General features: G+C 37.9%; 3 protein-coding genes and 2 long non-coding RNA genes across 6 annotated transcripts; 1 reads left to right on the top strand and 4 right to left on the bottom strand.

Moving 5' to 3' along the window:
• Window positions 1-15450: 15450 nt before the first annotated feature.
• On the bottom strand, window positions 15451-16646 carry LOC136267062 (uncharacterized). 2 transcript variants are annotated; one of them, XR_010706478.1, is made up of 4 exons: window positions 16372-16646; window positions 16189-16281; window positions 15704-15768; window positions 15451-15644 (listed from the first exon to the last, which is right to left on the bottom strand). It is a non-coding gene; the product is annotated as an uncharacterized lncRNA (long non-coding RNA). The 2 variants fall into 2 exon arrangements; XR_010706477.1 differs by having other exon boundaries at window positions 16189-16321; window positions 16372-16412.
• A 4546-nt stretch (window positions 16647-21192) lies between these two features.
• Window positions 21193-33113, bottom strand: LOC136267036 (cell adhesion molecule DSCAM-like). Its single transcript, XM_066062097.1, has 9 exons — window positions 32869-33113; window positions 32521-32811; window positions 29685-29960; window positions 29096-29389; window positions 28740-29042; window positions 26687-26977; window positions 24237-24554; window positions 22973-23239; window positions 21193-21578 (listed from the first exon to the last, which is right to left on the bottom strand). Exons 1-9 carry the CDS (start codon window positions 33095-33097, stop codon window positions 21403-21405), a joined length of 2445 nt encoding a protein of 814 aa, XP_065918169.1. The 5' UTR covers window positions 33098-33113; the 3' UTR covers window positions 21193-21402.
• Window positions 33114-39113: 6000 nt separating this feature from the next.
• Window positions 39114-177954, bottom strand: LOC136267014 (receptor-type tyrosine-protein phosphatase S-like). The gene is made up of 36 exons (XM_066062064.1): window positions 177723-177954; window positions 177413-177673; window positions 167915-168184; window positions 167600-167866; window positions 167287-167550; window positions 166964-167233; window positions 116850-117119; window positions 116532-116801; window positions 116217-116483; window positions 115903-116157; window positions 67953-68234; window positions 64497-64772; window positions 64197-64448; window positions 63850-64146; window positions 63677-63786; window positions 63408-63603; window positions 63219-63345; window positions 62860-63169; window positions 62774-62810; window positions 42441-42564; window positions 42218-42387; window positions 41894-42160; window positions 41652-41837; window positions 41523-41599; window positions 41331-41465; window positions 41153-41272; window positions 40905-41068; window positions 40714-40849; window positions 40502-40657; window positions 40357-40456; window positions 40227-40297; window positions 40038-40172; window positions 39846-39980; window positions 39643-39791; window positions 39461-39596; window positions 39114-39411 (listed from the first exon to the last, which is right to left on the bottom strand). The coding sequence occupies exons 1-36, from the start codon at window positions 177937-177939 to the stop codon at window positions 39322-39324; spliced, it is 6849 nt and encodes a 2282-aa protein (XP_065918136.1). The 5' UTR covers window positions 177940-177954; the 3' UTR covers window positions 39114-39321.
• LOC136267068 (uncharacterized) lies at window positions 131682-134326 on the top strand. The gene is made up of 3 exons (XR_010706491.1): window positions 131682-132148; window positions 133420-133491; window positions 134010-134326. It is a non-coding gene; the product is annotated as an uncharacterized lncRNA (long non-coding RNA).
• A 60-nt stretch (window positions 177955-178014) lies between the features above and the next one.
• Window positions 178015-213903, bottom strand: LOC136267667 (roundabout homolog 3-like). Its single transcript, XM_066062815.1, has 5 exons — window positions 213783-213903; window positions 187790-188137; window positions 182906-183172; window positions 182585-182860; window positions 178015-178325 (listed from the first exon to the last, which is right to left on the bottom strand). The coding sequence occupies exons 1-5, from the start codon at window positions 213820-213822 to the stop codon at window positions 178015-178017; spliced, it is 1242 nt and encodes a 413-aa protein (XP_065918887.1). The 5' UTR covers window positions 213823-213903.
• Window positions 213904-218160: the final 4257 nt, after the last annotated feature.

Below are 218160 nucleotides of genomic sequence, written 5' to 3'. Positions count from 1 at the left end.
CAAAATCGAGTTATCAAGATTGAGATATCCTAATAGAGCAGTTACCTCTAATACAACACTTGAATTGAATAAAAATTGTGATGAACCCCATGCTGAAATCACTCTCAAATTCCATCTCAGATAATCTAATTTTCAACAATTACCTGAAGGGGGGGAGGGGGAATGCTTCAAGACCCCCCAGGTTGGCATGCTTCACATGATAGTGTGTGCTTAGCACAGTAAGGTGTGCCTTCCCTGTAGTGTCATTTTATTTTGACCCCCCTTTCCAAAAATCTGGATCCACCCTGCCCCTAATACAGCAGGAACAACACTAGAGATTTAAACAGTTGAAAAACTTCATATTATAATTTATTGACTAGTTTGTAATCACCCTTAGGCTATCTATTATGCAATCCTGTGTCTTATACTCCCTGGTAGAGCATCTGCACAATACCCATGCATGTAGAATGGTGTATTATCAAGTAATGAGCAACTTGCACAAGGTGTTGTGGATTGTGACATATGTGAAACCATATAAAAGCAGAATAGTTAGAGCTGTGCCACATATGTGACACTCAGGACAGTCATATTTGTGAATGGCCTAACAAGAAATGCCTATGCAATTATTGATACCAATAAAAGCATGATTATAGTTTAATGGGAGCTCAATTGCTAGCAACATTGTTAAGGGTGCTGCAATTGATATTATGGTCAGACAAATGGGCTTCTTTGTGGGCTAATTAGCCTTACCTATATAGCAACCACCAGAATCAGGTTTTATTGTGATTTTAGTTTTTAGTACATAGGAAGTTTATTGCAGGACATTGTCAACCGTAATGACATTCAATGCATGTGCCCTGACATAAAGACAGACCCTGAAACAAGCTGGATCGTAATGTCTTATAGACGGGTTGCCTTTTTAGGGTGCGTCCCCCGTGTAATGTGAGCTTCCATTTTATGTACCGTATATTTGTGGTCAAAACATCAACGAAAATTTAACCATCTTTATAAACGATATGAACTACTCTACAGTACGTAACACTTAAAAAGCATTTAATCCATCATTCTAAGTGGTAGTGTGAAGTCTTGCAGAGTACTTTTTTCAGCTAGTTTTGCTGCCTCCTAAAATTCATGATTCGTGACTTTGTAGGGTAGGAATCATCTCCTCGCCTTACAAGACAGATATGTTATAGCTCAAACCTTACACTGTAACATACTTGCCTACTAAGAACTGAGGAGCTCTAGCATGCTGAAACTAACCGAAGTGTTTGTCACTGCCATTAGCTGGAATACATTTCTTGACCTACAAAACTCGAAGCGTAGAATACATTTCTTGACCTACAAAATTCAAAGCATGTCACGGAAATGTTACAGTTAAAAACGACCACGCCTTAAAAAGCAAGCCGTTTATACACTACAAGGGGGTGACACACAGGCACTCACTGTAGGTAGATCTGTGACCGCGGTCAAAGTCTAAGTCAAAGGTCAAGGCCACCAAATTCGTGCCAAATCAACGGTCAAGGGTAAAAATTTCAGACCGACAATTGAATAGTACTGAAATATCATAGCTAGGTCACTGGTCAAAGATAGAAAAAGGCTCTTGGTCACAGGTCAAAGCAAAATTTCCGCTGGTCAAGACTTTGACCGCGGTTGCAGATCTCCCTACAGCACGTATCTACATGACATCCCTTTGCATTTAATAGGAGTGGCATAAAAGGAAGGCTGTGCCTAGAGTCACAGCAATCACATGAATAAAAAAAAAATTAGACAAAATACTTTAGAAAACAAAAAAAAATTTGGCTGAAGTGAAGGATCGAACCCAGGAGATCCCATACTCTAGCCCAGCGCTCTACTGCTGTATCACTGTGGTGCCAGCTAACCCTACTCCCTTAGTTTGTAGGTCATTCCCTATATAAGTAAAGAAGAAACTAAACCTGAACCCTTACACTAACCCTGAACCCTTACACTAACCTAACTCTAAAGTACAAGACGCATCCCCTAAAGTCGAATGCTTGGGGCATAGCTACTACTAGGTGCGTCCCCTAAAGTTGAATGCTCGGGGAATACCAGGCGCGTACCCTAAAGTCGAATGCTCGGGGAATACCAGGCGCGTGCCCTAAAGTCGAATGCTCGGGAATACTAGTCTCGTGCCAACCCTAGCTCGCCTCAAACTCAACAAAAACTTACTTTCACTCAACTAGTGTGTGAATTCTGGGTGACTGCGCCGTGATTTTAGCAGCAAAATGTCCAGTCACGGTCGTGACTCTAGGCACAGCGTAAAACGAATGTTGGATATATACAAATGTTTTTCTTTTCATATACAATATTATGTGGGGTGAGAGTGCTACTGAGGTCGATTAACTGTCAAGGATAAGCCCATATCATGGCAGCAGCTATTTTGCTGTTGTAATCTTGAAGCGAAAACTCGTCATAATGCTGATAACACACCACACGATATAATACGTCACTTACCATGTACTACCAAGGATACAAACATCCCTAAGGAGTAACTCCTTGATGTGGCACCTCTCACGCACCAGCCAAATATTACCATCGATAAGGCCAATACAAATAAATTTTCGGTTTCCCGTCCACTGTCCGCATCTGATTACTGTCAGCTCTAAAATTCATTATTCCGTATTCTTCCATTATTTTCCGGTTATTCTGATAAATAGTATAATAATAATGACATAATGACACAGCAAGTGGTTCAGTGGAGATAGCAAAATGCTCTGATGGCTGCAACTTTCCGGTTATTCTTGCATATTGGCAGGTTTCAGGGGCGGATCTATAGGATTTATAAAAGGGAGGGGCTAATTCAAGGTACTAATCGGGTAGAGGTGTGCGAAGCATGCTGGAACTAGGGGGGTCTGGGGCATGCCCCCCAGGAAATTTTTGAAAATGGATGCTAAAATACTGCAATTTGGAGACATTTCCACGTAAAATTCATATTTTCTGACTGTAGATATTTTATATACTGCCTTTAGATTATAGGTATGGCTCTCTGAAGCATTTTGTTAATGGAAACGTTTGGGTAGGTACAGACAACCAAGTACATGATGCACCCCTCTCACAATTGCACAACACTGAATAGGTGCATGTTAGAATAAAGTTGAAAGTGGAAAATTTTGAAATTTGAACAATACAAGATTGAATCTGAGAGCCTTTTCAATGGAAATTGTATGCCTGAATCAAGTATTGCCATACATATTTATTAACTATAAATGTAGATGAATGAAGCACTTTAAACAGACCAATGACGGCAATGTACTTCATTGTTAGTCTCGCGTGGCCAGACCGCTTTTTCTTCGTCACGGCGCTTATCGATTAGAGATTATAAGCGCCTACCACTTTTTCTTCGTCACGGCGCTTATCGATTAGAGATTATAAGCGCCTACCACTTTTTCTTCGTCACGGCGCTTATCGATCAGAGATTATAAGCGCCTACCCCTTTTTCGAAGTAGGCGCTTATAATCTCTAATCGATAAGCCCCGTGACGAAGAAAAAGCGGTCTGGCCACGCGAGACTATGCAATTTTGTGTGAGTGTGAGTGTGTGCGTGTTTGAATAATTAAAAAATTATTAATAAAAAAAAATTTAAAATATAAAAATAAAAAAGACTACTTCATTGTATGTATAGGTGCAGGCATATTTGGAAAAATTCCATAACAGAACCAACTATATGCTTCCAGTGAATGTTTTATTAGAGTAGTTAGGTGACTGCTCTATTAGAGTATTTCGATCTTGTACACCTCCAATGCTGATCCGGGTCCTTGTTTCATAAACTTTAGCATAAATCCACTGATAATACCTTGGAAAGATGTTTATAAGGTGGTTTTATGAGTATTTGTATTACTAGTGATCATATAATTATGCTAATACAAAATTTCATTATAATACTCAGCATATTGACCAAGTAAAGCCTAAAAGTGAAGGGGGGGCTTCAGCCCACAAAGCCAAAGCCCCCCCCCCCCTAGATCCGCCCCTGGGTTTAGTAAAAACAGTGTCAGCTTACGTGTCAGCAGTGCTATCAAGTCGGCACAAACTTCACGTTTGTGTTAATTTTGCAACTTGAAAAGGAAGGAACATGCTTTTGTGCAGCTTTTTATAGCTGTGCCAGGAAAATAATGGCTTGAAAGCTGGCAGTCTCATAATGAAATAGCTATATGAGGTCAGGACGGGAAACAGGAAATTTATTTGGAGTGGCCTAAAGGCTCACGTGTACCTCAGATGGTGTACCCGTTTAGGTCATTTTGAACATAGTAATGAGATGGCTTAGCAAATAGTAAGGATTTTAACAGCTTTGTTGAAACTTTTTGATTAATTTCATAAGTGGCGCCACGCCCCGATTGTATAATGATTGTTTGTAATAAAAGTCAAAATACTCTAATAGAGCAGTCAACTACCAACAACATAATAATAATAAAGCTACAGTTTAAGTTAATTATGCATTGTACGTAACTGCATACTTGTGACCACCTGGGTCCCCTATCAGCCTAGCTGTCTTGACCCACTACTGACTGAGTGATTGATTGACTGATTGATTGATTGATTGATTGATTGATTTATTAATTGATTGATTTATTGACTGACTGACTGACTGATTGATTGACTGATTGACTGACTGATTGATTGATTGATTGATTATTTAAAATCACAGTACTCGGCAAAGCCGTTTTTCCATACTGAAGTAAAGACACAACAATCAATTGTAATCATAATCATAAGGGGGGGTTGTCCTAAGTCTAAGGGGACATGTCATTATAGTTAATCAGTCTACATCAAGAATAGTATATAATATCTGAATTTTGAAATTGTCCACAGAGTTTCATATCACTATAATTATTATTGTTATTTCCAAGGAATGATTGTTCTTATTGAAAATAAATTACTATTTTACGTGTGTAGCTTTACGCTGTGTTCTCTTATAACACTTGAAAATTGTTGGTAAAAAGATTCAGTTGACCAACATGCTTGTGTTGCTGTTGTAGCTAAATCAAATACTTTGGTAGCACGCAGCAGCTTAAAACGTCAAAAAAATTAACTAAAAACCAATAACTAATAATTATGAAATTCATCACATGCTCTGTCTGATGAGAAAGTCATTGCTTTTGATTGTCTATTTGCTACTGGGCACAAATTATATAACCCAAGGAACTAGATATCAGTTGTCCCATGTAAAAAAAAAATTAGCATTCTGAGAAATTAGCTAAGTATATAGGTGCTGAATAATTAAAATATTATCCACTTGATTCTAGACTTAATATTATGTGATTATAATCCTTTGCAAATGTCTACAGCCTCTGGGATTGCAACCCTGGTCACTAGCTACTGTTTTTTTTGTTTTTTTTTAGTTTCCTCATTGCCGGTATGTTCAGTCCTCAGTTCAACCACTGATATTTACAGCCAACAAGCAGAAAAAGAGCTTATGCCAGTTAATAATATTTGAGTGACATAATCAGATGCAGGTATTCGTTAACTGAGCACGCACATATGCATGTACACACACACACACACACACACACACACACACACACACACACACACACACACACACACACACACACACACACACACACACACCTTGGACCTTGGGAGAGAGCCATCCTGTGGATGATGCTCTGGTTAAAAGATAAAAGAATCCACATTAAATCAGTGGCAACTATGTCAAGGACGAGCAGTTACACATTTGTGTCGAGCTATATCCTGGCTTCTTCTAAAAGATCTTTGGCAGGTCTGACAGTGAAAAGAGTTTGGCTCAGAAGCTAACACTCCTCCATTAATTAATTGCTTCCATAAATCCCTATTTTGAGCTTTCCGGTACCATAAACAGTCATTGTTTGAAAAGTTCTTTAAGTCCTGAATTTTTCTTGCCACCGTAGCTTCACACCATACCCTTGGGGGCCATCTAAACAGAATCGAATCCTCTTTGGTATGTGATCATCAGGCATGCGCGCCACATGTCCCAACCATCTAAGTCTACTCAAACTTAAAAGAATACTAATTGACTCTCACATACCAAAACTTTCAGCCAATTGAACAGTGTTGATATGCTCTGCCCACTATACAGCATGTCCAATACCCATAATGCATATAATACAGCAACAATGAAAAAATCTCTAGCTTCTTCACAAGTACCTCAGTGGGAGCCCAGATCTCTGTACTGTACAAAAGGGTACCAAGCACTACAGATTGATAGACATGTCTTTTAGTTTCAATACTAAGATCATGAGCCTTAAACACAGAATTACAAAGCTCTCCAAAAATTTTTGAAGCCTGTGCAATTCGATGATTAACTTCCCCTGTCATTCTATTATGTGCCTCTACAAGTGACCCCAAATACTTAAATTTCTTCACTACCTCTACACTACCACCAATGAAGCTAAATCCTCACACACACACACACACACACACACACACACACACACACACACACACACACACACACACACACATACACACACACACACATACACACACACACACACACACATACACACACACACACACATACGCACACACACACACATACACACGCATACACACACACACACACACACACACACACACACACACACACACACACACACATACACGCACACGTAAGCACATGCACACACTACACACACACACACAAAAGCAATGCCTACAGCAGCTGTGCAAGGCACCGCTATTACTGCCCAGTGAACCAGCACTGGGATTACTGCGCACCACTCAGACGCTTGAGCCTTGTGCAGGCATATCCTCCTGTAGCAGGGCTAGTATCCCACAGGAAGACTGTCCAGGTCTCACAGAGAGAGGTCGCGGAACCTGACAATGACCCCAACACTGCTAAACAAGACAAGGACAGCTGGGCATTTACTTCCCCAGTAAACACCAGGTAGCCATTGATGTTACAGCTGGGTGGGCTGCTTCCCCAGATGACACCAGGCCACCAGGTCTCCAGCTGGGTAGACTGCAATGTGAGTAAAATTTCTTGCTCAAGGAAACAACAACACCAAATTGGCATAAATGAGTACTGAACCTGGAACCTCTCGATTACCAGGCCGATGCTCTAGCCACTTGGCTATGCTACACACACACACACACACACACACACACACACACACACACACACACACACACACACACACACACACACACACACACACACACACACACACACACACACACACACATTGTATCATCAAAGGCAGCAGTCTATAATTTGCTTAATTAATTGTTTCGTGTACTTTATCACTGGTTGTTAAGTGTGATGTACTTTGCTTCTTGTATATAGTTGTGAATCTATGCTAGGAAGCTCCCAAACCCCGCTATAATGGTACCACAGGGGTGTACCAGTGGGGGATCTAGGATTTTTAAACGGAGGTTTCTGAAAGTTGCAATTGGTATAGCTGAATAAGGCATGTGGTGACATTTCTCTGGAAAATTTTTAGATTTTAGAATCTCTGAGATCGGATCTTAGGCTACTTTTAGTTAGCAATTACAATGAATCCAATGCAGCTAACTATAGGGCAAATATGGTGACTACAAGCTGTAGCTTTGATAGCTCTATTAGAGTAGTTACATGACTCCTCTATTAGAGTATCTTGATCGTTTTTAATGCAGTGGGAGATAAAAATTGAAGTGTTGCTGAGGGTTTAATAGCTATAAATGGTGTTAGTTAAGTGCAACTGCATGCACGCTACTGAAATACAGTGGTATATTGTTGTTTGAACAATATTTATGTATCTAGACTGCCACTGAGCTAAATTTAAAAGGGGGTTTCAGTCGAAACCCCAGAAACCAATCTGGATCTGCCACTGTGTACCAAGGGATTTCCAGGGGGTTCAGTAAGCCCCTTTGGATTTCACACAGTACTTGGAACATTAAGAAATTTAAAACTTCAGGTTGCAGGAATCTATTATGGGACAGGACACGTTTTAAACTTTTATCTTAGTTAAATAATAGTTTCTCACATGATAGCAATACTTGTAGCATTGCTCTGATTTATGATTTTGGTGACTCGAGATACTCCAGTCAGGCAATATAAACTACTCTAATATAACTTTCATTCAGCTGTACCCTTTTCAAAACTCCTGTGTACACTGTATACTAAGAAGTCTGCATGGTAACCTTGTGCCCTACCAGACTAGGCCGGTACACCACTGTATGTGAATATAGATTAAAGAATAGGAAGCTATGCATATTATTATTATTATGAATCATTATAATAATATTATATTAGTGCAAGACATAGCCAATGTAAACAAACTAGTACAGTAGCTGTTTGCTAGATGGGTGGATAACTAACAAGCAGAACTGTGACATAGACAGATTGCATTTCAACTGTCAAAGTCGTTTACAGGATAGTATGTGTCCTAGGAGTTTTGTTATAAATGGCAAGTCATTTGAGCAGTTTGAGGCTACGTTAAAATCATGTAAGTTGATTTTCATGTAACTGGGTGATATTGATAAGCTATAAAATAAGCAGGGTCACCCAGAGAAATTAAGGAGCCCAGGGCAAAGAGTTAAAGTGGGGCCCCAGGGGCAAGGAGGGTTCCACTCTGAATGCACAGCACAACTTCAGCCTAGCTGTAAGATTATTTATAAGCTTGTTACACTGCTCTTCTGAAGAATACTGTGACTGCTCTTGACTCTATTAGAGATATCCTCCCCTTTCGGGCTGGAGCCTGGGGCAAAATGCCCCAGTACCCCCTCCCATCCCCTGTGGGCAGCCCTGAAAATAAGCGTGAAGAACACTGCACAAATTTTGGGATTAACATCAAAATTCTTTCTTTTGAGATTTGAATTTGAATGCACCTTCAATTTAGTTAGTTCTAGCAAGCTATTCAAAGCAGATTTGGTATTGGTACTGTGTTTTGGGATTCCCCTACAGCTAGCAGCCATGCAAAATCATGTTTAAACAACATAGTTAGTTTGTGCCATATAAGGTAACAGCCATATACAATTCCAATTAAGGTGTGGTGGTACTGGTGACACCGTGTCTCCAGTGTAATAACTGATGAATTGCGTTAGCTAGATCAAAGGCACTGGTACGGCTGCATCAGTCCTGGGCTGCATTGCCACCAAAGTTCTTACTACCGTGGCTAAAACCATACATCGTATATTCTTCGTACCAGAACATACGATCCTCCAGGATTTAATTAATTTTGAGTGTAATGCTCACGTGCAAAATAGCTGCTGACATCTTTTCCATCGTGCAAAGTAAATACAAAGCTAAAGACTTCTTGTGTCAGTGTATTTCCATCAGTAGCTTGTGTCAATGTAGAATGTCTTGTTAGTTGCAGTGATAGATAGTTGTTGCTCTTAGTCTAGCAGCTTACCCGGACTGCAAGTTAGCGCGCAATGTGGAGGAATTGAGCTCAGGGGCGTAGGGAGGGGGGGGGGGGGGGTTCCGGGGGGTTCCGGGGGGTTCCGGGGGGTTCAGGAACACCCCCCTCCCCTGTAAAATTTAGACTTCTACAAGCAGGATCCTAACAAACCATTTAGTGTGGCAGGACAAAATGAGTGAGCAATATAGTGTAATGGCACAGCACAACAATCGATAAAACTACCTTCATCTCTCAGGGAAGAGGTAAAATGGGCCCTCTTCAAAGCTTGTTAAAAAGATCGATATACTCTAATAGAGCAGTCAGGTATGTACTCTAATAGAGCAGTCAAGTATACTCTAATAGAACATGTATATAAATATCCATGTCCACATGAAGTTTTTCAGACATACCAACATTAAATGCAAAACTTAGCATGACCTTATACTGCTATAGCTTTGGTGTGCAGTATTTAAAGATATAGAGCTCCAGTAATTTATCACTTGTGTTATACAAAATGAATTCATGCTATGCATATTTGTATAGTTATATTGTTTTGATTGTCATTTGTATCAGTGGATTCATGGCTCCTATACCACAGTGAGATATAACCATTACAGATTACTATATGTGTCTCTATGTGTTATGCTGTTTGTTTCCACAGGTGACTTTATCTAGTACTACCTTCATCCCAGGGGCACTTAATGCATCATAATTAATGTACTTTTTGCATAAAATATAGTAATTTGCTGAGTTTTGATTTATTAAAATATTGAAAGTCTCTCTGCAGCTGGGGGCTGCGCCCCCAGACCCCTGCTTCTAGTAACTCAATGCTGGTGCTGGGACCCCCCTTCAAAAAATCCTGGCTACGCCCCTGGAGCTGCTCTCGGATGATCTGTCACTACTACTGCATTGTATATACCACTTGGAAGTAGTGGCTCCTTCGTGATCTGTAGATATGCTAGCAGTGGTGCTCCAACATGGACCTACTCCAATGGATCAATAATACCATCATGTACTAGCCTGTACACTGCAGTGTGTAGTGATGGGTTAGGATATCAGAATCTCACATTCGCTCAGTTAGTAGTTGGTCGTTATGACTGCATTGGAGGTGGTTACACTGCAACTATTACTATATTTGGTGAGTTATCCTATACTATGTATTTCTCCATAGTCACTTTCCCTTTAATACACCTATCAATATCAAGCACCCCTGGGGATCCCAATACACCTACTGGGGATTTGACATCTACCTTGCCCCACTCTGGGGCTTTTGACAGTGGCAGTCTGCTGAACCAAAAATTATTTTAATGGATAAATCAAATTTCCTACCGGAAATCCCTCTTTGAGGTGGGGACATAGTGGGATTTTGACAAACTTCTTAGTCCCAGTACTGGGGAATTTGACACTAGACTTTGTCAAATCCCCTGTATTTCCTCACCCTACCAGGGGGTGGGGCATGACAATGATAGGTGCATAAGTCTTGTGAAAGGCTATTGTAGTATTGTTGAAGTGTTATTATTACTTTTCCATAAAATTTACTCAGACGTAGCACCATATCTCAAATGATTTAGTATACTTCCACAGAAAATTTGGTGCTTTTATCACAAAGTGAACAATTTCATCAAAGTGTGTTGCTTAGCCACTCTACTATATCATGATGATGCTACCACTAAATATCACAGTTGCTATTGGAATAACATGATTTGCTGTAAATGGATTGAATCTCAAGTAGAGAAAGGTGTTTGGACAGTACTGATGTTGGATAATAATACAGGTCTCACCTCAAAATTGCATCAATCATATGTACACCTGCCAATTTCACGTATATTTCTCATGCTCTAAAAAATTGAAAAGGATGGGTGTGCCAGTCTATGTTGTGGTGATGTTCTAAGCCATGTTCTTGTGTTGTAGAGGCAGTGTCTGCCAGGTAGTGTCTAATCACTGGACTGAAATACTGGAATGGACTACTGGACTGGCATTTTTTTGTTTACACATTTTTAAGGGTGGGGTTACTGTACATTTGGGTGACTTGTGACAACATTTCAGCATTGAGTGGTGAATATGATACTTTAATCCTAAAAAGTTACTGTGATAAGCCAAATGGATTCAATTAAATGCATTTAGTTCGCTGCTACCGTACTGTATAGCAGATACTCACATGTGTGTACCCAACAATGTTTCTCTCATTGTTAGGCACACAAGATTATTGTGTTCTATAACATATATGGTGAATTGGTGACTAGTCACTGGAGTCCATGATATGTACGTAACAGTCTGTAATGCATATGGGGACTGTTGCACATTACTTTTTAAACTTGTTTGTACTGTATGCTGTTGTCCTATGACCATGCAATTTTCTACTACTATTAACTAAGTGGCATTGTAGTACAATTTACAGAATGTAGACATTTCATTCCGGCAATAACCAGTTATGCAATGGGATCTAGTATGTGTGTTTACACACACCTCACGCACACACGCCATATATGTTGTATCACAATAATCATGTGTGCCTAACAGTGAGAGAAACATTTTGGGTATACATATCTACATGCCATACAGTAGAGTAACAGTGAATAGAAATGTATTTAATTGGCTATCACAGCTACTTTTTAGGATTAAAGTATCATATTCACCACTCAATGCTGAAATGTTGTCACAAGTCACCCAAATGTACAGTAACCCCACCCTTAAAAAAGTGTAAAACCAAAAACATGTCAGTCCAGTAGTCCATTCCAGTATTCCAGTCCAGTAGTCCAGTCCAGTGATTAGACACTACCGTGTCTGCCAACCAATTCCATTTGTTCTTAATATACCATTTGCCATGCTGTTGCTGGAACTCAAGACAATCAAGGAACCTACTGAAGCTATGGCTTTGGTTAAATAATTTGATTAGTTACAGTTTGAAATTTCAATAATTACTGTTCAAATCATTGAATTACATTTTAAAATCTTATTATCTGAATCCCCAAGAGTGCACAATCTCATACTGAAGTTGTGGACCCCTTGACTATACTTGCATAATGTAAATCCGGAAATGTCTGTGTTAACAACTTTTTTCAAATTGTGTGATGTTAGCCTTTTCTTGGTTACCCAATTTTAATAAACACTTTTGCAATTAATTTTTTTTGTCCAACTCATAAAAATTGTAAACTGGTGCACAACACAATTGTCAAAAAACAGATATAGGGGTAGATCCAGGGGAGGGTCGTCAAGTTCAACCTTAAACAGTAAAACTAAAAATATAACAACTATAACGTGAAAGATCACTATACTGTAATAGAGCAATCACTAAACTATTCTAATAAAGCAGTAATTATAGAATGATAGCACATGTGATATGGAGTATTGAAACTTTAGAAAATGGCAGAAGACACACGTTTACTGTGAGTGGAAGAGCTGGCAACTGCTAGGAAGCAATAATATTTATAGTCACTGACATATAGTGAATTGTTGCATATTTACATCTGATTTGTATAGTTTTAAAGCAATGTTTTACTGCCAGTAGTATTCATTTGTGTTCTTACATCTGACCCCATCCTAAATTTGGTCTGTATGATATTATGTGATATCACTCAGCTGTTCTTGATACCTCACCCAGAAGACAGAACTCAGTATATGAAATATGGGAATTACTTCAGTAGTTCTTCAACTCAGCCAGTAAGAAGTGTGATAAACAAGAGCTCCACTATTTATCATAAGAATTTGTGTATGTAGTAGGCTAAATTTTACAATAGCATAGCAGTAGGCTGTACAAACAGCACTGTAGGGTTTCCAGCTAGTACACATCCTGCTTAAAGTTGCCTAAGGGCGCATTTTACGTATGTGAATGCTAAAGGATGTGCTGAGTCACTTATGTGAACTTTAGGGGTTATCCTTTACCCATATCAGAGATCCCCTCTTGAAAATTTTGGGATCTGCCCCTGAGCTAATGCATAAGATGTACACAATAGTAGTAATAATAATTATTATATATGGTTCATAAGTTGTGCATTTTGCAAAATTTCTGTTTATCATTGTTGCTGCATTTAAGAAACTTTCTGTTGGATAAGTATTCATATGAGGTATGTAACCGATTTGGTCAACCACATTATCTTATTCAGTGTACTGGTATTCCTAAAGTGTTTACATAGGCAATTGCAAGCTACTTTGATTTTTCAGGAAATGATCCAAGATGGGGGTAGCTTTTACCAACTGCACCTGTACTTGTTGTCATTAAGATAACTAGCAGTTCCTGAGGGACAAAGAAAGATACATTTTTATGTTCCATCAAAGGATGGATGATACTAAATACAATCCCCTAGTATTTCTTAGGTCACTCCTATTCCTTTTTAAAGCTTTGAGTCAATTATGGTTTAAAAATAGCCTATTATACTTTTAAGCAGTACTCATAAAACCAAGCTGATTGTTATGCTTTCAAAATCAATATTGCGCTTGAGAGCTATCTGGAGTATATCATGCGTCTTAGTATAAAATTACCATTCTATTAGAAAATTCAATCTTGTCTAGCTTGAAGTTTTTAAAAAAGGGAAGTATGTATTAGTAGAATTTTTCACTTTCTCGCCTAAAAATGTCACCCAAAATCCATTCTCACTATTCCTTCATAACAGCTTGGTGATGTTGGTTAGGCATAACCAAGCCCAAAAATGCCTTCAGAATGACCCCAAACTCTTCAAACATATTTATATTGAATTTTCCTATTTAGCTGAATTTTTTACTAACTAACTTACTGGGTAATTGATGCCTTAGCCAATCATAACTCAACTATGGTTAATATTATGGGCTTGATTTCTTCACTGTTCAACATCACTTAAGTGTGAGATGTGCCTTTTCTCTAACTGCAGCAACTTTGATGCATCCATGGGCTTATCTTTGTGTCCTAGTTCTTTCCCCACCTCAACACATACAGAGCCATTCTTTCCTGATACGGTATACCATGCAATTACAAAAAGTTAACAAAAAAGTTAGAATTTATGTATTTGAAAGGGGATCATAAATAAAAATTATATCATCTGCACCTGTAGACACACTATACTACTGATGTAGTTCAGTTTTCATTTGTATGGCTGCAGGTGTAGATGATCTCCCTTGTTTCTTTGTCAATGATCCCTATATATACTCAGATATAAATTTTCCTTACACTTGTACATCATATACCACTGTATATACCACTTTTATACTTAATCAATTGGTTTATAGTACTGAGAGTAAACTTCTCTTTTAGCGCTACAGTTGACTGATGACAGTAATACCTTGTATTTTATTTCACACATGAGGTATTGGGGATTATATCAAGACTCACGGTAGTGAGTCGCGCAGCCAAGAAACTACAAAGTACACGCCCAATTAAAAGACGCGCGGCCACTACTGTGGGTTATTTAAGTGTAGGACCGGTTTCGCAATATTAGTCCTAGATTATGCAACATCTCTCAATAGATTTGTATTGCGTTATGTGATAAAAAGATCTTTAGGAGTCGTCATCATAGTTTTCTTGCGACCTCGCTAAAATAAAAAAAAGTAACCATCGCAAAATAAAAAATAGGCATATTTCACTTTATTTCTCTACCTTATGTTACAACTACTGTCACGTTATACCAGTCAACATAGCCGTGTTTGTATAGTCCATCTAGCACTGACATTATCCAATCCTGGTTTGCCTATATGCGTATTTTCTTCAATCAAACCTCTAATCCCTACAATAACTTTTAAAGACACGACGTGGACACAAACTATAATGCCTGATGAACAAGTTGTGACAGCGTGCTGAACTGTAAGTTCCCTAGGGATGGCGTTTTAAGCAGAAATCTTTTAAATTCCATTTAGTGCCACACCCCATGCGCGCGTTTATAAATCGCCAGTTGTCTTATTGTGTGAAGAACAAAATCACTAGCGAAGGTGCTTTAAGCATACTCTTCAATTCTCTATTTACAAGTAATTTTTAATAGACTAACTACAAAGGCCGGTAAGGTGAATACAAAAGGTAACAAGCCTTTAGGGGTTACCACCTCTATGTAGTGTGTACCATGTAGCTTGTGTTGTGGCTTTCATTAAGTATTATGCACACACAAATGGTGCAACAAAATTTTGTAATGGATTGCTCAAAAGTAGTTGGTGGTGTTGTGGCTCGAATGTGGTTCGTGGTTTGCCAGTGACCATGTATGAGTTGTGGTTGTTCCACACAACTTACACAATATTCAAATTTCATGATGGCCATGAAAATTTCTTGCCATATGGTAAACATACAACAATGTGTAACAACGTTAATCAACATCACATCAAGATCTAGACTTGACTAAAAATAGTTCCAACAATTGTGATGATTTCTTGTATGTCAGCATGACGATACTGAGACCTGTAAAAGAATAAGCAGGCACTGAAGTTAACCTTAAATTAAGCACTCATGCAACTGACCTGGAACATCAGTCGCAACACCAAAAACACTTGTTTCGATATCTGATGACACAATCCAGCAGGCACTGAATTAAAAGAGAATGTACAAAAAATCAATATGCCGGGCTGTATCAATAATAGCATGGATAATCAAAATGAACAAAAATTATATCCCAGGCTAAGTGAATGAATAACATAACTGTTGGGTAAGCATGTCAAACCTGAACATTAGGACATTAGTCAAACAAAAGTACACTATTACAACTTGATCATAATACAATGTTTGTACCATTGGACTTCACACTGGTTGCCCAAAAATTGTGCCATTCCGGGACAACAGCATAATTATGAAAAAAATAGTTACTACAACACCGAAGGCTTACTGCTGCACTGTCTACACTGATATACCATAATTTAGAAACATAACAGGTGGGCATTAAATACAATACACTTAACATCTGGGTACCAGAAAAAAAAATCACTAACATCACAACATGTAAACTGACCTGGAAATTAACACCCTTGATGCCACTACAGTCTACACTGGATATTTGTTTGAACCCATCAACACTATGCCCGATACATCTGAGTAGACGGACCTGCAAATTCACATCACTAGTATACAGTGATAATTGATAACTACAAAAACAACAATTGCAATAATACAATTCTTCTATACGTCAACTGACCTGAAATTCATGACACTCGATACCGAGACCTGTAAAAGAATAAGCAGGCACTGAAGTCAACCTTAAATTAAACACACATGCAAACTGCACTGCTTGAAGTATCTTAGTTTACTACAGTGGTATATCCCTAGTATATGGAACAGTTAATTGTTTGTTATTTTAGTAGTTTTTCAGTAAACCCGCATTCACTGATGTTTTACTGAGAGTTTAAAACTTAGTAAAATAATTATGTTCCATATACTTAAGTTTACTGACACTTTACTATCAGTATAACTACAGTAAGGCATCTTAACAAATTAGTAAACTAAGAGCCTTCAAGCAGTGCTGGAACATTGGTCGCAACACCAAAGACACCTGTTTCGATATCTGACGAAACAATCCAGCAGGCACTGAATTAAAAAGAGAAAGTGCAAAAAATCAATATGCCAGGCTGTACCAATAAAGGATGGATAATCAAAATGAACTAAAAATATATATCCCATATGCAGGTTAAGTGAGTAACATAACTGTTGGGTAAGCATGTAAACCAGAACATTAGGTCATTAGTCAAACAAAAGTACGCTATCACAAACTGGTCACTGATAATTGAAAACTACGAAAAGAACAATTGCAATAATACAATTCCTCTGAACGTTAACTGACCTGAAATTCATGACACCTGTATCTTTGTTCTTGCATGGTCTCAACTTACATATGTACCATGATCACATTCAACTGCTAGTGGATAAACCAGTATGACCAGATGGCCTGCAAAAACCAACAAGCAGGTGTTAAATACAATACACCTAAAGCCTGGAATATGAAAAATATTATATAAGCATTATTCCACACTGATATAATAATAGATTATAGGATGTTGTGGAACTTGCCTAAACGTGTAAACTTGACATGAGGACAACTGCATAATCTGGACACTTGGAATTGTCCAATACCAGATGAACAAGTTGGTACTAATGACATTCACTTCAACATTCTATCCCAGCTGGTTGAATCTCTTGTAACTGAGTAAAAAGGTGTTTATTTTCCACCTGCAACCAAAGTTCTACATTTCTGTGGTTGAGTGTACATAAACTGACCTGGAAAATCAGTATGCCATAGGGGTATGGAAATGGTTCCTTTCCTTCTGTTGTGACATTACTTACAGCTGACTGGTAAATGATCATAGATGTCCCCGTGGACCCCGGTAAGGGAGCCTGGGACTCTGGGGGCATGCTCCCTCAGGAAAGTATAAGTACTACAACTTTTTTGTTTTAATTGCTTCATCAAGTATAAAAATTTCAGTCAAAAGGTGATGATCGAGGCTCTGGTCTTATGCACTGGTTGGAGTGGTTGTATTGATACTGCACTGTGACATCCTTGAGGGGTTAGTGCTGGCATTGTCCATGGGAATACTATTCCATCTCCCCGAGTCTTGATGATTGAGTCCTCCATTCCTTTCTCTGCTGCTCCAATCCTGAAGTTGTGACCACAGTCAAAAGATGTTTAGCAAATGTTGTAAACAGTCTGCATAAGATGCAGCTGCTTTAATTTATAATATACTTGTAAAATCACTGAATTGAACTTTTCTGTAAACCCTTAGGACTTTCCCGTTCATATTAACAAACGTAGTCCCAACGTTAGTTGCTGCTGACCCATAATCAATTGCAAGTTGGTCTATATAATACATTTAGCAGTTGGTCTTGTATTGATTGGCTTGAGTGATTAAGTACCTGTGAGCCATTAGCCTACAGTTGGCATGGTACATATCATTTGTCCTCATACTGTAATTTGCTTTTTTTGTTGTAAAATAATTTTCAATGCAAATTTCTTGCACGAAAACTATTTTACAAGATCAAACTACTCTAATAGAGCAGTAATTCACGTAAATCATACGAAAAAGTTTGCATAAAATAAAGCAAATTACAGTAATTTGTATAGGTAATCACACACATTTGAGTGCAATTAGGGAATAATTGTACGAGTAACAGTCAAAATTGCACGAGGCGAAGCCGAGTGCAATTTTGGCTGTTACGAGTACAATTATTCCATAATTGCACGGAAATGCGTGTGATTGCCTACTAATCACATAGTGACCACCCTTCGTGGTTTGTAGTACACACCTATCCAGTTCTATGTGGCCATTCACTTCTACCAGGTGATTGCATCATCCTTCTTTGTATTACATCATTTGTTGTTGCACTTAAAAGGCTTCACGTGTCAGCAATTCTGATTGGCTATTCAAAATGTCTACATATGTTGCACTTAAAAGGCTTCTATTGTCAGCTTATTTGATTGGCTATTCATTATATCACTTTCTTGTTGCACTTAAAAGGCTTCTGTTATTCTGCTATTTTATTGGCTACTTTACAGTGCAATTACAGAAACAAGGCCGTGCGATTTGGGATTAATTGCACTCCTACTATTGGGACTAATGTATGGCAAATTAAACCACTATGTGATTAGTCTGAAAAGTATACACCCAATACCTCAGGCCTGCATGCATAATCAGACAAATCATTCAGGCCTGTAATACAACTACTATACATGGAGTTGATTTTGCTGTTTGCGCTGATTACTGCTCTTCTAAGCATAGCTACACCTATGTCATAACCACGTGTGTGTGAGACAAATGAAGTTATATGAAGGGAAACAAGTATTTTAGCCCTTAATTTTCCAAGTACTAGTATTGCACAACTGTTTTACACTACTCTGTATAATTATTGCTTTACATCTTCTACAGTACATGCATTAAGCAATCATAAATTCATGATGAAATTTCCAGGACTAGTTCTCTACTATCCAGTGACCAATTGAGAACATTGGTGTGATTATAGAATAACCCAATTAGGATTGTGACAGGATTTAGTTGTAAAACATATTTTCAATAATTTTTTTTACTAAATGTATGGTACATTTATTGGCAATCTTTAGTATTTCATTGGATAGCTACAATATTCAGCTTCAAGCAGAAGAAAAAAAATTGGAGCAGACAAGGATATTAATGATTTTATGACAGAAATAACATTATTTATTAATTTTCACATGAAAGAATAGGAATATAAATGGAAATGTATTGTCATCTTGCATAAACAAGATCCTTATATGGAATTTACTGAAACAATAAAAATGGGTGGTTTAGACAAAGCACTTTCCATCCAGCTACAAAATTAAAAGTGTTTCAGTCAGATGCAAAAAAATGTATGGGAAAATAGAGAATAACCAGACTCAGGATTAAGGTGAACATCTCCCCTGGTAAAACATAGTCATTTTTGTGAATTTCATAGATTTGAAATACAATGTAGTCTATATGGTTTACAATTTTCTTTAAGAAGGACAGGCCAGACTAAAATCAATAGAGGACAATTTGCAAATCCTTTATTTGTGCTTAACATTATGTAGGCTTGTTATCAATCAAATGAGTCTTCTTGAGTCTCAATATTGGCCTTAGGCAGCATATAATAGTCCAGAATCCCCACTGCTAAAATTTAAACTAATGAACACATCAATTTCTAAATAGATGTTTAGTTATTATGGATACTTTGCATTGGACAGACTGAGAGTATGCAGGTCAGTGCATCTAAGGCATATTTTGGGAAGTGTCCTGATTATGGAAGTACATATACCCTCATTATCAAGAGACCTGCACTTATGAGCAGTTAAAATTACCAGACTGTTTTATTAGAATATCTCGAACTGTTTCGTTAATGATCATTATCGGACTCTGATCTTAGATAACAAACTCATTTGTATTACCATAATTTTATTGTTACAATTATTGCAAAATTCCTTTGTTACAACAACTAAAATTAACAGCTAAGCTGGAAGCAAGGAAAGATAGAAACTAGAAATCTATAAATAACATTGCTTATAAACTGCAAAAGGCATAATTTTCAGCTCATCCTTTCATGCATGTTTTCATGTACTGTACAACCAGGAATGTCACTATCTTTCTGTACCATGCACTGACCATGATGATTTATGAGCCTATTTAAAAGTATCAAGAAATGCCAGTTTTAAGTATACCATTTCAGATAGTTTTTAAATCAAAGTTGGCTGTATCAGGCGAGCTCCAAAAGCGGGAGGGAGGCCGGAGCCCAGAAGGAGGGCAAGAGGCTGTTTTAAAAATTGAAAAGGAAGGCATAGGGATGAACTAGGCTAAGTTATGGGCCATTCAGGTCTCAAAGCTGGCTCAATGAAAGGAAATTCACAGCACAGGTGTTTATTCAACAACACAAGTGTTTATTCAACAACACAAGTGTTTATTCAACAGCACAGAGCTGTACAGCCACATACAGCCACATACAGCCATCCTCAGGCTGACCAGAGTTCCATTAAGGCCCCATACCGCACGTACAGATCACCACTGGGCTTGGGAAAAGCAGCCAGCAAAAGCAAGTCTAGCTGACTTTAATTGCAAAATTATTCATGTAGCTGTGTGTTCTTGGTGAAAAATCGGATCTGCTGACATGGCAATAAGACCTATTTTCCTAGATCCAGTCACATTTACTGCTTTTATGTTACTTAAACTTGTTAAGTTTGTAGTGTTGTAGGATTGACATTATGTTGAATCTGGGGTTGACTTTATATTTATAGTTTCCTATTAAACTTTTAGAAGTGCTATCAATTGCAAATGACAAAATGTTCCCAAAAGATGCTAGCTGGTGGAGTAAAGGTGAAGTGATTTTAAAAATAGTGACCAAAAAAGTAGCTAGTATTTACAGATGCTATGTGGTTTCATCTCAGCCACATTTCACTGATTTATTAAAGAATACTACTGCTGTATCAGCAGCTTGAAAGTGAAGATGCTATAAGCTCTTCTGAATTCAATTATATTTAACTCTCTTCTGATATGTCTGTACATAAACAAATAACAATACATGTGAAGGGAAGCACATTAAGAAACAAAACAAACAAACAGAATTTGTAATTATATGAAAATGCAAAACCACACATTTTATGTGGCCAACTACCTACACATATTACCAGTTAGGGAAACATATCTAAAAGCATACAGTACAATAAAATTACTGTCTATTTCCAATCTGTAAAAGATTAAGCCAGAACACACTTTGGCTCTTGTGGCATCCATTTTCCATCAATGCAGGTAATACGAAATGGCCCAACAATGGTGTACCCAGGATTGCAAATAACAACAAAAGTCTTTCCATCATTCAGTAAGAATGCTTGCCCATTTGCTGGCTGTGGACACACTTTTGGTATCTCTTTTTCTAAAACAGACAACATTACTTGTAGATGTTGCTACATTACTATTGTATGCTCCCCATTATTGTTTTATTTACATACCATAAATGCAGTATAAAGAATTTTAAGCTCGATTAGAGGTCACAGAAAAAAGTAGAGAAGCAAAGGAGGTTGTCTATATCTGTAGGACAATTAAGTCTATACCCGGACTGAATTAGGGATTAAATATCCACTCATATATTGCTGGTGTAGGTGACTCCCTTGTTTCTCTGCTTAGTTTTTCTGTGACCCCTAATCAAACAAACTTAAACTTCTTAATTTTCCTTATATTTGTTTGTTTACTTTTTGTAACATTACTATGAATGGTCAAGCCATGCATACTGTATCATAAGAAAGAATGGTACCAGAAATAATGTTTTCAATTGAATGCGTACCCCAACTATCAATTACTGACTCAAACGTGTAGTGGCCATTACGCTTCACTTTCAGCTATTTTCAGTCCTTACAAACGAAGAACAGTAGGAGAAGTGTCTCTGCAATCAATCCAGTCACCACAAAAATATGGATAATACCCATTGGGGAGTTATCAACTAAATGCATGCCCCAACTATCAATTACTGACTTGAAAGTGAATGGCCATTACGCTTCGCTGTCAGCCATGTTCAGTACATTTCACAGCATTACAAATAAAGAACAGTAGGAGAAGCTTCTCCAGTCACCATGGAAAATACAGACAAATCTCCTTTACAAACAAGGAAAACCATCGAGCTACTGTGAATTGACACCTTAGCTTGTCAGCAAAAAGAAATGGGACACAAATGAGGAAAAAGGTAAATCCATGATGCTTGCATTGTACTTACTGCAGTATGCCAAAAGGTACCCGTCGGCCTGAAGCAAAATCAAGCAGTAAAAAAGTCATGTCCATAGCTTAGCCATTATTATGTTACACTTATCTGAAGGCAGGCAACAGCAGGCAGGCAGGCAGTAGAAAATTCCATTGAATAATACTTTTAAAAACTGTAGCGATTCTATTAGGGTCGTACTGAAGGCACTTTTGAGCTGGGTTATACCTAAATGATATACCAAGTAACCAGGATGGTCTTGTGAAGCTGGTTTTTGGGTGATAGTTTTGGACAGAAAAGCTCAAACTTCCATGGTCCCTAATACGTGGTACTACCATACTGTATGATGTACAGAGGCATGCAAGATTAGTATTGCTGAAAATTGTTGAGTGCTGCATCACTGCAAGCAATTAACTAACCAATGAACTCTTATACAACAACAGTCATCTATGTAAAAGGAATTTTCAAAAGAAAGCACAGTTACACACTTTAGTGGATTGGTCAATTATTGATCTAAACATGTACATAAAATTGTGAAAGAAAATCATTAGAGCTGCCATTATGCATAAATACTGTACCTTTAACTGTCACAATGATACTGACACTTGTTTGACGTCTGTTCCCTCCAGCATTGTTTGTTGCCACACAAGTATAGTTGGTGGTGTGTGGAGATTTGGTAGGAACCAGAAAGGAATGTGGTAATGGCTGATTGATAGGAGTGTTGCCTTCATACCACAGTATTTTAGGAACAGGTAGACCTTTAGCTGTGCAAAACAATCTCAGATTGTCATTAACACACTTGATGAGTGGTGACAGTGCAGGATAAATGGTCACTATTGGAGCAACTGCACACATACAAGAAAAAAATTTTAGTAATGGTACCATGATTATTTGCATATTGACAGCTATAGAGTGATGATAAATTGGTTATTGTAGATTTACCACAGTATGAAAAGCTGTTTTGAAAAAGTGTGTCTGCAACTGTGTAAATTATTAAGTCATTTTAAAAGGAGTACAAAACAACTCTTACATACCTGTATGGAAAAAGTTGGTAAAGTGGGAAACAAGTGTCAAAATGAGAAGTGACTGGTTTGATATATACCCACCATTAACTACTGGATTGCTTTATTAGTGTATTTGAATAGATTCAATAAAAAATGACACACATCAGGATGGAAGATACTACAGAACTGTATGTATTGAATCTAGTCTGTTCGCTTTCACCCGAGCCCATTAATACCTCTTGTTACATGGGCCAGCTGCCCAAACATTTAGTAGCAATGTGAAGCCCTTTAAACACCAGAACTAATAGCCAAAAAAGTGCTCTGATATGGGCAAGAACAAGTGAGTTATGAGGCTTTAAAATATCCTAATATAGACAATTCAGGCGCACAAAAATGTTTAAAACATTAACCCATGCTTGTTCCAGTACAAAACCATTGGGAGTGAACACATGTTCACCTCTTTGATTTTGGGATGTAGTTGCTCAGGTGAACGCGTACTGATTATAGTATACACATGTATGCTAACCTCATAAAAAAGTTTAGTGCTTTTATCAAAAAGTGAATGGTTTCATGGCTAGGTGCTAGACTACAATCAACGGATGAGTCATATTGGATAGAAATGTATGTACAAAGAATAGAAATTATTGCATGTACTAACTTCACAGTATATTTTAATGTAGTGATTGTCATCAACCACTTGTGAATTTACAGTGGGACCATCAATATTAACCTGTTTAGATAGGATGTTTACTACTCTTTTTTAGACTAAGTGTTAGCAACATTTCAAGCAAATAGAAATATAGTTTATAGTGGATGATATAGCTAGTGTTTTCCTTACATTCAACAGTCACATTAGTCTTTGACTCATTGTAGGATTGAGGATGATTAAATGCTCTACAGGTGTACTCTCCATCATCATTGTGACTTATGGAATTAAATGATATTGTTGATTGTAGTTCAGTTGTCAAGTTAGAAATTTTACTCTTCTCTACCTCATCTTGCTGTCCTGTTATTGTGACATTATCCTTAGTTTTGTACCAGAGTATTTGTAAAGAATCTACAGCATTTTCATCATTAGTAGCATTACATGTTAGACTTGTCTTGTTTCCCTCAACTGTTAGTTGAGGATTACTAATAAAGTTGATGGTAGGAGGTCCTGTAAATAAATGTTCCACAGTACCAGTTTCTTAAGTAAAAATAAATTCAATAACAGTTTACTGCATAGAAATCACAAAGGAAGAGGGGGGGGCAGAGGAGGCTACTGCACCTCCATTTTAAGCAGCGCCCCCTCACTTCCGCATGTTCAGAAGCTAAAGTACATGACTGTTGCAATTCTATTTTACTCATTACTTTGCCTTGATATAGCAGGATTTGTCCTACAAGTTATGAAATACTAGTGTTGGGTTCTAAGTAGTCAGCTGACTACCTTAATAAAACGTTCAGTGCATGGAATTTATGAAAACTAAAGTTGGTTCTGCTATGCACTTTATCCACATTTTAAAACACACCTCTATAATTATATGTAATCAAGTGCACAGATCTATTTCAAAGACCTTTCTTTTACTAATGTTAACTACAATAGTCTTTGCCATATTAAAGCAGACTTACCTATTCAAGTACAAATGCACCACTGAATATGCACTCAAATTTCTATGGGGGCATGAGAATCCCTTAATATTAGCATGCTTGCACACTGTGGTACAATTAGGTACTTCCTAAATAACAACAACTCAGTTTGGAATATTGTTCTCCATCCCTAGAAGGCTTACTGCTATGTATGCTCAAAATCATGTTTTCAGATTATACTCAAAAGCTGGCTGAGCGTTATTAGTATTTCCTGACGGTTGTATGCGTAAGTGACTGCAGCACTATAGTATTTTGTATGTAGTATTTTGTCAACTATGGTATGTATATTCTTCAACCGAGACATCATGTTACACTATCCATACATTTTTAGTTCATCTCAGAAACAAGAATGGCACACAGGATCTTCTCCTCTGAGTGATGACACAGAGGATCAATATTATAACAACATATCTTGTTTGTGACTTTTACACTTTGTATATAGGCGACACTACATTTGTGTACATCTACATAATATATATATATATGAATGCAACTGGAACATCACATGATATAATGACATGGATACTTTATCAACTAATCAGACTTTTGAACTAAGCCCATTAATCAGCACCAAAGTAATGCATAATAATAATAATAAGCTAAATCAATGCTATCCATTGCAGGATGATGCACAGAAGAACAATGTCTCCTCAAATATACAATGGCTGACCTTATAAAAGAGAAGTACATCCTTCATCTCAACCAAAACAGACAGCAATTATAATTCACATCCCATTTGTCAGCCAACATGGAAGCCAGCTTCTTGTTCATTGTGGTAGCAGATGTCCCGATGCCACCACAAGCAGAGGAGAGAAACATGCTTTCTCAACCTCCTTCACTCACTCATCATAAGAAGGCCTCTTCTTTTTCATTAGTTACATGGCACTGGGACAAAGGAGAATACGAATAGGAGCTTACAAATGGGTTGAACTAATATCACAAAATGCATGCTGCCTATTCGGATCCCAAAAGTCCCAGGCTACCAGATCAAGTCATGCACCATCCTCCTGATTAGCAGTGATAAACTGAAGAGGCTCACTATCTAGGGCTGGAGAACAGGCTCAATGCCAACATCAGCACATCTCACTAACAAGTTCAACTATTAGATTGCATAGTTTATTGTAGTGATCAGTGAAAAACCACTACAAGGACAGCTTAATATATGAGCTGTCTGTCTTATGTTTATACACATTTGTATTTTTTAGTATACAAAATTGTGTACATGCTAAGTGTGTGCAAGAGGATTTTCATTAAACGTTTAAGGATTTAAGTCATGCTATAGGCTAATAGGGTATCTAATCCCCATAAAAAGCAGAGACATTATTTACAGTACAGGCCTTTTGCCAATTGATATTATTAGAGTTGTCCAAGCACATTCAATTGTCTCCATGTTGGAGAAAACACCAGCACAGCTTCAGACTGTTTGTATAGTTTATCACATCCTGTAAAAGTAGCTGATTTTAATACATGATCAACACTGACAGTGAAATTTTAAAACTTATTTGTGTGCCTGTGGTGAAATTTCCTGTCATACTGGTAACTCCAGAACAGGTCACATGTTCATGTGTCATACATAGAATGTAGTAAACACAGTACCAAATATGGCCACAATAACGAGGACTAAAGCAGCAAGTAACATTTAATAACAATTTGCACACTCACCATACACAGTAATAGTAGCATTACCAGACACTACACTTCCATCATCATTGGTAACAACACAATGATAGATACCTTCATCCTCTTCCATGATCACAGTAAATATCAGTTTAGTTGATGTGATATTAACAGCTCTATCTGAAGGTCTTATCCAGCTATCATTGGATGGTTGGTACTTCTCCCACTTGTAAGAAATAGGACCTATTCCTTCAGCCTCACACTTTAATGCACTCAATTTCTCCTCCATTGCTCTGTATGTACTGGATGATGGATGACAAGTAATGTTTGCAGTAGCTATAAAAATGACTGCAGTAGTGTCAGTTTAGTTATACACTTATAATATGACACCGTATATAAGCATGTATAACATCATAACAGCAAATGACATACATACCTTCAGTGGCAGATCTAGAAATTTTCAGAGGGGGTTTCATGTTCAGTAACTGTTATCCCAGACTGAAAAGTGTATATAGTCCAGCTGGGACTGTTAGGCTGAATTACCATTGCAGGCCTTTGCGGAACATTATAAAGCAAAATAGCACTTGTAGTCATTAATAACAATAATTAGGCACTTAACACACTTAGATGCCATAAAGCCTTTTTCAGTGATTTCAAAGGCAAATGTATGAAGTTTTGGCCAGTAGAAAATCCCAACATAATACATTCAGTACAACTATTGGTGATTTTATTACCCACCTTAATCACATAGTGATTTAGTTTGCCATACATTAGTCCCAACAGTAAGAGTGCAATTAATCCCAAATCACATGGCCTTGTTTCTGTAATTGTACTGTAAAGTATCCAATAAAATAGCAGAATAACAGAAGCCTTTTAATTACAACAAGAAAGCAATATAATGAATAGCCAATCAAATATGCTGACAATAGAAGCCTTTTAAGTGCAACATATGTAGACATTTTGAGTAGCCTATCAGAATTACTGACATGCAGAGTTGGGGTAGTTACTTCAGAAATGTAACTAATTACTAGTTACGCATTACTTTTATCCCATGTAACTTAGTTATAGTTACAGTTACCTTTTGAAAGGTAACTAAGTACTCTAGTTACTAGTTACTTTCGTAGTATAAATTATGACTTGTTTTTAGCTTTTGTAACATCATTTTTGCTCAAATATGCATCATTAAGGGATGCAATACATGTGCACTTAAAATAATAATTCTGTGGCTCAGTTTTAATTATTGCTACGTCTGTTATTCAAGCTGAATCATAGAGAACAGTACACAGCATCTGTCTACTTAATGTGGCTGTAACATTTATGGCACAAAAATTGAAGTGCTCTTGCTTTTAAAACATAATTAGTTATAGTTACAATGTAACTATTGTAATTAGTTACAATTGTAACTTAGTTACTTTTCAGACAATTACTCCTAGTTACAAGTTACTAGTTACAAAGCAAGTAACTAGTTATATTACTAGTTACTTTAAAAGTAATCAGTTATGTAACTTAGTTACAAAATTAACTAGTTACCCCCAACTCTGCTGACATGTGAAGCCTTTTAAGTGCAACAACAAATGATGTGATACAAAGAAGGATGATGCAATCACCTGGTAAAAGTTAATGGCCACATAGAACTGGATAGATGTGTACTGCAAACCACGAAGGGTGGTCACTATGTGATTAATAGGCAATCACACACATTTTCGTGCAATTATGAAATAATTGTACTCGTAACAGCCAAAATTGCACTCGGTGTCGCTTTTGACTGTTACTTATACAATTATTCCCTAATTGCACTCAAATGTGTGTGATTACCTATACAAATCATAAAGTTAGGGTGCATGCATTAATTTAGAGGGGGTTTCAGCTGAAACCACTGCAACCCCCCTGTATCCGCCACTGACTTTAGTCAATTTACTTTGGTCAATCCATGTGTTTTGTAGCTATATAGCCCAGTTCAAAAGTCACTCAGCCTAGGAGTACATATGTGACCAGATCTATGAAAAGGGATCTTACAGCCTTCTAATAGAATGTACTTGGCAATCCATAACTACAGTGCTAAATCTTATTGCTGTACAACATGCTATCATTAACTCACTATTTACTTCTAGCCAGGCACACTCCTCCACGCTCCCATAATCATTGGTGGCCACGCAACAGTACAAACCCTCATCTGATAGTTGTACATTAGAAATGCTTAGTGCGTAAATAGTACTAATACAACTACCATTCTCTGACCATCTATTGTATGAGATAACTGAATTGGTGGAAATATTATTGGTTCTCTTGTACCAGTCATAGACTAGTCCACTGTAGCTCCATGCTAAACATTCAAAGAATGCTGATTTACCAGGTCGCAAACTGACTGAGTGTGGGGGCCTCACAATTTCAGGATGAGGCACTAAAAATTGAAATAAAATTTGTAATAAAATGTTTAACACTAAGAAATCATACCAGTTATGTTTAAGTATGCACGCATGGAATTTACTCTTCCAGCAGTATTGCTGATGCTACAATAATAATATCCTTTGTAGTGTCCAATGACTCCATAAACCTTTAGGGTGCCATTAATGTCATTTGATGACTCAGATACAGTTGCTACAGCACTAGTTGGTAATCTTAATAAGCCATCTTTATGCCATGTCACTTTTTTCCGTCCATATCCCTTGCCACTGCACTTGAATATAATCATGGATGAGAAGTTAGCAACTACAGAAAAAGGCTGCCGCACAACTTTAGGTGGAATTACTAAAGAATAAAGTAGACACAAAATTCATTTCTTGGTAATATTAAAGCAAACACAATCAGTCATAATGCACTACACATCTCAAAAATTTCTTCAAGTACAGAACATTTCTGATAATTGTATAACTTGATCACATTGAAGCAAAATGTCACATATGCGCACATGTATGTATCTATGTGTACATATGTACATAACGTTCGTTACAAAAGGATTGGAAAATCTATTTTTTGTAATAGCACAGCAGGGTTTAAGATTACTAACAAGACAACATTTATACATATACTTTAAAATCTTTACCTTTCACAGTAACTGATTCATATTTAGAAAATATTCTCCCAGTATAGTTGCTTATTATACATCGATACTCCCCAGAGTCTTCTGGTTTAATGTTAACAATGATCATATTAGATGTGTTAACTCCTTGTGCTCTTGAAGGAAGAGTACTGTATCTCTTCTCCCAAGTGTAATTAACACCTTTAGTATCTGGGACACATTTCATGGATGACGTTTGATTGCTTGTTTGAAGGTGTATTAAAGGATTAGAAATCATTACAATTGGTGGAGGAGGTGAACCTGTAGTAACATGTAGGAGTGTATTATGCACTAGAGGTAGATCAGGACTCATATACATGTTGGTAAACAATTCATGTTTAAATCATTTCTGATTCATCCACATGACTCTTATTCAACTAATAGGAAAAATCATTATGTGATTTGCTTTTTTCGTTGTAAAATAATTTTTGTATGCAAAACCAGTGCAAAAATGTTTATCACAAAAGTTTTTTGTACAAAAATAAAGCAAATTATCATAAATCATAATCACTGTACTTACACAACTATTTGCTTAAACACACTTCATAAACTGAATCACATCAAATTCAGGCACCACATCTTTATAACATACAAATTAAATTATAACAGCTACACTGTGGTTTTATCTGTATCTCCAGATGTACTTGGTCAATTTAATTCACACAAAACTTCATCTTCAGAAGTTACCTTGTAGAGAGTTCAGCTACAAAGAAACCATTCTGTAAAGAGCTCAGCTGCAAACAAATCACCTGTACAGAATTCAGCTACAAACAAATCACTCTGTAGAAAGATCAGCTAGAGCTGGTGCTTTGAAGCATTGCAGTATTAAACCATCAAAATACTCCTTGTCTATTTTCACAAATATTGAAAGCGTCCAAGGAATTTTACTAATTATAATGTGCTGGCAGGTATACGAAAAACCAAGTTTAGAACATTAGATTAAAAAATAATCAGTGGTAAAAGAATCAGGTGGAATAATAGGATGATCTTCCAGAATAATTAAGTATAATTCACATATTTATCATGTAGTACCGCAGAAAAAATCATAAAGGAACATACACAATTATTGCTAGCACAATATCGGGAAAAAAGATCGAGATACTCTAATAGAGCAGTCACTTACCCTAATAAAAACATTCGGACAAATTAGTTGTGACTGCTCTATTAGAGTATATTGATCCTTGGATACAATTTTAAGCTTGCAAGTGGTTATATAATATTTTACCTGCAGAAGAATATCCATTAGACTTTTACAATTCCAGAAAGTGCTCCAAGAAATATTTGGGAATAATTTGGGGAATAATAGGTGAATAAAAAAGAATTGCCTGGAAGAATAATAGGTAGTTTTAAAAGTATTATGTACTCAAGCCTACACCTAAGAGTATATAAGACACTGCACATGGTCATCCCAAGAAGCTGGAACACCACACCAGTGTGTATAATATGAAGAACAACAATGTGATTTTCATGCATACTTAGCTCCATGCTACCTTTACAAAGTGAAACAGTTTTTGCAATGAAAATTCCCTCCATGCTATTTCAGTAGTCTACATACCAAATTTGAGCATAACCACTCCAGACATTCCACAGATATGAGCTTCCAAAAATTGTTCTTAATTGTTTCTTTGCTTTTTCCTCTCCCTCTTCTTTCAATAATCTTTCAAAAGCTAACATAAAACATATATTATGCATTATCACATTGTCTTGAAATTTGGCACACAAAAGCTAATCTTAGTGCCATGTGTTAATTTGTAAACAGTTATGAAGTTATCCATGCAAAATAATACCATGTGTAAAGTCCCAAAATAGAAAGCCTGCAGCTGGCTTTGAGGCTTATTTATACCTGTCTTGCTTTCTATTCTATAGAGTGGCCACAGAGTTGGGGTAGTTACTTCAGAAAAGTAATTAATTACATTTATCCCATGTAACTTAGTTACAGTTATAGTTACTTTTTAAAAGGTAGCTAAGTATCTAGTTACTATTTACTTTCACAAATAAGTTATGCTTGAGAATGTTTGTTAACTTTTATAACATGATTATTTTGCCCAGAGAAAGCTGGAGAAGAAGAGAACTATATATAATAATTATATGCACACTTTCTGAAAATAATGATTCTGTACCCATTTCAGCTCAGTTTCAACTGTTACATCTTCTACTCTAGCTGAATCATGAAGAACAGTGCACAGAAAGTGTCTACTTAATGTGACTGTAGCACAAAAATTGAAGTGCTCTTGCTTTTAAAGCATAATTAGCTATAGCTACAACAATGTAACTATTGCAACTAGTTACTATTGTACCTTATTTACTTTTCAGGCAGTTGTAACTAGTTACAAAGCAAGTAACTGTATATTACCAGTTACTTTTTATAAAGTAACTAGTTACGTAACTTAGTTACAAAGTAACTAGTTACCCCCAACTCTGAGAGTGGGATAGAAGAAAAACAGTTTGTTGTTTTATAACATTTGTATTTAATTTATTGCTGGACAAACATTCTATTAGTATGACTGCTCTATTAGTGATGATTCTATTTAAGTACTCAATTGCACATTATTATACACACATTTAGCTACTCCTTTATAACTCTGTAGCTGCTATCCCATTAATTTGCCACCACAAATGACTGAAGTTATGATGGATAGACTATCCACACAAGTTTCAATTGTTATAATGATCAGTCATTTTTACCACGTGAAGCTACACATGCTTTGCTCACATAACCGTTACTTCGATTTCTACAAAAGGCCTGAGATTTGATGGTTAACCGATCCACATACCAATGTACTTTACTGTACCATGTGGGAGAATATATAATGAAATGTACCTGAGAAATAAAGCATGGCTTCATATGACTGTGTTCCCCTTCTATTAGCCCATACCAGGCAATAATATCTACCAACATCATCACTGGTCACATTAGGAATGAAAAGTGTACTAGTTGTGACTGTTGGGGAGGATACTTCAGTAGATTCTGACTTGGTAGGTAGTGAACCTCCTCTTCTGTACCAGGTGATGTTGAGGTGACCAGATCCAGTAACAGAACATGTGAACACACCACTGAATGGAGCAGCAGCACTTGTATCATTAGGATGAGTAGTGATACAAGGAAATAGACCTGAATGTGAATTTAGGTTGATTACCATTTTACTAAGACTGTGATTTTAGTACTTACCACTACACACAGTGACAGTAGCATTATTTGATGCAACTGATGCAGCACCATTGCTTACTCTACACCTGTACATGTACTCTCCAATAGTCAGTGTTGTATCAGTAGTGTATGATGTTGTGTTATCATTACTAACAGTAGTCCAACTACTACCAGAACTTCTTCTCTCCCAGGAATATACTAGTGTTCCTAGACCACTAGCTCTACACATGAGAGTGATGCTTCTTCCCATTGGTACATCACCACCTGTTGGGTGATCTGTGATCTTGGGAAGAGCTGTAAAACATGTTAAATGGCAAATTAGTCACTAACTAGTTACAATAATGTTTACCAATAGCATAATAATGAAAAAAATCAACCATTGCCACTAACAACCTAAATTTTACATTAGTTTGTAGGTGTCAATGTCTTAAGTCACCTCTCCAAGTTTAAAAGGATAGCATATATAAGTCATGAGATATGACATTTTGAAGTTGCAATTTTCCCAACATTGACAGGGGCATACAACAGTTGCCCCTTCTCGGTAATCACACAAATCATGGGATTCAAAGAATGTCATATCTTATGACCTATATACACTATCCATTTAAAACTTGGAGAGATTATTTTTGACATTCGCACCTACAAATTATGTAAAATTGAGATATATGTACTTTTGAATTTTTGGTTTTTGCATATGTTGAAATACCTCATTTGTGATTGCCCAGAAGGCCCTCTCATATAGAAATATATGGGAAAACCACAAATTTCAAAATGTCATATCTTATGACATATATATGCTATCCTTTCAAAATTTGGAAAAGTTACTTTAGAAATTATCACCTAAAAATATGGGAAATTCAGGATGCTAGGGGCAACAGTAATTATTATACACTATAAAACCTTATTATGGAATTTGTCCATTATCATAGCACTTTATATAATTACAGCAGGTTTCATACAGGTTTGCACTTTCCCACAAAAAAATCAACCAGAAACTAGCCTCGCTATATATGGTGTCTACAAAACAAGTGTAACAAAAATTTAGTAATTGATTAAGTCGACCAAGTCATCATGAAGGTATTGTTAGATACTATAGAATCACGTAATATGTATATAGAAGAATTTGTCACAAAGTTTTGTGAAGATGTGGTATGGTCTGTGTCAAATATGCCAGCGTAATAAAACATAATAGGTTAGAGTGCTGGTGCCAGCATAATGCTAGCATATTAGGTGGATATTTCAAACTATGGAGCTTAATTCCATGAAATAGATTGATATTTCCTAATAGAGCAGTCAGTAAAAACTGACTCAAATGCATGTTACTTAGCTCCTTAGTGAAATACTCCAATAGAGAGCATTCACAGATTAAAATGTTCCAAAGAAATGATGTTAACCTAGGAGCATAATCAGGCAAAATGGGAACACTGAAGAGGACAATAGGTGAAAATCTTGGAAATTTCTGAAAGTATTTTGGGCAAAAGTTTGAGCATATTTGACTCAGGCCTAGCAACATGATTAGAGTTGCTTGTAGTCACCAATGAGGTGTTCTTTAAAGAACAAAAGATGGATCCAGAAGTAGCTAGTCAATTAAAGGGCCTTGCTACCTAATCAACGTGGAAAGAATCTTTGGTTGCATTTGCAGCCGTTTGTTAACCTATTTCTACACAATCACCTTTTATGGTTGTTAAACACTAGGTTAAACATGCTATTTTTGCTGCCATTATTGTTATTTTACATTCCATAGTTACAAATTTGTAATGCTAGAGTGACCATGAAGACCCTTCCTCTTTTTGTGAAGGGGTGGGCGCCACCAGACTAGGAGAACGTACACCTATAAACTCCATCATTCCAGACTCCACAGTATACATTCATAGGAGGAAATCAGGAGTTTGAAAGAATGCATGACATCATACTACTATATACTACTACTACTACTGTACATTAATTTTATGTTGTGCAACATGCATTGCATGTTATGCAGATTCATTCATATTGGTACTCCAGAGACTGGCCATGGATTTATAATGAATAATTAGCTTCCTTTCATGATCAACACTTACAATGTATTCAACACAAAATTGTTCCCAAATAAGGCTAAAATGTCAAAATTTCCTGTGGGACACGTTCAGATGGTTTGCTTTGCCCTCTATATCAGGTTTTAGAATTGCTACTACTAGAGATCTCTTTTACCATGCAGCACGTAATTCGTATACTTATAGTATTTCATAAAAGTGCTGCCAAATTCAACCTCAGAAGGATAATTTTTCAAAATTTCCTGGAATCAGCTGAAGGTTGAGTAGTGCCAACATTGTGTTGAGGTGACTGATAACAATCACATGCCTATTTTGTACATGCATACATCCTAACCACAGCTGTTATTGTTTACCATCGTTACCTCATCCATTTCATATATTAAATTGGTTTAAATTGTACCAATGTAAACCTCATTTATTGCTTCCATGTGCTTTCTTTTGTCTGCTATATACAACACATTGAAAGCCATCATGTAGAGAAAACTAATCACATAACAGTGGAGGATTTAGCATTTTTCAGAGGGGAGTTTAGTTTAGGCAACTAGCTTATAGGATATTGTTATGCGGGAATTATAGTGGAAGTCACTCAACATCTTCCAACTACTAGATCTTTGTATGTCAATATAAGCATTTATTGTCTGACAACACTAAGTGTCAGTATGATACCATTTGCAGACACTTTCAGTACAATATACGTTTAAAGACTCTGTTAACTATACAAGACATGGAACTGGATGATGTCCAGTTTTCACCCTGCAGTTTTTGTTTCTTCTGTGACTATTTCAGACACGTTACAGTTAACTTAAGGTGATGGTGTGCTCAATCTGATGTAAAGTGTACTTTGTGTAACTTAATTACTGCTGCTCACATCCAGGTGGCTGTCCTGCTGCTCAGAGATATGCACACCGTCAAGCTTCATTTATTGGTCTCCAAACTTAAAGAAATACTTTTTTAGTAACTATCCATCTATCCAGACCTTCAGGGTTTGCGAGCTAGTGAAGCACCTCAAGCCACTATTCTATCAGTAGGGACCAGTCTATTTTGCTTTTTTTTCTACCTATTTTTCTTTTCAGCAATTCTTTTATTTTTCACCTATTATGCTCCATATTTTGCTCAAGAATTATAAATTTTGCTCAGCATTGATCTTTGTTAATTGAATATTTCCAAGTGCAAAGCTACAGTTTCGCCTTAAAGTGACTGCTCTATTAGAGTATCTTGATCAGAAATTACTTCTAACATGTAAAACAAGAAGCCAGCTAATATTGCTTAACATGTGTGACTGTTTTATTAGGGTACCTCGATTGTCACTTGTTGTTTTTGTAACAATTAGCTATGCATTGTCGATATTTCAGCGTGTCTGACTGTTCTATTAGAGTATCTCGATCTTTTGTGCAATTTTTATGTCCACTTCACAAAAATCGCACCTATTATGCCAGCATTTTGCTCATTGCTTTTACCCAACCATTATGCCAAAAATTTTGCTGGCGAAATCGACAGGTCCCTATCAATCAGCCCACCTTACAAGCCAGATATTGTTTTATATAGCCCAAACATTATTCTCTTTACATGAACTAGCTGCCCCACAGACTCAGAAAACAACTAATCTGCTAGATATTAGGGATGCCATGACATAGAAATTTTTATGTCACATGTCATAGAGGTTTATGTCACGACGTCATATGTCACGACATAAGCAAATCTTAAAGTTTCACAACTGAAGCTATTACTTATGAAACCGCACAGCTATTTTGATTCAAACATGCAAAAATATCAACTTAAACATCAGCAATATTAATTATGACATCAACAACCAACATTGCTTATACTTATTTGTACATTTTTCTCATATTTATTGCATCAAAATTAATCAAAATGAATGGAAACGTGTGCATTATTAGGAGATATTTATGTCAAGACATAAAGTAGCCTATGTCATATCATATCATGGAACTTTATGTCACGACATGTCATATGTCACGACTATCGTGGCATCCCTACTAGGTTTACGTGTAGGAAACAAAACAAGGCTGAATTTTGTCAACTGCTTGCAAAATGTGATCACTTACAGGTCTTCAATTATTAAGAAATGATTATTGAAATTAGTGTTCCTACTATACCTCTATTCACAACATCAAGAGCTTCATTGATTTTGTACAAACTTTAATTTTGTAAGCACTAAATCTCTTCCATCCAACAGATCCTCGACAGCACAGCTCGACATTGTATGACATATTCACAAAAACTTCATAATAGACAAACAGCTTGCACATACATTGATAAGTAATTTATCCTGCAAGCATACATCTTTTTTATGTGAAAAATTTCCCATAACTCTGTGAATGTGTGCTTTATCACCAAAAAGTGAAAAAGAAATTAAATCTGTAATTTACCACCAGTTGACATGAGGCATATTGATTGCAGACTATTTTCTCTGCAAGCAAAGTTATGTATCATAATAGGCAGCAAATATCTAATATTGAGGCAAAATTAATGGCAAATTGCATGCGCTTACCAGTAATTGAAAAGTATAACTGAAAAGTATAACTGCAAAGCTTGCTGTATCCAAAAAGTGTGAATACAAAACTTGGCCAAGAATTAAGTATGGATGCTTTCTAGTTTTCATGTAATTCATAAAATCATACACTGTACAAATTGTAATAACAGTAGTACTGAGAAGCATTCATGATTATACACTGCATAAATACCAACTACTTATAATCAGAACTTGTTTGTACTTGGCTTTCATTAGAAACAATATTACAGCTTTAATCTTTTGGGATTCCTACCCTTAAATTAAAAAATTTAATGTGTATTTGATAACAAGTACAAGGTAACAATTACAAATTTTGAACTCAAGTATAGGGAACCAGGATCACAGAAATAATCTTTTTAATGATGGAGCAAAGGATGTCTCCTACACCTGTATTTATTATATATACCAGTCACATTAGTCACATTTACTATGACTAAATCAAAGTAGGGATTACAGGTACACTAGCATATATAGATGCAAGTATAGACGACATCCTTGGTTCATTACTTTTTATTTCTGTGATACCTATAGTTTAAAATTCATAAATAATGTTTTCCTTATGCTTGTTAGAAAAGTTTTTTGTAACATGAGTCATGGCTGTGATTGGTGAACCAGTGCATAGCTGCATCAAAGGAAAAAACAGAGGATAGAATGGTGCCAGATACACTATAAAACTTACTTTTGCATTATTTTAAATGACCACCCAAACTATCAATTTCTGCAAAATAAAATGGCTACCATATGCATAATTATTTAATTTTTTGTTGTAAAATAATTTTCGCATGCATAACTTTTACAAAAATTTCTTACACGAAATTTCATAAGATCAAATTACTCTAATGGAGCAGTCATTCACGTAAGTCAAACAAAAATTTTTTCCACGAAAATAAAGCAAATTACAGTATTAAAAAAATGAACTATACCAAGTGCAATTCAAATAATGATTTCATCTCTGGGAGAAAATTATCTGCATCCAGCTGCAGAGTAATCCTTACTCTTTGCTTGCTGCTGAAGGTGACAACTTGGTTAGTAAGATGGCTGTGTTGTGCAGGAAATGGCTGAATGATGGGGTTGTTAATTAACTGATAGAAACAACAGATTGCAATTGTAGGAAGCTAAGGTTCAGTTGGAAACCAGCTGATTGGACTGACGTTGAGGGCTTCCACTGAAATACAAACTTGAGGATTGGAAGGTGGAGGTGTTCTAGAAGGTAGATTTGATATTGATTTAGTAGTGCATTCTGCATCTGAGGACATAGGAATCAAGGTGCCTTCATACACCAATTCCTTAGTAACAGTGGCTAGCAGAGCAGCTTGTCCCCCTTTCTTTTTCATACTCCCCAGAGCTGTGGAGAAGGTACCAAGTCAACTGAGTTTTGGAGGCTCCAAGTATTGGGGATCTAGAGGAACCTCTACAACAAGCAAAGAAAACCTGTTTGTGACTGGCACAGCAGATATTATATTACACGATTACATACTTTAGCTATGTCAAAACAAACTTGAGAAAAGTAGAGCAGTGTTACACCATAGGCATTTTAGCGCTCTTTAAAAGTGCTACAAAACAAATAGGCATCTGCATTCAATCCAGTCCGAGATTGAGTCACTACAAAAATCACAGAATAAGAAATAATGCTTAAGCAGCAGAGGATGCTTAGGCTAGTGGTTCCAGTAGGTGATTGTGTACATGTATACTTTGTTTACCATTTACTCGCAATATAGTTCATAGCATATTTTGTAGCAGTCATAAAAATTTATGTTGTGCTCAAATTTGTGTTAAATTTTACATTTAAGCAAAGCATTCTACATGGGTCAATATAGTCAGCTAAAATACATACAAAAAAATGTGCAGCAGAAAAATATTTACAGTGCATTAAACTTCAGATTCATCGATAATAGAAAAAGACTGCAATTAAACTTCAGTTCCATCAGTAAAATTAGCGTAAGGGGAATACCGTTGCAACATGGTGATTAGTCCTTTGTGGATAAACTCAAACTGGTCCTAAAACATATCAAGACAAATAAAGACACTATGCTGCAGTACAGCTTACAGCATTTGCCACTATCCCAGGTCTCTGAGTACGCATGGTCTTAATAGTACGGAACACATCCACCATCTGCTCAGCTTTGAACCGGTTAATACTGACCATCAGTGCACAGAATGTTCCAGCACGTCCAACACCATCACTACACAAAATGATATGAACAACAAGATTTCAAAAATACACAGCACCTGCAGTGCACAGTAATGGGTCCATTGCCAGTTTTACGCTGGACACGTTCCACTGTCTCAATTAGGTCTATTATGGGAGTGCATGTACTTGGACAGGAATACTGTGGCCATTCCACATAGTGTAACTGTGTTATGGTCCTAGTGGCATCCTGTCATTGACCAATAATATAAGAAAGCATAAATAACTTCATCATGGCACTGACCTGCTTAGAGTTGGTTATTTTAAAAGTGCGTTTAACTACATCTTTGTCCCATGCATCTTCTGAAGCTGTCTCAACTAAGAACTGGTCAAATTCCACAGTCTTGCTTTCATTGGGCCAGTACTTGAATGAGGATTCCTAATATGGTGATAAATTAGTCAGTACAATCAAGATGCTGGAATTTGCTGAACTTACTTCTCCATTCTCCTTTAGCTGGCCCAGCATAACAATCGTATGAGAATTCTTTTCCCAAATCATTCTCCAAAAATCTGCTGCTGTAGTTTGCATGGGTCCTGGTCCAGCTAAGAATGCTTTAGTTTGACGATAATCCTAGGTTTTCCATATACATCAGACATGTTCAGTAAAATATAAATCTATGCTTACATCAATGAAGCAAAAGTTTATGTAATCAGAGCCTCCATCAGGTTGAGGTACAATCACTCTTGCAGAATCAGCTGTACACACAATGACAGAACTAAATCAGTAACAGTGGTAAATATATCAACACACTTACGTGGCAATAATTTCTGGCTTCGATTTTTGGCCTTATTTTTAGATGACACTGCTGCCACATACATAAAATCACCTTCTTTGGAACTAGTCCGTACAAGTTTCTAATGTACTACAATACAAACCGCAACCATGGAACAATTGTGTACCTCAAACTGAATTTGAAATCCTGTCTTGCCAGCTTTTGGGTTTACAGCAGACAACTCATCAATCTTGTCTTGAACATTGTTAAACGGAGCAGCAATTGAAGTATCTCCACAAGCAATATGCTCCAGCAGAGCAGTATGAATGAAGGTGTACTGTGGCTATATACATATGTAAATACATTACTAAAATGCAGCAAGAATTCATTGGGTCTTACTAGCGTCTGCACCATAAATTTTCTCCAAAACCTCATCTTCCGTATACAGTTGTACACATCAGTAACGCTCTCTCGTTTTATGCGTTGTATCTCACTGTCAATGGCTATAAATGTCCCAGTACGCCCAACACCAGCACTAACAGATACTCAATTATGTACTGCATGCATTTTGGTGAAAGTGTTTTCCTTACCTACAATGAACTAACATTGGTTTAGCATTCTTACGCTTGTAATGTTTATCAACTTTTTTCTGAAATTCTAGGAGAGCTGTTGCATATTTCGGAACACCATGGTCAGGCCAAGCAGTAAAATGAAACTGATTCACCACACGAATATCTTTCTTAGCACCTGGTACCTATAGATGAAATTTTATGCTAATGTAGTTCAGTTTCTGGTGCTATAACTATTATTTGATTAGAAATATAAAAAAAAACCGGACCTTTTCAACAAATAACTGACGGATGCAATAGTTTGCCAACTGTTCCTCTTTCTGTAGTGTCACTTTTATGTCACCAAACATGTCGAACCCTTTGTTGGGCCAATACTGATGACATTTGATCTATACAATTAAACCGCAAGATATGGTGTTTGATACACAGCAATGTTTTTATGTTTACTTTAGCATCTTCCACCAACTTGGTCAACATTACAATTGTGACGACTTCTTGTTCCCAGACCATCCTCCAGAAGTCACTTACAGAGCAACCAAGTGGGCCTTGTGCTGCAATGTATACCTTGTTCTCCCCATACCCCTAAAATGATGATAAAAATAATATACTGCACCACATCTTAACTAATTGCTGGCTTACATCAAGGAAAGACGCATTAATGTAATCACTGCCAACAAGCTCATCCTGCTGATTCAATACTACTCGAGAATGGTCATCTTAAAAACAGTATAAACTATTGTAAGTTAGGATCATTAAATTGAAACTTACAGGGTATTATGTTCTTGTAGCGATTTTTTGCCTTATTGCGAGCTAACTGTGCAGCATGGTGAGTGTAGGGTGCATCGACAATTACTGACTCAAATTCTTCAGTAATTTTAGAATTTTCTTCAGCCTTCAATAAAACCACGTGCTCAGCAAAATCCTCCACTTTAATGGTGCTTCGTCCAGTGTTGTCTATAACAAACACAAGGAGTACAATACAAGCTAATGTACATCTATTGTAGCCTAACCTGCAGGCAACTGAGGATTGCATACAATAAGATGGATGTTCTCAGAGGCAACACTTCCATGGCTAGTTACAGTCACCATATATTTTCCTTGGTCACTAATGTCAGTGTTTGTTATAAACAAGGAACCATCTGGGAGTACTGGATGATTCACTGGTCTTCCATCCTTCATCCAAGTGATTTCTGGTTTATGGACATCAGGGAGACCAATGGGCAGTGTAGTTGGTTGACCAACTGATGAGTTCACTTCTTCAGATTCTATACCAATAGCTACATGAAAGACAGTAACAGTTTACTTTTAGTGACAACTTTAACTCTTGCACTTACTAAAGGAGGCATCTTGGATAGGCCATTCCTCTGCCTGAATGGGCCCTACTGGCATTGGCTCTGAAATTTTCTTTTCTACCTTCTCTCTCATTGGTATGCTGGTCATTGTAGTCACTTCAGATTCACTTTTTCTTTTTGATATAAATTTTAAGTTACCCTTTTTGTAATACCTTAAATTTACAAAACTTGTAATGCACAGTGAACTAGTTATAAGTTAACTTACTGCAATAGTACGATGACCACAACAATGATGATTATGATGATCAACAGTGCCATTATCACACCAACCACTGGCCCCACCACACTGCTACCACTACCACTACTACTACTAACTTGTGGTGGGCTGGCTATGTAGAAATCCACAACAAGGGGATTCATGCACACATAAATCAGTACAACAGCTCAAATTAAAACATAATTATCAAAACTAGTGTATAAACATCACATTTTCTTGCTGGTTTGTCAATTTCTCTGTTTTAATTAACTCAACGATATTTTCCATGTCTATCGTTTATTATTAATTTTGTTGTTCATATACTTAGCTACAATCCACAATTAAATAGCGACCAAAAAAAGTTCCCATTGCCTTACAATGGGTTCACTTGCATTTACATTGTGTTCTCTAAGCAATGCATTTGCATTGCATTTTCAGTGCTTATAGGCTTACTAGTTTATGGAGTATTGAAAAAGGTGGGTGCAAAATAAATCACCAATGAAGCCCAGGATTCAAGATCTTTGTACCAGGTGAGCATTCATATAAGTACCTGTACATTCCTATGATTTGTAGATTCATCAAGAACGCCTCCAGGAAAGTCAATGTAGAAGCTACTGAGTGATCAAGGTCAAGCTGGATTGACAACTACCACACATACACTAGCTTACATTACAAAATTATTTGTATGATATATTTATCAAAAGTTTAATAAGCAATTCATACACTAACATGCTGTGACTGAGCTTTAAAGTCTACAAGGCAGCTGAGTTAGCCATCAAGTACTGCTCAGGATATTCATACTAGCTGCCGTGAGTTTATATGAGATGCAAAATGATTAAGTTAACCGGTGAAAGCATAAGTCCGAGCCCAAGCTGCCAAGTCATTACATGGACGAGGCCGTGGGGGTTTAAATGGTGGGTTTTAGATGACTACAAAATTACTGAAATCAGTGAATATTGTTGTTTAGTGAAGTAGTGTGTTGAGCTGCTACTCGGCTACATAAAAGGGGCTTCCTTTACACTGATCTTATACTACAGTATATATTTCTATCCACATAATAACGGAGTGTTTCGTCTTCAGCCAGTAGATTAGCTAGTTGGTTGAAATCCTCTTTGCTACACTACTGTTGGCAAAGTAAGCCATGTTTATTCACCTGGGTAAGTTAGAAACAGTTACATAGACGACATCAGACACTATACAAGCTAAGTGTAGTTTTGGTTTGTAAACATAATACGCTTGTTGTTAGGCAAATTATAGTCTAAACCAAAACAGCCAAACTGTAAAAAAGTATGGCCCCCAGAAAGGCAAGGGTGAAAAATGTTGTGAAATCAAAAGTGGCAGCCAAGAAATTACTGTGATGGTAGATTAATAGCAAATATTTTAATAAAGACATTTCAGGTGAAGTTGTGTTGCCTCCTCCAAGTTTCACTAGGATTTGACACAAAATTCACCTGAATTGTCATTACTAAACTTTTGCCATTAACCTACTATCGCAGCCATTTCTTGGCTACCAACTTGGATTTCACATTTTTTATACCATGACTTATTGGAGACTGCACCCTTTTTTACAGCTTAGTTGTTTTGGATTAGATATCACTTCTTTTTGTATTACAAGCCACAAAGCCAGCCATAAGTTGGCTTTGGTGCTTCCTATTAACTCAGTTGCTTTTTTTTCTTTACTAGCTACAGGAATTGGTAAACAAGAGAAGCAATTGTAATAATGTGTACATAGGTTTTTGTCTGATAAATATTTGTATAAATAAAATGAGTGATTATCACATAATTAGTAAAGTGACTTATTACATAACTCAACTGTAGCTGAACTCCCATTGTTTCTAGCTGAACTCTCTACAGGGTGACTTAAAATGTAGTTGAACTCTTATTTCTAGCTAATCTCTCTACAGGGTAACTTGTTCCTAGCTGAACGCTCTACAGGGTAACTTGAAATGTAGTTGAACTCTCTACAGAGTGACTTGATCAAGCTGATCTTTCTACAGTTCCCAGCTGATCTCTCTACATAGTGATTTGTTTCCACTGGTCTCAGTACAGAGTTACTTGTTTCTAGTGGATCTCTTTACAGGGTGACTTTTTCTCTACAGGGTGACTTGATCAAGCTGATTTCTCTACAGGTGATTTGTTTCCAGCTGATTTCTCTACAGGGTAACCTGAAATCTCTGCAGGGTGGCTTGAAATGTACCTGAACTCTCTCTCTATAGGGTGACTTGATCAAGCTGATCTCTCTACAGATTTGTTTGTAGTTAATCTCTACATAGGGTTACTTGTTCTAGCAGATTTCTCTTTAGGGTGACTGCTCTATTGGAGTGACTACTTTATTAGAGTATCTCAATCTCGCACTTGCTATACCAAGTTTGATTTCATGTTATAACTCTGTGGCTTTAAATCTGATTCTTCCAAACTATTGAAGAGCCTTTCTAAAGTTATTAATCCATCTGTACACTGATTTTCAAATCATTCCATTGAGCAGTTTGTCTGGTAGGCGTGGCAAGTATTCGCTTTATTTAATTAGCTAATCTTGATCATGTAATTGTTACACACTGTTGGATTTTTCATTCTATCTTCGTAGTCTGTGCCTCAATTTCTTTCAAATGACAAAAGGTTTGAGGTTCAATAGTTAACCTATCCACGTACTGATTTTAAGCTTCTTCCCATAAGAGGTTTACCTTGTAGGTGTGACAACATATTGGTGTTCTTTTTCATGAATAATCATTAATAACTCCTTGGCTGCTTATTGTACTCCAGCCAAACTTGGTACCAACAAGCACCTTTATCCCCCCCCCCCCCTTCTGTGTGCCAAATTCCAAGGAGATCGGATATTGGATTTGCACTTTATGGTAGATTTTGTAAGTGTGTGAAAAGTTGAAGAAAAGGAAGAAAGAAAAAAAATCAGGCAAGTTTTGAAATCTGATATCTCAGGAATGCTTGAAGCAATTTTGCTGTCATTTGGTTTGTAAAGTACTAACATTGGCGGGTGTATCCACAGCAAAAATCATGCTGTTTCAGAAAGGCAGCATGGAGTTACGAATGCATGAAAATCTTGTTTTCTTTCTTCCTGTCAATATACTCATGGTGTTGCATGCTGGCTTCTTGGGCCGCACATGTCTTGATTATTAACAATGATCATAATAATTGATCATTAACAATAATCACAATAATTTTAATCTTCAACTATTAGCTAAAACGTATAGACTGGGCTACTATTATCTATGGCAAAGGCTACGTGTAATAGCTGTAACACAGGTATGAGGGCTTTGCCTGATATGTATGCTCAACAACCTGAGGGCTTAGGGCAAATATATCAAACTAAAGCCTGAAAGTCCCATGTTACTGCTACTATATAGCACTTCCGATCTGTATCAAGCTAATAGCCTTTAGAATGGGTAATCGATCACCCAAGCTAATACGAGTGTAACCACTGGATGTGTTATATACATGCCTAAATTATTCAATTGGGGTCGGCAGCTGGAACGTTCTGGCTACATTTAGTTATGATGAATGGACAAATCGCAGAGATATTATGGAGAATTTCGATTAATAGAGTTCAATGTATAATCAGTGGTACTGAATTGTTTGTGGAATAATTACAGAGTGTTTACTAGTGGTCTAGATGGATAAGCTTGCTTGTAGAATGGTTACTTTGTGTAGAGTGGCAATTTTGTGTTATCAGTGATGGGGCGTGGCCCAGATTCAAATATGTATGGAAACGCATGTTGAATAAGCTATAGTGCTGCTCAGTCCAATGTTTTTCAACTCATATGGTAGCAGGAATAACAAATGCTTTCCATCTGAGTGGTTTTCATGGCCAAATCCAAGTCGTGCATATTAATCACACAAGTATTAATAGATTCCCACAATCAGTTTTGGCCTTAATGTCTATATAATCATTGCCCAGTTGTATATTCAGATGTAGCCTGGGAAAAGTTGCTAACTGGTGGGCTGTATTGTGAATGTAGCTTGGGCGGTTCCTTTGATCTGAGGTATGAAGTGATACATTGTACTGTTGTAGTTTGACAGAGATTGCACTGATATATACTCCATTTTCCAGCGATGCATTTGCATTCTCTTTTATGTTGCATTTTTACAAACGTAACATAAATGCAAAGAAAAAAATTTGGCCGCTATTGTATATACATAGTACCAATATTATATAGCTTATATCTATTATATACACAGTTTGGCATATCTGCCACATTACCACATCAAATGCATAATACCATATGAATTCAGTAAATAGGTACTATACTTTGTTTGACCTTTAACTATTTAATAAAACCACATAGCACTGCTTTCAATTATTATTCAAATGGAAAACCACAAGCTTTATTACTTATAGTCCGGCAGCCAAATCCACTTTTTTGTCACAACCTTGTTTTTGGTGTCCACAGTAGTTTTTTTTGTGAATTTAGCTTCTCAAGACCATGTATTTAAAGAAATTTCTTACTGGACCTCCATCAGCATCGAGCATTTTACATAGTTGCAAAATATGAATTATGTATATTAATCCTATTTTAAGTGTTTAAGTGTCTAGCTGTTAAAATTATTTAGCTTAATTATCTATCTTAATTATCAATTTTTGGTACTTCCTGATGATGTTATCACTTAAATTTGGCCAAACCCACTTGATTGGAAGGTCCCTATCAGTAAGCTGAGCCAAGTTCATGAGAATGCATGCTTGACTATAGATCAGTTGGTGAATGATATACAATCAAAACTTAGCCAAGTAAGTTGAATATTACGTATGTGGTTGTACTTTTAGTTGCTACAAACAGAAGACATCATGTTCTATTTAAAGCAGATTAAATACCATGTGGCTTAGTTTATAAGACAAACAAGCCAGCATGGCTTGAGATCTTGTACAAAACAGTATTCTTGCACATGGCAACTTATTGTTGAAATCTCTTGTTTTAGATAAAAGTTGCCATGGAGGGGGAGTGCTATTTTGATTGGAAGTTTAAATGCAATGATTCCTTACAAAGTAAAGGACTCATTAAGGCCAAGCGAATTCAGAACATTATTAGGTGTAGTCAGCTATACCAGGATAACATTCACGAGAAACTGCAGCCTCAGTTTGATAGAAATTCAGGTATCATCCTTCAAGCCCATAAAGTATGCATAGAAAAGTACCTTCATCCTAATGAAGTTCAAAAGGCTGTGAAACGCTATGCTGGTGATGCAGATGTGAGTATACCTGCCCCCAAAAGAGCAAAACGGTCTGAGGTTCCCAAATTTAACTTTCAGCAGCACTGTATTTACTGTGGAGAAGAATGTCTAGTTAAAAAGGATCCAAAAAATCCTTCAAGATGGAGGCCAGCTTATATCTGCACACAATTTGTAAGAATGGGACATAAACAGTCATTGAAGCAAGAACTCCTTGAGAAATGTGATGAACGAAATGATGAATGGGCGTCTCAAGTTAGAGTCAGGGTGTGCGGAGCTGTTAGTGATTTACATGCTGCTGATGCACACTATCACAAAAGCTGCCGTGTGACTTTTATGTCTCCAAATTCCACAAGTGCTGCTCTAAGGATGGAACAGGAGGGCCATGAAGATAACTCATTGTAGGTCATCATAAGTGTATTAAATGAAGACCAGTCAAAAATCTGGAATTCAGTTGAAGTGCACACTTTATACGTAGATAATGGAGGAAGTGACCTGTCTCGCCGTTTGCTTGTAGCTAGACTTTTGGAGTACTTTGGTGATAACCTTGTAGTACTATCTTATCCAGGAATAGCTACTATTTTGGCATTTTGAAGTGGTGCAGCCAAGGTTCTACGTATCATTCCAGATGAAGATGATGGTGACATAGATATTGCAGTTTCCAAGTTGAAGAAAAAGATCTGTCAAGAAGTGAAATGCATTAGTGTTGATGAAAACAGCTATAAAGCACATCTTGATTATAACGATACATCAGAGCTTGTTAGTGACACTCTCCTTAACCTACTTTCCAGTTTGTCGCCAAAATTAGACCACACTCTACCAGCAGGTAACATCATTACATCTGTATTAAAAAACCATCCAACTCAACTGCAGATCAGCTTGGCTGTACTTTTGCGGGACTCCAAGGAATTGGTGAAGGCGATGAATGATTTTGGAGTGACTTGTACCTATGATGAGCTATTGCGATTCATTAACAGCCATTTCCAAAGTTGAGAATGGTCTTGTTCAAGTTGTGGTGGATAAGTTTGATGCAGAAATAGCATCCCAGAATGGTAAATTGTTAACTCATTCGTTAGCTGTTCTGTTAACCCAGCCTAGTGCTAGCTCAACATATCAGGAACACAGCATACCACGGCTCAAGAAAACTGAGATGTCAAAAGAAATTGATTATCAGCTTGATATCATCAGGTACAATGGACCCAAGAAGCCAAAGTTTCCACCTCAGTTTCTGAAGAAGCAAGTACCATCACTGAAAATACTAACCCATGAGTTTCTGTCACAGCAGAGAGCTAGGGAGCATGACTTCACTTTTCTGAAAGATGTGATTGTGAGTAATAACTGTCCAGAATTCAATGGGTACAATACTCGCTTGTGTCGTGAACAAGGAAGATCTCCTGAGCCAAAGACTAAAGCAGCTTATTTGCCATTGATTGATGTGCCACCAGCTCATCCTGATACTATCATGACTGCTATCAATCAACGGAAAAAATTGGGCAACATTTTACTGTGTTCACAGCTGATCAACAACTTTACAGAGTTGCAGTGGATGTTCAGTGGGCACATCCAGATCTATTTCCAAATCTGATCCTAAGGTTGGGTGGAATGCATATGCTAATGAGTTTTGTGGGTGCTGTTGGAACATTGATGACTGAGACTGGCCTGTCAGAAATTTTGAAGTCGGTCTTTGGAGGTGTCGAAAAAATGCTAACAGGAAAGAAATTTCTGATGAACATGAGAGCTATGCGCATGGTTGCTGAGGAGCTGCTTAGAGATGTTATTGGTAAAACTCAGCTGAAGGGCCATCATGATTTTATTAATCTAATCCAAAACAGCCAAGCTGTAAAAAAAGTGTGTGGCCCTCAGAAAGGCTATGGTGAAAAAAGATGCGAAATCCAAGGTGGCGGCCAAGAAATGGCTGTGATGGTAGGTTAATGGTAAAAATTTTAATAACGACAATTCAGGTGAATTTTTGTGCCGCTTCACAAAATTTACCTAAATTATCATTATTAAAATTTTTACCATTAACCTACCATCACAGCCATTTCTTGGCCGCCACCTTGGATTTCACATCTTTTTTCACCATAGCCTTTCTGAGGGCCGCACCCTTTTTTTACAGCTTGGCTGTTTTGGATTAGATTTCATTTCTTTTTGTATTTGTATACCCCAAAGCCGGCCTATGGCCAGCTTTGGGACTTTTTTAACCTATGTTTTTTTCTTTACTACAGGAAGAAGAAAAGATGAAGTAGATGTACTTTAAATATTTTATCAGTAATGTACAAATTATATATGCTGTATAATACATATGTGACCGGATTTGCGAAAAGGGGTCTTCCACACACATCCAATTTGCCAACTTTGACAATTGATAACTTCAGATTGGAAAGAGCTATTGCCTTGAAATTTGGGCAGTGGTGAGCACCACTATATATAGCTGAATACATGGTGAAATTTTCAGGTTAATATGTTACTTGAACACTGAGTTATGGTCTCCAACGTTTATGGAATTGGATGTTTGTGGAAGACCCCTTTTCGCAAATCCGGTCACATATCAACACACACGGTAGTGTGTCGTGCGGCCCAAGAAGCCGGCGCGCCACACCGTGAGTATATTGACAGGAAGAACGAAAACGTCATTTTCCCATTTTTGTATCTCGGTGATCATTTATCTGATTGGAACCACATTTGCTACACAGTTGCCCGCCAGCCAAGGGAGTCTACATTCCAAATTTGAAGGAAATCGCTCCAGCCATTTCCGAGATACGAGCTGCCAAAGTTTCGTTTTTTTTTCTTCATTTTTTTTTCTTCTTCGTCTTTTCGCACACTTGCAAAAATTGCTATAACACCCAAACGCGTACTCCGATCGCCTAGAAATTTGGCACACAGAAAGGGAGTCCAAAGGCGAATCCTAGCATCAAATTTGGTACAAATCTGATGAATGGTTCAGGAGTTATGACCGATTATTCGCGTAAAACAAGATCGATTTGTTGTCACGCCTACAGGGTAAACCGCTTCATGGAATGAGTTGAAAATTGCTATGTAGATGGAGTAACCATCGTAGGAGTGCCTTTTGGTGGTTTGAAAGGAATCGAGATAAAGACCACGGAGATATGACACAACCCAACCTGTGTCACAATTACGCGATCGATTTTTATGAATAAAAAAGTATTAGTTTTCACACCTGCTAGGCAAACCGCTTAGAGCAATGAGCTGAAAATCGGTGTATAGCTGGAATAATCTTCATAGAAAGTCCTTGCAGTAGTACAGAAGAATCGGATTACAAACCACTGAGTTATGATTCGAAAGCCAACTCCGTGTAGCAAATGCGAGATCGAGATACTCTAATAGAACAGTCACCCTAATAGAGCATTCGGCTAATTTATTTACTCCATTATAGAATTTTATTACATCACAAGTTATTCTGTAGGGAGTTCAGCTGCAAACAGTTAATCTTATAGACAGTTCAGCAAGAAGACAGTCACCATGTGGAGAGTTAAGCAAATATACCACTATAGAGATTCAGAACATTACAAGTCATACTGAAGAAAGTTCAGCTATAAACAAGTCATGCACTGTGTAGAGAATTCAGCTACAATTAAGTCACTCTCTAGAGAATTCAGCTACACAGAATTCTGCTACACACAAGTCACTGTGGAGAGAGTTCAGCTACAAACAAATTACCCTTTAGAGTGATCAGCTACAAACAAAACACTTTGCAGGGTGTTCAACTGCAACAAATCAATTACCTTTAGAGCGATCAGCAATGAACAAATCAACACAAATCTACCTGTAGAGAGATCAGCTAGAAACAAACCACCCTGAAGAGAGTTCAGCTACAAAAAATCACCCTGTAGAGACATCAGCTAGAAACTAGACACAATGTAAGGAGTTCAGCTACAAGCAATCACCCTGTAGAGAGTTCAGCTAAAACAAATCAACCTACAGAGAGATCACCTACAAACAAATCACCTTATAGAGAGTTCAGCTACAAACAGATTACCTGTAGAGAGATCGGCTACAAACAAATCAACCTGCAGAGAGATCAGCTATATACACACAAATCAACTTGTAGAGAGATCAGCTACAAACAAATCACCCTGTAGAGAGATCAGCTAGAAACTACACACAATGTAAGGAGTTCAGCTACAAACAAATCACCCTGTAGAGAGATCAGCTACAAACTAGACACAAAGTAAGGAGTTCAGCTACAAGCAAATTACCCTGTAGAGAGTTCATCTACAAACAAATCAACCTGTAGAGCAATCAGCTAGAAACAAATCACCCTGAAGAGAGGTCAGCTACAAAAAATCACCCTGTAGAGAGATCAGCTAGAAACAAATCACCCTGAAGAGAGGTCAGCTACAAAAAAATCACCCTGTAGAGAGATCAGCTACAAACAAATTGCCCTGTAGAGAGATCGGCTACAAACAAATCAACCTGCAGAGAGATCAGCTACACACAAATCAACTTGTAGAGAGTTCAGCTACAAACAAATTACCCTGTAGAGAGATCGGCTACAAACAAATCAGCCTGTAGAGAGTTCAGCTAAAACAAATCAACCTGCAGAGAGATCAACTACAAACAAATCACCTTATAGAGAGTTCAGCTACAAACAAATTACCCTATAGAGAGATCGGCTACAAACAAATCAACCTACAGAGAGATCAGCTACACACAAATCAACTTGTAGAGAGATCAATTACAAACAAATCACCCTGTAGAGAGATCAGCTAGAAACTACACACAATGTAAGGAGTTCAGCTACAAATAAATCACCTTATAGAGAGTTCAGCTACAAACAAATCACTCTGTAGAGAGATCAGCTAGAAACTCGACACAATGTAAGGAGTTCAGCTACAAGCAAATCACCCTTTAGTGAGTTCAGCTACAAACAAATCAACCTGCAGTGAGATCACCTACAAAAAAGTACCTTGTACAGAGTTCAGCTACAAACAAATTACCCTGTAGAGAGATCGGCTACAAACAAATCAACCAGTAGAAAGATCAGCTACACACAAATCAACTTGTAGAGAGATCAGCTACAAACAAATCACCCTGTAGAGAGATGAGCTAGAAGCTAGTCACAATGTAAGGAGTTCAGCTACAAGTAAATCACCCTGTAAAGAGTTCAGCTAAAACAAATCAACCTGCAGAGAGATCAGCTACAAATAAATCACTTTATAGACAGTTCAGCTACAAACAAATTACCTTGTAAAGAGGTCGGCTGCAAATTAATCAACCTGCAGAGAGATCAGCTACACACAAATCAACTTGTAGAGAGATCAGCTACAAACAAATCACCCTGTAGAGAGATCAGCTAGAAACTAGATACAATGCAAGGAGTTCAGCTACAAGCAAAATCACCCTTTAGTGAGTTCAGCTACAAACAAATCAACCTGCAGTGAGATCACCCACAAAAACGCACTTGTACAGAGTTCAGTTACAAACAAATCACCCTGTAGAGAGATCAGGTAGAAGAATTCACCTTGTAGAGAGTTCATTTACAAAGAAACCATCATATAGAGAGTTCAGCTACAAAGAAATTACCCCGTAGAGAGTTCAGCTAGAAGAAGTCACCTTGTAAAGAGTTTAGCTACAAAGAAACCATCATGTACAGAGTTCAGCTACAAAGAAACCACCTGTACAGAATTCAACTACAAACAAATCACCCTGTATAGAGATCAGCTAGAAGAAATTACCTTGTAGATAGTTCAGCTACAACAATTCATCCTGTAGAAAAATCATGCTAGAAGAAGTCACCTTGTAGAGTGTTCAGTTACAAAGAAACCATCATGTAGAGAGTTCAGCTGCAAACAAATCACTCTGTAGAGAGTTCAGCTACAAAGAAACCGCCATGTAGAGAGTTCAGCCTCATACAAACCACCTAGTAGAGAATTCAACTACAACAAATCACCCTGTAGAGAAGAAGTTACCTTGTAGAGAGTTCAGCTACAAAGAAACCATCATGTAGGGAGTTCAGCTACAAAGAAACCACCATGTAGAGAGTTTAGCTGCAAACAAATCACCTGTAGAGAGTTCAGCTAGAAACAAATCACCCCGTAGAGAGATCAACTGGACGAAGTCACCTTGTAGAGAGTTCAGCTACAAAGAAACCATCATGCAGAGAGTTCAGCTGCAAACAAATCACCCTGCAGAGAGTTCAGCTACAAAAAAATCATCCTGTAGAGAGTTCAGCTAGACGAAGTCAGCTTATAGAGAGTTCAGCTACAAGGAAACCATCATGTAGAGAGTTCGGCTATAAAGACACCACCATGTAGAGAGTTTAGCTGCAAACAAATCACCTGTTACAGAGAGTTCAGCTACAAAGAAACCATCCTGTATATAGTTCAGCTACATTTCAAGTCACCCAGTAGAGAGATCAGCTGCAAAAAAAATCCTGTGGGGAATAATGAGCATGTAATAAATATATGTATATAATTTGTATAATTACTAATAAAATCAAAAATAATTGAAGTACTAAAATTCTTCTTTAAGTTCTTTTCTTCTTCCTGTAGTAAAGAAAAAAACACATGGGTTAAAAAAGCCCCAAAGCCAGCCATAGGCCGGCTTTGCAGTATACAAATACAAAAAGAAGTGATATCTAATCAAAAACAGCCAAGCTGTAAAAAAAGGTGCGGCCCCCATAAAGGCCATGGTGAAAAAAGATGTGAAATCCAAGGTGGCGGCCAAGAAATGGCTGTGATGGTAGGTTAATGGTTACATTTTAATAACGGCAATTCAGGTGAATTTTGTGCCGCTTGGTCTTGGCACCAAATTCACCTGAATTGTTGTTATTAAAATGTAACCATTAACCTACCATCACAGCCATTTCTTGGCCGCCACCTTGGATTTCACATCTTTTTTCACCATGGCCTTTATGGGGGCCGCACCTTTTTTTACAGCTTGGCTGTTTTTGATTAGATATTGATTACAGAAATCTCCATGGTGGTTTCTTTGTAACTGAACACTCTACAAGGTGACTTCTTCTAATTGCTCTCTCTACAGGGTGAATTGTTTGTAGCTGAACGATCTACAAGGTAACTTCTTCTAGCTGATCTCTCTACAGGGTGATGTGTTTGTAGCTGAATTCTGTATAGGTGATTTGTTTGCAGCTGAGCTCTTTACAGAATGGTTTCTTTGTAGCTGAACTCTCTAAAAGGTAACTTCTTCTAACTGATCTTTCTACAAGGCAATTTGTTTCTGGCAGAATTTTCTACAGGGTGATTTCTTTGCAGCTGAACTCTCTACATGGTGGTTTCTTTGTAGCTGAACTCTCTAAAAGGTAACTTCTTCTAACTGATCTTTCTACAGGGTGATTTGTTTGTAGCTGAACTATCTACAAGGTAATTTCTTCTAGCTGATCTCTCTACAGGGTGATTTGTTTGTAGCTGAATTCTGTACAAGTGATTTGTTTGCAGCTGAGCTCTTTACAGAATGGTTTCTTTGTAGTTGAACTCTCTACAGGGTGATTTGTTTGTAGCTGAAATCCCTACAAGGTAACTTCTTCTAGCTGATCTTTCTACAGGGCGATTTGTTTGTAGCTGAGTTCTCTACAGGGTGTTTGTTTGCAGCTGAATTGTCTACATGGTGGTTTCTTTATAGCTGAACTCTCTACAAGGTGACTTCTTCTAGCTGATCTCTCTACAGGGTGATTTGTTTGTAGCTGAACTCTCTACAAGGCGATACTTCTAGGTGATCTCTCTACAGGATTCCTTGTTTCTAACTGAACTCTCAACAGGGTGATCTGTTCGTAGCTGAACTTTCTACTGGGTGATTTGTTTGCAGCTGAACTCTCTAAATGGTGGTTTCTTTGTAGCTGAACTCTCTACAATGTGACTTGTTTCTAGCTAATCTCTCTACAGGGTGACTTGTTTCTAGCTGAACTCTCTACAGGTGATTTGTTTGTAGCTGAACTCTCTACATGGTGGTTTCGTTGTAGCTGAACTCTCTACAAGGTAACTTATTCTAGCTGATCTTTTTACACTGCATATTTGTTTGTAGCTGAGTTCTCTACAGGGTGATTTGTTTGCAGCTGAACTCTCTACATGGGAGTTTCATTGTAGCTGAACTCTCTACAATGTGACTTCTTCTAGCTGATCTCTCTACAGGGTGATTTGTTTGTAGCTGAACTCTCTACAGGTGATTTGTTTGTAGCTGAACTCTCTACAAGGCGATACTTCTAGGTGATCTCTCTACAGGATTCCTTGTTTCTAACTGAACTCTCAACAGGGTGATCTGTTCGTAGCTGAACTTTCTACTGGGTGATTTGTTTGCAGCTGAACTCTCTAAATGGTGGTTTCTTTGTAGCTGAACTCTCTACAGTGTGACTTGTTTCTAGCTAATCTCTCTACAGGGTGACTTGTTTCTAGCTGAACTCTCTACAGGTGATTTGTTTGCAGCTGAACTCTCTACATGGTGGTTTCTTTGTAGCTGAACTCTCTACAAGGTAACTTCTTCTAGCCGATCTTTCTACAAGGTGATTGAGTTTTTTGCAGCTGAACTCTTTACATGGTGGTTGCTTTGTAGCTGAACTCTCTAAAAGGAGACTTCTTCTAGCTGAACTCTCTACAGGATAATTTGTTTGCAGCTGAACTCTCTACGTGGTAGTTTCTTTGTAGCTGAACTCTCTACAATGTGACTTCTTCTAGCTGAACTCTCTACAGAGTGACTTGTAGGGATGCGGGAATTATGCCTGAATAATTTTGGGAATAATGATGGGGTAATAGAATAAAGCATTATTCCAGCATTTTGATGCAGTTTTAGAGCATAATTGGCATAAAAGTAAATTAAGATCGAGATACTCTAATAGAGCAGTCACTTACTCTAATAGAACGATTGGTGCGGAATAATTTATTACTCATACTACTAGTAACTAAGCATCTTGCTAGCAAAAAAAGCTTTTCAGATGAATTGACACAGCTGAATTTAGTACTTTTTATTGTTTCAAAGTCTTGCTGTACAATTTAATTACTAAAATGAAGAAAAAGTTACAAAAATTTGGAATAATTTTGGGAATAATGAGTATTTTGGGGAATAATAAAAAGCATAATGATAAGTTTTTAAAAGAATTTCAGAATAGAATAATGATGAAAATTTTGAGCATAATTCCCACAAGCCTAGTGACTTGTTTTTGGCTGATCTCTCTACAGGGTGACTTGTTTCTAGCTGAACTCTCTACAGGTGATTTGTTTGCAGCTGAACTCTCTACATGGTGGTTTCTTTGTAGCTGAACTCTCTACAAGGTGACTTCTTCTAGCTGATCTTTCTACAGGGTGATTTGTTTGTAGCTGAATTCTCTACAGGGTGATTTATTTGCACCTTAACTCTCTACAAGGTGACTTCTTCTAGCTGAACTCTCAACAGAGTGATTGATTTTTTTTGCAGCTGAACTCTCTACATGGTGGTTTCTTTGTAACTGAACTCTCTACAGGGTGATTTGTTTGTAGCTGAACTCTCTACAGGGTGATCTGTTCATAGCTGAACTCCCTATAAGGTGACTTCTTCTAGCTAATCTTTCTACAGGGCGATTTGTTTGTAGCTGAGTTCTCTACAGGGTGATTTGTTTGCAGCTGAACTCTACATGGTAGTTTCTTTGTAGCTCTACAATGTGACTTCTTCTAGCTGAACTCTCTACAAGGTGACTTGTTTCTAGCTGATCTCTCTACAGCGTGACTTGTTTCTAGCTGAACTCTCTACAGGTGATTTGTTTGCAGCTGAACTCTCTACATGGTTTATTTCTTTGTAACTGAACTCCCTGCAAGGTGACTTCTTCTAGCTGATCTCTCTACAGGGAGATTTGTTTGTAGCTTAACTCTCTACAGGTGATTTGTTTGCAGCTGAACTCTCTACATGATAGTTTCTTTGTAGTTGAACTCTCTACAAGGTAATTTCTTCTAGCTGATCTCTCTACAGGCCGATTTGTTTGTAGCTGAACTCTCTACATTATGGTTTCTTTGTAGCTGAACTCTCTACATTATGGTTTCTTTGTAGCTGAACTCTCTACAAGGTGATTTCTTCTATAGCTGATCTTTCTACAGGGTGATTTGTTTGTAGTTGAACTCTCTACATGATAGTTTCTTTGTAGCTGAACTCTCTACAAGGTGATTTCTTCTATAGCTGATCTTTCTACAGGGTGATTTGTTTGTACCTGAACTATCTACATGATGATTTCTTTGTAGCTGAACTCTCTACAAGGTAACTTCTTCTACCTGATCTCTCTACAGGACAATTTGTTTGTACCTGAACTCTCACATGATTGTGTCTTTGAAGCTGAACTCTCTACAAGGTGATTTCTTCTAGCTGATCTTTCTACAGGGTGATTTGTTTGTAGCAGAACTCTCTACAAGGAAACTTCTTCTAGCTGATCTCTCTACAGGGAGATTTGTTTGTAGCTGAACTCTCTATACATGATTTGTTTGCGGCTGAATTCTCTACATGATGGTTTCTTTGTAGCTGAACTCTCTACAAGGTAACTTCTTCTAGCTGATCTCTTTACAGGGTGAATTGTTTGTAGCTGAACGATCTACAAGGTAACTTCTTCTAACTGATCTCTCTACAGGGTGATTTGTCTGTAGCTGAACTCTCTACAAAGAAACCTCTTTTAACTGAGCTCTGTACAGGGTGAATTGTTTGTAGCTGAACTATCTACAAGGTAACTTCTTCTAGCTGATCTCTCTACAGAATGATTTGTTTGTAGCTGAACTATCTACAAGGTAACTTCTTCTAGCTGATCTCTCTACAGGGTGATTTGTTAGTAGCTGAATTCTGTATAGGTGATTTGTTTGCAGCTGAGCTTTTTACAGAATGGTTTCTTTGTAGCTGAACTCTCTACAAGGTAACTTCTTCTAGCTGATGTATCTACAGGGTCACTAGTTTGTAGCTGAATTCTCTACATGGTGGTTTCTTTGTAACTGAACTATCTACAAGGTGACATCTTCTAGCTGATCTTTCAACAGGGTGATTTGTTTGTAACTGAACTCTCTACAAGAAAACTTCTTCTAACTGATGTCTGAACAGGGTGAATTGTTTGTAGCTGAACTCTCTACAGGGTGATTTGTTTGTAGCTGATCTCTATACAGGTTACTTATTTCTAACTGATCTCTTGAATTCTGTTCAGGGTGACTGCTCTATTAGGATGACTGCTCTATTAGAGTATCTCGATCTCGCACTTGCTACACCAAGTTGGATTTCGTGTTATAACTCCGTGGCTTTAAGTCTGATTCTTCTACACCATTGAAGAGCCTTTCTAAGATGATAACTCCATCTGTACAGCGATTTTCAAAGCATTACCCCAAGTGGTTTATCTGGTAGGCGTGGCAAGCATAATAATAATAATAATAAAATAAAATAATAAAAAATTAGCTAATCTCGATTGCATAATTGTTACACACCGTTGATTTTTTCGCTGTATCTTCCTGGTTTTTAGCTCGATTTCTTTCAAACCACAAAAGGTTTGAGGTTCAATAGTTAACCTATTCACCCACCGATTTTCAGCTTCTTCCCATACGCGGTTTACCCTGTAGGCATGACAACATATTGGTGTTATTTTTCGTGCATAATCGCTCATAACACTTTGCCTGTTTATCGTATTCCAGCCAAAATTGGTACAGAGATGCGCCTTTATACCCCCCTTCTGTGTGCCAAATTTCAAGGCAATCGGATAACGTGTTCGCGTTTTATAGCAGTTTTTGTAAGTGTGCGAAAAGAGGAAGAAAAATAAGAAAAAATTGAAGAAACTAAGCCAATTTTTGAAGTCGCATATCTCAGGAATGCCTGAAGCGATTTTGCTCAAATTTGGAACGTGGAGTACTGAAGTTGGAGGGAATCTACACAACAAAATTTGTCTTGTTTCATCAAGGCAGCACAGAGCTACAGAGGTGCGAAAATTGCGTTTTGTTTCTTCCTGTCAATATACTCATGGGGTTGCGCGCCGGCTTCTTGGGCCGCACGACACACTACCGTGTGTCTTGATGTACTTGAAGACTTGGCATCCAAAAGTCGCACTTCAAAAATGTGGGTTGATGTGTTCATAAAACCAGCCCTTATAATGATGTTGTATGTAAGGGCAGAATGAGAAGGTAATTGGCCTCTTTGCAGTGAAACTCATGATGCCATACTTTTTTGCATCTAGGCACGTAAACTATGCCAGATATGGCCTATATTATCTGAGGAGCATGGAGGACTTGCCAACTAACATACTAGAACACTTCATGAAGGGTGCTCATGTAATGCGGCATGTACCAGGATTATGGAATGGTCTGTGGAGTGACATGTTTATTGAAACAACTTTTATGCGGTATGGGCATGGGAAATCTGGTATAATTGGCATTACACTGAAACCAGAAACTCTAAAAGCATGGGCACTTAGTCTGCATGTATGCGGCCAACTACTTGAAGATTTATCAATTTTGAGAGAGAGTGAAAGACCAAATTTTATTCAAAGAGCTCACAAAGAAGAAGCCCAAGGAAGAATTTCTGCTGACCAAGCTGACAGGGAAGGTCTTCGAAAGACGTTGGAGATGTGTATCAATCCAATGGACCCAGAACAGCACCCACAGACCATCATCAATGTGGTGAATAGAATGATTGGTTCATCTTCTGTGAACATTGATGAAGCAATTGATATTGGAACAAGACAAATGGAGGAGTTTGAAAGAAAACTTCCTGATGGCTTTTATGACAGTATTCCAATGAAGGTTGAAATAATGGCAGTGACAAAGAAGTCAGTCAAGGTGGCAGACAGCAAGGTGTACAATACAGAGCTGATTTACTCCAGAGTGATGGGACTTCAGGCCAGTTCACGAGATATTAACATCAGTGAAGTTATATCATGTGAGCTGTCACCTGTACCAACTGCACTTTTCAATGACTCTGGAGAGATGCGAATTTCTAAGTCAAAGTCAGAGTTGAAAAACCTGACTAAGGTGGAAATTTCAGCTAGATATCCAACACCAGAAGCAACCTGCACTGTAATTGATGGTTGTGCACTCCTCTGGATTCCTCAGTGGCCATCGTCCACCTCTACACAAAAGCCAATAGTAATGGATTTTGTGAAGAAGTTCAAGCATCATATCCAGGAGAAGCTGAAGGCTGGTGACATATATTTAGTCTTTGACAGATATGAAGATTTCAGTACAAAGTCTTTGACGAGAACCTCCAGAATGGCAGAAAGATGTAAAGTATTTCAGCTAAGTCTCACATCACCCTTGCCCTCTCAAAAAGTGACTCTGACAATCACACAAAACAAAAAGCAATTGATAGATATCATATGCAAAGATCTTCAGATTGATACATATTTTCAGAATAATACAGAAAAGCACAAGCTCATGATAACTGGCCAAGAGAAGAGTCCCATTGAAATCAGTTGTGGTGTGGTCATACAAAGACATGATATTTCAACTACTCATGAAGAAGCTGATAATATCATTGTCCAGCAAGCCATACAGGTTGCAGTCAATGAGCAGAAGCATGTGACTATTCTTGCAGATGATACAGATGTGTATGCCCTCCTACTTCATCATTACTTGCAACAAGGCTTACAAATCACCAGTGGTGATGGCATCACCTATTAAAGAGAGAAAGGTAATTGATATACGAGCTACTGTGGAGAACATCACAATATAATTCCATCATTATTGGCTGGTCATGCTCTGTCTGGCTGTGACATTGTGGTAGCATGCTACGGAATAGGGAAAGGAAAAATGTTGAAAGTGCTAAGAAAAAATGTTGTGTCTGTGGATATGATCGGCAACATTCAAGCAGATTGGTCTGATGTGATGGCACAAGCAACAAAATTCACAGCTGAATGTTATGGACAGCCAATGGCTACATCCATGTCAGAAGCAAGAGTTCGTGTGTGGACTGCTCAAATTGGGAAGCCTGGAGTAACACGGTGTTCCCAAGCTTGCCTCACTGCCACCAACTACTGAAGCATTTACCGAGAATGTCAGGACAGCTCATTTGCAAACCTTCTTTGGAAGAATGCACTGCAATTTGATCCTCAGAAGTTGGAGCCCACAGACTATGGGTGGATAAAAGAACAGAGTACGAAGTCATTGCAGTCAACTACAGTACCATCAGACACTCTCCTAGCTCCTAGTAAGATCTTGCAGATGATCAGATGTGCCTGCTCAAGCAAAATCTCATGTAACACTTCAAGATGTGGATGTACCCGTGCGAAACTAGCATGCACAGTGTTCTGTGCTTGCCAGACTTCAGTTGCATGTTACAATGAACAAACAGTAACATAACAGTGATAACATTGCCATTTTGTGTTAATCAATTCTTATAATTCACTTTTTAAAGACTATTTCATTGCAATTGCTTCAATTAATGACATCTACTTTGTTATCTAAAATTGCTCAATGCTGACAGATGTCCAGTAAACTTACCCTTGATATTGGTGGCTTTAATCCACCAAAAAACCTACTATGGACATCAAAACAAGGTTATGTCTACTGGCTGCCGGACTATTAGCAGACTAGTTTTATACCTTAGTTTTATTACTACACTCGGGACTTTAAAAGTTGTATTTAAAAAGCATATTCATAAATGCAAGAATTTTTGGAGAATCCAATGAAGAAGCACCTGCTGCATGCGAAAATTGCATCATCATTAATCATTTTATAAAAAGGTAAGCAGGTTATGGTAAGAGTTGAATGCTGCATGTTTTCAACATTTCCTTCAATAGGGAAGAAGCTCCTTAGTTGCCTACAAACAATATGGATGTACTTTTATCCTCCTGCAGTTACCTGTTTATAATTTGTTGATAAAACTTGATATGAAAGTTATAGTATTGTAACAGTCCTACACAGCTGCACGTGACATTCAAATTAGCCTCTTTAGGGTTATCCCTGTTTGAAACATGGTGGTGCTCAATACACATGTAATAGGCATGGCTTTACAAAAGGGACCACAAACTGTAAGAATATGTATAGGCAAAAAAATTAGTTGATGTGATACACATCTATTGAAAATATTTTCATTGTAAATATCCAAATAAACAAAAATCATCACAGAAAGCACACACACACACAACACACACACAACACAAACTCAAATGATGCATTTGCTTATTGCTGAATGGATTGGCCAATAGACTGAAATTCCCATTAATGAGTCACAAATGAGGTCAAAAATCTGGTACTGTAGTGACTACACTAGCAACTTACAAGGCTTTTGCAAATCAGTTGTGAATGAAATTTCATTCTATATCAAATAGCAAATTATTCACTGAAAATAAACAAACACTATTTACCTCTAGTGTGCTGTCAGCTGAAAACACACGAAAGAAATATTCAAAATCTTCTTCTACTTCTCTGTTATAAAACACATGACCATAAGGATCAGTAGTATTATCCCCAGCTCCCAGGATGTAGCCCATTGTGTTACCAGGTACATATTGACTGGCATTCACCACTGCAGCCACATAAACTGATGAAGAAGTTGACATGGATGCATCAATAAGTTCTTTGGTTGGTGTTTTAGTAACATCATCATTTACTTGTCTGGTTGCAACACTCCCAGATTGATCATTCACATTGTTGACAACCACAATATACAGATGACTGAAATAACATTGCACGTATAACTTTTGACTAACAGTTTAATACTAACCTGAAGGGTCCATTATCTGCAGTAACCACTGGCAATCTAATAGCAAACTTAGTGTTATCTGAGTTATTAGCATTAATGATGACACTATTTTCTGGGTCTAGTACACTGTGTACATTTACCATTGGCTCTATAGAAATACATAAACACAAGTGCCTAATATCAACAATCAGCAAATGGAAATTTACTAACCTCCAGCTAATGTTCGAGCAGTGACTATTCTACTCTTCTCCCCCTCCAGTGGTCTACCAGTAATTCCTATCAACCTGACTGCTGTCACATATACACTGTACTCTGTGTATGGTCTGAGGTTGTCAAGAGTGTAGTTACCAGTGAAGTTGATAACATTGACTACTTGGACTAGTTGGTCAACATTATAAATGTACACCTATATAAAAATTAAGACAGTATCATATACACATGCATCCATGCTTTCACAAATCTATGAGTCAATCACTTACATTATAATAGTCAATACTACCATGAGGCATAGTAGGAATAATCCATATCAAGTGGAATGAATCACCATACACGTGGGTAATGTTAAATGATGTAGGGGGTGATGATAGCTCTGTACAAACATTAAAACAACCATATATAAATAAAAATGACTAGAAATCAAGGCCAATTATACCTTCAACATTTAGAGCAAACATTGTGTTGTTATTTCCACCTCTAATATTCCTTGCATTACAGACATACTTCCCTTCGTCATTTTTTGAAACATTTCTGATATGAAGAGTGGAGGAAGCTGTACGACTATTATCCTCATCAGTTGTTGTGTAGTTGTATTCAACACCATTTGATGTCCTCCAGGAGAACATCAAGTTCTTTGGAGCATCCTGATCATTAGTAGCAGTACATGTGATCTGAAACTCTTCACCCAACACTACATGAACTTGTTGTGGTAGTTCCCGGACTGTTGGCGGCCCTGGTACATAATACATAGCATAACAAATAGTTATGTTAGCTACTTCTTACCAAACACAGTAACAATTGCTGGATCAGACTCATTCGTACCACCTTTATTACTAACCACACACTTGTACTCTCCCTCATTTGATTCTTCTATGTTAGTAATGTTCAATATGGCTGAGTTAGCACCAGACACTACTACACCATCCTTCATCCACTGGTAGACTATGTCAGTACCTAGTGCATTACAAGTGAGCTGTGTTGACCGGCCAATAAGGACCGTAACATCATTAGGGTTGGTGAGGATTTGTGGCAGAACTGTAAACAGGAAACTAAATTAAATAGTTACTTATCAAAGTAACTAACTTATTAACTCTGCTTCAATTGATATACTACTGGCTCCATCCACATTAGTAGCTTTACACCGATACTTCCCACCATCAGCTACTGTAGCTCTGTTCAGTGTTAAATTACTAACTCCATCACTGTATGATGCATTGTTTTCAGTATACATAATCCTATCTTTCTCCCAAGTGACATTTATTGAGTCTTTACTTCCATTCACAATACATACAAAAGTAGCACTACTGTTTTCATAAATTGTTTGATTCAGGGGACTTTGTTCAAATCTCAAGTTGCCAGCTTTCAATACATGCAAATAGAATGTACATTATACACATTTATTAGTAATTTATCCCATAAACCTTCATAATCCAGAAAATTGTATTGAAACTTAATAAATATGCATGCCTTGTACAAAGCATGTAACTTTCGAAGCATCCATCCTATGGCTACACAATTTATGTCATTCTACTTGTGATGTAACAAGGATTAGTTAAAGTGATACCTAGGGTTTTACCCTAATGCTAAATGTGGGCACAAGCTACACCCTGCCACATAACATTTCATATCTCAGTACTGGGATAGAATATTTTCAATTCTGTAACTTGTACTTTAAAGCCAACTAAATGTTTAATAAGTACTAAATGTAAGCAATTTTTATGTGCCCACATGCTCTATTTTGGCAGGCCCAGTCACAAATGGTAAGGTCAAAACTAGCCATGTAAATAACTTTTCAGTAAGGAAACATGCAAAACTATTAGACTATGGTACGCATAGTATGCTTTGAAGGTTTGTCGTTAATGAGGTATTTAAAATCAATAGATACCCACGGGTAGGTATCTAAACTGGTTAGATACCAGTGACAAAAAATTTTGTCACATGCGTCACGTGTTTGGCTGGATTCCAGTCACAACAGCCATCAGAAATCATCACTAGAGTGTGAAGAAAACATGGCTGGATAATAGAGATGATTGTATTCATCAAGGAAGCCTACCAGTAAGTTGTTTTAACACTAATTCGATCAGGAAGCCGCCACTATTGGCATTGACCAGAGCCATACGAGCCATAGTCTAAATTGGTTATCGCCCAAATCCATGGTATCTTCGCTATTTTAGAGACCTTCGGAATGGCACATAATCACCTCGGGCTTTGCCCTCGGTGATTATTGTCAGGTCTCTAAAATAGCGAAGATACCTGGATTTGTGCGATAACCTACACTTACATACCTTTACAAAATGCTCCATAACTCAATGTTGGTTGCTCCTATCACCTTGCAACAACTTCCGTTTTAAAGTTTCTATCAAGCTATATGTGAGTAAGCCCACAATCAAAATTAAACACATGGCAAGAATTTTGAAACAGGGGACACGACTCGCTGTTGTTCATTGCTTCATAACAAGTAAGCCACTCTAGTTACAGTGTTCATTTAACCTTCTCCAAGTATCCCAGTGAACAGACTTTTGGTCACTGTGTAGTTGTAGGCTATAAGAATTAAGTTACTCCACCTAGTGTCATCATGCATGCCCACATTGTGTAAACACGCATTTCCCAAAAAATTTTAAGGATTTAAAAGGTAACCTTCACAAAACCGCAAATGTCTGTTTTCACAGAATGTCTACATCATAGAAAAGAGCAAAATTGATTTCAATACTTACTTTAATATCACATGCCAATGATAATATATTTTAATCTGGGGTAGATTCGACTCAAATTAGGAATGGGAGATTCCCTACTCGTAAGAAGCCTCCACAGCAGAAATGGTTTTAATTATACCATTCAAGCACTATTTTCTTTTTTTCTTTTTAAAAGTTAAATCAAGTACTATGGAGCTACAGATATGCTAAAATGGCATTTTCTGGCTCCATAAAACAAGTATGTCGCCAGCCTGCACTGGCTGAACTTGGCCGCTCTACACACTTGATAGAGGCTATTTTCATAATTTTGTAGCACTCTAATAGAACACACATTATTTCTTAGCACTTCAATACAACACATATAGAATTTCCACCGATATATCTAGGAGTTATCATTCTAGCGTATTCAAACCTAGTGAGTTGAGCAACTGACAGCAGTGGCAGAGTGGTAAAGGGCTTGGGCATATAGGTATGGAGGTCCCTGCTTTGAAACCTGGAGAATTTTTTCCAACATATTTGTGCACGTTTTTTTACTACTCAGTGACTATTTTAGTGTATCTCAATCACACTTTTTTCACATGTTTGATTTTGCTTTATATCTCCTTAGCTAATACTCTCAGTACTTGCAAACCACAAAAGGTTTTCACTACAATACTAGTTTCACATACAGACCGATTTTCAAGTTCCTCCGTGGCTCCGTCAAGCGGATTACCCTGTAAGCATGACAACAAATCACGTTTACAATTTTCAAAATCACGCATAATTCTGTTGTTCTTAGTTCAATCTCTATGAAAATTGGGCTGTGAATGTGCTGCAATATGCTCTCACTTCCCTCTAAATTTGAAGTCAATCGACTAAAGCATGCACAAGTTATTGCAATTTTTCTAAAGCACACGAAAAGAAAGTATACGTAAGAAGATTAAGAAGAAAAATACGAAGAAAATAAGACAATCTTTAAAGGCACATATCTCAGTGATGGCAACGCGGATTCAGCTCAAATCTGGAATAGGAGGTGCCCTACCCTGAGGGAGTTTCTGCAGCGAGTTACATAATAGTTAGACGTCAAGAACCAGGGTTCTATATACAGGATTTAGAAAACTTGAAGGTACTAAGGGTCTGAGGGTTTTCCAAATCCAATAGAACCAATTGATTCTTGACATCTAACTTATTTAGACTACAACTCAGTATCGTACCTTGAGTTAACAGCTGCTTGTAAATGAGAAATGTATTGTCAATTTCTAGAAACAAGCTGTCTACACCTCCCTCTAATTCAGCGAGGCTGCTGCTACCCATTTAAACGCCCATGCGTTGCCAATATTCCAGGCGGGTGCTATGTTTCGAAGTACAACTAATTTGACTACAAGTGCCTTGGCAGCTGCTTGTAATAAAGAAAAGTACTGTTGGTTAGTACAAAAAAGCCCATTACACCTCCCTCTAATTGGTACAGCTGTTACTGGTCATTTAAACGTCCATGCGTTGCCAATGTTACAGGCGTGTAATTGCTATGTTTCGTATCACCTCAGAGCATGGTCTCTGTTGGACACGAGCGTGGCACTATGGGATTTAGAGACCACATTTTCAGCCAATCAATTTTCAGTATCAAACTTGTTGTAGTCTATGAATACGTTAATACACTGTTTCATTGGTTCCTGTAAAATACACACTTGTCTGTCGCACATCCACACTAGCTGTACTTGGCCGCATGACACACTATTGTGTGTCCTAAATATAATTTAAATTAATTTTCCCAGTAAGCATAATAGTAGAGGTACATAGGTACTAAAATTCTTTAGCTTTGATGTTAGTAATAAGTAAACATTGTACTAAACATGTAAACTCTGTTTACCTTGAACATTTAAAGTAATGTCATCACTTCTGGCATTACTCCCCCACTCATTAGTAACAGTACAAAAATAGTTCCCCTCATCAGATTCTCGAAGATCAGGAATCATTAGCATGTTTCTATGAATACCAGAAGCTTTCTTAGGAATGCTGGCTCTCCTACCTTTCTTATTCCATCTATACGTAAAGTTTTTCTTATTTACACCACTTGCTGTAATAACGAGCTTAGCATCATCACTTTCATTAAGTACCACATTATTCTGCATAACATTGATGGACAATTTATCTGAAAACATAAGTAACAACAGTAGTATACCAATTTTACAGAGAATAATAGTGAACTATATAGTTGGTTGTTATTACAGGGCTCATACAAACAGCAATACAACTGTAAATACATGAACAATAGTTTAACCATACGTGCATGAGTAGCTATAGCACTAGAATAATGCATCACTGACTTAACAATCAAACCAAGACACATACATGGAGAAATAGCCCAAGTGTGGCTATGGAATTCTCTGGAACACCGCTTTTGTACACCCATAAGTGGTTTAATGTGTACTAGTGCATGACTTTAGCTTTACCCACATAGCACAATGCATGGCGCCATACAAACCACAAGCATATATTATATCTAATCCAAAACAGCCAAGCTGTAAAAAAAGGATGCGGCCCTCAAAATGGCTATGGTGAAAAAAGATGTGAAATCCAAGGTGGCGGCCAAGAAATGGCTGTGATGGTAGGTTAATTGTAAAAATTTTAATAACGACAATTCAGGTGAATTTGGTGCCGCTTGGTCCTGGCACAAAATTCACCTGAATTGTCGTTATTAAAATTTTTACCATTAACCTACCATCACAGCCATTTCTTGGCCGCCACCTTGGATTTCACATCTTTTTTCACCATAGCCATTTTGAGGGCCGCACACTTTTTTTATAGCTTGGCTGTTTTGGATTAGATTTCACTTCTTTTTGTATTTGTATACCCCAAAGCCGGCCTATGGCCAGCTTTGGGGCTTTTTTAACCTATCGTTTTTTCTTTATCACAGGAAGAAGAAAAGATAAAGCAGATGTTAATACTTTAAATATTTCTGAATTTATCAGTAAATGTATGAGTTATATATATATATATATAATACATATATTTATTACAGAACTCTCTGCATGGTGGTTTCTTTGTAACTTAACACTCTACAAGGTGACTTCTTCTAGCTGATCTCTCTACAGGGTGAATTGTATGCAGCTGAACTATCTACAAGGTAACTCTTCTTCTAGCTGATCTCTCTACAGGGTTAGATGAAATATCCACAAGGTAACTTCTTCTAGCTGATCTCTCTACAGAGTGATTTGTTTGTAGCTGAATTCTGTACGGCTGATTTGTTTGCAGCTGAGCTCTTTACAGAATGGTTTCTTTGTAGCTGAACTCTCTACAAGGTAACTTCTTCTAGCTGATCTTTCTACAGGGTAATTTGTTTGTAACTAAACTCTGTACAAGGTGTTTTTTTGTAGGTGATCTCACTGCAGGTTGATTTGTTTGTAGCTGAATTTTCTACAGGGTGACTTGTTTGCAGCTGAACTCTCTACATGGTGGTTTCTTTGTAGCTGAAATCTCTACAAGGTAAATTAATTAGCTAATCTTTCTACAGGGTGATTTGTTTGTAGCTGAACTCTCTGCAAGGAAACTGCTTCTAACTGATCTCTGTACAGGGTGAATTGTTTATAGCTGAACTGTCTACAACGTAACTTCTTCTAGCTGATCTCTCTACATGTAGAGAGTTCAGCTGAAAACAAATCACCCTGTAGAAAATTCAGTTACAAACAAATTACCCAGTAGAAAGATCAGCTAGAAGAAGTTATCTTGTAGAGAGTTCAGCTACAAAGAAACCATTTTGTAAAGAGTTCAGCTGCAAACAAATCACCTATACAGAATTCAGCTACAAACAACTGAACTCTGTACAAGGTGTTTTTTTGTAGGTGATCTCACTGCAGGTTGATTTGTTTGTAGCTGAACTCACTAAAGGGTGGTTTACTTGTAGCTGAACTCCTTACATTGTGTCTAGTTTCTAGCTGATCTCTCTACAGGGTGATTTGTTTGTAGCTGATCTCTCTACAAGTTGATTTGTGTGTAGCTGATTTCTCTGCAGGTTGATTTATTTGTAACCGATCTCTCTACAGGGTAATTTGTTTGTAGCTGAACTATCTATAAGGTGATTTGATTGTAGCTGATCTCTCTGCAGGTTGATTTGTTTTAGTTGAACTCTCTACAGGGTGATTTGCTTGTAGCTGATCTCTCTACAAGTTGATTTGCTTGTTGCTGATCGTTCTAAAGGTTGATTTGTTTGTAGCTGAACTCTCTGCAAAGTGTTTTGTTTGTAGTTGATCTCTCTACAAGGTGATTTTTTGTAGCTGACCTCTCTTCAGAGTGATTTGTTTCTAGCTGATCTCTCTACAGGGTGATTTTTTTCTAGCTGACCTCTCTTCAGGGTGATTTGTTTCTAGCTGATTGCTCTGCAGGTTGATTTGTTTGTAGCTGAACTCTCTACACGGTGATTGCTTGTAGCTGAACTCCTTACATTGTGTCTAGTTTCTAGCTGATCTCTCTACAGAGTGATTTGTTTGTAGCTGATCTCGCTACAAGTTGATTTGTGTGTAGCTGATCTCTCCGCAGGTTGATTTGTTTGTAGCCGATCTCTCTACAAGGTAATTTATTTGTAGCTGAACTGGCTATAAGGTGATTTGTTTGTAGCTGATCTCTCTGCAGATTAATTTGTTTTAGCTGAACTCTCTATAGTGTGATTTACTTGTAGCTGAACCAGCGTTGAAACCGGGTCACTACTGCTGACCCGGATGATCTTTTTTTTTTCCTTTTTTTTTGGTCTTCAACCTACAGCTAGGCTGAAGTTGCAATTCTAAAAGTCTGGATCCTCCCCTGTTTACTCAACACGAATCGAACGTTCAAAACGTAGTCTCGCTCGCTCGAGACTAGCCGAAACATAGCTCTTATCGCACGCCTCGGCTTTAATTAATCCGGGTCACATCCGGGTCAAATCCGGGTCTGACCCGGATAGCAGATTCGTGTTGAGTAAACAGGGGAGGATCCAGACTTTTAGAATTGCAACTTCAGCCTAGCTGTAGGTTGAAGACCAACAAAAAAAAAAGAAAAAAAAAAAGATCATCACCTACTAACAATAGCTACCCCTCACCATAGATACCCTCAGTTTCATGCTACATACTGCACTTACTAATAAATGGGCGTGGTTGAGCGTATGTTTGTAATGCAATAAGTGGGCGTGGCTCACAAGAGCTACACGATAGCGTTTGTAGCTGAACTATCTACAAGGTAACTTCTTCTAGCTGATCTCTCTACAGGGTGATTTGTTTGTATAGATGAACTATCTACAAGGTAACTTCTTCTAGCTGATCCTTCTACAGGGCGATTTGTTTGTAGTTGAATTCTCTACACGGTGATTTGTTTGAGGCTGAACTCTCTACATGGCAGTTTCTTTGTAGCTGAACTCTCTACAAGGTAACTTCTTCTAGCTGATCCCTCTGCAGGGCAATTTGTTTGTACTTGAATTCTCTACACGGTGATTTGTTTGAGGCTGAACTCTCTACATGGCGGTTTCTTTGTAGCTGAACTCTCTACAAGGTGACCTCTTCTAGCTGATCTCTCTACAGGGTGATTTGTTTCTGGCTGAACTCTCTACAGGTTATTTGTTTGCAGCTAAACTCTCTACATGGTGGTTTCGTTGTAGCTGAACTCTCTACACGATGGTTTCTTTGTAGATGAACTCTCTACAAGGTGACTTCTTCTAGCTGAACTCTCTACAGAGTGATTTGTTTGCAACGTAACTCTCAGAGTCTACATGATGGTTTCTTTGTAGCTGAACTCTCTACAAGGTTGACTTCTTCTAGCTGAACTCTCTACAGGGTGATCTTTTTGTAGCTGAACTCTCTACAGGGTGATTTGTTTGCAGCTGAACTCTCTACATGATGGTTTCTTTGTAGCTGAACTCTCTACAGGGTGATTTGTTTCTGGCTGAACTCTCTACAGATTATTTGTTTGCAGCTAAACTCTCTACATGATGGTTTCGTTGTAGCTGAACTCTCTACACGATGGTTTCTTTGTAGCTGAACTCTCTACAAGGTGACTTCTTCTAGCTGAACTCTCTACAGAGTGATTTGTTTGCAACTTAACTCTCAGAGTCTACATGATGGTTTCTTTGTAGCTGAACTCTCTACAAGGTGACTTCTTCTAGCTGAACTCTCTACAGGGTGATCTTTTTGTAGCTGAACTCTCTACAGGGTGATTTGTTTGCAGCTGAACTCTCTACATGATGGTTTCTTTGTAGCTGAACTCTCTACAAGGTGACTTCTTCTAGCTGATCTCTCTACAGGGTGATTTGTTTCTAGCTGAACTCTCTACAGGTGATTTGTTTGCAGCTAATCTCTGTACATGGTGGTTTCTTTGTAGCTGAACTCTCTACATGATGGTTTCTTTGTAGCTGAACTCTGTACAAGGTGATTTGTTTGCAGCTGAACTCTCTACATGATGGTTTCTTTGTAGCTGGACTCTCTACAAGGTAACCTCTTCTAGCTGATCTCTCTACAGGGTGATCTTTTTGTAGCTGAATACTCTACAGGGTGATTTGTTTGCAGCTGAACTCTCTGCATGATAGTTTCTTTGTAGCTGAGCTCTCTACAAGGTGACCTCTTCTAGCTGATCTCTCTACAGGGTGATCCTTTTGTAGCTGAACTCTCTACAGGGTGATTTGTTTGCAGCTGAACTCTCTACATGATGGTTTCTTTGTAGCTAAACTCTCTACAAGGTGACCTCTTCTAGCTGATCTCTCTACAGGGTGATCCTTTTGTAGCTGAACTCTCTACAGGGTGATTTGTTTGCAGCTGAACTCTCTACATGATGGTTTCTTTGTAGCTGAACTCTCTACAAGGTGACCTCTTCTAGCTGATCTCTCTACAAGGTTATTTGTTTCTAGCTGTGTGAACTCTCTACAGGCAATATGTTTGCAGCTGAACTGTCTACATGGTGGTTTCTTTGTACCTTAACTCTCTACAAGGTGACTTGTTTCTAGCTGATCCCTCTACAAGGTGACTTTCTCAAGCTGATCTCTCTACAGGTTGATTTGTTTGTAGCTGAACTCTCTACAGGGTGATTTGTTTGCAGCTGAACTCTCTACACGGTGATTTGTTTGTAGCTGAACTCTCTAAAGGATGGTTTCTTTGTTACTGAACTTTCTACAAGGCAACTTTTTCTAGCTGATCTCTCTACAAGGTGACTTCCTTTAGCTGATCTCTCTATAGGGTGACTTGTATCTAGCTGAACTATCTACAGGATGATCTGTTCATAGTTGAACTCTCTACAGGTTAATTTGTTTGTAGCTGAAATCTCTTGTTTCAAACTGATCTCACTGTAGCATATCTTCTTTGTAGCTGAACTCTCTACAGAGTGATTTTTTTTGTAGCTGAACTGTATATAGGGTGATTTGTTTGTACCTGAACTTTCTACAGGGTGATTTGTTTATAGCTGAATGCTCTGCAGGGTGACTTGTTCGTAATTGATCTCTCTACAGGGTTTCTTTGCAGCTGAGTTCTCTACAGAGTGACTTCTTCTAGCTGAACTCTCTCTTGTTTCTAGCTGATCTCTCTACAGAGTAACTTGTTTGAATAGCTGAACTCTTTACAGAGTAGTATTTTGGTTGCTGAAGTCTCTACACAGTGACTTGTTTGTAGCAAAATTCTTTATAGAGTGACTTGGTGGTAGCTGAATTCTCTACAGAGTGACTTACTTGTAGCTGAATTCTCTACAGAGTGACTTACTTGTAGCTGAACACTGTATATAAACTATAAAGTGACTTGTCTGTAGTTGAACTCTCTTCAGGGTTACTTGTTTGCAGGTGATCTCTATAGGATAACTTGTTTGTATAGATGAACTCTTTACAGGGTAGTTTCTTTGTAGCTGAACTCTCTCCACAGTGGCTTGTTTGTAGCTGAATTCTCTAGAGAGTGTAGCCGAACTCTCTACAGGGTGCATGACTTGTTTATAGCTGAACTCTCATCAGTGTGACTTGTAATGTTCTGAATCACTACAGCGATATATTTGTAGCTGAACTCTCTATAGGGTGACTTGCTTCTTGCTGAACTGTCTATAAGATTAACTGTTTGCAGCTGAACTCCCTACAGAATAACCTGTAATGTAATAGAATTCTATAATGGAGTAAATAAATTAGCTGAATGCTCTATTAGGGTGACTGTTCTATTAGAGTATCTCGATCTCGCATTTGCTACACGGAGTTGGCTTTCGAATCATAACTCAGTGGTTTGTGATCCAATTCTTCTATACTACTGCAAGGACTTTCAATGAAAATTATTCCAGCTATACACCGATTTTCAGCTCATTGCTCTAAGCGGTTTGCCTAGTAGGCGTGAAAACTAATACTTTTTTATTCATAAAAATCGATCACGTAATTGTGACACAGGTTGGGTTTTGTGTCATATCTCCGTGGTCTTTATCTCGATTCCTTTCAAACCACCAAAAGACACTCCTATGATGGTTACTCCATCTACATAGCAATTTTCAACTCATTCCATGAAGCGGTTTACCCTGTAGGCGTGACAACAAATCGATCTTGTTTTACGCAAATAATCAATCATAACTCCTGAATCATTCATCGGATTTGCACCAAATTTGATGCTAGGATTTGCCTTTGGACTCCCCTTCTGCGTGCCAAATTTCAAGGCGATCGGAGTACGCGTTTGCGTTTTATAGCAATTTTTGCAAGTGTACGAAAAGACGACGAAGAAAAAAAACGAAGAAAAAAAATGAAACTTTGGCCTCTCGTATCTCGGAAATAGATTGAGTGATTTCCTTCAAATTAGGAATGTAGACTCCCCTAGCTGGCGGGCAACTCTGCAGCGTCTTTTAGAACATTCTGGTAATTTATTTACTCCATTATAGAATTCTATTACATTACAAGTTATTCTGTAGGGAGTTCAGCTGCAAACAGTTAATCTTATAGACAGTTCAGCAAGAAGCAAGTCACCCTATAGAGAGTTCAGCTACAAATATGTTGCTGTAGTGATTCAGAACATTACAAGTCACACTGAAGAGAGTTCAGCTATAAACAAGTCATGCACCCTGTAGAGAGTTCAGCAACAAACAATTCACTCTGTAGAAGTCCCGCTACAAACAAGTCTTCATGCAGAGAGTTTAACAACCAAAATCCACCATGTAAAGACTTCAGCTTTACTAACATGTTACTCTGTAGAGAGCTCAGCTACAAACAAATCACACTGTAGTGAGATCAGATAGAAGAAGTCACCTTGTAGAGGGTTCAGCTGTGAAGTGATCACCCTAGAGAGAGTTCAGCTAGAAAAACATTAAGCTGTAGAGAGTTCAACTACAAAGAAACCATCCTGTAGAGAGATCAGCTAGAAACAAGTCACCTATAGAGACATCAGCTACAAAGAATCCATCCTGTAGAGAGTTCAGCTACAAACAAATCACCCTGCAGAGAGAGTTTGGCTACAAAAAATCACCCTGTAGAGTATTCAGCTACAAACAAATCACCCTGTAGAGTGTACAACTATACACAAGTCACCCAGTAGAGAGATCAGCTACAAGAAGCTACATCGTAGAGAGATAAGCTAGAAGAAATCACCTTGCAGAGAGTTCAGCTACAAAGAAACCACCATGTAGAGAGTTCAGCTGCAAACAAATCACCCTGTAGAGAGTTCAGCTACAACCGCATCACCCTGCATAGAGTTCGGCTACAAAGAAACCATCATGTAGAGAGTTCAGCTGCAAACAAATCACCCTGTAGAGAATTAAGCTACAAACAAATTGCCCTGTAGAGAGATTAGCTAGAAGAAGTCACCTTGTAGAGAGTTCAGCTGCAAACAAATCACCTTGTAGAGAGTTCAGCTATAAACAAGTCACCCTGTAGAGAAATCAGCTACAAAGAAATCATCCTGTAGAGAATTCAGCTACAAACAAGTTACCCTATAGAGAGATCAAATCATCTTGTAGAGAGTTCAGCTACGAAAAAGTCACTGTGTAGATAGTTTAGCTATAAGAAGTCACCTTGTAGAGAGTTCAGCTACAAAGAAACCACCATGTAGAGAGTTCAGCTATAAGTCACCCTGTAGAAAGATCAGCTAGAAGAAGTTACCTTGTAGAGAGTTCAGCTACAAAGAAACCATCAAGTAGAAAGTTCAGCTACAAACAAGTCACCCTGTAGAGAGATCAGCTAGAAGAAGTTACCTTGAAGAGAGTTCAGCTACAAAGAAACCATCATGTAGAGAGTTCAGCTACAAACAAGTCACCCTGTAGAGATATCAGCTAGATACAAGTTACTGATCAGCTACAAACAAATCACCCTGTAGAAATATGTGTACCCTGTAGAAATATGTGTTGGAAACAAATCACCATGTAAAGAGTTCAGCTAGAAACAAGTCACTCTGAAAAGAGTTCAGCTACAAACAATGGGAGTTTCAGCTACAGTTCAGTTATGTATAAGAAGTCACCTTATTACCAACAGTATGATTATCTTTCATTGCTAAATATACAAATATTTTTAATCAGACAAAAAGCTGTACAAAGCATTTCTTCCTTTGTTCCACAATTCTTGCAGAAAAGAAAAAAAAAGTTAGAAGCAAGCACCAAAGCCAGTTAATGGCCAGCTTTGAGGCTTGCAATACAAAAAGAAGTGATATCTAAACCAAAACAGCCAAGCTGTAAAAAAAGAGTGAGGTCCCCAAAAAGGCTAGGATGAAAAAGATGTGAAATCCAAGGTGGTGGCCAAGAAATGGTTGTGATGGTAGGTTAATGGCAAAATTTTTAATTACGACAATTCAGGTGAATTTGGTGCCGAATCCTAGTGGAGGCAACAAAAATTCACCTGAATTGTCGTAATTAAAATTTTTGCCATTAACCTACCATCACAGCCACTTCTTGGCCGCCACCTTGGATTTCACATCTTTTTTCATCCTGGCCTTTTTGGGGGCCGCACTCTTTTTTTACAACTTAGCTGTTTTGGTTTAGATCTGATATTACCGAGAATTGTCTGTACAAGTATAATGAATTTTAAGTTCAATTAGGGATCATAGAAAAACTAGAACAAGGGAGGTCGCCTACACCTGAAGATACACTAGTGGATGAATGTCCACTAGCATATGTGACCCACTGAGCAAAAAGCAGCCATTTTTGCACATTCCTCGAATTCCATTTCATTGTTTCTCTGTTATCTATAGTAACAAAGGAGTGGAGAGCCAAAGTTTTAGCCTTTTGTGATGAATAGGCTCTTGGAGTTATAGTGATACACAGTTGGAACAAGAATAAACTCGATTTGTACAGCAACAATACAGCAAATAAATTACAGGTGCCTACTTAATTGATCATAACTCATAGCTATGAAGATGGGGTTTGGCTAAGTCTGTTCACCATGAACTGGTACATCAATCAAGGTATTATGCTTTCTCTGTACGTCTCCGTGTGGACAAAGAAGAAGACCATTTTAACAACTAAAAGACAACTGTAAACTTTTTCTAACACATCGTAAGTAAGCTCCCATAATTCACATACCATAAACTGTACGAACACGAAACAAAGATACTCTTACTCTCAGGTCATCTACACCAGTTATGTGACCCACTGAATGAAAACTGACGTTTTTGCAAAATTCTATTTGCTATCGAAATAAACTAAAATTCACATGCTACTTAAAAATTTTACATATGTTTCAATCATTTCATTATGTACTGAAACAAAGCTCAAATCAATAAAACCTATACACCACCAAATTATCCTGCACATTCCTTTGTTTCACTACCTTTTTTCTATGATGACTGGTAAAGCTTAAAATTCTTAAATTCCTTTATTTGTTTGTTTACTTTTTGTAACATTATTATGAATGGTGAACCCATGCATACTGTATTAGACCAGAAAGAATATGGCCAGGTTTATTGTTTTGCATCTGAACACACACCACAAGTATCAATTACTGAAATACGCACCACAAATCGATGGCTTGTGCTGTCAGCAAAGATAACTAGGACACAAAAGAGGACACAGGTAACTCCATGAAGTATGCATTGTATGTACATACTGTGGTATGCCAAAAGGCACCAGTTGGGTTGAAGCAATGCCAAACAGTGAAAACTCAAGCCCATATCCTTAGCTATTATCAAGTCACACCTGTCTGAAGGCATTAGTCAGTCGGTCAGTCGGTTGGTTGGTCGGTCAGTTGGTTAGTCCATTAGTCAAACATTCCACTAAATATTTTTATTTTAAATTTTGTAGAAACTTTTTCGAAGTGTTTCAGGCCTTACTGAAGACACTCTTGGGCTTGGTTATACCTAACCAATACTGCCAAAGTGACATGAAGGTATTGTGAAGCTGGTTTTAGGATGATATTTTTTGCCAGAAAGCCCAAACCTTCATGATCCCTAAAAAACAATACTACTGTACTGTATATCTGTATAATGCCTCCCTGTAGAGAATTTAGCTACACACAAGTCATCTTGTAGAGAGTTGAGCTTTAACTGCACAAATCATCTTGAGAAGAATTCAGCCACAAACAAGTCACCTCAGAGAGCTCAGCTACATGCACTTGTGGAGAATTCAAGTCACTGTTAGTTTTTGTGCTATATCTTTATGGCCTTTAGCTTGATTTGTTTCAAGCCACAAAAGGTTTGAGGTTAAATAGTTAATCTATCCACGTACGGGTCATTCCATACCAAATCAACAAAAAAAAATCCGGACCCCTTTCGATTTTCATGAAATTTGGCACAAACATGGACCCTATCAAGAAACTTTCTCACACCAAAATTTAGCTCATTTCATTGGTCTCCCTTTAAGTTATGACCACTCAAAGTTTCTGCTGAAAATTTTATTTTGCTTACACATCTTCAATAAAATGACCATAACTTTGCGTGTGATTGATGTAGAAATTTCTAGTTTAGATTTGTGAAATCTTTATTAAATTCTCTTTCAGGTGATATATAATATTTTATAATTGCTCAAAGGAAAAGGTCAAACTACAAAAATGTAGCTTTTTCCTTTGATCTTCATTTTCAAAAATATATAATCTTTAATTAAATTTATTTTTGGTTTACATGTTGCTCTAATACCCATCATTCACCACTGTGAGTTTAAAGTTGGGACCAATAGTAGATCATGAGTTATAAGTGTTAATGTGTAGCCTTGTAATCACTGCTGTTTGTATGGTATTTTTACAGTGTAATTTCTAATACCAATTGCAAGTAGCCTTATATTGTAATCGGTATGTTAAATATCATTTATGCATTAAAATAGTATTGACAAGGGCTCACTACAGTGAAACCATATTAACAGAACCACTTTTAAAGCTAAGAAAGTTGGAACAATAATAAGGCTGCCTAATAAAGGAATCACTGATTATGTTTTTGCTGTAAGTTCAGTGTCCTATAAAATAGAGGTGGCCACTATAACAAGGTGGTCTTATTATAGGGGTAGTTATATTTATAAGGGATTTACTGTACAACTATTGATATTCCAATCTATTCTTTCAATTTTACTTACTGTATCATAGTAATATTCAGCCACAGATTATGATGATAGTTTCCAATCTTATATGTGTGTATAATGGATGTAAACGACAGTTATTCATACATATGTACATGTAAAGTGGAATTGAAATGCCATGTCTTAGTGATATCCAAAGCTTCTTGGTATTAATACCTAGATAGCTGCTTCATATAGTTGCACTAGAGTAGAAATATCCTATTGTAAGTTGGCTCTTATAAAAAGGTGGCCTTTAAGGTAGCCGCTAAGGTATGTTACACTGTATATCACTTTTGAATCATACTTTGAAAGAGCAAGCCTACTACTGACCACTTAAAGGCCAACTTTATATGTTTGTACCTATAAACAATGGCTTTGCTGGAAAAATGTACACTTTTAAAACCACTTACTCGTCCGAAATTTGATGTAATAGAGTGGAAAGTTACCACCTGTATAGAAAGGCCACCACTCCATAAGGGCCAATTTTAAATTGTTGCTATACACTTATGCAAATGTATTAAGCAGCTACCTGCACATTAAGGCCCAGAAATTTTGGCCCTAAGGTACCTGACTTTAACTCCATACATCAACTGTATCATGATAAAAATAGCAATGTATATAGCTCTTCTATAATTAGAATCATAGAAATGTTCCATAGAAATTACATTGTAGAAAGGTTCACTACAGCAATTACACACTGATACATATCTATAGCTAAGCGAAATACATTAACAATCAATTAAAGAAAGGGTCAAGGCAATTAACTTCAAAGTTAAATCAGAGCATTATGGTAAAACTTGAGACTGAAAGTGGTGCATATTGCATATGACAGTCTCTACAATCATTCACATGTAACTTTGATATGCAATGAAATCTGATGCATTGATATCACACAATTAAATTTTTGAAGGTATAAGTTGAAAAGACTGCTAATACTGCATCAGTCATTCATTACTACTTTTTAGAAAATCTTTAGTAGATTACAATATTAAAACATTCATGCCTGTGTTAAGAACAAAGAATGCAGCTACATAACATCATGTTTTATTGGTAAGTGTTTCAAATTACAGTGGAACTTGTCTTAGTGGCCACCTGTAACGAAAGGCCACCTTTCTATTAAGGGCCAACATTAAATTGTTCTAGTAAGACATTTATACACATCAAACAATATAAATAGCCACCTGAATATTAAGGCCAAAAAAAATTGGCCCTGACTGGCTTAGACAGTTTTCACTATAGCTACATTTGTGTATCAAAATACGTACTTACATATCAACAATCAGCATAAAATGCTAACAGTAGCAGTAGCAGTTACTGTAGCTAGTGAAAATGTCATCAAGTTCAATATTTCACTACTGTATAATAGACTTGGCGTCATAATCAGAAACAATATATACAAGCTTGATCAGGGGTAAATTACTTGAATATATGTATTTAAGTATAAGCTTTTACTGGGTTTTCTTACAAAACATAAACAAATTAACATTACTTACAAAACAACAATGTATTAATGATTGTGACATAGTATTATATAAAGTTACTTGCAATTGGTATTGCATCTTTGCATACTTGAACCATACAAACAGCTGTGATTACAAGGCTACACATTAACACTTATAACTCATGATCTACTATTGGTCCCAACGTTAAACCCACAGTGATGAATGATGGGTATTAGAGCAACATTTAAACCAAAAATAAATTTAATTAAAGAATACACATTTTTGAAAATGAAGATCAAAGGAAAAAGCTATATTTTTGTGGTTTGACCTTTTCCTTTGCGCAATTATAAACTATTATATATCACCTGAAAGGGAATTTAATAAGGATTTCAAAACTCTAATCCAGAAGGTTCTACATGAATCACAAGCAAAGTTATGGCCATTTTATTGAAGACATGTAAGCTTAATAAAATTTTCAGCAGAAACTTTGAGCGGTCATAACTTAAAGGGAGACCAACAAAATGAGCCAAATTTTGGTGTAAGAAGGTTTCTTGAAAGGGTCCATGTTTGTGCCAAATTTCACAAAAATCGAAAGGGGTCTGGATTTTTTTTGTTGATTTGGTATGGAATGACCCATACCGATTTTCAGTTTCTTCCCATAAGCAGTTTGCCCTGTAGGCATGAAAACATGTTGGTGTTATTTTTTGTGAATAATTACTAATAATTCCTTGACTGTTTACTGTATTCAAGCCAAACTTAGTACCAAGATATGCCATCATACCCCCTTCTGTGTGCCAAATTTCAAGGCAATAGGACAACTTGTTCCATTTTATGGCAGCTTTTGTAAGTGTGCAAAAAGATGGAGAAGAAAAAATGAAGAAAGTAAGCCAATTTTTGAAGTCTCATATCTTGAGAATTCGTGAAGTGATTTTGTTCAAATTTGGTATGTGGACTACCGACTGTGGCGGGAATTTCCACAGCAAACATTGTCGTGTTTTGCAAAGGCAGCACGGAACTACAAATGTGTGAAAATGCATTTTCTTTCTGTCAATATACTCATGGTGTGGAGTGGCAGCTTCTTTGGCCACATGACACACTACTGTGTGTCTTGATATATCACTGTCTGATTCTTAGGGTGAATCTACAAAATCTGTACTTCAAAGGGCCAAGGAAAAAGGATTTAAACAATTTAAGTAGTGTGTGCTGTACCTATGTGTAGCACTACTTTTGAAAAGTTAGACTTACATGACCATATCACGTTATTACAGATACACTACAATTGGCACCAAGTGTCACATAATGAACCGGTTAATGACATTGCCAGGGATTTATTTTTCTTTCCAGCAACTCTTTCATATTTTTAAACCAGGCGCACGCCCACAGCCGGCCGAACGTGCACCTGGTTTACTGAAATTGTTTTCGTAAAAGTGTGTGTGTGTACCTATCTACATATCTACCTATCTACCTATCTACCTATCTACCTATGTTTGTCCGTACGCACCCACGTGAGCAAAATCGTTTAATAACGGTAAAAGCAGCTTTTACGTAAGAAGTAAAAGTGAAATGAAGTCTGTATTAAACTTTTGCACAGGTGAACTTTGCTCTGAGGTGGTTTCTTTTCGGCGGACTGAAATACGGGTGTGGTGACTTTCCTCAGACTACCTTCCCCTTGAGGTTTTCAGGCATTTAGCAACTGAAAAACAACGGTGCAGGCCTCGTACACTGCCAGGAATAGCCTATCGCTTCGAGTTGAAAGGGGCGTATCCCTTACGTACGCGAACGAAAATGAAGAGTAGCTTTGAGGCTTTGTCAAGAGAATTTGTGGGAAAAAACACGTTAGTCACACTATAAAACAGTTTAGAAGATAGTTTTGTGCGTAATATGTTGGTAAAAACGGTTTATTTAACAAACGCTTCCTTAGCAGTGCATAGCAACGTAATTGAACGAATTATGAATATTTCATGAATTACGAAATACGAGAAATAGCTAATTACATTATTGCACAACCCAAACTACCCTATTGTAAAGTAGTAGTAATACATAGATGGTTAATTCATAGTAGTATATACTGTCTATAGTTATTCCAGATGAGTTAGCTAGCTGCACGGCGCCTGGTTTTTAGAAGTAGCACAACATCAACTTGTTAGCTATTACAGTGGAACCTGTCTATAATGGTCACCTTGGGACCAGATATATCTGGCCTTTATATACAGGTGGCTGTTATAGAGAAAACCTGTATAAGGTGGTCAACAGCATTTTAGTGGCTATGGCCGTTATAAATGAGTGATTATTATTAAGAGGCTCGTGCCAACCGCAATGCAGTACTATTTATCTATGCTAAAATATCTGCATTGAGATTTTAGTCAAGGACAAGGTGAGCTTGTTATGAATGTTGGTTATAGCTACTGAATACATTTAAGCAATGAAGCCTGATAGATTATATAGTATTCATTGAAAGGCAGGAAGTGTGATAATTGTGCATTAATTGAAACGGTGCCGTGGTGCCAGACAGTTGGCTTAACAAGCCACCGTAAAAGGTAGCGACCGCTATATGAAGGAGAAAGTTATGTATACAGTGATTCATAGGCGAATTCTTGGTTGGCCGTTATACGCGTTAGACAGGTGACCGCTTAATGCAGACAACAATGCATACATTTGTATGGGAAAATATTTGGGACCTCGTGTCCATGGCCGTTATGCAAAGGTGACCGCTTAATCCAGGTGACCATAACACAGGTTCCACTGTACTTCACCAGAAGCATTATATTTTGTTTGAATTTTCAGCCATTCTTCTATTTTTAGTCATTATTTCACCAGAAGCATTACACTTTTGCTTAGAATGTTTATATTTGAGTAGGGATCATAGAAGAAAAAGCAAAGAAACACTGAAAATCATTGCATATTTTATTCCTACATACTTCAGCCATATACAGACTCGGTCAATAGTATAGCTATGACTGAAGTAGGGATTAAATTTCCACTAGTATGGCTATAGGTTTAGATGACTTACCTTGTTTCATTGCTTTTGATTTCTACAAGTATAAGGTGTAATTTTAAGTTCGATTAGGAATCATAGAAAAAAAGTAAGGAAGCAAGGAAGGTTGCCTATACCTGCTGATATACTGGTGTACATTTAATCCCTACTTCAGTCTAGCTATACCCATGACTGAATTGGGGATTAAATTTTCACTAGTATATCTGCAGGTGTAGGAGACCTCTCTTGTTTCCCTACATTTTTTTTCTATGATCCCTAATCCTTATACTTGTTTGTTTACTTTTTTACATTATTATGACTGGTGAACCCGCGCATACTGCATCAAAGAAAAGATGGTGCCAGAGTTAATATTTTTATCCCAGTTATCAATTACTGGCTTGAAAGTGAAGTGGTCATTACACTTAGCTTTCAGTTATGTCCAGCCCATTACACAGTGCTACAAATACAAAGAACAGAAACACTGAAAACACATCAGCAATCAATCCTGTCACCACAGAAGAAAAGACGATTCCCATTTACTAATGGGAAGCCATGCATCACGCTACCAGGAATTGACACCTTGGGCAGTCAGCAGAAAGAAATGGGACAGAAAGGAGGACAAAAGTAAGTCCATGATGTGTGCATTGTATGTACTACGGTATGCCAAAAGGCATGTCTTGGGATGAAGCGACGTCAAACAATGAAAAATCAAGCCTGTACATAGCCTTAGCTGTTATTGAGTTATGCTTGCCTGAAGACAGGTAGGCAGGTGGGCGACAGGTGGGCAAGCAGGCAGTTAGACAGTAGAAAATTCCTTTGATTTTTTTTTTAATTTTGTGATAATCAATTGGAACATTTAGGGTCGTACTGGAGGCACTTTTTGGCTTGGTTATACTGCCAAGGTGACAGGATGGTATTGTGAAGCTGGCTTTTGGGTGATTTTTTTGGCTAGAAAGATCCAAACCTCCGTGATCCCTAATACAGTACTACCTTACTGTATGATTATCCCGTAAAGATTCTAATTACTCTTGTTTGTTTACTGAAATTGTTTTCCGAAAAGTGTGTATGTATGTATGTATGTATGTATGTATGTATGTATGTATGAATGTATACATACATATATATATATCAAGACACACGATAGTGTGTCGTGCGGCCCAAGAAGCCGGCGCGCCACACCGTGAGTATATTAACAGGAAGAAAGAAAACGCAATTTTCACACCTATGTAGCTCTGTGATCCCTTATCCGATTGGAACCAACTTTGCTGGAGACATGCCGCCCAGCTAGGGGAGTCTACATACCAAATTTGAAGAAAATCGCTTTAGCCATTTCCGAGATACGAGCGAACAAAATTTCGTTTTAATTTCTTCGTTTTTTTCTTCTTCATCTTCTTCATTTCACACACTTCGCAAAATTCGCCATAAAACACGAATGCGTGCTCGGATTTGGCTGAAATTTGGCACACTTAAAGGGCTCATTAAGGCGGATCTCCGTACCAACTTTGGTAGGAATCCGATGAATATTCACGGAGTTATGACCGATTATTTGCGTAAAATAAGGTCGAAGGTCTGTCACGCCTACAGGGTAAACGCCTTGGAGGAATCAGTTGAAAATTGATATGTAGATGGAGCAACCATCGTAGGAGTGCCTTTTTGTGGTTTGAAAGGAATCGGGATAAAGACCATGGAGATATGACACGAAACCCAACCTGTGTCAAAATTACGCGATCGATTTTTATGAATAAAAAAACTATTAGTTTTCGTATCTACCAGGCAAACCGCTTAGAGCAACGAGCTGAAAATCAGTATGTAGCTGGAATAATCATCATAGAAAGTCCTTGCAGTAGTACAGAAGAATCGGATTACAAATCACTGAGTTATGATTCGAAAGGCAACTAGGTGCAGCAAATGGGAGATCGAGATACTCTAATAGAACAGTCACCCTAATAAAGCATTCAGCTGCATTTATAATTTACTGAGTTATATTACATTGTAAGTTATTCTGTAGGAAATTCAGCTACAAACAAGTCACCCTGTAGTCAGATCAGCTAGAAGAAGGTACCAAATAGACAGTTCAGCTACAAATAAGCCATCATGTAGAGAGTTCAGCTCAAATAAATCACCCTGTAGAGAATTCAGCTACAAACAAATTGCCCTGTAGAGAGATCAGCTAGAAGAAGTTACCTTGTAGAGGGTTCAGTTACAAAGAAACAATCACGCAAAGAGTTTAGCTACAAACAAATCACCCAGTAAAAAGTTCTGCTACGAACAGATCACACTGTAGAGAGTTCAGTTAGAAACAAGTCATCCTGTAGAGAGATCAGCTAGAAGAAGTCACCTTGTAGAGAGTTCAGTTACAAAGAAACAATCATGCAAAGAGTTTAGCTGCAAACAAATCACCTAGTAGAAAGTTCTGCTATTAACAGATCACACTGTAGAGAGTTCAGTTAGAAACAAGTCATCCTGTAGATAGATCAGCTAGAAGAAGTCACTTTGTAGAGAGTTCAGCTACAAAGAAACCACCATGTAAAAGAGTTCAGCTGCAAACAAATCACCTGTAGAGAATTCAACTACAAACAAATCACCCTGTAGAAATATCAGCTAGAAGAAGTTACCTTGTAGAGAGTTCAGCTACAAACAAATCACCCTGTAGAAAGTTCAGTTACAAACAAGTCACCCAGTAGAGAGATCAGCTAGAAACAAGTCATCCTGTAGAGAGTTCAGCTAGAAGAAGTTACGTTGTACAGAGTTCAGCTACAAAGAAACTACCATGTAGAGAGTTCAGCTGCAAATAAATCGCCCTGTAGAGAGTTCAGCTACAAACAAATCACCCTGTAGAAAGATCAGCTAGAAGAAGTTACCTTGTAGAGAGTTCAGCTACAAACAAATCACCCTGTAGAAAGGTCAGCTGGAAGAAGTTACCTTGTAGAGAGTTCAGCTACAAACAAATCACCCTGTAGAGAGTTCAGCTAGAAACAAGTCACCCTGTAGAGAGATCAGCTAGAAACAAGCCACCCGTAGAGAGTTCAGCTAGAAGAAGCTACATTGTAGAGAGTTCAGCTAGAAACAAGTCACCATGTAGAGAGTTCAGCTAGAAAAAGTTACCTTGTAGAGAGTTCAGCTACAAACAAATCACCCTGTAGAGAGTTCAGCTACAAACAAGTCACCCTGTAGAGAGATCAGCTAGAAACAAGTCATCCTGTAGAGAGTTCAGCTAGAAGAAGTTACCTTGTAGAGAGTTCAGCTACAAACAAATCACCCTGTAGACAGTTCAGCTACAAACAAGTCACCCTGTAGAGAGATCAGCTAGAAACAAGTCATCCTGTAGAGAGTTCAGCTAGAAGAAGTTACATTGTAGAGAGTTCAGCTACAAAGAAACTACCATGTAGAGGATTCAGCTACAAACAAATCACCCTGTAGAAAGGTCAGCTAGAAGAAGTTACCTTGTAGAGAGTTCAGCTACAAACAAATCACCCTGTAGAGAGTTCAGCTAGAAACAAGTCACCCTGTAGAGAGATCAGCTAGAAACAAGTCATCCTGTAGAGAGTTCAGCTAGAAGAAGTTACGTTGTACAGAGTTCAGCTACAAAGAAACTACCATGTAGAGAGTTCAGCTGCAAATAAATCGCCCTGTAGAGAGTTCAGCTACAAACAAATCACCCTGTAGAAAGGTCAGCTAGAAGAAGTTACCTTGTAGAGAGTTCAGCTACAAACAAATCACCCTGTAGAGAGTTCAGCTAGAAACAAGTCACCCTGTAGAGAGATCAGCTAGAAACAAGCCACCGGTAGAGAGTTCAGCTAGAAGAAGTTACATTGTAGAGAGTTCAGCTAGAAACAAGTCACCATGTAGAGAGTTCAGCTAGAAAAAGTTACCTTGTAGAGAGTTCAGCTACAAACAAATCACCCTGTAGAGAGTTCAACTACAAACAAGTCACCCTGTAGAGAGATCAGCTAGAAACAAGTCATCCTGTAGAGAGTTCAGCTAGAAGAAGTTACGTTGTACAGAGTTCAGCTACAAAGAAACTACCATGTAGAGAATTCAGCTACAAACAAATCACCCTGTAGAAAGGTCAGCTAGAAGAAGTTACCTTGTAGAGAGTTCAGCTACAAACAAATCACCCTGTAGAGAGTTCAGCTAGAAACAAGTCACCCTGTAGAGAGATCAGCTAGAAACAAGCCACCCGTAGAGAATTCAGCTAGAAGAAGTTACATTGTAGAGAGTTCAGCTACAAAGAAGCTACCTTGTAGAGAGTTCAGCTGCAAACAAATCGCCCTGTAGAGAGTTCAGCTAGAAACAAGTCACCCTGTAGAGAGATCAGCTAGAAACAAGCCACCCGTAGAGAGTTTAGCTAGAAGAAGTTACATTGTAGAGAGTTCAGCAGTTTAGCTGCAAACAAATCGCCCTGTAGAGAATTCAGCTACAAACAAATCACCCTGTAGAAAGATCAGCTAGAAGAAGTTACCTTGTAGAGAGTTCAGCTACAAACAAATCACCTTGTAGAGAGTTCAGCTACAAACAAGTCACCCTGTAGAGAGATCAGCTAGAAACAAGCCACCCGTAGAGAGTTTAGCTAGAAGAAGTTACATTGTAGGGAGTTCAACAGTTTAGCTGCAAACAAATCACCCTGTAGAGAATTCAGCTACAAACAAATCACCCTGTAGAAAGATCAGCTAGAAGAAGTTACCTTGTAGAGAGTTCAGCTACAAACAAATCACCTTGTAGAGAGTTCAGCTACAAACAAGTCACCCTGTAGAGAGATCAGCTAGAAACAAGCCACCCGTAGAGAGTTTAGCTAGAAGAAGTTACATTGTAGAGAGTTCAGCAGTTTAGCTGCAAACAAATCACCCTGTAGAGAATTCAGCTACAAACAAATCACCCTGTAGAAAGATCAGCTAGAAGAAGTTACCTTGTAGAGAGTTCAGCTACAAACAAATCACCTTGTAGAGAGTTCAGCTACAAACAAGTCACCCTGTAGAGAGATCAGCTAGAAACAAGCCACCCGTAGAGAGTTTAGCTAGAAGAAGTTACATTGTAGAGAGTTCAGCAGTTTAGCTGCAAACAAATCGCCCTGTAGAGAATTCAGCTACAAACAAATCACCCTGTAGAAAGATCAGCTAGAAGAAGTTACCTTGTAGAAAGTTCAGCTACAAACAAATCACCTTGTAGAGAGTTCAGCTACAAACAAGTTATCCGGTAGAGGGATCAGCTAGAAGGATCACCTTGCAGAGAGGTCAGCTACAAAGAAATCACCCTGCTTCATCTTTTCTTCTTCATGTAGTAAAGAAAAAAATGACAGGTTAAAAAGCCCTAAAGCCGGCCATAGGCCGGCTTTGGGGTATACAAATGCAAAAAGAAGTGAAATCTAATCCAAAACAGCCAAGCTGTAAAAAAAGAGTGCGGCCCTGAGAAAGGCTATGGTGAAAAAAGATGTGAAATCCAAGGTGGCGGCCAAGAAATGGCTGTGATGGTAGGTTAATGGTAAAAATTTTAATAACGACAATTCAGTGAATTTGGTGCCGCTTGGTCTTGGCACAAAATTCACTTGAATTGTCGTTATTAAAATTTTTACCATTAACCTACCATCACAGCCATTTCTTGGCCGCCACCTTGGATTTCACATCTTTTTTCACCATAGCCTTTCTCAGGGCCGCACTCTTTTTTTACAGCTTGGCTGTTTTGGATTAGATATATATATATATATATATATATGGTACTGCCCAAGCACAACGTCGCACCCGCTCGCACATACAGTTTTGCTCAAGATTTTAAAATGCTAATTAAGGGATGTGGCAACTGTTTCACTTGCGATTTTTGTGAGCAAAACAGCTGTCACGCTGTCTCACAAGCAAAACAGTTGTCACGCCCCTTAATTAGCAATTTTTAAAATCACGAGCAAAATTGCACGTGCAAGCGAGTGCATTTTGCACTTGGGCAGTACCATATGCATGTATGTATGTACATATGTATGTATGTATGTGTGTATGTATGTATGTATGTATGTATGTATGTATGTATGTATGTATGTATGTATGTATGTATGTATGTATGTATGTATGTATGTATGTATGTATGTATGTATGTATGTATGTATGTATGTATGTATGTATGGATGCATGCATGCATGCATGCATGCATGCATGTATGTATGTATGTATCCCCCCCAAAACACCTTTGCTGTAAAAAAAGGTGCGTCCAAAAAACTACAAGTATTTGTAACCCCATATAAAAACAGCTCAGCTGTAGAAAAAGACTCCATGAAATTAACTGGTAACTGAAAGAGCTGATATCTGGAGTAGGACATGAACAAACGTCAAACATTCATTAGAATGTTCAATAAGCTTAACATTCGAATGTAAATTTCAACATTCGAACATTCGTTATCTATAGCCCACGCTCAATTATTATCATATTTTTACTTTTATATGGTTGTTTTTAACATTAATTTGAGGCAAAAGGTTTCAGAAATGTACGCAAACCTATCTTTGGTACATGTTCATAATGCAAAATTATTATTATTATTATTGTACTAACTGAGTGGGTGTAACAACATTCGAACATTCGTTAAGAAAAATTAAAGAATGTTTGAATGTTAAATTTTAACATTCATTGATGCCTAATCTGGAGTGGCCAAGAATCAATGTTACTACAACTGACTATGAATACCTTGGCTGTAAAACAGGCAAATAAAAGTAACTGGCAACCAAAACAGCTGATATCTGAAGCGGCCAAGGATAAAAGTTCAGTTGATACAACTAACTACAGTTATTAACTTGCAACATTGAATCTTAATCATTCAACTGTGTTCTATACATTCATCCTTGCTACATTCTAAATTAATTCTTTGTAACTTTAATTGGCTGGTAATTTGGCCACCTTTTTCAATAGCCAATGTAAAGAAAAAAGGCAGCCAAATTACCAGCCAATTAGAGTTACAAAGAATTAATTTAGCGATGTAACAAGGGTGAATGTATAGAACACAGTTGAATGATTAAGATTCAATGTTGCAAGTTAATAACTGTAGTTAGTTGTATCAACTTAACTTTTATTCTTGGCCGCTTCAGATATCAGCTGTTTTGGTTTCCAGTTGCCTGTTTTACAGCCAAGGTATTTTTGGTAAATCTTTAGTCAGTTGTAGTAACATTGATTCTTGGCCGCTCCAGACATCAGCTCTTTCAGTTACCAGTTAATTTCATGGAGTCTTTTTCTACAGCTGAGCTGGTTTTTTTTGTTTTTTTATGGAGTTACAGATACTTGTAGTTTCTTGGACGTGCCTTTTTTTGTTTTTGGGGGGATATCACTAATTTTTGTCAGTTATATAATTTACAGACTCAATGTTCAGGCCATGGGGGTGTATGATGAATTCTGCCTTGTAGAGGTGTTGCGACCAAACACAAATTGGTGAGCATATAACATACAATCCTATAGTAGCTGTTAATTTTTATTAGGACAAGGGCCAATGAAAATTACTGCAATTTACTGGTCAGGCCAACTGCAAGTAATGGCTACAGTCAGGGTTACCAAAGATGTGTGTAAAACACTTATTTGTAAAGCATGCTTTTCTACGTGATCTTGAGGAATCCAACCATCTTGAATAGCAACTCTGAGATTGCATCTGGGACCTGGGAGTGTTTTCAGACAGAGATGTAAATATTCAGCTATATTGTTCAATGACTGTTTTATTAGAGTATTTTATTGCCTGACTGTTCTATTAGAGTATATCAATCATTCTGTACTGATCAATGAATAAAACCTGCTACGGCCACTGCCATAGGGGTTGTAGTGTCCTGAGGACAACTTATCAACTTGGCTTGCCACTCGTAGAGCAAGATGCTTTGCTGAGGGTTATGAAAGAGATCACATACATCATATTATTACTTTTATTTCACTACATACAAACACATGCTTATATCATATACAAGCACAAGACACACACAAAATGTGCAAACACCATACGCGCATGTTCACACACATACACCACATATTGCATTGTACTTGATGTAAACAAGTTAATATCGCATCTCTTGAAATGTTCTTGTAGGTGAGCTGGTAGTGCCCTTACTAGGTGTAAAAAGTTCTTGCAGAAAAGAAAATTGTGTTGTAGCTACATTCTGTTTAGTACCCATTTATTACACTTGTCACTCCATAGTTAAACCATGAAAATCTACCAGCCTGGAATATTGATTTTTGCACATTCTCTTTTTAATTCAGTGCCTGCTAGATTGTGTCATCAGATATCCAAGCAAGTGTCTTTGGTGTTGCGACCGATGTTCCAGGTTAGTTGCATGTGTGTTTAATTTTAGGTTAAATTCAGTGCCTGCTTGTTCTTTTACAGGTCTCACTTAATTTTGTGTCGTCATGCAGACATCCATATATTGTGCAAGCTGTGTGGAACAACCCCAACTCATATACACAGTCACCGGGAAACTACAAACTACATTCAAGCAATCCATTACAAAAGTTGAAAGCCACAACACAACATTCACCGGCAAACCACAAACCACATTCCAGCAATCTGTTACAAATTTTGTTGCACCATGGTATGTGCATAATGATTAATGAAAGCCACAATACAAGCTCCATGGTGCATTAATGGAAAATAAATAAGTTCCACCTGACCGACAATTATCACATGACCTATTTAGGGGAAATCTCTTGGAAAGTCCCTGTACAGTAACACCTCAGTGAAAAGTGAACACACGTGATAAGCGATTTATATTATTATTGATGGCAGTCCATGTCTTGAGAGGGAAGTACGAATAATAACATAGGTGTGTCTATAATCTATGTAATAATTAAACATTTCTTCAGCAGCGCCCAAACACAAAAAACTTCAGCAGTGCACAAACAATTCTTGACAGCTTATACTAAAATATAAAGTATGCATACTGCATTGTAGAGCCATGACTAAGAACAAGTTCCACCCAACTGACAATGATCATGTGGCCTATTTAGGGGAAATCTTTTGGAAAGTCCCTGTAACACCTCAAATGAACACACGCGATACGCAGTTTATATTAATGGTCTTGAGAAGGAAATATGAATGATAAACACTTGTCATATTGTAACTGGATTTCAATGGAGTGGTGAAGCGTACTTTAATTTGAAACTAAAATACGTATACAGCTTGAAGAAGTCGAATGGATATTAAAGAGTCAAGAATACTGATGTACTCAGCTCGTCATGGAGATTCAGTAACAAAAAGAGAAGTGGAGGTTCAGTAGGAGTGAAGAAAGATGAGGCTAGTAAAGTGCCACATCGCCTCATACTGATTAACCACGTATATGCGATTGGTTGTTATGTCTGCACTGACTAGTGCAAATTCACTGAGTCCAAGCTGAAAACTTCTGATGGTACCAACTTGAGTAGCAGCAAATACCAGTATTATCCAGCTAGGAATTATCTCATGGATGGATTGTCGACACGGATGTACTCATACAGACCAAATCACTTTCAGCATTGTCACTATAGTGCCAATTTAGAAGTCCTGGAACTGTAGGTGGAAGAAGTAAGCTAATGTACATGATGCTTGTACAAACATTAATACTCATTCGCATTACATACTGGTCTAAATAACTATATTCATGTACAGTGAAACTGTCTATAATCAAGACACTGTGTAGTAAGGTCACTGCCAGGCCAACTTGTAAATCATTATTGTGTCATTGTGTAAAAAGTGACATAGATTTTGGGTGTGTCGTATTTGATGCCTGCCTGTCAGTTTTTATAAGTAATCCAGTCATAGTATGCAGTTGGATGTGATCATGGTTCATACATAACTTGGGACCAGGTAGGAAATCATGAATTTCAGGTCAGTTTACATACAGAGGAATTGTATTATCTTGTGTGTTCATTTTGTAGTTCTCAATTGTCAACTGTATATGGATCAACTGTAGTGACATCTAGGGTGTAGTGAATTTCCAGGTTGGTCTATGTACTACTAAGGAATATAGTTGTTTATTATTTCTGGATCAGGGGTACTGTTATGATGGTACCCTCCTGTCATTTACATGTCGTGCTTATAAAGATATTTCAAGTATCCAGCATTTTAGGCATATTGTATTTAATGCCCACTTATTGATTTTTGTAGGCCAATTGTGTCGTCAGATAACCAAACAAGTGTCTTTGGTGTTGCGACCGATGTTGCAGGTTAGTTGCATGTGTGTTTAATTTAAGGTAAGGTTCAGTGCCTGCTTGTTCTTCACTTAATCTTGTGTTGTCATGCAGACATCCAAGAAATCATGACTGGTATTAAACTATTTTTAGTAATGTCTTGATGTTGATTAAAGTTGTGTTACATGTTGTAATAGCATTGTTGTATGTTTACCATTAGGCAAGACATTTTCATGGATTTCATGGCCATCTTATCCATGAAATTTGAATTGTGCAAGTTGTGTGGAACAATCCCAACTCATATACACAGTCACTGGCAAACCACATTCCACTATATAATTTTGTTGTGTCATGGTACGTATGTGCATAATGATTAATGAAAGCCACACTACATAGAGGTGGTAACCCCTACAGACTTATTGCCTTTTGTATTCACCTTACCTTTGTGGTTAAGGTGGCGCTGAAGTAATCAAATGAAGCCTTACAAGGCCAATGGGACATCACGTTTGTGGTCATGCACGAAAAAACACGGAAAACTAATAGAACAAAGCGAAGCGCTTCGAAATATTGAAAGAACCAGCTCTATCAGACTGTCAGGCTACTATTGCTGATACAAGTAGCAATATTCACGTACTAACTTCATCACCTTGTCAAAACTCTGGTAACTTCACAGCGAACAACACCAGCTGTCATCACGTGATTACTGCTTTACGGAGCGCACCCTGTCCAGTTACACTGTCTCACAATTCGTGAAATAACTCCATATTTACTTACCATAGACTCTCAAAATTTGGCAGAGGCACTGATGAAGCGTTTCTTTACAGGGCTATGGAAAGATTTTTCACGATTCGCTGTTGACGGGCGTGATATCACTTGTTGAAAAATGCGGGTTTGCATTTTAACCAGTTTCCACGTTGTTATCGTTAAAAAGGATTCCATAGAGTTGTTCTACAAGGTGAGAAACCATAAGAGCCAAGGCGGCTTAGCGCTAGGTTGTTTCTGGGGTGAGTTATTTTTAAAATCGGCTCGTAAGTTCAGAGTTTAATAGCCACAAAATTACAGCGGGTGATTTCACGGAACTTGGCATGCTAAGCTACAACATTAAAGACTATCATAAGAACCCTTTAAATGTAGACTACATGGTTCACAAGCAGAGTTCTCCACCACCCTAAAATAGCTAATTAAGCACGTGGGCTAATTTTAATAGTGACAAATGGGCATTGTACGGCTTCACATAATTACTTCAGCGCCACCTTAATCCAATAACAATTAAAACAGAGAAATTGAAGATTATGCTTAAAACACCTTCCCTAGTGGCTTCGTTCTTCACACCTTGTTTATCGGCCATCTGGCAATTATAAACACTCCTCAAACCTTGTTTATAAGACATCTGTCGATTATAAATGCTTGCATGGGGCATGGCACTAAATGGAATATAAAAGATTTCTGCTTAAAATGCCATCCCTAGGGAACTTAAAGTTCTGCACGTTTTCATTACTTATTTGTCAGACATTAGAGTTTGTGTCCACATCCTGTCTTTAAAAGTTGTTATACAGATTAGAGGTTTGATCAAGGAAATATGCGTATGGGCAAACCAGAATTAGATAATAGATGGACTGCACAAGCACGGCCATGTTGCCTGGTATAACGTGACAGTAGGTATAACATAACGTAGAGAAATAAAGTGAAATATGTGTAAATATGCCTATTTTTTATTTTAGCGAGGTCGCAAGACGATGATGATGACTCCTAAAAATTTTTTTATCACGTGACGCAATACAAATCTATTGAGAGATGTTGCATAATCCAGGACTAATATCGCAAAACCGACCCTACACATAAATAACTCACAGTAGCGGCCGTGCGTCTTTTATTTGGGCGTGCACTTTGTAGTTTCTTGACCACGCGACTCACTACTGTGAGTCTGTACGTATGTGTGTATGTATGTATGTATGTATGTATGTATGTATGTATGTATGTATGTATGTATGTATGTATGTATGTATGTATGTATGTATGTATATGTATTATGTATGTATGTATGTATGCATGCATGTATGTATGTATGTATGTATGTATGTATGTATGTATGTATGTATGTATGTATGTATGTATGTATGTATGTATGTATGTATGTATGTATGTATGTATGTATGTATGTATGTATGTATGTATATGTATTATGTATGTATGTATGCATGCATGCATGCATGTATGTATGTATGTATGTATGTATGTATGTATGTATGTATGTATGTATGTATGTATGTATGTATGTATGTATGTATGTATGTATGTATTATGTATGTATGTATGTATGCATGTATGTATGTATGTATGTATGTATGTATGTATGTATGTATGTATATGTATTATGTATGTATGTATGTATGTATGTATGTATGTATGTATGTATGTATGTATGTATGTATGTATGTATGTATGTATGTATGTATGTATGTATGTATGTATGTATGTATGTATGTATGTATGTATGTATGTATGTATGTATGTATGTATGTATGTATGTATGTATGTATGTAACACTTTCACACCTCAGATCAAAGGAGCCGCCCGAGCAGTCAGAGTTCAAAATAAGGAAAAATAAGAGCTAGGATATGTGGCCAAATGCTTTTCAACGTAGTTGGCCATTTATAAGAGTAATAAAGAAACCCATTACATTAACAATTTAACACCAAGTAATGAGTTGACAACACTGTAATTTATGACATAGTAAAAGACAATTAATTACACAAGCAACTAACTATCCCAACAATCCGGTACACTTTGAGTTTCTGACGTGCACGTGCTGTCTTCAATGTCAGCCTCACATTCAGATTCCGACAGTTGCTGTTCAATATCATTTTCACCAACATTTGTGACCGTCTCAGCAAAAACCTGACTTGTTTGTACAAATAAAAAAATTTTTTATTCACTCAGCATTATTAGCAGTGTCCAAGGAATGGATCACCAAAGTTTCAGCCTTCTGTGGTGTGTAGTTTTGAAATTCTAGCACTAGACAGTAGGAAGAGTAAGATAATCGATTTGTACAGCGACTATACTGAAAATAAACTATATGTGCTTACATTCGCAGTCATACCTTCCGTTTGGATTAGTCTACAACGTTGCAGCTTGGCTTAAAATGTTCACCATGGATCAGCACATTAGCCAAGGTATCAAGACACACGATAGTGTGTCGTGCGGCCCATGAAGCCGGCGCGCCACACCGTGAGTATATTAACAGGAAGAAAGAAAACGTAATTTTCACACCTATGTAGCTCTGTGATTCCTTATCCGATTGGAACCATATTTGCTAGAGACGTGCCGCCCAGTTAGGGGAGTCTACATACCAAATTTGAAGAAAATTGCTCCAGCCATTTCCGAGATACGAACGAACAAACTTTCATTTTAATTTCTTCATTTTTTTCTTCTTCATCTTCTTCATTTCGCACACTTCGCAAAATTCGCCATAAAACACGAATGCGTGCTCGGATCGGGCTGAAATTTGGCACACTTAAAGGGCTCATTAAGGCGGATCTCCGTACTAACTTTGGTAGGAATCCGATGAGCATTCACGGAGTTATGACTGATTATTTGCGTAAAATAAGGTCGAAGGTCTGTCACACCTACAGGGTAAACCCCTTGGAGGAATCAGTTGAAAATTGATATGTAGATGGAGCAACCATCGTAGGAGTGCCTTTTTGTGGTTTGAAAGGAATCGGGATAAAGACCATGGAGATATGACACAAAACCAAACCTGTGTCAAAATTACGCGATCAATTTTTATGAATAAAAAAAACTATTAGTTTTCGTGTCTACCAGGCAAACCGCTTAGAGCAACGAGCTGAAAATCAGTATGTAGCTGGAATAATCATCATAGAAAGTTCTTGCAGTAGTACAGAAGAATCGCATTACAAATCACTGAGTTATGATTCGAAAGGCAACTACGTGCAGCAAATGCGAGATCGAGATACTCTAATAGAACAGTCATCCTAATAAAGCATTCAGCTGCATGTATAATTTACTCAGTTATATTACATTGCAAGTTATTCTGTAGGGAATTCAGCTACAAACTAGTCACCCTGTAGTCAGATAAGCTAGAAGAAGGTACCTAATAGAGAGTTCAACTACAAAGAAGCCATCATGTAGAGAGTTCAGCTCAAATAAATCACCCTGTAGAGAATTCAGCTACAAACAAATCACCCTGTAGAAAGATCAGCTAGAAGAAGTTACCTTGTAGAGAGTTCAGCTACAAACAAGTCACCCTGTAGAGAGTTCAGCTAGAAGAAGTTACATTGTAGAGAGTTCAGCTACAAAGAAACTACCATGTAGAGAGTTCAGCAGCAAACAAATTGCCCTGTAGAGAATTCAGCTACAGACAAATCACCTTGTAGAAAGATCAGCAAGAAGAAGTTACCTTGTAGAGAGTTCAGTTACAAACAAATCACCCTGTAGAGAGTTCAGCTAGAAACAAGTCACCCTGTAGAGAGATCAGCTAGAAACAAGTCACCCTGTAGAGAGTTCAGCTAGAAGAAGTTACATTGTAGAGAGTTCAGTTACAAACAAATCACCCTGTAGAGAGTTCAGCTACACACAAGTCACCCTGTAGAGAGATCAGCTAGAAACAAGCCACTTGTAGAGAGTTTAGCTAGAAGAAGTTACATTGTAGAGAGTTCAGCTACAAAGAAACTACCATATAGAGAATTCAGCTGCAAACAAATCGCCCTGTAGAGAATTCAGTTACAAACAAATCACCCTGTAGAAAGGTCAGCTAGAAGAAGTTACCTTGTAGAGAGTTCAGCTACAAACAAATCACCCTGTAGAGAGTTCAGCTAGAAACAAGTCACCCTGTAGAGAGATCAGCTACAAACAAGTCACCCTGTAGAGAGTTCAGCTAGAAGAAGTTACATTATAGAGAGTTCAGCTACAAAGAAACTACCAAGTACAGAGTTCAACTGCAAACAAATTGCCCTGTAGAGAATTCAGCTACAAACAAATCACCCTGTAGAAAGATCAGCTAGAAGAAGTTACCATGTAGAGAGTTCAGCTACAAACAAATCACCCTGTAGATAGTTCAGCTAGAAACAAGTCACCCTGTAGAGAGTTCAGCTAGAAGAAGTTACATTGTAGAGAGTTCAGCTACAAAGAAACTACCATGTAGAGAGTTCAGCTGCAAACACTGTAGAGACAAACAAATCACCCTGTAGAAAGATCAGCTAGAAGAAGTTACCTTGTAGAGAGTTCAGCTACAAACAAATCACCCTGTAGAGGGTTCAACTACAAACAAGTCACCCTGTAGAGAGTTCAGCTGGAAGAAGTTACATTGCAGAGAGTTCAGCTACAAAGAAACTACCATGTAGAGAGTTCAGCTGCAAACAAATTGCCCTGTAGAGACAAACAAATCACCCTGTAGAAAGATCAGCTAGAAGAAGTTACCTTGTAGAGAGTTCAGCTACAAACAAATCACCCTGTAGAGAGTTCAGCCAGAAACAAGTCACCCTGTAGAGAGATCAGCTAGAAACAAGTCACCCGTAGAGAGTTCAGCTAGAAGAAGTTACATTGTAGAGAGTTCAGCTACAAAGAAACTACCATGTAGAGAGTTCAGCTGCAAACAAATTGCCCTGTAGAGACAAACAAATCACCCTGTAGAAAGATCAGCTAGAAGAAGTTACCTTGTAGAGAGTTCAGCTACAAACAAATCACCCTGTAGAGAGATCAGCTAGAAACAAGCCACCCGTAGAGAGTTCAGCTAGAAGAAGTTACATTGTAGCAGTTTAGTTGCAAACAAATCGCCCTGTAGAGAATTCAGCTACAAACAAATCACCCTGTAGAAAGATCAGCTAGAAGAAGTCACCTTGTAGAGAGTTCAGCTACAAACAAATCACCCTGTAGAGAGTTCAGCTACAAACAAGTCATCCGGTAGAGAGATCAGCTAGAAGGATCACCTTGCAGAGAGGTTAGCTACAAAGAAATCACCCTGCTTCATCTTTTCTTCTTCATGTAGTAAAGAAAAAATGACAGGTTAAAAAGCCCTACAGCCGGCCATAGGCCGGCTACAGGCCGGCTTTATGGCCGGCTTTGGGGTATCCAAATACAAAAAGAAGTGAAATCTAATCCAAAACAGCCAAGTTGTGAAAAAAGAGTGCGGCCCTGAGAAAGGCTATGGTGAAAAAAGATGTGAAATCCAAGGTGGCGGCCAAGAAATGGCTGTGATGGTAGGTTAATGGTAAAAATTTTAATTACAACAATTCAGGTGAATTTGGTGCCACTTGGTCTTGGCACAAAATTCACCTGAATTGTCGTTATTAAAATTTTTACCATTAACCTACCATCACAGCCATTTCTTGGCCGCCACCTTGGATTTCACATCTTTTTTCACCATAGCCTTTCTCAGGGCCGCACTCTTTTTTTCACAGCTTGGCTGTTTTGGATTAGATAGTATTAGCCCTGTAGACACTTGCACATATGGATATGAAAGCGGTTTGGTAGAAGAAACGATGACAATCTTGTTTACGTTTACCGCATCATAAACAAACGCACGTGACATGAATACAGTTGAAGCTACAGAAACGAAACAAAGAGTTTCAAATTCTCCATGAGCAGGCGAATAAGATGGTATATAGTTTGAATCGATTTGAGTATTCCTTCTTCAAATACTGGCCCGATTAGAACTTGCATATTTTTCTTTGTAGCATGCATAATTTTACAAATAATTTTTAAATTCTCAATATGCATGCTTGTGTGAACAAGTCGGGTTTTTGCTGAGACAGTCACATTTATTACACTCTCGATAGCTGCTGAACTGCAAGGTTTTGAAGTGTTAGTGGTTTTCTTCCTTTTTTTATAAGCCTTTCTTGGGTGCTGATTTATTCTCCGCTTTTTCTCTTGCCACCATAAATCAATACTAGGATTAGCATCAAAACTTGCTAGTGGAATGACATCTGTATTCAACCTTAGCAGGTCATCTAATTGTTGATTGTTCAAAAGTGACCGCTTTTCAGTTTTGATTATTTTGAGCTGTGAAAATGTTCTTTCAAGCTTTCCATTGGAGGCCGGCAGTGAAAATAGTAACTCTACTAAACTTAAGCAGTTCCTCCATTCACTTGAACAAGGACAGTGGAAGAGACGCCACCAAACTGCTTGACAATCCATAGTGGATAAGGAAAAAACTGAATGGCATATTCTACCATCTCTTTAAATTCTGATAGTATTACATCCACATCAGTGCCTGCACTTTCTAATGGTATCTAATGGTAGTTTGAATCTTGTAGATAGTCTTGTTACTGATGACCATGGCTCTGTTGTGAAGGTACCACTTTCATCCTGATTTTCATCAACAACTTTTTGCCATCCTTGTGTTGCAAACATCTTGATGACGTCCCTGAAAAGTTGCAAATCAGACCATTCCAAACGCTGTTTTATACAGTTAGTTATCTTTGTACAGTAAAGCTTATAATTTCTTTCAAACATGCTTTATACTTCAGTTAGGTTTTTCAACTTTTGAAGTTGATAGACATTTGTTTCTTCACCTTCATAAGTGAGCTTTTGAAGTGTACTGTTATAAACTGGCCACTGTTCAAGGCTTTTAGAGCTCAACCTATCAGTTTCCTTGATAGTCCGAAGTAAGAAGGTAAGTGCAGCAAGTAAATTTAATTCATCTTCTTGCATGCACTTAGAAAAAATTGCACACAGCGTAAGCAAATCAACAAATAGTGTACAGCCTAAAAGATACTTGGCATCTATCCATTTTGTCAAATACCCTTTCAGTTTAGCCTTATCTGCAGCCTTTGTAGATGAATCCTCAATAAGCGATGCAATGTGGTTGGTATACACTCCAAATTTTGATAACACACGTTTCATAGCATTGATTTTATGACTGACCCATCTAGTTCCACTGGCTCTTATAGGTTTAATGCCATTATCATCAAAACTTAGGCACTGTTTCAAATCAGTAATAATATCTTGTATTTTCCTACACTTTTTAGGTGGTTTGTTGTACAAGTAGAATAGACGAATTAACGTATCATCTATATGGTCAAATACTGTGCCAGTAAGAGCATCTTTAATTGCTAACGCAAGCCGATGCTCCAGACACCACACCCAACATATCCAGTCTAGCTTAGTCTTAACCAATCGCTTCAAACCTCTTCCGGCAATGTTGGCCGATGCCCCATCAGTTCCCACACCTATTAATTTCTTGCAGGCATCAGTATCTAAAAATGGAAATCCTAGTACTTTTTCTAGTGAAACAAACAGCCCTTCCCCAGTAGCTGATGATGGACGATCCACCATAAGGTAAGTCATTTTGCTATGTACTTTTTCATCACTGGCATTAGTATTACAATATACTGCGAGGAACATTACATTTTCAACATTACTGCAATGTGTCGACCCTTCCAATAATAACAAAAAAAAGTTGGCTTTAGTAAGCTCATTGGTTAATGACTGATGTTTGGATTGGGAAATAAAGTGACGAAACGTTTTACATGCAACATCATTGCGGTAGTTAGTTCCCAGATCTACACCATGTAGAACTTCTAATTGGCATAGTTTAGGATACTTAGTGAAAGCCATCTTTTCAACAGCCACAAAGTATGCTATATAAAACTTAACCTTAAGTCTGCTACGTTCTTGTTCTCCAATCTTGGAAAATGCTTCAGTGATAGAGCCTGGTGGTGTGACAAGTGACTGGCCCTTTGCTTGTGCTTGTTCCCTTTGCTCTATCTCCATAGCATGCATGTGCTGATCAGCATTAGCATGGTCTCTGATATTACTGGTCCTTATTGATTCAGCACCTTCAATCCACTTAGGGCTAAAATGTTTCCTTCCACTTATCCTAGCTTTGTGCTTAGCACAGATCCTACATTTTAACTTAGTTACAACTCTCTTTCCTTCAACCAACCTGGTATCACAATCAAGCCACGAAATAGTTTGATGACTACGATCTAACTAAGTAGTTAAAGTCTAAGTAGCTAAAGTCTTTGAGCAGGCTGTAGGACCAGGTGTCCTACAGACCTTCAGCACTTGTGCTGTAAAGCATTAATAAATAAATAAATAAAAACTCTGCCAACCATTTCTTGACTGTGAAAAATGTCACCTCTCTTCTCTTTGAGCTGCTGTCTTCTGCAGAACTGTCCTGTAAATGCTTCGTAACAAATACGTGCTTACAAGATCAACTCAATGCACAACGCGCTTTATATAGAACTATTGATACACGTGATTGTGGGATCAACATGCGTTACAATGTAGTAGCGTGAAGTCCAGCTGCTCAGAATTGTGTACTAAAGCTGACAGCAGCTAAGAATTGTGTTGCAGCTGCTTGTAATATAAGTAGGATAGCCTTTTCAGAAATTGGCTGGTGGCCAACTGTTATTTTGAACTCTGCGGGCTACATTTTGTATGTAGACCGGCTACAACCTGGCAGTGATTACATAGACGTCAACACTGAAATCAATTGTGGGGATCGATTAATACTCACGTAATTAGGATGCACAACTTAGATTTCGCCATGAAAACCACTCAGATGGAGAGTGTCTTGTTATCCTCACCATCCTACGAGTTGAAAAACATTGGGCTAAGGTGAGAACTAGTGCTATAGCTTATTCACCGATCGTTTCCACACATTTTCGAATACGGACACGCCCCATCACGAAGCTACAATTCTGCATGGAGTAACCACTCTACCAGCAAGCTTACCTATCTAGGCCTTTGGTAAACTCCATACTTTTCCATAAATGATTCAATAGCACTGATTAAAATATTAAACTCACATAACCAAAATTTTCCGTGATATCCTTAGGATATGTGCGTTCATCGTAGCCGTACGTAACCAGAACGTACTAGCTGCTGACCCATAATTTTAGGTATGCATATATAATACATCCAGTTGCTGCACTCGTACTGGCTTGGGTGATTGATCGCCCTGTACAGGCTATCAGCCTAATAAGTGTTACATATTAGCTGTAACACGGGGCATTCAGGCTTTGCCTGATATGTATGCCCTCATGCCTGTGATACAACTATTTCATGTATGCATATTTGTTTGTCTATCTCAACCCAGGTGAGCAAAACTTACTTCCGGGTAGGTAAGCTTTGGTTTAAGGCAGTAAATATGGGCCAGTTTGAGATACAGATGAAGTGAGTTTATAAGGATGCAGTGAAGGCCTTTCCCAATAGGCTCTATAGGTATCAAACAGCCAAAAAACAACACAGCTGGCCTCCTAGGCTACCAGGTATAACAAATTCCTTTGAGTTGAAAGGGGGTGTGCCTGTACATATGTAAATGAAAATTAAAAGCAGCTTTGAGGCTTTACCTGCGTAAGAAAATGCTATAAGCAAACTATACAATGGTTAAGAAGATACTTCTGTGCATTAAAGTTGTTTAATCAAGGTACACTTCTTTAGCAGTGCATAGCAACATAATTACAGAATTAAAAAATATTTCATGAATTACAAAATACAAAACATTATGATTCAATTGTTAATTAGCAACAAAGCAAAACCCAAAATAAATATTAGTGTAGTACAATCAATAATTTGTTAGGTTTGTTTGCTGCATTTGGAAGTAGCATAACATCAACTTGTTGATAACATTATTGGTGAACTAAAGCATACCACATCAAAGGAAAGAATGACACAAGACACGTTATGTAAATTAATTGCATGACTAAACACATGCCTTGACTACTATCAATCACTGAAACGTAAAGTGGCTATTCCACTTCGTTTCAGCTACGTATGTACCAGTACCAGAAATGCCTCTGCAATCAATTCAGTAAACATACAGAAATAAAGCACTGAAACCATGACATGCTACCACAAACAATACCTATGCAGTAGCAGAGAAAGAAATAGTCCACAAAGGAGAACAAAGGTAAATCCATGATATGTGCATTGTAGCTGCAGCGGTAGGTGAAAAGGCACATCTTGCAACATAAAATAGTGAAGAAAGCCTTAACCATAGCCAAGTTATGCTTGGCTGGAGGCATCAGTCAGGTAGCCAGTCAGTTAGCAGATTAAATAAATCACTTCCAACATTTGACAGAAACTTGGGTTTGGGTTTGCTCTGAAGACATTTACAGGCTTGGGTATACTTAACCAATACTACCAAGCTGTCATGAAGGAAAATGAAGCTGGTTTTTGGGTGATAATTTTAAGCCAAAAACTTCATGATCCAAACTACCATACTGTATGATAGCACATGCAGGTATAAGTGTTCATTATGTTAAAGCAGTGATTGTTCTATTAAAAACTTACGAATTTCGTTTTGAACAGTATGGTAGTACTGCTAGTAGGGTTCCCCCTAAAATTATTGATACCTGCCAAAATGCTGTCATTAACTAGAGGTGCAACGATATGGGAGTTTACCAATTTTCCAATAACCGATATATTTGCTACAAAATCACCGATACCGATATTAGTAAAAATAACTGAGTGATATAAATGTGTATGAACAAAAATCAAATAGCAATAGAGAGAACTGTTAGAACTTTAACTGTTTGTTTAATCAACTAAATGCTTGTTGTACTCGATACTTAAGAGCATTTCTACATGTTCTGGGCTTAATCTGCTTCTTTTTTTCATTATATAGGTTCCCAACTCCAGAAAACAGCTGTTCAGATGGAACACTAGTCGGTGGAGCACTCAACAACTGCTGTGCCATACTTCCCAACAATGAATATCTTCTGCCATTATCATGCCACCACTACAAAGGGTCACCTTTTTGTAGTCAATAAGTGGTTCTGATAAATAATTATCCACCATTCCTTCAGCTCCTCCTCCCACATTACTAGTTGCCCCAGCTTCCTCCAGTAGTTCAGTAAAACACTCCCATACGTTGCTAGATGATGCCTGATCATTGTCCTCTGAAGTGGTGGTATGGTCATGGCGTGCCTTCTTGTTAGGGGGTTCATCAGCACCTGAAGTGTAGTTGCAATTATCAAACAAAATTCTCTAGCCAGTTGCTGTGTTTCTGTTTCCATGAAAAAGTGATGTTTGAATCGTGAATAATAGTAGCAACACAAAGCTCATCTATCTGCTCAATGCTATCGAATCTGCATTCCAATGAGGTCAGCTTCTCTGATTTCATGGTCCTTATGCCAGCATCATCATCATGTTTGTTAAACATTCTCTTCAAGAACTTCACCAATGGTATCACAGCTGAAATACATGCTGAATTTGTTGAGATCATCTTGGTTACTTCTTCAATTGGTTTCAGAAGCACAATTAGTTTTCTAATTATATCAAGTTGGTGGCTGTTCAGCATTGTGATATCACCATGCTCAGTGGCATAAGCAGCCAGTGCCATTTTTTGCCCATATATAGATGGATTCAAGCATGAAGAGTGTTGAGTTCCATTGTGTTGGTTCATCTTGCTGCAATTTATGTTTTGGTATATCAAGACGCTCACGTATTTCATCTAGTAAGTGATAGGCAAGTGTTGAATGCTTAAAGTGGCTTACAATACTTCTTGCTACAGCCAGAACACCCGCTGTAACATCATACCATCATTAACAACTAACTGAAGCGAGTGCGCAAAACAGCCAAACCCAAGCATCTCTGAGGGCCTTCTTCATGTTGCTAGTATTATCGGTCAACATTAAATGGATTCATTCCTTTGATATTTTCCAGTATTCAATCATTGATTCTATGCTTTCACCTATCTTTTCCCCCGAGTGTGACCCATCTAAATGCTTTACATGTAAGACTGCAGGTTTTCTCACAAAACTATCTTCTAACCAATGAGCAGTGAGGCTGATCAATGATTGGTTGGTCAAGCTAGTGCTCCAAACATCAGTGGTTAAACTGAGATATGTTACATCTTTCAATACCACAGCTAGCTTTGAATTGATAGTACTTGCAATACCAGGGACAACATCCTCAGTAAAGTAGCAGCGACTTGGCAATGTGTATCTGGGCTCCAAGGTCTTAAGCAACACAGTAAAACCTGTGTCTGAAACAATTCAATATGGTTGAAAATTCAAAGCCATCATTTCAGCTATCTTATGATGCACACGAATTGCACGGGGATCATTGATGTCCCATACTTTTGACCTTACCTCTGTTTTTACCAGAGATAACTGCTTCATTCCTGTTTCCTTTGGAGCCTTCCACGTATTCTTTTTAGCTGCTTCTTTTTCTTTCAGCTCCTGCACCTTCTTCTCTTCATAGTCCTTGAAATCTATAGAGTGCTCCCTCCGCAGATGGTTTATTAAATTGGAGGTTTTCAAAGTTTTAACTGTGAGGCCACCATGGGATACATCATTCTCGCAACACTGGCAAACTGTGAAACGCTGGTTGCACTCAGACACTTTAAAGTATTCCCAAATAACTGCTTTGATACGTGGCATCGTTACATACACCCGATTTCAAGCGCATGCATTATGCTAATGGCTTGATGGGCTAGCGTTTCTCTTGCCAGCTTTAAATAAAAGTGCTTTAGTCATTATATATTACAGTCACTGTAAGCTACAAAAGCGATTTTTTGCACTAGTGTACGCTTACCTTTCTTGCTTATCACGTGATGTAGGTTTTTATTGGTACGTAATGCAGGCGATCTACGCTTACTGAACAATCATTACGAAGCGATTTCACAAGGTACATGTTTAATAATAATAAGTATAATAATGTTATACATATCGGTAGTTTCAACTGTGTTTTACCAATAACCAATAATGCATATTGGTACTGATACCGATACTGATATTTATATTGGTGCACCCCTATCATTAACAACCATCATAGAAATATCATATGCGATGAAAAACACTTTTAAGGAAGAATCTTAGTACATCTAGCATGAAATCTCTCATAAAAAGAAGGCTGAATATTAAGTTTTAAAAATCATCAAAAAAATTCAATTTTGGTCTGCCTGCCTGCTTTCCTGCCTGCCTGCCTGCCTACCCACTCGCCTGACCACAGTTGCAAGACTAGAGGCCAAACAAAGCCATGCACGGCCACATTTCATGCACTCACAAACGTGTCTTTTCTGGTTCCAATGAGTGTTTGCTTCTGTGCTTTTCATTTATGCTCAATTATGCAATTATTTTCTTCATGCTGGAAAACCATACCAAGGTATTAATTTACTGGCACTTTTCTTAGAGGAGTGTATTTATATTCCACAATACATTTCGAAACGCTTACACTACAAAACAATAGCATGGTGATCATGTCCTTAAATAATCAGAACATGCTGCCACACCTTAAAACAATCAGAGCATGGTGACTACACATAATCTAGCTGCAATCGATTGCAGTTTTTGCTTTAAAAACAAGATATGGTAACCACACTCCTACATAGCTCACTCGAGATCAGTGGCATAGCCAAGGAAAGGGGGGGGGGGCTATCAGCAATTGTCCATCATTACTCACTGTTTGCCCTTCCATCACAAACTCACCATGTAACTATCTAGCACATAAGTTTAAACGTAAGAACTATGTAACTTTTGAGCTTCATGTGCCCAGGCCAGGCCATGCAGTATTGGCTCCATAACATTCACTCATGCCACGTAACAAAAATATTAGTCACACCCACCCACACCCATGCACGCAAGCATCCCCCGCACGCACACACACACGCACACACTTTGGACCTTGGAAGAGAGCCATCCAGTGGATGATGCTCTGGTTGAAGAATCCACATTAAATCAGTGGCGACCATGTCGAGGACAAGTAATTACACATTTGTGTCGAGCTATATCCTGGCTTCTTCTAAAAGACCTTTGGCAGGTCTGACAGATGAAAGAGTTAGGTTCAGAATGTGGTGCAGCTAACAAATTCTCCACTCATCAATTAATTAATTGCTTCCATAAATCTCTACCTTGAGATTGCTGGTACCATAAACAGTCGTTGATTGAAAAGTTCTTTAAGTCCTGTCTAACTTTATCTCGCCACCGTGGTTTCACACCATGAGCTGGTCATGCCCATGGGAGCCATCCAAACAGAATCCTCTTTGGTATGCGTTCATCAGGCATGCGCGCCACATGTCCCAACCATCTAAGTCTACTCAAACTTAACAGAATACCAATTGACTCTCACATACCAAAACATTCAGCCAATTGAGCAGTGGTGATATGCTCTGCCCACCGTACAGCACGTCCAATACCCATAATGCATCTAACACAGCGACGATGAAAGATCTCCAGCTTCTTCACAAGTACCTGAGTGGGAGCCCAGGTCTCTGCACTATACAAAAGGATACCAACCACTACAGATTGATAGACATCTTTTAGTTTCAATACTAAGATCACGAGCCCTAAACACAGAATTGCCCACCAAAAATTTTCGAAGCCTGTGCAATTCAACGATTAACTTCCCCTGTCATTCTACCATGTGCCTCTACAAGTGACCCCAAATACTTAAATTCTTTCACTACCTCCACACTACCACCACCTAATTCCAATGAAGCTATATCCTCAGCTGTAAGATTCATGCCAGCAACAAGTAACTGGTCTTTGGTATACTAAGAGTCAAATCAAACTCTGCAGTGACTTCCTCAAATATCCTAGCTGCTATTACCAAGAAGAACAAATCAGAGCTGCATCATCAGCAAACAAGCACTCAGTTATGACAAAAGATGATGGTCTTCTGGTATGCTCTCCAACAAGTTTCCCACCTACCTTGTACGGTACCTCAATTCCTGCTGCATCACAACGACTTAGCCAACACTGAATAACTAATTCAAAATACAAGGTAGATAAACAAAGTTGAAGCAATTGTGCAACCCTGACGGAGTCCATTTCGTACCTGGAAAGGTGGTGCTTCCTTTCCACCTACTTCAACAGTAGCAACCATCCCATCGTGAAAAGAACGCACCAAATCTATCAAACAATCGGGTACAACCATATTTCCGCAAAGCACACCACAGTGCCTGCCTTGGCACAGAATCATAAGCTTTGTGAAGATCAACAAACACACACACACACTCGTCATTATTCTATTATATAAACAGCTTACTCATGTGATAGTATATTTTCAAAATTTTGCCCAAGACCAGTGACCTTCTGAGACTGTCATTAAATGATGCTGAAGACCGCACTACAAGGTGCTGATGTTAATAGTTTAATGTAAGTGCTGTTCTTAGTTTCGTCATTCTTAGTGGAAGAGCATGTGCCAAGGTGTGCTAGTCGTGGCACCAAAGGAACCAGACATTAATCTATCTATGTCTACATATTGTACTTAAACAGTTGGATATAGCACTGCCAGTGTTTAAAACTGAAGGAAGTATGTTCTGGCTCACTAGAAGGGAATAAGGGTTAGAGCTAAGGCTGAAGTGTGGAGTAATGTGATGAAACCAAAATCAGTGTGGCGATGAGTGCAGCAGATGCTGTGTTTATTAGTGTAAGTAATTGCTGTATCATACATCATAATAGGTAATTCTACTACAAATGTTTAAAATTTTTCTAGTTGATTGTGGACGAATGTATTGGAGTACAGTTGAGGTACATGAGATGGGAAGGCTAGATGAGTATTACCTGCAATGATGACATAGATAGCAATTCATAATAAAGTAGCTACGTAGTTATGATTCATTATTAGCTGTAATACTACACCGTATGTTGGCTAGCCCATGTTTGGGTCATTAGCGTTTGTGCAATCATTATGACAATGTTAAGTATTTTGCAGAGGTCTGTCCCCCCCCCCCCCCCCCCCCCCTTCGCCTTCCGGCTAGCTATGCCACTGCGAGTTGAGATAAGCAGGGAAACAAAAATACTCTAGCTACGTATGCTATAGCACAACTAACTAGTATAATAATTAAAAATGAAGTAGGATTCCAGCAATAAAATGTAGTGAAACAATATATGAATGACGGTAGCAATCACAACATAGCTACGTATATGGTACTTTGGCATTGAACAGATGGATGGCAGTAACATGCTAATGTAGGGGTTTTCTACATTGTTATATCTACCATCATTCATACTTCTTGTTTCAGTACTTTTTATCGCTGGTAATATTATCTAATCCAAAACAGCCAAGCTGTAAAAAAAGAGTGCGGCCCTGAGAAAGGCTATGGTGAAAAAAGATGTGAAATCCAAGGTGGCGGCCAAGAAATGGCTGTGATGGTAGGTTAATGGTAAAAATTTTAATAACGACAAGTCAGGTGAATTTTGTGCCAAGACCAAGCGGCACCAAATTCACCTGAATTGTTGTTATTAAAATTTTTACCATTAACCTACCATCACAGCCATTTCTTGGCCGCCACCTTGGATTTCACATCTTTTTTCACCATAGCCTTTCTCAGGGCCGCACTCTTTTTTTACAGCTTGGCTGTTTTGGATTAGATTTCACTTCTTTTTGTATTTGTATACCCCAAAGCTGGCCTATGGCCGGCTTTAAGGCTTTTTAACCTGTCATTTTTTTCTTTACTACAGGAAGAAGAAAAGATGAAGCAGGGTGATTTCTTTGTAGCTGACCTCTCTGCAAGGTGATCCTTCTAGCTGATCTCTCTACTGGATGACTTGTTTGCAGCTGAACTCTCTACAGGGTGATTTGTTTGTAGATGAACTCTCTACCAGGTAACTTCTTCTAGCTGATCTTTCTACAGGGTGATTTGTTTGTAGCTGAATTCTCCACAGGGCGATTTGTTTGCAGATAAACTGCTGAACTCCATACAATGTAACTTCTTCTAGCTGAACTCTCTACGGGTGGCTTGTTTCTAGCTGATCTCTCTGCAGGGTGACTTGTTTCTAGCTGAACTCTCTACAGGGAGATTTGTTTGTAGCTGAACTCTCTACAAGGTAACTTCTTCTAGCTGATCTTTCTACAGGGTAATTTGTTTGTAGCTGAATTCTCTACAGGGAGATTTGTTTGCAGCTGAACTCTCTACATGGTAGTTTCTTTGTAGCTGAACTCTCTACAGTGTAACTTCTTCTAGCTGAACTCTCTACAGGTGGCTTGTTTCTAGCTGATCTCTCTACAGGGTGACTTGTTTGTAGCTGAATTCTCTACAGGGCAATTTGTTTGCTGCTGAACTTTCTACATGGTAGTTTCTTTGTAGCTGAACTCTCTACAATGTAACTTCTTCTAGCTGAACTCTCTACGGGTGACTTGTTTCTAGCTGATCTCTCTACAGGGTGACTTGTTTCTAGCTGAATTCTCTACAGGGCAATTTGTTTGCTGCTGAACTTTCTACATGGTAGTTTCTTTGTAGCTGAACTCTCTACAATGTAACTTCTTCTAGCTGAACTCTCTACGGGTGACTTGTTTCTAGCTGATCTCTCTACAGGGTGACTTGTTTCTAGCTGAACTCTCTACAGGGAGATTTGTTTGTAGCTGAACTCTCTACAAGGTAACTTCTTCTAGCTGATCTTTCTACAGGGTAATTTGTTTGTAGCTGAATTCTCTACAGGGAGATTTGTTTGCAGCTGAACTCTCTACATGGTAGTTTCTTTGTAGCTGAACTCTCTACAGCGTAACTTCTTCTAGCTGAACTCTCTACGGGTGGCTTGTTTCTAGCTGATCTCTCTGCAGGGTGACTTGTTTCTAGCTGAACTCTCTACAGGGTGATTTGTTTGTAGCTGAGCTCTCTACAAGGTAACTTCTTCTGGCTGATCTTTCTACAGGGTAATTTGTTTGTAGCTGAATTCTCTACAGGGCGATTTGTTTGCAGCTGAACTCTCTACATGGTAGTTTCTTTGTAGCTGAACTCTCTACGGGTGGCTTGTTTCTAGTTGATCTCTCTACAGGGTGACTTGTTTGTAGCTGAAGTATCTACAGGGTGATTTGTTTGTAGCTGAACTCTCTACAAGGTAACTTCTAGCTGATCTTTCTACAGGGTAATTGGTTTGTAGCTGAATTCTCTACAGGGCGATTTGTTTGCAGCTGAACTCTCTACATAGTAGTTTCTTTGTAGCTGAACCCTCTACAGGTGGCTTGTTTCTAGCTGATCTCTCTACAGGGTGACTTGTTTGTAGCTGAAGTATCTACAGGGTGATTTGTTTGTAGCTGAACTCTCTACAAGGTAACTTCTAGCTGATCTTTCTACAGGGTAATTTGTTTGTAGCTGAATTCTCTACAGGGCGATTTGTTTGCAGCTGAACTCTCTACATGGTAGTTTCTTTGTAGCTGAACTCTCTACAATGTAACTTCTTCTAGCTGAACTCTCTACGGGTGGCTTGTTTCTAGCTGATCTCTCTACAGGGTGACTTGTTTGTAGCTGAACTCTCTACAAGGTGATTTGTTTGTAGCTGAACTCTCTACAAGGTAACTTCTTCTAGCTGATCTTTCTACAGGGTGATTTGTTTGTAGCTGAATTCTCTACAGGGCGATTTGTTTGCAGCTAAACTGCTGAACTCTCTACAATGTAACTTCTTCTAGCTGAACTCTCTACAAGTGGCTTGTTTCTAGCTGATCTCTCTACAGGGTGACTTGTTTCTAGCTGAACTCTCTACAGGGTGATTTGTTTCTAGCTGAACTCTCTACAAGGTAACTTCTTCTAGCTGATCTTTCTACAGGGTGATTTGTTTGTAGCTGAATTCTCTACAGGGCAATTTGTTTGCAGCTGAACTCTCTACATGGTAGTTTCTTTTAGCTGAACTCTCTACAATGTGACTTCTTCTAGCTGAACTCTCTACAGGGTGCCTTGTTTCTAGCTGATCTCTCTACAGTGTAACTTGTTTCTAGCTGAACCCTCTACAGGGTGATTTGTTTGTAGCTGAATTCTCTACAAGGTAACTTCTTCTAGCTGATCTTTCTACAGGGTGATTTGTTTGTAGCTGAATTCTCTACAGGGTGATTTGTTTGCAGCTGAACTCTCTACATGGTAGTTTCTTTGTAGCTGAACTCTCTACAATGTAACTTCTTCTAGCTGAACTCTCTACAGGGTGACTTGTTTCTAGCTGAGCTCTCTACAGGGTGATTTGTTTGTAGCTGAACTCTCTACAAGGTAACTTCTTCTAGCTGATCTTTCTACAGGGTGATTTGTTCGTAGCTGAATTCTCTACAGGGCGATTTGTTTGCAGCTGAACTCTCTACATGGTAGTTTCTTTGTAGCTGAACTCTCTACAATGTAACTTCTTCTAGCTGAACTCTCTACAGGATGACTTGTTTCTAGCTGATCTCTCTACAGGGTGATCTGTTCGTAGCTGAACTCTGTACAGAGTGGTTTGTTTGCAGCTGAACTCTCTTACATGGTGGTTTCTTTGTAGCTGAACTCTCTACAAAGTGACTTCTTCTAGCTGATCTTTCTACAGGATGACTTGTTTCTAACTGAACTCTTTACAGTGTGATCTGTTCATAGCGGAACTTTCTACTGGGTGATTTGTTTGCAGCTAAACTCTTTGCATGATTGTTTCTTTGTAACTGAACTCTCTACAAGGTAACTTCTTCTAGCTGATCTCTCTACAGGATGACTTGTTTCTAACTGAACTCTCTACAGTGTGATCTGTTCATAGCGGAACTTTCTACTGGGTGATTTGTTTGCAGCTAAACTCTTTGCATGATTGTTTCTTTGTAACTGAACTCTCTACAATGTGAGCTGATCTCTCTACAGGATGACTTGTTTCTAACTGAACTCTCTATAGTGTGATCTGTTCATAGCGGAACTTTCTACTGGGTGATTATTTGTTGCAGCTAAACTCTTTGCATGATTGTTTCTTTGTAACTGAACTCTCTACAAGGTAACTTCTTCTAGCTGATCTCTCTACAGGGCAATTTGTTTGTAGCTGAATTTTCTACAGAGTGATTTATTTGAGCCGAACTCTCTACATGATGGCTTCTTTGTAGCTGAACTCTCTATTAGGTACCTTCTTCTAGCTGATCTGACTACAGGGTGACTTGTTTGTAGCTGAATTCCCTACAGAATAACTTACAATGTAATATAACTGAGTAAATTATAAATGCAGCTGAATGCTTTATTAGGGTGACTGTTCTATTAGAGTATCTCGATCTCGCATTTGCTGCACGTAGTTTCCTTTCGAATCATAACTCAGTGATTTGTACTCCGATTCTTCTGTACTACTGCAAGAACTGTCTATGATGATTATTCCAGCTACACACTGATTTTCAGCTTGTTGCTCTAAGCGGTTTGCCTGATAGACACGAAAACTAATAGTTTTTTTATTCATAAAAATCGATCGCGTAATTTTGACACAGGTTGGGTTTTGTGTCATATCTCCATGGTCTTTATCTCGATTCCTTTCAAACCACAAAAAGGCACTCCTACGATGGTTGCTCCATCTACATATCAATTTTCAACTGTTTCCTCCAAGGGGTTTACCCTGTAGGCGTGACAGACCTTCGACCTTATTTTACGCAAATAATCAGTCATAACTCCGTGAATGTTCATCGGATTCCTACCAAAGTTGGTACGGAGATCCGCCTTAATGAGCCCTTTAAGTGTGCCAAATTTCAGCCCAATCCGAGCATGCATTCGTGTTTTATGGCGAATTTTGCGAAGTGTGCGAAATGAAGAAGATGAAGAAGAAAAAAACGAAGAAATTAAAACGAAACTTTGCTCGCTCGTATCTCGGAACTGGCTGGAGCGATTTTCTTCAAATTTGGTATGTAGACTCCCCTAACTGGGCGGCACGTCTCTAGCAAATTTGGTTCCAATCGGATAAGGGATCACAGAGCTACATAGGTGTGAAAATTGCGTTTTCTTTCTTCCTGTTAATATACTCACGGTGTGGCGCGCCGGCTTCTTGGGCCGCACGACACACTATCGTGTGTCTTGATACTAATTTTTACAAGTACACAAATACTTTGCTCAAGTTTCATCCTACTGTACCAGCATTTTGCTCCTTACTATTGTCTTCCTATTGTTCCAGCAAAGTCAATGCTTTACCTGGAACACCATCTCTTTAATTCAATGAACACTCGGCAGTATTTTGAATAATAAAATGCTTATTCTAAAACAGTAAACTCACCATCCACTCTCACTCTAGCTCTATTAGACTCCACACTAATTCCCTCCTTGTTAGCCATACAATAATATCTTCCCTCATCAGGTGGAGTAGATTTAGTTATAGTGAGTGTGTTACTGTTCTGTCCTCTTGATCTGGAGGGAACACTACCACCATCATGATGCCATGAGTATGTCACATCATCAACAGATGCTGAACAAGTTAATGTGACATCTTCTAATGCTATAACAGTAGTACTTGATGGATGAGTGGTGATTCCTGCCAAGCAAAATGTGTTAACACACATTAAATATGATAAACAGAAACCACTTTCTTACTCAAAACAGTAACAGTGGCAGCACTTGATGTTGTCCCACCAGCTTCATTGGACACTACACATCTGTACTGTTGTGACTCTTGTAAGGTACTCACAACAAGTCTCCTGTTATTACTATTACTAATATCACTCCATTGTCCTCCATTAATATTGCTAGTCTGCCATTGATATGTAATTGATCCTCTACCAGTTCCCTCACAATTCAGAGTAACACTCATACTAACATTTGTCAACTGACTGGTGGGGTGAGTTGTGATAGTGGGAGGACCTGTGGACACTTGTGTCATCACATCTTACCTGTTAGGACAATACTCACCATACACATTCACAGTAGCCCTACTTGACATCACTGATCCAGCCTCATTGCTCACTCTACACCTGTACATGTACTTTGCAATAGTCAGTGTTGTATCAGTAGTGTATGATGTTGGGTTATCATTACTAACAGTAGTCCAACTACTACCAGAACTTTTTCTCTCCCAGGAATATACTTGTGTTCCTAGACCACTAGCTCTACACATGAGAGTGATGCTTCTTCCCATTGGTACATCACCACCTGTTGGGTGATCTGTGATCACTGGGGGACCTGTGGACACCTGTGTCATCATGTCTTACCTGTTAGGACAATACTCACCATACACATTCACAGTAGCACTATTAGACACAACTGATCCAGCCTCATTGCTCACATTACACCTGTACATGCACTTTCCAATTGCCATTCTTCTACTGGTGGTGTAGGATGTTGCTTCAGCATTGTTAATAGTAGTCCAACCACTACCAGAACTTCTTCTCTCCCAGGAATATACTAGTGTTCCTAGACCACTAGCTCTACACATGAGAGTGACGTTTCTTCCCATTGGTATATCACCACCTGTTGGGTGAGCTGTGATCTCTGGAGGAGCTGTAAAAAATTATGTACAGATGCAGCATGGTGATTTGTACATTTAGAGACACATGGCCTGGTTGGGATAGTGGCACAATATGGATATAAAACATTAGCACAGTCAATCTAAAAAAAAACAAGTACATAAGGGACCACAGCCACGATCATGTTTATCTAAGAACTAGTGCAAGTGCAAGATATGGTAGTTAAACATCATCGCATGTATTGACACTTTCTAAATAAGGAAAGTCAGTGACAGCCAACAACAGTGTGGGCATACCGGCAGGAAAGCCAGATTTGGCTTTGGATTAGTAGGTATCCATTATTGACTCTCTTATCCAGGAACTCGGAAGATAATAACCTTCATACCATTTCACAAACAAGCAAACAATTTGTTATGCAGTTTTGGAGCATAGAAGAGTTGCAAAATAGGCATACTTTAAGGTGAATTCAGGTGTACTGTTATTATTATTAGCACTTTACAGTGACCAGCACTGAAGGTCTGACAGCAACATGTGCTGCAGCCTTAGGATTACCTAACCTAACAAGAACTGGAGACTTTAAATGATTACTTAAATTACAGTAGCTAACAATAAGGTGAAACAGAAAAAGGCCAAAGAAAGGAAAAAAATCCCTCCTGCCCTAGGATTCGAATTAGGTGCACAAATTCACCTGATTAGCTGTGATTAACATTTTTGCTAATAACCAGCTATTTCTTGGCCACCACCTTTGATTTCACATCATTTTCGCATCGTTTTCACACCAGCTTTTTTGGGAGCTGCACTCTTTTTTCACAGCTTGGCTGTTTTGGTATAGATATCACTTCTTTTTGCAATTATATAATCCTAAGCCGGCCTATGGCTAGCTTTGGAGCTTCTTTTACTTGTCTTTGTTCTTTAATGCAGAAAGGTGGAAGAGATCAAGATCTGAATAGTTACTTTTGTTTGTGGATAATGTTTCCAATTCAACTATTTTGCTTGTAATCACACAATTTTTTTAAATTTTAATACTGTATAAAATTATCACAATACCTGATTTTGCAATTGCTTGTTTACGATGCGCACTGTAGTTGTGGTCTAGAATAGCAAGTTCAGCACAAGCTCACATTCCATTATACCAAAAATGCTGCTGTTTAGGACAGTATTCAGCAATGAGGAATGGAAGACTTCCAGCGAGCTGGTATGATGGAAACCGGTTAACTTTTTAATGTCCCGCAGCAGTGTATCTCTGTAGTACTACCTTACGTAAAACATTGTGTGCAACACTTCTGGGTTGCTACGCTCCTCTTCTGGAGACAGTGTTGGATGCACACATTTTGGGAACAATGCATTAGGATCACTGTCCCACTCGTGGACATTGGATATATGTTGTACAATGATTTCCATTTCTCCATGAGTAATTGTACATCACCATTACATGTTTGCACAGACGACCACGGGTGGTTAGAAATAGATTGGATCCATGGGAAGAGCTGACCACAATGCTTTGTCTTGACCTTCTTACCTAATTTCTTTGCGACATTTTTAGCCATGTGCTACACATCATATTGATGGTCAATATGGGGATAATCAGTTTTCATCAGGGATGCTACACCAGTGTGCCTGTCTGTAGCTATAGTAGAGATATTGACATGCTGTACCATCAACTTATCAAGGTACTGTTGCAATCCTTCTTTTACCATAGCTACTGAACTACCAGTGTCAGTACACTGCAGTAGACTGTAGTCCATGAGGGTATACACGCAATATTTAGCACTATAACCAGGACTGTCACAACAACCATCACCAGACCGGTGTAGCTGGCTCTCCCTCTTAAGTATTCAACTACGGCCTCCCGCCGTTGCCTTGTGTAGGTGGTGTGCACAACAGGATACACATACTTCTTCCGAAAGTCATAATATTGCTTTTCACAAAACTTTGCTAAATTTAACACATTTGTCAAATTAGCAATGCTCGTGAAGGTGAGAAGTAGCTGCAGCAAACAGCAGGTTACCAGCTGGGGTATGATTTACTATTGGTTGTGACTGTCAGTGTAGTATGTGTCCATCAGGGCACATACCTTCAACTACATACCAGCATCAAGACACACAGTAGTGTGTCGTGCGGTCAAGAAGCCAGCGTGCAACACCTGCAAGTATATTGACAGGAAGAAAGAAAATGCGATTTTCGCACCTGCATAGCTCTGTGCTGCCTTTATGAAGCAAGACGAATTTGCTGAGGACATGCCCACCAACTTCAATACTCCACATACCAAATTTGAGCGAAATCGCTTCAAGCGTTCTCGGAATGTGACTTCAAAAATTGGTTTAGTTTCTTCATTTTCTTCTTCTTCGTCTTCTTATTTTTCTTCCTCTTTTTGCACACTTACAAAAACTGCCATAAAATGCACACGCCATATTGCCTTGAAATTTGGCACAAAGAGGGGGGTATAAAGGCGCATCTTGGTACCAAGTTTGGCTGGAATACAATAAACAGTCAAGAAGTTATTAGCGATTATTCACGAAAAATAACACCAATATGTTGTCAAGCCTACCTGGTAAACCACTTATGGGAAGAAGCTGAAAATCACTGGGTGAATAGGTTAACTATTGAACTTCAAACCTTTTGTGGTTTTAAAAGAAATCAAGCAAAAACCCACAAAGATAAAACGAAAAACTAACAGTGTGTAACAATTACATAATAGAGATTAATTGATAAAAAAAAAACGACTACTTGTCACACCTACCAGAAGAATTGCTTGGAGCAATGCTTTGAAAATCACTGTACAGATGGAGTAATCATCATAGAAAAACTCTTCAATGGTGTAGAAGAATCAGACTTAAAGCCACAAAGTTACAACACGAAATCCAACTTAATGTAACAAGTGCAAGATCGAGATACTCTAATAGAGCAATAGAGCAGTCATCCTAATAGAGCAGTCACCCTGAAGAGAAACAAGTAACCCATATTGAGATCAGCTACAAACAAATCACCCTGTAGAGAGATCAGCTAGAAACAAGTCACCCTGTAGAGATAACAGCTAAATACAAGTTACCCTATAGAGATCAACTTCACGCTGGAAACAAATCACCATGTAGAAAGATCAGTTAGGAATAAGTCGCCCAGTAGAGAGTTCAGCTAGAAACAAGTCACCCTGTAGAGAGATCAGCTACAAACAAATCACCCTGTAGAGATATCAGCTAGATACAAGTTACCCTATAGAGATCAGCTACAAACAAATCACCTGTAGAAATACGTGCTGGAAACAAATCACCATGTAGAGAGTTCAGCCAGAAACAAGTCACCCTGAAAAGAGTTCAGCTACAAACAATGAGAGTTTCAGCTACAGTTCAGTTATGTATAAGAAGTCACCTTATTACCTGCAGTATGTGACAATCATTCAGTGTTAAATACACCATATTTAATCAGACAAAAAGCTATACACACAATTGCTTCTTTTGTTCCACAATTCCTGCAGTAAAGAAAAAAAACAAGTTAAAAGGGAAGCACCATGCCAGTTTATGGCCGGTTTAGTGGCTTGCAATACAAAATGAAGTGATATCTAAACCAAAACAGCCAAGCTTCAAAAAGAGTGCGGCCCCCAAAAAGGCCAGGGTGAAAAAGATGTGAAATCCAAGGTGGCAGCCAAAAAATGGCTATGATGGTAGGTTAATGGCAAATTTTTAATTACGATAATTCAGGACCAAATATACCTGAATTGTTGTAATTAAAAATTTTCCATTAACCTACCATCATAGCCATTTCTTGGCCGTTACCTTGGATTTCACATCTTTTTCACGCTGGCCTTTTTGGGGGCCACACTCCTTTTTTTACAGCTTGGCTGTTTGGTTTAGATTGTACCTACAGTGGAAGTTTTTAACTCTACTGCTAGACTACAACTATGGCACCAGTGAAACAAAGTTAGCAGTTGAGACTTGAAAACTATGAATTTTCTGTCCAAGCTATGCCATCATCATTCTCCTAAATGCACGGTCTTTCTCACACTGTCATCCGGATGGTACAACTCATCTTGCTTTTGTGCCCTAAAATGTCAATAGTTGGCATACACGTAATAATACAAGGATGTCTTACATTGCATCATAATCATCATCACCAAAACTAAAAGTGGCCTCTGCAGGTGACACCGGTGGGATGAGGGAAGAAGCACTCAAGAACATGTCAGCTTGCATGCCAACATCCATTACTGGTACTGGCTCAGAGTATATATTGACAAACACTGGTTTTGTCCGAGATAAAATTTGAGGTGTCAGATTAAACAGGATGATAAACACTAAGCATTAATTAGTTTTTCTCACCATACTTAACTTCCGTATTCTTTGTAGAGGGATTTGGACTGCTCAAGCCGCTAGGACCAGGTAACAGCTCATCTATTATGGCACGATGCTCAGTCTTATTTGCTCTGGCCTCACTGAACTTCCTACACTTAGCAGGTGTACAAAATGAAAACACTGTTGATAGCATCGTCGGCCAACTCTGGCCTGTGTGGAAAACCCTCTAGTTTAGGCTTCTTAAATGGAGTTTAAAGAATTTACATGAGGTTAATGATGGAAGTGAACTGTGCGGGTGCCCTTCATTCAATTATCATTCTAATTGTCACAAGTGCGTATTAGACAGAATCTAAATGCATGCGTACTTTCATAATTTATTCTTTTAAACTGTGAGTTGCAGCTTACGAAAGCTCTCAAGACTTAGGCCATAAGACTGGCAGCAGTGCTCCGTGTTCCTAGGAAACAAGCACGGTACCTCCTCCATCATTCCTCGCCGTTCCCCACAGAAGTGACCTCAGACCTCGATCAATCTATTCGTCCCGACTCAACTCATCCACATTCCCAGGTACAACCTTGCAGGACTCCACCTTTGCCTCACCAAGACGAGTTCCGTGGTTTGCAACCTTCAGCCTCTATTAACCGGGTCCACTAGCAGCGTCTTTGGCGTGGCCTCCGACTACGCAAGTCTCCGCCAGAAATGCACACCTTTTGATTGTCAGTTTGTCCACAAACAGCCCCTGATACTCCAATGCTACTTCCAGCAGTTTACTTACTCGTTTGTGCATTTCTGTTGTATGAGTGTTTCATGATCTATGTGTTTTATGCATGTTTTACTGTACGTATTTGCACTATTCTAGCATGTGTGTTGTTTTTACTGGATGAAGTAGGTGAATTAATGTCTCACCAAGTGGACACATACTGGCACCTCAAGTTAGAAAACATGAGTTCTATGGTTTGACCTTTGACCTCCTTACCAAGCAACCTGGTAGTGGTTCCCCAGCATATCATCTCAAGCCATTCCAGTTCCCATTATTTCCACTCCAACAATGCAAGCCACCAAAAGCAGGATCACCGGAAGTAGCTAGTGGCAATCCGTCTATTTCTAATTGTCGGAACACTGGTTCGAACCTGTCGCTTTGGGCTGACCAAGTATTACATTGCTACCATATTTGAAAGCCAAGTCTAGTTTTGTCATTGGGTAAGGCTGAAGAAGTTAGTTACATCCAGTCTATTTCCAATTGTCAAGCAGTAGTGGCTGCCGATATTCCAATGCTGGTTTGATCCTGGTAAGCTTCTTTGGTCACTTGTTTGGGCTTTTTCACTGTGCATTTTTGTATGTACGTTGTATGTCTTAAATTGTACATGTTTACTCTATAGTATGTGTGTGGCTTGTGTGTGTATAACAGTGTAAGCATTTTAATTAGTTGTTTGGAAATTTCAGTTTGCATTCTGTGCCCATGTTTTATACTGTACATGTTTGTACTGTGCTAACAAGTGTAAATGGTTTGTGAGCGTGGGTTATGTGTACAACATGTTACTGTTTTGCACATGTCTCTTGTGCATGGTAACTTATAGCCGGTGTAATTTATTCACTCTTGCTATTTCTGTGCTTATTAGCCAGCCTATTCACAACTAGATTATTGTGTCCCTACCTATTGTCATGACGGGCTTGTCCTATAGCCTTTCCATATCAAGACACACTGTTGTGTGTCGCGTAGCCCAAGAAGCCGGCACACCACATCGTGAGTATATTAACAGGAAGAAAGCAAACACAATTTTCACACCTATGTAGCTCTGTGATCCTTTATCCAATTGGAACCAAATGTGCTACAGAAGTGCCACCCAGGTAGGGGAGTCAACATACCAAATTTGAAGAAAATCACCCCAGACATTTCCGAGATACGAGCGGCCAAAGTTTCGTTTTTTTTCTTTCTTCGTTTTTTCCTCCTACTTCTTTTCGTACACTGCAAAATCCACCATAAAACACAAATGCATGCTCCACTTCGGCTGAACTTTGGCACACTTCAAGGGCTAATTACAGTGGATCTCAGTACCAAGTTTGGTAGGAATCCGATAAAGATTCACAGAGTTATGACCAATTATGCACGTAAAATAAGGTCACGCCCACAGGGTAAACCCCTTCAAGGAATGAGATGAAAATTGCTATGTAGATGGAGTAACTATCGTAGGAGTGCCTTTTTGTGGTTTGAAAGGAATCCAGATAAAGGTCATTGAGATATGACACAAAACCCAACCTGTGTCACAATTACGTGATAAACTTTATGAATAAAAAACTATTATAGTCTGGCAGACAGCACGGTGAAGTTTGCAAAATGGTCTATGTGTAGGTTAGAGACCTAGCATGAGGATCTTCATGGATTTTAAAAACCGAGCGAAGCAAGGTTTTTAAAATACGCAAAGATCCGAGGGTGTGGTCTCTAATTGACTTAGAAGATGTATGCATTATATATATATGGGCATATAGGTGGAGTCATTGTGGGATTGGGTTATATGTCGTACTGAAATTGTTTTGCCATGTTAAATAATCACGGAAGACTGAACATGTTTTTGTTGAAGTGTTGAAAAAAATTGAAGCTCACGCCGCTTCCTTTCGCAAGTTAGACTAATTGGATCTGGCACAGCTGGTAAACAACAGTGATTGATAATGTCGAGCCAGGTTAGCGGTAGCCAGTGCCTATGGCGTCACAGTAGTGTAAAGAACACGTGTGTCAAAGAAGCATTTTGTGTGGATATATACGATGGGAACGAGTTGTCACAAATTGTGCCTTCAGTGGCGCCACAGCCAGCACGAAGAACAGGCACGGTTTCTAATATGGACCAAACCCACATTACACGTAGCGAAAAATAACGTTCTACAAGGAAGCTTACCTAGTTAGGTCTTGGTAAAGTTCATCCATAGTTCAATAAACAACGAAAACAGCCATAAAACACTCTAGAGACAGATGGGCGCTTAACAGAATTTTCCATGATATTTTTGGATTTCTCCGTTCATCATGACAAACGTACGTACAATGCTAGATTGTATCTCCCATATTCAAATTCTTTTAGGTATGCCTATAAAATGAACAGAGTGGTTAACCACATGTTGGCCTGGGTGGTCCATATTGGTCCGGTGGTCACCCACTGCAGGCTATCAGCCTGATTATGCTTGGAGGGAGCATTGCAAAGCAATGATCGAAAGTGAGATTTGTGATGCTTGAGGTCTTTTCTGCTAGCAGGTTTCTAACCATTTTAAGAACCTGCTAGTAGGTTTCTAACCATTTTAAGAACCTGCTAGCAGGTCTCTTAGTGGACTTTAAAGACCTCAATCAAAGCATATTATGCATAACATTTTCTAAAGTTTATTTTAATGCACTTTTGGATGTCCTGTATACCTAAAACAATATTCCACCTGCTGGACAGGTGCCAGCCTTGGGAATTTTGCCATAGCAACCAAAGTTTAATTAGCTGCATAGCAACCATACTAATTTCACAAAATAGCTTCTGTGGGTTTTAGTTTTACCCAAAATTGTTTGATAACCTGACCATTTTAACAAATCTGAGGTATTACTATTAATGTCAGAAAAAAAAACTGAATAATTAAATAGCCCCATAAACCCCTGAAGGCATCATTATGCATACTGTAGTTATGTATGTCTCAATAACTGTCATAGGCCCTGCGGGCACAAACTACACCCTGTCACACAACACGACGTATCTCAGTACTGGAGTAAAATATTTGCATTCTGCTACTTGTATTATAAAGCCACTTAAAATCTACTTAAATTTTCAAAGCTATAGCACATTTGTACATAAAGCTATGGGCGATTAAAGTTTGAAAAATAGGCAAATTTTATGTGCTCACATGCCCTATATTCACAGGCCCAGTCACATTTGCTCTCTTGACTTTCTTTAGTCTGCTTATTTTTTAAAAATGTTTGTTTCAGCTTAAGCCATACTATAATGACTTTTAGACTTGAGAGAACAAACACAGTTTTCTGGTGGGAAATTTAATTCTGGCCTTTTCCTAATGCTTCTAAATCATTATGATAGAATCAAGTGTCTCTGTGATAATGATTTGCCACTTTTTGGTTTTGCTGATGTGGAAAAGCTCAGTTAATACACCCTTTCTCCAGCTAAAATCCGTGAAGTGCAAACAATTTATCAGGTGCAGTATTATAAAATGTTAACCCATTCACGGTGGCAACCACCATATGGCGGATCGCTCTAATAAAACACTCGCTGAATACAATTTCGACATGTTTACACTGGCATTGTGCGTTTAGCATGACACACCTATGCTGAAACGCACACACCCATAGAGGTCTCATTTCTGGGACAACCGGATCCTTCGTGCACTATTGCGGGTTTGTTATGTAATCCGGTAAAACTTTTCTTGTAAACAGAGTCGAGTTAAGTGTTTCTTCGAGTTGGCAGTAGTGTTTTTGAATACTCTGAATCATTTCTGATGTGCTACAATAGCCGTAGAAGACAGTTGATGGTTTTTCAAGAATGTGGCGAGATGTGCACGAGTGCGTATACGCATGCGTAATAAGGTTGTTGAGCTAAATCTCGATAAAACCAGCCAGGGAGACCATCGCTCAGTAAGCCAACGATGTAGAACTGTTTAATAGACTGTTAGTAATATGTAGATCCTTTGTTTGTACCCAACTGTTTGTATGTGCTGTTTGTATCATTTTTCATCTTTGTTGTGTTGTAATTACTTTGCGGTTTGTGTTGTGTAAACATAAACAATATAACCAAGTCTGTAAATCTATAGCAAATATTTCGAGGGGTGGTTACTAAGTAGTTTAGTGTATGAGTAGTGTTATACTGGGCAATTCGGCGAGACCTATATAGTCCACTGGGAAATTCAGCAGTGAATGGGTAAAAATTAATTAACCCATTCACTGCTGAATTTCCCGGTGGACTATATAGGTCTCGCCGAATTGCCCAGTATAACACTACTCGTACACTAAACTACTTTTAATTAATTAATAACATTGGTACTAAAGATAGAATTTGAGTTTTATACATAAAGAAGTTAATGTACATGTATGTAGATCATCAAATGTAAGCTCAATAACTAGTACTTGCTATATACTTGCAGAGTATGTTACAAAACACTCACTATACAGTGAATAGCATATGTGTGTTCTTCATCTATGCTTATTAACTGCCTGGTGTTTAGATTCTTCACACCTGTTCCACTATCATCTAGCTCACTTAACTTATTTTCAAGAAATAATGGGAAGTTATGCCTTATTTGGGGCATCACATGTGGTATCCATGCAGTACAGTAGCTGCCTCTTGTACCCCCATATACCCTGAAATGTGGACACCGGGTCCAGATAAAATGGCACTAAATGTACTTTTGTTCCTATATATATGGGCAAGATTTAGTGCCACTGAGCACTAAATCTCCCCTATAATACATGTGGGATGCAGCACTATACTCAAATATTATTTCTTGCCCTTATATGTAGGAAAGATTTAGTGCTAAGGTGCACTAAATGTTCCCTACAATGTAGTAGGCAAAATATTGTTCAAAGAAGCACTAATTATTCCCTACATTGTTGTAGGCATAAAATAATACTTCATAAAATAATACTTCATTATTAACACTCCACCTTGTTTAGAGCTAAAAATATTTCTCTGTGTCCTGTTTACTCCTTGAATGCTAGTTGACATGTCTGGCAGAGAAAGGTGTTGGTATTAGCTAAAAATATTTCTCTGTGTCCTGTTTACTGCTTGAAAGGTGTTGGTATTTTACAATTGGTAATACCAGTCCACTATCCAGTTGTACTACAAGCAGGTAGTACATTGCTACTCAGTCTCCTACCTTGGTCAGTTGCTAGCGTGCAGCTTCATGCTGCTTATGAATATTAAACAATGATGGAGATTGACAATGAAGAAAATAGTAGCCTCTATGCTACAAGCCTGTATGCTAGTGATAAAATGGAATGTTCAGATATTGAAGAGGCCAGCGCATTTGTAAGTGACCAATATTCAAGGCAGCTCACAACCACAGAAGAGAATTTCAGCACAAGAAGTGAGAATTCAAATACCTACAGTATTATGCATGTAATATAACAACTTCTGTAGATACAGAATGTGAAAACTGTGGTGAATTGGCAGAAGTATTCTGTAAACAATGTGCACATTATTACTGTGCACCATGTGCCGATGTCCGACATAAGCATCCTACTAGGAAACATCACTCAACTAGTTCTATTGTACTGAGTAGTTCTCAGGTGGACTTGTGTAAAGGTACACACAAGTATTGAATACGTAGCTCTCATCATTATTATTATTATTGTAATTACAGCTACTGATAAAGTCCCTGAATTCCAAAACACAATAATTAGTGGTCTGGCAGCACAAAAGTTTGGATTAGCAAACTTGCATCCATGGCAAATGAATGCTATTGTAGCCACTTTGATGAGAAGAGACAGTCTTATCATACAGCCCACAGGCAGTGGGAAAAGCCTGTGTTTCTGCATTCCACCATTGCATGATGGCAAAACAGCCGTTGTTATTTCTCTGATCAAGTAAACAAGTTGACAGACAAAGGGATCAGTGCTACTTTTCTTGGCTCAGCTCAGAAAGGTGACGTAACTCCAGCAATACTAAATGGAGAATACAGAATCATTTACACAACACCTGAATCATTTTACAACAGCGCAAATCAGCAACCTCGAGAAATTTTCTTGAATTTATTCAGAGATAGCAAGCTAAGTATGGTGGCCATTGATGAAGCTCATCTGATTATCAGTTGGAAAACTTTCAGGTAAGTACATGTATGTATGTGTGTACATGCATGTACATCAGCGTTGAAACCGGGTCGGGTCATCCGGGTCATCCGGGTCACATTTTCTCCGGGTCATCCGGGTCTGACCCGGTTTACAATTTATCCGGGTCTGACCCGGATTGGATCACGTTAGAAACGAAATTGTTCGTTTGACAACGTGGAACTTATAAACGCTATCGCGTAGCTCTTTCGTGAGCCACGCCTACTTATCGCATTACCAACATATGCTCAGCCACGCCTATTTGTTAGTAAGTGCAGTATTTAGCACGAAACTGAGGGTATCTATGGTGAGGGGTAGCTATTGTCAGTAGGTGAAGACCTTATTTTTTTTTTTTTTGGTCTTCAACCTACAGCTAGGCTGAAGTTGCAATATTTACTCAACATGAATCGAACGCTCAAAATGTAGACTCGTTCGCTCACCCGAGACTAGCCGAAACACGTCTCGGCTTTAATTAATCCGGGTCACATCCGGGTCAATGCGGGTCACATCCAGGTCTGACCCAGATTGCTATCCGGGTCAGTGGGTCATCCGGGTCAGCAGTAGTGACCCGGTTTCAACGTTGATGTACATGGGCTATGCACTGAATGCTCCACAGTTCCTCCTGCATACACATTAACACAGGACTACCGCATGAGACAAAATTTTGGCCAATTTGTTGAATTTTATTCAATTCGCCAAAATTTTCTTGTCCAATTAAATAAAAAATAGAGAATATATATATACAGCACTACCAAATTCGCCAATATATTATCCACCAATTATTACTAATCGAGCATTCGCCAAATTTTTCTCCCACCAAAATTTGGTCTCGTACTGTACACTCTGCAGGGTCATTAATGTATGTGTGAATAATGTAAACTACACCCAATAAATTGAATGCTAGAAATATAAATCTTCTCAGGTGATATTACAGTAGCTTGGTTAGTGTGTTTTCAAACTACCGTATTTTACCAGTTAATAGCCATGGCTCACACAATAGCCGCCCCAGATAGTAACCACAGTGCAACCTTGTTATTTATGTGTTTGAAGTTACAATAAATGCTCATATGTATGTGTATATCTGTCGTATAGACCACAATATGGGTATATAGTGAATGTGAAGGATCACTTTCCAGCTGTGCCTATTATGGCACTGACAGCCACAGCCACTCCTTTCATCAAAGAGCAGCTGCAAGATATGTTGCAAGATCCAGTACTAGACGTTTCCAGTGTAAACAAACCTAACATTACTTTTCATGCAATGGAGCTAACAAAATTGCCCAAAAATGGTTTGCAGTTATTGATTAACCATGTAATGCATTATTTTACCCCCCCCCCCCCCCCCCCCCCCCCCAGGTACTACTTCCTACTATTCTGTGCTAACAGATTATCTGTTTGATCTTATACAACACCAAAGGGTCATTGTTTACACTGATTTTGTTAAGGATGTGGCACCTCTGGCAATAGCATTGAGAGAAAAAGGAATCAACAGTTTGCTTATCATGGGAAGGGTATGTCCAGCCACGACAAAGTAAAGACAGTTGAAAACTGGTGTCCAGGTCACTCAAACATTCAGGTCAGATAAAGCAAATAAGTGCATGCATGTGCATACATTGCCTATGTTTTGTAGGTGATGGTATGTACGACAGCCTTTGGAATGGGAGTTGATGTACCCAATGTGGATCTTGTTATAAGAATCGGATGTCCTGCGACACTGGAGGAACTTGTACAAGAACTGGGCAGGGCTGGAAGAGATGGCCGACACGTTAATGGTAAATGCTAATACTGTACGTAGTTGATTATTGTGCTCATCTTAAACCCATGCACTAGGAATTGTTCTGTTCAGTGAAGCAAATTTGCAGCATGCAGTGTACTGGTGTAAGCACAGGTCGACAGAAGAACAACATTGGGAAATCCGGTTTCAATTTCAACAATTTGGCACAATTTCACACTTTTGGAAGTACGTGGATTGGTAAATATGTGTACACATGCATAATATGAATCATCTGAATGTATCAAACTGATTAAAGTACACACCTTCTTTACATAAAAAAGCCTTGGGTGGTGAGGTTAAATCTTGTGCAACTAAGTAAATGGTGCTTAAACTGTAATAAAGTACCTCTAGTCATTTTAGTGAAGTGCTTATTTAGGTGACTCAAACTGTTTCACGTTTTGTCAGAATAATGGTTTATCGTTGGTCATAGAACAGATATTAACTGTGAAGTATGCTGTATTATTAGTATAGCACACTTAATTGCTACTGTAAAATGCAGTTGCGCTGCTAAAATATTAATTTTAGATGTAGTGATAGATGTAGGGGTAAGCAATTGTTTAGATTGTGAGATTAATCAAGATGTCTTTAGTGTGGTGTTTAGCTCTCCAAAATCTGGAACAAACACTGAAGGCATTGTATATCATTAAATAATTCTACAAAACAAATACTGTAACTATATAGCAAGATCACTCAATTCTATAAATTCTATTTTTTGATTCCAACTATGTGTATATTGTATCCCATCCAAAAACAGCTTATAGCTGTAAAAAAAGTGCGCGTCCAAGTAAAGCAGAGTTAACTGCGACAAAAAGTAATGATATCATACTGCGGCCATGTGCGAGGTGTGCAAGTTGTAAAATTAATATTAGCTAATCAGATAATACAATGTTATTGTTAAAGTGTTAATGAGAACTATGTGACGCTGCTAGTTTTTAAGTGTGTGAGCATCTTCATAAATGCCACATAAATTTAATTCTCAATAAAGCAATGTGTATAGATTCTCTGATAGTAATAAATAGTTTGACTTTGGCCACCTTTCCTTTGTTCGTAGCATTGCTGTATACAGGAAAGGCGGCCAAACTCAAACTATTTATTACTATCAGAGAATCTATACACATTGCTTTATTGAGAATTAAATTTATGTGGCATTTATGAAGATGCTCACACACTTAAAAACTAGCAGCATCACATAGTTCTCATTAACACTTTAACAATAACATTGTATTATCTGATTAGCTAATATTAATTTTACAACTTGCACGCCTCGCACATGGCCGCATTATGATATCATTACTTTTTGTCGCAGTTAATTCTGCTTTACTTGGACGCGCACTTTTTTTACAGCTATAAGCTGTTTTTGGATGGGATTTCAATACTTTTGTTAGAATAAGCAATGCACTGTTGATAACAGTAGGTGAGTTTCCATGGTTTTGACAGAAACCCCAGATTACAGTGACAGAATATTAAAATATATCTGTAATTTTAGTGGCCAGGGCCGCCCACATTGGGGGTAACTGGGGTATTTTGCCCCCTACCACAGCCCGAAAGGGGCCACTTGAATACCTGTTTAAAGAAAGATCGATATACTCTAATAGAGCAGTCAGGATCTAGACCCTTCCTTGCCCCTGGGTCCCTCTTTAACTCTTTTCCCTGGGCCCTCTAATTTCTCTGGACGGCCCTGTTAGTGGCATGCAACTGCAGTCAACTAACACCCATTTTAACTAGTAAATCCTTAACAACACTTTGCCTTTCATCTTGTACTGCATTGAAACGATCAAGATACTCTATTAAAGCAGTCACAAAACAGCTGTAACACAGCAATCAATATTTAGCATAGTTACAACTTCTGCTTAGCATTGGATTGTATAGTTTAAATTACTAGCTACTTACAGACTTTACAATATAAAAATATGGCACTTGTAGAAATGTGACTGTTCTATTAGAGTATCTCGATCTACTTCAAGCATTGACTAATTCAAGTGAAGAAGCTACGCCCCTGCCAAGAGATCTTGTGAAATGAAATGAGAATAGTAAAGAAAAGGCAAGTATGTACAGAGACAATAGAGGGGCGCGTAATTATGTCCTGTTGTAAATAAAAGCCTTTAAAATTTATATTACTACTAAATAAACGCACCAGAATAGGCTTGTGTGGCTGTTGTCTCCAAGGTTGTCTCATTACTTGTCTTTTCGTGTTGAAGTGATTTAGTCGCAATTGGTGAGTTTAACTATACATGTATTTGTGTTGTAAAACTTAACTGTAAAAAGGCGATTAGCACATATCATGATAAACATGTATTTGTCACAGTAGAGTCTCTCACAAAGTCACGATTATTACGAGACATTGGACCAGGGTAAAAAATTTACTGCTATATTTAGAGGTTGTAGCGTTTGTATATCTTAGTATCTTAATAAAATAATCCCCCATGATCACTAATCACTAATAGTACAGTGAAAACTGGTCATTATTCAGGCCGTAGGGACAAAATTTTCTAACCTTGCCTTATAAAGAGGTGGCTGCATTATGCGGCCTTAAAAAAAGGTAAGAAGCATGCTGTTCTAACTGGCTATAGAGATGGATTTAGTGTATGACAGCGTATAAGACAGTGAGTGCTGGCAGCAAGGGGGCAGCCAATCTGTTAGGGCACCAAAAGCACTGCTTCAGACATAGGCAGTTGACTGTCAGCCCCAAGTGTAAAAGGTTTCACTATTGGTCCTTATAAGCTCCTGATGAAGAAAGTGATGAAGTCATTATCCATAGGATATATTTTTCAGAGTATCCATTTCAGTTCTACAATATAGTAGCCAAGCATAAGATGAACATAACACAGCATTCCAGTAGTTTAGTGGTGACCACAACACTGCCTGAGTTAACCTGTGGTGAGATTTGAGACTACCAGAAGCCCTGGAATGTCTTCAACACATGAAATACCAAATATCTAATGCCTGGCTTTTATCCACAGTGGACCTGTCTTGGTGGCCACTTGTACAGAAAGGAAACAACTGCCACACAGTCTCGCGAGCGAAACAGCTAGTTGCCACACCCCTTAATTATCAATTTGTAAAATCTTTAGCAAAATTGTGTGTGCGAGCAAGTGTGATGTGGCAGTGCCGTGTATATGGTTGCTGCCTAGCAGTGACACATCACAAGTATTGAAGTCACAATGCGTTACTGTATCATCCATCTAAATACAATCTCTGAATGTGTCATTTTGTGTAGAGAGCAGTCTTCCACAAGAAGTGACCTGCAGGTTTCAGTGTATATTGTTAACCATTAATATTGTTCACAATATTGTGAACTATATGTACAGTGAAACCTCACTTAGTGGCCACCTCTAGTAGGTCCCAAATATAGCTAAGCATTACTTATGACCTCATTAATAAGGCCACCTTGTTATTCAGGCCAAATTTTTTGGTCCCACAGCCTGCCATATTAATGAGGTTTCATTGTACTTATGTGAATTTTTATTTTTCGTAACTATTCTTCAGGTTTACTGATGGGCACTATGAAGCATTGTTGACTGGTACGTGTATAATGTGGTGACTTGAAATGCTAAAACAGTACGTAGCATGTCTTGTATGTACATGTAATGTGTTGTAATGTGTCCACACATCCACACATCTTAGAAATAAATATAATTGTATTCTCTATAAATACTCAGTTCCATTGTGCTACTGGGTCATAAGTTGGTTGAGTATGGATCATCCAGGGCACTTGAGTCACATTTTGTCCTGGCCAAGTGGATCTCATCCACTGACAGAATAATTATACAGGATCAGATCACGTGTATAAATTACGGTGGAACTTATTTATTGCCACCTTCACTCATTCAGCAGGTAACAGTGTATAAATTCTCAATTGGAATTGGCTTTTCAAGAGTGGTTGTCTTTCTATACTAGTGGCCATTAAGATAAGTTGTACTGATAGAGTGTACATACTAGAGATGCAACAATATTCTCCACTTAGTGTCGTTTGATAGTGATGCAATGGAGACTATGTATTATTGCATTTAAATACTATACTATTATATTGCAACTCTAGCACGTATTTATAACAGGAATGTTTGTTAACTGTTTAGACATACTGGAGCCACACCCACTCATCTGGATTCTACAAATGGAGTCATACCAACTTGTTGTCATCATACTTACTCGTTACTCCCATTGTGATTGGATGAATATACATGCCGTCATGTGAGACTTGCTACCATGGCGGGCCACTGGAAAACATTTGCATAGCAGTTATATTACAGTCATTATTGTATAATTCTTACATTATTGTTGTGAAAAGTGTTTGGTATTCATGTGTCTCCTCTGTATGTTGTAATTACATGTGTAATTTTGTGTGGGGGTGCTATAAAATGCAATAATGCATAGTGACAATTGTATTAGGCGATTTTGCACACTTCCTTTTAAGCTAGCTACATGTGCTAATTACTCACAGCTTGTGTCAACAACTGGTAACCGCAGTTGTACTCTTGTGTCATTCTTTAAGCCGCGCCCTTAGAGGACAAATTACGTGGGGGCGACTAATTTCAAAACGAAGGATGGTAGCTATGCAGCACCATAGATTATATCTATGGACTATAATCTATGGCAGCACACTTCTTGGTGGCTATATGTACTGATTAACTACATAGAGCGCCAGTTCATCAATACCCAGTGACCGCAGTTGTGCTCTGCGTCATTCTTTAAATTCCGAGTAAAATTCTTAGAGAGCAAATGACGTGGGGGCGACTAAATTCAAATTTCAAACTACCATTCTCGAAAACAAATGTTTCAATCTGAACGAAACTTTCAGAACAGTTTAAAGACACATTGCCCTACATGCCAAGCGAGTATTGCGGAAAACAACAATCTGGGATTTGTATTTGGCCTCTAGGTCGACTGAGGACGACTGAAACTTCGTTTGGTGCTGAAGTCACGACTGTAGGGTAATCATGTATGGTGAAATCGAAGATGTGAATCTTGAGGTGATTGAGTGAATACTGAAGCGATAGCAGGGCAATCAATGTTCGGAATGCACAAAGGAATGCAAGGCATACACCTGCGGTTGCGTCTAACCGCATGCGATAAAAAAAATAATAAAAAAATGAAACTTCCCCTTTGATGTCGGCAACCTCGATCACGTAACAATCGGCATGGATTTGCTTCACTGCTTGTGTGGTAGTTACTAGTGACACGATGAGTTCAACTCCAGAGTTTCAGAGGGATAGCGTAAGTGACGGGTGGATTACAGGAAGGCCGAATTTGACAACATTCGTTCTTGTAAAATCCTCACGTAGTGGTCGCGTCATTTATTGTCTGCGGCACGCGTTTCTGCTTTACTGGCCGCGCGACTCACTACCGTGAGTCTTGATTTAGTGGTGACCACAGTTTGCCTAGTAGTTGTGCCTTGTCTGTTTTGTACACTACAATTGTCATTTTTGCCTACATGACAATCGTGTTATGTTGTACCCTACCATCATGATAACCACAAAATCTCACAATTGCTTAGCCTTAACAATACAGTAGATGCTTAGCAAAGGTGGATGCCTTTAATTCCATGGCAACGGTTGCTAGGCAACAGTTGCTAAGTGTGATTAACCCTTGAAATAGTATGTGTGGACAATGTTAAACATACAGTATATCATTCCACTTACAGATTTCATACCATTTACATAGGTTTTGTCTTGCTCATCTTCATACCAAATGCCAAAGGGAAGTGCTACTTGAATACTTTGGAGAGGCCAACAGCACTAAAACCGTAACTGGCCAATGTTGCGATGTTTGCTCTCAGTTGGATTCTGTGAAGATTGTTGACTGTGAGAGAGAATTGATGGCAATTGTGCAAACAGTGATGGAAATTCCTGCCATGGGTGAAAAGAAGGTAGGTATTGTTGAAGTTCACATTCTACTTCATGTATATCATCTATGTAGATTGCCGAATACTTGCGTGGATACTGCAAGAGTCTTGTGCAATCAGATGGTGCATCGGCATCTCTTGGTATTGGAACTCAATTCCACTTACCTGAAATCTCTTGGTGCATTCACATTCGACAAGCATGGTTTTCTGGATTGCTGGATAGGAATATGCAGTTGGGACATGGAGAAGGAAAGGTTTCAAATTTGGTGTTCAACAGTTATACAGTCACTGAAGCTGGTAAAGAATTTATACAGTCACCTAAAAAGCTTGAGCTTCCTGTAATCAATTCACAACAGAGTCCAGCCATTTCGGCTACTACCGCAGCCCATGAAAATGTGACACAAACAAGACAAACTAAAGGAACGCATCTTCTGCCGGTTCTTACAAATCTGTTGTCAAGTAGTGTGAATTGGTACAACATTGAAAGTCCGGAGGATTACCAATACCCAGGCATATTTCAAGTGGAACATCTGCAGCGTTTGGGCTATGTGTGTGACATTTCAGCCCTACCTTTTTACACCCAGAAAGATGAGCATTTTCTCTTTAATGATATTCAGATCAGCAAAGGAAAATTAAGAGCACCACGTAAAGTAAAGTTTACTGTTAATGGAAACGAAGAATTTCTCTACTATCGTATCGCACTTTGCGGTGGCACAAAGTGTTGTTCAGTTGAGAACTGTGCCTATACGATACCAACTGGAGAACATCGTCCTTGTCCAGACCATCCTGAAGCGGAGCTTCTTTTCAACAAAGAATGCCCAGTAGAGTTTGTATATGCTTGGCCAGAAAAAGATGAAGATAAACGGCGATGGCTTTCTGGAATTGTTAGAGTTGGTGATATGAAGTCGAACAACTTGCACAACCATAATATTCATGGTCCAACAAAAGTACCATCTAAGATAGTGGAAGACATCCAACATGCTGTAAAGCTAGACCCAACTCTCAAGACTCATGATTTAGTGACAGGTATTACATGGCATTAGGTTCATATGTGGTAAAAATAATCATCCCATTAATGTAAATTTGTTAGGGAAAGGATTAACATACATGCCAGCAGCAGGATCACTTGCAGCAACTCACAAAGGAAAGATCAAGAAAATCAGAGCAGCTGTGCTAAAAGAGACCAAAGAAGAAAGAAATCCTGGTGTGGTCATTCTTTCATTTGAGAATGATAGTGTTGAATATGACAAACACAGCACAGAGCAATTTGGTAGTCTTGGTAAGTAGTTATGTTAGTACCGCATAGGGGGAAAGTTTCAATGCGCTAAACTTTCGTGGTTTTTGCGGTTTAGCAGTAAACCGCGAAAGTTTTCCTGCTAAAAAATTATAACCAAGAATTTACTATTTTCACACGGAACATGCTCGAGATATATTGCGGGGCACGTGTCCAACGATCTGTCTTCGCTTGAGCACATTCACAGCGTATATCATTCGGATTACCTGTTTCCCTGTCGCATTGCAAATCTTCTCCAATTACTGGCTCCCATATAGCGCTTTACTCGTGATAGCCACGTATGCAGCTTTACTCGTGATATCCACATACGCAGCTGTCTACAGTCAGCAAATGAGGCGTCGGCATATTCTTAGACATTGCACATGGCGCGAAAACTTGAAATGCATAACAAGCGCCTAAAGTTATAAGCATAAGTGCCCATGGAATTTATTTTAGAAGAGGGACAGCAAAACTTTTACCGCGAATATGTCTTGTCAGCCTTCACAGCAAAGTTTAGTCCATTGAAACTTTCCCCCTATATGGTATATTTTGCTTTGGTTTATGGGTGTATAATATTGTAGATCACATGGATGAGTACGCAACACTTGGCCACCAATATGTATGTGACTACTCACTGAAACCTTCCTTCACATGGGTGCTAACTATGAGTCCTATCATGGCCACACTTTTCAGTAAAGCAGAATTTATCGAAGTTGATGCTACATTTGCTGCATCAATAGAACTGGAATATCTACTCAATGTTGTTTGTTTTGATTATGAGACCCTTCAATGTAAGTGTAACACATATTTTGTAAGATTTAACATTTTGTATATGGTAGGGGCAGTAGTTGCTCATCAGCCATTGAGATTCTGCCTAAATCTACGATCTTAAAAGGATACCAATCAGAGCATAAACTAAACAAATGGAAACTATGCAGGCATTGGTGTGATTGGTGGATGCGATCCAATCATCTACGTAAGTCATAAACATGAGTCTTCTGCACTGTAAATTTTTAATTTTATTATTTGTGCTCTTACATGTGTATACATTAACTTTGTCTATCCTGTATCTTTGTGCTTCTGTACCTTAGCCAAACAAAACAGCACTTTGTTTCGAATCGTGCATATACACTGTAAATAATGCATATGTGACTAGGCCTGCAAAACCAACGTTATATGTGACTAGTCTTTTGGCATGTCTCAACTAATACCAGCTTGAAGTATAAGGAGCATACAGCCTGCCATAGGGTTCGTAATTATATATTATGAACTCTCGGTTGAGCACACCAAAGTTTATCTTTGTAAGGGATATGTGTTTACCTCAACTTGATCCTAGCATATGTATGCATTTCACTATCAGTTTGTCACCGCCACATGTTTACAAGTGTGCACTTGCTGCAGGTATGCTCTCGTCCTGTTACAATGCAATGGATCCTAAACAGATTAAAGAGCTTCCTAGTTCCACGAATGCTGTCGAGTTATACAACCGATTTAGCAAATTCACGCACAGACAACTACTAAAACAAGCAATGATGATTACCTACAAAGAAGATATGGCAAAATCTCTGGAGATAATGGCAGTAAGGAAAGGGCTCTCTGTAACATACGACAATCTGTCAAATGATGGCCGCATGAAGAGATCAAGTCAGCAAAATCTAGCAAGACAAAAAAGATATCACAAAGAAAATGATGATCCCGATGGACCTCCTGATACTAAGAGAAAGTTTAACCCAAGAAATAACATAGATGTATTATGCTTAACAGTTGTAATAAATGAGTGCACAACTACAGGTGATGCCAAGCACAAATCAGCTAAACCGAAGAATCTTGTTCTCAGCCTCTCAGCCTTAAAGGAAATAAATCTTCTGATGAGCGACACATACCAGCAACATCAAGGAGTCCTGCTAACAGCACACATAAAGATTTAGGTGAGCTAATTACATACGTAATTTTGACCACATTTGCATAACACGTTTAACTTTGATAATAGCAAAAAATCACTGAATACAATTTTACTTATTCCGTTGTTCCGCTACTCCTTATTCACGTTTTGTTGTCTCCCCAATATTAGTGAGAACAGCTACAAGAACTACAAGATCTTATAAGCAAACTACAATACCTTGTACACAGCACTTCCTTCACCAATATTTCCTAACTAAGATTTCGCCAATGTTATTTTGCAATATGGTATTCTGAAGAAATCTTACTAACATATAGCTAGATAGTGTGGCATTGCAGCGAATATCTACGTACTCTATTCAATGAAACACTTGACTTTTTACTTTTAGTTTTAAGGCAACAAAGATAAAATAATTATATTGTTGTCATTACTTCTAGATCTGATTGAAATTGAGGACTCTCCACCAAGTCCAGTGTCATATTGGGTGCCCGAGTTGAAGTTGAAAGACAATGAGAAGAAGTTATTGGTAGAAGAATCTCCACTCACTGACAGGCACATGAATGGAACGTGTAACTTGATACGTGAGCAGTTTCCTGATATACCTGTCCCACAAACCACACTTCGTGTGGCACAACCAGAATTGATAAAAGAAGCAGAAGAGAAGTCTTTCTTTTTTCACCACTTTTGTGAGCATTGGGCATTATCGCACATCAGAGATAACATAGTTTATTTGTACAATTCTCTTCAACCTAAAAGCATCAACTCAACTCTTGCCGAACAACTGCATTCATTATATGGGAACCGGATTGTGAAAATTCCACAAGTTCAACTTCAAAAGGGAAACAAAGACTGTGGCTGCTTTGCAATTGCATTTTGCGTATCACTAATGTTTGGAGACGACCCCGCCACTCTTTGTTATGATCAAAAAGAAATGCGAAAACACCTGATGCAATGTTTTGAGACTAAATGTTTTTCCCCGTTTCCATCACAAAGCAAGAAGTCTCGAAAACCATCACCAATGGAAGTTAAAATCTCTCTTTCCTAACTGGCGCATCTAGACTAAATCAAAAATATTGATTATATTGATTATTTTGCCTAAAGGTTTTAATGCAATAACTCAATTGAATTTATTTGAGGGTATTATCGTAGGTTATCACCCATAGTCTCAGACTTGGGTGGTAATTAAAATATGTTACTGGGATACAACTGCTTTATATTCATAAGTTGCTTGATTTTTTTTGCTAAAGTCTATAACTTTATGCATGCATGTATGGAAGAAATTATTTAAACAATTATAGCTACAGCCTATACCAGCAGATACATATTGCAATAAAAATGTCTAGGTGCCTTTCGACTGATTATGATTTTTGTTATAATTACCATATCTGTTGGTTAGAGCTTGCCATCTTGGCCCAAGGTGTGATTGTTCTTCCCTACTGTTCCCCGTGCAATTTGCAGGCGTGCAACTGGCACTGCAGGCTGTCAAGGGCGCACGCCTGGTTTACTATAATTGTTTCCAGAAAGAAACATACATGCGTGTACATGTGTGTCTGTCTGCACCCATGTGAGCTAATGGTTTTGTGTCAAAAGCAGTCTATGTGTTAGAAATGGAGGCAGCATAAGAACTATACTGTACACCGGCAAACTTTGACGAGGGTAAACTTTGATGAATCTGCTCTTAGGCAAAGTTGACGAAATAAACTTTGACGAATTGTTTGAAATCACCAATAAGAACCTGGGCACTTATTTTATGTTGACGAAATAAATTTTGACGAATTCACTTTGATTCGTCAAAGTTTCCCTTCGTCAAAGTTTCCCAGTGTACGGTATTAAGCGCCTATATAGTCAGGTAAGTTTTGCTCTTGCTCTAAGGTAGTTTAGGCATGGCACCTTTCTAAAACTTTGTGAACGTTTTGTTGTGGGTTCTATGGGTGTTTAAAAATGACAAAACTACACTACCAGCTTCCTGAGTTACTAGGAATAGCGTAGCACTTTGAGTTGGAATTGAGGGCGTGTCCAGCTAGTATGTGTATGAAAACCAGGGCTGAATAGTTTTCTTCGAAAACACGTTAACCAAGCTATACTTCTCTTCATGCATTTGTGGGTTTAACTATATTGCAAGTTGAGCGTTCCTTAGTAACCATTTCATATTTTGCAGTAATTACAATTATTATGTAATTAGTATTATTATGTAATTAGTATTTCATGAAATGCTAATTTGTATTAGTTAATTTAAATGGTTTCTATGTAACCGTAATCCTGCTGTCCCAACTATGTTGGCCTTTATGTGTCTTGTGACATCATGGATAAGGTCCATAAGTGCAACTCCATTTATATTTGTATGTATATACGCATAGCAAGAATCAACCATGGGATTCCATGCAACATTAAATTATGTATCCAAGAAAGAAGCAGACCTATATGCAAAGAAGTTGCTATAGTGATAAATATGCATACTTACAAGAAGTACTAAACTCTCATTTTTAAAACTAAGTAAACTACTATAACCCATAGTCACATGTTTACAATATGTTATACCAGGAATCAAAGGGTACTACTGCCTTAGCATCAAAGGTAGAAGGCTGTTATGAGGTTGTATGGAAAATAAAGTACAAGCAGTTGAAGTATTGCAACTAAAACAGCAACAATTCACTATGATCACTTCAATAGAATTTAGTGCCTGAGCACAATATAGTTCCTACACTAATGTAGGGAAGATTTAGTGCCTGGAGCACAATATAGTTCCTACACTAACGTAGGGAAGATCTAGTGTTGAGCACAATTCATCTCCTACACTAATGTAGGGAAGATTTAGTGCCTGGAGCACAATATAGTTCCTACACTAATGTAGGGAAGATTTAGTGTTGAGCATAATTCATCTCCTACATTACTGTAGGGAAGATTTAGTGCTTGTGGCGCTAAATCTCCCCTATAGTAGTGTAGGAAATAAACCCCTTTTAGTGCCATTTTGTATGGAACCAACCTACACTACTATAGGGGAGATTTAGCGCCACAAGCACTAAATCTTCCCTACAGTAATGTAGGAGATGAATTATGCTCAACACTAAATCTTCCCTACATTAGTGTAGGAACTATATTGTGCTCCAGGCACTAAATCTTCCCTACATTAGTGTAGGAGATGAATTGTGCTCAACACTAGATCTTCCCTACATTAGTGTAGGAACTATATTGTGCTCCAGGCACTAAACTTACAATTTGGCATGCAAAAGAGAACTTTCAATGATGTAAAAATGCTCAGTAATTTTGTGACCAAATTTGTAAGAAAGGTCTTCCACACAGCAAATTTTATCACTTTAATGATTCATAACTTAATTTAGATTTGAAATAAGTTATTGATTAAAATTTTGTCAGCTGTGAGCCAAAGCATAGAGCATTGGAGGAAGAAACATTTCAGAAACAAAGTTATCCATACAATTGAGAATTGCATGTAGAAGACACAAATCCAGCCTTTAAGAGCATCCATCGCATTATATTGCATAAACTAATTAAAAGTCTTTCCTGCTGCCACCTATTTGCTCCACTAATGATTTCCTCTATTGGCATTAATTTTATCAACAGCATATATTGGGGTCAGCAACAGCCTGCCATATACACACACATATGTGGTACAAATTGGCTATTCTGTCTGCAGCTTGGCTATTTTGGCATGGATTCCATCATTTACTACTTTACATGTGCTCTATTCAAGGCAGAAAGTCAAGCCGATGTTGAAAACAGAACTTTGACAATTTACTTATATCTAAAACCATTTAGTTAATGAGATTACATTAATTTAACTAGTATAAATTTACTTAATTGCTCAGCATAAAAGTAATACTGAACTTGTTCATTCCGGCCATCTCTGCCAGGCCTGCCTTATTAAGGAGGTGGTTGCATTAAACATGTTAAAGTCACTGTGTACACAAATGACACAATTAGGAGACTCTTACAATGGTCAGTTTAAATCAGGTGACCTTATTATACAGTGATCCAGTTGGACAGGTTTCACTGTATAGTTGAATATTAGAAGTATTGTGCAATCACAAATACAGTAAAATACCAGTAAAGCAAACAGGCATAACATGGAAAGGAATCAATTGAAACTTGGTGTATAACTTTGACTCATGATGCACAGTCTTTGTGCCAATTTTTAAGAAATTTGAAAAAAGTGGGTTAACATTTTAATTTCTTTGATAATTTAGCATGGAATGTCCAAAATACTAGAATTTCCTGAGTTAATATCCCAATTTGCCCAATGCTGACGGAGGTCCAGCAGGTGATTTTGAGTAGTCCATAGTATGGAGAAATATTTTGTGGCATAAAATAAACTATAGACGATATTGCAAGGTTCAGCCAAAAAAGCCACTCATTCTATCGGACTATTAGTTTTCACGTGTACCAGGCAAACCGCTTACAGCAGTGAGCTGAAAATTGGTGTGTAGCTGGAATAATCATCATACAAAGTCCTTGCAGTAGTACAGAAGAATCGGATTACAAACCAATGAGTTGTGATTCGTAAGCCAACTATGTGTAGCAAACGCGAGATCAAGATACTCTAATAGAACAGTCACCCTAATAGAGCATTCAGCTACGTTTATAACTTACTGCATTATAGAATTATATTACATTACAAGCTATTCCGTAGGGAGTTCAGCTACAACAAGTTAATCTTATTGACAATTCAGCTAAAAGCAAGTCACCCTGTAGGGAGTTCAGCTACAAATATATCGCTGTAGAGATTCAGAACATTACAAGTCACACTGAAGAGAGTTTAGCTATAAACACGTGTAGAGAGTTCAGCTACAACAAATCACTCTATAGAGAATTCAGCTACAAACAAGTCACTGTGTAGAGAGTTCAGCTACAAAGAACTACCCAGTAGTGAGTTCATCTTATATAAGTTAGCTACCCTATAGAGATCAGCTACAAACCAGTTACTTTATACAGTGTTCAGCTACAAGTAAGTCACTCTGTAGAGAATTCAGCTACAAACAAGTCACTGTGTAATACCATAGATACTAAATACATAATGGATTGGAAACGCAATACATTTTACGGTTACGGGCTCGATACGGTCACGTGATGACATTTACGGGGCACAGCAGCATTTTTCAATAGGCCCAATACATTTTGGTCGAATTCGCCAGAGTTTTCTCGAAAACAGATGGCTTGTTCAATTCGTTCATACTTTTTTTAGCACTCTCGAAGGTATGAACTTTTCTTTAGTATAGCATGTATCGCTAGACTCGTTTTCACAAAGCCAGGAAAACCCCCACAGCCACTACCGTCATGTAGCCATTCTTTCGCTTCACTTACGGAAAGTAACTGCTGTACAGTGCTAAAAATAATTATTTTGTATTCATTACGATGTGGCAAAACTGTTCAGCACTTCTAAAACTTCGTATGTAATACGCCCTATGCACTAAAACCCCCACACTAGTTTTTGAACACAAATTTCGCGTTCCTTTCTTCACACCTTCGGTTGTACGAAACGACTAACCTTCAGTCACAAACCAATAAATAGCTGAATCCTTTAGCAATGATTTAACGCTTTATAAAACCTGTAATAGTAGTCTCAGTGTTAAGAACAACTGCAGTTTGTACACTTGGTAACGTTGCCATAAATCACGTGACCGTATCAAGCCCGTAACCGTAAAATGTATTACATTTCCAATCCATTATGTATTTAGTATCTATGGTAATACAAACAAATCACCATATAGAGAGTTCAGCATCCAATCAAAAAACCACCCTGTAAAGAGTTCAACTATACAAACAAAAGTTAAAATTATCACTATAGAGAGATCAGCTAGAAACTAGGGAGAGCTCAGCTACAAACTTAACAGATCACATTGTAGAGAATTAAGCTAGAAACAAGTCACTCTGTAGAGAGATCAGCTAGAAACAAGCCATCCAGTAGAGAAATCAGCACCTTGTAGGGAGTTCAGGTACAAACAAATCACCCTGAAGAGAGGTCAGCTAGAAGAAGTCACTTTGTAGAGAGTTCAGCTACCAACAAATCACTCTGTAGAGAGTTCAGCTATGAACAGATCACCCTGTAGAGAGTTTAGCTAGAAACAATTCACCCTGTACAGAGATCAGTTAGAAACAAGTCATCCTGTAGAGAGATCAGCTAGAAGAAGTTACCTTGTAGACAGTTCAGCTACAAACAAATCTCCCTGTAGAGAGTTCAGCTGCAAACAAATCACCCTGTAGAGAGTTCGGCTATGAACAGATCACCCTGTAGAGAGTTCAGCTACAAACAATTCACCCTGTAAAGAGATCAGCTAGAAGAAGTTGCCTTGTAGAGAATTCAGCTTCGAAAAGATCACCCTGTTTAGAGAAGAAGTCACCTTGTAGAGAGTTCAGCTACAAAGAAACCACCATGTAGAGAGTTCAGCTGCAAACAAATCACCCTGTAGAGAAATCAGCTAAAAGAAGTTACCTTGTAGAGAGTTCAGCTACAAAGAAACCATCATGTAGAGAGTTCAGCTGCAAACAAATCACCCTGTAGAGAATTCAGCTATGAACAAATCACCCTGTAGAGTTCAGCTAGAAGCAAGTCACCCTGCAGAGAGATCAGCTAGAAACAAGTCATCCTGTAGAGAGACCAGCTAGAAGAAGTCACTTTGTATGTAGAGTTCGGCTACAAAGAAACCACCATGTAGAGAGTTCAGCTGCAAACAAATCATCCTGTGGAGAATTCAGCTACAAACAAATTGCCCTGTACAAAGATCAGCAGCTAGAAGAAGTTACCTTGTAGAGAGTTCAGCTATAAAGAAACTATCATGTAGAGAGTTCAGCTGCAAACAAATCACCCTGTAGAGAATTCAGCTATGAACAAATCACCCTGTAGAGTTCAGCTAGAAGCAAGTCACCCTGCAGAGAGATCAGCTAGAAACAAGTCATCCTGTAGAGAGACCAGCTAGAAGAAGTCACTTTGTAGAGTTCGGCTACAAAGAAACCACCATGTAGAGAGTTCAGCTGCAAACAAATCATCCTGTAGAGAATTCAGCTACAAACAAATTGCCCTGTACAAAGATCAGCAGCTAGAAGAAGTTACCTTGTAGAGAGTTCGGCTATACAGAAACTATCATGTAGAGAGTTCAGCTACAAAGAAACTATCATGTAGAGAATTTAAACATATTCCAAACTAAATAAGAAATCATAATTTTGAGGTAAGTGCTGGAAGGAATTTTATACTTGTGTAGGAAGCATGATTCCTACACGTGTAGTGCTTTATTGAGAATTTTTGCAGAATTTTGTAGGAAATATTCCCACACTGTTGAATTTTGTAAGAAAGATTCCTACACTTGGCACAAATTGTAAGACATCTTCTTGCAGTGTAGGAATAACTCCTACAAGTGTAGGAATCATTCTTACAAGTGTAGGAATTGTTCGGAATAATTCCTACACTTGTAGGAATTATTCCTACACATTATGTCAAGTGTAGGAATCTTTCTTACAAAACTCAACAGCGCAAAAATATTTCCTACAAAATTTCTTAATGCTGCCCTACATGTGTAGGAACCATGCTTCTTACACAAGGGTACATTTTGGTACATCACAGAAAATTTGCTGTGCTTTTAAGAAAAAATTGCCACAACTTAAAGTTTTGGTTTCTTATTTAGTTTGGAATATGTTTTTAGCTGCAAACAAATTACCCTATAGAGAGTTCAGCTAAGAAAAGATCACCCTGTAGAGAGTTCAGCTAGAAGAAGTCACCTTGTGAAGAATTCAGCTACAAAGAAACCACCCTGTAGAGAGTTCAGCTACTGTGTAAACAAGTTACACTGCAGAGAGATCGGCTAGAAAAAAGGAGAAATCAGCTAGAAACAAATCACCTTGCAGAGAGTTCAACTACAAACAAATCACTCTGTAGAGAGTTCAGCTAGAAACAAGTTATCCTGTAGAGAGATCAGCCAGAAGGATTACCTTGTAGAGATTTCAGCTACAAACAAATCACCCTGCAGATAGTTCAGCTACAAACAAGTCATCCGGTAGAGAGATCAGCTAGATGGATCACCCTGTAGACAGTTCAGTTACAAACACATCACCCTGTAGAGAGTTCAACTACAAACAGATAACCCTGCTGAGAGTTCAGCTAGAAATGAGTCACCCTGTAGAGAGAATCCTGTAGAGAGTTCATCTACAAGCAAATCACCCAGTAGAGAGATCAGCTGTGAACAAGTTATCGGTAGGGAATAATTGACATGTAATATATATCTAATCAAAAACAGCCAAGCTGTAAAAAAAGGTGCGGCCCCCAAAAAGGCCATGGTGAAAAAAGATGTGAAATCCAAGGTGGCGGCCAAGAAATGGCTGTGATGGTAGGTTAATGGTTACATTTTAATAACAACAATTCAGGTGAATTTGGTGCCAAGACCAAGTGGCACAAAATTCACCTGAATTGTCGTTATTAAAATGTAACCATTAACCTACCATCACAGCCATTTCTTGGCCGCCACCTTGGATTTCACATCTTTTTTCACCATGGCCTTTTTGGGGGCCGCACCTTTTTTTACAGCTTGGCTGTTTTTGATTAGATATCACTTCTTTTTGTATTTGTATACTGCAAAGCCGGCCTATGGCTGGCTTTGGGGCTTTTTTAACCCATGTGTTTTTTTCTTTAACACGGGAAGAAGAAAAGAACTTAAAGAAGAGTTTTAGTACTTCAATTATTTTTGATTTTATTAGTAATTATACAAATTATATACATATATTTATTACATGCCCATTATTCCCCACAAGATTTTTTTTGCAGCCGATCTCTCTACTGGGTGACTTGAAATGTAGCTGAACTATATACAGGATGGTTTCTTTGTAGCTGAACTCTCTACAAGGTAACCTCTTCTAGCTGATCTCTCTACAGGGTATTTTGTTTATAGCTGAACTCTCTACAGGTGATTTGTTTGCAGCTAAACTCTCTACATGGTGGTGTCTTTGTAGCCGAACTCTCTACATGATGGTTTCTTTGTAGCTGAACTCTCTGCAGGGTGATTTGTTGTAGCTGAACTATCTACAAGGTAACTTCTTCTAGCTGATCTCTATACAGGGTGATTTGTTTGTAGTTGAATTCTGTACAGGTGGTTTCTTTGTAGCTGAACTCTGTACATGATGGTTTCTTTGTAGCTAAACTCTTTACAAGGTGACTTCTTCTAGCTGAACTCTCTACGGGGTAATTTCTTTGTAGCTGAACTCTCTGTATGATGGTTTCTTTGTAACTGAACTCTCTACAAGGTAACTTCTTCTAGCTGATCTTTCTACTGGGTGATTTGTTTGCAGCTGAACTCTCTACATGGTAGTTTCTTTGTTGCTGAACTCTCTACAAGGTGAATTCTTCTACCTGATCTCTCTACAGGGTGATTTGTTTGTAACTGAACTCTGTACAAGTGCATTTTTGTGGGTGATCTCACTGCAGGTTGATTTGTTTGTAGCTGAACTCACTAGAGGGTGATTTTGCTTGTAGCTGAACTCCTTGCATTGTATCTAGTTTCTAGCTGATCTCTCTACAGGGTGATTTGTTTGTAGCTGATCTCTCTACAAGTTGATTTGTGTGTAGCTGATCTCTCTGCAGGTTTATTAATTTGCAGCCGATCTCTCTACAAGGTAATTTGTTTGTAGCTGAACTGTCTATAAAGTGATTTATTTGTAGCTGATCTCTCTGCAGGTTGATTTGTTTTAGCTGAACTCTCTACAGGGTGATATACTTGTAGCTGAACTCCTTACATTGTGTCTAGTTTCTAGCTGATCTCTCTACAGGGTGATTTGTTTGTAGCTGATCTCTCTACAAGTTGATTTCTGTGTAGCTGATCTTTCAACTGGTTGATTTGTTTGTAGCCGATCTCTCTACAGGGTAATTTGTTTGTAGCTGAACTCTGTACAAGGTGCTTTTTTGTAGGTGATCTCACTGCAGGTTGATTTGTTTGTAGCTGAACTTACTAAAGGGTGATTTGCTTGTAGCTGAACTCCTTACATTGTGTCCAGTTTCTAGCTGATCTCTCTACAGAGTGATTTGTTTGTAGCTGAACTCTCTACATGGTGGTTTCTTTGTTGCTGAACTCTCTACAGGGTGTTTTGCTTGTAGCTGAACTCTCTGCAGGGTGATTTGTTTCTAGCTTATCTCTCTACAGGTTGATTTGTGTGTAACTGATCTCTCTACAAGCTGATTTGTTTGTAGCTGAATTCTCTGCAAAGTGTTTTGTTTGTAGCTGACCTCTCTTCAGGGTGATAGTTTATAGTTGATCTCTCTACAGGGTGATTTTTTGTAGCTGACCTCTCTTCAGGGTGATTTGTTTCTAGCTGATTGCTCTGCAGGTTGATTTGCTTGTAGATGAACTCTCTACAGGGTAACTTGCTTGTAGCTGAACTCCTTACTTTGTGTCTATAGCTAGTTTGTAGCTGATCTCTCTACAGGGTGATTTGTTTGTAGCTGATCTCTATACAAGTTGATTGTGTGTAGCTGATCTCTCTGCAGGGTGATTTGTTTGTAGCCGATCTCTCTACAAGGTAATTAATTTTGTTTGTAGCTGAACTATCTATAAGGTGATTTGTATGTAGCTAATCTCTCTGCAGATTGATTTGTTTTAGCTGAACTCTGATTTGTTTTTAGCTTATCTCTGTACAGGTTGATTTGTGTGTAACTGATCTTTCTACAAGCTGATTTGTTTGTAGCTGATCACTCTGCAGGTTGATTTGTTTCTAGATGATCTCTATACAGGTTGATTTGTTTGTTGCTGATCGCTCTAAAGGTTGATTTGTTTGTAGCTGAACTCTCTGCAAAATGTTTTGTTTGTAGTTGATCTCTCTACAAGGTGATTTTTTGTAGCTGACCTCTCTTCAGGGTGATTTGTTTCTAGCTGATATCTCTACAGGGTGATTTTTTGTAGCTGACCTCTCTTCAGGGTGATTTGTTTCTAGCTAATCGCTCTACAGGTTGGTTTGTTTGTAGCTGAACTCTCTACACGGTGATTTGCTTGTAGCTGAATTCCTTACATTGTGTCTAGTTTCTAGCTGATCTCTCTACAGGGTGATTTGTTTGTAGCTGATCTCTCTACAAGTTGAATTGTGTGTAGCTGATCTCTCTGCAGGTTGATTTGTTTGTAGCCGATCTCTCTACAAGGTAATTTATTTGTTGCTGAACTATCTAAAAGGTGATTTGTTTGTAGCTAATCTCTCTGCAGGTTGATTTGTTTTAGCTGAACTCTCTACAGGGTGATTTATTTGTAGCTGAACTCCTTACATTGTGTGTAGTTTCTAGCTGATCTCTCTACAGGGTGATTTGTTTGTAATTGATCTCTCTACAAGTTGATTTGTGTGTAGCTGATCTCTCTGCAGGTTGATTTGTTTGTAGCCGATCTCTCTATAGGGTAATTTGTTTGTAGCTGAACTCTCTATAAGGTAATTTGTTTGTAGTTGATCTCTCTGCAGGTTGATTTGTTTTAGCTGAACTCTCTACAGGCTGATTTGTTTGTAGCCGATCTCTCTACAGGGTAATTTGTTTGTAGCTGAACTCTCTACAAGTTGATTTGTGTGTAGCTGATCTCTCTGCAGGTTGATTTGTTTGTAGCCGATCTCTCTACAGGGCAATTTGTTTGTAGCTGATCTCTCTACAGGGTGATTTATTTGTAGCTGACCTCTCTTCAGGGTGATTTGTTTCTAGCTGATCTCTCTACAGGGTGATTTTTTGTAGCTGACCTCTCTTCAGGGTGATGTGTTTCTAGCTGATTGCTCTGCAGGTTGATTTGCTTGTAGATGAACTCTCTACAGGGTAACTTGCTTGTAGCTGAACTCCTTACTTTGTGTCTAGTTTGTAGCTGATCTCTCTACAGGGTGATTTGTTTTTAGCTGAACTCCTTACATTGTGTGTAGTTTCTAGCTGATCTCTCTACAGGGTGATTTGTTTGTAGCCGATCTCTGTACACGATAATTTGTTTGTAGCTGAACTATCTATAAGGTGATTTGTATGTAGCTAATCTCTCTGCAGATTGATTTGTTTTAGCTGAACTCTGATTTGTTTTTAGCTTATCTCTGTACAGGTTGATTTGTGTGTAACTGATCTCTCTACAAGCTGATTTGTTTGTAGCTGATCACTCTGCAGGTTGATTTGTTTCTAGATGATCTCTCTGCAGGTTGATTTGTTTGTTGCTGATCGCTCTAAAGGTTGATTTGTTTGTAGCTGAACTCTCTGCAAAATGTTTTGTTTGTAGTTGATCTCTCTACAAGGTGATTTTTTGTAGCTGACCTCTCTTCAGGGTGATTTGTTTCTAGCTGATATCTCTACAGGGTGATTTTTGTAGCTGACCTCTCTTCAGGGTGATTTGTTTCTAGCTGATCGCTCTACAGGTTGTTTTGTTTGTAGCTGAACTCTCTACACGGTGATTTGCTTGTAGCTGAACTCCTTACATTGTGTCTAGTTTCTAGCTGATCTCTCTACGGGGTGATTTGTTTGTAGCTGATCTCTCTACAAGTTGAATTGTGTGTAGCTGATCTCTCTGCAGGTTGATTTGTTTGTAGCCGATCTCTCTATAAGGTAATTTATTTGTAGCTGAACTGTCTAAAAGGTGATTTATTTGTAGCTGATCTCTCTGCAGGTTGATTTGTTTTAGCTGAACTCTCTACAGGGTGATTTATTTGTACTGAACTCCTTACATTGTGTCTAGTTTCTAGCTGATGTCTCTACAGGGTGATTTTTTGTAGCTGAACTCTCTTCAGGGTGATTTGTTTCTAGCTGATCTCTCTACAGGTAGATTTGTGTTGATTTGTTCATTGCTGATCGCTCTAAAGGTTGATTTGTTGCAGTTGAACACCCTGCAAAGTGTTTTGTTTGTAGCTGATCACTCTAAAGGGTAATTTGTTTGTAGCTGAACTCTCTCCACAGTGACTTGTGTGTAGCTGAATTCTGTGTAACTGAATTCTCTAGAGAGTGACTTAATTGTAGCTGAATTCTCTACACAGTGTATGACTTGTTTATAGCTGAACTTTCTTCAGTGTGACTTGTAATGTTCTGAATCTCTATACAGATATATTTGCTTAACTCTCCTCATGGTGACTGTCTTCTTGCTGAACTGTCTATAAGATTAACTGTTTGCAGCTGAACTCCCTACAGAATAACTTGTGATGTAATAAAATTCTATAATGGAGTAAATAAATTAGCTGAATGCTCTATTAGGGTGACTGTTCTATTAGAGTATCTCGATCTCGCATTTGCTACACGGAGTTGGCTTTCGAATCATAACTCAGTGGTTTGTAATCCGATTCTTCTGTACTACTGCAAGGACTTTCTATGAAGATTATTCCAGCTATACACCGATTTTCAGCTCATTGCTCTAAGCGGTTTGCCTAGTAGGCGTGAAAACTAATACTTTTTTATTCATAAAAATCGATCGCGTAATTGTGACACAGGTTGGGTTTTGTGTCATATCTCCGTGGTCTTTATCTCGATTCCTTTCAAACCACCAAAAGGCACTCCTACGATGGTTACTCCATCTACATAACAATTTTCAACTCATTGCATGAAGCGGTTTACCCTGTAGGCGTGACAACAAATCGATCTTGTTTTACGCGAATAATCGGTCATAACTCCTGAACTATTCATCGGAGTTGTACCAAATTTGATGCTAGGATTCGCCTTTGGACTCCCTTTCTGTGTACCAAATTTCAAGGCGATCGGAGTACGCGTTTGCTTGTTATAGCAATTTTTGCAAGTGTGCGAAAAGACGAAGAAGAAGAAAAAAAAAACGAAGAAAAAAAAACGAAACTTTGGCAGCTCGTATCTCGGAATGGCTGGAGCGATTTCCTTCAAATTTGGAATGTAGACTCCCTTGGCTGGCGGGCAACTGTGTAGCAAATTTGGTTCTAATCAGATAAGTGATCACCGAGATACAAAGGTGTGAAAATGACGTTTTCGTTCTTCCTGTCAATATACTCACGGTGTGGCGCGCCGGCTTCTTGGGCCGCACGACACACTACCGTGTGTCTTGATCCACACAAAAACAGCCAAGCTATGAAAAAATGATGCGGCCTTAAAAAGCCTGGGTGAAAAAAGTTGTGAAATCAAAGGTGGCGGCCAAGAAATGGCTGCAATGATGTTAATGCTAATAAATTTTAACAATGCACACAGCCATTATTAAAATTTTTTAGCATTAACATCATTGCAGCCATTTCTTGGCCGCCAACTTTGATTTCATAACTTTTTTTCACCTAGGCTTTTTAAGGCCGCACCATTTTTTCACAGCTTGGCTGTTTTTGTTTGGATTTCACTCCTTTTTGTACTTTATAAGGCCCCAAAGCCAGCCTATGGCTGACTTTGAGGTTTGTTTTTACTCAAATTTCTACTTTTCTATGTAGATACAATGATGATTATTGAAGACAGATTCATTGCATGATTTAATTCAATATTTGATAATATTATTGTAATACTCTAATAGAGTACACATTTTTTGAGGACTTCTAATAGAACATACACAGAATGTTCTAGAACAATCTAGTACTTCTATTGGTAGATCTATGAAATTACAAACATTTGATTATAAGCAGATTTCAACTAGAAATTTCATTTATAAAGCAGAAATTAAGTGAGGTGATCAGTCAAGGTAGCAGTGGTTCGGTGGTTAAGGATGCAGGTGTTAGGTATGGAGGTCCCTGCTTCGAACTCTGGTAAGTTTTTTTTCGACATTTTTTGCACACCTTTTTTACCCCGTGATGACTGCTCTATTAGAGTATCTCGATCCCGCGATTTTACACTTACTTAGTTTTTGCTTTATAACTTTGTCGCTGTAACTCTATTGTTATTCAAACTATCAAAAGGCACTGCTACGATGATCAGCCTATCTACACACCAATTTTTAAGTTATTTCTACACTTGGTTTACCCTGTAGCCATCACAGAAGTTTGATCTATTTTTATGTGAATAAACGTCCATAACTCCTTGAATATTACTCAGATTTACAACAAACTAGGTACGTGAATACATCGTTACACATTCTTCATTTGTGCCACAGATCGAGGCAATCGAGTTACACGTTTGCATTTTATAGTAATTTTTGCAAAGTGTGTGAAAATAAATCGAAGCCCCCGTATGGCATAAGAAGAAAAAACAAAGAAATTAAAACGAAATTTTGGACGCCCATATCTCGCAAATGGCTGTTGCGAATTTAATCACATTTGCTGTGTGGCGTACCCTACCTGGGGGACAACTATAATGCAAAAATAGTGTGTTTTGGAGAAGGGGCCATGGAGCTATGCATGCGTGAAAAAACTGTTTTCTTTCTTCCTGTAAATATACTCACGGTGTGGTCGCCGGCTTTCTTGGCCGCACGACACACTACCGTGTGTCTTGATATATGTGTATTATATATATTATATAAAGAACTTTGCGTGGGAGTATCAAAGCAAAAAGTGTTCTATATTCGTCATAAAAGCCCAAGTGTTCTATATTGGGCAGTTATAGAACACTTTAATAGACCACAGTTCTATATCAGGTAGTTATAGAACTGTTGTGTCTATTTTGTAGGTTGATAGCCTACTTTGAGTGAGTAATCACTCATTCTGGCCAGTACAACCAATCAACCAAGCCAGTGTAGGCTGATAGCCTGACTGTGCTGGCTGACCAGTCAACCCAACCAGTAGAGGGAAATCACTGGATTTAATTTAGACACACTTGAAGATTTCAATTATGGTTGCTTGTGGTCAACAGCAGTGAACATTCTTAGTACGTTTTGCTCACATGAATGGACGAGTCCTAAGAATATCACAGAAATATGCTTAATAAAGTACCACAATCAAAAACTTTAAGTATTGAGAAGACGGACTAGTCTCACAAAACAACTAATGAAGGTGCAGCACAGTGCAACACAGGCGAAACACAGGCGCAATGCCTATTCTACCGATGATAACACTCCTCCGTGAGTTTCTAATTGTTTCGTGTGTCTTGTGTGTACCTCAAGTTGACAGTTCTCTATACCAGATAAAGCACTGCCTTTCACTCGCCTTTTGCTTGCCTGCCTGCCTTTCTAAAAATTTTAATAAAGACAATTCATGTGAATTTTGTGCGAAGAAAAAGTGGCACCAAATTCACCTGAATTGTCGTCATTAAAATTTTTACCATTAACCTACCATCACAGCCATTTCTTGGCCGCCACCTTGGATTTTACATCTTTTTTCACCATAGCCTTCTTGAGGGCCGCACTCTTTTATTACAGCTTGGCTGTTTTGGATTAGGTATCCATTCTTAAAATACCTGTATAATTTTTAAAATCATTTTGGATTGACTAAGTATTAGATTGCTACCGTATCTGTAAGCCATGTCCAGTTGTGTCAATGGGTAAGGCTGAAGAAGTTAGCTACATCCTAGTTATTTCCAATTGTTGGGCAGCAGCAGCTGCCAATGAACCTGGTAAACATTTTTTGGTTACTTGTTAGGGCATTTTCACTGTGCATTTTGTGTGTGTGTGTGTTGTATGTCCTATATCATACATGTTTATTCTATATCTGTGCTAGCATGTGGGTGTGACAGTGTGCACATTATTTTTTGGTCACTTGTTTGGAAGCATTCTGTGTGCATGTTTTATACTGTACATGGTCACACAGTGCTAATTTTGGTCACTTGCCTGGGCCTCTCAGTGTGCAGTTTGTGTATGTGTCTTTTCATTCGTACATGTTTGCACTGTGCTAGTAGGTGTATGGTTTATGTGTGTGTATGACACATTAGTGTATGTAAATGTCTCCTGTGCATGGTACCTTATAGCATAATTTATTGCTCTTGTTATTTCTGTGCTTATTAGCCAGCCTATTCAAAACTAAATCATGCTGTCCCCCTGCTAAGTTACTCACTGTTGTGACCCAACCTGAAGTGGCTGGTCATATAGCCTTTTAGATACCCATCCATTGTTAATACCTGTACAATTGCTAATAGGTGGTTTAAAATACAGTTAAACCTTTGCCATGTTACTGTGCTATGCAATAGTATTGACCTGAATAAATTTTCAGTTGCTACCATAATCATAAACACATCTGGATGTGTCTTTGGGTAAGGTTGCCAATCCAGGTCAAGATTAGTGCCTTTAATGCATGTTCACTTTATTTTATTTTTCCACCCACAAGTTGCAAGCCATGTCTCTGAAAGTTACCATTCCTCTATTGCCCCCATACCTAACCGCCCCCTTCATTTACCTGCTAATGTTATTGCCCATCCCCCTCATATATTGCCCTCGTGTATTATTGTTCTTATCAGGTGCTTCGGGAAAGCAATACTATAGAATGGTTTAGTTAACCCCTTTGATACTTACCTATGTTGCTAGTTAATCTAGCCAGTTGCGGCTTACAAAAGCTCTGAGTCTTCAAGCCGTAGGCCATAAGACTGGCAGCTGTACTCTGTGTTCCCAGCCAGGAAGCCACGGTACCTCCTCCACCATTCCTCACAGGTACAACCTCCCACCTTTGCCTCACCACACGGAGATGCATTGTTGTTCCCAAGCTTATACAGTATTAGACAAGTTCCGTGGTTTGCAACCTTCGAGCTCTATAAATCCGGGTCCACCAGCAGCATCTTTGGCCTCCAACTATGCAAGCCCCCGTCAGAAATAAACGTCTCCTGGTCATCTGTTTGCCCACAAACAGCTGCTGATACTCCAATGCCCGTTCCTACGTTTTTTGCTCACTCGTTTGAGCATTTTCAGTGCGTGAGCGTTTTGTAGTCTATATGTTTTATGCATGTTTTATTGTACGTATTGCACTGTGCTAGCAAGCATATTTTTTTGAATGAAGTGTTAGGTGAATGTCTCAAGAAGTGGACACGCATCAGTGCATTGAGTTCAAAACATGAGTTCTATAGTTTGACCTCCATACCAAGCAACCTGGTAGTGGTTCACCAGCATATCATCACAGGCCACTCAAGTATCTGGCCACATAGCATTAATGAAGTCATCTTCCTTGAAATAGTGGCTACAAACACGAGCATTCGGATCTTTGATAGGTGGATTCACCAGTTTCAGTTTGTCAAGCTACTGCCAGGACACGTACATTAATGCGGGTACTAACATTCATGAAAAATCTTACTTGTTTCAACAAGGCAGGCACTTTTAAAAGCAAATGATGAAAGCTAGTATCCTTAGGAGGACAGTGCTGGTTGTTGTTGCAGTCTTTGGCAATACAGTAGAGAACCATTCTGTTCACAGCGTCAGTGTAATAATCAATCCTATGCAATCCAATGGTGCATTCGGATCCAGTGACATCAAAGCCACAAATATCATGGTGACCGAAAGGGGGTAGCATCACCCAACTTTCACGTTTAATAAGTTATGAAGAAGACATTTTCAGCGATTTTAAGTATTACATATGGATAATAGATTATATTATAAACGATAATGGTGTTGTATTTTAATCTCCACTTCAGTTCCCCTCTAAAGCCTTGGCAGAGGCTATGGCATGGGGAGAAAAGTACTGGGTTATTCCATGCAATAGTCCAGTCAAAATAGAGATAAACCCACCACAAATTGCAACGGTATTTTAAACCAGGTGTGCACCTACAGTAAACCCACCTGGTTTACTGAAATTTCTTTCTGAAAAGTTTGTGTTTGTGTGAGTACCTTATATCCACACACTCCCACTTGAGCAATCCACTAAATGGTAAAAGTAGCCTGCATGTACATAAGAAGTAAAAGCTAAATGAAGTCTTTATTAAACTTCCGCAGAGGTAAACTTTGTTCTGAGGTGGTTTCTTTTTGGTGGACTGAAATATGGGGCTCTCCAAAGACTTTGTGAATTACTTTCCCTACAGGCTTTACAGGTGTTTAACAACTGTAAAACAATGGTGCAAGCCTTGTAGACTATATACCAGGAATAGCCTATCACTTCGACTTGTTGAGAGAGGATGTGTCCAGTATTTATGTGAACAACAACATAGGGCAGCCTTGCAGTTTTGTTGAGAGAATAATAGAGAAACCATAAAACAGTTGAGAAGATACTTCTGTACATAATATCTATGTTGCTTTAAGTGTTTTGTTCAATAGCTCTTCCTAGCTTAGCAGAGCATAGCAACATATTCATAGAATTACAAATAATTCACTATTCATATGAAATTCAATTAATTTGACAATTCTGTATGCATTATTATAAAACAAAAACCTATAGTTAAAATGAATTAATCTATATACTCCTGAGGTTATACGTAATGGCTGGCTGCATAGAGCCTGGTTTATCATACAGTACAGTAGTACTGTATATTAGAGATCATGAAGATTTCAGTTTTTCTGGCCAAAATTATCACCCAAAAACCAACTTCAGAATACCATCCTGGTGCCTTGGCAGTATTGGTTAGGTATCATCACCGCAAAAGTGCCTTCAGTATGATCCTAAACACCTTCATAAGATTGTAATTTTTTTTTTTGGTTTCACCAGCAGCAGGTTCGTATGTTTAAACTACATAATAATAATACAATAAGCAGCTGTTTTCCTCAGAAGAAAATTTGGCAAATTCATAGCCATTCACCAAATTTGCCATTTTTTCCCAGCACCGAAGATTCAGTATACCAAAACAGCCAAGCTATGAAAAAAGGTCTGGCCTTCCAAAAAGGCCAGGGTGAAAAGTTAGGAAATTAAAATGGTGTCCAAGAAATACCTACAATGATGCTAATACCAATCACTTTAGTGGTGGTTGGTATTAGCATCACTATACGCATTTCTTGGCTGCTACCTTTGACTTCCTAACTTTTTCACCACCCTGCCTTTTTAGAGGGTCGCACCCTTTTTCACAGCTTGGCCCGCGGTATACTTCTTTTTGTAATAGCAAGCTCCAAAGCCAGGCTTTAAGGCTTCCTCTTAACTTGCTGTTTTTTCCTTTATAACAGGATTTGTCAAAGACTGCTATTCATGGGTTAGGATAGGAAGCACAAGTGCTGGAGCACCCCCACAAAATTTCCTGCATGCGCAGCAGATTAATTAACATAGATCACATGATCAGGGAAGACACATCAAGTACTGGTGACGATTTCAGGATTCAAGCTTGTCGTGGGCTAGTTAAACACTGGTGTGATTATTGTTATTAGTGATTCACAGGAACATAAAAAGCAATGGATTCACATGCCAGCACAATGTCATGTGTCTCCCTTGTGCAGAGATGAATAGGATTTGAATTCAGACTCCCATGACAGTTATAATGTTTATGAGAGCAACAAAGGGATGTAACAAACACCTTTAGTAGCTGTATTAACATGGATAATATTGATTCACATGTCTCCCACTTGCAGAGATGAATAAGATTCAAATTTGGACTCCCATTATAGTTATGTTTATGCAAGCCACAAAGGTGTGAGTGATAATGCAGTAAACTACTTCAGCAGCTGGATAATATTAAATAAGAAGGTACTTGTAGCTACCTGTACTGCTAGCAATGTTTGTCAGAGCTTGTGTCATGACAACTGAGTATATATGTATGTTGTGTGTAGCCCTCCTTCCTGCTGCTACTATTAGTGCAGGAAGAGGGCTACTGTTAAAGCTTTCTGGCAGTATTTGCTAACTGAACAACTTGGAATCTATGTATTTATTGCAACTTTGAAACTGATTATCATGTAGCTCTCTATTATAGGGTGACTTTTACACCTGTCAGGGTGTTACGTATGCATGTATAGTAGTGATGTTCGATAATAATTCTTCAGCTGTATCGATTGTCATGTAGATACAATAGTTTATCACGATAGTAGATCCAAATGATCAGATGCAAAATGCATTGCTAATGTAACTGCCTCAGTTGCCTCAACAGTAGCTATGCCACTGCTATGCCGTACTAAAATACAGCAAATTGCAATCTTGTGAGTTAGTCAGGAAATAATTACAGTACATAGTTGAAATAAACCAACAAATGCTTCAATTGTAAAAGTATTTGGAGATAAGAATGTCTAATTTTCTATTATGATAATCACAAGTTATCAAGCCACACGGTAGTGCCATGCAGCCAAGAAAGTCAGCACACCACATTGTGAGTATATTTACAGAAAGAAACAAACTTTATGCATACATAGCTCCTTGCTCCCTTCTCGAATTGGAATCATTTTGATACTGCAAATGTCCTCCACTTCAGCACCCCACATACCAAATTTAAGCAAGATTGCCTAACGCAATCATGAAGTATGAGCCATCCAAATCTAGCTGAATTTCTTCGGGGGGGTTTCTCTTCTTTTCTTTCTTTCCTTGTAGCTGGATTTTTTGAGGCTTGGTACAATTTACGAATGTATTGCAGCACTATCATGTACCAAGTTTGGTGCAAATCTGATAAATATTCATAGAGCTACAGATGATAGATTATTCACGTTAAATAAGGCCAACTTGCTGTCACGCCTACAGGGTAAACCGCTCATGAGAATAACTTGAAAATTGGTGTTCATATAGGTTAAACATTGTAGCTAAAACCTTTTGCAGTTTAATTAAACGAAATCCCATTGACAGCTAAAAAGTTAAAAGGCACAAAACAAACAACTGTATAATTACGGGGTTGAAATACTCTAATAGAACAGTCACTGCAAAGTAAAAATGGTGCATGAAAAACGTCAAAGAAACCTAACCAGCTTTCAAACCAGGAATCTCCATACCAAACACCCAAATCCTTAACCACTGAGCCGCTGCTATCACGGTTGTTTACCTTACTTAATTTCTACGTTATAAATGAAAATTCTAGCTAAAATCTACTCAATAGTAACAGCTCATAATTTCATAGATCTATACCAATGGAAAATCTAGAACATTCTATGTGCTTTTTATTAGAAATCCTAATTACCAGCAAATAATCCCGCAATACAATACCTTTGTAACTTCTATAGTAGTATCCCATCAAGTCAAAGGCAATAGCATAGCGATTTTGGTACAGATCGATGGGGTATATAGTACACTACCATTATGACCTACTCGTGCCAATTGTCATCATCGTAATTATCATAATAAGTGCTATGCTAATAAAACTTGAGACAACAGGATGTAAATTGTATTCTAGCATTAAAGGTGCAGGATACACTTTCTTAAAAATTGAGCAACTGCAGATTATCAAGTTTTGCATGAAAAATCTGGAGATACTCTAATAGACAAACCTGTCACTGCAAAATCTTAATAGACAAACAGTACATCATGTATACCTAACTTTACTTTGTTACAAAACACTATTGCAAATAAATACAAGCACTATAACATAACATTGAACAAGCAAGGACACAATTATCATTTTTCTGCACTAGTTTGTCTTTTATTATCGTAATTGCATCTGTGTGTAGATAAGAACAATGGTAAAAACAAACCTGAATCGTGGTTGGCATTGGGGTTTAAAATAAGTGAAATCCATTCAAAAGTATGCACATTATTAAACTCAACATCACTGCAGCCATTTCATGACCGCCACCATTGATTTCACAACTTTTTTTACCCATGCTTTTTGAAGGCCGCATCCTTTTTTAATACAGTTTGGCTATTTTTGAATGGATTATCATAATTATCATGATAATGGATCTCTGCGATGCAATTATCTACTATAGGGTGAAGGTTAAGGGTGACTTGACTGAAAAAGTGCTAGAAGAAAAATATTAAGAAAATAAGTTGAACTTTGAATGAGCATATCCCAGTGATGGCTGGGCAGATTCAATTCAAATTTGGAATGGGAGGTGCCCTACTCAGAGGATGTTTCCACAGCAAAAATTGCTAATTACCATTCAAACACTATCGAGCTATACATACATGAAAACAGTGCTTTCTTAGTTCCATAAAACATGAGTCTGTTGGGTGCCAGCACCAGCTGTACTTAGCCACACAACACACTACTGTGTAGCCTATTTTATCAAGACACACGGTATTGTGTCATGCAGCCAAGAAGCCAGCATGCAACACCGTGAGTATATAGACATAAAGAAAGAAAACACGATTTTCGCACTTCCATAACTCTGTGTTGCCTTTATGAAACCAGATGATTTTTGGACACGCCCATCAACTTCAGTACTACACATCCAAAATTTGAGCAAAATTGCTTCAAGCATTCCCGAGATATGCGACTTCAAAAATTGGCTTAGTTTCTTCTTTTTTTGCTTCTTATTTTTCTTCCTCTTTTCACACACTTACAAAAACTGCCATAAAATGCGAACTCCATATCCGATTGCCTTGAAATTTTGCACACAGAAGGGGGGTATAAAGGCGCACCTTGGTACCACGTTTGGCATGAATACGATAAACCGTCAAGGAGATATTATCGATTATTCACAAAAAATAACACAAATATGTTGTCACGCCTACAGGGTAAACCACTTATGGGAAGAAGCTGAAAATCGGTGCGTGGATAGGTTAACTATTGAACCTCAAACCATTTGTAGTTTGAAAGAAATCGAGCTAAAGACCATGAAGATACAACAAAAAGACTAGCAATTACGTGATCAGGATTAGCTAATTTAAAAAAACGATTACTTGCCATGCCTACTAGAAAAACCGCTTGGAGTAATACTTTGAAAATTGCTGTACATATGGAGTAATCATCTTAGAAAGGCTCTTCAATGGTATAGAAGAATCAAACTTAAAGCCACAGAGTTATTATAACACGAAATCCAACTTGGTATAGCAAGTGCTAGATCAAGATACTCTAATAGAGCAGTCACCTTAATAGAGCAGTCAACTATAATAAGTAAATTACTCTATTAAAGCATTCATCTATGTCCTGCAAAGTGTTAAACCACATTCTAAATCACCCTGTAGAGTATTCAGCTAGAAACAAATTACACTGTAGAGAAATCAACTTGAAACAAATCATCCTGTAGAAGGATCAGCTAGAAACCAGTCACTTCAACTATATTTCCAGTCACCCTGTTGAGAGTTTAGCTGGAAACAAGTTACCTTATACAGAGATCAGCTAGAAACAAGTCACCCTGTAGAAAGATCAGCTTAAAACAAATCACCCTATAAAAGGACCAGTTAGAAACAAGTCACCCTGTGGAGAGATCAGCTAGAAACAAATCACCCTGTAGAGAAATCAGCTAGAAAAAAAATCACCTGTAGAAATATCAGCTAGAAACAAGTCACCCTGTAGAGAGATCAGTTTGAAACAAATCACTCTGTTGAAAGATTAGTCAGAAACAAGTTACCCTGTAGAGAGATCAGATAGAATTAAGTCCGCACCGTATAGCACTACCAGAGAACAGTGCCATGAAACACCTATGGATTATCCATGAACAGTAAATAGTCCCCATTTAGTGCCATGAAAGTCATTTCATTGATATTTCATTGTACTATCCATACCATGAAATACTCATGAAAAGTGGAGATTTCATAGTTATTGTATAGCACTGACAAATTATTTCACGGCACAAGAAAATTTCATGGTTGCAGCAGCTATGAAATGTCAAATTTTCATAGGCAGTGTCAATGAATTTTTATAGGCAGTAACTACATGAAATTTCATTGTTTACCATCACATTTTCATAGGCTCTTCTCTGGGAGTTTAGCTAGAAATAAGTCAGATCAGCTAGAACAAGTCATCCTGTAGCGAGATCAGCTACATTTCAAATCAACCTTTAGAAAGACCAATTTGAAACAAAACACCCTTCAGAAAGACCAACTTGAAACAATCACCCGACGGAAGGATCGGTTAGAAACAAACCATTATGTAGAGAGATCAAAGAGAATTAAGTTACCCTGTAGAGAGTTTAACTAGAAACAAGTCACCGTGTAGAAAATCAGCTACAGACAATCCACCCTGTAAAGAAATCAACTAGAAACAAGTCACCCTGTAGAAAGATCAAATCATGCTGTAGAGAAATCAGCTAGAAAACATCACTACTCTGTAGAGAGATCAGCTGGAAACAAGGCACTATGTAGAGAGATCAGCTCACCTTGTAGTGAGTCCAACTACATTACAAGTCACCCTGTGGAGAGTTCAGCTACAAACAAATCACTCTGTACAGTATTCGGTTAGAAAAAATCACTCTATAGAGAGATCAGCTCGAAACAAATAGAGATCAGGTAGAAACAAGTCACCCTGTAGAGAGTTCAGCTACAAAGAAGTCAATCCATACAGAAATCAGCTAGAAACAAGTCACTCTGTTGAGAGGTCAGCTAGAAACAAGTCACCCTGTCAATAGGTCAGCTAGAAACAAGTCACCCTGTAGAGAGGTCAGCTAGAAACATCTCATCCTGTAGAGAGATCAGTTACACTTCAAATCACCCTGTAGAAAAATCAGCTTGAAACAAATCACCCTGTACAGCAATCGGTCAGAAACAAGTCACCCAGTAGAGAGATTAGTTACCCTGTAGAGAGATCAGCTAGAAACAAGTCGCTGTGTAGAAATATCAGATACATTTCAAATCACCCTGTACAAAGGTCAGCTCGAATCATATCACCCTGTGGAAGGATCATTTAGAAACAAGTCACCCTGTAGAGAGTTCAGCTAGAAACATGTCACCCTGTAGAAAGATCAGCTACATTTCAAATCACCCTGTAGAAAGATCAGCTTGAAACAAATCACCCTGTAGAGAGATCAGCTAGAAACAAGTTAACCTGTAGAGAGCTCAGCTAAAAACAAGTCACCATGTAGAAAAATCAGCTACATTTCAAATCACCCTGTACAAAGGTCAGCTTGAAACATATCACCCGGATCAGTTAGAAACAATTCACCTTGTAGAGAGATCAGATAAAACCAAGTTACCCTGTAGAGAGTTCAGCTAGAAACATGTCACCCTGTAGAGGGTTCACCTACAAGAAAACTACCCTGTATAAGTTCTGCTATCTTGAAATTCTTTCTGTAGAGTTTAGTTATGTTACAAGTCATTCTGTGGTGAGTTCAACTACGTACAAACTGTTCACAATGTAGTGTAAGAGTACAGCTACATTATGATTCTCCCGTAAAACTTTCAGCTACATACACATTTCCCTGTAGAGTATTCGCATTGAGATAATGATTAATCAATACAAATATTGTTAAATGTGCATGTATAGCTAAACAATGTAATTTTCTCCTTAATAATCATCATTCCTATAGAAAAAGACAAGTTAATAGAAGTACCCAAAGTTGGCCATAGTCTGGCTTTAGGTATGAAATTACAAAAAGAAGTGATATCTAATCAAAAACAGCCAAGCTGTAAAAAAAGAGGTGCGGCCTCCAAAAAAGCCAAGGTGAAAAAAGATGCATCCAAGGTGGCGGCCAAGAAATGGCTGTGATGGTTAGGTTAATGGTAAAAAATTTAATAACAACAATTCAGGTGAATTTGGTGCCGAATATGAGTGAAACTTGGAGGGGGCAACACAAATTCACCTAAATTGTTATTAAAAATTTTGCCATTAACCTGCCATTTCTTAGCCACCACCTTGGATTTCACATCTTTTTTCACCCTGGCTTTTTTGTATGCCACATCCTTTTTTTATAGTTTGGCTGTGGTACTTTAATAGAGAACACATTTTTCCGATACAATGCACATAGAACAATCACTGATGGATTTACAAGATTATAAATTACCATTCTAGTGCAGCTACTAAACTAGAACTTTTAACTATAAGGTAGAAATCAAGTGAGGTTGGCAACTGACAGTAGGGGCAGAGTAGTAAGGGCTTGGGTATATAGGCGTGAAGGTCCCTAGTTTGAACCCTGGAGAAAAATGTTTCTGATGCTCTGTGAACACTTTTACTTCTTGGTGACTGTTCTAAATAGAGTATCCTGTTTCACATTTGGATCTTACTATAATATTATATCTCCTTAGCTAATACTCTCAGTATTTTCAAACCACAAAAGGTTTGCACTACGATAGTTACTTCCTGTACATATCGATTTTCAAGTTTTTCTGTCAAGTGGAGTATCCTGTTAGTTGTGACAACAAATTACTTTTGCAATTTTCAAAATCATGCATAACTCCATTGCTCTTAATTCAATGTATACAAACATTAGAATGTAAATGTGCTGCATTATGCTCTTACTGCCCTCCAAAACTTGATCAACCAAATACCAAATACAGTACATGTGAGTTATTGTGATTTTTGAAAAGAAAAAGCATTAAGAAACATGCAAAGAAAATAAGACAAACCTGTCTCAGTGATAGCTAGGCGGATTCAACTCAAATATGGAATAGGAAGTGCACTGCTGGAGTTACCACAACAAAACAAGATTATTTTCAGTTCAGGAACTATCAAGCTATGTATACATAAAAATGGCGTTTTCTTGGTTCTAGTAAAATACACACTTGTCTGTTGTGTGGCCACACTAGTTGTACTTGGCTGCATGACACACATATCAAGCGTCCTGATTTTAAAGATAACCATGATGTAGCATCTGAGACTCAATGATGTTTATATTTAAGAAAAAGATGTTTGTTCTGTAAACAGAATAATTGATGCATTTGTTACAAGTTGATACAACTACCTCAATCTCAGATGATTATAGACCTCATTCGATGTACTGTAAAATTTGCAAGTTGTCCGAGAAATGATGGCTATGCTAATCAAATGCAGCAACAACATTATCTCAACGTGTTTATGTTACAAGCTGTTGATCAGTGAGGAAATAAGGACAATTTTCTGCAAGATCTACGGTGCTAACAGCAGAACGAAGAAGAAAAGCGTACAAAAGTTACTCAGAACAGAGTTCAGCTGCATTACAAGTCACCCAGGAGAAAGTTCAGCTAATAACAAGTTACTAAGCAGCTACATTTAAAATCAGCCTGTAAAGAATTCAACTACAAAGCACGTTTCACTGTAAAGAGTTCAGCTACACTACATGTCTCCCAACAATGACGATGAGACCATTTAATAAACAATACATACTAGTGTTTTTACTGGTCTATTGTACTAAATTAGTGACTGTGAAGAGCAGGGTAAATGGTCACAACTACATTTGATTTCAATAGTGAAGTATAAAGTAATCAGCCATGGTAATATAACATTCCGCTTTAACTCACACTATATTAGTATTTCACACCTCTGTACTTTATTCTCTATAATGCACATACAGTTGTATTTGATCAGTAAAATGTTCGATTATTCTATATTACAATCACACGCAATAATACTCACCAAACACATTCACAGTAGCACTATTAGACACAACTGATCCAGCCTCATTGCTCACTCTACACCTGTACATGTACTCTGCAATAGTCAGTGTTGTATCAGTAGTGTATGATGTTGCGTTATCATTACTAACAGTAGGCCAACTATTACCAGAACTTCTTCTCTCCCAGGAATATACTAGTGTTCCTAGACCACTAGCTCTACACATGAGGGTGATGCTTCTTCCCATTGGTACATCACCCCCTGTTGGGTGATCTGTGATCTTTGGAGGACCTGCCAGTGTTCACAGTATTTCAAAACATTCAAAAAGGTAAATTGCAACATACCATAAACCTTCAGGGTAGCAGTGTTAGAGGTCACTGATAATGATCCACTCATAACAGTACACACATAACTACCACTGTCTCTTTTTCGTTTGACTTTATTAATTGCTAATATACTAGTGTCACCAGTTGATGCTGATTGTACCGTAACATTTCTACCATCATGAGTCCAAGAGAATGTCACATCAGATGATACTGATGATGAACATGTTAAACTAACCATAGAATCGAGTGCTACTAGTTTGTCTTGAGGATGAGTAGTGATTTCTAAACACATGCACGTTACAAGCAACTATAAGTCATTTTAACAACTTACTCAAAATAGTAACGGTAGCAGCATTTGATGTTTTCCTACCAGCTTCATTGGACATGACACACCTGTACCGTTTTGGCTCTTGTAAGTTCATAACTACAAGTACCTTTTCACTACTATCACTAATATCACTCCACTGTCTTCCATTAATATTCTTAATCTGCCATTGATATGTAATTGATCCTCTACCAGTTCCCTCACAATTCAGAGTAACACTCATACTAACAGTTGTCAACTGACTGGTGGGGTGAGTTGTGACAGTGGGAGGACCTGTGGATACTTGTGTCATCATGTCTTACCTGTTAGGACAATACTCACCATACACATTCACAGTAGTACTATTAGACACAACTGGTCCAGCCTCATTGCTCACATTACACCTGTACATGTACTCTCCAATAGTCAGTGTAGTATCAGTATTGTATGATGTTGTGTTATCATTACTAACAGTAGTCCAACTACTACCAGAACTTCTTCTCTCCCAGGAATATATTAGTGTTCCTAGACCACTAGCTCTACACATGAGAGTGGTGCTTCTTCCCATTGGTACATCACCACCTGTTGGGTGATCTGTGATCTCTGGAGGATCTGTTGGCATATATAAATAACACTACATATCAAAGGGTTGTTGACCCAAATGATTCTTTGGCCCAAAGGTTCCCAATGTAATCAAGTTGATATTGCACTACCTCTAAAAACTAGGCCCTCAGTTAATACCAGTGTTTAAACCTGGTCAGTACTGCTGACCTGGATGATCCACTGACCCAGATAGCAATCCGGGGTCAGACCCAGATAGATCCGTATTAACAAGACATATGCCAAGAGTTACATTTTGGGCACACTCCATTAGTTAATGGGTAGATGTGATAGCTAAACAGGAAAGTTATATTGTGACCAGCTAAGCAAAAACTGATTATTTTCATACATTCCTCAAATACATTTCATTGCTTCTCTGTTATCTACGTATAGTAACTGCCTGCCTGCCTGGCCTGCCCTGCCTGATGCCTTCAGGCAAGCGTAACTCGATAACAGCTAAGGCTAAGGGCTTTCACTGTTCGACATCGCTTCGCCCAGAGACGAACCTTTTGGCATACCGCAGTACGTACAATGCACACATCATGGACTTACCTTTGTCCTCCTTTCTTTTTACTGACACCCCAAGGTGTTGATTCGTGGTAGCACTATGTATGGCTTCCCTACAGTACATTTGTAAATGGGAATCGTTCGTATTTTACGTGGTGACTGGATTGATTACAGAGCCGATTCTAATACTGTTCTTCGTTTGTAATGCTGTGTAACAGGGCTGAATATAGCTGAAAGTGAAGCGTAATGGTGGCTGCACTTTCAGCAATTAATAGTCGGGGGCACGTGAATCGTCATATTTTCGTGTTGACTGGATTGTTGCAGAGGCACTTCTTCTACTGTTTTTCGTCTGTAGCACTGTGTAACAGGCTGAACGTGGCTGAAAGCAAAGCATAATGGCCACTGACTTTCGAAGCAGTATTTGATAGCTGGGGCACGTGCCGTTCAGATGAAAACATTAATTCTGGCGCCATCCTTTCTTTTGATGCGGTAGGCGTGGGTTCACCAATCATAATAATGTTACAAAAAAAGTAAACAAACAAGTTTAAGAAAAATTTGGAATTTTAAGTTCAATTAGGGATCATAGAAAAAAAGTAGGGAAACAAGGGAGGTCGCCTACACCTGCAAATATACTAGTGAACATTTAATCCCTAATTCAGTCTATATCCCCTAAAATTCCTAATTTTTTATATATATATATATACTAGCGTTGGTACCTGCCCTACATGCAGGACTGTTTCCACATTAAACATTTTAATGCCAGGAAGAGGGACCAAGCATTAAACACCAACACTGCTCATGTAGCTATGTAGAGTACATGGTGATGTCACATTTTTAAGAGCATGAGGTTTCCTTATGTCATCCTGCTGAAATTAATGATGTAAACACTAAAGTTTATTGTTTGTGGTTTTGACAGGAATGTAGTTCAATTATTCAGTGTGTCTTCCCTACCAGTAACTTCAATGTGCTGTAAAAAAACAAACAAAACCTTTGTTGCTTTACATGCAGGACAACTAATGCGACAATAATTAATATATTGGGAACCAAGCATAAATATTAGTGTCCTATATCTGCTGAGTAGCATGCATGTCGATAGTGCCTTAAAGTGCATGATTTACACCATAAAGCAATAATAATAATAATAATAATAATAATAATAATGGGTCATTCCATGTCAAATCAACAAGGAATTTAGGGTCACCTCTCGGATTTTGACAAAACTTGGTGTGTTTGTAGTACCTGTGGTGCTTATCACTCATGCAAATTTTTAGCTCTATACATTCCATAGTTTCTGATTTATGACCACAAATATTTTGAATATTTCATGAAAATTTGGTCCATCTCTAGTTATAAAATTGACTGCAACTTTGCATTGTGTAAATATTTTTAAACACAATTTTCACTGATGGAAGATTGTTGATTGACCTTTCCAGTGATCCCTAAATTATGGGATATCTCCTTAATTATGGTTCAAAAGTACTTCATTGAAAACTTTAATCCTTTATATTTTGAAAAATGCTGCTCGAAATTTTTCAAATTCTTTTGTGAATAATGATTGGGTCATAGCTTATGTTTGATAAAAGTTTCGTGGTGGGACCACAATGGGCTCAAGAGATATAATGAATTATGTTGTGGTATGCGGTGGACTTTGCAGTCTATTATTGTTGTATTGGAGTGTACACCTCCAATAACCACTCACAACAAGGCTATGCCAAGTTTGTCTTACAGAGTGAAGGTGTCTAGGTACATTGCAACCTGTATTAGTGACCACCTGTATTGAAAGGCTATCTATGTACTACAGTTAAGTTATACTTCTCTAACATATAGCACCAAAGCATCAACCCTTTCTAGCAAATCCAAAAATGGTCCTTATTAGATAGGTTGGCTATAAATTATAGATCTGACCACCATGTGTCCATAAACATCATGTAAATGTCGTACCATCTCTTCACAAGTACCTTCTTTACTAAGTTGAATCCCACTGTAGTGGACTTAGCCATATTTAAGTTCCTTATGTGGCTGCATAGGTACATACAACAGAACTCCTCAGAAGGGATACCTGGGTACCTTGATAACCAGGACACCTGTTTATACACTGTACTCCCACTCTAGCGATGCACATACATTTAGACTAAGATACTTCTGTGGCTTCTGTACTTTATTATGGTCCTAGCAATGGAGGGTTTTTACCATATACATGCATTAATTGTACCTCAATGTGTGAAATTAATTACTACATTACTGTACATTCACGACCACTTTGAAGATCAAGTCATAAACTCATACACATACTCATGTAGGAAGTAAACATGTTGACCACATATTTAACATTTACCTGTACTGATCTTCAAAATGTGAACACAAAATACTTTGAAAAACCATTAATTTTAGTAATTACATGCATTGAGGTGCAAGCAAGTGTTAATAATATAAAAACTCTTGGTACAAGTAATGCATCTACTGTATATATTGTAATTCTTCTATTCCCTGGACCATTGATGAAGTGTTCATTTTTGAGAAACCACAGACTTGCCTTGGGTCCAAAATGTACGTAAAATTATAAAGTAAGATCATGATTCATGAGGCTATCAAGGTACCCAGATATCCTTTTTGAGGAGGTCTGTTGTACCTATGCAGCCATGTACGTAACTTGAATAGTGTAGAGTGGGGATATGTATGTAAGTGCACTACGGCAAGATTTTACTTAATAAATAAGATATAACTAAAGAGATGGTACAACATAAATGTGTTTATGGATGCATGATGATCTCATTTGTAGTCAACCTGTCTAATAAGGACCATTTTTGGATTTGCTAGAAAACATTGATGCTTTGGTGCTATAAATTAAGATCCAATTAAAGTATAAATTAGTTGCAGCTTATAGATGGTCTTTCAATACAGGTGGTCACTAATACAGGTTGTAATGTACCTAGACACCTTCACTCTGTAAGACAAACTTGGCATGGCCTTGTTGAGAGTGGTTATTGGTGGTGTACACTCCAATACAGCAATAATAGACTGCAAATTCCATCACACACCACAACATAATTCATTATATCTCTTGAGCCCATTGTGGTCCCACCACAAAAATTTTATCAAACATAGACTATGACCCAATCATTATTCACAAAAGAATTTGAAAAATTTCAAGCAGCATTTTTCAAAATATAAAGGATTAAAGTTTTCAATGAAGTACTTTTGAACCATAATTAAGTAGATATCCCATAATTTAGGGATCACTGGAAAGGTCAATCAACAATCTTCCATCAGTGAAAATTGTGTTTAAAATTATTTACACAGTACAAAGTTGCAGTTGATTTTGTAACTAGAGATGGACCAAATTTTCATGAAATATTCAAAATATTTGTGGTCATAAATCAGAAACTATGGAATGTATGGAGCTAAAAATTTGCATGAGTGATAAGCACCACAGGTACTACAAACACACCAAGTTTCGTCAAAATCCGAGAGATGACCCTAAATTCCTTGTTGATTTGACATGGAATGACCCTAATAATAAATCCTTATGCAGTGCATATAGTGAAATAATGAGCACAAAAGGCTAATTAGTTAAACTGCATGCAAGCTAAGGCAATTGCATATACAGTATACCTACATTACAGGTGGTGTATACATGGTACAGTTTCAGTTTCTACATGATGTTTACCTTACCAACTGTCACAATGAGAAATGAACTTGGGAATAATTAATTTTAAAGCCAACACAATCTTGCCATACAAAAACCCAGTTTTAAAAAAAAACACCTGCAGTGTAATTGACCATTAAGTTAATGTATGATCCTTTAGATTGAAAGCATGTAAACAGGATTATAGTGAAACAATTGTGCCAGGTCAGACGCAGTTCCTCGGTGTAAACTACAGTAATTGCATGGTTCCAGTATTACCATTTTTCAGATACACAGTAGTATCTATCCAATCATGCAAGCTGCCTATTTACTACAGCAGTAATGAGGTAAATCTGAACAAACAGTTTTGCATGTCAGTGCACACCTATGTGCTTAAAACAAAGATGTAGATATTCTGGATACTTGTGAAAGAAGCTTTTACCTACTCTAATACAACACACTGGACTAACGCACAGATAGACAAATATGTTGGCAATTTGCCTGCCCTATCCCAAAAGTGCTATAAGAGTCCCTATGATGTGAGGCAGTTAAGTGCTAGTGCTGAAAAACTGAGCATAAGAGTTTGTAGATGAAGACTTGCATGGAACAGATAGAACAAAACGGTGCCTCAAAAAGGTCCCAAAGGTGAAATAAAAAGTTATTACCTAGGAGGGGATTGAACCCAGGTTGGTTATAATAACTTGGGGTTAAGGGAGGTGCACAAATCGCCACAGTTGTTTATCAGTGGTTTTGACAGGAATGTAGCTCAACTTTTCAGTGATCCTTCGCTACACCAGTGCCTTCATCATCCTATAAAGAGCGAACAAAAGCACGTATTGATTTGCTACAACAACACTCAAGTTTCCAGATGATGGGCGTTTAATGTTGCTAAAGTCCCGCGTCGATACGTGCTTTGCATGCCAAGATATGATGAGCTAAAAGTCGTGTTTTAAAAAGGTGTGCACAAAAAGGTACTGAGTAGAAAGAAAGAAAAATGCCAAAACATATGGATTCAAACCCACAACCTCTTACATGCTAGTCAGGCGTTCTACCACTTGAACAGTATGTGCGGTGGTTTTCAAAGGAATGTTGCTCAAGTTTTCTCTACACCTTGGACTTCTACGCGCTGTAGAGAACAAACGAAAGCACGCGTGAACTCATGATAATAATCTTAGAGTAGCTGGATGATGAGTGCTTCATCATCAGCACAGACTGTGTCGATTCTTGCCAAGTTTGGTGAGTAAGCAGCATGACGGTCAGATGGACAGATGGCTTTTCAGATTTATATATAGATATATATCACTCACAGACACACTCACCTGATAGGTGAACTACAGAGCATTCACCCCATTTGTTTTATACACTAGCATCTGACGATCGACTGTGGTTTCAATTGCATGGGCAAATAGCTCTCAGAACATTATTTCTACGTCACTGTTTCAACACGCGCCAGGAACTTTCGATTGTGGGATAGATTTTTGGGGTGTAAAGTTTTTAATACTACCTTAAACCTTTGCCATTGTGACAGTAAGTAAATTAATACATTAAGTTAAGTACTTAGGACTATAAGCTACTCGCCTAGTTGCCATATTCTTCGTGGTTGCTCAATGGTTGACAGGCCCCTCGTGCAGTGTGAGTAGAAATATGCATCCACGCATCGCCCAAGCACTCGTTTTACAGATCATTCTTCCTAGAATATAGTTTAGTTACTGTTAAATAATCTAAACTTAGCAACTACACTGAGCCTAGTCTAACTTGTAGACCAAAATTAAAAAATGCTCCGTGTTGCTCAATATAACAAATCAAAGTGTATCGTATCTTTGAACTGGTTGGGCATCAAAGCCATGAGCAAACCGTATTCCAATGATATTGCCCGGGCAACATCCTGAGCGGTGCCTTTGAACGCCCACATTAAAAAGGTTTATATAATTATTAATTAATTACCTGAATTATTTTTATCCACTCAAAAACAGCCAAGCTGTAAAAAAAGTGTGGCCTTCAATAGCCTGGGTGAAAAAAGTTGTGAAATCAAAGGTGGCAGCTATTTTGCAATGATGTTAATGTTAACAATTTTTAATGTGCAGGCCACACTCCTTTTTTTACAGCTTGGCTGTTTTTGAATGGATTTTACTTCCTTTTTCGTATTTTCAAACCAATTAGAGACTTACTATTTCTTGTTATCTACACATCATAACTGCTACAGGAACAATGATGATCATACAAGTGATACAAAAAATTACCTACTCACAGCTGCCAACAAAGAGAGAAAAACCATCAGTATCATTAATGAAAAAAAAACTATTTAGATTAGGGTGTCCTCGGACACATGCTACCACAAATATTATTTACTTGTTCATGCATGCATGATGGCCATAATATAAAGTTGTATTATGTGTATTTATTTCCACTATAGTGATTTACATGAAAGTGAATTCCTTCCAAGTTAGGTATGCATGATTGTAGGATATTATATTTTGCAGTGACTGTTCTATTAGAGTATCACAATTTTTCATGCAAACGTGAAAAGATGTAGTTGCTCAACTTTAAACAAAGCAAATCCTGCTTTTACTGGGAAATGATTTCCAGCCTGTTGTATCACAAATTTTTGCTTATTATGATGATCATTGGTGCAAGTCAGTCATACTAGTCTGCTCACAGACCACTTGGGGACGAGACTAAGTTAATACTACCAATATACCACTGATAGATACAAAATGGCTCCAATTTGATGAAATAACTACTAGACATGTTACAACAATAGTATGGTGCTACTGCTCTAATAGAGCGCACAGTTTTGCTTTCATTGAAATCATCTAATAGAACACACACACACACAGAGAATGTTCTAGAACAATCTAGATTTTCTATTGGTAGATCTAAATTTTACTTATTGAGTAGATTTAAACTAGAATTTTCATTTACAAGGTAGAAGTTAAGTGAAGGGATCAGCCAAAATAGCAGTGGTTCAGTGGTTAAGGGGGCATTTCCAAACTGATTTTGGTACACTTAACATCATAATGACATTAAGGGGGAGGGGGTTTCAGCCCATGATGTTATTAAGTTTTATTAAAGCAGCTATAGTGTAAACAGCTAGGAATAATAGAGAAAGTGATGTGATTAAGCAGCAATACTGTTTGTAGACTATGTTTTCATGTAGAGAATACAATGTTTTGTGCTTCTATTGTCAATGCATTGTTTTCATAGTGTGACAACAAGGAGGGTGAGGGTCTGAAATTAGCGTCATAATGACGTTAAGCGTACCAAAATCAGTTTGGAGATGCCCCTTAAGGATGCAGGTGTTAGGTATAGAGGTCCTTGGTTCAAATTCTGGTAAGTTGTTTTTTCCAACATTTTTATGCACCTTTTTACCCGCAGTGACTGCTCTATTAGAGTATCTTGATCCCGCGATCTTACACTTGTTTGATTTTTACTTTATAACTTTGTAGCTGTAAGTCTGTTGCTGTTCTAACCACCAAAAGGCACTGCTACGATGATCAGCCTATGTACACACAAATTTTCAAATTATTCCCCTATTCGGTTTACCCTGTAGCCATGACAAAAGTTTCATTTGTTACGTGAATAAATACTTGTAACTCCTTGGATATTTATCCGATTCATAGCAAACTTAGCATGCGAATTCACCTTTATACACTCTTCATTTGTGCCAAATATCGATGCAATCAAGTTACGCATTTGTATTTTATAGTAATTTTTGCAATGTGTGCGAAAATAAATCGAAGCCCCATAGCCCCCCTACGGCTTAAGAAGAAAAAAAAGAAGAAACTAGAACGAAACTTTGAATGCCCGTATCTCACAAATGGCTCTTGTGAATTTAATCACATATACTGTGTGGCCTACCCTACCTGGGGGACAGCTATAATGCAAAAATGGTGTGTTTTGGAGAAGGGGCCATGGAGCTATGCACACATGAAAAAGCTGTTTCCTTTCTTCCTTTCAATATATACTCACGGTGTGGCACACCGGCTTACTTGGCAACACAATACACTACCATGTGCCTTGATAAAACCGCAACAGACAAAACAATATGGCTTGCATGACCTTTGCATGAAATGTGTGAAAGAAAACTGTCAATTAACACTAAACAATGTACAGTAGACCCTCGGTTATCCAGCCCTCATTTATCCGGAACCTCGATTATCCGGAACCTCGATTATCCGGAATTGAAATGACTGTTCTATTAGAGTATTTTGAGTATAGGTGTGCGTTCCATTAGAGTATTTCAACGGAGCTCTGTATATAAATGTATGGGCTTCAATTATCAGAACTATTCACTTATCCGAACACTTTTATCATTGCCTGACAACAAAGGGGTTTGGATAACCGAGGGTCTACTGTATATCATTAAAAAGACTTCTATTACCCTATTCAGACATCTAAAAAGTTTCACAGTAACATATAGAACTCATGCGCTGTGAAACAAGGGGTGTTTCTTCTTTGTCATGCTAAAATAAAAGTTAAGCCACTGTCTTGCTGCTATGTGTAATGATGTCATACTGTATAACAATTGATTCACCATCACGTAAGGAGTTGTTTAACCTGCTGACAAGTGTTAACATCATAACATAACCTCAAAGCATGTGTAAATATGTGATTGTAATAACAGTTATTGCAAGACAGGATGTTGATGGTCACTTTGGTGCCACCCTAAACCTTCCAGCAGGCTTGTTGAGTGCATATTATGTCTGCCAATATAGACACAAACCAATTAACTGTTTATTGCCAATTATTGGTAGGCAATTAACCAGTGACAAAAATTTGTAGGTGTACAGTACTAAATTTTAGCCCCTTACACCCATTATAGTTTCTGATTTATGACCAATAATATTTTGTATATTTCATCAAAAATTGGTCTATCTTAAGTTATAAAAGTGATTGCAAATTTACACTGTGTTAATTAACCCTTTGTTACTGAAAAGCCATTCTAATGGCTTTGAATGCATGCTTATTGAAATCCATCCATAGCGCTTTCGATCAAGGCTGACACCACTATCATTTTATTCAGGGGAACCAGGCGTTTTGAACAGTGTATAGTGTGAAGTCAAGAAAACCAGCCAGGGAAATCTACCCTCCTTAGAATACACACATACCATAAACAGTCAAAATAGCAGTGTTAGACATTGCTGATACTGATCCACTCCTCACAGTACACACGTAACTGCCATTATTTCTTCCTTTGGCATTCTTAATTGTTAGTATGCTGGTATCACCAGTTGATGTTGATTGTCCTGTATCATCTCTACCATCATGAGTCCATGAGAATGTCACATCAGATGATACTGATGATGTACATGTTAAACTGACCATAGAATCGAGTGCTACTAGTTTGTCTTGAGGATGAGTAGTGATTTCTAAACACATGCACGTTACAAGCAACTATAAATCATTTTAACAACTTACTCAAAATAGTAACGGTAGCAGCATTTGATGTTTTCCTACCAGCTTCATTGGACATGACACACCTGTACCGTTTTGGCTCTTGTAAGTTCATAACTACAAGTACCTTTTCACTACTATCACTAATATCACTCCATTGTTCTCCATTGATATTCTTAATCTGCCATTGATATGTAATTGATCCTCTACCAGTTCCCTCACAATTCAGAGTAACACTCATACTAACAGTTGTCAACTGACTGGTGGGGTGAGTTATGACAGTGGGAGGACCTATGGACACTTGTGTCATCATGTATTACCTGTTAGGACAATACTCACCATACACATTCACAGTAGCACTATTAGACACAACTGGTCCAGCCTCATTGCTCACATTACACCTGTACATGTACTCTCCAATAGTCAGTGTTGTATCAGTAGTGTATGATGTTGTGTTATCATTACTAACAGTAGTCCAACTACTACCAGAATTTCTTCTCTCCCAGGAATATATTAGTGTTCCTAGACCACTAGCTCTACACATGAGAGTGATACTTCTTCCCATTGGTACATCACCACCTGTTGGGTGATCTGTGATCTCTGGAGGATCCATCACCTTAGGAGCATCTACAAGTGTACAAAATTCAAGGTATGTTGAGCAATGAAGAAAAACCAACCAAATCATACTGGTGATTTTCAGTACATGCACAAAAATAATATACTTTGTATTTAGCATCTTACAGTTGAGGAATTTTTTGTATGCCACTATATATACTAGCTATTTAAAATAATTAAGGAAGTAGTAGGGATTGATATAATAATTATAAGTGCTACAAAAAGTAAGAAACAAGCTCAAAAATAATACAGCTGAAATGAGAAACAATCCATGCAATAAAAAGTAAGGAAACAAGATTAGATGACTATTTTCCAAAATAAGACACATTTTAATCCCTACTTTTGGCTAATTTGATGGTCTCATTTCAAGATGCTAGCCAAAAGTAGGCATTAAAGTGTGTCTCATTTTAGTAAGTAGTCATCTAATTTTGTTTCCTTATTTTTTATTGCATGGATTGTTTCTCATTTCAGCTGTATCATTTTTGAGCTTGTTTCCTTAATTTTTGTAGCATGTATCAAGACACACAACAGTATGTCGTGTGACCCAAGAAGTCAGCGCGCCACACCATGGGTATATTGACAGGAAGAAATGTCATTTTCACACCTTTGTATCTCGGTGATCCCTTACTTGATTGGAACCAAATTTGCTACAGAGTTGTCGGCCAATTAGGTGAGTTTACATTCCAAATTTAAAAGAAATCTCCCCTGCCAGTTCCAAGATATGAGCACCAAATTTTTAATTTTTTTGTTATTTTTTTTGTTTTGTTTATACACTTTGCAAAAATTGCTATAAAACACAAACGCATTACCCAATCGCCTTGAAATGTGGCAGATATAAAGGGACTCCAAAGACGAATACTAGTATCAAACTTGGTGCAAATCCGATGAATGGTTCAGGATTTATGACCAACTATTCACGTTAAACAAGATTGATTTGTTGTCATGCCTACAGGGTAAACTGCTTCACAGAATGAGTTGAAAATCGGTTTGTGGATAGATCAACCATTGTAGGAGTGCATTTTACTGGTTTGAAAGTAATCGAAATAAAGATCATGGAGACATGACTCAAAATCGAAGGTTTGTAACAATTGTGCAATCGAGATACATGAAAAATAAAAATACCTAAAATTTTCATGCTTACCAGGCAAATTGCTTAGAGCAATGAGCTGAAAATCAGTATGTAGCTGGAATAATCATTGTAGAAGGTCCTTGCAGTAGTACAGAAGAATCAGATAACAAACCACTGAGTTATGATTTGAAAGCCAACTACATGTAGCAAATGCAAGATCGAGATACTCTAATAGAACAGTCACCAGCATTCAGCTATGTTTATAACTTACTCCATTATAGAATTATGTAACATTTTATAGTTGTAACATGGGCATGAGTGATTTGCCAGAAATGTATGCCCTAAGTCCGAGGGCGCAGCCCGAGGACTGCGGGCATACATTTCTGGCAAATCACAAGTTCCCATGTTACAGCTAATATGTAACACTTCCGTTAAGGCTGATGATAGCCTTAATGCCGATACGAGTGGAATCACTGGATTCGTTATATATGCATGCCTGAAAGATTCAATTATGGTTAGGTAACAAGTAACATTGTAACTACGATTGTTATAATAAATGGACAAGTCCTACGAATATCGCAGAAAGTCAAGTAGAGCAAATTTTGGGAAAGTTACAAGTAGTTTAATGCTTTCGCATTGTTTAAAGACTAATTACAATGTATACTAAATACCTAAAGGGGAAGGCTTCATTATAGAGTGGTTAACTCGTGTCGTCCGTAATGTGGGCATGTCTGCATTCAAATACGTGTCGAGATGCTTGGGAATGCACTGTAAGACTAATTCTCATCTTTAAGTAACATTTTCCAACTTGTAGAATGGCAAGGATACCAAAACACCTTCATCTGACTGTTGCTTTTGGCAACACTTCAATTGTGGTAATCATCATGTGAGCATTGATTTATTCCCACGATCGATTGTACAATGGCGATACTATCCCCAGTTAGCACATATCTGTAGGCCTTGTAATTTTTGCATACCTTAATTAATTAATTAATCACTCAATTATTCATCCATCCATCCATCCATTCATTCATTCATCATTCAATCTTTATGAAATAATTTTGACTGCATTCCTTATTATTCTTAGTGCTCGGTTGTATAATTATTATTTGTGACCAGATCTGCAAGAATCCCACATGTTAGCAGAAGCCTACTTTTTTTACAGTAGAACGCATCAAGTGGAATGGGTAAAATATTTACAAAACATAAAAATTCCATAAATTTTAAGCTCTTGTTTCACCATGAAGAAAGATGTTTATGGCAAAAACCTAAGCAAGAGGAGTTCGAAAATCTATCTTTGTTTCGTGTCAGTATTTCAAAGGAGATTAAAGATACAAGCATTAGTCTGCACAAGCAGTTCTCAGACATTTTTCCTCGTGTTTAATCCTTTGCCCTAGTCACAGGAAGGACCTGGAAGAAAAAACTTACCCTTCACCTTTCATGGAGAACATAAGTTGTATCTCTGTAGAGGACTGCATTCATAAGTTATGACTGTTTAATCAAGAACCTGTAGTTTATTTTGTGCATTGTCACTGTACAAATTGATCTTTCTGTTGTTACCACTTTGTAGCACCATAACTTCATAATTTCTTGGCTTCTAGAGCTAACAATTTGGCTGACCATTCCTTAGGCTATCTGGATAAAGAAATGTAATAAAATGGAAATCAAAAATATGTTAACATTGGGTTCTTGCAGAATCGGTCACCTTTACAAAATTTTTCACTGACTGACTGATTGACAGACTGTTGCCTTTAGACTTGCAAAACTCAATAATGGTTAATGCTACAGGTTAAATTTTGTCCCAACATATGCAATTTTGCAAGCTCTGGTAAGTATGATGCATGCATCAAGGACTTGTCTTTGTTCTTCTTCAATCTTATTCCCTTGCAACACAGAGATGTCAATTCGGGATAGCAAATTAGTGGTATTGTGTGTTGTCGACAGAGTTGGGGAAGTTACTTCATGAAAGTAATATATTACATATTACTTTTATACCAGTATAATATATTACAGTTACATATTACTTAGAATAAAGAGTAACTTAATAATATTACATAATAAGTTACTAACTTAATAATATTACATATTAAGTTACTAACTTAATAATATTAGCTACAAATATTAAGTTACTAATGCTAAGTTACTTTTTTTATTAGACAGCTAAGTTAAAGTTACCATATAAACCACGTGCAGTCACGTGATGCACATCAGTCACATGTACGTGCAACACCTGAGCACCATTATAGAAGAAAGGTTAATGGATTAAGGTGATTAATTAATAGTGGAATGGATAATTGGCAGTAAAATCCATTTATAATGCGTTACTTGTTCATCTTTACTCGTAGTATCACTCGTTACATCGCCGCAGAGTTACTCATTACTTTTCGCTTCCAGCTACTCGTTACGTAATAATATTACTTCTTTCGTTACTAGTAACGAATTATAGTTTCCAAAAGTAACTTAAAGTTATATTACTGCATTTCCAAAGGTAACGCATTATATTACTCGGAATAGTGAATTGTAATATATATTATGTAACGCGTTATATTACGTAACGCATTACCCCATCTCTGGTTGTCGATCATGTAAAACCAAAAGGAATGGTATGTTATTTTGCACTATGCCTCCAATGATTCTAAGCAAGTTTTACGGATTGCTAACCATTCATTGTATGGGTGTGTAATAGGTAGCAAAATGGCTGGTGTGCTTTCTAGCAATAATTAGTATGAGACATGCATTTTGTCATGCAATTCATGAGACATGCCTCGAATCTACACCTACGTAGAACCATGGTGCAATGTATAGGGTTCATTAATGGTGAATTATATTACAAACAAAGCTAACAAACAAGTCAAAGGAAAATGAAGAACTTAATAAGGGTTTGTTACAAGTAAAAAGTGCTTAAACAAGGGAGCTCACCATCTGATATGCAAACATAATCCATAATTTAGCCATTGCAAATGCAGTAGGAACAAAGTAACGATCTCCTTGTTCAAAAAACTTTACAATGTAATGATCGCTACTAGCTTTATTCTTACACTTGTGTAGTTACGAAACTAAATAACTGGACCAAGCTAATATATAAATAATTTAATTTGATACAAAAATGGCATAAATTTTCTAGGTCTCGATATTTATGCTTAGATACATTGCACTTAGATACATTGCACTTAGATACATTGCACTCAGATACCACACATACCAGTGATAATCAGGGTAGCAGTGTTAGACATCACTGATAGTGATCCACTCCTCACAGAACACACATAATTACCAGCATCTCCCCCTCTTCTTCTATTTTTCCTAACACTGTTAATTTTTAGTATACTAGTGTCACCAGTTGATGTTGATTGTCTTGTAACATTTGTACCATCACGAGTCCATGTGAATGTCACATCAGATGATATTGATGATGTACATGTTAAATTGACTGATGAGCCAACTACAACTGATATGCCTTGAGGATGACTGATGATTTCTAATGCACACAATAGAATATGTGATTAAAAATGATCACACTTACTTAAAACAGCAACAGTGACAATGTTTGATGCATTCCCACCAGCTTCATTGGACACTACACATCTGTACCGTTGTGACTCTTGTAAGTTCCTCACAACCAGTTTCTTGTTATTACTATTGTTAATAGCCTTCCAAGTTCCTCCCATAATATTCCTAGTCTGCCATTGATATGTAATTGATCCCCTACCAGTTCCTTCACAATTCAGAGTAACAATCTTATTAATAGTTATCATTTGACTGATGGGGTGAGTTGTGATTGTGGGAATATCTACAAAATTAAACCACAATATGTAACCACATATCAAAACACATGGTAGTGTGTCATGCAGCCAGGAAGCCAGCACATCACATCATGTGGATATTGACACGAAGAAAGATATGCAATTTTCATGCAGGCACAGCTCCACGGTCCCTTCTCAAATTCACACACCCATTTTTTTGAATTCATTACAACCATTCAAGAACCAAGATTTTTACACACTTTGTAAAGGTTGTTAAAACACAAATATGTAACCTGATTGCCTTGAAACTTGGTAGAGAAAGAGCACATATAAGTTAATTACAATTTAACTACTTAACTACTTACAAAACAGAAACAAAAGCAACTTAACTATACTTCTTTGCCACTTAAAAGTCCACTCCACAGGTCTGGCAGTCTCAAATTGGGATGTGGATACTCAAGGATAAATTAAAATTTCTACAGGGAATTTAACACTTCTTGCAATTTCGTACGAATGTGTAAATTCATATGCATACACGTTTTTATAAGCGATCTATCTACCATGATGGTGATGGATACCCATCTCATGCCTCAGATTGCTTTCAACGTGAAGAATTTCTTTATCAAGAATGGTAGCATAGATTATTTCACTTTGAGAAGACCTAAATATAACAAACACTTATGCAAAACAACACTTGCATTTTGCACAAAATTGCAAGAAGTGTTAAATTCCCAGTACATTCAGGTATGATGCAAAAATATTCTTTCAACGTTTATCACATCAAGACACACGATAGTGTGTCGTGCGGCCCAAGAAGCCGGCACGCACACCGTGGGTATATTAACAGGAAGAAAGAAAACGTCATTTTCACACTTTTGTATCTCGGTGATCCCTTATCCGATTGGAACCAAATTTGCTACATAGTAGCCCGCCAGCCAGGGGAGTCTACATACCCAATTTGAAGGAAATCCCTCCAGCCATTTCCGAGATACGAGCTGCCAAAGTTTCGATTTTTTTTCTTCATTTTTTTCTTCTTCGTGTTTTCGCACACTTGCTATAAAACGCGAACACGTGCTCCGATCGCCTTGAAATTTGGCACACTGAAAGGGAGTCCAAAGGCGAATCATAGCATCACATTTGGTGCAAATCCGATAAATGGTTAGGGAGTTATGACCGATTATTCGCGTAAAACAAGATCGATTTGTTGTCACGCCTACAGGGTAAACCGCTTCATGGATTGAGTTGAATATTGCTATGTAAATGGAGTAACCATCGTAGGAGTGCCTTTTGGTGGTTTGAAAGGAATCGAGATAAAGACCACGGAGATATGACACAAAACCCAACATGTGTCACAATTATGCGATCGATTTTTATGAATAAAAAAGTATTAGTTTTTACGCCTACTAGGCAAACCGCTTGGGGAAATGAGCTGAAAATCAGTGTATAACTGGAATAAGCTTCATAGAAAGTCCTTGCAGTAGTACAGAAGGATCGGATTACAAACCACTGATTTATGATTAGAAAGCCAACTCTGTGTAGCAAATGCGAGATCAAGATACTCTAATAGAACAGTCACCCTAATAGAGCAGTCAGCTAATTCATTTATTCCATTATAGAATTCTATTACATTTATTCTGTAGGGAGTTCAGCTGTAAACAGTTAATCTTATAGACAGGTCAGCAAGAAGCAAGTCACCCTATAGAGAGTTCGGCTACGAATATATTGCTGTAGTGATTCAAAATATTACAAGTCACACTGAAGAGAGTTCAGCTATAAACAAGTCATGCACCATGTAGAGAGTTAAGCTACAAGCAATTCACTCTGTAGAAACTCTGCTACAAACAAGTCTTCATGCAGAGAGTTTAACAACCAAAATCCACCATGTAAAGATTTCAGTTTTACTAACAAGTTACTCTGTAGAGAGATCAGCTAGAAATAAGAGAGAGCTCAGCTAGAAATAAGAGAGAGCTCAGCTACAAAACGTCACCTTGTAGAGCGTTCAGCTACCAATAAATCACATTGTAGAGAGATCAGATAGAAGAAGCCACCTTAAAGAGGGTTCAGCTGTGAAGTGATCACCCTGGAGAGAGTTCAGCTACAAAATAATCACCCTATAGAGAGTTCAGCTACAAAGAAACCATCCTGTAGAGAGATCAGCTAGAAACAAGTCACCTGTAGAGACATCAGCTACAAAGAAACCACCCTGTAGAGAGTTTAGTTACAAACAAATCACCCTGTGGAGAGTTTGGCTGCAAAAATCACCATGTAGAGTATTCAGCTACAAATAAATCACCTTGTAGAGTGTACAACTAGACACAAGTCACCCAGTAGAGAGATCAGCTACAAGAAGTTACATTGTAGAGAGATCAACTAGAAGAAATCACCTTGCAGAGAGTTCAGCTACAAAGAAACCATCCTGTAGAGAGTTCAGCTACAAACAAATCACCCTGTAGAGAGTTCAGCTACAACCACATCAGAGTTTGGCTACAAAGAAACCATCATGTAGAGAGTTCAGCTGCAAACAAATCATCCTGTTGGGAATTCAGCTACAAACAAATCGCCCTGTAGAGAAATCAGCTAGAAGAAGTCACCTTGTAGAGAGTTCAGCTACAAAAAATCACCCTGTACAGAGTTCAGCTGCAAACAAGTCACCCTGTAGAGAGATCAGGTACAAAGAAACCATCCTGCAGAGAGTTCAGCTACAAACAAGTTACCCTATAGAGAGATCAGCTAGAAACAAATCATCTTGTAGAGAGTTCAGCTACAAACAAATCACCCTGTAGACAGTTCAGCTATGAAAAGATCACTGTGTAGATAGTTCAGCTATAAGAAGTCACCTTGTAGAGAGTTCAGCTACAAACAAACCACCCTGTAGAGAATTTAGCTACAAATAAACCGCTGTGTAGAAAGATCAGCTAGAAGAAGTTACCTTGTACAGAATTCCAAAAACCATCATGTAGAAAGTTCGACTACAAACAAATCACCCTGTAAAGAGATCAGCTAGAAGAAGTTACCTAGTAGAGAATTCAGCTACAAAGAAACCATCATGTAGAGAGTTCAGCTACAAACAAGTCACCGTGTAGAAAGATCAGCTACAAACAAATCACCCTGTAAAGAGATCAGCTAGAAGAAGTTACCTTGTAGAGAATTCAGCTACAAAGAAACCATCAAGTTGAAAGTTCAGTTACAAACAAGTCACCCTGTAAAGAGATCAGCTAGAAGAAGTTACCTTGTAGAGAGTTCAGCTACACTGAAACCATCATGTAGAGAATTCAGCTACAAACAAATCACCCTGTAGAGAGATCAGCTACAAAAAAGTTACCCTGTAGAGATATCATCTAGATACAAGTTACCTTATAGGGATCAGCTACAAACAAATCACCCTGTAAAAATATGTGTTGGAAACAAATCACCATGTAGAGAGTGCAGCTAGAAACAAGTCACCCTGAAAAGAGTTTAGCTACAAACAATGGGAGTTTCAGCTACACTTCAGTTATGTATAAGAAGTCACCTTATTACCTACAGTATGATTTTCTTTCATTGTTAAATATACAAATAATTTTTAATCAGACAAAAAACTGTAGACAACATTTCTTCCTTTGTTCCACAGTTCCTGCAGAAAAGGAAAAAAAAAAACAAGTTAAAAGGAAGCACCAAAACCAATTAATGGCTGGCTTTGCGGCTTGCAATACAAAAAGAAGTGATATCTAAACCAAAACAGCCAAGCTGTAAAGAGAGAGTGCGGCCCCCAAAAAGGCCAGAATGAAAAAAGATGCGAAATCCAAGGTGGCGGCCAAGAAATGGCTGTGATGGTAGGTTAATGACAAAAATTTTAATTACGACAATTCAGGTGAATTTGGTGCCAAATCCTAGTGGAGGAGGCAACGCAAATTCACCTGAATTGTCGTAATTAAAATTTTTGCCATTAACCTACCATCACAGCCATTTCTTGGCCGCAACCTTGGATTTCACATCTTTTTCCATCCTGGCCTTTTTGGGGGCCGCACTCTTTTTTTTACAGCTTGTTTAGATTATCATTTACCAGGAAATACACAACACCACATATACAACACACAATCAGTTAATTACAACACAAACTAAAAATACATAATACAGTAGTTTTTAAATTTTTTTTAATGAAGTAGGGATTTATGCAATAAAAAGAAATCAAGAGATGAATAATGGTTACAGCATAGCTCAGTGGGAAAGTCCCTACTTGGCACGGAATAAAATAATTGATATAGTTAATGTGCCAAAGAAGGGACTTTCCCACCAAACTACGCTGTAATACCATTCTTTATCTCTTGTTTCACTACTTTTTATTGCATAGATCCCTACTTCATTTTTAAATTAACAATTAATTATTTAAAATACTAGTTTGTTTTGTTTTTTGTAGTAGCACAGCTAGACTTGTGACCGTTCTATTAGAATATCATACTGTAAGTGTTTTGTTATATTTAATGCTGTATTGATATTATATGAACTAGCACTATAAAGGTGATGTTTGTTGTGTAAGGTATAAGATGTCTCTAGGATGATTTTCAAAGGTGGAATATTGTGTGGCACGCTAAATGTTCAGGGCTATACTTAAACGGTACTACTGTACCATTTGATATATTAAAATTAATGACACTTACGTACATAAAACTACACAAACAACTTACTTAATACATTGACGGATATGGTCCCATTTTTATTTCCTGTACATTTATATATTCCAACTAATGACTTTCTGAATGATGAAAACATGAGGTCTTGCACTTGATCACTTGTTTTGTTACTTGCAAAACATATCATAGTGGTACCATCACAATTTGGTATTATAGTCTTATTTGAAAAAAGCCAGTTAGGTTGTCGTTGTCTTTTGCCACTACACCTTCTACAACTCACAACAAAAGAATCATTGACTGGTCTATACAGTGTAGTCCCATTTGATATCAGTTGACCATCCATCATCAACTCTACACCATCACCAGTACATCCTGCATCAGTGACACTAAAGAAGCTAAGCACTGAAATAAAAAAAGCCTATTGTACCATTTAGAATTACTTGGCATAAATACTGTAACCTGGGTACTCTTTATAATCTCTTTTCAACACTTAATCAATAACATTTTTATAACATTATAACAATCAAACAGTAGTCATGACAATCATTTTTGTAATGAGTTGGGTAAACAATCTTTATTATGTATAAATGTAGTGAGGCTTATACTGTGTAAATAAACTATACTATACAAATTATACAATTCTATAGGGTAGCCGACATTAAGCAGTTTTTAAAACTACAAGTACAAGGAAAAATAGAGATCATAATAAAAAGTAGAAGTAATGCATGCCTGCAGATATACTAGTGAACATTTAATCCCTACTTCAATTTATAGCCATGACCGAATTAGAAACTAGTATATCTGCAGGTGTAGGCAACCCAACCCCTCTTGTTTCACTACTTTTTATTTCTATGATTCCTAATTAAAAATGTTTCCTTGCACTTGTTTGTTTACTTTTTTGCAACATAATTATAACTGAAGAACCAGCCCATACAACAACAACAAAAAAAGAATGGCACCAGACTCACCCCAACTACCTATTACAGTGGAACCTGTATTACAGTGGAACCTGTGTTACGGTCACCTGGATTAAGCGGTCACCTTTGCATATCGGCCACAGTCACGAGGTCCCAAATATTTTCCCATACAAATGTATGCATTGTGGTCTGCATTAAGCGGTCACCTGTCTAACGCGTATAACGGCCAACCAAGAATTTGCCTATGAATCACTGTATACATAACTTCATCCTTTGTATAGCGGTTGCTTCCTTTTATAGTGGCTTGTTAAGCCAATAGTTTGACATCACGGCACCGTTTCAATTAATGCGCCATTATCACACTTCCTGCCTTTCAATGAATGCTATACAAACTATCAGGCTTCATTGCTTAAACGTATTCAATAGCTATAACCAACATTCATAACAAGCTCACCTTGCCCTTTCTGTATAAAGACTAGTAAAATTATTACTGTATTGTGGTTGGCGAAAGCTTCTTAATAATAATTACTCAATTATAACGGTCATAGCCACTAAAATGCTGCAGACCACCTTATACAGGTTTTCTCTATATCAGCCACCTGTATATAAGGCCAGATATATCTGGTCCCAAAGTGACCATTATAGACAGCTTCCACTGTACTGAAATGTGGCCTTCATTTTCCACTATGTTCGGTCTGTTGCACAGCGTTACAAATGAAGAACAGCATGAAACGTTCCTCTGCAATTAATCCAGTCACTATGGAAACTATGAACAATTCCTGTTACAAACATAGGGAAGTCACCATGCAATACCACGAATTGACCCCTTGTGCTGTCAGTGAAAAGAAATGAAGCACAAAAGAAGTTTATGATCTAAGCATTGTGCTGTATGTACAGAATTTGACACCTGTCAGGCTGAAGCAACATCTGGCAGTGAATAAAATTAATCCCATGCATAGCCTTAGCTATTATTGTGTCTGAAGGTACATGTTAGTACATACGTATGTCAGTCAGTCAGTCAGTCAGTCAGTCAGTCAGTCAGGCAGGCAGGCAGGCAGGCAGGCAGGCAGGCAGGCAGGCAGGCAGGCAGGCAGGCAGGCAGGCAGGCAGGCAGCCAGGCAGGCAGCCAGGCAGGCAGGCAGGCAGTAGAACTTTTTTTTAATTAAAATTACGTAGCAACAGTGTTTCAGAGTACTTTTGAGCTTGGTTATTATACCTAACCAATACTGCCAAGGCTCCATGAAGCATTGTGAAGCTGGTTTCTGGTCAATATTTTTTGTGAGAATCCATGATTCGTACTACAACACTGTATGACAGCATCACATCCTTAAATAATACTGCAGTGTGGCACCATTTGAAGCTTTTTCATTCAATGGGCGAGAAACAACACTGCAGCACATGATTAACTCATGAAGCACACAGTACTATATTGTGTGGCCAAGGAAAACAGAAATTGAACAGAAACGTGCATAATTACAAAGGAACCAATTTAATCAACTTTCATGCACTTAGTTCCATTGTTCTCTAATAAAACAGTCAGTTGAATGAACTTACAGAATGTAAAAGTAATTTGCAAAATAATTTATGGTAAAGAAATAAAAGAAACAAGAGTCAAACAAGTCAGAATATTAAATCATTGTAAAACTACAATGAAGTACACCAAACCTAACTAACACTTGAAATTGTCTAACACAGATCGCTATTTGAACTCAATGGATATGGAAATCATTCTGTCCGATGGTGAGTACAAAAGCTTGATAAGTACCAAGACGGTGCTCAAAATAACATCTGGCAACCAATGAGTTTCTGGATAATTTGTGGAATTGCCTAGTTAGAATTTGAATGCCCAGATTAAAAACTCTGGACAATAAAATTGTGGTTTGCATGCATTGCACCATAGATATGTATGCATTGAATTTAATACTCGCCTCACTGCACCGTTTGACACTTCTCCTGCGTAGAACATTTTCATAGCTACTCCCATAGTAGCTTGTCAGATTCCAGTGATTAAATTTTAGAGATGCAAAGTATGCAGGTGCAGTATGCAAACAGGTTTGACTGGTTTTTTATTTTCTATGTACAATGGCGTGACATGGCAACAAGTAGTTTGGGCCTAGGTTCAGGCTGTTGTGTTCTTCATTGTTAGCAGCGCTTGCGGTTAGAAGTAGTAGTAGTCCAGGTGGTAGGGCATCGGCGTGGTGATCAAGATGTCCCAGATTTAATGCTCAAGCAGGAACTTTCTACTACTCTTGAGCAAGGAACTCCACTCCCATTGTTCCAGCCACCCAATTGTAAAACTAGGAACATAGGTATAGGTTGTAAGCAGATCGCTGTGTATATACGTGGAGAAATAAAACCACACGTGTACCAGGGCACAGCTGAAAAACAATTATTGGTGTATTGAACATAACAATTACATTATCATGGAAGAAATATTGTTCAAATCAGCAAAATTTTATTGTTAGCACGGAGTTACTTGGAATAGCTATATGGAAACAAAAAAACATGAAATTTAAAAATTATTGTTAAATTTTGTTAAGGGGTGGTCCACAATTTTCTGCTTTTTTGCAAGCGTACAAAGAGTACTCTTTTTTCTAACCCCCTCCCCCCAGCCCAAAGCGTACTGTATAAATGTTGACACATGGATGTATTGTATAGCAGAACAAACACATGGATACTTTTTTAATATTGCAAAATTCATGTATGGTATTTGTTTTGTCTTTTAGGCATCTTATCATTTTGATGCTTTTGAAGCAGATACCCTGAAAGAAACATTCCTACACACAACGGACATTAGTACCTGATGCACATTTGCAAATGTATACATACACATCATAGAAACAGTTCTTGGCTATCTTCAATGTGTTCATACAAAATCATCCCAACACTGGCAGTAGCAACAGTAGTACTAGTTTGTTGAGTATTCACCATAGTCTGAGGTGGACTGGAGTCACGAGATGTGGGTACACTCTGCAGTGACAGGTTTTCCCTATGGGCAACCCACAACTATGTAGTGTAAACAAAGTAGTACCACATAATCCAGCCTCCCATACCTAACAGTATTCCTAAACCCACAACAACACCTTCTGCAGGTAGAAAACAAAAGCAACAAGCAGTGTAACTAAAACGAGCTATTCAGTTGTAACCATTTATCAGTGTTAATTGCTAGGCTAAAACTAAAGAGAAAGAAAAGTAAGTGCTGTTATAAAAGTATATAAAGCCTGTAGTACGTGTTATCACGCTGATAACTGTCTTACCTGTAGATTCAATGAGCTTTATCTTTCCTTTAGCTTATAACGCTTCTTCATTGGTAGCTAACCCTAGCTACACTATTTTCAAGAGTTCGCCGAAGCACAATTTCGTCCAATCATGTGTTGGCCTGGGCCCATGCATTAACAGCATCAGCTCGCTTTAGTCCACCGTTTATAATTAGACAATGAATAAGTAGCAGTAGAGGTTTACTACTAGAGCCTTATCACTATATTCGGATTTCTCACTAACTCACGTGATCGACATTAATTTTTAAAAAGCATACGTGTGATTTTACCTCCTCCTACCTAGCGTACAGTTTGTACAGTTGCAAAAAAGCAGAAAATTGTGGACCACCCCTAAGTACATGCTACTATGATTATTTATAATTATACAAAGTGTCTCATATACATCGTTATAATATGTAGCTATGAAGGGCTTAAGCTGCAGCTAGAGCATGGTTACACCATAAATTTTGCCCAAAATGCAATCTCAGAGCATCAACTTTAGATAAATTTCCTGGGGGGAGGGGGCATGCCCCCAGCCCCCTATTTTAAGCATGCTTTACATGTTGATTGTGCTTTGCACAATGTTATCTGCATAGTTTCAGCTACATCTGCCATACAAATTAACTAAATTCCTGACAATTCTATTAGGGCCCAAATGAACTTAGGTTAATTCGAAAGTTCGTTCAAATGAACGAACATTTGAATGCGGGTTGAACAATTTGAACTACCGTAAATCGGGAAAATTTCGTTCAAGATAATTTAGTTTAAAAATAAATTCGATGTGTTATATTTTCACGGTACAATGCAATATGTATGTCACAATGTTTGCTATGAATGAAGCCAGTAGTGATTAGTGATTGGTATTTACATCCTTGGTATAATAAGGTTACAAGTTCAGAAATAATTTTTTGGTTGTATTAGCTCACATGTAAAAATTACTAATGAATTGTTATAGAACTCAAGTACTGGATCATTGATGAGGAATCCTTTGTTTGGGAGATGGAACAGCTTATCTTTTGAAAAAATGGTAGAGATGTAAAAATTCATAGCCTTCTTTACACACACACTAGAATTTTGTAGTTATAATTGGTCATGAAAACAGTCATTAAACACTCTTACTTTTCTACATTAATATGAAAACGACATGAAACACAAACATCTTCCTGTGCCTTGTGCCTTTCACATATAATTTTTCAGAAAAGGTTCAGGAAGGATTACGACAATGTAGAAGCATCTCAGTGTACAAACGATCTCAAAACAGAAAGTTTCACCCTATCACAGTGATGATGCAGAGAAGGAAGTCACACCATCATGTAATAGTGCAAAACATTGCTATTTGTACTTGATAATAATTCTTGCTGTAGACCCCACCTGGTGGCCAAATTACCCAGGAACGTTAAGTACAGCAACTGGTGTACCATACAAATTACAGGTGTGCAGTCTTCAATTAGCAATGGAGTGGGCATTAGGTGATGTTATTCTCCTCGTCTCGGTAAGCCAGACCACTGATTCATAGCTGTGCAGGGTCAGAGAAAAGGGGAACAGTGAGAGCAACTTTTAATAGTGAATAGTGGAGGGGCAGTGACTGCCCCCTCACTTTTTTTCTGCTAAAGTACAGCAACTAATTGTACCTCAGTTTAGTCACAGCCAATTTACTTTGATTTGATTTACTATAATTTGTGATGCAAGAATAGAATACATGAATCAGCACAAGATTGAGATACTCTAATAGAGCAGTCACCTAACCACTCTAATAGAAAGAACATTCAACAAAATCATAATTTTGGTTTTGCTATGCAATTTGTTTTCTACTTCCAAGTTTGTGTCCAACATGACTTCTGATCTATAACACCTCATTACCATTTCTTTCAGGTGATCAGTAAGAACATCAGGTGGAATATCCAGAGCTTCAATGCCACAATCATGTCTGTAGTTATAAAGGTATCTAATCCAAAACAGCCAAACTGTAAAAAAAGTGTGCGGCCCTCAAAAAGGCTATGGTGAAAAAAGATGTGAAATCCAAGGTGGCGGCCAAGAAATGGCTGTGATGATAGGTTAATGGTAAAAATTTTAATAACGACAATTCAGGTGAATTTTGGTGCCGCTTGGTCAATTGGCACAAAATTCACCTGAATTGTCATTATTAAAATTTTTACCATTAACCTACCATCACAGTCATTTCTTGGCCGTCACCTTGGATTTCACATCTTTTTTCACCATAGCCTTTTTGAGGGCCGCACACTTTTTTTACAGCTTGGCTGTTTTGGATTAGATTTCACTTCTTTTTGTATTTGTATACCCCAAAGTCGGCCTATGGCCAGCTTTGGGACTTTTTTAACCTATGTTTTTTTCTTTACCACAGGAAGAAGAAAAGATGAGCAGATGTACCTTAAATATTTCTGATTTTATCAGTAAATGTACAAATTATATATATAATACATATATTTATTACAGAACTCTCCATGGTGGTTTCTTTGTAACTGAACACTCTACAAGGTAACTTCTTCTAGCTGATCTCTCTACAGGGTGATTTGTTTGTAGCTGAACTATCAACATGGTAACTTCTTCTAGCTGATCTCTCTACAGGGTGATTTGTTTGTAGCTGAATTCTGTACAGGTGATTTGTTTGCTGCTGAGCTCTTTACAAAATGGTTTCCTTGTAGCTGAATTATCTACAAGGTAACTTCTTCTAACTGATCTCTCTACAGGGAGATTTGTTTGTAGCTGAACTCTCTGCAGGTGATTTGTTTGCAGCTGAACTATCTAGATGATGGTTTCTTTGTAGCTGAACTCTCTACAAGGTAGTTTCTTCTAGCTGAACTCTCTACATGGTGGTTTCTTTGTAGCAGAACTCTCTACAAGATAACTTCTACTAACTGATCTTTCTACAGTGTGGCAGAAGTTTCTACAGGTTGATTTCTTTGCAGCTGAGCTCTCTACATGGCAGTTTCTTTGTAGCTGAACTCTCTACAAGGTAACTTCTTCTAGCTGATCTTTTTACAGGGTGATTTGTTTGTAGCTGAATTCTGTACAGGTGATTTGTTTGCAGCTGGGCTCTTTACAGAATGGTTTCTTTGTAGCTGAACTCTCCACAAGGTAACTTCTTCTAGCTGATGTCTCTACAAAGTCACTAGTTTGTAGCTGAACTCTGGTTTCTTTGTAGCTGAACTCTCTGAAAGGTAACCTCTTTTATTGATCTCTCTACAGGGCGATTTGTTTGTAGCTGAACTCTCTACATGGTGGTTTCTTTATAGCTGAACTCTACAAGGTGATTTCTTCTAGCTGAACTATCTCTTTCTATAGTTGTATGAACTCCCTACAAGGTAACTTATTCTAGCTGATCTCTCTACAGGGTGAATTGTTTGTAGGGTGACTTGTTTGTAGCTGATCTCTATACAGGTTACTTGTTTCTAGCTGATCTCTTGAATTCTCTTCAGGATTACTGCTCTATTAGGATGACTGCTCTATTAGGATGACTGCTCTATTAGGATAACTGCTCTATTAGAGTATCTCGATCTCGCACTTGCTGCACTAAGTTGGATTTCGTGTTATAACTCCGTGGCTTTAAGTCTGATTCTTCTACACCATTGAAGAGCCTATCTAAGATGATAACTCCATCTGTACAGCGATTTTCAAAGGATTACCCAAAGCGGTTTATCTGGTAGGCGTGGCAAACAGTAGTTTTTTATTAACTAATCTCGATTGCATAATTGTTACACACTGTTGGTTTTTTCGTTGTATCTTTCTGGTTTTTAGCTCGATTTCTTTCAAACCACAAAAGGTTTGAGGTTCAATACTTAACCTATTCACCCACCGATTTTTAGCTTCTTCCCATACGTGGTTTACCCTGTAGGCGTGACAACATATTGGTGTTATTTTTCGTGAATAATCGCTCATAACTCTTTGCCTGTTTATCGTATTCCAGCCAAAGTTGGTACAGAGATGCGCCTTTATAACCTCCTTCTGTGTGCCAAATTTCAAGGCGATCGGATATGGCGTTCGCGTTTTATAGCAGTTTTTGTAAGTGTGCGAAAAGAGGAAGAAAAATAAGAAGAAAAAAAAACGAAGAAACTAAGCCAATTTTTGAAGTCGCATATCTCAGGAACGTTTGAAGCGATTTCGTTCAAATTTGGAATGTGGAGTGCTGAAATTGGAGGGCGTGTCCACAGCAAAAATCATCTTGTTTCATCAAGGCAGCACAGAGCTACGGAGGTGCGAAAATTGCGTTTTCTTTCTTCCTGTCAATATACTCACAGGTGTTGCGCGCCGGCTTCTTGGGCCGCACGACACACTACCGTGTGTCTTGATACAATGGTAACAATACATTGTAGTTTTCATTTGCTTGGAATATTCCATTCTATACCTCAAGCTATTGTCCACTGAAAGTTGTGCTGTACCGTGTCTTCTTGTGCTGCAACTTTGTAGCAGCTGAAGCTTTATGCTTCCAATCATTGTTGGTACATTTAACAGCGTCAGCTGCAGCAAACTTGAACATATTAGTTGCTGTGTGTACAGCTTTCTTCCACATTGATGGTCCCCATCCAGCCCCTTTATTACAAGCACCAGCATGCTCACCACCCCATGATCTGGATTGGCTTCTGTTGATCTGCCTGTCACCATCAAACTTGGTCCATATGTGCATACAACTTTTACACAGATTAGTCATGAAGTTACCTACATATAGTGTAAGTTTGTAACATTAATGGAACTATTCATTCTGATAAATTAATTGAGGTGCTTTCCCTTCTAGTCGGCTGATTGATCATTGGATGTCACTAATCATCTGTTGGTGTACCTCAGCAGTGGTTGTTGGGACACTCCTGATATCACCCAGACTTTGTTGTCAGTGACATCCTTAAGTATTGATGACATCATTCAGATCTGGGTAAGAAGGGTGATGTGTGGTTGTAATTGTAGTTCTTGTGGTGATGCACGATAGAAGTTGTTGGTTATTATTTAAGGACAAAGAGCTTGTACATCATTGGTTATATTGGTGTACAGCAGGAAGCAAAGTAGCTACAGCTCTTCTCAATGGGACCAGGATTACTGTGCTGACCTTTGTAACACCCTTGATGAAATATTAGTGGTATTCAATTTGTTTTTATGTGCTTAATGATGTACGCAAGTTAACAAGTGGACGATAAACGATGTCAATGGTCAATAATTAATGCCGCACACCACTGTCTTTGGCCAAATGCTATGCCACTGCCTGAGGAGCTGGTACCTTGTGTACACCTAGAGTATTAAATTGCCTATCGCTGAATTTAAAAAGTTTGTGCATATCTTGTTCTAAACGATAATCCCGCTGGTTGACATACAACAGATTGTTTATGCTACGTAGCAAAGATAACAACTGCAGTTACCAAGTAATTCTAAACTTCTGCACAACCAGATGACCTATCTGACACAACAAACTGTATAACTATATACTACCAAGTCAAAGTTTTATGAATTTGCAATTATACCCATTGTATAACAATGAGTAAGATTCAATAGCTAGACTCCTTCAACATGGGCTTTCAATTAGATTGATATCAACTTCTTGTCCTATGTAAACTTGTGATAAACATGATCATATCATAATAATCATTTGATTGGCCAAATACTGATATATATATATATATATATATGTACCATATATATATATGTACCACTTTCACACCTCAGATCAAAGGAAAGCTAGTGCATATATATCACATATTGCACTGACTCAAAATGTTAACGATCACTGCTACCAGATCTCGTTAAGGCAGTGCGTATATCTCATTACACACTGCCTTAATGAGATATATGCACTGTGTATATCTCGTTAACTTGAGACATTGCATACCTAATAGGTGTGCACACTATATCCAGAAATCATCAGATTTCTTTGATGTTTTACTGTTATCCTCTTCTCTTATATAGGGAATCAAACAAGCTGCAATTGTGGGATTGAATTCTGCCAAACAACTTGTGATTGTGGGATTTAATCTTAATACATTAGCAGTAGTTTGTTTTTTACTTTTGTAAATGTAGCAATTAAATTAACATAATTAACACTAGTCTCTTAAAATTGCTATATTACCAATAATAAAATCAAACTAATGTTTGATGTATTAAAATTGAACCCCACAATCACAGTTTGTTTGGCAAAATTTAATCCCACAATCACAGCTTACTTGGTTCCCTATATAAGAGAAGAGTATTGCAACTAAAGATTTTGCCAATTAGGTGAGTCTACATGCTAAAGTAGAACATATTAGTTATACCATGGGCACTCGTGTTTTGCCTGTATATACACACTCACCCTCGGGCCTGCGGCCCTCGGGCTTGTGTGTATATATCAGGCAAAGCACTCTTGCCCATGGTATAACTATTATATATACATCACTGTTTACGATAACTATTTGGCTGTGGATTTAACACTTAAACAGTTAATGTCAATGTAAATAAGTACATGACATAGGAAAAATACATTTTTAAAAGCCACTAAATGATCATGTCAACTAGGTCCCAAAAGTATATTATAGCATGTACAGCGGTTTCAGCACTTCATGCAATTTTTGTGCGAAAGGTGTAGTGTGATTGTGCATGCATGTGTGCTATAATTGACTGTTCTTTGAGTGAAAAAAATGAAATAACCCAGGCTAACATCACGATGAAATTGTCGTGCATACAGAAGCCTGAGGCCTGATTAGAGTACTCACCACTGTTATAGTATTAGATACATTGCCTATAAAAACATGCATGCGTATGCAACTACTCTTTATACATGTTGAGCAAAACCTCTACAGAGCAATGAGCTGACAATCGATGTGTAGCTGGAATTATTATCATAGAAAGTCCTTGCATTATTACAGAAGAATTGGAATACAAACCACTGAGTTATGATTCCAAAGCCAACTACATGTAGCATATGCGAGATCGAGATACTCTAATAGAACAGTCATCCTAATAGAGCATTCAGCTACGTTTATAACTTACTTAATTATAGAATTATATTACATTGCAAGTTATTCTGTAGGGAGTTCAGCTACAAACAGTTAATCTTATAGACAATTCAGCTACAAGCAAGTCACCTGTAGAGAGTTCAGCTACAAATATGTTGCTGTAGAGATTCAGAACATTGTAAGTCACACTGAAGAGAATTCAGCTATAAACAAGTCACCCTGTAGAGAGTTTCGCTATAAGTCACTCTGTAGAGAATTCAGCTACAAAAAAGTCACTGCGTAGAAGGTCCAGCTACAAAAAAGCTACCCAGTAGAGAGTTCATCTAGATCAGCTACAAACAAGTTACTTTATACAATGTTCAGCTACAAGTAAGTCACTCTGTAGAGAGTTCAGCTACAAACAAGTCACTCTGTAGTACAAACAAGTCACCATGTAGCCGGAGAGTTCAGCAACCAATCAAAAAAACCACTCTGTAAAGAGTTCAGCTATACAAACATGTTATAACTCTGTAGAGAAATCAACTAGAAACAAGTCATCGAGTAGAGAGATCAGCTACAAGACATCACCTTGTAGAGAGTTCTGCTGCAAACAAATTACCCTGTAGAAAGTTCAGCTAGAAAAAGTCATCCTGTAGAGAGATCAGCTAGAAGGATCACCTTGTAGAGAGTTCAACTGCAAACAAATCACCCTGCAGATAGTTCAGCTACAAACAAGTTACCCTGTAGAGAGATCAGCTAGAAGAAGTTACCTTGTAGAGAGTTTAACTACAAAGAAACCGTCATGTAGAGAATTCAGCTGCAAACAAATCATCCTGTAGAGAGTTCAGCTACGAACAGATCACCCTGTAGAGAGATCAGCTAGAAGAAATCACCTTGTAGAGAGTTCAGCTACAAAGAAACCGCCATGTAGAGAATTCAGCTGCAAACAAATCATTTGTAGAGAGTTCAGCCAGAAACAAGTTCACCCTGTAGAGAGATCAGCTAGAAACAAGTCACCCCGTAGAGAGTTCAGCTACAAAGAAACCATCCTGTAGAGAGTTCAATTACAAACAGATAACCCTATAGAGAGATCAGCTAGAAACAAGTCATCCAGAGCTCAGCTAGAAACAAATCATCTAGTAGACAGTTCAGTTGCAAACAAATCACCCTGTAGAGTTCAGCCACGCTGTAGAGAGTTCAGCTAGAACAAATCGCCTTGTAGAGAGTTCAGCTACAAAGAAACCGCCATGTAGAGAGTTCAGCTGCAAACAAATCATCCTGTAGAGAGTTTAGCTAGAAACAAATCATCCTGTAGAGGGTTCAGCTAGAAACAAATCACCCTGAAAAAGAGTTCAGCTACAAACAATGAGAGTTTCAGCTACAGTTCAGTTAAGTAAGAAGTAACCTTATTAACTACAGCATGTGATAATCATCATTCAATGTTAAATATACAAATATTTCATCAAACAAAAGCTATACACACAATCACTTCCTTTGTTCCACAATTCCTGCAGTAAAGAAAAAAAAACAAGTTAAAAGGAAGCATCAAAGCAATAAGGCCAGCTTTGTGGCTTGCAATAAAAAAGAGGTGATGCCTAAACCAAAACAGCCAAGCTGTAAAAAAAGAGTACGGCCCCCAAAAGGCCAAGGTGAAAAAAGATGTGAAATCCAAGGTGGTAGCCAAGAAATGGCTTTGATGGTAGGTTAATGGCAAAAATTTTAATTATGACAATTCAGGTGAATTTGGTGCCGAATCCAAGGAGGCAATGCAAATTCACCTGAATTGTCGTAATTAAAATTTTTGCCATTAACCTACCATCACAGCCGTTTCTTGGCTGCCACCTTGGATTTCACATCTTTTTTCACCTTGGCGGCCGCACTCTTTTTTTACAGCTTGGCTGTTTTGGTTTAGATAATATATATATATACTGAGGAAAGTATCCTACTCTCATATACCCCTGTAGAAGGGCATATCATGAAGTTATGACGTAGCACTTCTGAGTTCGCCCGTTTTTCTTTGTATAATTAATGATGACACTAGTTGAACACGATATCAATTAAACGTGTGCCTAGCAACATTGCTAGCAACCACATTAACTCCAGCTCTCAACATTTCTTACCAAACTACAATCGTTCCTTCATGGGTTCAGACCGCTTCGTAGACATTTCTTGCTAAGCCATTCGAGAATACAGCTATCCTGTGCGTTGCGAGTGTGGAAAGGTACTAACAATTCTTACACTTTTACAACTGCTTGTAAGTCACAAACCACAACATCTTGTTGTTATGTCATAACTTTACGATACACCTTTCTACAGGGGTATACGAGAGTAGGATACTCTCCTCAGTATATATATATGAACTCTTGGTACTGTAGTACTGCTTGGCATTATCATTCAAATGTCTGGCATTTTATTTACAACCAATCAAAACTTTAATCATACATTTTATGAAGAAGCCAAAAAGTGAACAGTGTGTAGTATGATTCTTGTAAGCCACACATGTCTGCTCTACTTTTAGTGTCATCACTAAACATCTATTTGGATGAAGTGTGCAGTTTTCTCAACAGTCAACACAGCTATCATAGCTAAGGTGTACCAAATGACAGTATTAATAAGACTTCGCTGCTATCTTGATCAAAATCTCTCATCCTACTGACCTTATTCCTGTTATTCATTTACCATAGGTCACAAAGATTCCATTACATCTATGCTTGAACACCCCAACACTGCAATTCCTTTTTTTCAAGAACAATCAGGCTACGGAACTCGCTACAATATATCCAACAACATTACCCATCTTTAAACAGCAGTTGAAATCATTAATTTTCTTAGCAAATTAATGTAAACTCTTTTACATATAGCTTAACTACTGTAAGTGTAAGTGTAATGTACATAATAATGTAGTGTATGTGCATTCATCCTCAAACTGAGGATGCACAGTATTTAATAAATAAAATATATTATATGTATATTATTGAAACCATACTCTCAGTATCAAAGGTGGCTTTATCAACAAGATTTCACTGTACTGACTTGTACTAGCTACTAGTATTAGTCGGGTACTAGCTACTAGTACAGCTGGGTGCTAGCTACTAATATAGCCAGATATACTAGCTAGTATACCCTACTAGCAGAGATAAGGTAACGCATTATGTAATATAACGTATTACGTAATATATATTACAATTCACGATTCTGAGTAATATAACGCGTTACTTTTGGAAATGCAGTAATATAACTTTAACCCTTAAACCGCAGAAAACTTTTCGGAAATACGTGTTTACACAATATGGGCATGCATGTCGACACTAGGTGGGGTAACTTAATTCTTACAGCCTACAAATACACATAGATTAAAAGTGTGTTTACTAGGCTACTTGGAAAAGGTTAAATGAACACTGTAACTACAGTGGCTTACTTGTTATGAAGCAGTGAACAGCGACGAGTCACGTCTCCGTGTTTCTAAATTCTTGCCACATGTTTAATTTTGATTGTGGGTTTACTCACGTGAGTCATATATGGCCTAATGCAGAATTTCACGAATAGTTGAATAAAAGTTGTTGCAAAGCAATAGGATCAGCTACCATTGAGTTATCAACCATTTTGTAAAAGTATGTAAAGGGCTTGCGTGTTTCTTTACCGAAAAGTTATTTTCATGGCTAGTTTTGGCTTCACCATTTAGCATTAGGGTGAAACCCTAGGTATCATTTTGATCCTTGCTACATCATGAGTAGAGTAACATAAATTGCATAGCTGTAGTATGGACACTTCGAAAGTTACAGCGCTTTGTGCAAAGCATGCGTATTTATTAAGTATAAACCCAGTTTTCTGGATTATGCAGGTTTAAGGGTTAAGTTACTTTTGAAAACTGTAATTCGTTACTAGTAACGAAAAAAGTTATATTATTACATATTACATAACGAGTAGCTGGAAGTGAAAAGTAATGAGTAACTTTACCGCGATGTAACGAGTGATACGAGTAACGATGGACAAGTAATGCATTATAAATGGATTTTACTGCCAATTATCCATTCCACTATTAATTAATCACCTTAATCCATTAACCTTTCTTCTATAATGGTGCTCAGGTGTAGCACGTACGCGTGACTGATGTACATCACGTGACTGCACGTGGTTTATATGGTAACTTTAACTTAGCTGTCTTAATAAAAAAGTAACTTAGCATTAGTAACTTAATATTTGTAGCTAATACTATTAAGTTAGTAACTTAATATGTAATATTATTAAGTTACTCTTTATTCTAAGTAATATATAACTGTAATACTTTATACTGATATACAAGTAATATGTAATATGTAATATCAAGACACACGGTAGTGTGTCGTGCGGCCCAAGAAGCCGGCGCGCCACACCGTGAGTATATTGACAGGAAGAACGAAAACGTCATTTTCACACCTTTGTATCTCGGTGATCACTTATCTGATTGGAACCAAATTTGCTACACAGTTGCCCGCCAGCCAAGGGAGTCTACATTCCAAATTTGAAGGAAACCGCTCCAGCCATTTCCGAGATACGAGCTGCCAAAGTTTCGTTTTATTTTCTTCGTTTTTTTTTCTTCTTCGTCTTTTCGCACACTTGCAAAAATTGCTATAACAAGCAAACGCGTACTCCGATCGCCTTGAAATTTGGCACACAGAAAGGGAGTCCAAAGGCAAATCCTAGCATCAAATTTGGTACAAATCTGATGAATGGTTCAGGAGTTATGACCGTTTATTCGCGTAAAAAAAGATCGATTTGTTGTCACGCCTACAGGCTAAATCGCTTCATGGAATGAGTTGAAAATTGCTATGTAGATGGAGTAACCATCGTAGGAGTGCCTTTTGGTGGTTTGAAAGGAATCGAGATAAAGACCACGGAGATATGACACAAAACCCAACCTGTGTCACAATTACGCGATCGATTTTTATGAATAAAAAAGTATTAGTTTTCACGCCTACTAGGCAAACCGCTTAGAGCAATGAGCTGAAAATCGGTGTATAGCTGGAATAATCTTCATAGAAAGTCCTTGCAGTAGTACAGAAGAATCGGATTACAAACCACTGAGTTATGATTCGAAAGCCAACTCCGTGTAGCAAATGCGAGATCGAGATACTCTAATAGAACAGTCACCCTAATAGAGCATTCGGCTAATTTATTTACTCCATTATAGAATTTTATTACATCACAAGTTATTCTGTAGGGAGTTCAGCTGCAAACAGTTAATCTTATAGACAGTTCAGCAAGAAGACAGTCACCATGTGGAGAGTTAAGCAAATATACCACTATAGAGATTCAGAACATTACAAGTCACACTGAAGAAAGTTCAGCTATAAACAAGTCATGCACTGTGTAGAGAATTCAGCTACAATTAAGTCACTCTCTAGAGAATTCAGTTACACAGAATTCAGCTACACACAAGTCACTGTGGAGAGAGTTCAGCTACAAACAAATTACCCTTTAGAGTGATCAGCTACAAACAAAACACTTTGCAGGGTGTTCAACTGCAACAAATCAAATACCTTTAGAGCGATCAGCAATGAACAAATCAACACAAATCTACCTGTAGAGAGATCAGCTAGAAACAAATCACCCTGAAGAGAGTTCAGCTACAAAAAAATCACCATGTAGAGACATCAGCTAGAAACTAGACACAATGTAAGGAGTTCAGCTACAAGCAATCACCCTGTAGAGAGTTCAGCTAAAACAAATCAACCTGCAGAGAGATCAGCTACAAACAAATCACCTTATAGAGAGTTCAGCTACAAACAGATTACCTGTAGAGAGATCGGCTACAAACAAATCAACCTGCAGAGAGATCAGCTATATACACACAAATCAACTTGTAGAGAGATCAGCTACAAACAAATCACCCTGTAGAGAGATCAGCTACAAACTAGACACAAAGTAAGGAGTTCAGCTACAAGCAAATTACCCTGTAGAGAGTTCATCTACAAACAAATCAACCTGTAGAGCAATCAGCTAGAAACAAATCACCCTGAAGAGAGGTCAGCTACAAAAAATCACCCTGTAGAGAGATCAGCTAGAAACAAATCACGCTGAAGAGAGGTCAGCTAGAAACAAATCACGCTGAAGAGAGGTCAGCTACAAAAAAATCACAATGTAGAGAGATCGGCTACAAACAAATCAACCTGCAGAGAGATCAGCTACACACAAATCAACTTGTGGAGAGTTCAGCTACAAACAAATTACCCTGTAGAGAGATCAGTTACAAACAAATCAGCCTGTAGAGAGTTCAGCTAAAACAAATCAACCTGCAGAGAGATCAACTACAAACAAATCACCTTATAGAGAGTTTAGCTACAAACAAATTACCCTATAGAGAGATCGGCTACAAACAAATCAACCTGCAGAGAGATCAGCTACACACAAATCAACTTGTAGAGAGATCAATTACAAACAAATCACCCTGTAGAGAGATCAGCTAGAAACTACACACAATGTAAGGAGTTCAGCTACAAATAAATCACCTTCCGCTACAAACAAATCACTCTGTAGAGAGATCAGCTAGAAACTGGACACAATGTAAGGAGTTCAGCTACAAGCAAATCACCCTTTAGTGAGTTCAGCTACAAACAAATCAACCTGCAGTGAGATCACCTACAAAAAAGCACCTTGTACAGAGTTCAGCTACAAACAAATTACCCTGTAGAGAGATCGGCTACAAACAAATCAACCAGTAGAAAGATCAGCTACACACAAATCAACTTGTAGAGAGATCAGCTACAAACAAATTACCCTGTAGAGAGATCGGCTGCAAATTAATCAACCTGCAGAGAGATCAGCTACACACAAATCAACTTGTAGAGAGATCAACTACAAACAAATCACCCTGTAGAGAGATCAGCTAGAAACTAGATACAATGCAAGGAGTTCAGCTACAAGCAAAATCACCCTTTAGTGAGTTCAGCTACAAACAAATCAACCTGCAGTGAGATCACCCACAAAAACGCACTTGTACAGAGTTCAGTTACAAACAAATCACCCTGTAGAGAAATCAGGTAGAAGAATTCACCTTGTAGAGAGTTCATTTACAAAGAAACCATCATATAGAGAGTTCAGCTACAAAGAAATTACCCCGTAGAGAGTTCAGCTAGAAGAAGTCACCTTGTAAAGAGTTTAGCTACAAAGAAACCATCATGTACAGAGTTCAGCTACAAAGAAACCACCTGTACAGAATTCAACTACAAACAAATCACCCTGTATAGAGATCAGCTAGAAGAAGTTACCTTGTAGATAGTTCAGCTACAACAATTCACCCTGTAGAAAGATCAGCTAGAAGAAGTCACCTTGTAGAGTGTTCAGTTACAAAGAAACCATCATGTAGAGAGTTCAGCTGCAAACAAATCACTCTGTAGAGAGTTCAGCAACAAAGAAACCGCCATGTAGAGAGTTCAGCCTCATACAAACCACCTTGTAGAGAATTCAACTACAACAAATCACCCTGTAGAGAAGAAGTTACCTTGTAGAGAGTTCAGCTACAAAGAAACCACCATGTAGAGAGTTTAGCTGCAAACAATTCACCTGTAGAGAGTTCAGCTAGAAACAAATCACCCCGTAGAGAGATCAACTGGACAAAGTCACCTTGTAGAGAGTTCAGCTACAAAGAAACCATCATGTAGAGAGTTCAGCTGCAAACAAATCACCCTGCAGAGAGTTCAGCTACAAAAAAATCACCCTGTAGAGAGTTCAGCTAGACGAAGTCACGTTATAGAGAGTTCAGCTACAAAGAAACCATCATGTAGAGAGTTCGGCTATAAAGACACCACCATGTAGAGAGTTTAGCTGCAAACAAATCACCTGTTACAGAGAGTTCAGCTACAAAAAAACCATCCTGTATATAGTTCAGCTACATTTCAAGTCACCCAGTAGAGAGATCAGCTGCAAAAAAAATCCTGTGGGGAATAATGAGCATGTAATAAATATATGTATATAATTTGTATAATTACTAATAAAATCAAAAATAATTGAAGTACTAAAATTCTTCTTTAAGTTCTTTTCTTCTTCCTGTGGTAAAGAAAAAAACACATGGGTTAAAAAAGCCCCAAAGCCAGCCATAGGCCGGCTTTGCAGTATACAAATACAAAAAGAAGTGATATCTAATCAAAAACAGCCAAGCTGTAAAAAAAAGGTGCGGCCCCCATAAAGGCCATGGTGAAAAAAGATGTGAAATCCAAGGTGGCGGCCAAGAAATGGCTGTGATGGTAGGTTAATGGTTACATTTTAATAACGGCAATTCAGGTGAATTTTGTGCCGCTTGGTCTTGGCACCAAATTCACCTGAATTGTTGTTATTAAAATGTAACTATTAACCTACCATCACAGCCATTTCTTGGCCGCCACCTTGGATTTCACATCTTTTTTCACCATGGCCTTTATGGGGGCCGCACCTTTTTTTTACAGCTTGGCTGTTTTTGATTAGATATTACTTTCATGAAGTAACTTCCCCAACTCTGCCTACTAGTATAACCAGGTATACTAGCTACTAGTATAGCTGGGTACTAGATAAGTTTGTTGAAATCAGTGAACCACAGCTATGTAACTGGAGGCATATTCATGACAGAGTAAACACATTCATGAAATGAACTCATGGTAACTAATCACAGCCCAAGAGAGATAATACCACAATGTTTTATACAGCTGTGACACACACTATAATGAACTGTACAATATCACTAGTCCATTTAGTCTGAGACAAGGAAGAGCCCCCAACCAGGAATGCTACACAAGCAGGCTAAGCAAGTAATGAACAAACAGTAACACATAAAAGTTCCCTTTATTAAAGTAGTATGACTTGTAGTTCACTACTTCCTTACGATTGACATCTATGTTTGTTCGTGAGTCTGCGGTACAGAGCACGTAGTCTATGTATACGCACACTAGCGGGAAATTACAATCATCTATTAATTGTACTGTTTATTGTATCTTAACAGCAATAACCTATTTGCTTTGTTAAAAGTGTACTACATTATCTAAAGCCCTGACACTAAACCACTAGCGACAAATCACAATCGGCAATTGCGCGTGTGTCATAACCTGCAATCGCAAATGCCATTATCAGATCCATGCTACGCAAAGACATATATTAGTACATTAACACACAGCAAAGTTAAAACAGAAAAGTTGAATTGGCCATTCCTCATCAGCATGTCACAGACGCGTCACTAATTGGAGGGAAAGCACGGCAATGAAACCACAATATGGACCACGTTGAATAATGGGGCACCCTCCATGGCAACTAAATAGTGCAATGAAATTGCTATTTATTCATTATGACATGTGTCTTCCTTAAAAGGAAATGTAGAGCTAAGTGTCAGCTGCCTGTGTTTATTGATTGTAGCTAGCTACAAGTAAAATTAATGTAGGCTAATATCATGCTGGAGTGTAGAGAAGTCCCATAATAAGTATATCTCAACAAATGCAGTAGCTGCAGGAATATAATTATGTTATAATTAATTAGCTATATTATATAGCCAATAAAACAGATACCCTTAGATGATTATATAAGTGGTATAATAAATCACACATTTAGGATAGCTATAGGTTTTGAACAAAGCACATGTAGTTGAGATTTAATCATGAGTGCTGCTGTAATTATACTACCTAATCTAATAGGGACCTGGCATAACATGTGTACTGGTTTCAAATCAAATAGCTCATAGCTAATTTGATCATACTAAGCAGCCATACAAATATTACAGATGAAAATAAAGTTGCTACACAAGTTTATAGATTACCACTCAAGTTTCATCAAAGAATTCAGAGCCTCTCTTTAAAGATACTATAGTTGCTATGGCAATGTAGTGGTATAAGATGTTGTTTGGCCACCAGAGCAAACTATGAAGTCATGTACATTCAAAAACTAATGACTTCAGCTATGTTGTCAGTCTTCATCACACATTCACTGTTTAACATTCACTGCTTATCATTCATAATTATCATTTTAAAATGAGTGCAAGTGCTGTTTTGCTTCAAAATGTTCTGCAAAGGCCTGGAATGGTAAGGTTCAACTGTGAAACAATGTTGTTATTTTTGCAGATTCATTGCCAGCTAGCTTAGATGTATGTAGCTATTAGGCCACTGAGCCATCTAAAGTTCAGCTTAACAGCCCCAGCTGGACTATATACACTTCTCAGTCTGGGAACAGTTATTGAAGCTGAAACCCCCTCTAAAAATTTCTAGATCTGCCACTGGACTGACTGACTGACTGATTGACTGACTGACTGACTGACTGACTGACTGACTGACCGACCGACTGACTGACTGACTGACTGGAGCTATGGTACGTACCGCTCAAATGCAACATTGTCTCGCAAAAGTGCAAGTGACTAAAAAACTTGCTAATTAAAGAGCATGGCACACATTTTGCTCACAAGTTTCATCCTGTTTCATTTTTGATGAATACTCACAAGCAAAATGGGTGCCACGCCCTTTAATTAGTGAGTTTTGAATCGGTCACACCCTCGCAAGATGACGTTGTATTTGAGCAGTATGTACTGTACATCCCCAATTCTTTCACAGAGAATCATCTACATTTCAAAGGAGAAATAGCAAGTACAGTAGAGTGCTACCTTTGCATTCCTTTTCTTCTTTAGCAGTAGCCATGGCTACAATCCAAATACCCATGACTTCAGTTCACGTAAACAAGTATTTACTGGTTTTTCTTCCATTATTTCAAAACATGCCCTATTTCACAATTAATTTTACTCAACAAGTGCCACGGCCAGAGAGCATCATAGACTAAATCATACATAAAGAATAGTCTCAATCAAGTCATACAATACAGCCAGGTTGTTTTTTCTTTACTATGTAGGACTCAATCAAAGAGCATAACATAGAGATACATGTTACCAAAAAAAAGACAGGTAGAATCATTCATAGTTTGTCAACTGGTTTTAAAAATGCTAGCTTGTACAAAAATAGTCACTTGTGAGAGTTGTTCAAATTTTGTACACCCTTGGCTATAAACGTAGACAAACAAATGGAAGACAAAACTAGGAATATTTCCACTAGTTGTGAAATGTATACTCTAGGGTAACTAGAATTGAAAACTAGCAAATATAATACTGCGACGTGATGGCTTTTGTCCTTTATTTTGAAAAATAATAATAGTAATCCCCCACAGCACATGATTGAGTTTGCCTACATGTGAAACAACATAGCACTGCACCATGTGGCCAAGGAAAGTAAGCCCAGAAAGATCAGAAATGTATATAAGGGAAACAAAAGTACTACACCTTCCATGAACTTGATTTCATTGAGATACTCCAATAGAACAGTCAGGTAATGAACTTTGTGTATCAAAACATTACAGTAGTATACCGTTTAGTGACAGTCATTTACACTAGCCATTTAGTTTGAACTATCTCGAATCAGAGTGATTTCCAAGTAAGTGTAAACTCGTATGTGCTGTATCGAACCAAACCATGTCAAACTGCTTTGAAATGGACCTGCTAGGAATGTGGGTCTGGTTTGATCTAGTTCACTTTACTCACCCAGTATAAACAGTTGTGAACCTACAGTTGTGAACCTACAGCTCTAATAAGCGGAATAAGGATACGGAGAAATACAACTAAAATGGCAACTGTAATGATGAAATGAAGCAAAAGTTATGTATTTGGGGGACGATACAGGACAGCCTCAAGAACAACAAAAGGACTCTGAAACAAACAGGTAAGTGTGAGAATGAATAGTTAACCAACTCCACAGAATTGAGAGGTTGTCACCAATGCTGAAAACTTTATCATGCCTACTAACCTTACGACAACAGAGCACACAAATCCTTTAACTCCATCAACAATCTCTACTTCAATGAAAATAATGATTGTGGGTTTAAGCTTTTTTGGTGATTGGAGCACGCTTGGCCTTCGTAGTATAAAGGGGGCTAAAGAATTGATCTCGTCCAGAGTGACCTGTAGTGTAAACAGGTAAGTTCCCCCTAAAGTGACATGCACCACTAAAATTCCACATCTAAGCACCACCATATGAAACAACAAAAATCATCTTCACAGAATAGTCTTACTATATTTCATATCAAATACAGCTTAAAAACAAGAAAACACAAGGATCTGGATATAAAAAACAGTCAAAATATGTGTTTTAGTCTGCCTACCTCACTACCTGATCATAGCCACAGGGCTAGAGGCCACACTTTGCTATTCCCTTCAATTAAATGGTCGTCTTCTTCATGCCAGGAAAACATGTAAAGGTGATAATTTTCCGTATTGACGCTTTCCTTGAAGGGGTATACTTATACGTAACAAAAGTATTTGAGGCACTTTAGTGGACTGTAGTATCCCTGGTAGTATCAGGTAGCAACAAATATAATACAATTACAATGGGCCACGCCCACACTACACACGCACACCACACAAACAGATTAACAATGAAGAAGCAATGAAGCTATACAGTGAAGTATATATGTCACAATGTTGTGACTGAAGCCATGTAGTAGTGATCAGCATATACAATGTATCCTTGGTATTAACACTCAACCAACTCCCACTATGATATCATTATTAATAAACTTTCTACCTCATTGTTGGCCAACAAGCTTGTGGTGACAATCTTTGGCAATTACATCAGTCATAAAATCTACATATACAATTTGTAGGGTGTAGAAAAGGTTATCAACCATATCACAGCACAGATACTTGGCCATTGTGTTACATCATATAATGAACATATAATTATAATCCCTAATTCTGAATCAGGTGCCATAGAGACTTCACACTACAATTGATGACAGCAATATGAAGAATACACACATTACCAATTCATCTCTTCTTTGGTCAAGGTTTTTACTCAAGAATTATTTATCTATCTAAAAGTATTGTACAGGTACTACAAACACACTGGTCCAGGTTGTCTCCAGAAAATGGGACTCTATGATGTGTCTATTTGAGCACTGGTGACACATTTTGCTATAAAATGCATGAAACAGTTTGTAACAAAGCAAATTTTTGCATGTGATTTGTAATGCCACTATGGTCATGAAAGAGTAACAACTTATTAGTTGATCATTCCACTCCTTTGTTACCATAGATAACAGAAAAGCAATAAAATGGAAATCAAGGAAGGTGCAAAAATGACCGGTTTTTGCTCAACGGGTCACATTTGTAAAATATGGCATCTTATAGCAAAGATAATAACTACACCTACCAAGTTACAACAAGATGACCCATCCACCAAAACCAACTGTAGTGCTATATAATAGTTTTATGGATTACAATGTCACAATTACATCATTATAATAACTTTAAAGGTGAGTTTTGATAGCTAAACTCCCTCAATCAGTGAAATTGTTATCAGCTTCCTGCCTTATGACACACATATCATATCACAATATTTGGTTGGTCAAGTACTGTATTATATACATCACTGTTGTGGATAAATATTTGGCCTTGGATTTAACACTTGAACAGTTTTACAGATTTGCTAATCTTAAAGTCAATAAGCACATGGCATAGGAAAAGTACATTCTTAAAAGCCACTAAGTGATCATGTCAACTAGGTCCCAAAAGCATATATAGTAGTACCTTCACGATGCACCATTCAAGAACTCAAATAACTCAAGGACGGAATTACGACAAAATTTTGAATTTGGCACTGCTTGACCCACTAAAGATTTTTCACTCAAATGTCTGGCTTTTTATTTACAACTAATCAATACAATTTATTATCTAATATTATTTCCTACTAAGGAGCCATAAAAGTACAAATTAGTACTGCAATAGACTATGTGCGTGGTCTATTTATTCAACCAAAAATGATCAACTTGTATTGATTAGCGGAGTGCCTGAGAATTTTTGATTGTGAACGACTATCCCATACAAAAGTACAGGTAGCAAATGTGGCTTGAGTTATAACCCACCACGAATACTATAGACTCGATTCTTCTTTCGAGGAATCTATCGACCTGTAAGAAGTACATACTGGTATCTGGTGTATTTTCTGAGATTCGTATTTTTCTACATACATTTATTGGTCGTTCACCATCGTGACATATTAAAACTTAACAAAACGTGTTAAAATATCATTTGTTTTTAGAATCTTTTCGGCAGTGCATATACGTAGTCTATTACTTCTCGTAATGGAGCCAAGCCACACATGTCTGTTCTTCACAATTGTGTCATCACACTAATCATCTATTTGGCTGAACTTCTGGGAGAAATCCTCATTTAAACAATTTTCTAAGGAGTCAACATAGCATATATAGGTGTACTTCATGACATAAGACTTTGTAGCTTTTACCTGATAGACTACATTATTGCTGAGACCATACTCTCAGTTCCAAAGATTCCTACTAGTATAGCCAGGTTGTTGAAATGAAACTCAGCTACGTTGTTGAAGGCATATTCATGACAAGGTAAACACATTCATGAGATGAACTCATGGCAATTTATCACAGCCCAAAAAGAGATGCCACAACATTTTATACAGCTGTGACACACACTGCAATGAAGCCTATGATATCATTTGTCACTGGCCCATTTATACGGAGACAAGAGCCCCCCAACCAGGAATGCTACACAAGAAGGCTAAACACATAATGAACAAACAGTAACGCGTAAAAGTTCCCTCTATTAAAGTAGTGTGCATGGCTGCTTCTGCAGTTCACTGTTCTCCCTTGCGATTGACGTCTGATTAGCTGGGTATGTAGTTCTGCGGTGTAGAGCACGTACGTGTACGTGCGCTAGTGGGAAATTACAATCATCCATTTAATTGTACTGTTGTACCCAAGCTAGTGTTTAACAATAACTTAACAACGTCCATGTATTTCATTTATCTAAAGCCCCTAGCACTAAACCCACTAGTGATCGGCAGCGACGAATCACGATTGGCAATTGCGCGTGTATATACAATAATCTGCTACCGGCGTGAACGCCATTCTTATCGGATCCACGCTACGCAAATGACATATATTAGTACATTAATCAACTTACCACACAGCAAAGTTAAAACCAGAAAAGTTGAATTGGCCATTCCTCATCAGCATGTCACAGACACGTCGCTAATTGGAGGGAAAGCACGACAATGAAACCGCAATATGGACCACCTTGAATAACGGGGCGCCCTCCATGGCGACTAAATGGTGCAATGAAATTGCTATGTATGCGTTATGGAAATGCATATTCCTTAAAAGGAAATTTTGAGCTGAAGTGTCAACCACCTATGTTTATTGATTGTAGCTCCAATGTAGGTTAACAGTATCGTGCTGGAGTGTAGGGAAATCCCATAAAGTATACTAGCTACTAGTATCACAACCAATGCAATAGCTGCAGGAACATAATCATGTTAGCTATATTATATAGCCAATACACAGAAACAGATACCCTTAGATAATTATATAAGTGGTATAATAAATCATACATTTAAACTTACAGGATAGCTATAGGTTTTGAGCAAAGCACGTGTAGTTGAGACATGAGTGCATGCTACTGTAATTATAATTATACTATCTAATCTAATAGGGACCTATCATAACATATGTGCTGGTTTCAAATCAAATAGCTCATAGCTAATTTGATCAATGTATTTCATACTGAGCAGCCATACAAATATCACAGATGGAGATAAAGTTGCTACACAAGTTTATAGATTACCACTCAAGTTTCATCAAAGAATTCAGAACCTCTCTTTAAAGATACTATGGTTGCTATGGCAATGTAATGGCATAAGATGTTGTTTGGCCACCAGAGCAAACTATAAAGTCATGTACATTCTAAAACTAATGACTCCAGCTATGTTGTCAGTCTTCATAACACATTCACTGTCATGTTATACCATGAAGGATAAAGCTTAGCCGTCGAATTGAAGACAATTCAGTCGCTAGACTTGTTGATTCACCAATATTATTCTTCTGATACTGATAGGCAAGCAGGCAGGCAGGCAGACAGGCAGACAGACAGACAAAGATATAGTGGATTTCTTAATCTTGCCATTTTAGGCAAACATGAATTTAGAAACTACCATGCAAGCTGCATGATCACAGTAATGTAGCCTTTAATGGTGTGCAGTTCTGTTGAGTCAATTCTACAGTGAAGATCTTCAGAACGGCATGGGTTTAAAACTCTATGCATGCATATATAGTAAAAACAGCAAGATTACAAAAATCCACTGTAGACAGATAGATGGATAGACAGACAGATGTCATCAGCTAAGCTCATATTATACAGCATTACATAACATTAAATCACATGTTATACCCATTAGGCCATTACCAGTCATAAATGATCATGACTGACCACAAGGTCACAGGTCACTGACCAAGTGGTTATTTATAAGCTGTGATGTTACAAGTAGTATCCATTACATCAATGCTGTGACTGGTGATGACCTAAGTATGTGTGAAATGTGACATGTATGTTATAAACACTGTAGCTACATACTTGAATTACAGCCTGAGCATTTCACACAGAGCTACAACACCGATTTGCAAAACTGCGCATATGAATGTTATACCCTATTTCCTCATAAAATGCCTATCTTCTATGAAACTATAGCTAAAGGGTAGAATAGTCATGTTGTTGATTGCATCATACCCAACATCCTTCACATTTAGTTGTCTTGCCGACCTATAGCAGAAAATTTCTAATTGAGTAGTTGGAAAAAATGGACAGATGTTTTTTTCAAAATATGTTTTTATATTTTTTGTATTTAAAGTCAAATTTTCATACCTATATAACAACCTATCTTAATCATTTGCATCACCACCATGCAGCATCTTTCCAACATCTACCAGCCTAATAAGTAAGTTTCCCATAAAATATTTTGTGCATGGCACACATACACAGGCAACTGAAACAGTACACCAAATAACTTCTTTTAAACTCAAAATGATCGTTTCTGGTAAAGCAACTGTTATGTTTGTAGTGATCAATAGACTGTGTACAATGCATATAATTAAACAATACATAAATAGCTCTAGTTTATATTCATTGTGTGTTACATGATTTCTGTGTTTATCACTAATGAACAATTAAGTTAGTTATGAAGAATGTTTCTGTACTGTCTGTACCCACAAGTGCTCTGTGAATAAACTCATACTATTCCTGTGGAAGTAAACAATGCATAGTCTGCTACAATGTTTACACATACCATATAAAGCCCTGAATAATTTTCCCCATGTAAGGGTGTAACAACTACAGTACAAGGTATATATTTTGGGTCGAGTACCATCCAGTAGTTGAGTGTGTTAGCACCGCTAAACCTTCAAACTGCATGCACTAAATAGGAACACACACAGCTAGCTATACATACGTAGCTACTTAAACATGAATAGTCTGGCTAAGCTGAGAACAAAACAACATACTATTCAGAGAACGTTGTTATTCAGTTCACAGTTGCTATAAAATGCAGATGAAAGCAAGAATGTATAAACAAAGAGTGAATGATACTTAAACCTATAAATGTTGTGTATATATATCCTGATAATATAGTACATATTCTGGCATGCAATACTAAACTGTATCGCACAAATATATTGTGTACTATCAACATACTGCATTCTCCACTAATCCTAGTCCTATAGCACAATATGTGTACCAACTAGCTGTTTTTGTTTGTACTGATCCAATGGCGGATCCAGGATGGGGCATTTGGGGCAAATGCCCCCCCCCCCCCCCCCACCCCCACCCTACCCCTCTCGGTCGGAAGAGCCAGCCCATACTTGTGATTAAAATACTAAACTTTATGTCAGGCCAAGATCAACTTAGCTATACAACTCGTGAAAATGTGTACATTTTACTACAATTTCACCTGAAACCGAAGCAAACCAATGTCAAACTAGCTGTTAAATTGCTACCTAGCACTCTGCCCAGCACCTTCGTGCGTACTAAGCGCCTCTAAAATTAATTATTGTGTTGCTGTTGTTTAAGACGTTTGGAGCATTTTAACAGCTTTTAAGACTTCACAACCATCTTCAAGGGCCAAAATGGCAACAATCATCAGTGAGACACTACTAAGAGGTGATTATTTGCTGCTTCAAAAATGCAACAACTAGCAAGAGAATCTGGATCTCCCCAACCATGACATAAATTTATTGTAATATTACATCACCCAATGTTGGTCCACTGCCATTTTCGTGTTGATGTTGAACATACTCCATCACTTTGATTAAATTAATTATTGCCGCGGGTATTGCGACAAGAATCTTGTATCCATTCCACATACTGTAATTGAGTTATAGTCCTAGTAGCATCCTGTAGAGTAGTGGTAGATTAGAATTGTGACTGTCTCTAGGAAACCAGCCTATTCATAAGTATCAAGAAATGTCTCAGGATATTAGAGTGTTGTAGCTCGCTAATGATTGAAAAAGAACACATAGAATAAATTAACCAAATTATGGGTCATTCTCAAAACTGGCTAAAATGAAGGATTCAACATCGTGGAGCTGTATAGCCCCATACAGGTTAGCTAGAGCTTCATCAAGACCTTTAGACTGCTCATACAGCTTGCCACTAGGCTTGGGAAAAAGCAGCCAATAAAAGCCCCTACCAATGTCTGTACCATGAAGTTTCTGCAGAATCTCATCTGACATACAAAACCATATGAATGTCAGTCTCTCCCTCTTGTTTCATACGTTGTATCTCATTGTCAATAGCTTTAAATGTTCCAACACCAGCACTGAGCACAAGAAATTCTGACTGCTAGTAAACAAGTCCTTTACCTGCATGCAGCAAAGCTGTAGTGTATGTCAACTCTTTTTTGAAATTCTAAGCAGTATCATATTTTGGCACTCCATAATCAGGCCATGCAAACTGATGAACAACATGCACGGGTCTCTTTCTTGGGGCTTAATACCTAACCAATAGCTACTTGTTCTTGGCAAGACAGACTATACACTTAAATTTGTAGTAGAAAGTTGATGAACACAATAGCTTCTCAACTGTTCCTCTTCCTGCAATGTCGCTTTGATAGCACCAAAATCACTGGAGCCATCACTGAGCTAGTAATGTTGACATAACACACAAGTGCCACTAAAGAGACAATAGCTATTTCAATGGAGCATGTAAACATCATGATTTAAGAATGTAAACAAATAAAAAAGAAAAGATTCATTTCAGCCAATGTTATGATTGGCTATTCCACTGAGTAATAAAAATTAGTCAAGCTTTAAATTGTCATCAATCATCAAGCCAATAAATAGTCTTTTGTTAAATGTACAACACTTGTTTCTCATAGCCAAACAGGCACAAACTATTGAAAACAGACTGATGTTTAATGACAATTTAATGACCATAGACCAAGTGGCATGATATTAGTATACAATTTCTTAAGAAGATCCTTATTATATGTTTCTAGTGAATTGTCACTGCGAAT

This window comes from Dysidea avara, chromosome 9 (genome assembly GCF_963678975.1).
Source record: "Dysidea avara chromosome 9, odDysAvar1.4, whole genome shotgun sequence".
In the NCBI taxonomy this organism is placed as follows: Eukaryota; Metazoa; Porifera; class Demospongiae; order Dictyoceratida; family Dysideidae; genus Dysidea; species Dysidea avara.
This window is presented reverse-complemented; position numbering and strand designations above follow the sequence as displayed.

Excerpts from the sequence above, each read along its gene's own strand:
- LOC136267667 (XM_066062815.1), bottom strand. The coding sequence starts at position 213,822 with ATGGCCAATTCAACTTTTCTGGTTTTAACTTTGCTGTGTG. Across the intron at positions 188,138-213,782 it reads GGTTTTAACTTTGCTGTGTG|TGCTTAGCTTCTTTAGTGTC; the intron begins GTAAGTTGATTA and ends TTTTTATTTCAG. Across the intron at positions 182,861-182,905 it reads TGTCACTGTTGCTGTTTTAA|AAATCATCAGTCATCCTCAA; the intron begins GTAAGTGTGATC and ends TGTGTGCATTAG.
- LOC136267036 (XM_066062097.1), bottom strand. The coding sequence starts at position 33,097 with ATGGGAAGAAGCATCACTCTCATGTGTAGAGCTAGTGGTCTAGGAACA. Across the intron at positions 29,390-29,684 it reads TGAATCAGTTACTGTGAAAG|TAATTCCACCTAAAGTTGTG; the intron begins GTAAAGATTTTA and ends TTTATTCTTTAG. Across the intron at positions 26,978-28,739 it reads TGCCTGGCTAGAAGTAAATA|CTACTGCAAACATTACTTGT; the intron begins GTGAGTTAATGA and ends TCATTTTTATAG.
- LOC136267014 (XM_066062064.1), bottom strand. The coding sequence starts at position 177,939 with ATGAGTGTTACTCTGAATTGTGAGGGAACTGGTAGAGGATCAATTACA. Across the intron at positions 116,802-116,849 it reads TGCTACTGTGAATGTGTATG|GTCCCCCAGTGATCACAGAT; the intron begins GTGAGTATTGTC and ends AGGTGTCCACAG. Across the intron at positions 116,158-116,216 it reads TGCCACTGTTACTGTTTTGA|GAATCACCACTCATCCATCA; the intron begins GTAAGAAAGTGG and ends TTTGCTTGGCAG.